The sequence below is a fragment of the Pseudophryne corroboree genome, chromosome 7, assembly GCF_028390025.1.
Source record: "Pseudophryne corroboree isolate aPseCor3 chromosome 7, aPseCor3.hap2, whole genome shotgun sequence".
NCBI lineage: Eukaryota > Metazoa > Chordata > Amphibia > Anura > Myobatrachidae > Pseudophryne > Pseudophryne corroboree.
In genome coordinates, this window is record NC_086450.1 from 316,324,067 (window position 1) to 316,612,424 (window position 288,358).

At 47.1% G+C, this 288,358-nt stretch overlaps 2 protein-coding genes across 7 annotated transcripts in view; one reads left to right on the plus strand and one right to left on the minus strand.

The window, feature by feature from the left end:
• The window catches only part of NUBP1 (NUBP iron-sulfur cluster assembly factor 1, cytosolic), a 153,876-nt gene extending 122,845 nt beyond the window's left edge, over window positions 1-31,031 (plus strand). The window contains exons 7-11 of the mRNA XM_063934281.1: window positions 7,059-7,213; window positions 12,949-13,059; window positions 20,610-20,712; window positions 29,924-30,007; window positions 30,885-31,031. Coding sequence (XP_063790351.1) covers window positions 7,059-7,213; window positions 12,949-13,059; window positions 20,610-20,712; window positions 29,924-30,007; window positions 30,885-30,916 — 485 coding nt within the window. The 3' untranslated portion in view covers window positions 30,917-31,031. The remainder of the gene's footprint in view (window positions 1-7,058; window positions 7,214-12,948; window positions 13,060-20,609; window positions 20,713-29,923; window positions 30,008-30,884) is intronic.
• A 45,115-nt stretch (window positions 31,032-76,146) lies between these two features.
• Window positions 76,147-214,829, minus strand: TVP23A (trans-golgi network vesicle protein 23 homolog A). 6 transcript variants are annotated; one of them, XM_063934283.1, is made up of 8 exons: window positions 214,704-214,827; window positions 176,545-176,624; window positions 167,700-167,844; window positions 134,651-134,740; window positions 132,232-132,360; window positions 130,173-130,301; window positions 76,949-77,046; window positions 76,147-76,285 (listed from the first exon to the last, which is right to left on the minus strand). In XM_063934283.1, the coding sequence occupies exons 1-7, from the start codon at window positions 214,710-214,712 to the stop codon at window positions 76,978-76,980; spliced, it is 651 nt and encodes a 216-aa protein (XP_063790353.1). In that variant the 5' UTR covers window positions 214,713-214,827; the 3' UTR covers window positions 76,147-76,285; window positions 76,949-76,977. The 6 variants fall into 6 exon arrangements, 5 of the variants coding, with proteins under 5 accessions (XP_063790353.1, XP_063790355.1, XP_063790354.1 ...); XR_010182058.1 differs by lacking the exons at window positions 76,147-76,285; window positions 76,949-77,046 and adding exons at window positions 79,567-79,649; window positions 80,337-80,455 and having other exon boundaries at window positions 214,704-214,825; XM_063934285.1 differs by lacking the exon at window positions 76,949-77,046 and having other exon boundaries at window positions 214,704-214,823.
• Between the last annotated feature and the right edge of the window lie 73,529 nt (window positions 214,830-288,358).

Here is a 288,358-nt window from a genome sequence, read left to right on the forward strand (position 1 = left end):
TTAAAATCTCTGAACCTATACTTGAAAAGGTTCAAGTTCAAGATGGAATCGCTAAGAGCGGTCATCGTAAGCCTGGAAGGGGGGGATTTTATGGTGTCACTGGACATAAAGGATGTGTACCTTCATGTCCCCATTTATCCACCTCATCAGGCGTACCTAAGATTTGCGGTACAGGATTGTCATTACCAATTTCAGACGTTGCCGTTTGGTCTCTCAACGGCCCCGAGGATTTTCACCAAGGTAATGGCGGAAATTATGGTGCTCCTGCGGAAGCAAGGTGTCACAATTATCCCGTACCTGGACGATCTCCTCATAAAAGCGAGATCAAGAAAGCAGTTGCTGATCAGCGTATCTCTTTCATTGAAAGTGTTACAGCAACACGGCTGGATTCTCAATATTCCAAAGTCGCAGTTGGTTCCTACGACTCGTCTGCCCTTCTTGGGCATGATTCTGGACACGGACCAGAAGAGGGTTTATCTCCCGATAGAGAAGGCCCAGGAACTCATGAATCTGGTCAAGAACCTATTGAAACCAAAACAGGTGTCAGTGCATCATTGCACTCGAGTCCTGGGAAAGATGGTGGCGTCATACGAGGCCATTCCCTTCGGCAGGTTCCATGCGAGGACTTTCCAATGGGACCTACTGGACAAGTGGTCCGGGTCACTTCTTCCGATGCATCGGTTGATCACCCTGTCCACCAGGGCGTCACCACTGTGGTGGCTGCAGAGTGCTCACCTTCTCGAGGGCAGCAGATTCGGCATTCAGGACTGGATCCTGGTGACCACGTACGCAGGCCTCCGAGATTGGGGAACAGTCACACAGGGAAGAAATTTCCAGGGTCTTTGTTCAAGTCAAGAGACTTGTCTTCACATCAACATCCTGGAGCTAAGGGCCATATACAACGCCCTACGTCAAGCGGAGACCTTACTTCGCGACCGACCAGTTCTGATCCAGTCAGACAACATCACCGCAGTGGCTCATGTAAACCGCCAAGGCGGCACAAGGAGCAGAGTGGCAATGGCGGAAGCCACCAGATTTCTTCGCTGGGCGGAGAATCGTGTAAGCACACGGTCAGCAGTGTTCATTCCGGGAGTGGACAACTGGGAAGCAGACTTCCTCAGCAGACACGACCTACACCCGGGAGAGTGGGGACTTCATCCAGAAGTCTTCGCACAGATTGTGAGTCGGTGGGAACTGCCACAGATAGACATGATGGAGTCCCGCCTCAACAAAAAGCTACAAAGGTATTGCGCCAGGTCAAGAGACCCTCAGGCAGTAGCGGTAGACGCCCTAGTGACACCGTGGAGTCTATGTATTTCCTCCTCTTCCTCTCATACCAAAGGTGTTGAGGATAGTAAGAAGAAAAGGAGTGAGAACAATCCTCATTGTTCCAGATTGGCCAAGACGGACCTGGTATCCAGATCTGCAGGAACTGCTCACAGAAGATCCGTGGCCTCTTCCTCTAAGACAGGACCTGTTGCAACAGGGACCCTGTCTGTTCCAAGACTTACCGCTGCTGCGTTTTACGGCATGGCGGTTGAATGCCGGATCCTAGCAGAAAAAGGCATTCCGGTTGAGGTTATCCCTACGCTGATAAAGGCTAGGAAGGAAGTAACAGCAAAACATTATCACCGTATATGGCGAAAATATGTTTCTTGGTGTGAGACCAAGAATGCTCCTACGGAAGAATTCCATCTGGGTCGTTTCCTTCACTTCCTACAAACTGGAGTGAATTTGGGCCTTAAATTAGGTTCCATTAAGGTCCAGATTTCGGCCCTATCCATTTTCTTTCAAAAAGAATTGGCTTCTCTCCCAGAAGTTCAGACTTTTGTAAAGGGAGTGCTGCATATTCATCCTCCTTTTGTGCCTCCGGTGGCACCTTGGGATCTTAACGTGGTGTTAAGTTTCCTAAAGTCACACTGGTTTGAACCACTTCAAACGGTGGAGTTGAAATATCTCACGTGGAAGGTGGTCATGTTATTAGCCTTGGCTTCAGCTAGGCGAGTGTCTGAATTAGCGGCTTTGTCACATAAAAGCCCCTATTTGGTTTTCCATATGGATAGAGCAGAATTGCGGACCCGTTCGCAATTTCTGCCAAAAGTGGTTTCATCTTTTCATATGAACCAACCTATTGTGGTGCCTGTGGCTACACGTGACTTGGAGGATTCCGAGTTACTTGATGTGGTCAGGGCTTTGAAAATTTACGTAGCCAGAACGGCTAGAGTCAGGAAAACTGAAGCGCTGTTTGTCCTGTATGCATCCAACAAGATTGGTGCCCCTGCTTTAAAGCAAACTATTGCTCGCTGGATTTGTAACACGATTCAGCAAGCGCATTCTACGGCTGGTTTGCCGTTACCAAAATCGGTCAAGGCCCATTCCACTAGGAAGGTGGGCTCTTCTTGGGCGGCTGCCCGGGGGGTCTCGGCACTACAGCTGTGTCGAGCTGCTACTTGGTCGGGTTCAAACACTTTTGCAAAATTCTACAAGTTTGATACCCTGTCTGAGGAGGACCTCATGTTTGCTCAATCGGTGCTGCAGAGTCATCCGCACTCTCCCGCCCGTTTGGGAGCTTTGGTATAATCCCCATGGTCCTTACGGAGTCCCCAGCATCCTCTAGTACGTTAGAGAAAATAAGATTTTACTTAAAGGTAAATCTATTTCTCATAGTCTGTAGAGGATGCTGGGCGCCCGTCCCAAGTGCGGACTTCTTCTGCAATACTTGTATGTAGTTATTGCTTCAATAAGGGTTATGTTATAGTTGCATCGGTCTTGAACTGATGATATGTTGTTTTCATACTGTTAACTGGGTAGTTATCACAAGTTATACGGTGTGATTGGTGTGGCTGGTATGAATCTTGCCCTTGGATTAACAAAATCCTTTCCTCGTACTGTCCATCTCCTCTGGGCACAGTTTCTCTAACTGAGGTCTGGAGGAGGGGCATAGAGGGAGGAGCCAGTGCACACCAGGAACTAAATTCTTTCTTAAAGTGCCCATGTCTCCTGCGGAGCCCGTCTATCCCCATGGTCCTTACGGAGTCCCCAGCATCCTCTACGGACTACGAGAAATAGATTTACCGGTAAGTAAAATCTTATTTTTGAAAGAGACCTACTGTACTTGCAACATATAAATCACTTCAAGTCCTAGAACCGTGCTGTACTTGCAGAGAGAAAATGGTGAGAAACCCCTGGAAGGATGTCTGAGCAGGAGAACTATAGACACTGCTGCTTTTGAGGCACTGTGACTTCACTCCTGGAGTCTATTGGCAGTGGCCTATCTGCAAGTTTATGCAAATGGCCTGTGTACATTTGTGTGGCCTAATGTGCAAAGACTGAGATGGCCACTTTTAGTGCCCGGGCAACATGTAATATTAGTTGGCGAATCCTTACATGCCACCTTTGGTTGCACCACCAGTTTCTCCATCTGATGACTAACTATGTTTGCAGCTGTGCATCTGTGAGTGCAGCCGTTTGCATTGAAATGCCAAGACACTCCGATGATATGCACACTGAACGGCCCATTTTTGCGTGCATTAGTAGCTATCGCCCAGATACCGCCAAGGAACACCCATCACTTTTATCCAACACTTTCCTGATGCCATCTGAATCGATCAGAACAGCACCTTTTGTGTGTATGCTCAGTAATATGTGTTCACGTAGTTGAGCAGTTATTTGCAACTGTGTATATCTACATTGCATGCAATTCTTAATCAGGCCCTAAACAGAGTCCGGTACAGATGTGTCCTCATACATCTTTTCTGCAGTAATGCCAAACAGCCTTCTTGGCATGGTAGATCGTGTGAGACTCTTCTAGAATTGTTTTTTTTTTTGTTGTGTTTTTTGTGGGGTTTTTTTGCATTTTTTTTTGCAAAAAATGCAGACTGTGCTTATTAATTTGATATATTACACTTGTATATGTGTGTGCGACTGTACACAAAGTGCTGTAGCAACCACAGCTTTTTTCCAGTACAAGTTCTTTCTTCTCCGTGTACATACTCAGTCACACACTGGCCCTCATTCAGCGGCCGAATCCAGGTTGTCTGCACATGCGTACCGGCCGTTGTGCACAACTTTACACATTGCGGCTGCATCCAGGAAGGCTGTGACCACAGTGTGATTGACAGTGGCGACCGTTACGTGGCATTGGGGAGCAGGGCCTACTTGAACGAGGACTTGTCGGGAGCATTTTTAGGGCGTCTTAGTGACGTCACATGCAACTGATCCGAACAAAAAATGGCGGTCGGCCGCTTGACAGCCAGGAGTCAGCCATAGTTCTGAGGCATCTGCAATCTAATTGAGAGGCGGCCTCACACATGCTGGGCAGCCTTGCCCTGTGCTGGGTAGCCCCAGCATGTGTGGAGATGAACGCAGATCTGGCTGCGTATGCAGTGATCTGAGTTAATCTATGAATAACCCCCAATATACAAGTGTCCTATATCAAATGAATCCGCACAGTCTCCTTGTGTGTTCTAGCTGCATTGTATTGCAAGCTAGACACTGTTTTAAGGGGGGGGGAAAGACGCCCAACGTTAGCAGAGTTGTACGGGACCTGGTGGCTCACTTACACCAGGCATCTCGCACTGCATGTCGTATTGAGGCTAGATGTATAAAAACACAACTGTATATAGAAAGTCCAGGAGCCCGAGAATGGAGAATACATTAGGTGAGAGATATTAACCTTCAAACGGATGGAGGAAGATGTACAATAGCTAGCTGTGTCAAGTAACTACTACACCATCAGCATCCAATGCCAGGGGTCCTTATAATGATCTTCAAACCACAGGACCTTATTCTCTATTAGGCACGCTCTGGATATAGAGCCCATTTTACTGGCATCTTTATTCCTGCAACTTTGTACGTAACCCAGTTCTCCACTCCTGGATTATGTTGAATGTGGGCTTACACTCAAGCTTCTGTAGGTACCTTGTGGCCTCTGCCATCCTTAACTGCCCCTTTTGCCCAATTTCAGTTGCTCTATACTATGACAGTGGCAATGGTTGTGTTTCCACTCATTGGATATTAGGGTAGTAATCCAGTGCATAACGTCATTGAGGATCACTCTTCGTTAAAGGTCCTGAACACAGATAGGAAGTCTAGTACAACCCAAGTGCATTTAAAGTGTTTGCAAAGACTGCCCTAAAGACATGGGACATGTCTGATGCAAAGCTTCTACAAGTGCAGCAAGTGTCTATCTTCATGCATATGGTCACCCCGCCCACCCCATGCTCGGTGCAAAAGATCTGTCTGAAACAGGCATCCAATCTTCGTCCTCACACCCCAAACAAGCCCGGAAGTCTGCCTACATGTGCACAACACTCCCACAAGACTGCAGAGATACTCCCATTTCACCGACAAAAATAAGCAGTCATGCACGGAGCGATCCGCCCGCTATTGTATCCTCCATAAAGGTGCATATACATAGTGTTGTGCATGTGCAGTCTGCGATCACTTTCATCTGCGCACCTTCTTCTAGCTGGTGGGGGGAGGGAATATATCTTCTACATATTCCTGGGGATTCTGTATGATATACCGATGGACAAGATGCCGGCGGTCAGAATACAGACACGGGCATCCTGACCATCAGAATACCGACAGCCCCCCAAAAAGTACCCTAACCCTCCCCTGCCCCCTACTGAACCCTCCCCGCTTGGTGCCTAACCCTACCCTCCCCTTGTAAGTGCCTAACCTTAACCCCCCTCCCCTGTACCTAACCACCCCCTTCCCGTCCCTGCACCCTAACACCGCTTCTAATGCCTAAACCTAAGCTCCCACTCCCCGTGGCAGGACACGAGTGCGCCCCACTAGAAGAGCGTTTGGGAATACTGGCATCTGTATTTTGACGCAGAGATCCCAATCTCAGTCAGGATTTTGGTGCCGGCATTATGCCGCCGGTTGGGATTCTGGCGTCAGTATTTCGGCTGCCGGGATCCCGTCTAGCAGCATTGTAACTACATCCTATTCCTGGCACTGGAAGGTGGGGGTTACTGCAGGTGGCTGGCAGTGGAAGGTGGGTGTTACTGCAGGTGGCTGGCACTGGAAGGTGGGGGTTGCTGCAGGTGGCTGGCACTGGAAGGTGGGGGTTACTGCAGGTGGCTGGCAGTGGAAGGTGGGTGTTACTGCAGATGGCTGGCAGTGGAAGGTGGGGGTTGCTGCAGGTGGCTGGCAGTGGAAGGTGGAGGTTACTGCAGGTGGCTGGCACTGGAAGGTGGGGGTTACTGCAGGTAGCTGGCACTGGAAGGTGGGGGTTACTGCAGGTGGCTGGCAGTGGAAGGTGGGGGTTACTGCAGGTGGCTGGCAGTGGAAGGTGGGGGTTACTGCAGGTGGCTGGCAGTGGAAGGTGGGGGTTAGGTTATTGCAGGTGGCTGGCAGTGGAAGGTGGGGGTTACTGCAAGTGGCTGGCAGTGGAAGGTGGGGGTTACTGCAGGTGGCTGGCAGTGGAAGGTGGGGGTTACTGCAGGTGGCTGGCACTGGAAGGTGGGGGTTACTGCAGGTGGCTGGCAGTGGAAGGTGGGTGTTACTGCAGATGGCTGGCAGTGGAAGGTGGGGGTTGCTGCAGGTGGCTGGCAGTGGAAGGTGGGGGTTACTGCAGGTGGCTGGCAGTGGAAGGTGGGGGTTACTGCAGGTGGCTGGCAGTGGAAGGTGGGGGTTACTGTAGGTGGCTGGCAGTGGAAGGTGGGGAATACTGCAGGTGTGAGTTCAGGAGCCTGCTAATGGGAAGTTTGGGGATGCTTGTGCTATGGGTGGCTGGGTGTTGGGATATATCTTTCTGCAATATGTGGTTTGTGTCAAGGAGATGTATGTCTTTCTGTGCAATAGGTCTGCATTGTTGGGGTGTATTTCTCTGCAGTATATTTCAGCAGTGATCGTTTCTATTTAAAAAAGATTTGTGTGTTGATCAAGGGAATTAAAATGTAAGGTATGATCCATATTATTCTTTATGTATCCTTATTAGTACTGTATTATTGTATAGCTTTTTGTTTTTTTTAAAGCATGGCTAATACATTATTAATAGGATTGCTGATGTGTTATACATATATACATACACCGTTTTCCTTTTCTAGGGATGATCAAACAATTTCTGAGGGACGTAGACTGGGGAGAAGTGGATTACCTAATTGTAGATACCCCTCCTGGTACTTCTGATGAACATCTATCTGTAGTGCAGTATCTCAGTGCAGCTCATATTACAGGTGCAGTAATCATCACTACCCCTCAGGTAAAAAATTGTTCTCTGTTCTACAATGGATCAATATTTCCCATTCCACTTGCTAAATTTATATTGGAGCACAGAGTAATAACACATCTTGTCAGCACGGTGGTTAGCATTGCTGCCTTACAACAGTGGGGCTAGGGGTTTGATTTCAAACATTGGGGCAGATCTGTTAAGCCTGGAGAAGTGATAAAGCAGTGATAAGTGCAAGGTGATAACGCACCAGCCAATCAGCTCCTAACTGTAATTTACATATGGGAGCTGGTGCGTTATCACCTTGCACTCATCACTGCTTCATCACTTGTCCAGGTTTAATACATCTGCCCCACAGTGTCTATTTCAGACCTGATCGCAGCCAGAATTTACCCTGCACAGAAACAATATAACACACCAAAATCTCCCCCACAGTGCACATGGTTTTGCCCATTAGAGAAAAATGCTGCTGTGATCAGGTCTGCATTAGCCCCACAGTCCGGGTGGAGGTGTATGTTTTCTCCATATTCATGTGCTGTAGTTTGCTTCCAAGGTATTTGTTTAAATAAATGTTGGATTCATTGGGTTGTAAATAATGATTTTTTCTCTATCGTCCTAGTGGATGCTGGGGTTCCTGAAAGGACCATGGGGAATAGCGGCTCCGCAGGAGACAGGGCACAAAAAGTAAAGCTTTTTCCGATCAGGTGGTGTGCACTGGCTCCTCCCCCTATGACCCTCCTCCAGACTCCAGTTAGATTTTTGTGCCCGGCCGAGAAGGGTGCAATCTAGGTGGCTCTCCTAAAGAGCTGCTTAGAGAAAGTTTAGCTAGGTTTTTTATTTTACAGTGATTCCTGCTGGCAACAGGATCACTGCAGCGAGGGACTGAGGGGAGAAGGAGTCAACTCACCTGCGTGCAGGATGGATTGGTTTCTTGGCTACTGGACATCAAGCTCCAGAGGGACGATCACAGGTACAGCCTGGATGGTCACCGGAGCCACGCCGCCGGCCCCCTTGCAGATGCTGAAATCAGAAGAGGTCCAGAATCGGCGGCTGAAGACTCCTGCAGTCTTCTAAAGGTAGCGCACAGCACTGCAGCTGTGCGCCATTTTCCTCTCAGCACACTTCACACGGCAGTCACTGAGGGTGCAGGGCGCTGGGAGGGGGGCGCCCTGGGAGGCAAATGAGTACCTATAAAGGCTAAAAATACCTCACATATAGCCCTAGAGGCTATATGGAGATATTTAACCCCTGCCTAATTTTTCTAAATAGCGGGAGACGAGCCCGCCGGAAAAGGGGCGGGGCCTATCTCCTCAGCACACGGCGCCATTTCCTCTCACAGCTCCGCTGGTCAGGACGGCTCCCAAGTCTCTCCCCTGCACTGCACTACAGAAACAGGGTAAAACAGAGAGGGGGGGGCACATTTATGGCGATATTTTGATATAACAAAGCAGCTATAAGGGAGCACTTATTATAAGGCTATCCCTGATATATATATAGCGCTTTTGGTGTGTGCTGGCAAACTCTCCCTCTGTCTCCCCAAAGGGCTAGTGGGTCCTGTCTTCGTTAGGAGCATTCCCTGTGTGTCTGCTGTGTGTCGGTACGTGTGTGTCGACATGTATGAGGACGATATTGGTGTGGAGGCGGAGCAATTGCCAAATATGAGGATGTCACCCCCTAGGGAGTCGACACCAGAATGGATGCCTTTATTTATGGAACTACGGGATAGTGTCAACACGCTAAAGCAGTCGTTTGACGACATGAGACGGCCGGACAATCAATTAGTGCCTGTCCAGGCGACTCAAACACCGTCAGGGGCTGTGAAACGCCCTTTGCCTCAGTCGGTCGACACAGACCCAGACACAGGCGATGACTCCAGTGGTGACGGTGACGAATCAACCGTATTTTCCAGTAGGGCCACACGTTATATGATTTTGGCAATGAAGGAGGCGTTACATTTAGCTGATACTACAGGTACCACTAAACAGGGTATTATGTGGGGTATGAAAAAACTACCTATAGTTTTTCCTGAATCAGAAGAACTAAATGACGTGTGTAATGAAGCGTGGGTTGCCCCTGATAAAAAGCTGATAATTTCAAAGAAATTATTGGCATTATACCCTTTCCCGCCAGAGGTTAGGGAGCGCTGGGAAACACCTCCTAGGGTGGACAAGGCGCTAACACGCTTATCTAAACAAGTGGCGTTACCCTCTCCTGAGACGGCCGCACTTAAAGATCCATCAGATAGGAGGATGGAAAATATCCAAAAAAGTATATACACACATGCAGGTGTTATACTACGACCAGCTGTAGCGACTGCCTGGATGGGCAGTGCGGGGGTAGTTTGGTCAGAATCCCTGATTGAAAATATTGATACCCTGGACAGGGACAATATTTTACTGTCGTTAGAACAAATAAAGGATGCATTTCTTTATATGCGTGATGCACAGAGGGATATATGCACACTGGCATCACGGGTAAGTGCTATGTCCATTTCGGCCAGAAGAGCTTTATGGACGCGACAGTGGACAGGCGATGCGGATTCAAAACGGCATATGGAAGTTTTGCCGTATAAAGGGGAGGAGTTATTTGGAGTCGGTCTATCAGATTTGGTGGCCACGGCTACAGCCGGGAAATCCACCTTTCTACCTCAAGTCACTCCCCAACAGAAAAAGGCACCGACTTTTCAACCGCAGCCCTTTCGTTCCTTTAAAAATAAGAGAGCAAAGGGCTATTCATATCTGCCACGAGGCAAAGGTCGAGGGAAGAGACAGCAACACGCAGCTCCTTCCCAGGATCAGAAGCCCTCCCCGGCTTCTACAAAAGCCTCAGCATGACGCTGGGGCTTCTCAAGCGGACTCGGGGACCGTGGGGGGTCGTCTCAAAAATTACAGCGCGCAGTGGGCTCACTCGCAAGTAGATCCCTGGATCCTGCAGATAATATCTCAGGGATACAGGTTGGAATTAGAGACAGATCCACCTCGCCGTTTCCTGAAGTCTGCTTTACCAACGTCCCCCTCCGAAAGGGAGACGGTTTTGGAAGCCATTCACAAGCTGTACTCTCAGCAGGTGATAGTCAAGGTACCTCTTCTGCAACAAGGGAAGGGGTATTATTCCACTCTTTTTGTGGTACCGAAGCCGGATGGCTCGGTAGGGCCTATTCTAAATCTGAAGTCCTTGAACCTGTACATAAAGAATTTTCCAAAGGGATCTGTTGAACAAATGGTCAGGGTCGCATCTTCAGATGCACCTGCGGATAACCCTGTCTCCAAGGACAAGGGTGTCTCTTCTGTGGTGGTTGCAGAGTGCTCATCTATTGGAGGGCCGCAGATTCGGCATACAGGATTGGATCCTGGTGACCACGGACGCCAGCCTGAGAGGCTGGGGAGCAGTCACACAAGGAAGAAACTTCCAGGGAGTATGGACGAGCCTGGAAACGTCTCTTCACATAAACATTCTGGAACTAAGAGCAATATACAATGCTCTAAGCCAGGCAGAACCTCTGCTTCAGGGAAAACCGGTGTTGATCCAGTCGGACAACATCACGGCAGTCGCCCATGTGAACAGACAGGGCGGCACAAGAAGCAGGAGTGCAATGGCAGAAGCTGCAAGGATTCTTCGCTGGGCAGAGAATCATGTGATAGCACTGTCAGCAGTGTTCATCCCGGGAGTGGACAACTGGGAAGCAGACTTCCTCAGCAGACACGATCTTCACCCGGGAGAGTGGGGACTTCATCCAGAAGTCTTCCACATGCTGGTAACCCGTTGGGAAAGACCAATGGTGGACATGATGGCGTCTCGCCTCAACAAAAAACTGGACAGGTATTGCGCCAGGTCAAGAGATCCGCAGGCAATAGCTGTGGACGCGCTGGTAACGCCTTGGGTGTACCAGTCGGTGTATGTGTTTCCTCCTCTGCCTCTCATACCAAAAGTATTGAGAATTATACGGCAAAGAGGCGTAAGAACGATACTAGTGGTTCCGGATTGGCCAAGAAGGACTTGGTACCCGGAACTTCAAGAGATGATCACGGAAGATCCGTGGCCTCTACCTCTAAGGAGGGACTTGCTTCAGCAGGGTCCCTGTCTGTTTCAAGACTTACCGCGGCTGCGTTTGACGGCATGGCGGTTGAACGCCGGATCCTAAAGGAAAAAGGCATGCCGGAAGAAGTCATTCCTACTTTGATTAAAGCAAGGAAGGAAGTAACCGTGCAACATTATCACCGAATTTGGCGAAAATATGTTGCGTGGTGCGAAGATCGGAGTGCTCCGACGGAGGAATTTCAACTGGGTCGATTCCTACATTTCCTGCAATCAGGATTGTCAATGGGTCTCAAATTGGGATCTATTAAGGTTCAAATTTCGGCCCTGTCGATTTTCTTTCAAAAAGAATTGGCTTCAGTCCCTGAAGTCCAGACCTTTGTTAAGGGAGTGCTGCATATACAGCCTCCTGTGGTGCCTCCAGTGGCACCGTGGGATCTCAATGTGGTTTTGGATTTCCTAAAATCTCATTGGTTTGAACCACTAAAAAAGGTGGATTTGAAATATCTCACATGGAAAGTGACCATGCTTCTAGCCCTGGCTTCTGCCAGGAGAGTGTCAGAATTGGCAGCTTTATCTTACAAAAGCCCATATCTGATTTTCCATTCGGACAGGGCAGAACTGCGGACTCGTCCGCATTTTCTCCCTAAGGTGGTGTCAGCATTTCATCTGAACCAGCCTATTGTAGTGCCTGCGGCTACAAGTGACTTGGAGGACTCCAAGTTACTGGACGTTGTCAGAGCATTAAAAATATATATTGCAAGGACAGCTGGAGTCAGAAAATCTGACTCGTTGTTTATATTGTATGCACCCAACAAGATGGGTGCTCCGGCGTCTAAGCAGACGATTGCTCGTTGGATCTGTAGCACAATCCAACTTGCACATTCTGTGGCAGGCCTGCCACAGCCTAAATCTGTAAAGGCCCACTCCACAAGGAAGGTGGGCTCATCTTGGGCGGCTGCCCGAGGGGTCTCGGCATTACAACTTTGCCGAGCAGCTACGTGGTCAGGGGAGAACACGTTTGTAAAATTTTACAAATTTGATACTCTGGCTAAGGAGGACCTGGAGTTCTCTCATTCGGTGCTGCAGAGTCATCCGCACTCTCCCGCCCGTTTGGGAGCTTTGGTATAATCCCCATGGTCCTTTCAGGAACCCCAGCATCCACTAGGACGATAGAGAAAATAAGATTTTACTTACCGATAAATCTATTTCTCGGAGTCCGTAGTGGATGCTGGGCGCCCATCCCAAGTGCGGATTATCTGCATAAATTGTACATAGTTATTGTTAACTAATTCGGGTTATTGTTGAAGGAAGCCATCTTTCAGAGGCTCCGCTGTTATCATACTGTTAACTGGGTTTAGATCACAAGTTGTACGGTGTGATTGGTGTGGCTGGTATGAGTCTTACCCGGGATTCAAAATCCTCCCTTATTGTGTACGCTCGTCCGGGCACAGTACCTAACTGGAGTCTGGAGGAGGGTCATAGGGGGAGGAGCCAGTGCACACCACCTGATCGGAAAAAGCTTTACTTTTTGTGCCCTGTCTCCTGCGGAGCCGCTATTCCCCATGGTCCTTTCAGGAACCCCAGCATCCACTACGGACTCCGAGAAATAGATTTATCGGTAAGTAAAATCTTATTATAATAGCAGTCATAGCGTGTCCTTCTGTGGACTATTTGATTTGCAATTATGCTGTATAAATAATTTCTTATCTTGCCTTTTGTTATATCAACAGGAAGTATCGCTGCAAGACGTCCGAAAAGAAATAAACTTTTGTCGCAAAGTAAAATTGCCAATCATAGGCATTGTGGAAAATATGAGTGGTTTTATTTGCCCAAAATGCAAGGTGAATGTTTTACAAACAAAAACATGTAAAACCTGTAATATGTAAACAGAAAGCGAGTATATGTGGTCCTGCTACCGGGTGATTCAGACAGTAGTGTGCTGCCTGTCCATCTGTATATAATGTGGATAGAAAGAGATGGATGTATACTATTTGTATTACAGGTCATTGTTTTCCTGTTTGTATTTATCTCATAATGCACTTATCTTCTCCAAGCCCACATGTCAGTCTTACGTACATATCATTTTCTCACAGTAGAATAGTGTGGGGGTACAGCCTAAGGGCAGAGAAGGGGGTATTATGTCATTTGGGCATTATCAAAGCCGATGGGTTTAAAAATGTGTTTGCAGTGGAGCCTGCATATGCAAATCTGAGCAACTGCCAAGGGGCTTCTCATCCGAGTAACATACCGTTCGCACGTAGGATTTGCTGTTCTGTGGGCATCTAGATGGGAATGTGGGCTATTCAGAGGTGTGCGGACGCAAAGATATCACTGATTCCAAACGGATCTCTTGCAATAGCACATAAATCTGTGCTAATCCTGATGATGGCTACTTTAACACACATATGTATAGTGACCGTGCCACCAACACTGGATATCCACATTTATTTCTGAGCGCAAATTGTGTGCATCTCTGAATCAGACCCACAATGTTTTCGTTGTTTGTCAGGGATTGAGTTACAGCAACCTATAACCGGTAAGATATTTAAAATGCTAACAGCAGCACAAAGTGTTTAAGCTACATTGTGCCCTGCTTGTCTGTATACAGTGTAGGCAAATAGAAGGAGCTAAGCCAAAATTGTGTGATCTATCATGTTGTTGAATGTTTATATGGTCTGAATGTCGGCATTCAGGAATGTTGACATGTTCAAAATGTGGACATTCTGTATGTTGATAGTACTATTTCTCTTACGTCCTAGGGGATACTGCGAATCCATTTAGTACCATGGGGTATAGACGGGCCCACTTGGAGCCATGCCCCTCTTACCAGACTCCGTTTAGAAAATGTGCCCAAAGGAGCCGGTCACATCTCTGGAAGCTCCTAAAGAGTTTTCTGCATTTATTTTTAAAGTTTGTTATTTTCAGGCAGGACTGAATGGCACCAGCCTGCCTGCTTCATGGGACATAGGGGAGGGGGAGGGGGGGGGGGGGGTTACGGCCCAACCCCACAAAGCGTTAATGGTCCCATTGCCCGCTGACAGAACGCTAGGTCCTGAGCAAACTATTCACAAGCCCCACCTCGGCGAGCGTACATTCCTGCAGCACGCCGCCACCCCTAACAGAGCCAGAAGAAAGAAAAGTGGTGAGTACTAAGCCGACGTCATAAGGGTATGGAGACACACGGCTCCTACACGGGGCAGACTGAGTCTCCAGACTGGCAATACAGATTTAAAAGGGGACTGTCTCCATTTTATGCACACAGACACATAAAGCCAGTATAAAGAAGAGCGGGAAGACCGCGTGCCATTGAAGGGGTGGGGCTTCACTATGAGCGGATCCAGCAGCTCACAGGCGCCATTTTACCCTACTACAGCTGACAGACGCTGACTGACAGGGACGCGCAGCTTCTCCGGAGAGCCTCCAGATTACCTCAGCGGTACCAGGCAGTCATAGCAGGGGGGAGGGGTTATTAGTGTACTAAGCCACTAATCTAGGTACTTAGTCTGCGACCCGACTAAGCTTGGCATTACTGGTAAGGGTGTTGTGTGCTGGCTCCATACTCTCTGTGTCTCCCTGGAAGGGCTCTTTGTGGGTTAATTGTGCATTTAACCTTTTCCTGTGTGTGCGCTGTCACTGCTGCAGTATGTCAGGCAAAGAGTGTGTTTCATGTAAGGCACAGTGTTCCTCTTCTCCAGGGGGTTCACTAGTGTGTACTCAGTGTAGTATCCCTTCTCAGGCTAGCGGGGCAGAGCCAGCATGGCTGGACTCCATTAGGGGGATGATTTCTACCATCTCTACTAAATTATCTCGTAATGAGAAAGAGACGCAATATTTAAGACAGTCTATGGCTGAGTTTATGCAAAAGGACTCAGTCCTCAGACCAGCGTCCCAGTCCTCTACCATCTGTCCACAAAACGTACTTTGGCCCAGATCCTGCATTCTGACTCTGATAATGACGGGTCAGAAATGGAGGAAGGTGAGGTGGACATAGAGGTAGGGGAGGGTACTCTGTCACAGGGTGTAGAGCAGTGTTTTTCAACCCCTGTGCCGCTACTGAGGCCCTGGAACGATCAATACTGGTGGGTTTAGTGGTTGCAGAGCCAGTTATAATTTTGGGTCCGGGCAGTGTTGGGCTTTTCTGGCTTTCTCAGATGTGTCTCAGTTGTTACCTATGGAGTAGCTGCGACATGACATCCTAGGACACGCAACTGCACCATGCATCACCATTATATTTGAATGTGCCTTGCCAATCTTGTTCAGTGTGCCGCGAGTTGTAAAAAGTTAAAAATCTCTGGTGTAGAGGCTCTCATAGATTCTATTAGATAAGTCCTAAATATCCCTGATAAGGTGACAGAGCAGTGTGAGGAATCTTACTGTAATATAAAGAAAAAATCCTCAGCCTCTTTTCCCGTATCAAAGGAACTAAATACCCTGTTTGAAGAACCATGGGTTAATCCAGATAAGAAATTTCAGATTCCTAGGCAGTTATTATCTTTTCCTTTTCCTCCTGAGGATAGGAAAAATGAGAAAAATCCACCGATAGTGGATACATCAGTCTCCAGGCTCTCACATAAAGTAGTACTACCTGTTCCTGGTGCAACATCCCTAAAGGATACAGCTGATTGTAATATCAATATCAAATCTTTGCATCCAGTTGCAGGCGTTGCCCAGAGACCCCTATAGCTTGTGGGTGGATTACTCGAGCCATTGCTAAATGGTCTGGTAATTTAATTGAGGGGTTAGGCACCTTACCTCAAGAGGAAATTGTGTTACTTCTGCAGCACATACAAGACTCTGCAAACTTTATGGTGAAAGTCATTAAAGAGAGAAGTTTGCTTAATACACGCACTACAGCTATGGCAGTGTCTGCACGCAGGGGATTATGGCTACATCAGTGGACTGATGACGCGGACTCCAAAAAGGTGTGGAAGGCCTGCCTTTCACAGGTGAGGCCTTATTTGACTATGAACTCGACAAGTGGATCTCACGAGCTACTGCGGGTAAGTCCACTTATCTACTTTCTGCAGCTCCGCCAGCCAGGAAGGCCTACTCGGGACCCAATTTACAGTCCTTTCGGACTGCCAAGTTTAGGGGCAAGGCCAGAGGTTCTTCTGCTGCTGCCAGAGGTGCTAGAGGTGAACCACGCAAACCAGCGACTGCTGGTTAACAGGAACAGAGCTCAGGCTCTGCTTCCTCAAAACTTTCCGCATGACGGTGGACCACGATGCCTGGGAGACAGGCAGGTGGGAGGCCGGCTACAACTCTTCAGTCACACCTGGACAAGATCTTGCCAGGATCCCTGGGTTATAGATCTTATATCCCAGGGCTACAGGCTGGAGTTCCAGGATCTCCCACATCAGATTCTTCAGATCAGGCTTACCAGTTTCACAAGAAGCAAGAGTAACCTTACAAGAAGCCATTCAAAAACTGTTACAGACCCAGGTCATTGTTCCAGTTCCACCTCATCTAGAAAACAAGGGATACTATTCCAGCTTGTTTGTAGTTCCGAAACCGGGCGGTTCGTTAAGACCGATTCGGAATCTCAAATCATTGAACCCGTACTTACGAGTGTTCAAATTCAAGATGGCGTCTGAGAACGGTGATCTCAGGTCTGGAAGAGGGGGAATTCCTAGCGTCTCTGGATGTCAAGGATGCGTACCCTCACATTCCAATCTGGCCACCTCATCAGGCTTATCTACGGTTTGCACTGCAGGACTGTCACTACCAGTTTCAGGCCCTGCCATTTGGTCTCTCCACAGTACCGAGGGTGTTCACCAAAGTGATGGCAGAGATGACGATCTTGCTCCGCAGACGGGGAGTAAACGTAATTCCTTACCTAGACGATCTTCTGATAAAGTTTGCGTCCAGGGAGCAGTTGTTGGAGGACATTGGTCTCACGACCAGATTACTCCTGGATCATGGATGGATTCTGAACCTGCCAAAATCTCATCTAGAACCAACGCAGAAGCTTCATTTCCTGGGAATGATACTGGACACAGAGTCTCAGAGAGTGTTCCTTCCCTTGGAAAAGGCAATGGTGATCCAGTCGATGGTCCGGGCTGTCTTGAAGCCGACTCGAATCTCAGTACATCTGTGCTTCCGCCTTCTGGGGAAAATGGTGGCTTCATACGAAGCAATTCAGTACGGAAGGCTTCATGGGAGGGCCTTCCAGCTGGATCTGTTGGACAAATGGTCCAGATCGCATCTTCACATGCATCAGCGGATTTGTCTGTCTCCAATCGCCAAAAGCCAGGATCTCCCTCCTATGGTGGGAGATCCTACTTATCGCCTAGTGGAGGGTCGAAGGTTCGGGATTCAGAAGTGGAGTCTACTAACCACAGACGCAAGCCTCAGAGGTTGGGATGCAGTCACCCAGGGAGTGCAGTTTCAAGGAAGATGGTCAAGTCAGGAAATCATTCTTCCAATAAACATCCTGGACCTCAGGGCTATCTACAACGTCCTTTGGCAGGCCTCATCTCTTCTTCAGAATCAGGCCATTCAAGTTCAGTCGGACAATGTGACAGCGGTGTCTTACATCAACTGTCAGGGCGGAACAAAAAGCAGGGCCGCAATGTCAGAGGTGTGAAGAATTCTCCTCTGGGCAGAAAAACACGCCGTGGCATTGTTGGTGATCTTCATTCCGGGAGTAGACGACTGGGAAGCAGACTTCCTCAGCAGACGCGACCTGCACCCGGGGAAATGGGGTCTCCACCCAGAGGTGTTCCAGTGACTGACACGTCGGTGGGAGTATTCACAAATCGACATGATGGCCTCTCGACTCAACAAGAAGCTCAAGCGGTATTGTTCCAGGTTGAGGGACCCACAAGCTGTAGCAGTGACACCCTGACAACTCCGTGGGTCTACCAGCTGGTGTATGTGTTTTCTCCCATTCCTCTGATCCCAAGAGTTCTCAAAAGTCTAAAAAAGGAAAGGGTTCAAGCAATTCTCATTGCTCCGGACTGGCCGCCAAGGGGCTGGTACGCAAATCTTCTTGAGATGCTAATCGAAGATCCGTGGCCTCTGCAACAGGGCCAGTTTGTCTATCAAGACCTACCACGGCTACGTTTGACGGCATGGAAGTTGAACGGCTGATTCTAGCCAGGAGAGGGATTCCCAAGGTCATCCCGGCTGTGATCCAAGCCAGGAAAGGGGTAACGTCGAAACATTACCATCGTATCTGGAAAAAATGTGTCTCTTGGTGTGAGAGCAAACAATATTCTACGATGGAATTTCATCTGGGACGTTTCCTGCTTTTTCTGCAGTCGGGTATTGATGTGGGCCTATGCCCTAGGCTCCATAAAAGTTCAGATTTTGTCCGTGTCTATTTTCTTTCAGAAACAATTGGCTTCTCTCCCTGAGGTCCAGATGTTCTTGAAAAGTGTTCTTCACATCCAACCTCCCTTTGTGCCTCCCTCGGCACCGTGGGTTCTCAGTTTGGTTCTGACATTGCTCCAATCGGACTGGTTTGAACCATTACAGGAGGTAGATGTAAAGTATCTTACGTGGAAGATCGTCACGCTGTTGGCCTTGGCTTCGGCAAGGTGTGTGTCGGAGCTGGGTAGCGTTGTCTCACAAGAGCCCCCTACTTGATTTTCCATGAGGACAGAGCTGAACTCAGGACTCGTCAGCAATTCCTTCCTAAGGTGGTGTCGGCGTTTCACATCAACCAGCCAATTGTGGTCCCGGTTGTTACTGACCCCTCTGCTACTTTCAAGTCCTTGGACGTTGTAAGGGCTTTGAAGGTTTATGTAAATCGAACTGCTTTTCACAGGAAATCGGACTCACTGTTCGTTTTATATGATGCCAGCAAGATTGGGTGTCCTGCTTCACAGCAGTCGATTGCTCGCTGGATCAGGCTCACTATCCAGCATGCTTATTCCACGGCAGGCTTGCAGATTCCTAAATCTGTACAGGCCCACTCTACTAGGTCGGTCGGGTTCCTCTTGGGCGGCTGCCTGGGGTGTCTCGGCATTACAGCTGTGCCGAGCAGCTACTTGGTCAGGTTCAAACACGTTTGCCAAGTTTTATAAGTTTGATACCTTGGCCTCTGAGGACCTTCAGTTTGGTCAGTCAGTTCTGCAGGAACCTCAGCACTCTCCCACCTGGTTTGAGAGCTTTGGTACTTCCCCACCCCATGGTACTAAATGGATTCCCAGTATCCCCTAGGACGTAAGAGATAATAGGATTTTAATTACCTACCGGTAAATCCTTTTCTCGTAGTCCGTAGGGGATATTGGGCGCCCGCCTAGTGCTTCGTTCTTCCTGCACGGTTACTTGTTTAACTACTGTTGTTTGGTTCAGCTGTTGCTGTTCAAATTTGAAAATCAGGTTAGCATGGCTTTCCTCTTCTGTGTGTGCTGGTTCGAAATCTCACCACTTTCCTTATCTATATCCTTCTCTCAAAGGATGTCCGTCTCGTCGTGCACAGTTTCCTAGACTGAGTCTGGTAGGAGGGGCATAGAGGGAGGAGCCAGCACACCTAATCAAACTTCTATAGTGCCCATGGCTCCAAGTGGACCCGTCTATACCCCATAGTACTAAATGGATTCCCAGTATCCCCTACGGATTACGAGAAAAGGATTTACCAGTAGGTAATTAAAATCCTATTTTTTCCCTATCCCTATTGGTTATATGTTTATAATGTAGACATGCATAATGTCGACATCCTGCACCTGTCAACATAGTAACTACATACCAAGCCACAATGTAGCCAAACTAGCATACAGATGTGTCCTCATACATCTAGCCTCTGTACGCCATGAAGAATGAGATGCCTGCCGTGAGTGAGCCCTTAGGTCCTGTGCAACTCTGTTAACGTTGGGTGTCTTTTTGCCTCCCCAAAAATGTTTAAGTCGCAACGTAATTCGACTAGGACGCACGAGGAGACTGTGCTGACTAACTATATTGTGTGTGACTATAGCCGTCCAACCCTAGAAGCTTTTCATGCGACCTCGCGCCGAGAGGGGCTGTTTGGCGTGACTGCAGAAAAGATGTATGAGAACCTTTCTGTATTAATAGTGATGTAAGGATCTCGTGATGGCCAGTCTTCAACGTGGAACATCTATGTTGCCAGCCAAACCTCTGCATGAAATGATGTTCAGATGTTCAACCAACGCTACACCGGTTGCACATATACTGAAGTGAAGATCACCCTATCGAAAACCTCAAAGTATATGTATGGAAATCCAGATCGGTAGTCATATTTTCCATATAATAAAAAAATTTTCCTCAAAAATTTGATAGTATCATTAAAAAAAAAATCACAATTATTACGGCACCAGTGTAATGTGGGATGTCGCTTCAAGCTCAGTTAGCACATAAGCCATCTTATGTTCCGTTACTGAACAAGAATGGTTTGTTGTCACAATGTTGCATTTCTTCTTTATTTTAGAATGAATCACAAATTTTCCCTCCAACTACTGGGGGAGCAGAGAAAATGTGCAGTGAGCTCAACATTCCCCTGCTGGGCAAGGTCCCATTAGATCCAAATATAGGTGAGCTACAGGTTGTCCCACATTTTTGTTATGCTGCAGTAACACTAAGGAGATCTTCTGCTGTCAAGCTGCTAACTCTTCTGTGGTTTGTATCTGTTCTTCAGCTTTGTGTAACTAGATTTTCTACATATTGTAATCACGCAACGCTAGGCTAAAGTAAGCCCAGCACTGACAATAGGTATGGCGCTTAGATTGGAAATGCTGCAGGGGGAGGTAAATAACAAACAGGCCCTGCAGAATTTTTTCTACCAACATTCAGAGTTGGAAATTTAAATAGTACTGTCAACAATGAAAATAAACTTTCCGGTTTAGAACTCACACTAAATACACCATATACACAGATACAAATATGTGCAGTGTATGTAAGTAGAGGCATGTATGTCAAATGTTCACTATTGTGACAACAGTGCAGTTAGAAAGTTGCTAGTGAATAGTTCTGTAATATTATGTAGCTTGCCTAGGACAGTGATCCATCTGCCGATCAGGTTTTATAAAGATCTTTAGAACAAGAATTGTGCCTTCACTTCATAAACCCAAGCTACAGCAACAGGGCTAGCTACACGTATTTGGCAGTTTTGATACTTGTTACTCTATAGTACATTTGCTCTAAGGTTAAGAAAACGGTTAATGTTCTATATACAGTGCAACTAAATGGAGATATTTGTACAGATGCTAGAGAAATTTGTAATCATTTAAGGGTTCACTGCAATTCAAATTAGTGAGCTGCTTGCTCATTGTGACCAAGAGTTCTTTCTGGCGGCCTTGACTAGTGGATTAAGGGCCCTATTCAGACCTGATCGCTGTTGTGCAAAATCGCATAGTGCCCGATTATCAAACGACTGCTTATGCACCGCAATGCACAGACGCAACGCCAAACAGCGACAGCATGGTGCGAAATTTCGATGGGTAGGTGCACGCAAGGTGATTGACTGGAAGCGGACTTTGGGGGTAGTAACTGGCCTTGACATTTCCAGAGGTGCTATCAGGTCTGAATTAGGGCCTAAGTCCTTTTCTATTTAAGAAAAAAGCATCCCATGAAGGTATATCCCTGGACTCCTCAAGAAATAGTCATGGAGACATGGAGTGCAGTTTTGGATGTCTCCCAATGCCACTTCTATTGAGGTACTGTAGTCCACCGACATTGCAGGGAAAAACGCCATGTGGCCATTCGCTACTATAACTATAGTAGACAAAGCATGGCAGGCAGTGAAGAGGCAAGGGGGCGATGAAGATATTACATGTCACGCTGACGTTGGATTACATGCTGGCAATGGATGCCTTACTAAAGACCCAGAAACTGGCCCAAGAAAGTCTGCAAAGAAATCTTCCATGAGGGCATGCTTGAGATTCTCGGGGATGTTTTATTTAGTCATTGGCATTCTGCCATGGTCAGAGTGGTATCTAAAGAAACAGCAAGGAGAGATACTTGAGCTTCGGGACCACAATTCAAGCATAAGATCCAGTTGTCACAAAAACACGCAAGTTTCTAAGGTGGTGGAAAAATCTAGAGCATTAAGAAAAGGGAGTTTTGATATCCCTATGGATAGTATTAACCACAGATTCAAGCGTGCCAACCCAGCATGTGGCAAGCAAAGACAACAGCCTAAAGCAGATAGCCCAATGATTCAGAAGTTCTCAGATGGTCTATCCAAGGTATTTAAGAGATTATATTTTCATCACTGGGATGTCAAAGACACTCTGACAACTCACGTGGCATTGGAACTGTAGTATGTGTTTCTATCTTTTCCACTAATCACAAGAATCATGAAAGGGTGAAGACAGAAGAGGCTCAAATTGTAAAAATTCTGCCATTCTGTCCTGATAGACCATGGTATGCAAAAGTAAAGCTTATGGTACAAGAAGACCCATGGTTACTGCCATATACCGTGTTACACCAAGGGCCAGTACTAAATCTTTGTTTGGGAAAACTTTCACTGATGGTATGGAACCTGAAAGGGGATTATTAAAGAAGAAAGATTTACCATACAAGGTGGTAGAAATTCTATTTCAAGCCAGAAAGAAATATTATACTTGGCGTGAGGAAAGATGGATGCTTGGTAATTTACTGCGGCTAATTAACTCCCCCGAAGCTATCCAATTATCCCTGCAGCGAACACTTAAAGGGGATTTTTGAGACCAAATCCCCGATAACCATGCATTTTGTTCTTGGATACACCTGTGAATTGCCTAGACCCATGACTTTTTTTATGGATTCTGCAAATTTTTGCTCAAAAAAAATGTTCAGGTCTAATTGAGTATACCCCTAAAGCAGAGGTTCTCAAACGCAGTCCCCAACAGTCCAGGTTTTAATTATATCCATGCTTGGCTACAGGTGACCTAATTAGCACCTGTCAATTTGATTTAACCATCTGTGCCATGGATATACCTAAAATCTGGATCGTTGGGGTGCCTTGAGGACTGCGTTTGAGGACCTCTGCCCTAGAGGTCCATGTATCAGCTTTAAGTAGGTCACTCTCCTGATGGCACTCCAGGTCTACTCGCAAACCACATGGACCCAGAGACAGTGCGCTCTCTCACCCTTAGAGTGTGCAGGAGCAGCAGTGCTGTTTCTAATGGCGGAAGCCATCTTGCCGGTTATTACTGTGAAAACTCCCTTGGGGGTCACTGCACTGAATCGGTCAACCTGTCTTCTTGGGCTATATGAAATGTTTACCCTATGGGGGTGGAGTAGGAGTAACATTTGGTTATGGAGAGCGAAGCTTACAGGCTGGGAGGCGCAGCCAGTCAGCATTGCTCTCCCCTTTGCATATCCGCAGCTGCTGGTTCACTCCTATCGGCATAGTGCTGAAGCCTTTCTGCCTCTGTGGGTGACTCCATCAGGACAGTACAGCTTCATTTAGCTCCTCTTCTATGACTCAAAAGTATTCAATTATATTATAACCCTAATGTTTAGGTGTTGTCAGTTGACCTGTACTTGTCTGCTACAGTGGGGACTATGATGGACAAGACGAAGCCCGTCAAATCTAAAAGCGCTACTGTGATGCTATTTTTAAAATTATGCCCAGTGTAATGTTAAATTACCATGTTGATAGTTGGACTTTGGGGCATTGTGCGCTGCCTGTCAAGCGGGACCTGGTGACACACAGACGCCAGGAAGTGCTGCTTCTACCATAGTGGAGCCAATGTTTGCCCAGGCTCTAGGTCATCCGGATTTCTGAATTAGCGCAGCTCGTTGTGCTTCAGTGACGAGAGCATGTTATGGCAGCTGCCATTCCTGTTTCCGTGGTGCGGGGGTCTAGAGTTGCCTGCCCTGACCAATACGGATTTCCAGCCGGTGTCAGAGCTTCCTTTGTTTCGTACCATGTAGCATACGGCATCAGAAATTCAGATGGTCTCAAACTATATTTGGAATGGGTTTTTTTTTTTTGTGTTTTTTTTAGAGGATCCTAAGCAGCACAAGGCCCATAAATGTCTTCCTTCTTCCAGGTGCCTCGTTTGAGGTTTCTGATTCAGAGGAGGGTTAACTTTCAGATGATGTTGCTCTTCTGGAAGGCAAGGACCTGGGGTCTTCATCGGCCTTCATTGATTTCCTCAGACCCTGGAGTGCTTAGATCTAGACACCCTAGTGGATGTGTGGGTCCTTTCAAGCGTCAGTGCAAGAAAGTGATTACTTTTCCTTGCTCTTTGGATTTCTCAGATATCATCAAGGATGCTTAAAGGCGCCAGATAATAAGTTTCTGTTCCTCATAAGTTTGCAGCCCTTCATTTTCTTCCAGTGGATCATGTCACCAAGTGGGAACAACCTCCAAAGGTTAATGTACCCATGGCGCATTTAGCTGATCACACTGCTCTTCCACTTCGGGCTTGGTGCTCTTTAAGGATCTGTTAGATAGAAAAAAAAACTGGAGGGTCGTCTCAAATCCATTTTTATGGGTTCTGGGTTGGATATCTGCCCCTTGCTGGTCTTGGCGTGGGTTACTTGAGCTATGGAGACATGGGCTCGAAAACTTCTTACAGGACTTCAAGATGATTCTTCCAGGGATTATTGGGCCTGGCTGAGCAGATCCGGAGAGCAGTTGAGTATATGTGTGAGGTTGTACAGGGTGGTGCTCAGGTAGCTTTGAGAGTCAACTACAGCCGACTCAGCTTGCAGGGTGCTTTGACTCTACTTTTGGGATGCAGATGCTGAATCCTGGCATTCCTTAGCAACACTTCCCTTTGGAGGGTGTTCTGTTTGGATTTGAGTTGGAAACTAATATAGCCCTGGCTACGGATGGGAAAAGCACTTTTTTTTTTTTCTTCTTGCTTTCCGGGCCTTTTGCTCTTCCTTCGGGAAGGTGGGGGGCAACCATTAGAGGACAATATACCAGAGGACATTTCTTACTTGGCAGTAGTTCATCACTTAAAGGCAGTTTTTCTGGGACAACTGATGCTCAGGTGTCGAGGCTCCCAAGAAGCCTAGCACCTGATGGGGACTCTCGCAATCAATCCAGTTGCTGGTCAGGGGCCATTTGTTCCAGTTTAAAGACTGATGGATGGAGTTATCTTCGGAAACATGGGTGCTAGACCTCATTCACAGAGATTATTTCATCGACCAAAATACACAGCATGGAGGCCAACACATTTTTGGCCTCACTTATGTCAAGGACTCGTATTTTCACGTTCCTATCCAGGCTGGTCGTCACCCACTACTCTGGTTCACAGTCTGATCGGCTCACTATCAGTTCCAGGCTAACCCTTCAGGATAACCATGGCACTAGGATCATGTTGGTAATGGCAAGTCTGCTATGCAAACAAGGTATTACAATAATATCATATTTAGACCATCTGCTCGTGAAGGTCAATTTGGTTTCACAGTTACAAACACACGTGGATCTCACAGTACAGGTGCTTCAGGATCACAGCTGGATCCTAAATTTAGCGAAATCTCACATGATTCCTTGTGTCTGCATTTCCTCAGGTTGGTCTTCAATACCACTTTACAGTGCGTGTTCCTGTACCCGGAATCTAGTAGCTGTGATACTGTCTGTACCACATCCGTCAATCTTACTGTGCATGAAGTTGTTGGGCACAATGGTCTCCACATTGGAGACCATTCAGTACGCCAGGTTCCACTTGCAAGAATTCCAGTGGGAGATTCTTCACAATTGAATAGGCTGCACAGAGTCCCTCGGCTCCCAGCTACTACTTCTGTCCGACAGCACACGTCAATAACTTCGGTGATGGCTGATTCCCGATCATCTGCTCTGGGGATGATCCTTGGTCACTCCAGTTTGGGTCATCATAACCACGAATGCATGTCTCCTCCATTGAGAAGTCATGACATTACATTTTCAAGGCCTTTGGTCACCAGCAGATTCCCCTCTTCCAATCAATGTGCTCAAGCTCCGAGCCATCTTTCTGTCTCTTCAGAGCACAGTCCATACTGGCTGGCCAGCCAGTGAGGATTCAGTCGGACAACACCACGGCTGGATTGTACATAAATCATCAAGGAGACACGAAGAGCACGGGAGCAATGGCAGAGGTGTCCAAATTCTTTCCTGGGCGAAGGCCTTTGTTCCAGCAATCACTGCAGTGTTCATTCCAGGCATGGAAAATTGTGAGGTGGTCTTAAGCAGAACCACTTTTCTCCAGGGGGAGTGGTCACTCCATCCAAATATTTTCAACAGTTGACCGAAAGTGGGGCCTTCCGCAAGGAAACCTCATGGCCTCTCGACACAACTTAAAAGTTCCACAATTTTTGTGTGAGATCCAGGGATCTGACCGCTTTCAAGATGATTTCCATGACCATTCCATAAGACAGGCGTATTTGTTCACATCAATCCCAATGTTGCCTTGGGTGCTCAAGGGGATCAACGCTAAATGGGTGACTGTAATCCTGGTGGTTCCAGATTAGCCACGCAGGAGCTGGTACACTGACGTTCTAAAACTTTCGGTAGGTCCGGGATGGCGTTTTTCACTATGGCCAGAGCTGCTGCTACAGGAACTCTCTCTACACAATGTCTCCCCTGGATTGCCTTTAACGGCCTGGCTTTTGAAACTAAGCTTTTAAAGGCTAAGGGTTTCTCATTCTGTGTAGTCCATACAATGTTGCGTGCCCGAAAACCGGTTTTGTCCCACAATTACTTCAGAGTATGGAAAATCTACATCTTGAGCTGCGAGCAGAGAGGGGCTCATACTTTCAAGTTTCCCAAAATACAAAATTCACACAAACTGCCCGGACACACTAGGTTCTTTTGTAGTCCACTTAAATTATTTTCTTTTACATCCAAATAAGATATACAAGCACCCACAGGACTGGGAATGCCTATCTAAATGCACAATGTGCAGTCTCATTTATGCACAATATGGTACATATTACTGCAGCTATTCAGTAAGTGGGATAGCAGTCCAAAAATAGCAGAAAATTCTGCAAGGCACATACCTAAAGCAGTTTGAGTCAGACAATGGGCTAAGATGTGCTACGCGAGTTGAATATTGAATATCATTTGTCTTTAGTACTGTTCTTTTATACATGTTCTATTTTCTAGTGGGGCTGACTACCCCACACATTAGCAGAGACACTAGATTAATACTCTCACCTGCACCTGGGTCATTTTGTTTCCATTAGCTATTCAATTATACCTCTATTCCACCGAAAACCCGGGTATGACCCAGGTAATTTAAGCACGGTTTCAAGCCATGTCACAGCGGCTTTAAACTTTGTGCACACCGCAGGCTGGGCCAGGGTTAATGGCGGGTCTTCCCTCTGCCGGCACTTGGAGATGACATAACCTAAAGTAAAAAAAAGAGATTGTCCCCACAAATAATCAGACATTCCCAATCCAAAATAGTTTGATTAAACAAAAATATAACCTAGTCAGTAATCCATATCCATCGGAGGTGCACCCAGGAATAAATAACACAAGAAGCAAATGAGTGGGAAAAAAAAAAGTTATTCCTATGAGGGATACTCACTAGACTGATTACATAAATATACAATATATTTATCAGTCAATTATGGACAGGGGTCCAATGTATGCTACTAAAACATACATACATACATACATACATACATACATACCTTTTATTATTATTCTATTAAACTCATAAGCTAGCAACGTATTTGGTGATATTAGTGAAAAAAAGACAAAAACTCAGTGAAAGTGTACATGTGAATTAAAATAAAAGCATAATGTGTAGTATTTTTAAGTATACATCAATTCACCTTTGTGTGTTTTGTGATATTATTACTATGATCAATGACTGATAAATAATATATCTAATAACCACAATTCCTTATCATGAAATGCAATGTAAATCCCAACACTTATAATTGTGCACCATAAATGACTCACCAAAGTCTCCAAATATAGTTCATAGTATAATTGTGTGTCTCTAATTTTAATAGTTATTTACATATACTATCCTGCATAACCAGAAAAAAGGAAAAGCCTTAAGACCCAGTTCTATCTCCATCTTTGGGGTATATTCAATTGAAGTCGAAAACTGCCGTCTGTCGAAAAGACGTCAGTTTTCGTCTTTTTTAAGGTTGAATCCTGATTCCACCATAATCAATATATCCCTAAAGTCGATGAATTCAACTTGTCGAAAAGCACGTGGCTCGGTGGAATAGCTGCTGATCCACGTGCTTATGTCGAAAATCCACGTGCTTGTGTCAAACGTCGGTTTTGCCCGCCTTTTCGACCATCTCAGTCCGACATCAAAAAGATGTCTGACTGAGATGCGGACCCAGAGGAGGAGAGGGGGGGGGGGAGCCGCAGGGAGACGGGGGGACAGCCGACGGGCATACAGGGAAGATCAGCGCTACAGTAGCGATGCAGCTGGTTGTCACTCAGCCGCCCGACCTCACGGCAGCTTCCACCCGGCTCCAGCAGCGGCTGAGTGACATGCTTCTGCAGCGCTACTGTAGCACTGATCTTCCTTGTATGCCCGCCGGCTGTCCCCCCGCTGTTCTCCCCGCGGCTCGCCCCCCTTCTCCTCCTCTGCGTCCCATCTCAGTTCGACTTGAAAAAGTCGAATTAAGATGGGATTGAATAGGGGTTCTCGGATCCATTCCGACAAATACATGTCGGAATGGATCCGACTTTAATTGAATATACCCCTTTATCTCCAGCTTCTTGAATAGCAGTAACTGTATAAGTTTATTGTTGTAAAAATACAGCCACTTTATATACAGATGTAGCCAAGCTCGTTGTTGCTATATCTGCATGCTACGTGCACTCTAGGTGCACCTACGCCTAGCTGCGTTTTATGCCGTCCCATCCAAAGTGACCTACACGTGCCTTGGACGCGAATGCAGTCACGGCACAAGAGGTGTGAATGCGCCTAGATGTGAGCGTGGCTACATCTGCAGTGGAAAGTTGCATCTGTCTTATAATTAGCAGGGAATGCAATATAGTAACACTTGCTATTTCTGTTTCCTCAACCATGAGCTACACAGTTCGATAATAGCACGTAGTTATATATAATCATAATAGCCTATCCTCAACGTGTTACAATCTGAATCTGAAAGTAACAATGGGATTCACGGTTCTCTCTGACTCCGCTGAGCCAGATTATATTAACCCACAATGTCGATGATTATTAAAGTTAGTGCTTCCAACACACTTATTAAACAAGCAGGTTTTAGTCAGGTAGCTACTGGGGTCAGATTCCCGGGTAAGGGGACCTAGATTATTCAGAGACCCTTTTACATTAAGCCACAAACCTAGATTATTGGGCTGTCGAAAAGGAGTAAAAGTAACATGCTCCAAAAGGCCTTGCTCTGGAATACAGAAGAACATTTTTCCTAGGAATTGTGGACAAGGTACACACAGATTGATTCTTACTTGTTGGAACAAACACAACCACAATTTTCACAGCAGAGAGCAAGTCACAAAGCAACATGCAGACAGTTTCAATTGGATTTAAAAGAACCTCTAAACTAATATTGTGTTAAGCTTCAGTGGGTTCTTCTGAGATTCGTTAATTATTGAAACACTGCATGGAAACCAGCTGGCCGGGAGGTGGATACATGCTGTATTCATTTCATTAGCTGTTAGAACAAAGAAACATAGATAACCTTAAATGTATTTATTTCTTTTATTACATTTCCAATTTCCTTTTCTGTAATGATGTAGTTTACTCTATTAAATGGCCTATAAAAGAAAAAAGTCCTTTTTCTATAGAGATTGTGTGCCCATCAAATAATGCTGCATAGAATATAAATGTATGTGTGCCTTTAATGTGTTTTTCCTTCCTTTTAAAGGAAAGAGCTGTGACACAGGCAAATCTTTTTTTACTGAAATTCCAGATTCACCAGCAACCTTGTCCTACAGACAAATAATACTAAGTAAGTACTGAAAATAATCAGTTGCAGACAATTCTATACAGATGTGTCCTGCTACACGTATACCTTTTCCACGTGGCATGATTCCCATACTGCATACTTTTTCCTCAACTATTCTACTTTAATTTCTTCATTGTCCTCTTTCATCAATTATGCATCTTTCGATTGCTAATAGTGCACTAGGTACTTAGGAATACTTTGTATAAATTCACAGATAACGATAAGTAGCGCTGGTCACTCCTACGGGACCTGTCTTTTGCCGTCTTACACAGACTGCACACTTATTCCTACATTTTTGCGTCTTAGTCCACATATGGTGTAGTGGGTACTTTTGCGCAAAGGAAATGGTATACTGTTGCAGATAGGTTGGGTATGTGTGACCGGCGGAATACAGACGCTGGGATCCCAGCTGTAAGATGACCGGCAGGGGGGGAGGGCGAGCGCAATGAAGCCCCTTGCGGGCTCCATGCGCGAGTCCGGCAGCAGGCTTGCTGCGCTTGCCACAGGTTCTGTTCCCACTCTATGGGTGGTGTGGACACCCACGAGTGGGAATAGTCCCTGGTGGTCGGCATTCTGACCGGTTGGATTTTGATCAGGTGGGATTTAGTGGTCGGTATTGTGACAGTCTTTCTCCTGACTGCCAGTCACATAACTACATCCCTTGCAGATTGCATAGCGCAGGCCACTTGTATAATACTGTACCTATCCTGATCTGTGTACGGTTTTCCTCAACTTTGTTACTTTTGCTCAATTTAGCGATTTGATGATAGGTGTATGTGGACACATCTGAAATACTATAACATCACAAAAAACTTGCCAACTCCACATTTTACTGTGGTCATCTAGTTTTTAATATTGTTTTTCTTTGATTTTCCTACAGAAATTCAAGAATTTTGTGCTCAGAAACAGTGAAAATCCTCTGTTCTGTTATCCAGAATCACGTAACCATTTGCCAGATTTGTTTCTGTGTATCAGTTTTTGGACAACACCGTTTAATGCTACTAGAAGAATAAATTATTAAAGTCTGTATTGGAGCTATGGTCCTTAATACCTACAAATGATTGTCTGTGCCTTGCCTGGAATTTAATGCAGATTACTGCCAAATAACTGTCCCTTTGTACCCTCTTCCTGCACTGTTTAACTGGGCAACTCCAGCAGACACAAACAACATTTCTCCACTGCTACTCTAGATATGCAGAATGAGTAGGTCAAGTGTTGCCTTGGTGACGGAACACTCATCATCTGTGCAGACTTGAGATGGTCATAAATCAACTTCCATGAGACAGCAGTAGCAACCAAATACAGTGGTGCTTGAATGTTTGTAAACACTTCAGAATTTTTTATATTTCTGCTGAAATTTGTCCTAAAACTACCTTGGGTTTTAAGTCCTAAAAGTAGATAAAGAGAACCAAATCAAACAAAGAGACAAAAAAAATTAGATGTGCTCTTTTTTTTATTGAGGAATATGATCCAATATCACATATCTGTGAGTGGCAAAAGTTTGTGAACCTTTGCTTTCAGTATCTGATATTACCCCCTTGTGCAGTAATAACTGCAGGTAAACATTTCCAGTAATTGTTGATTAGTCCTCAACATCAGCTTGGAGGAATTTTACTCCATTCCTCCGTACAAAACAGCTACAACTTATGTTGGTGAGGTTCCTCCCAAGAACTGCATGCTTTAGTCCATCAACAGCATTTCAGTTGGATTAAGGTCAGGACTTTGACTTGGCATTTCAAAACATTAAATGTATTCTTCTTTAACCATTCTTTTGTCGAATGACTTGTGTACTTTGGGTTATTGTCTTGCTGCATGACCCACTTTCTCTTGAGATGCAGCTCATGGACAGATGTCCTGACATTTTCCTTTAGACTATTCTAGTATAATTCAGAATTCATTGTCCCATCAATGATTGCATGTCGTCTTGGGCCAGATGCAGTTAAAACAGGCCCAAATAATGACCACCGTGTTTCACAGATGGTATGACGTTTTTAAGCTGGAATGCAGTGTTCTCCTTTCTCCAAACATAACATTTCTCATTTAAACCAAAAGCTCTATTTTGGACTCCTCTGACCACAAAACATTGTTCCAATAGTAAACCAGCTTGTCCAGATGATCTTTAGCAAACTGCAGATGGGCAGCAGTGTTCTTTTTGGGCAGCAGCGGCTTGCTCCTTGCTATCCTGCCATGCACACCATTGTTGTTCAGTGTCCTCCTGATGGTGGACTCATGAACATTAACATTAGCTAATGTGAGAAAGGCTTTCAGTTGCTTAGACGCCTTGCTCCTGGCGTGATCTTTGATGTTCAACCACTCCTGGGGAGGGTAATAATGGTCTGGAATTTCCTGCATTTGTACATAGTTTGTCTGACTCTTGATTAGTGGAGTCCAAACTCTGTAGAGATGGGTTTTGAAACTTTTTCCAGCCTGATGAGCATCAACAACACTTCTTACGAGGTCCTCCGAAATCTCCTTTGTTCGTGGCATAATACACTTCCACAAACGTGTTGTGAACATTCAACTTTGGGGGTTATTCAGACTTGATCGCAGCAGCAAATTTGTTAGCAGTTGGGCAAAACCATGTGCACTGCAGGTGGGGCAGATATAACATGTGCAGAGAGAGTTAGATTTGGGTGGGGTGTGTTCAAACTGAAATCTAAATTGCAGTGTCAAGATAAAGCACCCAGTATTTACCCTGCACAGAAACAATATAACCAATATAACAATCTAACTCTGCACGTTATATCTGCCTCCCCTGCAGTGCACATTGTTTTGCCCATTTGCTAACAAATTTGCTGCTGCGATCAGGTCTGAATTAGGCCCTTTAATAGATCTCTGTTCTTTTAAAAAGACCGGTTGTCCACTCACACCTGATTGTCATCCCATAGATCATCCCTGGCCAACCTGTGGAGCCCTGGCCAACAGCTGGAGAGCGACAGGTTGGCCAGGCCTGCCATAGATTGAAAATACGTGACTCTAATTTCACCTTCAAAATATTTGCTAAACCTAAAGGTTCACATACTTTTGCCACTATGTGGGCTGGGATGTAATGAAATCTGAGTTCGGCGGCCATACAGGATGCCGGCCGATCATGGACTTTTGTTTTAAAGGGGCAATCATTTACAAGGCATGGTTTAGCCGTGTAAGTGATAGACCTTCAAGGCATGGTTTAGCCGTGTAAGTGATAGACCTTCAAGGCATGGTTTAGCCATGTAAGTGATAGACCTTTTTTTAAAGGTGCAAAGTTCAGCCGGCATCCCGCATGACCACTGATCTTGGACATCCCACCCGTGATACTGGATCATTTTCCTCAATAAAAAAATGATCATGTCTAAATTTTGACTCATTTGTTTGATGTGGTTCTTTTTATCTACTTTTAGGACTTGTGTGAAAATATAACGTAGTTTTAGGCCAAATTTCAGCAAAAATGTAGAAACTTCGCAAATTAAAAAAAATCTGAAAGGTTCACAAGCACATGAGATAGCAATTCTTAATGAATTCAGGGTAATTATTGCTTCAGCTCACAAAATGACCTGACATGACGGACATGGTCTTCACAATACTCAACACTAATACATAGCAAATAGGAACCTGGAGTACACAGATTAGTAGTCTTGCAGTTTTCACAGTTTGTGCAAAATTATTGTTATGCATCTAACTTGAAAGCTAGAATGTTATGAACTGTGTTTGTTGTTGGGGGAGTGTCTGTGAGAGAGAGTGCACATAGTTGGTGTTATATTGATTCTGTGTTAACACTGACACACCTAATTAAGCCTCCAAAATTTGTGCACAGAGTGAAAGAGCAGTGCAACATGGAGGAAACATTGAAAGCCCTGACTGATCTAGCTGTCGGCCTCAAGCACAGCTAGCTTTGATTCAGGGTCAGCAGACTCAAATTCAATTGTTACATGCTGACTTGACTGAAATACGCAAGGGTGGGCTGGAGCGTGAGGTATTTCAGAAACTTACTCCAGCTGATGATATTAAGGCGCTTCTATGCACCTTTGAACACACTGCTACATGACTGAAATGGCCAGAGCAGGAGTGGGCTGCCAGACTGGCTCCCTCCCTAACAGGGAGCCACAGAAAGCTTATGTTGATTTGGCTGTATCTGAGGCAGACTCTTTTCCTGCCCATAAAAAGACTATATTCAGCAGGGTAGAGGTGACAGGCCCCAGCAAAGCCCAAGAGTTCCATGAATGGTGGAAGGACTCAAGTGAGGCTGAGTAAAGTATGGTTGTGGCCCGATATAAACTCGTGCTTAGCAAATAGTAGAGATCGTTGCTCTGGACCATGCCATGTGGGTCTTAGACCGTGTGGTGTAGCAGTGGTCCCTAAAGGCTGACCCCCAAACATTTGAGAAGTTGGCAGTGATAATTGACCGGTACCTGATCCTTGGAAAATTAAATAAAGCTATGCAAAGGTGTCAGCCAGAACCCAGGTTCCTGTTGCTAAGGCAAAGACCTCACCTCCCACTGTGTGTTTTGACAGCGGTGAGCCCGGTCATATATGTCGGGACTGCCCAAAACAGGGGAAAGCAACTCGACCTGTGGTCGGCATGGCTGCTGGAAACTTTCCTGGCAGAGACCACCCTGTTCCATATGATGGTACAGCTGGAAGGCCGGGAGATCAGAGCATTAGTTGACACCGAAAAGGGGAGAAAAATTACCCTAAGGTAATTCGCTCCTGGCGCTGGATAGGGAGGTTCAACACAGCAGCTAAACAAAAAAAGGGGGGGTTGGTTAGCCCCCAACCCCAAGAGAAACAGATAATATATGGAGCATGCAGCGCTAATGGGTCATAGATGAGATGAGTAGGTCATAACATTACACATGTTTAATTGTATATTCAGAGCAAAAATTCACAGTTAATTATATAATAAATGATAATTTAAAATCAATTAAAAGAAAATATAAGCAGTTCTGTTCCCTTATTAAATATCATGTGGATCATGAAGAGTTCAACGGACCTGTTCCATATATGATATAGTCCCCTTAGCCCGTATAGGTCTAGGCAAGTTAAATCCTGGATAATAGTTACCACAAGGTGTTTCAAGGCGTTTAAGGGACTGCCATCTTGTGGGACGCTTTACCTCTTAATCAGTGTAGCAAAACGAGTTTTATGCTAAGAACTTACCGTTGTTAAAACTCTTTCTGCGAGGTACACTGGGCTCCACAAGGATGGACAATGGGGTGTAAAGTAGGATCTTGATCCGAGGCACCAACAGGCTGAAAGCTTTGACTGTTCCCAGAATGCACAGCGCCGCCTCCTCTATAACCCCGCCTCCCTGCACAGGAGCTCAGTTTTTAGTTAACCAGCCCAATACAGTAGCAGGAAAAGAGACGACAACGGTTAGTAGCCACATACACCACACTCTCACGACAAGAGAAGTGTCAGCGGCTAATGCTATACCAACCCGAAGAAGCTAAGTACGTCAGGGTGGGCGCCTTGTGGAGCCAGTGTACCTTGCAGAAAAAGTTTTAACAAAGGTAAGTTCTTACCATAAAGCTCGTTTTCTGCTGCGGGGTACACTGGGCTCCACAAGGATGGACAATGGGGATGTCCTAAAGCAGTTCCTTATGGGAGGGGACGCACTGTAGCGGGCACAAGAACCCGGCGTCCAAAGGAAGCACCCTGGGAAGCGGCAGTATCGAAGGCATAGAACCTTATGAACGTGTTCACGGAGGACCACGTAGCCGCCTTGCACAATTGGTCAAGGGTCGCACCACGTTGGGCTGCCCAAGAAAGTCCAACATACCGAGTAGAATGGGCCATAATGTGAGCAGGAGCGGACAGACCACCCTTCACATAAGCATGTGCAATCACCATTCTAATCCACCTGGCCAGTGTCTGCTTGTGAGCAGGCCAGCCACGTTTGTGAAATCCAAACAAAACAAATAGAGTCAGATTTTCGAATAGAAGCAGTTCTCTTCACATAGATACAGAGAGCCCGTACTACATCCAAAGACCGCTCTTTGGAAGACAACTCAGGAGAATTAAAGGCCGGAACCACAATCTCCCGATTAAGGTGAAAAGAAGACACCACCTTCGGTAAATAACCGGGACGAGTCCGAAGTACCGCCCGGTCACGGTGAAAAAATCAGATATGGGGAACTACAGGAAAGGGCCCCCAAATCCGACACTCTTCTAGCAGAGGCAATAGCCAGCAAGAACACCACCTTAAGGGAAAGCCACTTAAGATCAGCTGAACCAAGGGGTTCAAACGGAGGCTCCTGCAACGCCTCCAAAACCACCGACAAGTCCCAAGGAGCCATAGGTTGGATACGCAACACACCCTGAGTGAAAGTATGAACATCAGGTAAAGTCGCAATTTTTCTCTGAAACCACACCGACAAGGCAGAAATATGAACCTTGAGGGAGGCCAGACCCAGGCCTAAATCCAGGCCCTGTTGCAGAAAAGCCAAAAGTCTGGCTGTACTAAACTTGGAAGCGTCATAATTGTTAGATGCGCACCAAACAAAGTAGGAATGCCAGACCCTATGGTAAATACGGGCAGAAGTCAGTTTCCGGGCCCGCATCATAGTTTTAATGACCTCTTCAGAAAAACCCTTAGCCCTCAAGACGGAAGCTTCAAGAGCCACGCCATCAAAGACAGTCGGGCTAGGTCCTGGTAGACACAGGGGCCCTGAACGAGGAGGTCTGCGCATTGTGGAAGTAGAATTGGACGCTCTGGCGATAGGCCCTGCAGGTCTGAGAACCAGTGACGTCTCGGCTACGCTGGTGCTATGAGAAGCAGATTTCCTTTTTCTTGCTTGAACTTCCGAATTACCCTGGGCAGGAGTGACACTGGAGGGAACATGTACGGCAGCCGAAACCTCCACGGCACCGCCAGCGCATCCACGAATGCTGCTTGAGGATCCCTTGTCCTTGCTCCGAAGACCGGAACCTTGTGATTGTGTATAGACGCCATCAGATCTACATCTGGAAGACCCCAATTTTCCACTAGGAGTTGAAACACTTCTGGATGGAGGCCCCACTCGCCGGCATGCACGTCCTGACGACTGAGAAAGTCCGCTTCCCAATTCAGGACTCCCGGAGTGAATATGGCCGGTAGATGGCGTTCCGCCCAACGTAGAATCCGTGAGATTTCTTTCATTGCCAAACGGCTTTGAGTGCTGCCTTGATGATTTATGTAAGCCACTGTGGTGGCGTTGTCCGACTGTACTTGAACAGGACGGTTCTGAATTAAATGCTGGGCCAGGTTCAATGCATTGAAGACCGCCTGCAATTCCAGAATATTGATCGAGAGGAGAGATTCCTCCTTGGTCCACCGACCCTGAAGGGAGTGTTGCTCCAGCACCGCGCCCCAACCTCTTAGACTGGCATCTGTCGTCAACAGGACCCAGTCGGATATCCAGAAGGGACGGCCCCTGCACAATTGTTGGTCCTGGAGCCACCAGAGCAGTGACAGACGGACCTCCGGAGTCAATGTGATCATTTGAGACCTGATCCGGTGAGGCAGGCCGTCCCACTTGGCTAGAATCAGCCTCTGGAGGGGACGACAATGGAATTAAGCATACTCCACCATGTCGAATGCTGACACCATGAGGCCCAGCACCTGCATAGCCGAATGTATCGACACTTGCGGACGAGAAAGGAAGCAATGAATCCTGTCCTGAAGCTTCAGGACCTTCTCCTGACACAAGAACAACCTCTGGTTGTGAGTGTCCAATAGCGCTCCCAGATGCACCATGCTCTGAGCAGGGATCAGGGAGGATTTCTTCCAGTTGATGAGCCATCCGTGGGCTTGTAGAAACCGGACCGTCATATCCAGATGACGCAGGAGAAGATCTGGGGAATTTGCCAGGATTAACAAGTTGTCCAGATACGGCAGTATCCTGACCCCCTTGACGGCGGAGTACCACCGTCATCACCGCCATAACTTTGGTGAAGACTCGCGGAGCCGTTGTTACCTTTTGGTTTAACGCCCGAAACTGGTAATGGAGGTTGCCAATAGCGAACCTCAGGTATTGCTGATGTGACACCGCTATAGGAATATGCAGGTAAGCATCCTGTATGTCCAGGGAGACCATGTAGTCCCCAGGTTCGAAGGCTAGAACTATAGAGCGAAGGGTTTCCATACGGAACTTGGAAACCTTCACAAACCTGTTCAATGCCTTGAGGTTGAGAATGGGCCGGGAGGACCCATTCGGTTTCGGGACTAGAAACAGCGGAGAATAGTACCCCTGGCCCCTCTGAGCAAGAGGCACCTGTACTACGACTCCTGTATCCAGGAGGGTCTGTACCACTGAATGCAGAGTGTTTGCCTTTGTCTGGTCCAACGGGACATCTGTCTGGCAAAATCGATGAGGGGGTCGGTTTTTGAAGGCTATGGAGTAACCTCGAGTGACGACTTCCCGTACCCAGGCATCTGAAGTGTTTTTCAACAATTCCTGGGTATACCCTAGAAGCCGGCCCCCCACCCTTAGATCCCCCAGGGGGAGGCCCGCCCAGTCATGCGGCAGGCTTATCGGCCTTGGAAGCTGGCTGACGGGCCGCCCAGGCTCTTTTCGGCTTACCAGGTTTGGAAGTGCGGGCCTGCTTGTTGTACGCCTGACATTTTGCTTTACCTGAAGGGCGAAAGGAAGTACCTTTAGCCTTCGAAACAGAAGGAGCGGTACTTGGCAGACAGGCAGTTTTGGCAGTAGCCAAGTTAGCCACAATCTTATTTAAGTCCTTCCCAAACAGAATATCTCCCTTGAAAGGGAGTACCTCCAGGGTTTTTCTAGAGTCCAGATCCACAGACCAGGATCTCAGCCACAATATCCGGCGCGCCAGGACTGACGTATTAGAGGCCTTGGCTGCTAGGATACCGGCATCAGAAGCCGCCTCTTTAATATAGCGAGAAGCTGTGACAATATATGACAAGCATTGTCTAGCATGGTCAGAGGAGATTTCAGCTTCTAATTCCAAGGCCCATGCTTCAATATCCTCTGCAGCCCATGTAGCTGCAATAGTGGGCCTTTGTGCAGCACCCGTGAGGGTGTAAATCGCTTTAAGACAACCCTCCACATGTTAACCCGTAGGCTCTTCTTTTAGAGACGTGACGGTAGTGACAGGCAGAGCTGAGAAAACCACCATCCTAGCCACATGTGAGTCCACTGGAGGAGGTGTTACCCAATTCTTAGACAGCTCTGGCGCGATGGGATAGCGAGCCAGCATCTTCTTTTGAGGCACAAACTTCGTACCCGGGTTTTCCCAGGGTTCCTGACGTATATCCACTAGGTGATCAGAGTGAGGTAAAGCTTGTTTAACCACCTTCTGACGCTTGAACCTATCAGGTTTCTTAGGAGGGACGGATGGCTCGGGATCATCCGTATTCTGTAGAATTAACTTAATAGCCTCCAAAAGATCAGGAACATCCACATGTGAACTACCCTCCCCATCAGCCGTATCTGAGTCAGAACCTGTGGTCTCAGTGTAAGTGCCGTCTTCATCAGACGAGGTGTCAGTGACAGCAGTGGATTGTGAGGAGACAAGTGCTCGCTTAGTGGACCCCTTGGACTTAGGCGAGCGATGGTCAGACTTTTTAGTAGTCAGGGACTGGTTCAACTTCTTCAATTGAGCAGATAAATCGTCCACCCGCGGCGGGTTAGGTGCAGGGACCACATACGTTTGTATTGGCATCGGGGGTCCAATAGGGGGTGTTAGTTTATGAACTAGCGTATGCAGAAGCGTGGAACAAGCGGCCCACGGTGGGTCATTATGTGCCTCCGTTGCCACAGTCCCACTGGGGGGCAAGGAGCCCCCAGAACCAGAGCTCACAGCTGCTATATTCCCCTCATAGGGATCTGTGGCTTCAGCAACACCAGCAGTGTGTTCAGCCCCAGAACCGTTACCATCAGAAGCAGACATGATATAACTTGCAGTATCAGGTAACACAGTACAATTGGCAGCAGCATAATACCTCTTACCCAAACCCCTGCGCAGTGTAGTCAGCACTAGCAGAGACAAAGGAGAGATATGGTGACTAAATCACAGAGAAAAATACGTATTAAAGTATATCTTTGTGAAAATCCTATATCAATATAAAACCTGATGCACCAAGCCCCCTCAGGTTATATAATATAGGGATAGCAGGTTGAGTGAAAGACACAAAATGGACACCACTCAGCTATCTAAAGCACACACAGATAGTCACAGTTTGTACAGTGCAGAGGTTATTACTGACAATAATACTGCACTGGACTAGCTTATAGTAAGAACTGGATGTATATCACAGGGTAATTGTACTAGAAAACCCTGACTAAATGCACTCTTTCTTAACTAGCACTGTGTCTAAAAAGGCAGGTAGAATACTTAAGTGTCATGTAAAGTCACAGCACTGACAACCAGGCGGCTGGCTTTACACAGGAGGATTTGCCCAAGCAGTCCCAGGAACAGTGAAGCTGAGGGATAATGGTGCCTAGACACTGACAGGGAGTGAGGGAGAGACAGATATGAAGCTCCAGAGCGGGAACATTTGCGGGAAATGGTGCCCTGGGGCTGGGGGAGGGGCTTCAGGTCTAAACCTTATCCCCCTGCTGGCAAAACCACTGGGTACTGTGGGCTCTTATTAAACTGGTTTAGAGAGAAAACCTGACCTGCGCCCATGCCCTGGTGATCGAGTGGGATCGCCTGTACTGCCACAGTGTCCAGCGCGCGCGACCCGCCTCCCACTGACCGCGCCGGATCGCGATGAAGACCAGGTCCCTCAAGCGGGACCCACTCACCACCTCCCGAAGCGCGGCCACACACGCGATCCCGGAGAGCCCCCGTCGTGTGTGCCTGACGTTAAGAAAACCAGAGCCTCCTGCTGTAGTTACCCGGCAACCAGGGCTCGGGAGTGTACAGCGCCGCTGGGGAGAGCTGGAGCTGCAGCAGTGAATGTCTTCTGACATTTACCACCACTGCTGCCCTTGAAATCTTCACTTTTTCTTCATAAAAAAGCTCTTCTTAGGGCTGCCTGGAGCAGCCCCTCTGTTAAGTGCCTGCTTACTGCAGCACCAACTACAAAACTGAGCTCCTGTGCAGGGAGGTGGGGTTATAGAGGAGGCGGCGCTGTGCATTCTGGGAACAGTCAAAGCTTTGAGCCTGTTGGTGGCTCGGATCAAGATCCTACTCTACACCCCATTGTACATCCTTGTGGAGCCCAGTGTACCCCGCAGCAGAAAGAGTTTTCCACGATGTAGGAGGATCCCTCCATCAGAGGTCCAAATGATGTAGTGGTGGGGACTTGGTCCAGGTCAAAATCTTCTATTGAGAATGACCATGGGAATAAACACAAAACAACTTTCACCAATGCGTTTCGTTGCATTCACGCAACTTTTTCAAAGTGTTGACAGTGCTGCTGGTGAGGGTTTTTATACCCGAGCAATATGCCTGCTCATTTGCATGTGTGATTTGATTCTGACCATCTCGTCCCATCATATGACCAAATAATGACAGACACAATTTCTTATAGTAAACCATATTCAGATCTATCATCATATATATAATAAATATTTTCATATTTCTGATATGCATCCAAAAGTTATCTATATAGTGCGGTCACCTGCCCGCTGGTTCACAAATGAAAGTGTGTTAAACAAAATACATGGATTGGTACCTGATTGATTTTAAATATGTGACAATAAGGGCACAGACAAGCGCCAGATCCATATATTGAAGGCGTCTATTAGATGGAGGTCTGTGCCTCCTTGTTTGTATACTGTAATTTTGTCCATCAGAATGTAACATCGCCGCATCACCACAGCGCGCCCAGGAAGTGACACAGCATCAACAACCCATCATCCTGCTGTGCCCAGACGCAGCGTAGTGGCACGGCATGGAGCACACATCATTGTCGTGGCAACGCGTGACCTCACGTGTTGCCTAGACAACATTGGCGCTAACACTGTGACAAGTAATTGGTTATGAAAAGGTTACCCGGGGCGGACTGCACGTAGGACTTCCAACCACAGTACCAACCCCGGGCAACCAGATCTCAGAGCAAAACTCACAAATCTCCCAGTCATTAGAGTTCTGATATCCAATTTTTTAAGGGAACAATCCTATGGATAATACATGTACAAAATTTCAGAAATAGATATGATAAAAACATATATAAAATAGTTGATATTCATCACTGTATTTTCTTATTCTCCGAATATTTTAATATCTGTATTTGGAGAAATAAAATAATATATATATATATATATATATATATATATATATATATATATACACACACACCACATTGTCTCAATATGTAGCTCACATAAGACATATGGACAATACAAGTATATAAATGTGCAAAGTCTACAAATCATAAATAAACCTAGATAAAATATAATCTTATGACAGAAGGGTAACAGATATGACAAAACATATGTCGGTGAACGTATAAAGAGGGGGAGATCACAGTACCGAATTAACTTCAACTGCTACATTTAGTCCTACTGGGTATATAGGGTTCAACCTGAACATCCAGTACAGTTCTTGTTTACATAGGGTTTTATAGAGATCCCCACCTCTTAGTCACCTCGATATGTTCAATTGCCGCCATATGAAAGGTGCTAGGGGCACCACCATGACTATCTCTAAAGTGTCTTGAGACACTGTGTGTAGGGACCCTATTAATGATATTTCGACGGTGTTCCATGAAGTGAATTAGTGACACAGGCAGTGAACTTACCATTGTTTCTGCTAACCTGGTTCCTCCGGGGTCTGACCAGGTTTTACCCCCTGTCAAGGTGCTCTGTATACATGGGGATGTCGAGGAGTGCCCACGTTTGCATCTACCAATAAGGATAAAAGGCTTTTAGAAGCAGTGACCTCACAACCACCTTATCCGTTGATCCTGAGTCGGGATTTCCCATTGCTGCAGGAGGTGGTTACGTGGCATGACGTCAGCAAACTATGCACAACTGAGGCGTCCCAGGAGCAGAGGACCATGGGTTACCAGAGTCTGGTGACCGTGAAAGCTTCCTTGGCCAATGAACCGGAGGAGGAAACGAAGACTGAGGCCCAGTGATCCACTGTTAGTGAGCAAGTATCTTTACAGGACTTTGGCCAAGACCAGCAGGATGATAGAAATCTGATTAATGCCTTTGAAAATGTGGTAGTAGGTAATGGTTAAGTGGTTGCTGCTTTGCCACCAGAAGGTGTACCATATTTTCTCTAACGTCCTAAGTGGATGCTGGGGACTCCGTCAGGACCATGGGGAATAGCGGCTCCGCAGGAGACAGGGCACAAAAAGTAAGCTTTTAGGATCACATGGTGTGTACTGGCTCCTCCCCCTATGACCCTCCTCCAAGCCTCAGTTAGGTTTTTGTGCCCGTCCGAGCAGGGTGCAATCTAGGTGGCTCTCCTAAAGAGCTGCTTAGAAAAAGTTTTTTAGGTTTTTTATTTTCAGTGAGTCCTGCTGGCAACAGGCTCACTGCATCGAGGGACTTAGGGGAGAGAATTTCAACTCACCTGCGTGCAGGATGGATTGGATTCTTAGGCTACTGGACACCATTAGCTCCAGAGGGAGTCGGAACACAGGTCTCACCCTGGGGTTCGTCCCGGAGCCGCGCCGCCGACCCCCCTTACAGATGCTGAAGATTGAAGGTCCGGAAACAGGCGGCAGAAGGCTCTTCAGTCTTCATGAAGGTAGCGCACAGCACTGCAGCTGTGCGCCATTGTTGTCACACACTTCACACCAGACGGTCACGGAGGGTGCAGGGCGCTGCTGGGGGCGCCCTGGGCAGCAATATATAATACCTTTTATGGCAAAAGAATACATCACATATAGCCATTAAGGCTATATGTATGTATTTAACCCATGCCAAATGTCTAAAACTCCGGGAGAAAAGCCCGCCGGAATAGGGGGCGGGGCTTATTCTCCTCAGCACACAGCGCCATTTTCCTGCTCAGCTCCGCTGTGAGGAAGGCTCCCAGGACTCTCCCCTGCACTGCACTACAGAAACAGGGTAAAACAGAGAGGGGGGGCATATTTTGGCGATATTTTTATATATTTAAGCGGCTATAAGGAACAACACTTATATAGGGTTGTTCCCATATATATTATGGCGCTTGGGTGTGTGCTGGCAAACTCTCCCTCTGTCTCCCCAAAGGGCTAGTGGGGTCCTGTCTTCGATAAGAGCATTCCCTGTGTGTCTGCTGTGTGTCGGTACATGTGTGTCGACATGTATGAGGACGATGTTGGCGTGGAGGCAGAGCAATTGCCGATAATGGTGATGTCACCCCCCAGGGAGTCGACACCGGAATGGATGGCTTTGTTTATGGAATTACGTGATAATGTCAGCACATTACAAAAATCAGTTGACGACATGAGACGGCCGGCAAACCAGTTAGTACCTGCCCAGGCGTCTCAGACACCGTCAGGGGCTGTAAAGCGCCCTTTACCTCAGTCGGTCGACACAGACCCAGACACTGAATCTAGTGTCGACGGTGATGAAACAAACGTATTTTCAAGTAGGGCCACACGTTATATGATCACGGCAATGAAGGAGGCTTTGCATATCTCTGATACTACAAGTACCACAAAAAGGGGTATTATGTGGGGGGTGAAAAAACTACCTGTAGTTTTTCCGGAATCAGAGGAATTAAATGATGTATGTGATGAAGCGTGGGTTAACCCAGATAGAAAAATGCTAATTTCAAAAAAGTTATTAGCATTATACCCTTTCCCGCCAGAGGTTAGGGCGCGCTGGGAAACACCCCCTAGGGTGGATAAGGCGCTCACACGCTTATCGAAACAAGTGGCGTTACCGTCTCCTGATACGGCCGCCCTCAAGGATCCAGCTGATAGGAGGCTGGAAACTACCCTGAAAAGTATATACACTCATACTGGTGTTATACTGCGACCAGCCATCGCCTCAGCCTGGATGTGCAGTGCTGGGGTAGTCTGGTTGGATTCCCTGACTGAAAATATTGATACCCTGGATAGGGACAGTATTTTATTGACTATAGAGCAATTAAAGGATGCTTTCCTTTATATGCGAGATGCGCATAGAGATATTTGCACTCTGGCATCGAGAGTAAATGCGATGTCCATATCTGCCAGAAGGAGTTTATGGACGCGACAGTGGTCAGGTGATGCGGATTCCAAACGACATATGGAAGTATTGCCGTATAAAGGGGAGGAATTATTTGGCGTCGGTCTATCGGATCTGGTGGCCACGGCAACTGCCGGAAAATCCACTTTTTTACCTCAGACCCCCTCCCAACAGAAAAAGACACCGTCTTTTCAGCCGCAGTCCTTTCGTTCCTATAAGAACAAGCGGACAAAAGGACAGTCATATCTGCCTCGGGGCAGAGGAAGGGGTAAGAGAGGGCAGCAAGCAGCCCCTGCCCAGGAACAGAAGCCCTCCCAGGGTTCTGCAAAGCCCTCAGCATGACGCTGGGGCCTTACAAGCGGACTCAGGAACGGTGGGGGGTCGACTCAAGAATTTCAGCGCACAGTGGGCTTGCTCACAGGTGGACCCCTGGATTCTACAGGTAGTATCTCAGGGTTACAGGTTGGAATTCGAGAAGTCTCCCCCTCGCCGGTTCCTAAAGTCTGCTTTGCCAACGTCTCCCTCGGACAGGGCGACGGTATTGGAAGCCATTCACAAGCTGTTTGCTCAGCAGGTGATAGTCAAGGTACCCCTCCTACAACAGGGAAAGGGGTATTACTCCACGCTATATTGTGGTACCGAAGCCGGACGGCTCGGTAAGACCTATTCTAAATCTCAAATCTTTGAACCTGTACATACAAAAATTCAAGTTCAAGATGGAGTCACTCAGAGCAGTGATAGCGAATCTGGAAGAAGGGGACTTTATGGTGTCCCTGGACATAAAGGACGCTTACCTGCATGTCCCAATTTGCCCTTCACATCAAGGGTACCTCAAGGTTCGTGGTGCAAAACTGTCATTATCAGTTTCAGACGCTGCCGTTTGGATTGTCCACGGCACCTCGGGTCTTTACCAAGGTAATGGCCGAAATGATGATCCTTCTACGAAGAAGAGGCGTATTAATTATCCCTTACTTGGACGATCTCCTGATAAGGGCAAGATCCAGAGAACAGCTGGAAGACGGAGTAGCACTAACCCAACTAGTGCTGCAACAACACGGGTGGATTCTGAATTTTCCAAAATCTCAGTTGACCCCGACGACACGTCTGCTGTTCCTGGGAATGATTCTGGACACGGTTCAGAAAAAGGTGTTTCTTCCGGAGGAGAAAGCCAGGGAGTTATCCGAACTTGTCAGGAACCTCCTAAAACCAGGGACAGTGTCTGTGCATCAATGCACAAGAGTCCTGGGAAAGATGGTGGCTTCTTACGAAGCGATTCCATTCGGCAGATTCCACGCACGAACTTTTCAGTGGGATCTGCTGGACAAATGGTCCGGATCGCATCTGCAGATGCATCAGCGGATAACCTTATCGCCACGGACAAGGGTGTCTCTTCTGTGGTGGTTGCAGAGTGCTCATCTGTTAGAGGGCCGCAGATTCGGCATACAGGACTGGGTCCTGGTGACCACGGATGCCAGTCTGAGAGGCTGGGGAGCGGTCACACAAGGAAGAAACTTCCAGGGAGTATGGTCAAGCCTGGAGATGTCTCTTCACATAAATATACTGGAGCTAAGAGCGATTTACAATGCTCTAAGTCTGGCAAAACCCCTGCTTCAGGGTCAGCCGGTGTTGATCCAGTCGGACAACATCACGGCAGTCGCCCACGTAAACAGACAGGGCGGCACAAGAAGCAGGACAGCAATGGCAGAAGCTGCAAGGATTCTTCGCTGGGCGGAAGATCATGTGATAGCACTGTTAGCAGTATTCATTCCGGGAGTGGACAACTGGGAAGCAGACTTCCTCAGCAGACACGATCTACACCCGGGAGAGTGGGGACTTCATCCAGAAGTCTTCCACATGATTGTGAACCGTTGGGAAAAACCAATGGTGGATATGATGGCGTCCCGCCTCAACAAAAAACTGGACAGGTATTGCGCCAGGTCAAGAGATCCTCAGGCAATAGCTGTGGACGCTCTGGTAACACCGTGGGTGTTCCAGTCAGTGTATGTGTTCCCTCCTCTGCCTCTCATACCAAAAGTACTGAGAATTATACGGCAAAAGGGAGTAAGAACGATACTAGTGGCTCCGGATTGGCCAAGAAGAACTTGGTACCCGGAACTTCAAGAGATGCTCACGGAGGATCCGTGGCCTCTACCTCTAAGACGGGACCTGCTTCAGCAGGGACCGTGTCTATTCCAAGACTTACCGCGGCTGCGTTTGACGGCATGGCGGTTGAACGCCGAATTCTAAAGGAAAAAGGCATTCCGGAAGAGGTCATTCCTACACTGGTAAAGGCCAGGAAGGAGGTGACTGCACAACATTATCACCGCATTTGGAGGAAATATGTTGCGTGGTGTGAGGCCAGGAAGGCCCCCACGGAGGAATTTCAACTGGGTCGATTCCTACATTTCCTGCAAACAGGATTGTCTATGGGCCTCAAATTGGGGTCCATTAAGGTTCAAATTTCGGCCCTGTCGATTTTCTTCCAGAAAGAATTGGCTTCAGTTCCTGAAGTCCAGACTTTTGTAAAAGGAGTACTACATATACAACCCCCGGTTGTGCCCCCAGTGGCACCGTGGGATCTTAATGTAGTCTTGGATTTTCTAAAATCCCATTGGTTTGAGCCGCTCAAATCGGTGGAGATGAAGTATCTTACATGGAAAGTAACCATGCTACTGGCCCTGGCTTCAGCCAGGAGAGTATCAGAATTGGCGGCTTTATCATATAAGAGCCCATATCTGATTTTCCATACGGACAGGGCAGAACTGCGGACGCGTCCTCATTTTCTGCCTAAGGTGGTGTCAGCGTTTCACCTGAACCAGCCTATTGTGGTGCCTGCGGCTACTAACGAGTTGGAGGATTCCAAGTTGTTGGACGTGGTCCGGGCATTGAAAATATATATTTCAAGAACGGCTGGAGTCAGAAAGTCTGACTCACTGCTTATATTGTATGCACCCAACAAGATGGGTGCTCCTGCTTCTAAGCAGACGATTGCTCGTTGGATTTGTAGCACAATTCAACTTGCACATTCTGTGGCAGGCTTGCCACAACCTAAATCTGTCAAGGCCCATTCCACAAGGAAAGTGGGCTCATCCTGGGCGGCTGCCCGGGGAGTCTCGGCATTACAACTCTGCCGAGCTGCTACTTGGTCAGGGGCAAACACGTTTGCAAAATTCTACAAATTTGATACCCTGGCTGAGGAGGACCTTGAGTTCTCTCATTCGGTGCTGCAGAGTCATCCGCACTCTCCCGCCCGTTTGGGAGCTTTGGTATAATCCCCATGGTCCTGACGGAGTCCCCAGCATCCACTTAGGACGTTAGAGAAAATAAGAATTTACTTACCGATAATTCTATTTCTCGTAGTCCGTAGTGGATGCTGGGCGCCCATCCCAAGTGCGGATTGTCTGCAATACTTGTACATAGTTATTGTTACAAAAAAATCGGGTTGTTATTTGTTGTGAGCCGTCTGTTCAGAGGCTCCTACGTTTGTCATACTGTTAACTGGGTTCAGATCACAAGTTATACGGTGTGATTGGTGTGGCTGGTATGAGTCTTACCCGGGGTTCAATATCCTTCCTTATTGTGTACGCTCGTCCGGGCACAGTACCTAACTGAGGCTTGGAGGAGGGTCATAGGGGGAGGAGCCAGTACACACCATGTGATCCTAAAAGCTTACTTTTTGTGCCCTGTCTCCTGCGGAGCCGCTATTCCCCATGGTCCTGACGGAGTCCCCAGCATCCACTACGGACTACGAGAAATAGAATTATCGGTAAGTAAATTCTTATTTTATTTTGAAAAATGATTTGTCATATCATGTAACCTCTCTGCAGGGTAGACCAGTTATTAGTTCCCCATAAACACAAGCAGTTGGTATTGGGGGTGGCACACACGCATCTGTGTGCTGGCCATTTAGGGGAGGAGAAAACTCTCCAGCGGGTAGTTAAGATTCTTTTGGCCAGGCAATCATGCCACAGTAAAGAGATATTGTCAGAAATTACCAGTGTGTCAGAAGACGGCGCCCCTAGTTGCCCTCCCTATCATTTCTGTGCCTTTTGAGAGAATTGGTATGGACCTGATAGGGACAGCGGAAAAATCTGCTCAAGGGCATCAATACATAGCAGTGGTAGTAGATTATGCCACCAGATACCAGGAGGCCATACCATTACATAATAAGCACCATTGCCCGGGAATTACTGACACTGCATACCTGCCTGGGAATACTGAAAGAGGTCTTAACGGAACAAGGTACCCTTTTGTCTCTAAGCTAATGAAAGATTTGTGCTGACTGCTAAAAGTGGATAGGATTACTACCTCAGTTTATCACCCGCAAACAGACGGCCTGGTAGAACACTTTAAACATAGGATGAAAAGGGCGGTGTCTGAAGAAAAGCGAGATTGGGACTTACTCCTACCCCATTTAATGTTTGCAGTTCCAGAGGTACCCCAATCCTCTACAGGGTTTAGTCCGTTCAAGCTTCTCTATGGGAGGCAACCTAGAGGGACTTTAGATGTAATTAAAAGGTGAGAGCAACAGTCATGCCAACAACCTAACATCGTTCAGTTTGGGGGTGATTCAGACCTGATCGTAGATTCCTGACATGGGGGGGGGTACACCCAGCACAGGGCTAGTCCGCCCCGCATGTCAGGCTTTACCCCCATCGTACAAGTACAAAAGCATCGCACAGTGGCGATGCTTTTGCACTGTAGGAGTAGCTCCCAGCCAGCGCAGCTCCTGCGTGCTGGCAGGGAGCTACTCGTCGCTGCCCGGGTCGCAGTGGCTGCGTGTGACATCACGCAGCCACCACGCCCCCAACGGTCCGGGCACACCTGCGTTGCCCGGTCTGCGCCCCCTAAACAGCAGCCAAATGCCGCCGGCCCACCCAGCGACCATGGCAGATGCGATTACAGGGCTAAGACAGTCGGCTGTCTGCCATGCGCACTGCAGACCTAATCGCTGCTGTGTGAACACGCACAGCAGCGATCAGGTCTGATTTAGCCCCTCTGTGTCCTAATTTTATGACCGTTTAAGGCAGAGTGCACCACTCCTGAAAGAGCACATGGCCCAACAGTGTAAAAAACGCACTTCCTGTATGACGTGACTCCAGTCACCCAGTCTTTTAAACTAGGAGACAAGGTACTGGTTCTCGTGCCCATCAGTGAAAGCAAATTTTATGCTCAATGGCGAGGCCCTTATGAGGTCATAGAGGCAGTGGGACCTGTAAATGACAGGATTTGACAGAAGGGGAGAAGGAAGGAGTTACAAATCTAACATGTAAACCTGTTAAAACTTTGGAAAGAGTGCCGGTCAGCTCTCTTTGGTGGCTAAGAAAACCCCAGAATGTCAGCTACCCATTGACGTTACCCTTAATCCTAGCCAGAAACAGGAAGTGGTTAATTTAGCAGCACTGTATCAAGATGTATTCTCTGCCATTCCGGGAAAGACTAAAATCATCCAGCATGATATTGTTATCCTCCCGGGGCGGTAATAAAACAGAGGCCATACCGTCAACCTGAGGTATAATGGGCAGTGGTAAAACGAGAAGTAAAGGAGATGCTGCACCTAGGGGTCATAGAGGAATCAAACAGCGAATGGAATAATCCCATTGTGTTAGTGCCTAAGCCAGGCATGTCCATACTGCGGCCCTCCAGCTGTTGAGAAACTACACATCCCAGCATGCCCTGATACAGCTTTAGCATTCTCTGACAGCAAAACGGTGTCAGGGCATGCTGGGATATGTAGTTTCACAACAGCTGGAGGGCCGCAGTTTGGACATGCCTGGCCTAAGCCTTCGGGTGCTTTAAGATTCGGTAATGATTTTCACAAGTTAAAGTTTCTCCGTTTTATTCCTACCCTATGCCCCGGGAGGATGAGCTACTACTCTGGATTTGACAAAAGGGTACTGGCAGATTCCTTTGACTGAAGCTGCTAAGGCAAAAACAACCTTCTCTATCCCAAAGGGCTTATTTCAGTAAATAAATGCTGCCGTTTGGTTTTCATGGAGCTCTAACAACTTTCCAGAGGGTTATTAACAAGTTGCTGCGGCCTCAGAGAATGTGCAGCTGCATCTCTAGACGATATCGTCATCTATAACTCTGACTGGGAGTCGCACATTCCAAGGGTAGAGGCAGTGTTACATTCTCTATGGGCACACTGGTTCACTGACATCCCTGAGAAGTGTGCTATTGGTATGGAGGAGGTGAAATACTTAGGATATGTTGTAGGCAGAGGTCAAGTTAAACTTCATCTCAGTTGGAAGCGGTCTTCGCTTAGCCTAAGCACAAATGTCAATCACAACTCAGGACCTTTCTTGGTCTGGTGGTCTATTACCACAGGTTTATATGGGATTTTGCAACTAGAGCAGCTCCACAAACCGAAGGTCCTGAAAAACAGTCCCCAGACAATATAATATGGTTTAGGCTGGCTGAGACTGCTTGGCAGGATTTAAGGTGAGCTTTGTGTGCTGAACCTGTTTTGCAAGCTCCTGATTTCAAGAAGCAATTTGTGCTGCAGACCGATGCCCCGAGGACAGGGTTAGGAGCAGTCCTTTCCCAAGTGGCAGAAGGAAAAGAAAAATCCATCCTCTACCTTAGCCGGAAACTGCTGCCCAGAGAAGACAAGTACTCAACTGTAGAACAGGAGTGCTTGGCAATTAAGTGGGCAGAAGACTCATTAAAAATAGGATTTTAATTACCTACTGGTAAATCCTTTTCTCGTAGTCCATAGAGGATGCTGGGGTCCACATTAGTGCCATGGGTATAGATGGGTCCACTAGGAGCCACTGGCACTTTAAGAGTTTGAGAGTGTGGGCTGGCTCCTCCCTCTATGCCCTTCCTACCAGACTCCGTCTAGAAACTGTACCCGAGGAGACGGACAACTTCGAGAGAAGGATTTTACACAGATAGTGGCGAGATTCACACCAGCTCACACACAAGGCAAACCAAGCTAACTAGCTTGAAACATCAGCAACGGCTGAGCAATATTACTTACCAAGTAACAAAACGGTACTTAACCAAGAACTAAGCAGTACTGAACTAAGTAACCACTGCAGGATCACGAAGTGCTGGGCGGGCGCCCATCATCCTCTACGGACTACGAGAAAAGGATATACGGGTAGGTAACTAAAATCCTATTTTCTTTTACGTCCTAGAGGATGCTGGGGTGCACATTAGTACCATGGGGATGTACCAAAGCTCCCACAATGGGAGGGAGAGCGCGGAGGCTCCTGCAGAACTGACTGACCAAACTTAAGGTGCTCAGAGGCTAAAGTATCGAACTTGTAGAACTTTGCGAATGTGTTCGACCCTGACCAAATAGCCGCTCGGCAAAGCTGTAAAGCCAAGACACAACGGGCAGCCGCCCAGGAAGAACCCACCTTACAAGTAGAGTGGGCCTTAACAGACGTAGGACACGGCAATCCTGCCGTAGAGTACGCATGCTGGATAGTGAACTTGATCCAGCGAGAGATCGTCTGCTTAGAAGCAGGACACCCAATTTTCTTGGGATCATACAGGACAAACAGAGTCAATTTTCTGTGACAAGCAGTCCTCTTCACATAGATTTTCAGAGCCCTTACAACATCTAAGGACTTTGATGAAATTGAGGAGTCCGTAGCAACTGGCACCACAATAGGTTGGTTGATATAAAATGCTGACACAACCTTCGGAAGGAACTGCTGACGAGTCCGGAGCTCAGCTCTATCTTCATGGAAGATCAAGTAGGGGCTCTTACAAGATAAAGCCCCCAACTCCAACACACGTCTAGCAGAAGCTAAGGCCAACAAAGTGACAGCCTTCCACGTGAGAAACTTGACCTCAACATCCGTTAGACGTTCGAACCAATCCGATTGGAGGAACTGTAACACCACGTTAAGATCCCAGGGCACTGTAGGCGGCACAAAGGGAGGCTGGATGTGCAGAGCCCCTTTCAGAAAAGTCTGAACCCCAGGGAGGGAAGCCAACTGTTTCTGGAAGAAAATGGATAGGGCCGAAATCTGTACCTTTACAGGTTCCAACCTCAGGACCTTTACAGGTCCCAACCTCAGGACCATATCCACACCTGCTTGCAGGAAGAGGAGAAAACCATCCCAGTTGAAACTCCACTCTAGGAAACTTCTTGGATTCACACCAAGGTACATATTTTTTCCAAATACGATAGTAATGTTTAGACGTTACTCTTTTCCTAGCCTGTATCAGGGTAGGAATAACCTTGTTTGGAATGCCCTTCCAAGCTAATACCTGCGTTCAACTTCCATGCCATCAAACATAGGTAAGTCTTGATAAGCGAGTCCTCCCGAAGAGGGAGAGGCCTCGGCTCTTCTAGCAGTAGATCCAGAAGATCCACGTACAAAGCACTTCTTGGCCAGTCCGGAGCAATGAGGATTGGCTGAACTTTTGTTCTCCTTATGAGTTTTAGAACTCTTGGAATAAGTGGAAGTGGAGGAAACACGTACACCGACTGGAACACACATGGAGTCACTAGGGCGTCCACCGCCACGGCTTGCGGGTCCCTCGACCTTGAACAATACCGCTGAAGCTTCTTGTTGAGACGAGAGGTCATCATGTCTATTTGAGGTACTCCACAAAGGTCTGTTACCTCCGTGAACACCTCCGGATGGAGTCCCCACTCCCCTGGATGGAGAACATGTCTGCTGAGGAAGTCTGCTTCCCAGTTGTCTACTCCCAGAATGACGATCGCTGACAACGCCAACACGTGTTTTTCTGCCCAGAGGATGATTCTTGTTACCTCTGACATTGCAGCTCTACTCTTCGTTCCACCCTGTCGGTTTATGTAAGCTACTGTCATTACATTGTCTGACTGTACTTGAATGGCCCGATCTCGCAGAAGATGGGCCGCTTGGAGAAGACCGTTGTAGATGGCTCTTAGTTCCAGAAGGTTTATTGGTAGGCCAGCTTCCAGACTTGACCACCTTCCTTGGAAGGTCTCCCCTTGAGTGACTGATACCCAGCCCTGGAGACTTGCATCCGTGGTTAGAAGGATCCAGTCCTGAATCCCGAACCTGCGGCCCTCCAGAAGGTGAGGTAATTGTAGCCACCAGAGGAGTGAAATCCTGGCCTTTGGCGACGGATGTATTCTCTGGTGCATGTGTAGATGAAATCCCGACCACTTGTCCAGGAGATCCAGTTGGAAGAGCCGAGCATGAAACCTCCCGTACTGCAGAGCCTTGTAAGAGGCCACCATCTTCCCCAAAAGACGAATGCACTGATGAACAGACACCCAGGCTGGCTTCAGGACATCCCGGACCATTGTTTGTATTGCCAATGCTTTCTCCTCCGAAAGAAACACCCTCTGCACTTTCATGTCGAGGATCATTCCCATAAATGACAACCTCCTGGTCAGCTTCAAATGTTATTTTGGAAGATTCAGGATCCAACCATGTTCCCTGAGTAGATGGGTCGTGAGAACAATGGACTGTAACAGCTTCTCCTTGGACGATGCCTTTATCAGCAGATTGTCCAGATATGGAATGATGTTCACCCCCTGTCTGCGAGGGAGAACCATCATATCCGCCATCACCTTGGTGAATACCCTCTTTGCTGTGGAGAGGCCGAATGGCAGGGCCTGGAACTGAAAATGACTGAGAATCGGAGAAAAGCTTTCTGCGGCGGCCAAATCGGAATGTGGAGGTACGCATCCTTGATATCCAGGGATACTAGGAATTCCCCTTCCTTCAGCCCTGATATTATTGCCCACAGCGACTCCATTTTGAACTTGAACTCCCTCAGAAAGGGGTTTAGTGACTAAATTCAAAATGGGCCTGACCGAACCATCCGGTTTCGGTACCATGAAAAGGTTCTGTCACACGCCATAGGCGGCGTTCACCGCGCTTACCCCTGCGTGCCTGCTGGTCTGTGTTGCGGCCTCCGCCTTCGGTGGTCCACGGGCTCCGGCGTCTGGCTGGCGCGGCTCCCGGCGGTTCCCCGGGGCAGGTGCGCCACCATGACACCCGGCATCACGTGGGCGGGGAGCAGGTGACGTCATCGGACTGTTCCGCCAATCCAGCGGAGGCGCGAGATTCAAAGTCAGACGCCGGTCAGAGCCACGGCGCCTGAGTATCGTCTTTTCCCCTGACGTGGATGCCAGTGCTCTTGTTCCCGACGTATCTCTCTGCAGTCGTACCCCAGTGTCTCCGGCACTTCCAGGTGCCAGTTGCTGCACAGTTCAGCGTATACTGCGGCTGGTGTGTTTCTCTGCAATCCAGTCACCAGTGCTTCTTGGAGTCAGCGTGGAGTCAAGTTCTTCAGTCATTATTATCTTGTACCAACACTCACAAGTACTTCTTTTCCTGGAATCCTTAGCATTGCTTACAAGTTCTCCTATAGGCCTGGACATTTCCCCATACGTTCCTTCTCTACCATGTGACATTGTGTTGCTCTCTTCCTGCAATAAAGTTCTTTATTATTTTCACCAAGCTTTACTGTCAGAGTCCTGTATGGGGAAGACCTATATTAAGCCATCCCTGTTCCGAACCAACTGTGGTTCCTCTCCCCTACCATCGGGAGAACCCCCGAGTTCACAACACCTCCAACCTAGGTCAGTGACAGGTTCGAATAGTAACCTATGTTTTGCAAATGGGGTGGAACTGGTACAATGACCTGTGACTCCACCAACTTCTGTATGGCTTCCTGTAGGATAGCCCTGTCCGCCAGCAAAGCTGGCAAGCCTGATTTGAAGAATCGGTGAGGAGGGAGATCTTGAAACTCCAGCCTGTACCCCTGGGACACAATATCTTGCACCCAGGGATCCAGGCCGGACGACACCCAGACATGGCTGAAATGCCTGAGTCTCACCCCCACCGGTCCCACCTCCAGGCTGCGCTGTCCACCGTCATGGCGTACCTGAAGCAGGCTTCTGTTCCTGGAAACCCGCAGCAGCAGGTTTCTTGGATTTTGGCCGACCGCCTCTAAAGAAGGTGTTGGACGGCTTGGCCTTTCTTTTTTTTAGCAGCCCGAAAGGACTATGATGCAGCTGAAGAAAAATGTTTCTCCGTAGCAGGTGCAGCTGACGGAAGAAAAGGTGACTTTCCCGCTGTAGCCATGTAAATCCACGAATCCAACGCTTCCCCAAAGAGAGCCTGACCTGTGTAGGGTAGGGTCTCCACACCTCTCCTGTATTCCGTGTTGGCAGATCACTGGCGTAGCCAAAGTCCTCTACGAGCTGAGACAGACATGGAAGATATTCCTGCAGCCATCGAACCCAGGTCTTTCATTAATTCCACCATAAATCCTGCAGAATCCTGAATGTTACGTAAAAACAATTCAACGTCACTTTTATCCATTGTATCCAAATCCTCAATTAACGTGCCTGAGCACTTTACTATAGCTTTGGGAATCCATACACAGGCAATAGTAGGACCCTGAAGCCATGTATATGGATTTGAGCGTAGTGTCAATTTTGCGATCAGCCGGTCCTTTTAACGTGGTAGATCCGGGGACAGGTAAAACCACCTTTTTTGAGAGTCTGGATACAGACGTGTCAAAACTATGGGTGGGTTTTCCCATTTTTTCCTATCTTGCTAAGGGAAGGGGAAAGCAACTAGAACCTTTCTAGGGATCTGAAATTTTTTCTCAGGGTTTTCCCAGGCTTTCTCAAATATAGCATTTAATTCTTTAAATGCAGGGAAGATTAGCAAGCCTTTCTTATGGTCAGTGAAGTAAGCCTCCTCAACCTGCTCAGGTGTTTTATCAGTGATATTCAACACATCTCTAATGGCCTCTATCATCAACTGTACCCCTTTTGCAAGAGATGCCGCCCCCCGCAGCACATCCCCATCACCATCTCAGAACAGGTATCCGTGTCATCTTGCAAGAAAGAAAAAGATACTCTCACTTTTGCGCTCAATGTCCCAGAAGTCCAAGTTTGTCCCAGTGGACAGATGTCATCCAATCAATATGAAAAATAAAAATAAAAATGCAATATAGTGTAATTCTGTAACGAAGATTGATCTTTCACCACTGTGTAACACGTAGGATAAAGGTGTTGATATAGTCCCAGATAGGAAGATCGTACATCCACCCCTTTTTCAAAAGGCACCTCGTGTAGTGTACAGGAATTAAGGTGATGAACTCTTACATGTATGCTTACTTCTGAAAGCGTGTTGAAGGCCCATAAAGGTTTCTTTAGTGATCTTCAAAACTCTTCTCACACAAACGAATGAACCACGTTATTCTCGTGACAAATAAAAAGCCAGAGATATATTCCAATTAGGAAAAAAACTCCTTTTAATATCAGAGTAGAAAAAAGTAGGAAGCAAAACAGTCATACCATATGGGGAAAAACGGGTTGGTATTCAGTAAATCAGCAAAGGATCCGGATATCAATTACTGATATAACCCCACTATGGTTGGCTGCTATGCGACCCACCAAAAGCACTGTGTCGACGCGTTTCGACGCTATGCAGCGTCTTTTTCAAGATTCACAGTGTGACAAACTATAAACATAAATACAATCCATAATTAAAAAATTGTAATATAACAATATTTCATAAATTATTCAAAATTCATATAATCATTTAAAAACTCATAATGGAGATTAAGAGTATACTTCTCCATTGCAATCCTATCTAACAAGAAAAAATATACCTTCACTTAGGAAGGTTTCACCATCAAATAGGAACAAGTTACATACCCCTGGAGCGCAGTGTGTCCTGTCTGATCTGCTCACAAACGAACATGCCCCAGAGCTAAACATTAAAATAGGCACAAGCCTAATTGGTGTACGTTCATTCCACCAATTAGGGAGGAAAACGGGGTGATTGATTGATATATTAGCCAATGTGGGCTCACATAGATGGCGCCGGTGTGTTATGCCGATGTCATCCGTCCAGATTCAGAATCATGTGACTCGCGGGTCACGTGTTCCGCTAAGAACACGTGACTAATCTGGTTGTCATGGCGCCGCGTATACGTATACTCGGCCGCACTCTGCACCCGCCGGTCACCTAGCAACCTGGCGGCTCCGGTGCAACCCCACACAGAGGTCAACGAACGCGATCGTGTACCACACATCAGACCAGTGTGTCTCACGATCGCGTCTCCGTTTTACTTGGCCTGTAAGATGACGTCATAATAAAGTGACGTGAGCTTTGTTTACATCATGTGACCGCTCTATGGGGCTAAGTAATGGAAAGCATAGTGATCAAACAGCATCACTGACCCTTACAATCTAAAACCAAAACAAAACTATAAAAACCACTTAATCTCAAAATCGTGGTTTAATCCACAAGGTTTAAGACTATTAAAATCATAAATATTCTTCGAGTATGGTATTGTCTGCGCTAACTCCTCTACAGAAAGACAGATAGAATAGAAAAAGAAAAAAGGAGGAAGAAAGTATGACAAGAGTGACAAACAAAATGATGCAGCCGTAGATTAAACCAGTACCCTCACTGGTTGGAATTAATTACATGCAGAATTCTTGGCGCAACATTTAAAGACAAAGACTGATGTCAGACTGAAAATAACATTTAATATCAAGTTAAAAAATAGTTTAATAAGCATAAAATTAAATTAAAAAATGATAAGTTCATTCAATGGATATAGTCCACTCTGTAATGAACCAATTCAAAATTAAAAGTCAATGCCTCAACGGCAAAAATTGTCCTGAGACCTGATATCCTTAGCCAAATAGGCTTTATGATGTATTTTATTAAACCAGTCTATAGCAGTATTCCAACGGTACAGCCTCTTGTCTTTCTACACTTTGCTCTGTAAATAGCTTAATCCACATTGGGAACTTTTCCGCAGCATACAGTCATATAGATAACTTTATGGGGGTAAATCCACTATTTTTCTGGTGACACTTTAGCCGATTACAGCGCTCATGTACCTGTTACTGGTAGTATGGTGGATCCCCCGTCTCTGCCGTCCTCGTTCCCCTCTGATAATGTCAGCCGCCTCCCAGAGCCGCGGTGATCCGTCGTTCTACACAGCTGGCAGTCTGTGGAACGCACCGCTCTGGCTTCCGGTTTTGCGGTTTCCGGCGACGTTAGCCGGCGTGTGTGTGTGGTCCGTAGAAGATTCGGGCTCGTACTTGCTGTAGAACAGTGGTGCAGCTTCCAACGCGTTTCCCCCCTTAGGGGCTTCGTCAGGGATAGCTGCTTCCAAAATGTAGTCCTCTTTTAAAGGTTACATTAATTGATCCTAATTCCACCTCAGTGTGCTCATTCCAATTAATGTAACCTTTAAAAGAGGACTACATTTTGGAAGCAGCTATCCCTGACGAAGCCCCTAAGGGGGGAAACGCGTTGGAAGCTGCACCACTGTTCTACAGCAAGTACGAGCCCGAATCTTCTACGGACCACACACACACGCCGGCTAACGTCACCGGAAGCCGGAAACCGCGAAACCGGAAGCCAGAGCGGTGCGTTCCACAGACTGCCAGCTGTGTAGAACGACGGATCACCGCGGCTCTGGGAGGCGGCTGACATTATCAGAGGGGAACGAGGACGGCAGAGACGGGGGATCCACCATACTACCAGTAACAGGTACATGAGCGCTGTAATCGGCTAAAGTGTCACCAGAAAAATAGTGGATTTACCCCCATAAAGTTATCTATATGACTGTATGCTGCGGAAAAGTTCCCAATGTGGATTAAGCTATTTACAGAGCAAAGTGTAGAAAGACAAGAGGCTGTACCGTTGGAATACTGCTATAGACTGGTTTAATAAAATACATCATAAAGCCTATTTGGCTAAGGATACCAGGTCTCAGGACAATTTTTGCCGTTGAGGCATTGACTTTTAATTTTGAATTGGTTCATTACAGAGTGGACTATATCCATTGAATGAACTTATCATTTTTTAATTTAATTTTATGCTTATTAAACTATTTTTTAACTTGATATTAAATGTTATTTTCAGTCTGACATCAGTCTTTGTCTTTAAATGTTGCGCCAAGAATTCTGCATGTCATAAATATTCTTCATTTCAGCCCTGGCCAGTCTGCTGTCCCTGTCTCTAGTCCTCCAGTCATTTTTAATCCATTTAATCGCACAGAAACTCTTTAACCCCTTAAGGGAATTCCCATGTTTTTCTTTAAAATTAAGAGAAAAAGGATGACTTTCATTGCCCTTTAGGATATTTCTTACATGCTCTGCCCATCTAATTTTAACCTGTCGCTTAGTTTTGCCTATATAAAGCAGATTGCAATTGCAGACAATGGCATAAACAACATAATCAGTATGGCATGTAATAAATTCTTCTATCCTAATTTTTTTCTGTCCCCAATTGAACTGTATAATTTTAGATTCAATACTCGGACAGGCTCTGCACATCTTGCATTCCCCACATCGGTAAAAACCTTTATTTCTTGGTAAGAACCTTTTTCCATCCATAGGTAGAGCGCTGCTCACCAAAGAATTTTTAATATTAGGCGCCCTTTTATACATGAACCGTGGATTTTGTGGTAGAATTTTGGCCAAAATTTCATCCTTCAAAAGTAGGTTCCAATTTTTTCTTATTATCCCCTCAATTTTTTTATATTGTTTGTTGAATTGAGTGTGAAAGGATAATGGAAAATTTTGTCTGGAGGATTTGTCTTTTTTCTCTAATAATATTGATCTATCCAACTTTTCTACCTCTTTAGATATAGAATTTAGTTGAGACATTCCATATCCTTTCCTAGCAAAGTTAGAAATCATGGTGTTTGCTTGCTCTTTATATTTCTCTTTACTTGAACAATTTCTACGCAATCTGAGCAATTGCCCTTTAGGTACATTGGTAAGCCAGATGGGTAAGTGGTTACTTTCCAGTGGTATATATGTATTGCAATCAGTAGGTTTAGTATAATTGCTGGTAGCCAACTTTCCATCCTCCACTTCTATATTTAAGTCCAAAAAATGAATAATGGACTTACTGATGGTAAAAGAAAGTTGAATATTTAGTTCATTGTTATTGAGGTATTTGCAAAATTCTTGAAGATCATCTTCCTCTCACTTCCATACAAAAATTATATCGTCGATGTACCGCCACCAATGTAACAGGTTCGCAACCCAGCCATGTCCTGCCCAAACATGGGACTCCTCCCACCTAGACATGAACAAGTTGGCATAGCTGGGTGCGAACCTGGTGCCCATGGCGGTACCGACCAGTTGTTTGTAAAATGAACCATCGAAATTGAAATAGTTATTTTTGAGAATGAAAGAAATGCCATCCAAAATAAACTGGGAAAGTGCACTATCGATATGTTCACCTTCCAATGTAGACCTAATCGCATCCAGACCTGCATCATGTGAAATAATGGTATAAAGAGAAGAAACATCAGCTGTAATAAGTATGCAATCTTCCTCCCATTGTACCCCCATAAGATAATTCAATATATCTCTGGTGTCCTTGAGATGTGACTTGCCCTTCATTACAAATGGCTGTAATTGATAATCTATATAGGCGGACAGGTTAGAAGTGATGGCATTAGTTCCTGCCACTATGGGCCTTCCCGGGGGGTTATCTATACATTTGTGGACCTTTGGCAAAAGGTATAATACTGGTATGGAAAAGTTCTCATTAACCAAATATTGTGCTAGGTTCTCATCAAGGACTTTTAAATCTACATACTGGCTAATTAAATTATCATAAGCTTTAAAGATACTGGAGGAGGGATCATTTTTAAGTTTAACATAGGTGACCCCATCATTTAATTGTCGGAGTCCTTCTTTAATGTAACTTTCCCTGTTCAGAATTACTATGCCTCCTCCCTTATCGGCTCCCTTCAGAATTAAGTCGTTGTTATCATGTAAATTTTTTAAACATTCACGTTCTTTTTTATTGAGGTTGTTCTTTCTATTAGGGGCCGCATCTCTGAGTTGATTAAAATCATGAAGAACACTTTTGTAGAAAGTGTCCACAAAACACCCTCTGCTATGTGTGGGGTTAAACACTGATTTCCTTCTGAATCTAGGTGCATTGACCTCAAATTCATCCTGCAATTTACCATCAAAAAATCGTTTCAACGACAGATTACGAACGAATTTCTGCAAATCCACATATAGATTAAAGTGGTTGATATCATTAGTTGGACAAAATTTGAACCCCTTTTTTAGAACATGGATTTCTATCTCATTGAGTACATAGCTACTAAGGTTAAAGATTTTTACCCCTGATTCACCAACTGGTTCAGACGTTTCCGCTGAAGTCAGTGTGAGGTCATGATTTTCACATATTTGATCTTTATTAGTACCTTTCCTTTTTTCTCCTCTTGTTTTAACCTTGCCACCCCTTTTACCTCTTTTCTTTCGTCTGGAGGTAGTACTCCTGGGGGTTTTAGATTTGGTTTTCCTTAGTTGTATCTCCTTTGGAACTGAGTGTTCCCTAAAAAATGCTGATTTTTGGATCTCTTATTTAAATGCCCACCTGATCGTATATCATTAGACCTATTCTGCACCCAAGACGGACTCTCAGGAGCATTAGTATCTCCATGGTAGGGTGGTGCTCTATTACGAGCCCATTGATCAGCAACACTTTCGGCTGTAAGGTTATAAACCCTATTATTATCAGCCCTTCTCGGTACCTGGTTCCTATATGGGGATCTACTTGGTATATAATCAGTGTTGCGATATTGTCTTTGATCAAACCCCTTAGATTTTTGATTCCATCTGGTTCGGTTCCTATTATTCTGAAAATGTCTTCCAGACCGTTCAGAAATGGGAAGACTTGCCTCATTAACCGGTTTGCTCTTTTCTTCACTTATTGCACATTTTGCGTTCTTATCTCTAAAGAACTTTTTCTTCTTATTATTAATGAGCTCTCTTTCACTCCTCTGAATTTTTAAAATAGTTCTCTCCTCCAATACTTTGTATTCCTCCATATTTTTAAACGGAGCAATTAAAGTCTCATGTTGTACAATTTGTTCTTCCAACTGTTTAAGCTCTCCCTTTCTCTCTTGAATGATTAAATCTATCAGTGAGAAGGAACAGCTGGAAATAATATGATCCCATTTATTTTTGAAACTTTCAGAAACATCAGTAAAAGATGCCTTTTTATCGATTAACAAACCCTTAGGTATCATACGGTTGGCTGTATAATGTTCCAATGTGACAACCTCCCACCAAATCTTGTTCTCTTTTAAGAGAACATTTTCCAATTTGTTCATAAGGTTATCATTGGAAAATGTTCTCTTAAAAGAGAACAAGATTTGGTGGGAGGTTGTCACATTGGAACATTATACAGCCAACCGTATGATACCTAAGGGTTTGTTAATCGATAAAAAGGCATCTTTTACTGATGTTTCTGAAAGTTTCAAAAATAAATGGGATCATATTATTTCCAGCTGTTCCTTCTCACTGATAGATTTAATCATTCAAGAGAGAAAGGGAGAGCTTAAACAGTTGGAAGAACAAATTGTACAACATGAGACTTTAATTGCTCCGTGTAAAAATATGGAGGAATACAAAGTATTGGAGGAGAGAACTATTTTAAAAATTCAGAGGAGTGAAAGAGAGCTCATTAATAATAAGAAGAAAAAGTTCTTTAGAGATAAGAACGCAAAATGTGCAATAAGTGAAGAAAAGAGCAAACCGGTTAATGAGGCAAGTCTTCCCATTTCTGAACGGTCTGGAAGACATTTTCAGAATAATAGGAACCGAACCAGATGGAATCAAAAATCTAAGGGGTTTGGTCAAAGACAATATCGCAACACTGATTATATACCAAGTAGATCCCCATATAGGAACCAGGTACCGAGAAGGGCTGATAATAATAGGGTTTATAACCTTACAGCCGAAAGTGTTGCTGATCAATGGGCTCGTAATAGAGCACCACCCTACCATGGAGATACTAATGCTCCTGAGAGTCCGTCTTGGGTGCAGAATAGGTCTAATGATATACGATCAGGTGGGCATTTAAATAAGAGATCCAAAAATCAGCATTTTTTTAGGGAACACTCAGTTCCAAAGGAGATACAACTAAGGAAAACCAAATCTAAAACCCCCAGGAGTACTACCTCCAGACGAAAGAAAAGAGGTAAAAGGGGTGGCAAGGTTAAAACAAGAGGAGAAAAAAGGAAAGGTACTAATAAAGATCAAATATGTGAAAATCATGACCTCACACTGACTTCAGCGGAAACGTCTGAACCAGTTGGTGAATCAGGGGTAAAAATCTTTAACCTTAGTAGCTATGTACTCAATGAGATAGAAATCCATGTTCTAAAAAAGGGGTTCAAATTTTGTCCAACTAATGATATCAACCACTTTAATCTATATGTGGATTTTCAGAAATTCGTTCGTAATCTGTCGTTGAAACGATTTTTTGATGGTAAATTGCAGGATGAATTTGAGGTCAATGCACCTAGATTCAGAAGGAAATCAGTGTTTAACCCCACACATAGCAGAGGGTGTTTTGTGGACACTTTCTACAAAAGTGTTCTTCATGATTTTAATCAACTCAGAGATGCGGCCCCTAATAGAAAGAACAACCTCAATAAAAAAAGAACGTGAATGTTTAAAAAATTTACATGATAACAACGACTTAATTCTGAAGGGAGCCGATAAGGGAGGAGGCATAGTAATTATGAACAGGGAAAGTTACATTAGAGAAGGACTCCGACAATTAAATGATGGGGTCACCTATGTTAAACTTAAAAATGATCCCTCCTCCAGTATCTTTAAAGCTTATGATAATTTAATTAGCCAGTATGTAGATTTAAAAGTCCTTGATGAGAACCTAGCACAATATTTGGTTAATGAGAACTTTTCCATACCAGTATTATACCTTTTGCCAAAGGTCCACAAATGTATAGATAACCCCCCGGGAAGGCCCATAGTGGCAGGAACTAATGCCATCACTTCTAACCTGTCCGCCTATATAGATTATCAATTACAGCCATTTGTAATGAAGGGCAAGTCACATCTCAAGGACACCAGAGATATATTGAATTATCTTATGGGGGTACAATGGGAGGAAGATTGCATACTTATTACAGCTGATGTTTCTTCTCTTTATACCATTATTTCACATGATGCAGGTCTGGATGCGATTAGGTCTACATTGGAAGGTGAACATATCGATAGTGCACTTTCCCAGTTTATTTTGGATGGCATTTCTTTCATTCTCAAAAATAACTATTTCAATTTCGATGGTTCATTTTACAAACAACTGGTCGGTACCGCCATGGGCACCAGGTTCGCACCCAGCTATGCCAACTTGTTCATGTCTAGGTGGGAGGAGTCCCATGTTTGGGCAGGACATGGCTGGGTTGCGAACCTGTTACATTGGTGGCGGTACATCGACGATATAATTTTTGTATGGAAGTGAGAGGAAGATGATCTTCAAGAATTTTGCAAATACCTCAATAACAATGAACTAAATATTCAACTTTCTTTTACCATCAGTAAGTCCATTATTCATTTTTTGGACTTAAATATAGAAGTGGAGGATGGAAAGTTGGCTACCAGCAATTATACTAAACCTACTGATTGCAATACATATATACCACTGGAAAGTAACCACTTACCCATCTGGCTTACCAATGTACCTAAAGGGCAATTGCTCAGATTGCGTAGAAATTGTTCAAGTAAAGAGAAATATAAAGAGCAAGCAAACACCATGATTTCTAACTTTGCTAGGAAAGGATATGGAATGTCTCAACTAAATTCTATATCTAAAGAGGTAGAAAAGTTGGATAGATCAATATTATTAGAGAAAAAAGACAAATCCTCCAGACAAAATTTTCCATTATCCTTTCACACTCAATTCAACAAACAATATAAAAAAATTGAGGGGATAATAAGAAAAAATTGGAACCTACTTTTGAAGGATGAAATTTTGGCCAAAATTCTACCACAAAATCCACGGTTCATGTATAAAAGGGCGCCTAATATTAAAAATTCTTTGGTGAGCAGCGCTCTACCTATGGATGGAAAAAGGTTCTTACCAAGAAATAAAGGTTTTTACCGATGTGGGGAATGCAAGATGTGCAGAGCCTGTCCGAGTATTGAATCTAAAATTATACAGTTCAATTGGGGACAGAAAAAAATTAGGATAGAAGAATTTATTACATGCCATACTGATTATGTTGTTTATGCCATTGTCTGCAATTGCAATCTGCTTTATATAGGCAAAACTAAGCGACAGGTTAAAATTAGATGGGCAGAGCATGTAAGAAACATCCTAAAGGGCAATGAAAGTCATCCTTTTTCTCTTCATTTTAAAGAAAAACATGGGAATTCCCTTAAGGGGTTAAAGAGTTTCTGTGCGATTAATTGAATTAAAAATGACTGGAGGACTAGAGTCAGGGACAGCAGACTGGCCAGGGCTGAAATGAAGAATATTTATGATTTTAATAGTCTTAAACCTTGTGGATTAAACCACGATTTTGAGATTAAGTGGTTTTTATAGTTTTGTTTTGGTTTTAGATTGTAAGGGTCAGTGATGCTGTTTGGTCACTATGCTTTCCATTACTTAGCCCCATACAGCGGTCACATGATGTAAACAAAGCTCACGGTCACTTTATTATGACGTCATCTTACAGGCCAAGTAAAACGGAGACGCGATCGTGAGACACACTGGTCTGATGTGTGGTACACGATCGCGTTCGTTGACCTCTGTGTGGGGTTGCACCGGAGCCGCCAGGTTGCTAGGTGACCGGCGGGTGCAGAGTGCGGCCGAGTATACGCATACGCGGCGCCATGACAACCAGATTAGTCACGTGTTCTTAGCGGAACACGTGACCCGCGAGTCACATGATTCTGAATCTGGACGGATGACATCGGCATAACACACCGGCGCCATCTATGTGAGCCCACATTGGCTAATATATCAATCAATCACCCCGTTTTCCTCCCTAATTGGTGGAATGAACGTACACCAATTAGGCTTGTGCCTATTTTAATGTTTAGCTCTGGGGCATGTTCGTTTGTGAGCAGATCAGACAGGACACACTGCGCTCCAGGGTTATGTAACTTGTTCCTATTTGATGGTGAAACCTTCCTAAGTGAAGGTATATTTTTTCTTGTTAGTTAGGATTGCAATGGAGAAGTATACTCTTAATCTCCATTATGAGTTTTTAAATGATTATATGAATTTTGAATAATTTATGAAATATTGTTATATTACAATTTTTTAATTATGGATTGTATTTATGTTTATAGTTTGTCACACTGTGAATCTTGAAAAAGACGCTGCATAGCGTCGAAACGCGTCGACACAGTGCTTTTGGTGGGTCGCATAGCAGCCAACCATAGTGGGGTTATATCAGTAATTGATATCCGGATCCTTTGCTGATTTACTGAATACCAACCCGTTTTTCCCCATATGGTATGACTGTTTTGCTTCCTACTTTTTTCTACTCTGATATTAAAAGGAGTTTTTTTCCTAATTGGAATATATCTCTGGCTTTTTATTTGTCACGAGAATAACGTGGTTCATTCGTTTGTGTGAGAAGAGTTTTGAAGATCACTAAAGAAACCTTTATGGGCCTTCAACACGCTTTCAGAAGTAAGCATACATGTAAGAGTTCATCACCTTAATTCCTGTACACTACACGAGGTGCCTTTTGAAAAAGGGGTGGATGTACGATCTTCCTATCTGGGACTATATCAACACCTTTATCCTACGTGTTACACAGTGGTGAAAGATCAATCTTCGTTACAGAATTACACTATATTGCATTTTTATTTTTATTTTTCATATTGATTGGATGACATCTGTCCACTGGGACAAACTTGGACTTCTGGGACATTGAGCGCAAAAGTGAGAGTATCTTTTTCTTTCTTGCAGTTTGTTATAGATTGGTGGTCTATTTGGTGCTTTTCATTTGCAGCTCTTTTTGTGCGGCGCCAGGAGAGGGATTATTTTCTATTGTTATCCGTGTCATCTTGCATAATCTGGGCAAGAGCACGTTTTTGGGAGCGTACATTAGGGGGCCTGAGGTAACAGAACCGGACCAAACTGCCATAGAGTTCTGTAAAACCTGAGTTGCAGACTCGTTTTGTGCAACTCTAGTAGAAATCTGAGAAATCATACTTTTAAGAGAGGCTAACCACTCAGGCTCCCTTGCTGGGACCTGCGCTAACACAGTGCAAGCCTGATTACATGGAATGGAATCATCCTGAGAGGACATATCCTCTGCAGCATATGACACAGAGTCCCTGGACATAGCTTAATGGAGACCACACACACACACAGGGAAGGACAGTTTCCTCCCTAAGAATGGCAAGAGACACAGAGATTGGAGCCAACCCACACACAGCGCTACAAGATAGGGAGACCCCTAACCAGCACTTACTGCGTACCTTAATAGGTTGCACAGTACAGATATACAGCCCCCCACCCACCCCCTCTACAACCCCCTGCTACCGTATAAGATAGCTGGAGTTGATTTGGAGGGACAGCTCTCACTGACAGCTCTTCTGCAGGCAGGAAAATGGCGCTGAACGCTGCTGTGTCCGATCTGAGGAGAAGCTCCGCCCCCTTTCATGGCACTGTCTTCCCGCTCTTCTGAAGATTATACTGGCCTGAGGAAAAGTGCTGGCAGTGATCTTGGGACCCTGACAGGCTTGGTGGTCAGTGGAGGCGCTGGCTCAGGGCACCCCTCACAGCGCCGCACTATGTACCGCTGAGCCCCTGGAGCGCAGTTAGTACTGCGCTCCATTCCCTGTTGCCACCATCTTCACACCGGCTCCACGCTTGCCATGGGGACCGGTGACTAACTCGCCACTGATCTTCTGGCTCTGTAAGGGGGTGGCGGCATGCTGCTGGGGTGAGCGATCCCCTGTGGCACGGAACGTTCGATCCCCTCAGGAGCTCAGTGTCCTGTCACAGGAGATAGTGGCTCAGACCCTGCAGGGTGGACCCTACTCCTCCCCTTAGTCCCTCAAAGCAGGGAGGCTGTAGCCAGCAGCTTCCCTGTGCCTAAACTCTATTTAAAATAATAAAACTAAAAGAACTATGGAGCTCCCCTAGCTGTGACCGACTCCTCCGGACACATTTTCTAAACTTAGTCTGGTAGGAGGGGCATAGAGGGAGGAGCCAGCCCACACTCTCAAACTAAAGTGCCAGTGGCTCCTAGTGGACCCGTCTATACCCATGGTACTAATGTGGACCCCAGCATCCTCTAGGACGTAAGAGAAATATTTGTTGGGGCAGGAGTTCTTGCTGATTACAGATCATGATCCCTTACAGTGAATGCACACGAACACAGAAGTGAATGCTCGTTATATGGTGATTTTGGATGCTCTCCTGTGGTCCCTTTTCTTGGCTTTAACAGCTTATTAGGACCTGGGTCCTTCAAATTATGTGAATTCACGGATACCTGATTTCCCCCCTACCCAAAACAATTGATGAGACCGTAACGATCTGGTGGACCTTCATTGTAATCTGTCCCTAGGATGGCATTCCTATTTTACCAGACATTATGAGCAGAGCGAAGACTCGGGCAAAAAAAACCAGGAGTTTCACAAGATATTTCACAGCACTTTCCGCGTCGGGAAAAGTCAGCTGAAATTTCATCTCTGTCATCTGTACTGCCCACCTCAAAGGTGGATCCGAAAACATCTCCCTCAACCAAAGAGGATATCCAATCTCTTCAGAATATTATACTGGACCTCAAAAATTCTTTCACCACCGCTCTCCAGTCAGCGATTGGTGAATTGAAATCTGACCTGGCGGCTCTGGATTCCCACACCGGTTCATTGGAATCACATTTGGAAAAACAGCAGGAATTCCAAAAACAAGTGGGAAAGGATACGAGTTATCTTTCAGGCAAATTGGAATTCCTTACAGATAAAGTTGAGGATAGCGAAAATCGCGAGAGGCAGAATAATTTACGCATTTGAAATGTTCCAGAATCCGTATCGGCCTCCGAACTGGAACCATACCTCAAACGTCTGTTTCTCTACTTGGTCCCGTCGCTATCGGAACCTGCTTTCTTGATTGAGAGAGCTCGTCTGAGACCCAAGCCGAGGGAGTTTGACCCTCCCCGTAATGTTATTCTTCGGTTTCTGTCTTTCAAGATTAAAAACAGTGTCACCATGGCAAGCAGGAACTCATCTTCAATATTATTCGAGGACTCTTGGATCCAGATCTACAAAGACTTGTCACCAGTGACTATTGCTAAACGACGTGACCTACGTTCTGTCACCTCCGCACTACGCGATAACGGTTACAAATAGCGTTGGGGATTTCCCTTTCGTCTTATTGTGGAGGTTGATGGCAAAGTTCAGGTCATCCGCTCTCCATAGGATGGCAACAGACTGCTCCGTAAACTACAACTGTCACCCACCTCCGGTTCAAGTCCAGTTGGACCTGATGCTTCTTCCCAGATGTGAAGCTCCTCATGTTCCAGTTTGGGTTTGAATAACACATCGATTCATTTGTTTTTGATTTCTATTATTCTTCATTTGCGGTGTTGAATTTATTACTGGTAGCGTCTCATATCTGATTGTTTCTATACTACACTGCCAAGCTGTTATTATCTGCTGGCTCTATGTACTTTTTGTTTCGTAGTATTTTTATCTCGCAGTCCTGACCAGTGGCCTGGATGCACTGCCCAGGAGCTAGAACCTTATGATTACACCGTGCTCCGAAGCACTATGGTTTGCCTCTAGCTACCGGTCAGCTCTGCGACTTTACCGTAGATCTGTTCTTATTACTATTTTTACTACTGTTTAATGTCTGAATATAATTAGTTCTATTCTCTATGTCTTGAACTGTTATGCCTCCGCTTTGGGTTATTATTTTATTTTATACTCGAAGGTCCACTCCCTATATGTTCACTTAGTTTTGTGTGGGGGGTGTCAGCGCTCTCGCCTGCCACTTCTTCCCCCAGTCCTTAGGGATTAGAGTTATAAACAACTTAGGCCCTCATTCCGAGTTGATCGGTCGCAAGGCGAATTTAGCAGAGTTACACACGCTAAGCCTACGCCTACTGGGAGTGTATCTTAGCTTCTTAAAATTGCGACCGATGTAATCGCAATATTGCGATTACAAACTACTTTGCAGTTTCTGAGTAACTTCAACCTTACTCTGCCTGTGCGATCAGTTCAGTGCTTGTCGTTCCTGGTTTGACGTCACAAACACACCCAGCGTTCGCTCAGACACTCCCCCGTTTCTCCAGCCACTCCTGCGTTTTTTCCAGAAACGGTAGCGTTTTCATCCACACGCCCATAAAACGCCGTGTTTCCGCCCAGTAACACCCATTTCCTGTCAATCACATTACGATCGTCCGGAGCGATGAAAAAGCCGTGAGTAAAAATACTATCTTCATTGTTAAATTACTTGGCGCAGTCGCAGTGCGAATATTGCGCATGCGTACTAAGCGGATTTTCATTGCGATGCGATGAAAAATACCGAGCGAACGACTCGGAATGAGGGCCTTAATTGGGTTGGTACCCTATTCTAATTCATTGCATTTGTATCCCACCAGTGAGCTCTTTTTGTTATAGAGTTCAATTTTAGTAGTCGAGTATCCTGCCTTTCGGGTACTTTGTCTACTTATTTTTCCTTTTACTTTCTTTTAGGTTTTTGTTGCAGTGTGTGTGTACGTAGCTGTACATGTGTGTACGTAGCTGTACATGTGTTTGTGGAGATAGATAGATAGATAGATAGATAGATAGATAGATAGATAGATAGATAGATAGATAGATAGACACACACACACACCCTATATTGGTGTTTGTGTATAGGTTTATACATTTCTAAAAAAAAAAATCCTTTAATTTAGCAGAATTTGGGGCCCCTTGGTATTATACGGGTTGTCCCCTTTCCCTCTTCCACCATGCCACTAACGTGTTTGTCCATTAATGTTAAGGGTCTTAACACCCCCCCCAGAAACGCTCCCATCTCCACAGATCTCTTAAAACTTTAAAGGGAGACGTAATTTTTCTACAGGAGACACATTTGAAATGAACCTCCCATCCCTAACTTCTAAACTCTTTCCCATGGCCTGGTACTCCAATAATACAATGAAACGGAATGGTGTAGCTATCTTATTCAGAGGTTCCATTCCTTTCCAATCCCTAGACTGTAAATGGGACAATTAAGGTTGTTATATAATGGTAAGAGGAAAAATTGGAAACGAGGAGGTTACACTGGCTAATATTTATGCTCCTAATATTGCTCAAACCAAATTTTTTGTAAGTTCTTCCAAGACCTCTATTCGTACAGACGAGGTAAGACACTTGTTGGAGGTGATTTCAAAATGGCCCTCACATATATGGATAAGTCCAGCCCTTTACGCAATGGCCAAACCCCAAATTCTTCTGTATTACACAGGGGCATGGCTGAGGCTGGTCTATCTGATGTCTGGCGATTTCTTAATCCGACCACTAGGAACTACACTCTTTACTCCAACCAGCATGATGTGTATTCTTGCATAGCTATGTTTTTGAGTTGTGCGCCTCTCTCCCAAACGGCTTTCTTCCTCAATAATCCCACTTACTTGGAATGACCATTCTGCTTAGTTGCGTCCTTTGACATATTTGATATTCCTGATGGTAGACCATCATGGAGACTTAACGAAACCCTGCTGAAGAGCCCTCAGTTTCAAGACTTAATTAAAACTAAACTTCAGGATTATTTTGATCTCAATATGCAGGGTGACTGTAGTATGTCCACTATATGGGAAGCCCATAAGGCAGTTATCAGAGGGTCCATTATTCAATTTGCTTTCCCGCCAAAAGAGAGACCAAGAAAATCGTATTACTTTATTAACCGACACCATTGCAAAATTAGATCGAGAACACAAACGCACACATTCTAGGAAAATATTAGTCGAACTTTCTACAGCCTGTGATGCTTTACAATCTCTTTTGGCTGAAAAGGTTGAGCGTTCACTTCGATGGGCTAATCAATCGTTTTACGACAAAAGCAACAAGGCTCATACCCTACTAGCCAATAGGTTACGCACCAAGAAAGCAAATCAAGCCATTCACACTATTAAGGACCCTTCAGGCAGCGTTACCTATGATCCCAAAAAAATGAATAGTTTATTTTCTGATTATTATAAGGCGCTGTACAATTTGGACCCCCCCGACCAATCCCTCAGCATATGCCTGTAAGACCCAACAATATCTTAACTCTTGCGCTCTTCCTCGATTGGATGATGCAGCCAATTCTGTTCTAAATGCTGATAACTCTGCCGAGGAAATTGAAGCGGCATTGAAAACTCAAAAACCATCTAAGGCCCCTGGCCCGGGTGGCTACCCGATGATGTATTACAAAACTTTTGCTCCTCAACTTATCCCACATATGGTCTCTTTGTTTAATAAGATAATGCAGGGCACCCCTTTTCATACTGATTCCACAACCTCCCGCATTATTGTTATTCCGAAACCCGGAAAAGACCCCTCATATTGCTCAAATTATAGACCCATCTCATTAATAAATACCGATCTTAAGCTTTTTGCGAAGGTCTTAGCGTCTCGCCTGAACGTTGTGCTGACATCACTGATAGGTCCTGATCAAGTAGGATTTATCACAGGTCGACAGGCCTCAGACAACACCAGACGTATCATTAACCTGATTCACCATATAAACTCAAGGCATTTGATCGCATCTCCTGGCTCTTTGTTTTCTACATTATCCTCATTTGGCCTTCGTGGTCACTTTGTCACTGCTGTTGCAGCCCTCTATTCTAACCCATCATCTATGGTTATGACTACTGGATTAAGCTCACCCTGGTTTAATTTGAGAAATGGCACTCGTCAAGGCTGCCCTCTCTCACCCCTACTTTTCGCCCTGTATATTGAACCTCTTGCAGCCCGTATACTCAATAATGATATCGGGGGTGATACTGTGGTCACGATTCATATAAAATATCTTTATTTGCAGATGAAGTGCTTGTGACTCTCTCTAATTCTGATATCTCTCCCTAACTTGCAAAAAGAACTACTTTTATATGGTTCCCTATCTGGTTATAAAGTAAATCATACCAAATCAGAGACCCTCGCGTTTAATGTTTCATCTCATACTAAATCAACACTAACCTCTACTTTTCCCTTTCTTTGGAGACCCTCGGCTATCAAATATCTTGGCATTAATATTACCAAATCCTATTCTAACCTCTATCAGGCTAACTATGTTCCTATAATTAAAACACTCACGCAAGATCTAGACAAATGGGATCGGTTATATATTTCATGGATAAGACGGATTAACGCCCTCAAAATGAAATTCCTCCTTCGCATTCTATATCTGTTCCAAACTATCCCAATACTAGTGTTCCGCGTGACAATAACCTCCTTGCAAAAAATGTGCCACAAATTTATTTGTGCTAACCGTAAACCTCGTCTAAGGCGCACCATACTGACTAAGAATGTAACCTCGGGTGGTTTGGGTTATCCTAATCTACCAGTTTATTTTAACGCATGCCTACTTACCCACATAGTGTCCTGGCATTCTCCCCGAGGGCTCAGGGAATGGGTTGATAGTAAGAATTCTATATTTCGGGGTATTCCCCTGAACTCCCTTCTGTGGCTCCCCAAGTCATGCAGACCAGCCTCGGTTTATTCAATCCCCACGATGAAATTTACCCTAGGGTTGTGGGACAGATTTCGCACCACCCATAATCTTTCTTCATACCCTTCACCTCTGTCACCTATCTGGGGGCACCCTGCCTTTCCCCCAGGCTGCGACAGCTGCATGGCAGATTTATGGCAATCTCGGGGCATCACAAGATTTATCCATGTTAAAGGCCATTCTACACCGATATCCTTTGGAGATTTTCAAGAACACCTTGATGTTCCATCCTCGTGTCATTACCATTATATCCAAATTCTTAGCTTTCTTAGCTCACAACTTAAAACTACTACTCTGAGACCGCCTACCTCCTTTGAACATATGTGTTTACTCTCAATTGGCAGAAAGGGGAACATTTTGACAATTTACAACTCTATTTTAGCTCCAGATCCTCCTTCTTGTGAACCCCACGAATTAGCCTGGGAATCAGACCTCTCTCATCCCTTAGAGGTCGATCAATGGGACGAAATTAGATTACACACTGCTAAGGCTTCCCTTAGCGTGGCGCTTAGGGAGACCTGTTATAAAGTCTATACCCGATGGTATCTAGTTCCCTCCAGACTTCACTCTATCTTCCCCGTGACCTCGAATCAATGCTGGAGACTTTGTGGAGAGGAGGGTACCTTTTTCCACGTATGGTGGACTTGTCCCTCTATTCGCCCCTTCTGGAATATAGTTGGGGCGCTCATCGCTCAATCTTGTGTGCATAGCATTGACCTCTCTCCTGCAACTGCTTTGTTTCATGCTCCCACACTGGCACTACCCAAAACTCAATATAAGCTTGTTATGCAAATCTGCATCTCCTTGCTATCACTGACTGCCCAGGGAGGATGCATTTCTTTAGAGGTTCCCCGTTGCAGTGAAACCATCATGAGAGAAATACTCCCAGAGTGATGAGAAACGGATGGCATATCATGCTGGCACGCTCCTGTTTCGAGTGGCCATGACCCTAAACACCACTGCCCACAACATCACCCCACAGACCTGTCCCCGCATGCTCTCCCTGTTACCTACCAGACCTTGCCACCTATTGCAATTTGTTGCAAGGCCACACCCACTTTTCCAGGAGACCTCTCCTTTTATGGTGCCCACTTTTAAACCCAGTAGCTGCTATCTACCCTTACCCCATCCCTAACCCCAGCACTGCCTGCAGATGGCCCCCTGCTTGTCACCAGTACTGGCCCAGTACCTATCTACCCTTACCCTCTCCCTACCCCCAGTACCGTTTGCCCCTATCCCCCCTCCTTGCCATCCAGTACTGCCCCAGCTGCAATTTACCCTTTCCCTCTACCTACACACAGCACTGCTTGCCACTAGCCTCTTCTCCCCACCCCCAGCACTGTCCCAACTGCTTTCTACACTTACCCCCAACACTGCCTGCCCTTACCCCCATTTACCCCAACTTCTCCCTGCCTCTACCCCAGCTGCTTGCCCTTAAACCTCTTTACTCCACATGCTACCTGCCCCAAGCACTGTACCAACTGCTGCCTGCCCTCATCCCCCATAATATGTGATGGGACCCAAAAATTGTAGAATAGGACTCCAATTTTTTTTTTCACTCACCGCGATCACTGTACGTTATAAACTAATCAGTCATTTTACCTGCAACCTCGGAATAAGAGACATTATTCAGGACTCTTGTTTAGAAAACATGCCGTTTAATAACCAGGATATTAACTTATGACTAAAAATGATAAGGCACTAGCATTTCTATCATCTTCTGTCCTTCTTAGAGCTCAGTGACAGAGGTTGCTGTGTGCGTCATTTCACAGGGTCTGGAAAGTAAAAGAAGGGTAGAGCCAGGTTAAAGACTAGGTTCAGTATATTTTTGATTACATGTTTTTAAACAGGTGTGGTTTGAAGGATAGACAGTTCATAGATAATCAATAGATCAACTCTAAATGATCAACAGACAAAAGGTCTACAGCGTCAAAAAGCCGATAGTTAAATGGCCGACAGGTCTAGATGCGAGGACTCTGCTGACAATGGCATGCAGGTGAATGCGGCAGGTAACAGTATATCACGCGTCCATATACTGGATCTGGCATTGTGTACGGTCGTACCATCGGCCTTCAAGTCATCTGGGATACACATAGTCCTGATGTGTATCCAGCCGAAGACCCAAATAAAACTTGAGGCAAAAACACACAAGTCTATCCATACAGCTCTTAAATATTATTACTATCTCATGGTTGGCTTAAATCACCATACCCCGGAAGTCATTAAAGTGAAAACCATTGTGTCAGATCCAATATGATTACCTCTTACTCTGGTATACATATTTGTAAATATTCTAAGATGTTCTTCTGATGGCTCCTAGTCTTTTTTATGTGCTCGTGGTTATAAATAGGAGGGCACCTTGCTACACAACTTTTGTGACTGTACTAAAATAGCTGCTGTCTGGAGTACATCAGCTCATATTAAGCAAATTCACATACCTCCTGGTTCTTCTTACTCCTCTGACCTTTCAGGATACCCCCAGACAGAGCCAGCATTGGTCCTCAACCTTTCCTGACAGGTCATGTTTTGAGGATTTCTGTCTGTGGAAGCAGGTGGGATAATTACTGACCCAGCAACATATATTAACTCACCTGTGCATGATTAAAGACCTCCACAAAACATGACCTGTTGATGGTGTATATCTCCTGTTTTATTTCCATATAAATTCTGTGTAATATGGAGCTCCATGGTGAGATCATTATTGGGCCTATAGGTAGATCTAAATGACTGGCTTCCATAGATCAGACTCCATGTCCCCACCACTCCCATTTCTAACTGTACTGAATACTATTGCAATTGAGACCAAGTCGTCACTGTCTTGTATACTGCTCTCTTCCACCCTAATTTTCCTTTTGTACCCTGTCCCCCTCCTAGTTTTTGGCTTTCAACATTTTCAATTAACAGAGGTTCAAAAAAACAAAGCAGAAACCCTTTTAAACCTTGTGCTCAAGGCACAAGGTGGCCAAATTTGCAGAGTAGCAGCAGTTTGCAGATGGAGGAATTGGATGAGGTAGGCATACCAGAGCTAGAGTATTAAGCAGATCAAGTGATTGAAAGGGGATGCGGTCAGGATACCCAACCACGGGATCCTGACTGCCGGAATCCCGATGGTAAGTACTGGGGTTAGCTGGTTAGGACTAGGCTGCTGGGGGTGGTCGTGGTCGGGCAGTTAGGCTGCGGAAGGGGTGAGTTAGGGTTAAAATACTTGAATCCGTGGGATTTTGACTATTGGGATGCCGCTGTCGGCATTCTAACGGTCGGGATTATGAGTGGTCAGATTTCAATACCAATCCCTGGAAAGAATGCGTCTTCAGGGGCCTTCCATACTCGTTAGGTATATTTACACTCTGCTAAAGGATAAAGAAAAGGAGGTTTGAGTGGCAGTTTTCACCCCCCCCAAATAGCTAGATGTACCGTTTAGTGGTTTGGAATGCAATTCTTATACCACCATCAATGTGGAAAACCTGCCAGAGCTGTCTGGCCAGTCAGTACATAAGGAGGCACAATGCAATAATGATAAGGGCTATCATTTAATGACTAGGGGTCTACAGCCATTAAAAATTATCTTGTGGGACAATAACTTAGGACTGTTTTTGAGGGGACAAATTGATATAGAATTATATTGGGGCAATATTATTTATATTATGGAGGCAATCAAATGTATTTCTTCTTCAGGGTGCCTAGGGATCCACAAGAAAGACATTGGGGTGTAGGTGGTTGGAGAGGACCGGACACCAAACAGTTAAAGCTTTTAAAGTCCAAGGATTCTCCAGTCCTTCCTCCCCTATACCCCGCCCCCAGCCAAGGCTAGCCAGTTTTGCTTTGGTGCCAGCAGGAGCCAGATACACCTTTTAACAGTGGGGCTGCTTCTAAGCATCCCCAAGTTTATCTTTCTGATTTCTCCTACAAAAAAATAAAATGTATTTTTATTGTCAAACGCACAACAACAAATGTAGAACCTCAAGTAACAAGCGGGCACACACCTCACTTACGACCAAATGTACAAAAACAAATCAATATACATAAAAAATAATACTTCCCTTAATACTACCTATATGAATATGTTCTTGAATTCGTTCCACATGTAAAAAGAGGAATAAACAGCATATAGTGTAGTATATTTGAATAGGGCAAGTTTTAATACAATGGATAATATGAATAATAATATGCAAAATAAAACATGCAAAACACACATAAAATGCAGATCTGGATTGGTAAAAATCTGTTTCTCCCAAATGGAGGGTAATAAGGTGGAGGATTACCAGATAAGAGTAGTAAGTGAGCGTATCAGATGTAACCTTAGGGTAACTGGCTCCGGAACCGGGTTCCCACGTCCACGTTACAATCGTCTGGAATAACCTCCCACCTGTTGAGGGTTTGGTCAGCAACTTCACTCTCCTGCTGCTACGCGTTTCGGGAATGTCCCTTCATCAGGCAGTGAGGGTGAAGTGACCAAGATGTCCTATTTATCCATGAACTCATTTCTACTTCCGGTTCAAAGGTCATATCTTGGCAGTAATAAATAAACCTAAATAGTGGGTCATTTTTAAATAGATAAAACAGAGGAATGTGTATACAGCATAATAAATATCATAAATACAAAGTTCTAGGTGTTTTTCTTATAAAATGATAATATACTAGAATTACATTTACGAGGACCGGAAGTGACGTTTATGTAAACACTGGTCCCGACTGGGGTGAATGATGCATTATATCAGAAAGGTCAATTCTTTATACTTTTAAATGTTGATGAATCCCCATCTCCTCGGTCTATATATCGCTGTTGAGGGGAGAGTAGAAATCATATTAAAAAGAGAGCGTTCCGCGTCACTCGCGGTGGAACGCTCTTGGAACGCACGAGGGTTTCCGGTGACGCACTTCCGGTACTTCGATAGCCGCGGTTACCAGTGTCTTGGGGTGGAACGCACTTGAAGCGCATAAAGACTTCCGGTAGTGCATTTCCGGTCGCGGCCGCCTTCATGGAATGGAATAAATCGAGTCTTTGCCATAAGTTATAAACTAAATTGTTCCGAGTTCTTTATATACGGATTCTTATGTGTAAATCAAAACAGGAGACACTCCTTTCCATGGGACTGAATACTGGGTCTCTTTCATCATATATTTCCTGGATCTCAGCTCCTATTGGGAAGAAAATAATATAAAGAATAATCAATCATTTGGAAAAGATCTCATCCTTTGGTATCGATACATTGACGACATTATCTTTTTTTGGAAAGGGAATGAAGATACTATCAAGACTTTCTCAGAGGAACTAAATTCCAACGATTCAAATATTAAACTAAGTGTCACAACCAGTCAAACAGAATTAAGCTTCTTGGATTTATCGCTATACATTGAGGACGGCAAACTGGAGACCAAATGTTTCAGAAAACCAACGGACGCTAATAACTATATTGCAATGACTAGTGAACATCATTCCAACTGGCTTACGAGTGTTCCTAAAAGCCAATTCCTAAGACTGAGACGAAATTGCAGTAAAAAAACTATGTGCGAAGAACAAATAGATATTATGAAAAAGGGATTCATAACTAAAGGATATGATGAAAACAAGCTAGAAAAATTCAAGATGGAAGCCCTCCAACAAGATCGCACTAAACTCCTGGAAGGGACCAAGAAAATAAAAGAAAATGAGAACAAAAATCAATTCGCTTTTATCACTCAGTATAACAGCCAGCATAGGAAAATGGAATCCATTGTGCGAAGACATTGGCACCTTTTATTGAAAGACCCTGTATTGAAAGGAGTGCTACCACAATTACCACGCTTCATCTATAGAAAAGCCCCAAATTTGAAAGACAAACTTACTAGAAGCGCATTACCAAACCAGGATCACCATCCCATAAGAAACAAAGGCTTCTTCAGATGCGGGACATGCCAGGCCTGTCGAGCGATCAAATCAGACGGATCCAAGTATGAAGATTTCACTGTTAAGAACAATAAATACAAACTACATCAATTCATGACATGCCATACCACCAATGTGGTTTATCTAATAGAATGTAGTTGTAACCTGGTATATATAGGTCGGACCAGCAGAGCCCTGAAAACAAGAATAAGTGAACATCTTCGTAATATCAAGAAGGGCTTAACCACACATTCTTTGTCCAACCATTTCAAAGAAGTCCACAATTGCTCCACCAACAATATTGTCCGTTTCCTAGCAATCGAGAATATTAAGAACAATTGGAGATACAGAGACGAGGCCACTCGCCTGGCAAAAAGTGAAATGAAATGGATCCACAAAGTTAAGAGCCTTATCCCATATGGACTCAACACAGACTTTGAGCTGAAATGGTTCCTCTAATTCTCACTCCAATCACCTTCTGTCACAACTAATTTATCTGTTCCTCCACCAACTATCAATTTTCTTTTCCACATCACATCAGCCTTAATGTCCTACAAACACTCCGCTATCATGATTCACCCTGGTATATATACACATATATATATATACATATGTGTATTTATCTGTGTGTATATTAGTATTAGTACTGTTCCTCTATTCCCTGCTCCAATTATCAACTTTTGTTGCCCAGCATATTAATTTTAAAGTCCTTAATCAATATATGCCGATTTTAATTTGCTTGTTGTCCTTATTTATTAAAACCAGAACTATGGGCATAGTTGCCCACTTCCAAAATGGAGCTGAGATCCAGGAAATATATGATGAAAGAGACCCAGTATTCAGTCCCATGGAAAGGAGTGTCTCCTGTTTTGATTTACACATAAGAATCCGTATATAAAGAACTCAGAACAATTTAGTTTATAACTTATGGCAAAGACTCGATTTATTCCATTCCATGAAGGCGGCCGCGACCGGAAATGCACTACCGGAAGTCTTTATGCGCTTCAAGTGCGTTCCACCCCAAGACACTGGTAACCGCGGCTATCGAAGTACCGGAAGTGCGTCACCGGAAACCCTCGTGCGTTCCAAGAGCGTTCCACCGCGAGTGACGCGGAACGCTCTCTTTTTAATATGATTTCTACTCTCCCCTCAACAGCGATATATAGACCGAGGAGATGGGGATTCATCAACATTTAAAAGTATAAAGAATTGACCTTTCTGATATAATGCATCATTCACCCCAGTCGGGACCAGTGTTTACATAAACGTCACTTCCGGTCCTCGTAAATGTAATTCTAGTATATTATCATTTTATAAGAAAAACACCTAGAACTTTGTATTTATGATATTTATTATGCTGTATACACATTCCTCTGTTTTATCTATTTAAAAATGACCCACTATTTAGGTTTATTTATTACTGCCAAGATATGACCTTTGAACCGGAAGTAGAAATGAGTTCATGGATAAATAGGACATCTTGGTCACTTCACCCTCACTGCCTGATGAAGGGACATTCCCGAAACGCGTAGCAGCAGGAGAGTGAAGTTGCTGACCAAACCCTCAACAGGTGGGAGGTTATTCCAGACGATTGTAACGTGGACGTGGGAACCCGGTTCCGGAGCCAGTTACCCTAAGGTTACATCTGATACGCTCACTTACTACTCTTATCTGGTAATCCTCCACCTTATTACCCTCCATTTGGGAGAAACAGATTTTTACCAATCCAGATCTGCATTTTGTGTGTGTTTTGCATGTTTTATTTTGCATATTATTATTCATATTATCCATTGTATTAAAACTTGCCCTATTCAAATATACTACACTATATGCTGTTTATTCCTCTTTTTACATGTGGAACGAATTCAAGAACATATTCATATAGGTAGTATTAAGGGAAGTATTATTTTTTATTTCAAGACATAAGACCTAAATCCATTCTTATGTGTATTTCACGCATTTAGCGCACCCTATTGCACCTAACCTATCTTTTTCACTATTACACACTGGTATAAGGGAATACCATTGGTGCAAAGGGGTAGCTGCTTTTGCCAGTGGCGCCATATTCGTTCTCTATACTTTTTCTATATCAAATCAATATACATAGTTGGGAGGGAAAACATATAAAAGACAGTGCAGAAACAGGTTAGGGAAATAATTAGTCCAGCTAAAACCAAGAACACTCAGATGAAATATCTAATATAAAAACGCTGGAGAATGAAAGGAGGAGAGGAAGGGGGTGGGTGTAGAGATACAGTAGAGGCCTAAACTGGTCCCCGGAAATCACCAGCAATAGAGACTGGAGAACACACAATGGGGGTCATTCCGAGTTGTTCGCTCGTTGCCGATTTTCGCTATACTGCGATTAGTCGCTTACTGCGCATGTGCAAGGTTCGCAGAACGCATGCACTTAGTTATTTTACACAAAAGTTAGGTATTTTACTCACGGCATAACGAAGCTTTTTCATCGTTCTGGTGATCGTAGTGTGCTTGACAGGAAGTGGGTGTTTCTGGGCGGAAACTGTCCGTTTTCTGGGAGTGTGCGAAAAAACGCTGGCGTTTCTGGGAAAAACGCGGGAGTGTGGAGTTTCTGGAAAAAACGCGGGAGTGTGGAGTGTCTGGGCGAACGCTGGGTGTGTTTGTGACGTCAAACCAAGAACAAAACTGACTGAACTGATCGCAATGTAGGAGTAAGTCTGGAGCTACTCAGAAACTGCTAAGAAATTTCTATTCGCAATTCTGCTAATCTTTCGTTAGCAATTCTGCTATGCTAAGATACACTCCCAGAGGGCGGCGGCTTAGCGTGTGCAATGCTGCTAAAAGCAGCTAGCGAGCAAACAACTCGGAATGACCCCCAAAACGTGCATAGAAAGGTCTAAAGCACAGGTTCTCAAACTCGGTCCTCAGGACCCCACACAGTGCATGTTTTGCAGGTCTCCTCACAGAATCACAAGTGAAATAATTACCTCCACCTGTGGACCTTTTAAAATGTTTCAGTGAGTAATTAATACACCTGTGCACTTGCTGGGTTACCTGCGAAACATGCACTGTGTGGGGTCCTGAGGACCGAGTTTGAGAACCACCGGTCTAAAGCATAGGTCTGCAATCTCGTCCTCATTACCCCATACAGTGCATGTTTTGCAGGTCTCCTCACAGAATCACAAGTGAAATAATTAACTCCACCTGCAGACCTTTTAAAACTTGTCTGAGTAATTAATACACCTGTGCACCTGCTGGGTTACCTGCAAAACATGCACTGTGTGGGGTAATGAGGACCAAATTTGCAGACCTATGGTCTAAAGTAAAAGATCTGAGAAACCTTGGACAAGGCTACCTTGATGCATGGAACTATTGCCTATAAACCAGTCACCCCAAACCCGAATAAATATATGGGAGTTCTCCATGTTTGCTAAGCGCTACATTTTTATTCAGAAACTGCAAACAAGATGGAGGTTCCTAGCACTTCAAATAAAAACTGCATTTGTTGGCAGTTATTTGAAATAATGCCCCCATGAGATATTAATGGTTTTTGCTCCTTCATAAAGATGGCCTTCATAAGGGGTCTGTGCTCCTCGTGCTCATTTGCCAGAAAGCATATGGTTTAAGATCTCTCATCTGTCACAACTGCAGATTGAGAAGTTTTATGCTGTATTTTTCTTAAACAGAGAAAATATAGCAACTGGATTTTATTTTTAATATGGCGCAGTTTGCAAACCGCTCGTGAAAATGCCAAAAAATGATTGTTTTACATAATTGTTGTTTAGTAAATCTGCATCTTATCCTATACTCCAACAAGGGTTACCATTTTTACTATGGCAGAAAAGTGTACATTTAGGCACACTGTAAGCAATACAACAACTATTCTATATGCGCTAAACTCTTTCCAGATGAATATTTACAAAAAACAAGCTGTAAAATAAACTTTAATAAAATGGATTTATATAGTGAAAAAAAAACCCAACTTAGAACATAATTATCAAAGATAATTGGTATACCTTAGGTCAGTGGTTCTTAAATGCGGCCCTTAAGGCACCCTAAAGCTGGGCATATACTATTCAATTATCTGTCAAACAATCTGCCAGATCTGGCTGGTTGGAATGAAAATCTGGTAATGGATGAGAACAAATGACAATCGACCATTTGCTCCCAAACACTGGAAAATGGACAAAACCTGTCGCTCAGACAAATTGGTTAAACCGCAGATTTAACCAATTTTATGAACGACCGTTTTTGTCCATTTTTTGGGGTTTGGGGTTTTTTTTTTTTTGTTTTTTTTACAATTATCGAAAAAAATATATAGTTTTAAATAAAAACATTTAGGATAAGTTTACATACATATTCTAAACCTAATAAAAACTCATAAAAAAAAATGTAATATTATTTTGGGGGAAAAAATGTCAGGTAAGTGGTTAAAGACGATGTAATACAGCAAACATACCACATCCAGATGAAGGAACAGCCCATCCTGTATCATTCTTACATATGGAAGCTATGTCAAGCATTATTTTATGAAAAACTGAAAAGCCTATTTCTTTTAATGCTGTAGAAAATCTTTCTGCCTCCCCACACCTTACAGCACCCTTCTACTATGCCTAGTAACCATAGATCATCACTGTGACTTTCTAAAACCACAGCCTACAGCTCCATCTCGTGGTCTCCGTCCTCCTAGAAATGCTGGACACAAGCCAATCTAAGAGGTAATAAGGGGAGACAAATCATCTTGATTGAGGATTTCTACATTTGTTGGAGAGCTCTGCCCTGCTGAAGCCCTCCTAGGAAACAATTCCTATTACTTGGATAGTAAGAGGGAAATTATATAATATCATTAAGATGCCGAGCCTGAAGTTATCATAGAAGGAAGTTTTAAACTTCCAAGAGGAAATAAACTTTGCTCCAAGGGTGGAATTCACATAGCTAAAACACATTACACATAACTGGGACACCCGCCACTGGCCGTGACCTATAAAACTTCTCTGCCTTGTGTACAATAAATATCGGCTAGTTATCCTATACATTTGTTGCCAAGAACATTCTTCTATTATTTCATCTTGACTCATTAGTTTGTATATAGTTTTTGGGGAGTTTTAGATTCTTTATTTTCAAGGTACTAAAATACTGGATAGGTTAGAATAGTAAAAGACAGCAACAATCCTTTTAAAAAGTATTAGTAATTTTATAATTTTAAAAGGCGATTAATAACATTTTCTAATTTGGGATTAAAGATACAAACAAAATGATTTTAACTCAACATATAACTAGGCATTCTCTAATCACTAAGGGCCTAATTCAGAATGGATCGCTATTCAGAGAAATTGAAGTTGTCTGAGAGTAGAAAGGCGCCGCCCCGACAGGAAGCAAAAACAGTTTGTGCAAAATTGCGAAAGCATCGCAGATCACTATCCACACGTGGATGCATACGCAATTCTGGGAAAAACTTTGCTGTCTGAGCTAATGTGAGTAGGCCCAAGGCTGCCACTAATCTGCGACAGAGACGGCCTGGAAGTGGTCTGCTCTGATGTCAGAGACACCCCCTCCAAAAAAACAAACAAAAAAAAAACCCGCCTGGGCACGCCTGCGTTTTTTGACACACCCAGAAAACGGCAGGGTTCCGCCCAGAAACGCCGGCTTCTTGTCAGTCAAACAGCTGCTACATTGCGATTATGATCTGTACGCAATTTCTGTTGCTATTACCCCTCGTGCGTGCACAATGTGTATGCTTCGCATGCGCAGTCGTTCTATAACCGCTCAATTTGCGATTTCTCTGAATAGCAATCCATGCTGAATTAGGCCCTAAATGGGATACGGTCGTTAGGTCGACACAGCTTAGGTCGACAGTCATTAGGTTGATCTGTCGACCTAGTACATCTCAACCTATTGTCCCTGTCGACCTAATGTACCTTCCATGGTCGACCTAAGTCGTGTCTATCCAACGGCCCATACCCCCCTAAATCCTGATACCTCTGCTGTAGAATCGGATATTACGCACATATTATATATATATATATATATATATATATATATATATATATATATATACACACACACACACACATATATATATATATATATATATATATATATATATATATATATATATACACACACACACACACACACACACATACATACATACATACATACATAGTTGTGCTCATAAGTTTACATACCCTAGCAGAATTTGTGATTTTCTGGCCATTTGTCAGAGAATATGAATGATAACTCACAAACTTTTCTTTCACTCATGGTTAGTGGTTGGGTGAAGCCATTTATTGTCAAACAACTGTGTTTACTCTTTTTAAATCATAATGATAACAGAAACTACCCAAATGACCCTGATCAAAAGTTTACATGCCCCAGTTCTTAATACCGTGTATTGCCCCCTTTAACATCAATGACAGCTTGAAGTCTTTTGTGGTAGTTGTGGATGAGGCTCTTTATTTTCTCAGATGGTAAAGCTGCCCATTCTTCTTGGCAAAAAGCCTCCAGTTCCTGTAAATTCTTGGGCTGTCTTGCATGATCTGCACGTTTGAGATCTCCCCAGAGTGGCTCAATGATATTGAGGTCAGGAGACTAAGATGGCCACTCCAGAACCTTCACTTTATTCTGCTGTAGCCAATGACAGGTCGACTTGGCCTTGTGTTTTGGATCATTGTCATATTTGGAACGTCCAAGTACGTCCCATGCGCAGCTTCCGGGCTGATGAGTGCAAATTTTCCTCCAGTATTTTCTGATAATATGCTGCATTCATCTTGCCATCAATTTTGACCAAGTTTCCAGTGCCTTTGTAGCTCACACATCCCAAAAACATCAGCGATCCACCTCCGTGTTTCACAGTAGGAATGGTGTACCTTTCATCATAGGCCTTGTTGACTCCTCTCCAAATGTAACGTTTATGGTTGTGGCCAAAAAGTTCAATTTTGGTCTCATCACTCCAAATGACTTTGTTCCAGAAGTTTTGAGGCTTGTCTCTGTGCTGTTTGGAGTATTGTAAGCTGGATGCTTTGTGGCATTTGCGTAGTAATGGCTTTCTTCTGGCAGCCCATTTTTCTTCAAATGCCTCCTTATTGTGCATCTTGAAACAACCCCACCACTTTTTTTCAGATAGTGACTCACTCCTTTTTAGGATGCTGCTCATGTAAGGTACTCCTTGTCAGTGCATAGTACAATTTAAAAAGTTATAACAAGCTTATCTGTTGTAAGATGCCGTTGGAGAGGTAGTGGAAGCTGGCCCAACGCGTTTCGTCCCTTTATCAGCTTTTGTGGGACTTCCTCAGGGGTTGTAGTCCCAAACAGATAAGCTTGTTATAACTTTTTAAATTGTACTATGCACTGACAAGGAGTACCTTACATGAGCAGCATCCTAAAAAGGAGTGAGTCACTATAATATTTTTAAACTTTATCACTCGGGTGTGATTCTGATTACTTATATTAGAAATCACAATTCAATATAGTGGTTTGTGAGACACTATAGGCACACAGCACTTTGTTATATTGGCACTAATAAGTCACTGGTCACTTTATAATACTAAGAGCATTTTTGCTGACACATATCTTCCCTTTCCACATATAACTGTACCTAAACCACTCGCTGAGGGTGTCTGTACATGAAGTATGAGGACAAGGGAAGACGACCATATAAAGATACCACTACAGGCATATCTTGATCATATCTCTGGTACGCATATATATTATTTACTGCACACTGAAGGAATTTTCCACACCAGAGCACTGAAGGCGCAGAGACTTTATCCCTATTGAACATTTTTACCTATGACTTATTGAAATATGAGTCAATAAGAAAGTCTATGCTGCAGCCCCTACACTTAGGAGTGCTGATGGGAATTGACATAAATGTTTATGCACGAATTATGTTATATTAATTCATTTATTGTAAACGTTTAAGGTGTTTAGCGCTTGTTTTACATCCTTATTGCACACACACACATATATATATATATATATGTATATACACATATATACATATATACACACACACTGCTCAAAAAATAAAGGGAACACTAAAACACATCCTAGATTTGAATGAATGAAAATAAGAATTTATTCACCGGTAATTCTATTTCTCGTAGTCCGTAGTGGATGCTGGGAACTCCGTAAGGACCATGGGGAATAGCGGCTCCGCAGGAGTCTGGGCACAACTAAAAGAAAGCTTTTAGACTACCTGGTGTGCACTGGCTGCTCCCACTATGACCCTCCTCCAAGTCTCAGTTAGGATACTGTGCCCGGAAGAGCTGACACAATAAGGAAGGATTTTGAATCCCGGGTAAGACTCATACCAGCCACACCAATCACACCGTATAACTCGTGATACCATATCCAGTTAACAGTATGAAATTTAACTGAGCCTCTCAACAGATGGCTCATAACAATAACCCTTTAGTGAACAACAACTATGTACAAGTATTGCAGACAATCCGCACTTGGGACGGGCGCCCAGCATCCACTACGGACTACGAGAAATAGAATTACCGGTGAGTAAATTCTTATTTTCTCTGACGTCCTAGTGGATGCTGGGAACTCCGTAAGGACCATGGGGATTATACCAAAGCTCCCAAACGGGCGGGAGAGTGCGGATGACTCTGCAGCACCGAATGAGAGAACTCAAGGTCCTCCTCAGCCAGGGTATAAAATTTGTAGAATTTTGCAAACGTGTTTGCCCCTGACCAAGTCGCAGCTCGGCAAAGTTGTAAAGCCGAGACCCCTCGGGCAGCCGCCCAAGATGAGCCCACCTTCCTTGTAGAATGGGCTTTTACTGATTTAGGATGCGGCAGTCCAGCCGCAGAATGCGCCAGCTGAATTGTGCTACAAATCCAGCGAGCAATAGTCTGCTTAGAAGCAGGAGCACCCAGTTTGTTGGGTGCATACAGGATAAATAGCGAGTCCGTTTTCCTGACTCCAGCCGTCCTGGAAACATAAATTTTCAAGGCCCTGACTACGTCCAGTAACTTGGAATCCTCCAAGTCGCTAGTAGCCGCAGGCACTACAATAGGTTGGTTCAAGTGAAAAGCAGCTACCACCTTAGGGAGAAACTGGGGACGGGTCCTCAATTCTGCTCTATCCATATGGAAAATCAGATAAGGGCTTTTAAATGACAAAGCCGCCAATTCTGATACACGCCTGGCCGAAGCCAAGGCCAATAACATGACCACTTTCCACCTGAGATATTTTAGATCCACGGTCTTTAGTGGCTCAAACCAATGTGATTTTAGGAAATTCAACACCACGTTGAGATCCCAGGGTGCCACTGGAGGCACAAAGGGGGGCTGAATATGCAGCACTCCTTTTACAAATGTCTGAACTTCAGGTAGTGAAGCTAGTTCTTTTTGGAAGAAAATCGACAGAGCCGATATCTGTACCTTAATGGAGCCTAATTTTAGGCCCATAGTCACTCCTGCCTGTAGGAAGTGCAGAAATCGACCCAGCTGAAATTCCTCTGTTGGGGCCTTATTGGCCTCACACCAAGCAACATATTTCCGCCATATGCGGTGATAATGTTTTACCGTTACATCTTTCCTGGATTTAATCAGCGTAGGAATGACATCCTCCGGAATGCCCTTTTCCTTTAGGATCCGGCGTTCAACCGCCATGCCGTCAAACGCAGCCGCGGCAAGTCTTGGAACAGACAGGGCCCCTGCTGCAGCAGGTCCTGTCTGAGCGGCAGAGGCCATGGGTCCTCTGAGATCATCTCTTGAAGTTCCGGGTACCAAGCTCTTCTTGGCCAATCCGGAACCACGAGTATTGTCCTTACTCCTCGTTTTCTTATTATTCTCAGTACCTTTGGTATGAGAGGCAGAGGAGGGAACACATAAACTGACTGGTACACCCACGGTGTCACTAGAGCGTCCAACGCTATCGCCTGAGGGTCCCTTGACCTGGCGCAATATCTCTCCAGTTTTTTGTTTAGGCGGGACGCCATCATGTCCACCTGTGGCCGTTCCCAACGATTTACAATCAGTGTGAAGACTTCTGGATGAAGTCCCCACTCTCCCGGGTGGAGGTCGTGCCTGCTGAGGAAGTCTGCTTCCCAGTTGTCCACTCCCGGAATGAACACTGCCGACAGTGCTAGCACGTGATTTTCCGCCCATCGGAGAATCCTTGTGGCTTCTGCCATTGCCGTCCTGCTTCTTGTGCCGCCCTGTCGGTTTACATGGGCGACCGCCGTGATGTTGTCTGACTGGTCAGTACCGGCTGGTGTAGAAGCAGGGGTTTTGCCTGACTTAGGGCATTGTAAATGGCCCTTAGTTCTAGAATATTTATGTGTAAGGAAGTCTCCTGACTCGACCATAGTCCTTGGAAGTTTCTTCCCTGTGTGACTGCCCCCCAGCCTCGAAGGCTGGCATCCGTGGTCACCAGGACCCAGTCCTGTATGCCGAATCTGCGGCCCTCTAGGAGATGAGCACTCTGCAGCCACCACAGCAGAGACACCCTGGTTCTTGGAGACAGGGTTATTAGCCGATGCATCTGAAGATGCGATCCGGACCATTGGTCCAACAGGTCCCACTGAAAGATTCTGGCATGGAACCTGCCGAAAGGAATTGCTTCGTAAGAAGCCACCATCTTTCCCAGGACTCGTGTGCAGTGATGCACCGACACCTGTTTTGGTTTCAGGAGGTCTCTGACTAGAGATGACAGCTCCTTGGCTTTCTCCTCCGGGAGAAACACTTTTTTCTGGACTGTGTCCAAAATCATTCCCAGGAACAGTAGACGTGTCGTCGGAACCAGCTGTGACTTTGGAATATTCAGAATCCAACCGTGCTGGTGTAGCACCTCCTGAGATAGTGCTACTCCTACCAACAACTGCACCCTGGATCTCGCCTTTATTAGGAGATCGTCCAAGTACGGGATAATTAAAACTCCCTTTTTTCGAAGGAGTATCATCATTTCCGCCATTACCTTGGTAAACACCCTCGGTGCCGTGGACAGTCCAAACGGCAGCGTCTGGAATTGGTAATGGCAATTTTGTACCGCAAATCTGAGGTACTCCTGGTGAGGATGATAAATGGGGACATGCAGGTAAGCATCCTTGATGTCCAGGGATACCATGTAATCCCCCTCGTCCAGGCTTGCAATAACCGCCCTGAGCGATTCCATCTTGAACTTGAACTTTTTTATGTATGTGTTCAAGGATTTCAAATTTAAAATGGGTCTCACCGAACCGTCCGGTTTCGGTACCACAAACAGTGTGGAATAGTAACCCCGTCCTTGTTGAAGTAGGGGCACCTTGACTATCACCTGCTGGGAATACAGCTTGTGAATTGCCTCTAGCACAGCCTCCCTGCCTGAGGGAGTTGTTGGCATGGCAGATTTGAGGAAACGGCGGGGGGGAGACGCCTCGAATTCCAGTTTGTACCCCTGAGATACTACTTGCAAGATCCAGGGATCCACCTGTGAGCGAGCCCACTGATCGCTGAAATTTTTGAGGCGGCCCCCCACCGTACCTGGCTCCGCCTGTGGAGCCCCACCGTCATGCGGCGGACTTGGAAGAAGCGGGGGAGGACTTTTGCTCCTGGGAACCTGCTGTTTGTTGCAGCCTTTTTCCCCTACCTCTGCCTCTGGACAGAAAGGACCCGCCTTTTCCTCGCCTGTTTCTCTGGGTCCGAAAGGACTATACTTGATAAAACGGCGCTTTTTTAGGCTGTGAGGGAACCTGGGGTAAAAATGCTGACTTCCCAGCTGTCGCTGTGGAAACTAGGTCCGAGAGACCATCCCCGAATAACTCCTCACCCTTATAAGGCAAAACTTCCATGTGCCTTTTGGAATCTGCATCCCCTGTCCACTGCCGAGTCCATAAGCCTCTCCTAGCAGAAATGGACAATGCACTTATTTTAGATGCCAGCCGGCAGATCTCCCTCTGTGCATCTCTCATGTATAAGACTGAGTCTTTTATATGCTCTATGGTTAGCAATACAGTGTCCCTGTCTAGGGTGTCAATATTTTCTGACAGGGAATCTGACCATGCAGCGGCAGCACTGCACATCCATGCTGACGCAATAGCTGGTCTAAGTATAATGCCTGAGTGTGTATATACAGACTTCAGGATCGCCTCCTGCTTTCTATCCGCAGGCTCCTTTAGGGCGGCCGTATCCGGAGACGGAAGTGCCACCTTTTTAGACAACGTGTGAGCGCTTTATCCACCCTAGGAGGTGTTTCCCAACGTGCCCTATCCTCTGGCGGGAAAGGGAACGCCATTAGTAATTTTTTAGGGATTACCAATCTTTTATCGGGGAAAGCCCACGCTTCTTCACACACTTCATTTAATTCTTCAGATGGGGGAAAAACTACGGGTAGTTTTTTCTCCCCAAACATAATACCCTTTTTAGTGGTACCTGGGTTTATATCCGAAATGTGTAATACCTCCTTCATTGCCTCAATCATGCAACGAATGGCCCTAGTGGACATTAGATTAGACTCATCGTCGTCGACACTGGTATCAGTATCCGTGTCGACATCTGCGTCTGCCATCTGAGGTAGCGGGCGTTTTAGAGCCCCTGATGCCTTTGAGACACCTGGGCAGGCACGAGCTGAGAAGCCGGCTGTCCCGCATTTGGCATGTCGTCAAATTTTTTGTGTAAGGAGTCGACACTTGCACGTAATTCCTTCCATAAAACCATCCACTCAGGTGTCTGCCCCGCAGGGGGTGACATCACTTCTATAGGCATCTGCTCCGCCTCCACATAATTTTCCTCATCAAACATGTCGACACAGCCGTACCGACACACCGCACACACACCGGGAATGCTCTAACAGAGGACAGGACCCCACAGAAGCCCTTTGGGGAGACAGAGAGAGAGTATGCCAGCACACACCAGAGCGCTATATAATGCAGGGACTAACTGAATTATGTCCCCTATAGCTGCTATAATATTTACTGCGCCTAAATTTAGTGCCCCCCCTCTCTTTTTTACCCTTTTCTGTAGTGTAGACTGCAGGGGAGAGCCAGGGAGCTTCCTTCCAGCGGAACTGTGAGGGAGAAATGGCGCCAGTGTGCTGAGGGAGATAGCTCCGCCCCTTTTTCGCGGACTTTTCTCCCGCTTTTTTAAGGATTCTGGCAGGGGTAATTATCACATATATAGCCTCTGGGGCTATATATTGTGATTGTTTTGCCAGCCAAGGTGTTTTTATTGCTGCTCAGGGCGCCCCCCCCCCAGCGCCCTGCAGCCTCAGTGACCGGAGTGTGAAGTGTGTATGAGGAGCAATGGCGCACAGCCTCAGTGCTGTGCGCTACCTTGGTGAAGACAGAAGTCTTCATGCCGCCGATTTTCCGGACTTCTTCTTGCTTCTGGCTCTGTAAGGGGGACGGCGGCGCGGCTCCGGGACCGAACACCAAGGCCAGTTCCATGCGGTCGATCCCTCTGGAGCTAATGGTGTCCAGTAGCCTAAGAAGCCCAAGCTAGCTGCAAGCAGGTAGGTTCGCTTCTTCTCCCCTTAGTCCCTCGTTGCAGTGAGCCTGTTGCCAGCAGGTCTCACTGTAAAATAAAAAACCTAAATTATACTTTCTTTCTAAGAGCTCAGGAGAGCCCCTAGTGTGCATCCAGCTCGGCCGGGCATAAAAATCTAACTGAGGCTTGGAGGAGGGTCATAGTGGGAGGAGCCAGTACACACCAGGTAGTCTAAAAGCTTTCTTTTAGTTGTGCCCAGACTCCTGCGGAGCCGCTATTCCCCATGGTCCTTACGGAGTTCCCAGCATCCACTAGGACGTCAGAGAAATATTCTTATTAAATGCTTTGTTCTTTACATAGTTGAATGTGCTGACAACAAAATCACACAAAAATTATCAATGGAAATCAAATTTATTAACCCATGGAGGTCTGGATTTGGAGTCACACTCAAAGTAAAGTGGAAAAACACACTACAGGCTGATCCAACTTTGATGTAATGTCCTTAAAACAAGTCAAAATGAGGTTCAGTAGTGTGTGTGGCCTCCACGTGCCTGTATGACCTCCCTACAATGCCTGGGCATGCTCCTGATGAGGTGGCGGGTGGTCTCCTGAGGGATCTCCTCCAAGACCTGGACTAAAGCATCCGCCAACTCCTGGACAGTCTGTGGTATTACCAATGGACTGCACATGCGCACTTGATGTAAACATCGTCTGGGGCGGAAGTTCCAGGAGCGCTGATTAAGGTGATTTATACAGGCGGAACGCAACTCGGAAGTCACCTTGGCACAATGGGGGGTCATTACGACCCGTTCGCATGCAGCGGTTCTTCGCTGTGGTACGAACGGGTCGGAACTGTGCATGTGCAGCGTGCGCACTGCACACGCGCGTCATTGCTCGCCAGGCAACGGCGCGCACAGCGAAAAAAGACACAGTGCCGATCGCAAGAAGATTGACAGTGGAGAGGCATTTCGGGGCGGATACTCACTGTTGGATGCCGTTTTCGAGGAGTGGTCGTCCGAACGCAGGCGTGTACAGGCAAACGGAGGGCGGATGTCTGACGTCAAAGCCGGGAGGAACATCACTGGATCCGTTGCACAGGGTAAGTATAACCAGCCTTACTCTCCAGCAGCACAAAACTTTTTTAGCTTAGCAGGGCTGCACAAGTGAACGCAGCCCTGCAAAGCTAAAATACACTTCCCCATTGGCGTGGATTAGTTGATCGCACCAGCAGCAAAAAGTTGCTGGCTGCAATCAACTCGGAATGACCACCAATGTACGGAGAGAGCTGTGGCTGCTTTAACAAGTTATATTGCTGGATTCTTTTATCTTTTAGCTATGCGCTTAATGCAGGTTCCATATAAGAGCATGATATACATTAAAATTGTGATTTAAGAGGCCTCTCATTCACTTTACTTATGACAGAAAGTGATGTAATTGGAGAAGACAATTGGCTGGGGTATACGAGAAAGCCTAGTGCAGTGGCGTGTTCTGCTCGGTAGTGTCCTGATAACGGCCACGTGCTGTGGCCGAAACAACGACATGACTCTGAGGCGAAGTAAAGTATTGTCTATTTGAAAATTTCCTGGTGTGTGCACTTTATTGTTGGAATTTGATATAGAATATTATATATATATATATATATATATATATATATATATATATACATACCCCTTGATGAAGTCTCATTAGACGAAACGCGTTGGATGACCTGTACCTACCTCATTCTAAGATAAGGAAAATTTTATTTGCTCTTACTGTAGTTTATATTTTCATTTAAGTGCTTTTAGTTCAGCTGTGTATTTATTGTTGTCCCATTTTTTATGTGTCTCTTTTATGCTCAATTTTATGGTAATAAATAGTATTTTTATTGTTACCATTGACAATTATAATTTTATTGATACCGTGGTCGCTACATATCCCTCATCCCCCCCTTTTTCCTACATTTGTTTCAGGGAATTACCACCCCTGTATTATTGAGGGACTAAGCTGACGTCCCACTAGCAGCATTGGGGAGTGTCATATAGGATTGCCAATTTATATACAACACATCTGTTTTATATCACATGTGGCGCAGTATTAATCTTTGTTTTTATTACATATATATATATATATATATATATACATATATACACACACACACACAGCAGAAGGGAGAGCACACCTGGTGAAATAAATGATAGTCCCGGTGCCCGCGGTAGGAGTTTTCAGCCGAAAATCCAATATACATGCACAGAAAGTCCGCAGCACACATATATCTGCTGTATTTGCTCTGATTATTGACCGTGTGCTGCGGACTTTCTGTGCATATTATATATATATATATATATATATATATATATATATATATATATATACACTGCTCAAAAAAATAAAGGGAACACTAAAATAACACATCCTAGATCTGAATGAATGAAATATTCTTATTAAATACTTTGTTCTTTACATAGTTGAATGTGCTGACAACAAAATCACACAAAAATTATCAATGGAAATCAAATTTATTAACCCACGGAGGTCTGGATTTGGAGTCACCCTCAAAATTAAAGTGGAAAAACACACTACAGGCTGATCCAACTTTGATGTAATGTCCTTAAAACAAGTCAAAATGAGGCTCAGTAGTGTGTGTGGCCTCCACGTGCCTGTATGACCTCCCTACAATGCCTGGGCATGCTCCTGAAGAGGTGGTGTATGGTCTCATGAGGGATCTCCTCCCAGACCTGGACTAAAGTATCTGCCAACTCCTGGACAGTCTGTGGTGCAACGTGGCATTGGTGGATGGAGCGAGACATGATGTCCCAGATGTGCTCAATTGGATTCAGGTCTGGGGAATGGGCGGGCCAATCCATAGCATCAATGCCTTCATCTTGCAGGAACTGCTGACACACCAGCCACATGAGGTCTAGCATTGTCTTGCATTAGGAGGAACCCAGGGCCAACCGCACCAGCATATGGTCTCACAAAGGGTCTGAGGATCTCACCTCGGTACCTAATGGCAGTCAGGCTACCTCTGGCGAGCACATGGAGGGCTGTGCGGGCCCCCCAAAGAAATGCCACCCCACACCATTACTGACCCACTGCCAAACCGGTCATGCTGGAGGATGTTGCAGGCAGCAGAACGTTCTCCTTGTCGTCTCCAGACTCTGTCACGTCTGTCACATGTGCTCAGTGAGAACCTGCTTTCATCTGTGAAGAGCACAGGGCGCCAGTGGCGAATTTGCCAATCTTGGTGTTCTCTGGCAAATGCTAAACGTCCTGCACGGTGTTGGGCTGTAAGCACAACCCCCACCTGTGGATGTCGGGCCCTCATACCACCCTCATGGAGTCTGTCTCTGATCATTTGAGTAGACACATGCACATTTGTGGCTTGCTGGAGGTCATTTTGCAGGGCTCTGGCAGTGCTCCTCCTGTTCCTCTTTGCACAAAGGCGGAGGTAGCGGTCCTGCTGCTGGGTTGTTGCCCTCCTACGGCCTCCTCCATGTCTCCTGATGTACTGGCCTGTCTCCTTGTAGCGCCTCTATGCTCTGGACACTACGCTGACAGACACAGCAAACCTTCTTGCCACAGCTCGCATTGATGTGCCATCCTGGATGAGCTGCACTACCTGAGCTACTAGTGTGGGTTGTAGGGAGGTCATACAGGCACGTGGAGGCCACACACACTACTGAGCCTCATTTTGACTTGTTTTAAGGACATTACATCAAAGTTGGATCAGCCTGTAGTGTGTTTTTCCACTTTAATTTTGAGGGTGACTCCAAATCCAGACCTCCGTGGGTTAAAACATTTGATTTCCATTGATAATTTTTGTGTGATTTTGTTGTCAGCACATTCAACTATGTAAAGAACAAAGTATTTAATGAGAATATTTCATTCATTCAGATCTAGGATGTGTTACTTTAGTGTTCCCTTTATTTTTTTGAGCAGTGTATATATATATAAATTAATTAATTATAGTGCATCCGGAAAGTATTCACAGCGCTCCACTTTTTCCACATTTTGTTATGTTACAGCCTTATTCCAAAATGGAATATATTAATTTTTTCCCTCAAAATTGTACACACAATACCCCATAATGACGACGTGAAAAAAGTTTTTCTTGAGATTTTTGCAAATTTATTAAATTAAAAAACTAAGAAAAGGAGGAGACTTATGGTAAACTTACCATGGTTAAATCTCTTTCTGCGAGGTACACTGGGTTCCACAGGGAATACATCGGGGTGTAGAGATGGATATTGATCCAGATGCACCAACAGGCTAAAGCTTTAGTCCCAGAATGCAATGCGGGGCCTCCTCTATAACCCCACCTCCAGGCACTGTGAGCTCAGTTTTGTTAACCAGTCCAATACAGAAGCAGGTAAAAGAGAAGGCAGATGTTAGGCACATAGAACCACGTTCTCACGACAGGAGAAGGGACTAGCGACTAATGCCATACAAACCCAAAGAAGCTAAGTGCGTCAGGGTGGGCGCCCTGTGGAACCCAGTGTACCTCGCAGAAAGAGATTTAACCATGGTAAGTCTACCATAAATCTCCTTTTCTGCAGCGGGGTACACTGTGTTCCACAGAGAATACATCGGGGATGTCCTAAAGCAGTTCCTCAAGGGACGGAACGCACCTTAACGGGTATGAGAACCCGGCGTCCAAAGGAAGCATCCTGGGAGGCGGAAGTATCAAAGGCTCGGTAGAACCTAACAAACGTGTTCACTGAGGACCACGTAGCCACCTTGCACAAATGTTCAGCGGACGCGCCACGACGGGCTGCCCAAGAGGGTCCAACAGACCGAGTAGAATGGGCTTTAATAGCAGCAGGAGCTGGGAGTCCAGCCTGCACATAAACCTGTGCAATCACTATTCTAATCCATCTGGTCAAGGTTTGCTTATTCGCAGGCCAGCCATGTTTGTGGAAACCAAAAACAGTACAAAGAGGGCGTCTAACCTCCTGATAGAGGCAGTCCTCTCCACATATATACAAAGAGCCCGTACCACATCCAAAGACGGCTTTTTGGAGGACAAGTCACAATCTCCTGATTAAGGTGAAAAGATGACATCACATTAGGTAAATAACCAGGGCGAGTTCTAAGAACTGCTCGATCATGATGAAATATCAAAAAGGGTGGACGACAGGACAGTCTGACACCCTTCTAGCAGAAGCATTAGCCAGCAGAAACAGGACCTTGGCTGTGAGCCATTTAAGGTCCACTGACTCAAGAGGTTCAAATGGAGACTCTTGCAGGGCATTCAGGACAACAGACAAATCCCATGGAGCCACAGGAGGGACATAGGGAGGCTGAATCCGCAGTACACCCTGAGTGAATGTATGAACGTCAGGAATAAACGCAATTTTTCTCTGAAACCACACCGACAAGGCAGATATGTGAACTTTGAGGGAGGCCAGATGAAGGGGGTAATTCTGAGTTGATCGCAGTAGGAACTTTGTTAGCAGTTGGGCAAAACCATGTGCACTGCAGGGGAGGCAGATATAACATGTGCATAGAGAGATAGATTTGGGTGTGGTGAGTTCAATCTGCAATCTAAATTGCAGTGTAAGAATAAAGCAGCCAGTATTTACCCTGTACAGAAACAAAATAACCCACCCAAATCTAACTCTCTCTGCAGTGCACATGGTTTTGCCCAACTGCTAAAAAATTTCCTGCTGCGATCAACTTGGAATTACCCCCGAAGTCCTAAATCCAGGCCTTGTTGCAAAAAAGCCAGAAGTGATCTTGAAGCATCGTAATTCTTAGCAGCACACCAGGTAAAGTAAGAATTCCAGACCCTATAATAAATCCGTGCAGAAGCCGGTTTGTGGGCCTTTAGCATAGTTTGGATAACCGCCTCGTAGAAACCTTTGGCCCTCAGTACTGAAGTTTTAAGAGCCACTCCTGTCCAGGTCCGGGTAGACACAAGGGCCCTGAACGAGGAGGTCTGGGCATTGAGGAAACAGAAGAGGACGCTCTATCGATAGACCCTGCAGCTCTGAGAACCAATGCCGTCTGGGCCATCCTGGAGAGACTAGAAGTAGTATTCCTCCTTCTTGCTTGAACTTCCGTAGTACCCTGGGCAGGAGTGACACTGGAGGGAACACATATGGCAGCCGAAAGGTCCATGGAATTGCCAGTGCGTCCACGAACACTGCTTGAGGATCCCTTGTTCTTGATCCTAAGACTGTAACTTTGTGATTGTGTCGAGATGCCACAAGGAGTTGATGAAGACTCCACTCTTAGGCATGCACGTCCTGACGACTGAGGAAATCCGCTTCCCAGTTGAGGACTGCCAATATTGATGGCAGATGGTGTTCCACCAAACAAAGGATTTTTGACACTTCCATCATTGCCATGCAGCTTCGAGTGCCACCTTGATGGTTTAAGTATACCACTGTGGTGGCATTGTCTGATTGTACTTGAACAGGCCTGTACTGTATCAGAGGCAGGGTGAGAGACAAAGCATTGAACACTGCCCGCAATTCCACAATGTTTATCGGGAGGAGAGATTCCTCCTTGGTCCACCGACCCTGTAGAGAGTGTTGCTCCAGCACCGCGCCCCAACACCTCAGACTGGCATCAGTAGTCAGTAGAACCCAGTTGGGGATCAAGTAGGGACGGCCCCTGCTCAACTGCTAGTCCTGTAGCCACCAGCTCAGTGACAGACGAACCTCCGGAGTCAAGGAGATCATTTGAGATCTGATCCGATGAGGCAGGCCATCCCACTTGCAAAGGATTAACCTCTGTAGAGGGTGGGAATGAAATTAAGCATACACTACCATGTCGACAGCCGACACCATGAGGCCTAGTACTTGTTTCCCCAAGTGTATCGACACCCTTGGGCGAGAAAGGAAGTATCTGATCTTGTACTGAAGTTTCAGGACTTTTTCTGGAGACAGAAACAGTCTTTGGCTGTGTGTGTCCAGCAGTGCCCCTAGGTGCACCATGCTCCGAGCAGGGACTAGCGAGGACTTCATCCAGTTGACGAGCCACCCATGGTCTTGAAGGAAGCATACCGTCAGTTGCAGATGAGTGAGGAGGACATCTTGGGAGTTCGCCAGGATCAGCAAGTTGTCCAGATACGGCAGGATCCTGTTTCCCTGCCATAACCTTGGTGAAGATCCGAGGGGCCGTGGCCAATCCAAACGGCAGAGCCTGGAACTCATAGTGAGGGTTGCCAATAGCAAACCGCAGATATTTCTGATGCGATATGGCAATAGGAATATGCAGATAAGCATCTTGTATATCCAGGGATACCATATAATCTCCGGGTTCCATGGCCAGTAGAATCGAGTGCAGTGTCCAAGTTCCATACGGAACTTGGACACTCTCACAAATATGTTCAGTGATTTGAGGTTGAGTATAGGCCGGAAAGAACCATTGGGTTTCGGGACTAGAAACAGGGTCGAGTAATATCCTCGGCCTCTCTGGGACAGGGGTACCGGCACTACCACTCCTGTATCCAGGAGGGAACGCACAACCAGGTGTAGAGCTTCCGCCTTCAACTGGTCCGAACGAACAACTGTCGTGCAGAACTGGCGAGGGCAACGTCTCTTGAAAGAGACTGAGTACCCGTGCGTCTGAAGTGGTCTCTAACCAGACCAGAAGTTGGCCTCCCACCCTGGGATCCCCCAGAGGAAGTCCCGCCCCGTCATGCAGCAGGCTTGTCTTGTTTGGAAGCAGGCTGACGGGCGGCCCAAGATTGTTTTGTTTTGGGCTTAGTGGCTTTGGGAGCACGAGTTTGTCTCGGGTATGTCTGACCTTTTGCTTTCCCTTGAGGTCGAAGGGAACGAAAAGTGGTACTATTTGCCTTCTGTGCAGAAGGAGTAGTATTCGGGAGAAATGCAGTTTTAGCAGCAGCTGAGTCAGTCACGATCTTATTCAGATCTTCCCCAAATAGGATGTCTCCCTTAAAAGGAAGTACCTCCAAGGTGTTTTTGGAGTCCAGGTCCACCTTCCATGACCTCAACCACAGAATTCGGCGAGCCAGGATGGACGTAGTCGACGCCTTGGCTGCCATTACACCTGCCTCAGAGGACGCCTCCTAAATATAATGGGAGGCAGTGGTAATATGAGACAGATATTGTCTGGTAGTGTCAGATATATCCTGAGGCAGAGCATCCTCTATTGCAGAGGTTCTCAAACTCGGTCCTCGGGGGCCCACACAGTGCATGTTTTGCAGGTCTCCTCACAGAATCGCAAGTGAAATAATTAGCTCCACCTGTGGACCTTTTAAAATGTGTCAGTGAGTAATTAATACACCTGTGCACCTGCTGGGTTACCTGCAAAACATGCACTGTGTGGGCTCCCGAGGACCGAGTTTGAGAACCTCTGCTCTATTGCATGAACCCATGCTTCAATTCCTTTTGTGGACCAGGAGGCTGCTATAGTGGGTCTATGTACAGCACCTGTAAGGGAGTAAACAGACTTCAGGTATCCCTCCACACGCTTATCTGTCGGTTCGGTTCCTTCAGTGAGGTGACAGGCAGAGTTGATGACACCACAAGACGGGTGACGTGGGAATCCACCAGCGGTGAATTTTCCCACTTGTTACACAGCTCAGCAGGGAGAGGATAACGAGCTAGCATCTTTCTAGACAGGGAGAATTTCTTTCCTGGAGAAGACCAGGGTTCCTGACGTATGTCTACTAAATGGTCAGAATGTGGTAAATAGGATTTTAATAACTACCGGTAAATCCTTTTCTCGTAGTCCATAAAGGATATTGGGGAGAACTAGTACGATGGGGTATAGACGGGGTCCAAAGTAGCCAGTGCACTTTAAATTTCTTCAACTGGGTGTGCTGGCTCCTCCCCTCTATGCCTCCTGCCACAGGCAGTTATAGGTAAAAACGTGCCAGAAGGAGAAAGGACATATATGAGAGAAGGAACAAGACAACAAAAGGTGGTGAGATTTACACACCAGCACACCACAACCATACAACAATCAGCAACGACTGGTAACAATAACAGTAACAGCTGAACAGGTAACTACAGAACAAGAACCTGCAAGTCAACGCACTGAGGCGGGCGCCGAATATCCCTTATGGACTAGGAGAAAATAAGATTTTACTTACCGGTAAATCTATTTCTCGTAGTCCGTAGTGGATGCTGGGGACTCCCTAAGGACCATGGGGAATAGACAGGCTCCGCAGGAGATAGGGCACTTTAAGAAAGCTTTGGATTCTGGGTGTGCACTGGCTCCTCCCTCTATGTCCCTCCTCTAGACCTCAGTTAGAGAAACTGTGCCCAGAGGATATGAACAGTACGAGGAAAGGATTTTTGTAATCTAAGGGCGAGATTCATACCAGCCACACCAATCACACCGTATAACTTGTGATAAACTACCCAGTTAACAGTATGAACAATTAACATAGCCTCGGTTCAAGACCGACCAACTATAATATAACCCTTATTGAAGCAATAACTATATACAAGTCTTGCAGAAGAAGTCCGCACTTGGGACGGGCGCCCAGCATCCACTACGGACTACGAGAAATAGATTTACCGGTAAGTAAAATCTTATTTTCTCTAACGTCCTAGTGGATGCTGGGGACTCCGTAAGGACCATGGGGATTATACCAAAGCTCCCAAACGGGCGGGAGAGTGCGGATGACTCTGCAGCACCGATTGAGCAAACACAAGGTCCTCCTCAGCCAGGGTATCAAACTTATAGAACTTCGCAAAAAAGTGTTGGAACCTGACCAAGTAGCCGCTCGGCAAAGCTGTAATGCCGAGACCCCTCGGGCAGCCGCCCAAGAAGAGCCCACCTTCCTAGTGGAATGGGCTTTAACCGATTTAGGTAATGGCAATCCTGACGTAGAATGCGCCTGCTGAATCGTGTTACAGATCCAGCGAGCAATAGTCTGCTTTGAAGCAGGAGCGCCAACCTTGTTGGCCGCATACAGAACAAACAGAGCTTCCGTCTTCCTGATCCTAGCTGTTCTGGTCACATAAATCTTCAAAGCCCTGACCACATCCAGGGACTCAGAGTCCTCCAAGTCCCGAGTAGCCACAGGCATGACAATAGGTTGGTTCATATGAAAAGATGAGACCACCTTGGGCAGAAATTGAGGCCGAGTCCTCAACTCTGCCCTATCCATGTGAAAAATTAGGTATGGGCTTTTATATGATAAAGCCGCTAATTCTGAAACACGCCTTGCAGAAGCGAAGGCCAGCAACATGACCACTTTCCAAGTGAGGTATTTCAACTCCACTGTTTTGAGTGGTTCAAACCAAGGTGACTTGAGGAAACTTAATACCACGTTAAGATCCCAAGGCGCCACCGGAGGCACAAAGGGAGGCTGAATATGCAGCACGCCCTTCACAAAAGTCTGTACTTCAGGAAGAGAAGCCAATTCTCTTTGAAAGAAAATGGATAAGGCCGAAATTTGGACCTTTATGGACCCTAACTTTAGGCCCAAATTCACTCCCGTTTGAAGGAAGTGAAGCAAACGGCCCAAATGGAACTCCTCCGTAGGAGCAGCTCTGGCCTCACACCAAGAAACATATTTCTCTGACGTCCTAGTGGATGCTGGGACTCCGTAAGGACCATGGGGAATAGCGGCTCCGCAGGAGACAGGGCACAAGAATAAAAGCTTTAGGATCAGGTGGTGTGCACTGGCTCCTCCCCCTATGACCCTCCTCCAAGCCTCAGTTAGATTTTTGTGCCCGAACGAGAAGGGTGCAGGCTAGGTGGCTCTCCTGAGCTGCTTAGAATAAAAGTTTATTTTAGGTTTTTTATTTTCAGTGAGTCCTGCTGGCAACAGGCTCACTGCATCGTGGGACTAAGGGGAGAAGAAACGAACTCACCTGCGTGCAGAGTGGATTGGGTTTCTTAGGCTACTGGACATTAGCTCCAGAGGGACGATCACAGGTTCAGCCTGGATGGGTCCCGGAGCCGCGCCGCCGGCCCCCTTACAGAGCCAGAAGAGCGAAGAGGTCCGGTGAAATCGGCGGCAGAAGACGGTCCTGTCTTCAACTAAGGTAGCGCACAGCACTGCAGCTGTGCGCCATTGCTCTCAGCACACTTCACACTCCGGTCACTGAGGGTGCAGGGCGCTGGGGGGGGAGCGCCCTGAGACGCAATATAACAGATATACCTTAGGTTGGCAAAAAGAAATACATCACATATAGCTCCTGGGCTATATGGATGTATTTAACCCCTGCCAGTTTTCCAGAAAAGAGCGGGAGATAAGGACGTCGTGAAGGGGCGGAGCCTATCTCCTCAGCACACAAGCGCCATTTTCCCTCACAGCTTCGCTGGAAGGACGGCTCCCTGACTCTCCCCTGCAGACCTGCTACAGAATCAGGGTAAAAAAGAGAAGGGGGGGCACTATTGGCAGCTAATAATAAAAACAGCAGCTATAAAAGGGAGTAACACTTATATAAGGTTATCCCTGTATATATATATATATATATAGCGCTTGGTGTGTGCTGGCAAACTCTCCCTCTGTCTCTCCAAAGGGCTGGTGGGGTCCTGTCCTCTATCAGAGCATTCCCGGTGTGTGTGCTGTGTGTCGGTACGTGTGTGTCGACATGTATGAGGAGGAAAATGATGTGGAGGCGGAGCAATTGCCTGGGTTAGTGATGTCACCCCCTAGGGAGTCGACACCTGACTGGATGATCGTATTTAAAGAATTACGTGACAATGTCAGCACTTTGCAAAAAACTGTTGACGACATGAGACAGCCGGCAAATCAATTAGTGCCTGTCCAGGCGTCTCAGACACCGTCAGGGGCCCTAAAACGCCCGTTACCTCAGTGGGTCGACACAGACCCAGACACAGATACTGAGTCTAGTGTCGACGGTGAGGAGACAAACGTAATGTCCAGTAGGGCCACACGTTACATGATCACGGCAATGAAGGAGGCATTGAACATTTCTGACACTACAAGTACCACAAAGAAGGGTATTATGTGGGGTGTGAAAAAACTACCAATAGTTTTTCCTGAGTCAGATGAATTAAATGAGGTGTGTGATAAAGCGTGGGTTTCCCCCGACAAAAAACAGCTATTTTCTAATAAATTATTGGCGCTATACCCTTTCCCGCCAGAGGTTAGGGCGCGTTGGGAAACACCCCCTAGGGTAGATAAAGCGCTCACACGTTTATCTAAACAAGTAGCGTTACCGTCTCCTGATACGGCCACCCTCAAAGAACCAGCTGATAGAAGGCTGGAAAATATCCTAAAAAGTATATACACACATACTGGTGTTATACTGCGACCAGCTATCGCTTCAGCCTGGATGTGCAGTGCTGGAGTCGCGTGGTCGGATTCCCTGACTGAAAATATTGATACCCTGGACAGGGACAATATATTGTTAACTATAGAGCATTTGAAGGATGCATTACTATATATGCGTGATGCACAGAGGGATATTTGCACCCTGGCATCAAGAGTAAGTGCTATGTCCATTTCTGCCAGAAGAGCATTATGGACGCGACAGTGGTCAGGGGATGCGGATTCCAAACGACATATGGAAGTATTGCCGTATAAAGGGGAGGAGTTATTTGGGGCTGGTCTATCGGACCTGGTGGCCACGGCAACGGCTGGAAAGTCCACCTTTTTACCCCAGGTCACCTCACATCAGCAGAAAAAGACACCGTCTTTTCAAACTCAGTCCTTTCGTTCCCATAAGTACAAGCGAGCTAAAGGCCACTCATTTCTGCCCCGGGGCAGAGGAAGAGGAAAAAGACTGCACCATGCAGCCGCTTCCCAGGAGCAGAAGCCCTCCCCTGCTTCTGCCAAGTCTTCAGCATGACGCTGGGGCTTTACAAGCAGACTCAGAGACGGTGGGGGCCCGTCTCAAGAATTTCAACGCGCAGTGGGCTCACTCGCAAGTGGACCCCTGGATTCTACAGGTAGTATCGCAGGGGTACAAACTGGAATTCGAGGCGTTTCCCCCTCGCCGGTTCCTGAAGTCTGCTCTACCAAAGTCTCCCTCCGACAGGGAGGCAGTTTTGGAAGCCATTCACAAGCTGTATTCCCAGCAGGTGATAATCAAGGTACCCCTCCTACAACAAGGAAAGGGGTATTATTCCACGCTGTTTGTGGTACCGAAGCCGGACGGCTCGGTGAGAACAATTTTAAATCTGAAATCCTTGAACACTTACATAAAAAGGTTCAAATTCAAGATGGAGTCACTCAGAGCAGTGATAGCGAACCTGGAAGAAGGGGACTATATGGTGTCTCTGGACATCAAAGATGCTTATCTCCACGTCCCAATCTACCCTTCTCACCAAGGGTACCTCAGGTTTGTAGTACAAAACTGTCATTATCAGTTTCAGACGCTGCCGTTTGGGTTGTCCACGGCACCTCGGGTCTTTACCAAGGTAATGGCCGAAATGATGATTCTTCTTCGAAGAAAAGGCATCTTAATTATCCCTTACTTGGACGATCTCCTGATAAGGGCAAGGTCCAGGGAACAGTTAGAAGTCGGAGTAGCACTATCTCAGGTAGTGTTACGTCAGCACGAGTGGATCCTAAATATTCCAAAATCGCAGCTGATTCCAACGACACGTCTACTGTTCCTAGGAATGATTCTGGAAACAGTCCAGAAGAAGGTGTTTCTCCCGGAGGAGAAGGCCAGGGAGTTATCCGAGCTAGTCAGGAACCTCCTAAAACCAGGCCAGGTGTCAGTGCATCAGTGCACGAGGGTCCTGGGAAAAATGGTGGCTTCTTACGAAGTGATTCCATTCGGAAGATTCCATGCAAGAACGTTTCAGTGGGATCTACTGGACAAATGGTCCGGATCGCATCTTCAGATGCATCAGCGGATAACCCTGTCGCCAAGGACAAGGGTGTCTCTTCTGTGGTGGCTGCAGAGTGCTCATCTACTAGAGGGCCGCAGATTTGGCATTCAGGAATGGATCCTGGTGACCACGGATGCCAGCCTGAGAGGCTGGGGAGCAGTCACACAGGGAAGAAATTTCCAGGGCTTGTGGTCAAGCATGGAAACATCTCTTCATATAAACATTCTGGAACTAAGGGCCATTTACAATGCCCTAAGTCAAGCGACACCCCTGCTTCAGGGTCAGGCGGTATTGATCCAATCGGACAACATCACGTCAGTCGCCCACGTAAACAGACAGGGCGACACGAGAAGCAGGAGGGCAATGGCAGAAGCTGCAAGGATTCTTCGCTGGGCGGAAAATCATGTGATAGCACTGTCAGCAGTGTTCATGTTGGCGTCCCGTCTAAACAAAAAACTAGACAGGTATTGCGCCAGGTCAAGGGACCCTCAGGCAATAGCGGTGGACGCTCTGGTAACACCGTGGGTGTACCAGTCAGTGTATGTGTTCCCTCCTCTGCCTCTCATACCAAAAGTACTGAGAATCATAAGAAGGAGAGGAGTAAGAACTATACTCGTGGTTCCGGATTGGCCAAGAAGGACTTGGTACCCAGAACTTCAAGAGATGCTCACGGAAGACCCGTGGCCTCTACCTCTAAGAAAGGACCTGCTCCAGCAGGGGCCTTGTCTGTTCCAAGACTTACCGCGGCTGCGTTTGACGGCATGGCGGTTGAACGCCGGATCCTGAAGGAAAAAGGCATTCCAGATGAAGTCATCCCTACCCTGATAAAAGCCAGGAAGGATGTAACCGCAAAACATTATCACCGCATTTGGCGAAAATATGTTGCGTGGTGTGAGGCCAAGAAGGCCCCTACAGAGGAATTTCAACTGGGTCGTTTCCTCCATTTCCTGCAAACAGGACTGTCTATGGGCCTAAAATTAGGGTCCATTAAGGTTCAAATTTCGGCCCTGTCGATTTTCTTCCAGAAAGAACTGGCTTCCGTGCCTGAAGTTCAGACATTTGTAAAAGGGGTACTGCATATACAGCCTCCTTTTGTGCCTCCAGTGGCACCTTGGGATCTCAATGTTGTTTTGAGTTTCCTAAAGTCACATTGGTTTGAACCACTCACCACTGTGGACTTAAAATATCTCACATGGAAGGTGTCGATGCTGTTAGCCCTGGCTTCAGCCAGGCGTGTGTCAGAATTGGCGGCTTTATCATATAAAAGCCCTTACTTAATTTTTCATTCTGACAGGGCAGAATTGAGGACTCGTCCTCAATTTCTCCCTAAGGTGGTTTCTGCATTTCACATGAACCAACCTATTGTGGTACCTGCGGCTACTAGGGACTTGGAGGACTCCAAGTTGCTTGACGTTGTCAGGGCCCTGAAAATATATGTTTCCAGGACGGCTGGAGTCAGAAAATCTGACTCGCTGTTTATCCTGTATGCACCCAACAAGCTGGGTGCTCCTGCTTCTAAGCAGACGATTGCTCGTTGGATTTGTAGTACAATTCAGCTTGCACATTCTGTGGCAGGCCTGCCACAGCCAAAACTGTAAAAGCCCATTCCACAAGGAAAGTGGGCTCATCTTGGGCGGCTGCCCGAGGGGTCTCGGCTTTACAACTTTGCCGAGCAGCTACTTGGTCAGGGGCAAACACGTTTGCTAAATTCTACAAATTTGATACCCTGGCTAAAGAGGACCTGGAGTTCTCTCATTCGGTGCTGCAGAGTCATCCGCACTCTCCCGCCCGTTTGGGAGCTTTGGTATAATCCCCATGGTCCTTACGGAGTCCCAGCATCCACTAGGACGTCAGAGAAAATAAGATTTTACTCACCGATAAATCTATTTCTCGTAGTCCGTAGTGGATGCTGGGCGCCCATCCCAAGTGCGGATTGTCTGCAATACTTGTATATAGTTATTGTTACAAAATTCGGGTTATTATTGTTGTGAGCCATCTTTTCAGAGGCTCCTTTCGTTTATCATACTGTTAACTGGGTTCAGATCACGAGTTGTACGGTGTGATTGGTGTGGCTGGTATGAGTCTTACCCGGGATTCAATATCCTTCCTTATTATGTACGCTCGTCCGGGCACAGTATCCTAACTGAGGCTTGGAGGAGGGTCATAGGGGGAGGAGCCAGTGCACACCACCTGATCCTAAAGCTTTTATTCTTGTGCCCTGTCTCCTGCGGAGCCGCTATTCCCCATGGTCCTTACGGAGTCCCAGCATCCACTACGGACTACGAGAAATAGATTTATCGGTGAGTAAAATCTTATTTTCCGCCATATACAGTGATAATGTTTCGATGTCACGTCCTTCCTAGCCTTGATCAGGGTAGGAATGACCTCCTCCGGAATCCCTTTTTCCGCTAGGATCCGGCGTTCAACCGCCATGCCGTCAAATGCAGCCGCGGTAAGTCTTGGAACAGACAGGGCCCCTGCTGCAGCAGGTCCTGCCTTAGAGGAAGAGGCCACGGATCTTCTGTGAGCAACTCTTGCAGATCCGGATACCAAGTCCTCCTTGGCCAATCTGGAACAATGAGAATTGCTCTGACCCTTCTTAGTCTTATTAATCTCAACACCTTGGGTATGAGAGGCAGAGGAGGAAACACATAGACCGATCTGAACACCCATGGTGTCACCAGAGCGTCTACCGCTACCGCCTGAGGGTCTCTTGACCTGGCGCAATACCTCTCTAGCTTTTTGTTGAGACGGGACGCCATCATGTCTATTTGAGGCAGTTCCCACCGATCCACGATCTATGTGAAGACTTCTTGATGAAGTCCCCACTCTCCCGGATGCAGGTCGTGCCTGCTGAGGAAGTCCGCCTCCCAGTTGTCCACCCCCCGGGATGAACACTGCTGATAGCGCGCTTACATGGCCTTCCGCCCAGCGCAGAATCCTGGACGCCTCTGCCATGGCCACTCTGCTCCTTGTGCCGCCCTGGCGGTTTACATGAGCCACTGCCGTGACATTGTCCGACTGAATCAGAACCGGTTTGTTCTGAAGCCATTCCTCCGCCTGGCGTAGGGCGCTGTAAATGGCCCTTAACTCCAGGACATTGATGTGGAGACAAGTCTCTAGGCTTGACCAGAGACCTTGGAAATTTCTTCCCAGTGCGACAGCTCCCCAACCTCGGAGGCTTGCGTCCGTGGTCACCAGGATCCAGTCCTGAATGCCGAACCTGCGACCCTCTAGGAGGTGAGCACTGTGCAGCCACCACAGGAGAGATACCCTGGCCCTGGGAGACAGGGTGATCCGTTTCTGCAATGTAGATGGGACCCGAACCATTTGTCCAATAGGTCCCATTGGAAGGTCTTCGCATGGAACCTGCCGAAGGGGATGGCCTCGTATGAAGCCACCATCTTCCCCAGAACTTTTGTGCAATGATGCACAGAAACCTTTTTTGGCTTTAAAAGGTTCCTGACCAGGGCTATGAGCTCCCGAGCCTTCTCCACCGGAAGAAAAACTCTTTTTTGGTCTGTGTCTAGAATCAGGCCCAAAAAGGTCAGACGCGTTGCAGGTACTAGCTGGGATTTTGGTAAATTGAGAATCCAACCGTGCCTCTGCAACGTCTTCACGGACAGAGACACGCTGTCCAGCAACTTCTCCCGAGATCTCGCCTTTATAAGGAGATCGTCCAAGTACGGGATAATTGTGACTCCCTGCTTGCGCAGGAGCACCATCATTTCCGCCATTACCTTGGTGAAAATTCTCGGGGCCGTGGAAAGACCAAACGGCAACGTCTGAAATTGGTAGGGACAATCCTGTACTGCAAATCTCAGAAACGCCTGGTGAGGGGGGAAAATCGGAACATGAAGGTACGCATCCTTTATGTCCAGGGACACCATCCAATCCCCTCCCTCCAGGCTGGCGATGACCATTCTGAGTGATTCCATCTTGAACTTGAACCTCTTCAAGTACAGGTTCAGGGATTTTAGATTTAGAATGGGTCTGACCGAACCGTCCGGTTTCGGTACCACAAACAGGGATGAATAATAACCCTCTCCTTGCTGGAGATGAGGAACCTTGATTATCACCTGTTGAATGTACAATTTGTGAATTGCCGCTAACACTAGCTCCCTCTCTGACGGGGAAGCCGGCAGAGCCGATTTGAAAAACCGGCGAGGGGGCATGTCTTCGAATTCCAGTCTGTATCCCTGGGAAACAATCTCTATTGCCCAGGGATCCACCTGTGATTGAACCCAGACGTGGCTGAAAAGACGAAGACGTGCCCCCACTTGATCTGACCCCCCCCCGGAAAGCCCCATCGTCATGCTGTGGACTTTGCGGAAGCAGGGGAGGACTTCTGCTCCTGGGAACTAGCTGAGTGCAGCCGTTTTCCCTTGCCTTTACCTCTGGCAACGAAGGACGATCCACGTACCTTCTTGTTTTTATTGGAACGAAAGTACTGCATTTGATAATGCGGTACCTTCTTAGAATGCTGCGGGGGAACATAAGGTAAAAAATGCGATTTACCAGCCGTAGCAGTAGAGACTAGGTCCGAGAGGCCTTCTCCAAACAACTCCTCCCCCTTGTACGGCAATGACTCCATATGCCGCTTCGAGTCGGCGTCTCCCGTCCACTGTCGGGTCCACAAGAGCCGCCTAGCAGAAATAGACATAGCGTTTATTCTAGAGCTTAGTAAACAAATGTGTCTCTGAGCATCCCTCATATACAAGGCAGCATCTCTGATATGCTCCATGGTCATTTGGATGGTATCCCTATCTAAGGTGTCAATCTCCGTAGATAAGGAGTCTGCCCATGCCACGACAGCACTACAAACCCAGGCCGACGCCATGGCCGGCCTAACTATAGTTCCTGAATGTGTGTAAATGTGCTTCAGGGTGATTTCCTGCTTGCGATCAGCAGGATCCTTGAGGGAAGCTGTATCCGGAGAAGGCAGTGCCACTTCTTCGATAAGCGTGTCAGCGCCTTGTCTACTTTAGGCGCAGATTCCCATCGTATCCGATCCTTCTGTGGAAAGGGATACGCCATGAGAATCCTTTTGGGAACCTGTAGTCTCCGATCTGGAGATTCCCAAGCCTTTTCGCATAAATCGCTTAGCTCAAATGAGGACGGAAACGTGACCTCAGGCCTTTTCCCTTTATACATGTGAACCCTCGTGTCAGGGACAGGGGGTTCCTCCGTGATATGCAAAACCTCCTTTATGGCAATAATCAAGTACCTAATACCTTTTGCCACCTTCGGCTGTAATTTTGCATCCTCATAGTCGACACTAGAGTCAGTATCTGTGTCGGTATCTGTGTCAGCGACCTGGGATATGGGGCGCTTTTGAGACCCTGAAGGTCCTGGCACCACAGGGACAGGCACGGACTGGCTACCTGACTGTTTCAGCCTTGTCTAATCTTTTATGCAGGAGATTTACATTTGCATTCAAGACATTCAGCATACCCACCCAGTCCGGTGTCGGCGTTGCCGACGGCGACCTGACATTCAAGCACTCCCCCTCCACATTAATCGAGCCTTCCTCATCAAACATGTCGACACACACGTACCGACACACTGCACACACCCAGGGAAACTTTTTCTGAAGACAGTATCCCCTGAAAGGCCCTTTGGAGAGACAGAGAGATAGTATGCTAGCACACACCCCAGCGCAACAACCTGGAGACCAACACAGAATGCTTTCCCCCAGCAGCGCTGTATTATACTTTATCCGCCAATTATGTGCCCCCCCCCTCTCTTTTTAAACTCCCTTCACCGTGTGTAAGCAGGGGAGAGTCCCGGGAGCTTCCTCTCAGCGTTCTGTGGAGAGAGAAATGGCGCTGGTGAGTGCTGAGGGAGAATCCCCGCCCCCTCGGTGGCGGGCTTCTGACCCGCTCAAAATCGTGTAAAATGGCGGGGGCTCAATTATATACATGTACAGTGCCTAGCTGTACATGTATAAACCTATTTGCCATCCAAGAGGTGTAACTATTGCTGCCCAGGGCGCCCCCCCCTGCGCCCTGCACCCATACAGTGACCGGAGTGTGTGAGGTGATGTGGAGCAATGACGCACAGCTGCAGTGCTGTGCGTTAACTCTGTGAAGCTGAAGGCTTCTGCCGCCTGAGACGTCTTCTTGCTTCTGCTCTTCTGGCTCTGTGAGGAGAACGGCGGCGCGGCTCCGGGGGTGGACGCCCAGGACGAACCTGTGTTCACCCCCTCTGAAGCTAATGGTGTTCAGTAGCCGAGGCAGCAGATCCTATCAGTTAAGTAGGTCTGCCCCTCTCTCCTCAGTCCCTCGATGCAGGGAGCCTGTTGCCAGCAGTGCTCCCTGTAAAAAAGTGAAAATCCAAAACAAAAATGCTTTCTATAGCAAAGAACTCAAGAGAGCTCCCTGCAGTGCGCCCTTCATCCTCTGGGCACAGGATCTAACTGAGGTCTAGAGGAGGGACATAGAGGGAGGAGCCAGTGCACACCCAGAATCCAAAGCTTTCTTAAAGTGCCCTATCTCCTGCGGAGCCCGTCTATTCCCCATGGTCCTTACGGAGTCCCCAGCATCCACTAGGACGTTAGAGAAAAGGATTTACCGGTAGGTATTAAAATCCAATTTTTTCTAGCATCCATAAGGGATATTGGGGAGAACTAGTACGATGCGGACGTCTCAAAGCATCCAGAATGGGCAGGAACGTGCAGAGACTACTGCAGCACCGCCTGCCCCAAAAACTGGGTATCCTCTTTGGCCAGGGTAACATATCTGTAGAATTTCACAAAAGTGTTCTTCCCCGACCATGTAGCAGTTCAGCATAGTTGCAGGGCCGAGACTCCACGGGCAGCCACCCAGGAAGAGCCCACTGATCTTGTAGAATGGGCCTTTAGAGACTTAGGAACAGGTAAGGCTGCCAACACATTGGCCTGTTGGATAGTAAGCCTAATCCAATGAGCAATAAACTGCTGTGAAGCAGGACAACCCTTTTTCTGTGCATCATAGAGTACGAACAAATAATCCGTCTTTCTGACCCGAGCTGTGTGCCTGACATAGATCTTCAAAGCACACATGACATCCAAAGTCTCCGGAGGAGCAGAGGTGTCAGAACTGAACGGGAAAACAATAGGTTGATTCAGGTGGAACGCGGAGACAAACTTCGGCAGGAACTGCTGTCTAATCCGGACCTCCGCTCTGTTCCGAGTCACGTCGAGCAGAAGCCAGGGCCAGTAACATCACCGTCTTCCACGTGAGGTACTTGTCTTCTACAGTCATCAGAGGTTCAAACCAGGAGGACTGTAGAAATTCCAACACTACATTCAGATCCCCGGGTGCCGTTGGCGGCACAAAAAGAGGTTGTATGTGGAGTACCCCTTGCAAGAAGGTCTGAACTTCTGGCAACACTGCCAATTTCTTCTGAAATAAAATTTAGATAGCTAAAATCTGGACCTTAATGGAACCCAGACGTAAGCCCTTATCCACCCCAGCCTGCAGGAAACGTCCAAAGTGAAACTCTGCAGGCAGATACGTGCATTCCTCGCACCAAGAGACATATCGCCTCCAGATAGGATGATAATGTTTTGACGTCACAGGTTTCCTGGCCTGAACCATGGTTGCAACAACCTTCTTGGAAAGGCTTTTGAGAGCTAGGATGTCCCGCTCAACCTCCATGCCGTCATACGAAAACGCCGTAAGTCCGGGTAGACAAATGGTCCTTGTTGATGAAGATCTCTTCTTAGTGGTAGAGACCAAGGGTCTTGGACAGACATGTCCAGAAGATCCGACGTACCACGCCCTCCGAGGCCAATCTGCGGCAAGTAGAATTGCCTGGACCCCTTGATTCCTGATTCGCTTTAGCACTCGTGGGAGCAATAGGATCAGAGGAAACGGGTAAACCAGCTGGTAAGGCCAAGGCGACGACAGCGCGTCCACTGCCCTCGCCTGAGGGTCCCTGGTCCGTGAGCAATACCAGGGAAGTTTCTTGTTAAGACGAGAAGCCATCATGTTTATTTGTGGGCAATCCCACCAGTCGATCTGCTGGAACACCAGATGGTGGAGCCCCCACTCCCACGGGTGGAGATCGTGACGACTCAGGGAGTCCACCTCCCAGATGTCCACCCCCGGAATGAAGACTGCTGACATGGCTCTTGCATTTATTTCTGCCCAGAGGAGTATCTTGTACACCTCTCGCATGCAGGCTTTGCTTCTTGTCCCTCCTTGTCAATTGATGTACGCCACTGCCGTGGCGTTGTCCTTCTGCACCTGGATTGCGCGATCCCTGAGCAGAGGAGAGGCTTGAAGTAGAGCACTGTAGATCGCTCGAAGTCCAGAATGTTGATTGGAAGGAGGCTTTCGTGGGCTGACCACCTGCCCTGGAACTGCGCCCCTTGGGTGACAGCTCCCCATCCTCTCAACCCCGCATCCGTTCTGAGGAGGGTCCAATCCTGAATGCCGAAACGCATGCCCTCCAGGAGATTGAAGGACTGTAGCCACCACAGGAGGGAAATCCTGGCCTGAGGTGACAGCCAAATCATCCGGTGCATCTGCAGATGTGATCCGGACCAACTTTTGGATAGCCAGTTGCAACGTAACTTGCATATCCTCCAAAGCTGGTAAGCTTGATTTGAAAAATCGCTGTGGGGGGGGGGGGGGGGGGGTGAGTACTGTCGAACTCCAGCTTGTAGCCATGAGAAACGAGCTCTCTGACACTGGAATTCTCCCAGATGCAGCTGAAGTGACGCAGTCGAGCTCCCACCTCGAGATCCCCTCGGGGTTGGTGGGCACCATCATGATTTGGCCTTAGTGGATGCAGAACCGGTGGACTGTTCCTGAGAACCGGTGATTGCAGGTTTTCTGGACTTACCTCTGGTGTCTCTGACCATATTGGACTCACCTCTGGCCTTCGAGCGAAATCTGTGAGACCGAAAGGACTGGACAGACGGCCCCGGATAAGAGTGTCTTGCCGGTGGGGCCCCAGAATTGAGAAGCGTGGATTTTCCAGCGGCACCTTTGGAAATCCAGGTATCCAACTCAACCCCAAAAAGCCATTCCCCAGGACAGGGGAGAGATTCCACACTACCTTTGGATTCTGCATCCGCAATCCACTGACGCAACCACAAGGCCCTGCGTGCCGACACCGCAATGACCGATGTCCTAGCATTAATATTTCCCATCTCCTTGAGGGAATCACAGAGGACCCGCTTAGTGTCCTGAATGTGCTTCAATAGGATAACCATAGTAACTAACTAACTAGTAACTATCCCCCGAGAGACCCCCCCTGAATTTGAATGGCCGAAGAATGAATAGCATGGGTCTTCCAGAAACCCGCAATAACCAGTCTTTGTAGACTTTAGGGTAGTCTCCATCTTCCGATCCCCAGGGTCCTTCATGGAAAAGGAGCCTGGGGTAGTACCCCCTTCTTAGACAGGCGAGAGACTGAGACATCCACCCCAGGGGGTTCCTCCCAAAATTTTCTACCTTCGGGAGGAAATGGGAAAGTGCGCAAAAACTTTTTGAACACTTGGAATTTTTTTTGTCTGGATTTTTCCAGGCCTGTTTGAATAAGTCATCTAATTCTGGAGAATCAGGGAAAGTGACATTGGGTTTATTTTGCACAAAGAAAAACAACTGCTGTGATGCAGAGTCCTCTAGGGGGAGCTTTAACACCTCCTTTATAGCCAAAATGAGGGGTTCAATGCCCTGGACAGAATCAGGATCCCCACTAACAGGATCCGGGTCATCCCCATCATCCGGTATATCATCATCTGTATCAGAAAGTAGTGCAGGTAAACCATGCTTCTGGGGACCTGCATGGGATAGGGTAGGCTGTACATCAGCCCTAGCAGCTAAATCTGCAACAGCTTGTTGTAGTAGCTGAGTTTTTTGCACATTTGCAGTGAGCTGGGATGACATATCAAACATCATGGTTTTAAGGGACCCCAACCGGTGGGGCTCGGTACCCTCTCTCCCAACCTCTTCACTAATTTGGGAAGACTGACTACATTGCTCACAGGAGACAGAGGCCCTCATTCCAAGTTGATCGTTCGCTAGCTGCTTTTAGCAGCAGTGCAAACGCTAGGCCGCCGCCCTCTGGGAGTGTATCTTAGCAGAAGTGCGAACGAAAGGTTAGCAGAACTGCTCGAAAATCTTTTCATGCAGTTTCTGAGCAGCTCCAAACCTACTCCTACCTTGCGATCACTTCAGTCCGTTTAGTTCCTGCTTTGACGTCCCAAACACGCCCTGCGTTCGGCCAGCCACTCCCCCGTTTACCCAGGCACGCCTGCGTTTTTACCTGACACGCCTGCGTTTTTTAGCACACTCCCAGAAAACTGTCAGTTACCACCCAGAAACACCCACTTCCTGTCAATCACTCACCGATCAACAGACCGACAGAAAAGCGTCGCTCGACCTTGTGTAAAACTGCATAGTTTTGTGTGAAAGTACTTGGCGCGTGCGTACTGCGGCCCATACGCATGCGCAAAACAGCCGATTTTTAGCCTGATCGCTGCGCTGCGAACAACTCGGAATGAGGGCCAGAGTCATTAGATAATGGGAAGAATCTGGTGTGACAGATACTGTACAGCTTGTGCTTACCTATTTCACAGTAAGTACAATAACATACACACAGACAGTAATAATGTAAGCCTGCCCTACTGTATGTGAGGGGAGACACAGAGGAGAGAGAACCTCAGCACACCCTGAGCTGCACAGCCCCAGTGAGGCTTGAAACCCTGTAATATACAGTAAACACGAAGTAAATGCAGTCCTAAATAGACTCAGGACAGTGTACACAAGCGGTTCTCCCCCTTTTGCTACACCCTGTACTAGTTTCCAGCGTGTCTGTGAGGCAGGAAGCGCCGTGTGCTGCTGATGGCTTCTGCAAGCAGAGGAAGGCGCAATAAATGCCCTGGTCCCACTCTGAGTAAGCTCCACCCCCCCACCCCACCCCTTCCCCAGTGGCATCGGAGCTAATATCATGTTTTAGACTGGCAAAGTCTCCAAATAGCATTAAACCTCACACAAGTCCTTAGTTCTGCAGTTTTGTGCTACTGCACGCACGTGGGATCTTAGCGGGACCCCCCCAGGAGGGTCCCATACGCCGCGCCCGTGGTCAGCCGCTCTTTGAACCAGGGACCCCCCTAGCGGGGCCCCCGATGTGTACTCACCACCGATGTCACCTTCAGGCAGTGTTAGGGGTGTGTGGCATGCTGCGGCTGTGACAGCCAAGGCGCAGTGCCCTGCTGAACACACATTCCCCTCAGGATGGCAGTCCTGCAGCGGGGAAGCGGCTCTGCACCTCGTAAGGCCGGTGACCCCCCAACTCCCACAGCGCAGGTATGCTGTTGCCCAGACAGCATACCGAAAAAAATTTTTTAAAGTTTTAAATGAAATTAAAGAAAATTCTCTGGAGCTGCAGAGATGTGCATCCTCTCCTGAGGGCACTGTTTTCTAAACTGCTTGTGGGAGGGGCACAGAGGGGAGGAGCCAGCACACCCAGTTGAATCAGTTTAAAGTGCACTGTCTCCTTTGGACCCCAACTATACCCCATCATACTAGTTATCCCCAATATCCCTTATGGATACTATAGAAAGACTACTTTAGCTACCTTCTGACGTTTAAACTTAGCAGGTTTCTGAGATACAGTAGTGGGATCTACATCATCGATTTGTAGAATCGGCTCAATAGCCTCCACTAGGTCAGGGACATCAATCTGAGTTGTAGGTTCTTCATCAGAAGCAACTGTATCAGTGTCTGATGGATCAGTATACTCCCCATCCTCATCAGAAGTATCATCTGAGATATTAGTGGATTGTGAGGAGGAAGTGGGCCGCTTAGATGACCCCTTGACGCCAGAGGGACGTGGTGTAGGTTTTTGTCTAATCAAAGACTGATTCAATTGTTGTATCTGGGTAGACAGAGCATCCGCCCAGGGTGGATTTACAACAGGGACAATATGTGGCTGCAATGGCACAGGAGGTCCAATAGGGGCGTGTCACAAGCGTATTAAGCATAGTAGAGAATGTCGCCCAAGGTGGCTCCTGATTGGCTACAGGAGCAGCAGGCTGACTGGGAGATGTATGGCACATATTACACAGATCATCCTTTGAATCTTCCCCCTCAGGAAAATCCTTGGTGCAGGAGCGTCCGCGGATTTCCCGCTCTTTCTGGTAGACATTATAGTGAATGTAACCCTAGAGTGTAAGAGTACAATACAGCCAGGCAAATAAATCCCCTATTTATGTAACAGGATACCCAGGACACAAACAGAGAATTAATGCGGTATGAGGTGACTGAAAGACACAGTAGAATACACTTAACTGTAAATACTGCACAGCACTATACAATAGACCCGGACGCACCTAGTCCCCTAGGGTACAAAATACAGTGATAGCTATAGCTGGAATACACTGAAAGTGAAATTCACACAGCAGATACAGGCACACACAGTCACAGTGACAATGCAGATAATTATTTTAGTCAGACAATAAAACTCCACTGGACTAATAAATAAATATATAACAATGCGCGGTCCGAGACCGGATGTATATATCAGAATACTCGCACAATATATTCTAGTAGTGGTACACTTGTTCTTAACTAACACGGTCTTAAAATGACATGTGGAGTACTTACGTGTCTGTAAAATCACAACGCTGACGAAGCAGGCGGATTTACAGAGAAAACCTTGCCCTGCAGCCCCGGAGACCAGTAGCAGCTACTGTGAGAAGATGGTGCCCAGAGTCTCAGTCAGGGAGTGAGGGAGAGTGTGAGGCAGCAGCTCCAGGGCGGGAACACCAGCAGTAGATGGCGCCCTGAGCTGGGGGAGGGGCTACAGGTCAAGCGTCTTTTCCCCTATGCGGTTCCTCACCATCGGGTACTATGGAGCCTTATTAAAGTGGATATTTTACTATCCGAACTGTGCTCCCATGCCCTGGTGGATATAGTGGGGTCCCTGCTTTGTCACAGTGTCCACGCAAGCGTCATGGTTCGCCTCCTGAAACTGCGACAGAACGCAATTTAATGGTGTGCCCCGTCTGGGGGACCCTCTTACCTCCTCCCTTAGTACCAGCCACACAATCCAGGAGAGCGCCTGTGGTGGTGTACCTAGGAATCGGAGTGCTTCCGCCGCAAGTACCCGGGAACAGAGCCAGCGGGAGTATGCAACGCTGCTGGGGAGGTGATGGAGCTGCAGCACAGTATATCACACTGACATATGAAGTGCTGCAGCCCTTGAAGTCTTCTAAAAAGCTTTTTCAGGGCTGCCTAGCGCAGCCCCCCTGTTAAGTGACCTGCTTCATGCAGGCACCAACTCTAAAACTGAGCTCACAGTGCCTGGAGGCGGGGTTATAGAGGAGGCCCTGCAATGCATTCTGGGACAGTCTAAAGCTTTAGCATGTTGGTGCCTCTGGATCAAGATCCATCTCTACACCCCAATGTATTCCCTGTGGAACACAGTGTACCCCACTGCAGAAATCACATGTACAGAGGTATTCACAGCCTTTGCCATGAAGCTCAAAATTGAGCTCCGGTGCATCCTGTTTTCCGCTGATCATCCTTGAGATGTTCCTACAGCTTCATTTGAGTCCACCTGTGGTAAATTCAGTTGATTGGACATGATTTGGAAAGGCACACACCTGTCTATATAAGTTCCCACACTTGAAAGTGCATGTCCGAGCACAAACCAAGCATGAAGTCTAAGGAATTGTCTGTAGACCTCCGAGACAGGATTGTCTCGAGGCACAAATCTGGGGAAGAGTACAGAAAAATATCTGCTGCTTTAAGGTCCCAATGAGCACAGTGGCCTCCATCATCCGTAAATGGAAGAAGTTCGGAACCACCAGGACTCTTCCTACAGCTAGCCGGCCTTCTAAACTGAGCGATCGGGGAGAAGGACCCTAGTCTGGGAGGTAACTAAGAACCTGATGGTCACTCTGTCAGAGCTACAGCATTCCTCTGTAGAGAGGAGAACCATCTCTGCAGCAATCCACCAATCAGGCCTGTATGGTAGAGTGGCCAGACGGAAACCACTCCTTAGTAAAAAGCACATGGCAGCCCGCCTGGAGTTTACCAAAATGCGCCTGAAGGACTCTCAGACCATGAGAAACAAAATTCTCGGGTCTGATGAGACAAAGATTGAACTCTTTGGCGTGAATGCCAGGCGTCATATGTTTGGAGGAAACCAGGCACAGCTCATCACCAGGACAATACCATGCCAACAGTGAAGCATAGTGGTGGCAGCATCATGATGTGGGGATGTTTTTCAGCGGCAGGAACTGGGAGACTAGTCAGGATAGAAGGAAAGATGAATGCAGCAATGTACAGAGACATGCTGGATGAAAACCTGCTCCAGAGCGCTCTTGACCTCAGACTGGGGCGACGGTTCATCTTTCAGCAGGACAACGAACCTAAACATACAGCAAAGATATCAAAGGAGTGGCTTCAGGACAACTCTGTGAATGTCCTTGAGTGGCCCAGCCAGAGCTAAGACTTGAATCCGATTGAACATCTCTGGAGAGATCTGAAAATGGCTGTGCACCGACGCTTCCCATCCAACCTGATGGAGCTTGAGAGGTGCTGCAAAGAGGAATGGGCAAAACTGCACAAAGATAGGTGTGACAAGCTTGTGGCATCATATTCAAAAAGACTGTAATTGCTGCCAAAGGTGCATCAACAAAGTATTGAGCAAAGGCTGTGAATACTTTATGTACATGTGATTTCTTAGTGTTTTATTTTGAATAAATTTGCAGAAAGCTCAAAAAAAACTTTTTAACTTCATTATGGGGTATTGTGTATAGAATTTTGAGGAGAAAAATGACAGCATGTGGAAAAAGTCGCAGTACACCCTTTTGTTTCAAAAACTGTGCTGGAAATGGAAAAACTGACTTAGATTCAAGATGGACGATTTCAAGATGGTGCCCATGTTCAGTACATACCCTAAAAGACAGCCCACCTCACCCATAAATTACTAGAGTATTCAGTTTTCCCATTTCATGCACAGTTTTTGAAACAAAAGGGTGTACTGCGACTTTTGAATCACCCTGTATATTCAGTAGCATGTTCCCAAGTGCCTAACAGTGTGGTAATAAAACATTTATAGTTACTTCTCTACAATGACTAGGAAAGGTGAGGCAATAGCAACAACGTAACTTGTTTCTGTTGTCTTCGGTTAAAGATGACCATCATGAATTTCAGAGTACATGAAAATAAAAAAATTCAAAAACATAGGGCTCAATTCAATTCAGCGCGGATTGAATAGCTAAGTTGAAGAATGACCGTACTCGCGGACTAAACAGTGTTTAGGCACGAGAATGGACATTCACCATCTAAAATGTCCGCCACGATGCTGTTTTATCCGCGCTGCGGCACAAAACAGCATCGCAGACCTAAGTTTTGTTGGATTTCTGCTTGCACCCCCAGAGGGCTAAGAGAAGAAATTCTCCAGTCAGGAATGAAAGGGCGCTGAATTAAATAGCTCCGGGAGCTCCCTCTTAGAACTATTCAATCCACACTGAATTGAATCGAGCCCTTAGTGTGTATTATTTTAACACTGCATATTCACATACTGGGGTATATTTACATTTACTAAGGTCCCGATTTTGAGTTTTTTGTTTTTTTCTAAGTGTCATCTCGGGAATTTACTAAACCCAAATCTCGGCAGTGTTGGGTCCATTCGTATTGTTTTCCCCGGCTAAGTTCACAAATACGAATGAACAGACCATCGGTCAAACACGCCTATTATTTGATACAACTCAGTAATTTACTAAGAATTCGTATTCACACTAACTGCCGACAATAGCCAAACACTGCCGGGAAAGTATAGAATTCGTTGAAAAAAGAAAAAAAAAACTGTTTTAAAATAGAATTGCTTTTTGGTGGCCTGTTCAGATAGGCATGCACGGATCACCGAAATCCGTGCATGCTTATCTGTGGAAAGGTGTGTGAAAGTGTTAAAATTCTAAGAAAAAAACAAATTGTGTTCGGTCCCCCCTCCTAAGCATAACCAGCCTCGGGCTCTTGGAGCCGGCCCTGGTTGTAAAAATACAAGGGGAAAAATGCGTAGGGTCCCCCCATATTTATACAACCAGCACTGAGCTCTGCGTCCGGTCCTGGTTCAAAAAATACGGGGAACAAAAGATGTAGGTGTCCCCCGTATTTTTAAAACCAGCACCGGGCTCCACTAGCCAGAGAGATAATGCCACAGCCGGGGGACACTTTTATATAGGTCCCTGTGGTCGTGACATTACCTACCCCCCCCCCCCCCCCCCCTCAACTAGTCACCCCTGGCCGGGGTTGTATAAATATGGGGGAACCTACGCATTTTTTCCCCATTATTTTTACAAACAGGGCCGGCTCAAAGAGCCCAAGGCTGGTTATACTTAGATGGGGGGGTTACCCAAGTAATTTTTTTTACAACTTTTAACTCTTTAAACACTTCTCATAATGTACACAATGTAGCCCTGCACGGATCTCACTGATCCGGCTGGACTTCATTGTGTTATGTCCAGCAGTGTTTTACTAATCACTCCCGTAAAACACTGCCAGACAATACGAATCACATAGACATCGGAAAATACGAAAATAGAAAACTCGGCAGCTTAGTAAATTACAGAAAATGGATTCAAAAAGTTGCAGTAAAATACGTCCGATAAAAATCGAGATTGAACTCCCATCATATCGGCCCAAACACGATTTTTAGTAAATATACCCCACTGTGATTACAACAAGGAACCACGAACAATCCCAAAACAAAGATCTTCACTCTGATTGTTTAAAAGGTTTTAACACAGTATTATTTACTATTTCCACAGGTAACAAACGTACTAGGAAACTAAAATTAGGAGCTTATCTGTCCATGGCAATGGCCATGGGTACAGGATGTTTCCAACATGTTTCGTCTATCTGAAAAGACTTCATCAAGGGGATAACCATATGGGGACAATAGGACATACTGTATTTATCTCAAGTCTTTTGAGATAGATAAAATGCGTTGGTAGTCACTGTAGAGAAGTCACTATAAATGTTTTATTACCACACTATTAGGCGCTTGGGAACATGCTATTGAATATTTGTCTCTCTCTGTATGTGGCTCACAACCACATAATATTGTACTTGTTCCTCGGAGCCACTCATGAAATAGATGGAGTGTTACCCATTATTTCACTAGAATTTTATATATTACCTGGGCGCCTATTTCTTCACCTTTGGATATATACTAATAGAATAGAAACTTTAAGGAAAAGAGAAATATTATCAAAATCCCTAATTTCTCATATGTCACCCCTGCTCCTCTTACGTTCTCTTACCCTTACTTACCCCCTGCACCTGCACTTCACTCCCTCCTTCCATCTCTCATCCTGGCGCCACACTCCCTCCCTCCATTACTCACCACTGTGGGTTGGGGCCTTATCATTGGCCTTGCTACATCACAGTCAGAATGCGGGCCCAGGTCCCAGTGACAGGTCTGTATGTGGTCGCTGGTGCCTACAGCCCTTCAGTCAGGATGTGGTCACAGGTCCTGGCGGAGGCAGGTCTGTAGTGTAGCCTCAGGCGCCTACAGCTGTATCCACCAATGAAATAAGTGGTCTGTATCTGCAGCAGATGTGCAGAAATTAATGCTCTGAGCGTAGGTTCGAACCCGCACAGCTGTGAGTCAGATTCACAGCTGTGCAGGAAAAACCGCTATGCCTAGTGCTTCAAGTGGATGTATGCCACACCGCTGTATACCGCCCAATTTTAAGGTAGGCAGATATATATATGTGTGTACAAAAGAGTGCAAATAGCGCTACAACCCAATATTTTATAACCAGATATCCCCAAATGGGAGATTTTTTAATTTTAAATTATAGTAATAAATAAACAATAAATAAATTAGTGAACACTCCCAATTAAAATGGTGTCGCAACCAGATTTCTAAAAAGTCCGATTCCCAAGGGAACTTGTTTTCAAAATTGTTCTAGCGATAAATCAGTTGCGCCTTCAGTGTTTGTGAATAGTTAATTATAAATCTTTAGATGACAATTAAAATAGGATTTTACTTACCGGTAAATCTATTTCTCGTAGACCGTAGAGGATGCTGGGGACTCCGTAAGGACCATGGGGAATAGACGGGTTCCGCAGGAGATAGGACACTTTAAGAAAGCTTTGGATTCTGGGTGTGCACTGGCTCCTCCCTCTATGTCCCTCCTCCAGACCTCGGTTAGAGAAACTGTGCCCAGAGGATATGAACAGTACGAGGAAAGGATTTATGTAACCTAAGGGCGAGATTCATACCAGCCACACCAATCACACCGTATATCTTGTGATAAACTACCCAGATAACAGTATGAACAAGTAACATAGCCTCGGTTCAAGACCGACCAACTATAACATAACCCTTATGTAAGCAATAACTATATACAAGTCTTGCAGAAGAAGTCCGCACTTGGGACGGGCGCCCAGCATCCTCTACGGACTACGAGAAATAGATTTACCGGTAAGTAAAATCCTATTTTCTCTAACATCCTAGAGGATGCTGGGGACTCCGTAAGGACCATGGAGATTATACCAAAGCTCCCAAACGGGCGGGAGAGTGCGGATGACTCTGCAGCACCGATTGAGCAAACAGGAGGTCCTCCTCAGCCAGGGTATCAAACTTATAGAACTTTGCAAAGGTGTTTGACCCCGACCAAGTAGCAGCTCGGCACAGTTGTAGTGCCGAGACCCCTCGGGCAGCCGCCCAAGAAGAGCCCACCTTCCTAGTGGAATGGGCCTTAACCGATTTAGGCAATGGCAATCCTGCCGTAGAATGCGCCTGCTGAATCATGTTACAGATCCAGCGAGCAATTGTCTGCTTTGAAGCAGGAGCGCCAACCTTGTTGGCCGCATACAGAACAAACAGAGCTTCAGTCTTCCTGTTCTGGTCACGTAAATCTTCAAAGCCCTGACCACATCCAGGGACTCGGAGTCCTCCAAGTCCCGTGTAGCCACAGGCACGACAATAGGTTGGTTCATATGAAAAGATGAGACCACCTTGGGCAGAAATTGAGGACGAGTCCTCAACTCTGCCCTATCCACATGAAAAATCAGGTATGGGCTTTTATATGATAAAGCCGCTAATTCCGAAACACGCCTTGCAGAAGCTAAGGCCAACAACATGACCACTTTCCAAGTGAGGTATTTCAACTCCACTGTTTTGAGTGGTTCAAACCAAGGTAACTTGAGGAAACTTCATACCACGTTAAGATCCCAAGGCGCCACCGGAGGTACAAAGGGAGGCTGAATATGCAGCACTCCCTTCACAAAAGTCTGTACTTCAGGAAGAGAAGCCAATTCTTTTTGAAAGAAAATGGATAAGGCCGAAATTTGGACCTTTATGGACCCTAATTTTAAGCCCAAATTCACTCCTGTTTGAAGGAAGTGAAGCAAACGGCCCAAATGGAACTCCTCCGTAGGAGCAGCCCTGGCCTCACACCAAGAAACATATTTCCGCCATATACGGTGATAATGTTTCGATGTCACATCCTTCCCAGCCTTGATCAGGGTAGGAATGACCTCCTCCGGAATCCCTTTTTCAGCTAGGATCCGGCGTTCAACCGCCATGTCGTCAAACGCAGCCGCGGTAAGTCTTGGAACAGACAGGGCCCCTGCTGCAGCAGGTCCTGCCTTAGAGGAAGAGGCCACGGATCTTCTGTGAGCAACTCTTGCAGATCCGGATACCAAGTCCTCCTTGGCCAATCTGGAACAATGAGAATTGTTCTGACCCTTCTTAGTCTTATTAATCTCAACACCTTGGGTATGAGAGGCAGAGGAGGAAACACATAGACCGATCTGAACACCCATGGTGTCACCAGAGCGTGTACCGCTACCGCCTGAGGGTCTCTTGACCTGGCGCAATACCTCTCTAGCTTTTTGTTGAGACGGGACGCCATCATGTCTATTTGAGGCAGTTCCCACCGATCCACGATCTGTGTGAAGACTTCTTGATGAAGTCCCCACTCTCCCGGATGCAGGTCGTGCCTGCTGAGGAAGTCCGCCTCCCAGTTGTCCACCCCCGGGATGAACACTGCTGATAGTGCGCTTACATGGCCTTCCGCCCAGCGCAGAATCCTGGTCACCTCTGCCATGGCCACTCTGCTCCTTGTGCCGCCTTGGCGGTTTACATGAGCCACTGCCGTGATATTGTCCGACTGAATCAGAACCGGTTTGTTCTGAAGCGTTGTAAATGGCCCTTAACTCCAGGACATTGATGTGGAGACAAGTCTCTAGGCTTGACCAGAGACCTTGGAAATTTCTTCCCAGTGCGACAGCCCCCCAACCTCGGAGGCTCGTGTCCGTGGTCACCAGGATCCAGTCCTGAATGCCGAACCTGCGACCCTCTAGGAGGTGAGCACTGTGCAGCCACCACAGGAGAGATACCCTGGCCCTGGGAGACAGGGTGATCCGTTTCTGCATATGTAGATGGGACCCGGACCATTTGTCCAATAGGTCCCATTGGAAAGTCCTCGCATCGAACCTGCCGAAGGGGATGGCCTCGTATGAAGCCACCATCTTCCCCAGAACCTTTGTGCAATGATGCACCGAAAACATTTTTTGGCTTTAAAAGGTTCCTGACCAGGGCTATGAGCTCCTGAGCCTTCTCCACCAGAAGAAAAACTCTTTTTTGGTCTGTGTCTAGAATCAGGCCCAAAAAGGTCAGACGCGTTACAGGTACTAGCTGGGATTTCGGTAAATTGAGAATCCAGCCGTGCATCTGCAACGTCTTCACGGACAGAGACACGCTGTCCAGCAACTTCTCCCGAGATCTCGCCTTTATAAGGAGATCGTCCAAGTACGGGATAATTGTGACAACCTACTTGCGCAGGAGCACCATCATTTCCGCCATTACCTTGGTGAAAATTCTCGGGGCCGTGGAAAGACCAAACGGCAACGTCTGAAATTGGTAGTGACAATCCTGTACTGCAAATCTCAGAAACGCCTGGTGAGGGGGGAAAATCGGAACATGAAGGTACGCATCCTTTATGTCCAGGGACACCATCCAATCCCCTCCCTCCAGACTGGCGATGACCATTCTGAGCGATTCCATTTTGAACTTGAACCTCTTCAAGTACAGGTTCAGGGATTTAATTGTGCCTCATCATCGTCGACACTGGAGTCGGACTCCGTGTCAACCATCTGAGATAGTGGGCGTTTATGAGACCCTGACGGCCTCTGAGTCGCCTGGGCAGGCCCGGGTTGAGACCCCGGCTGTCCCAAGGCTGCAGCGTCATCAAACCTTTTATGCAAGGAGCTTACATTATCATTTAAGACCTTCCACATATCCATCCAATCAGGTGTCGGCCCCGACGGTGGCAACACCACATTTATCCGCACTTGCTCCGCCTCCACGTAACCCTCCTCATCAAACATGTCGACACAGCCGTACCGACACACAGCACACACACAGGGAATGCTCTGACTGAGGACAGGACCCCACAAAGGCCTTTGGGGAGACAGAGAGAGAGTATGCCAGCACACACCACAGAGCTATATAACCCAGGGATATTCACTATAATAAGTGATTACCCAATAGCTGCCGATTTTATGTCTTTTGCGCCTAAATTTATGTGCCCCCCCTCTCTTTTTTGCCCTTCTTGTACCTGGATACTGCAGGGGAGAGCCTGGGGAGCGTCCTTCCAGCGGAGCTGTGAAGAGAAAATGGCGCTGGTGTGCTGAGGAAGAAGGCCCCGCCCCCTCAGCGGCGGGCTTCTGTCCCGCTTCTGTGTGAAAAAAATGGCGGGGGTTTTTACATATATACAGTGCCTGACTGTATATATGTATGTTATGCCAAAAAGGTACTTCAATTGCTGCCCAGGGAGCAATGGCGCACAGCTGCGGTGCTGTGCGCTACCTTAAATGAAGACAGGAGTCTTCAGCCGCCGTTTTCGCCGTCTTCAAGCTTCTGTTCTTCTGGCTCTGCGAGGGGGACGGCGGCGCGGCTCCGGGAACGGACGATCGAGGACAGATGCCTGTGTTCGAACCCTCTGGAGCTAATGGTGTCCAGTAGCCTAAGAAGCGCAACCTAGCTGTAGACAGGTAGGTTTGCTTCTCTCCCCTCAGTCCCTCGTAGCAGTGAGTCTGTTGCCAGCAGAAGCTCACTGAAAATATAAAACCTAACAAATATTTTCTTTTACTAGCAGGCTCAGGAGAGCCCACTAGGAGCACCCAGCTCTGGCCGGGCACAGATTCTAACGGAGGTCTGGAGGAGGGGCATAGAGGGAGGAGCCAGTGCACACCAGATAGTACCTAATCTTTCTTTAGAGTGCCCAGTCTCCTGCGGAGCCCGTCTATTCCCCATGGTCCTTACGGAGTCCCCAGCATCCACTAGGACGTTAGAGAAATAACATTTTGGGACAAATATAATTGTGTGAGATTTGGCGAAAATTGTCATTTTAAATCCTGTGGCAAATGATCTGAAATATTGTCCCTTCTGCCAAATTGCAGTTTTTTTTGCTGGTTTGAAATAAAGTTAAAGTGTCAGGGATATATTTGGTTATCAGCGTTAATTTTACATAGTCTAAGACTACTGCAAAGTTATCTTTTCATATAATCCTTAGTTACAAATGAAACAGATTTCCCCTTTGTTTCCTACTAATTCAGGTCAGATCTATTCTGATAGTCACTGCAATTAGCATTCTCTGTACAGATAAAGTGACATAATATAACTAAAACAACTACTTAAAATCCTCACCCTCTGGAAGAGCTGTTGGGACAGGAACCTTGAAGCCACCTTCCCGACGTTCTGTTGGCCCCCAGTTTTACAGTGGATGTAGCCGTAAAGATTTGCAGACTGGAGTGAAATCCCAGCAATCACTAGGGCCTGTATTCACCAACAGATAAGGAGTTTAATAATCAGACGCAGATCCTACATTCATATATCTTGAATGCCATAACAATCAGATAGTAACTATCAAAGTGCTAAAATGCAGGATGCTGTAGCAATTTCTAGCACCACTGTACCAGAAGTAACCAAGTTGGTTACTATTGTATGCTGTATATTTACACTGAATTAGTAAATAGCTCCCTTGTCAGTAAACAGAATATCACCATAATCAAGCCTTTTCTTAACGACCCCAATAATTTAATAAATAAGGCAGGGCCAGATTCCAGCTGCTCAGTTAAAGGAGCAAATGTCTTCTTTAACAGGAACCCCATTCATTCAGGCAGGGCCATTTGTAGGGGTTGGTGAGCCGAGCAATCACATGGGGCACTCACCAGAGTCTTCTGACATCATGCCACTGCTAGAGACCTATTTCCTGGACCCTCCTTTCACACTGGGAGCGATAATAGCAAGAAACAGCCCTGCATTCAGGACAGATGATGAACATATACACATTGCAGGGGGATTAGCAGCTGTAAGCTCTTGGGTTCTAGCAGTTGAATGGAACAAGGGAGGACTGCACAGGAGTTGTGTATCAGTAATACTGTATGTTCTGCTATTATCATAGACTGCCACACTAATTCATCTGCAAGAGCAATCTACTGATCATTTGTGGGCGTGCTACTCCTTGAATTAATTAGCCAATACATGATACAAGAGAGGAAAGGGGCAATATGTCTTTAGAGGTAGTGCATATAGAGGGAGTCCTGTTGAAATTAAGTTTAATAGATATACTCATGTGACAAAAAAAACTGAAACAGACGCTTTTAGTCCCAGTACATGCCACCACACCCCCACAGTAAATGGTATCTTCCAGAATAAAAGTACTACAGGCAAATATGTATGCAATCCACTGCATAGAATTTGCAGTGAAGAATGCAGCATACCATGATTTCAAAGACTTTCTATGAGGCATGATAGTAAGCACCAGAGATGAGTCGCTCCATCTCTGAAACCAACACAAAATTCTGATTTTTACTTGGAACAATTATAAGGGTGTACTGGGACTACATACAATCAGGAAAAACATCCCAAGTGCAACACTACTATGACCGACTAAAAACTCTTAGATGATCATGGACAGAGTCATCTGGCTCGCACTGTAACAACTATTTGGGCAGATGGACAAATACACGTGGAGAAAAGCCCACGAGGCAATGGATCCTTCATGCCAACAAGGAACAGGCGCTGTTGTGGTGTGGGGTATTGGCACATATTAGGACCCCTGGTACATCGTTAGACATCAGTGACCAGTGGACGTTAAGTAACTATCCTTGCAAATCATTTGCACACAATCATACACAAGAGCACAGACTCTTTCAGCACGACAATGCACTACTGCACAGGTCCTTAGCCACCTTATCATAGCTGAAGGAGCATTCCTCTGAGTTTGGCATCATGGGTTGGCCCCCTCATTCATCAGATTTTAACCCTACAGAACACATGTAAGATGCAGTTCAAAGTGCCATTAATGGCAGGGTTCCACTGGCAAATATTAGGGAATTGTGGACCATTATTCAGGAGGTATGGTGTACACTGTACATTTACACAGTACTTCCTTGTGGAGACTATGCACCATTGTGCTGCTGTTGTAATTTGATCGAAATAGGACCTACAGTACGTGTTACTAGACAGTCTAGACGTTGTCTTGTCTCATTCACTGACCAGTGTTACAGGCTCACTAGAGCTTACAGTGTAAAGGAGAAGCAGGGAATGAAGCAATGAGCATAAGTGCTTGTTATGTACACAGGCCACACATAATATACATAAAGCTGGAATATCAAGAGCTCACTAATGCTATATGGACTGGCCACCCACCTAGAGAATGAGCTGCAACCATATTCTATTCTTCAAAGATACTGTAACTTACCAGCCATTTTAATTTCAAAGAAAACAATGTGCTAAAGAAGAATATTGTCCAGATCATGGGGCAAATAATTAAACCCAACCAGAAGATTCGAGCTTCAACCTCTGTCGATGTGGAATGATTTGGTAAAACCTGAAATATATTGTGCAACAGTTTAGGTCTAGTAATATTGTGCCTACTGCATCCTGTGCTCACTACCGCTGTTGGAGAGGATCCCAGCCTCTATGCATGCATCATTACTTCAGCGACAATCCTGCTACTGCCCCCTACTGTATGCTGTGCTCACTACCCCTGCTGGAGAGGATCCCAGCCTCTATGCATGCATCATTACTTCAGTGACAATCCTGCTACTGCCCCCTACTGCATGCTGTGCTCACTACCGCTGCTGGAGAGGATCCCAGCCTCTATGCATGCATCATTACTTCAGTGACATTCCTGCTACTGCCCCCTACTGCATGCTGTGCTCACTACCGCTGCTGGAGAGGATCCCAGCCTCTATGCATGCATCATTACTTCAGTGACATTCCTGCTACTGCCCCCTACTGCATGCTGTGCTCACTACCGCTGCTGGAGAGGATCCCAGCCTCTATGCATGCATCATTACTTCAGTGACAATCCTGCTACTGCCCCCTACTGCATGCTGTGCTCACTACCGCTGCTGGAGAGGATCCCAGCCTCTATGCATGCATCATTACTTCAGTGACATTCCTGCTACTGCCCCCTACTGTATGCTGTGCTCACTACCGCTGCTGGAGAGGATCCCAGCCTTTATGCATGCATCATTACTTCAGTGACAATCCTGCTACTGCGCCCTACTGCATGCTGTGCTCACTACCGCTGTTGGAGAGGATCCCAGCCTCTATGCATGCATCATTACTTCAGTGACATTCCTGCTACTGCGCCCTACTGCATGCTGTGCTCACTACCGCTGTTGGAGAGGATCCCAGCCTCTATGCATGCATCATTACTTCAGTGACAATCCTGCTACTGCCCCCTACTGCATGCTGTGCTCACTACCGCTGTTGGAGAGGATCCCAGCCTCTATGCATGCATCATTACTTCAGTGACAATCCTGCTACTGCCCCCTACTGCATGCTGTGCTCACTACCGCTGTTGGAGAGGATCCCAGCCTCTATGCATGCATCATTACTTCAGTGACAATCCTGCTACTGCCCCCTACTGTATGCTGTGCTCACTACCGCTGTTGGAGAGGATCCCAGCCTCTATGCATGCATCATTACTTCAGTGACAATCCTGCTACTGCCCCCTACTGTATGCTGTGCTCACTACCGCTGTTGGAGAGGATCCCAGCCTCTATGCATGCATCATTACTTCAGTGACAATCCTGCTACTGCCCCCTACTGTATGCTGTGCTCACTACCGCTGTTGGAGAGGATCCCAGCCTCTATGCATGCATCATTACTTCAGTGACAATCCTGCTACTGCCCCCTACTGTATGCTGTGCTCAATACCGCTGTTGCAGAGGATCCCAGCCTCTATGCATGCATCATTACTTCAGTGACAATCCTGCTACTGCCCCCTACTGTATACTGTGCTCACTACCGCTGTTGGAGAGGATCCCAGCCTCTATGCATGCATCATTACTTCAGTGACATTCCTGCTACTGCCCCCTACTGCATGCTGTGCTCACTACCGCTGTTGGAGAGGATCCCAGCCTCTATGCATGCATCATTACTTCAGTGACAATCCTGCTACTGCCCCCTACTGCATGCTGTGCTCACTACCGCTGTTGGAGAGGATCCCAGCCTCTATGCATGCATCATTACTTCAGTGACATTCCTGCTACTGCGCCCTACTGTATGCTGTGCTCACTACCGCTGTTGGAGAGGATCCCAGCCTCTATGCATGCATCATTACTTCAGTGACATTCCTGCTACTGCGCCCTACTGTATGCTGTGCTCACTACCGCTGTTGGAGAGGATCCCAGCCTCTATGCATGCATCATTACTTCAGTGACAATCCTGCTACTGCCCCCTACTGCATGCTGTGCTCACTACCGCTGCTGGAGAGGATCCCAGCCTCTATGCATGCATCATTACTTCAGTGACATTCCTGCTACTGCGCCCTACTGTATGCTGTGCTCACTACCGCTGTTGGAGAGGATCCCAGCCTTTATGCATGCATCACTACTTCAGTGACAATCCTGCTAGTGGTTCCTACCCTACACTGACTCCATACCAAGTCTAGGGAAACTGTACTCATTTGAGGACACCACTGTAAATGCCTTTCTGTTAAGTTTATAAGGAAGAGCAGACTAAATCCGTATTTAGGAATCCATGTTGTGCAATACTTATATTCAGGAGTTCCAGCTTTTTGGTGAATGACATTATGAACATTATTTTAACCCACAAAACTGCTGCGTGGAATGTGTGACACATTAAGCATACATTACTGACCACACCTTTTTGGCTTCGAAGATCCAATGACTTTTCCCATCTTCATCAATCTGGTTCCACCAGCGTAGACCAACCAGAAGCCTCCCAGTGACGTTCTGATAATAAGAACCACATAAATGTTTAATAGGCTTTTAGAGTGAAACCACACAACTTTTATAATTGAACAGGCAGGTGGATGTAAATTTCTGAAAAATGTGTATATTTAATGAATGAAGGTAATATCTTCCTGTAATGGGCAAAACCATGTGCACTGCAGGGGGTGGGGGGTGGGGGGGGGGGGGGGGGGGGGGCGTGCAGAGAGTTAGATTTGGGTGGGCTATCTTGTTTCTGTGCAGGGCAAATGCTGGCTGCTTTATTTTTATACTGCAATTTAGATTTCAGTTTGAACACACCCCACCCACATCTAACTCTCTCTGCACATGTTATATCTGCCCACTCTGTAGTGCACATGGTTTTGCCCCTTACAGGAAGATTTTGCTTTTGTAATCAACCTTCAATGAGTCCACAAGTGTCTTTGTTTTTGCATATTTTTCACACGTGCTGTGACAAAACCGCATCAAGAGACTGTGTTGATTCATTTGAAATGCAATATTTGTATATCTGTGTGTAACTGAATGAGCATGAGAAGCACAATAAACTTGTCATGAGAAAAAGCTGCCACTGCTGCATCGTAACACTTTGTATACAGATCTAGACTCAGTCGCAAACAGATATATAAGTGTCGCAGATCAAATTAATCAGTGCCGTTTCATGAAGTTGTTTTGTCATTAATGTGGAAAGACGCATAATTTGGTACAACTGCACCAATAGTGTATGAGGACACATCTGTACCAATATTGGTACACATTCCACTTATGGAAATCATTTAAAGAACCCACTGTGATTTTGTTTGTGTGCTTTTTTGTTCCCCATGAGGCACCTTCTTGAATGTAAATAGGATGGGCCTTTATTTCATCAGGGGAACAGATTTAAATCCTATAGTTAAGAATATTTTCAATAAACATGAACTGTAATGTCACGGAACTCAGCAGGTTTATTTCAAGTTTAATATATGAGATTACCAGATGGAATAGAAATCTTACTTTCTTTCTATCCAACTGCTGCAGATTATGTAATTACATTTTATGTTACTAGGGGGATTGGCCTTGTTAAATGTGCTCCCCACAGACCAATGAAAGTATTATGTTGCACAAACTTTGTCCAAGAATCACACATCTACAGAACCAGAGGTAACAAATATTTTAATATTTGATCGCATTTGGAATGAGCTACTTCAGTTCAAATAATCATTTACACATCAAGTATGATCATTTGTGGACAACACCCCTTAGAACTAGTGATGAGTGGATTCGGTTTTACTCGGTTCTCAAAACGGCATCTTATTGGCTCATGGATGTCACGTGTTTTGGATAGCCAATAAGATGCCGTTTTGAGAACCGAGTAAAACAGAGTCCGCTCATCACTACTTAGAACTGCACTTGAAAGGGGAAAGGTGAGAGCTGTCTGCACTGGAGGACTAAATCTTTCCTAGTGATCAAGGGGTAGATTTACTAAACAGCTGCTTGATTCTCTGTTTAAACACAAAATTTAAAACCGCAATTAAATTTCAGACCTAAACAGTCAGAGAAGTGGTGACTCCCAAAAACCTCTGCTTTGTAAGTTTACCCCTAGAAGCCTGCTAGGATGTTGTAAGGTGTAGAGTTTATGTACCACACTGCTCCTGTCATGTCAGATAGCTCTGGAAAACAAAGACAGAGGTATGTATAACTGAATAATGTATGTTTTTAAAACAGGAGTCAGCTTGGGATGTAGTTATGTGACAGGCGGTCAGGAGACCGCCGGTCGCAATACCGACGCCTGCATCTCGACCCCTCAAATCCTGACAGTCGGCATGCCGATTAACAGGGACTATTCCCTCTCATGGGTGTCCACGACACTCAGAGTGAGAATAGAGCCCCTGTAGCGAGCGCAGCTCACCACCGAGCCCGCAGAGAGCTCGCAAGGAGCTTCGTTACGCTCACCATCCCCCACTGGCATTCTAAATTCCCTGTGATCCAGGCATTGGTATGGTGACTGGTGGGACCCCAAACGCCGGTCACCCATACCCAACCAGTCAGCTTCACCTATGTGTTCTACTGATAAAAAAAACAGCTACAGATGTGTCCTCTTACATCCTTGCTGCAGTCACAATAAACAGCCCTTGAAGTTGCACCATCTAGTGGCGGGACTCAGTAGCGCAGTGCATCTTTTTCTGCGTTTTTCCGCAAAAATGTGTGTTATACGCAAAATAATATAATAGGATGCAGAGCAGCTTTTGCGGATTAAAACGATATGCAGCATGCCTATATTGTGTTTTTCGCGTAAATGTATATTTTAGTTGCAAAACCGTTTCACGAGACTGTACCGATTAATTTGATATGTGACACGGCAGAGTCTGAATCTGTACAAAGTGCTATGATACAGAGGGCTGCAGCTTTGTTTCATGTCAAGTTCTGTTGTGCTTCGTACATACACTGAAGGGGAGATGTACTAAGCATTGAAAAGAGAGAAGTGAGCCAGTGAAGAAGTTGCCCACGGCAACCAATCAGCTGCTCTGTATAATTTTATAGTATGCAAATTATAAATGTTACGTCACTGCTGATTGGTTGCCATGGGCAACTTCTTCACTTTTTTTTTTACTGCTTAGTACATCTCCCCCTCAGACACACACAGATATACAATGGTTGCCTATCAAATTAATCATTGCAATCTCCTGAAATGGTTATGCTGCATCGCACTGCGACTAAGATGCAAACGATGCTAAACCACTTGGCGCGGCTCACTCGTGCCACATGTCGTATCGAGGCTAGGTGTATAAGGACACATCTGTAGCATATGGGGTCATAGGTTTGGAGTATGGAGGCCAATCCCGGGATCGGGAAGAGAATGAAGAGTTTCCCAGCCACTACCCCTCGGTATATGGTTAGTTATGCGGGCGGGCGGGGTGGGGCGGGGCGAGGGGGCGTCCACAGAGTTAAAAGCCAATCCCGGGATTGGCCATTTTTCAATCCCAATACCCAGGATTGAAAAAAAATGGCCCGGGATTGGCTTCCCTAGTTTGGAGGTCCATGATGGTGTGGTTTTGGACTTTGGGAGCCAATGTCAATAGAATGACGTGGTAGCAAGATGGTAAAGCTTAATACTAGTAATATAGGAGAAGATCGGTAAAAGAGGTCACACAGTAGAAGCAGTGACATAATCGTGGAATATGGGAATAGATAGTGAATATGATAAAGATATATAGTGAAATAGAGAAAACGTTTATGTGTGGAAGGACTATTGCATAGAGAGGTACATACAGTAAGTTGGTGGAGTCTGAATAGTGGTTATGTGGTGTGGTAGTTGGGATGTATAAATGGGTACGTAGGTTGCATTGTGTAGGCAATGTTTCATGGAGTGACATAATCAGATTGTGTGAAAAGGGCAAGTGGGAAAATAAAAGCACAGGAAGTAAAAAAGTAAGCAACTGGGATGAGTAGGGGGCAGGCAGGAGGAAATAGGACACTAAACTGGATAATATAATGAGGGAAGTGTCAATTATAAAGGAAAATATAAAAAAGTAACAATATTAAAAGTATAATGATTTTGGAAAAAAGTAGTGGAAGAAGCGAGCCAAGACATAAGCTAGATACACGCTAGGTGGTTGAAAGAACAGGCGATATAATGCTAGCAGAGCAGCGAGTGTATGCAAAGGTATGTCTGTGAATGACGTTCACGGACATATCGCACTGTATAGAGCAGCCATTGGGCGATATATCTCCAGATATATTGCCGCATCTGACTGCCCGTACACTTGCTGACGGGACTGAAGTCAAATCTGGGCAGGCAGCTGTGGCGTCAGGATGACACATCAAGCGGACTATCGGTAAGTGTATATACAGTACTTACCTGAATCTGACGCTCTACCAGTGCAACGCCCGACAGCACAGTTTTACAACCCGACACTTCGTAAATAAACCCCATAGTTATCTATGATATTATGAATGATTCATGTATGATAAAAACGCAAATAATCTTATAAAGTGGAAAGAAAAAAAAAGAGAAAATATATATTTATTTATATGAACATATACAAATTACAGTAAACTTTACAGCGGTTATCAGCTATCTGAATGCAAATCCAAATGTGTTTCACCATATGATTGAGGATTCATCAGTGGGTAATCTGGCAACAATCACAAGCAGTTATAGAACATGAATTTTAAACTTGGGTGGTTTTAAAGCCCAAATTAATTGTTTTTATTGAGTATCTAATTTACCAGTTGTGGTATGATTTATTTATTAACTAATGAATGAAAAAACAAGTTTTATGGTAAGAACTTACCTTTGTTAAAACTCTTTCTGCGAGGTACACTGGGCTCCACAAGGATAGACATAGGGGTGTAGAGTAGGTTCTTGATCTGAGGCACCAACAGGCTGAAAAGCTTTGACTGTTACCAGAATGCATAGCGCCGCCTCCTCTATAACCCCGCCTCCCTGCACAGGAGCTCAGTTTTTAGTTAACCAGCCTAATGCAGTAGCAGGAAAAGAGACGACAACGGTTAGTAGCCACACACACCACACTCTCACGACAGGAGAAGTGTCAGCGGCTAATGCCATACCAACCCAAAGAAGCTAAGTGCGTCAGGGTGGGCGCCTTGTGGAGCCCAGTGTACCTCGCAGAAAGTTTTAACAAAGGTAAGTTCTTACCATAAAACTCGTTTTCTGCTGCGGGGTACACTTGGCTCCACAAGGATAGACATAGGGGATGTCCTAAAGCAGTTCCTTAAGGGAGGGGACGCACTGGAACGGGCACAAGAACCCGGCGTCCAAAGGAAGCATCCTGGGAAGCGGCAGTTTCGAAGGCATAGAACCTTATGAACGTGTTCACGGAGGACCACGTAGCCGCCTTGCACAATTGTTCAAGGGTAGCACCACGGCGGGCCGCCCAAGAAGGTCCAACAGACCGAGTAGAATGGGCCGTAATGTGAGCAGGAGCATTGAAACCAGCCCTCACATAAGCATGTGCAATCACCATTCTAATCCATCTGGCCAAAGTTTGCTTGTCAGCAGGCCAGCACCGTTTGTGAAATCCAAACAGCACAAAGAGAATCAGATTTCCTAATAGAAGCAGTTCTCTTCACATAGATACGGAGAGCCCGTACCACATCCAAAGACCGCTCTTTGGGAGACAGATCAGGAGAAACAAGTTCCGGAACCACAATCTCCTGGTTAAGGTGGAACGAAGAAACCACCTTCGGTAAATATCCGGGACGAGTCCTAAGAACCGCCCGGTCACGGTGAAATATCAGATATGGGGAACTACAGGACAAGACACCCAAATCCGACACTCTTCTAGCTGAAGCAATAGCCAGCAAAAACACCACCTTAAGGGAAAGCCACTTAAGATCAGCTGAACCAAGAGGTTGAAACGGAGACTCTTGTAGCACCTCCAAAACCACCGACAAGTCCCAAGGAGCCACAGGCGGGACATAGGGAGGTTGGATACGCAACACACCCTGAGTAAAGGTATGCACATCAGGTAAGGTCGCAATCTTTCTCTGAAACCACACCGACAAGGCAGATATTTGAACCTTGAGGGATGGCCAGACGCAGGCCTAAGTCCAGGCCCTGCTGAAGAAAAGCCAACAACTTGGCTGTACTAAACTTGGAAGCATCAAAATTGTTAGATGCGCACCAAACAAAGTAAGAATGCCAGACCCTATAGTAAATCCGAGCCTAAGCCGATTTCCGGGCCCGCAACATAGTTTGAATGACCGCCTCAGAAAACCCTTTAGCCCTCAAGACGGAAGCTTCAAGAGCCACGCCGTCAAAGACAGCCGGGCTAGGTCCTGGTAGACACAGGGGCCCTGAACGAGGAGGTCTGTGCGTTGTGGAAGTAGAATTGGACGCTCTGACGATAGGCCCTGCAGGTCCGAGAACCAGTGCCGTCTGGGCCACGCTGGAGCTATGAGAAGCAGATTTCCTTTTTCTTGCTTGAACTTCCGAATTACCCTGGGCAGGAGTGACACCGAAGGGAACGCGTACGACAGCCGAAACCTCCACGGCACCGCCAGCGCATCCACGAATGCTGCTCGAGGATCCCTTGTCCTTGCGCCGAAGACCGGAACCTTGTCATTGTGTCGAGACGCCATCAGATCTACGTCTGGAAGGCCCCACTTTTCCACTAGGAGTTGAAACACTTCTGGATGGAGGCCCCACTCGCCGGCATGTATGTCCTGACGACTGAGAAAGTCCGCTTCCCGATTCAGGACTCCCGGAATGAATATTGCAGATATGGCCGGTAGATGGCGTTCCGCCCAATGTAGAATCCGTGAGACTTCCTTCATTGCCAAACGGCTTTGAGTGCCGCCTTGATGATTTATGTAAGCCACTGTGGTGGCGTTGTCCGACTGTACTTGAATAGGACGGTTCTGAATTAAATGCTGGGCCAGGTTCAACGCATTGAATACCGCCCGCAATTCCAGAATCTTGATCGAGAGGAGAGATTCCTCCTTGGTCCACCGACCCTGAAGGGAGTGTTGCTCCAGCACCGCGCCCCAACCTCTTAGACTGGCATCTGTCGTCAATAGGACCCAGTTGGATATCCAGAAGGGACGGCCCCTGTACAATTGTTGGTCCTGGAGCCACCAGAGCAGCGACAGACGGACCTCCGTAGTCAATGAGATCATGCGAGACCTGATCCGGTGAGGCAGGCCGTCCCACTTGGCTAGAATCAGCTTCTGGAGGGGGCGAGAATGGAATTGAGTATACTCCACCATGTCGAATGCTGACATCATGAGGCCCAGCACCTGCATCGTCGAATGTATCGACACTTGCGGACGAGAAAGGTAGCAACGAATCCTGTCCTGAAGCTTCAAGACTTTCTCCTGAGACAAGAACAACCTCTGGTTGTGAGTGTCCAATAGCGCTCCCAGGTGCACCATGCTCTGAGCAGGGACCAGGGAGGATTTCTTCCAGTTGATGAGCCACCCGTGGGCTTGTAGAAACTGGACAGTCATATCTAGATGACGTAGGAGAAGTTCTGGGGAGTTTTCCAGGATTAACAAGTCGTCCAGATACGGCAGTATCCTGACCCCTTGACTGCGGAGTACCACCGTCATCACCGACATAACTTTGGTGAAGACTCGCGGAGCCGTAGTTAAACCAAAAGGTAACGCCCAAAACTGGTAATGGAGGTTGCCAATCGCAAACCTCAGGTATTGCTGATGTGACGCTGCTACAGGAATATGCAGGTAAGCATCCTGTATGTCCAGGGAGACCATGTAGTCCCCAGGTTCCAAGACCAGAACTATAGAGCGAAGAGTTTCCATACGGAACTTGGAAACCTTCACAAACCTGTTCAATGCCTTGAGGTTGAGAATGGGCCGGGAGGACCCATTCGGTTTCGGGACTAGAAACAGCGGAGAATAGTACCCCCCGGCCCCTCTGCGCAAGAGGCACCTGTACTACGACTCCTGAAACCAGGAGGGTCTGTACCACCGAATGTAGAGAGTTTGCCTTTGTCTGGTCCAAAATCCGGCAAAATCGATGAGGGGGGTCGGTTTTTGAAGGCTATGGCGTAACCTCAAGTGACGACTTCCAGTACCCAGGCATCTGAAGTGGTCTTCAACCATTGCTGGGTATACCCTAGAAGCCCAGGGGGAGGCCCGCCCCGTCATGCGGTAGGCTTATCGGCCTTGGAAGCTGGCTGACGGGCCGCCCAGGCTCTTTTGGGCTTTGGCTTACCAGGTTTGGAAGTGCAGGCCTGCTTGTTGTACGCCTGACCTTTTGCTTTACCTGAAGGACGAAAGGGGCGTAAGGAAGTACCTTTAGCCTTCGACACAGGAGGAGTGGTACTTGGCAGACAGGCAGTTTTGGCAGTAGCCAAGTCAGCCACAATCTTATTTAAGTCCTCCCCAAACAGAATATCTCCCTTAAAAGGGAGTACCTTCAGGGTTTTTCTAGAGTCCAGATCCACAGACCAGGATCTCAGCCACAAAATCTGGCGAGCCAGGACTGATGTAGTAGAGGCCTTGGCTGCTAGGATACCGGCATCAGAAGCTGCCTTTTTAATATAGCGAGAAGCTATGACAATACATGACAAGCATTGTCTAGCATGGTCAGAAGAGATTTCAGCTTCTAACTCCAAGGCCCAAGCTTCAATAGCCTCTGCAGCCCATGTTGCTGCAATAGTGGGCCTTTGTGCAGCACCCATGAGGGTGTAAAACGCTTTTAGACAACCCTCCACACGTTTATCCGTAGGCTCTTTTAGAGACGTGACGGTAGTGACAGGTAGAGCGGAGGAAACCACCATCCTAGCCACATGTGAGTCTACTGGAGGAGGCATTTCCCAATTTTTAGACAGCTCTGGCGCGAGGGGATAGCGAGCCAGCATCTTCTTTTGAGGCACAAACTTCTTACCCGGGATTTCCCAGGGTTCCTGACGTATATCCACTAGGTGGTCAGAGTGAGGTAAAACTTGTTTAACCACCTTCTGACGCTTGAACCTATCTGGTTTCTTAGGAGGGACGGATGGCTCGGGATCATCCGTAATCTGTAAAATCAACTTAATAGCCTCCAAAAGATCAGGAACATCCACATGTGAACCACCCTCTCCATCAGCAGTATCTGAGTCAGAACCTGTGGGGTCAGTGTAAGTGCCATCTTCATCAGACGAGGTGTCAGTGACAGCAGTGGATTGTGAGGAGATAAGAGCTCGCTTAGAGGACCCCTTGGACTTAGGCGAGCGAGGATCAGACTTTTTAGTAGTCAGGGACTGGTTCAACTTCAACTGAGCAGATAAATTGTCCGCCCACGGCGGGTTAGCTGCAGGAACCACATACGGTTGCACCAGCATAGGGGGTCCCAAGCGGGACCCACTCACCACCTCCCGAAGCGCGGCCATGCGATCCCAGAGAGCCCCCGTCATATGTGCCTGACCAAGGAAGAAAACCGGAGCCTCCTGCTGTAGTTACCCGGCAACCAGGGCTTGGGAGTGTACAGCGCCGCTGGGGAGAGATGGACCTGCAGCAGTGAATGTCAAAAGACATATACACACTGCTGCTCCCTTGAAGTCTTCATTTTTCTTCTAAAAAGCTCTTCTCAGGGCTGCCCAGCGCAACCCCTCTGTTATGTGCCTGCTATCTGCGGCACCAACTACAAAACTGAGCTCCTGTGCAGAGAGGCGGGGTTATAGAGGAGGCGGCGCTATGCATTCTGGGGACAGTCAAAGCTTTTCAGCCTGTTGGTGCCTCGGATCAAGATCCTACTCTACACCCCTATGTCTATCCTTGTGGAGCACAGTGTACCCCGCAGCAGAAATAATTGTAAAAAAAAAAAAAAACAATAATAGGAATTTAATACTACCAGTCATTCATTTTCTCCTAGTCCATAGTGGATACTGGGGTCTTGTACTTTCGTACCATGTGGTATAGATCGGGCCCACTGGAGCCTGGCACTTTAAAAACTTTTAGTGTGTGCATGTGTGTGCTGGCTCCTCCCCTCTATGCCCCTCCTATCAGACTCGGTCTAGAAAACTGTGCCTGAGGAGACGGATATAATCTGAGATATGAACGAAACAGCAGCGGTGAGGCAATAAACCAACACACAACAATAAACAAAAAGGAGAACAGAGGATAGCAACACCAACCTAACCAGGATAGCACAGCTATCCCAACAACAGAAGGGGACCACAACATTGGTCCAACCAAAACTTACACAGGTAAGCAGGAACGAAGCACTGAGGCGGGTGCCCAGTATCCACTACAGACTAGGAGAAAAGGAATTACCGGTAGGTATTAAATTCCTATTTTCTCTTAAGTCCTAGTGGATACTGGGGTCTTGTACTTTGGAGTCCCAAAGCTTCCAAACGGGTTGGAAAGTGCTGAGACCCCTGCAAGACCGCCTGACCAAACGGAAGGTCATCCTTGGCCAAGGTATCGAAAATATAGACTTTATTAAACGTATTCGAACCAGACAAAGTTGCAGCTCGGCACAATTGTAGGGCCGAGACACCCCGGGCAGCCGCCCAGGAGGACCCCACCGACCTCGTCGAATGGGCCTCAATAGACGTCGGCAAGGGCAGAGCCGCCGAAGTATAATCCTGTTGAATGGTCAACCTGAGCCAACGAGCAATAGATTGTTTAGAAGCTGGCCGACCAATCTTGGAGGCATCATATAGGACAAACCGCGAGTCAGATTTCCGATGACGTGCCGTCCTTTTGACATAAAACTTCAGAGCCCTAACCACATCCAAGGACTCAGGGCCCACAGAAGAGTCAGACAACACTGGAACCACAATAGGCTGGTTCACATGAAAGGCAGACACCACTTTAGGCAAAAGCTGAGGACGGGTCTGAAGTTCCACTCTCTCTTCATGAAAAATCAAGTAAGGGCTTTTACAGGATAAGGCCCCTAATTCAGAGACACGTCTGGCAGAAGCCAATGCCAATAACATCACCGTCTTCCAGGTCAGAAATTTCAACTCCACCCCATGTAAGGGTTCAAACCAATCCGATTGGAGAAAGGAAAGAACCACATTGAGATCCCACGGAGCTGTGAGAGGAACAAAGGGTGGTTGCATATGAATAACTCACTTCAGGAAAGTCTGTACTCCTAGTAACAGGGCAAGTTGTTTCTGGAAGAAAATAGAGCACACCGAAATCTGGACTTTAATGGAGCCTAGACGTAGGCCCATATCCACTCCAGCTTGTAGGAAAAGCAGGAAACGACCAAGTTTAAACTCCACAGGAGAAACCTTTCTACTGTCACACCAGGAAATACTTATTCCAAATACGATGATAGTGTTTTGACGTAACCATCTCCCTGGCCTGGACCATGGTGGAAATAACCTGAGAGGGGAGACCTTTCTTTGCTAGAATCTCCCTCACAACTTCCAATCCATCAAACGTAGCCGCTGTAAGTCTGGATAGATGAACGGACCTTGCTGAAGATCTTCTTGGAGCGGCAGAGGCCAGGGATCCCCCAGAAACATGGTCAGGAGGTCCGAGTACCACGCCTGTCGAGGCCAATCTGGGGCAATCAGTATTGCCTGAACGCTTTCCCTTCTTAATCTTTTGAGCACCGTTGGGATTAGCGGTAGCGGAGGGAACAGGTACACAAACTGGTACATCCACGGTGTCGTCAGTTCGTCCACTGCTACAGCCTGCGGATCCTTCGTTCTGGAACAGTAACGGCATAGCTTCTTATTGATTCGAGAAGCCATCATATCTATCTGTGGACAGCCACACCGGTGAATTAACTGTTGAAACAATTTGTGATGGAGGTCGTGCCTGCTGAGGAAGTCCGCTTCCCAGTTGTCCACTCCCAGAATGAATATGGTGGAGATGGCCCTTGCATTGGCCTCCGCCCAGAGAAGGATTTTTGACGCCTCTCGCATCGCCACTCTACTTCTTGTTCCCCCTTGTCGGTTGATGTACGCCACTACCGTAGCGTTGTCCGTTGAACCTGGATCGACTGATCCTTCAGGAGATGAGAAGCCTGCAGAAGAGCATTGTAAACTGCCCCAAGTTCCAGGATGTTTATTGGTAGGGCAGATTCATGTTGTGACCAAATCCCCTGGGACTGGGCCTCTTGGGTCACAGCCCCCCAACCCTGGAGGCTGGCATGCGTTGTCAATAAAATCCACGGGTGGATATTGAAACTCCTGCCCTCCACCAGTTAAGGAACCTGTACCCACCATAAGAGATGCATGTGAAGGTGAGACCCTGACCATTTGTCCAGCAGATCCAGCTGAAATTGTCGGGCATGAAATCTGCCGTATTGGATTACCTCGTAAGCAGCCACCATCTTGCCCAGTATGTATGGATACCATCTTGCCCAAAGATGTATGGATACCTTGCGAGGACTGAGCACCGAGTGAACCGTAGCCTGGATAGTCAAGGCTTTGTCCCTCGGGAGAAACACCTTTTGAGACACAGTATCCAGTGTCACTCCCTGGAACTGAAGACGTTGGGTCGGTTCCAGGTGAGATTTCTGAAAATTTAGGATCCACCCATGATCCGCCAATAGACGAGTCGTTAGAGCGATGCTGTCCAGCAGACGCTCCCAGGACACAGCCTTCATTAGGAGATCATCCAAGTAGGGGACCATGTTCACTCCCATCATGCGAAGCTGCAGCATCATCTCCACCATGACCTTGGTGATAACCCTCAGAGCTGTGGATAATCCAAAGGGTAAGGCCTGAAACTGGAAATGGTTGTTCAATATGGCAAACCTGAGGTAAGCCTGATGAGGGGGCCACATAGGAATGTGTAGGTAAGCATCCTTGACATCCAGAGATACCATGAACTCCCCCTCCTCCAACGCGGACACCACTGCCCGCAGGGATTCCATCTTGAATTTGAATACCCGCAGATACGGGTTTAGAGACTTCAAGTTCAAGATGGGGCGCACCGAACAGTCTGGTTTGGGTACGACAAATAGACTGGAGTAAAAACCCCGGTTACGTAACTGAGGAGGTACAGGCACCACCACCCCTGTCTGCAAAAGCTTTTAAACAGCCTCTTGCAAGGTAACTCTTGTTGCGGGTAAAGCTGGTAAACCCAACTTGAAAATCCCGTGAAGAGGGAGTTTCTTGAATACCAGCCAGTATCCTTGGGAAATGAGGTCGCTCACCCAAGGATCCCGTAAGATTCCGCCCACACGTGGGCAAAGTGTTGAAGGCGAGCACCTACCGGAAAGGCACCTCTCCGCTGGGGCTAACAGTCATGCAGAAGGCTTAACGGCAGGAGATCCGGGAGTCTGGTCCAGGGAGACGGCAGGTGCAGGTTTAATGGACTTACTACAAGATCCTCTGGAGGTGGCTGAGGCCCCTCGGCCCCTGCCTCTGAACCTTGCCACTCGAAAGGACTGCAAAGAGGGTCCGGTGTAAGAACGTCTAGCAGGCGGCACAGCAGATAGACTTACCCGCCGTAGCCTGGGAGATCCATTTATTTAATTAATCTCCAAACAAGGCATCACCTGTAAAGGGAAGATTTTCTATAACCTTTTTGGAGTCAGCATCAGCTGACCACTAACGTAACCACAGATCCCTGCGCGCCGAAACAGCCATAGCAGTAGTGCGCCCATTTATCTTGCACAATTCCTTAATAGCTTCGCTCAAAGTTTGCAGCATCCTGTATATGTTGCAGCAGAGTAATGACCTCCTCCTGGGGAAGAGAGTCTAAACCTTCAATAACAGTGTCAGACCACCTGACTACCGCCCGAGAAATCCACCCACAAACTATTGTGGAGCGCTGTGCCGCGCCCGCTGCCGCATAAATTGTCTTGAGTGTAGTCTCAATCTTACAGTCAGCCGGCTCCTTCAGTGATACAGCCCCTGGTACCGGTAGTACTAATTTTTTGGAGTTTGGATACAGACGCATCGACTGACAGGGTTTTCCCATATCTTCCTGTCCTCCACAGGGAGGGGGAAAGTAGTTAAAAACCTTTGAGGGATCTTAAATTTTTTATCAGGGTTTAACCAAGCCTCCCTGGCCAGGGAGTTTAATTCCTTAGACCAGGCATTCCCAACCACGATCCTCAAGGCACACCAACAGTGCAGGTTTAAGTGATATCCAAGCTGCAGCACAGATAGTTAAATCAAATTAACTGAGCTACTAATTAAGTCACCTGTGCTGAAGCCTGGATATCACCAAAACCTGCACTGTTAGTGTGCCTTGAGGACCGTGGTTGGGAGTGCCTGCCTTAGACACAGGAAAAGTTGCTGAGGTCTTTGGTCCAACATTAAAATATAATTCCTCATCTGGTTCCGCCTCCTGATCTGGTATGTGGAGAACCTCTCTAAAAGCAAAGATGAGAGCCTCCACTCCAGGGGACAGAGATCTGTCCTCATCCATATCATCATCATCATCCACATCCGGCTGATCAGAGTCAGAATCAGACTGTAATACCTGAGGCAGTGAGCGTTTATGGGATACCACTAGAGGGGGCTGATGAGCCTTCTTGGCATCTGCTGCATTAGCCACACAATCAACAGATTGTCTTAGCACCTGTCTCTCTCATTTAGCAGCCACCAATTCTGAATTTACATTCTGAATCATGCTTTTGAAGCTATCTAGCCAGTCAGGTGCCTGTGGACTGTGGTGACAAAAAACTAGAGATGAGCGCCTGAAATTTTTCGGGTTTTGTGTTTTGGTTTTGGGTTCGGTTCCGCGGCCGTGTTTTGGGTTCGAACGCGTTTTGGCAAAACCTCACCGAATTATTTTTGTCGGATTCGGGTGTGTTTTGGATTCGGGTGTTTTTTTCCAAAAACACTAAAAAACAGCTTAAATAATAGAATTTGGGGGTCATTTTGATCCCAAAGTATTATTAACCTCAAAAACCATAATTTACACTCATTTTCAGTCTATTCTGAATACCTCACACCTCACAATATTATTTTTAGTCCTAAAATTTGCACCGAGGTCGCTGTGTGAGTAAGATAAGCGACCCTAGTGGCCGACACAAACACCGGGCCCATCTAGGAGTGGCACTGCAGTGTCACGCAGGATGTCCCTTCCAAAAAACCCTCCCCAAACAGCACATGACGCAAAGAAAAAAAGAGGCGCAATGAGGTAGCTGTGTGAGTAAGATTAGCGACCCTAGTGGCCGACACAAACACCGGGCCCATCTAGGAGTGGCACTGCAGTGTCACGCAGGATGTCCCTTCCAAAAAACCCTCCCCAAACAGCACATGACGCAAAGAAAAAAAAGAGGCGCAATGAGGTAGCTGTGTGAGTAAGATTAGCGACCCTAGTGGCCGACACAAACACCGGGCCCATCTAGGAGTGGCACTGCAGTGTCACGCAGGATGGCCCTTCCAAAAAACCCTCCCCAAACAGCACATGACGCAAAGAAAAAAAGAGGCGCAATGAGGTAGCTGTGTGAGTAAGATTAGCGACCCTAGTGGCCGACACAAACACCGGGCACATCTAGGAGTGGCACTGCAGTGTCACGCAGGATGTCCCTTCCAAAAAACCCTCCCCAAACAGCACATGACGCAAAGAAAAAAAGAGGCGCAATGAGGTAGCTGTGTGAGTAAGATTAGCGACCCTAGTGGCCGACACAAACACCGGGCCCATCTAGGAGTGGCACTGCAGTGTCACGCAGGATGTCCCTTCCAAAAAACCCTCCCCAATCAGCACATGATGCAAAGAAAAAGAAAAGAAAAAAGAGGTGCAAGATGGAATTATCCTTGGGCCCTCCCACCCACCCTTATGTTGTATAAACAAAACAGGACATGCACACTTTAACCAACCCATCATTTCAGTGACAGGGTCTGCCACACGACTGTGACTGATATGACGGGTTGGTTTGGACCCCCCCCAAAAAAGAAGCAATTAATCTCTCCTTGCACAAACTGGCTCTACAGAGGCAAGATGTCCACCTCATCTTCACCCTCCGATATATCACCGTGTACATCCCCCTCCTCACAGATTATCAATTCGTCCCCACTGGAATCCACCATCTCAGCTCCCTGTGTACTTTGTGGAGGCAATTGCTGCTGGTCAATGTCTCCGCGGAGGAATTGATTATAATTCATTTTAATGAACATCATCTTCTCCACATTTTCTGGATGTAACCTCGTACGCCGATTGCTGACAAGGTGAGCGGCGGCACTAAACACTCTTTCGGAGTACACACTTGTGGGAGGGCAACTTAGGTAGAATAAAGCCAGTTTGTGCAAGGGCCTCCAAATTGCCTCTTTTTCCTGCCAGTATAAGTACGGACTGTGTGACGTGCCTACTTGGATGCGGTCACTCATATAATCCTCCACCATTCTATCAATGTTGAGAGAATCATATGCAGTGACAGTAGACGACATGTCCGTAATCGTTGTCAGGTCCTTCAGTCCGGACCAGATGTCAGCATCAGCAGTCGCTCCAGACTGCCCTGCATCACCGCCAGCGGGTGGGCTCGGAATTCTGAGCCTTTTCCTCGCACCCCCAGTTGCGGGAGAATGTGAAGGAGGAGATGTTGACAGGTCGCGTTCCGCTTGACTTGACAATTTTGTCACCAGCAGGTCTTTCAACCCCAGCAGACCTGTGTCTGCCGGAAAGAGAGATCCAAGGTAGGCTTTAAATCTAGGATCGAGCACGGTGGCCAAAATGTAGTGCTCTGATTTCAACAGATTGACCACCCGTGAATCCTTGTTAAGCGAATTAAGGGCTGCATCCACAAGTCCCACATGCCTAGCGGAATCGCTCCCTTTTAGCTCCTTCTTCAATGCCTCCAGCTTCTTCTGCAAAAGCCTGATGAGGGGAATGACCTGACTCAGGCTGGCAGTGTCTGAACTGACTTCACGTGTGGCAAGTTCAAAGGGCATCAGAACCTTGCACAACGTTGAAATCATTCTCCACTGCACTTGAGACAGGTGCATTCCATCTCCTATATCGTGCTCAATTGTATAGGCTTGAATGGCCTTTTGCTGCTCCTCCAACCTCTGAAGCATATAGAGGGTTGAATTCCACCTCGTTACCACTTCTTGCTTCAGATGATGGCAGGGCAGGTTCAGTAGTTTTTGGTGGTGCTCCAGTCTTCTGTACGTGGTGCCTGTACGCCGAAAGTGTCCCGCAATTTTTCTGGCCACCGACAGCATCTCTTGCACGCCCCTGTCGTTTTTTAAAAAATTCTGCACCACCAAATTCAAGGTATGTGCAAAACATGGGACGTGCTGGAATTTGCCCATATTTAATGCACACACAATATTGCTGGCGTTGTCCGATGCCACAAATCCACAGGAGAGTCCAATTGGGGTAAGCCATTCCGCGATGATCTTCCTCAGTTGCCGTAAGAGGTTTTCAGCTGTGTGCGTATTCTGGAAAGCGGTGATACAAAGCGTAGCCTGCCTAGGAAAGAGTTGGCGTTTGCGAGATGCTGCTACTGGTGCCGCCGCTGCTGTTCTTGCGGCGGGAGTCCATACATCTACCCAGTGGGCTGTCACAGTCATATAGTCCTGACCCTGCCCTGCTCCACTTGTCCACATGTCCGTGGTTAAGTGGACATTGGGTACAACTGCATTTTTTAGGAGACTGGTGAGTCTTTTTCTGACGTCCGTGTACATTCTCGGTATCGCCTGCCTAGAGAAGTGGAACCTAGATGGTATTTGGTAACGGGGGCACACTGCCTCAATAAATTGTCTAGTTCCCTGTGAACTAACGGCGGATACCGGACGCACGTCTAACACCAACATAGTTGTCAAGGACTCAGTTATCCGCTTTGCAGTAGGATGACTGCTGTGATATTTCATCTTCCTCGCAAAGGACTGTTGAACAGTCAATTGCTTACTGGAAGTAGTACAAGTGGGCTTACGACTTCCCCTCTGGGATGACCATCGACTCCCAGCGGCAACAACAGCAGCGCCAGCAGCAGTAGGCGTTACACGCAAGGATGCATCGGAGGAATCCCAGGCAGGAGAGGACTCGTCAGACTTGCCAGTGACATGGCCTGCAGGACTATTGGCATTCCTGGGGAAGGAGGAAATTGACACTGAGGGAGTTGGTGGGGTGGTTTGCGTGAGCTTGGTTACAAGAGGAAGGGATTTACTGGTCAGTGGACTGCTTCCGCTGTCACCCAAAGTTTTTGAACTTGTCACTGACTTATTATGAATGCGCTGCAGGTGACGTATAAGGGAGGATGTTCCGAGGTGGTTAACGTCCTTACCCCTACTTATTACAGCTTGACAAAGGGAACACACGGCTTGACACCTGTTGTCCGCATTTCTGGTGAAATACCTCCACACCGAAGAGCTGATTTTTTTGGTATTTTCACCTGGCATGTCAACGGCCATATTCCTCCCACGGACAACAGGTGTCTCCCCGGGTGCCTGACTTAAACAAACCACCTCACCATCAGAATCCTCCTGGTCAATTTCCTCCCCAGCGCCAGCAACACCCATATCCTCCTCATCCTGGTGTACTTCAACACTGACATCTTCAATCTGACTATCAGGAACTGGACTGCGGGTGCTCCTTCCAGCACTTGCAGGGGGCGTGCAAATGGTGGAAGGCGCATGCTCTTCACGTCCAGTGTTGGGAAGGTCAGGCATCGCAACCGACACAATTGGACTCTCCTTGTGGATTTGGGATTTCAAAGAACGCACAGTTCTTTGCGGTGCTTTTGCCAGCTTGAGTCTTTTCAGTTTTCTAGCGAGAGGCTGAGTGCTTCCATCCTCATGTGAAGCTGAACCACTAGCCATGAACATAGGCCAGGGCCTCAGCCGTTCCTTGCCACTCCGTGTGGTAAATGGCATATTGGCAAGTTTACGCTTCTCCTCCGACAATTTTATTTTAGGTTTTGGAGTCCTTTTTTTACTGATATTTGGTGTTTTGGTTTTGACATGCTCTGTACTATGCCATTGGGCATCGGCCTTGGCAGACGACGTTGCTGGCATTTCATCGTCTCGGCCATGACTAGTGGCAGCAGCTTCAGCACGAGGTGGAAGTGGATCTTGATCTTTCCCTAATTTTGGAACCTCAACATTTTTGTTCTCCATATTTTAATAGGCACAACTAAAAGGCACCTCAGGTAAACAATGGAGATGGATGGATTGGATACTAGTATACAATTATGGACGGGCTGCCGAGTGCCGACACAGAGGTAGCCACAGCCGTGAACTACCGCACTGTACTGTGTCTGCTGCTAATATATAGACTGGTTGATAAAGAGATAGTATACTCGTAACTAGTATGTATGTATAAAGAAAGAAAAAAAAACCACGGTTAGGTGGTATATACAATTATGGACGGGCTGCCGAGTGCCGACACAGAGGTAGCCACAGCCGTGAACTACCGCACTGTACTGTGTCTGCTGCTAATATATAGACTGGTTGATAAAGAGATAGTATACTCGTAACTAGTATGTATGTATAAAGAAAGAAAAAAAAACCACGGTTAGGTCACTGGTATATACAATTATGGACGGGCTGCCGAGTGCCGACACAGAGGTAGCCACAGCCGTGAACTACCGCACTGTACTGTGTCTGCTGCTAATATATAGACTGGTTGATAAAGAGATAGTATACTCGTAACTAGTATGTATGTATAAAGAAAGAAAAAAAAACCACGGTTAGGTCACTGGTATATACAATTATGGACGGGCTGCCGAGTGCCGACACAGAGGTAGCCACAGCCGTGAACTACCGCACTGTACTGTGTCTGCTGCTAATATATAGACTGGTTGATAAAGAGATAGTATACTCGTAACTAGTATGTATGTATAAAGAAAGAAAAAAAAACCACGGTTAGGTCACTGGTATATACAATTATGGACGGGCTGCCGAGTGCCGACACAGAGGTAGCCACAGCCGTGAACTACCGCACTGTACTGTGTCTGCTGCTAATATATAGACTGGTTGATAAAGAGATAGTATACTCGTAACTAGTATGTATGTATAAAGAAAGAAAAAAAAACCACGGTTAGGTCACTGGTATATACAATTATGGACGGGCTGCGGAGTGCCGACACAGAGGTAGCCACAGCCGTGAACTACCGCACTGTACTGTGTCTGCTGCTAATATATAGACTGGTTGATAAAGAGATAGTATACTCGTAACTAGTATGTATGTATAAAGAAAGAAAAAAAAACCACGGTTAGGTGGTATATACAATTATGGACGGGCTGCCGAGTGCCGACACAGAGGTAGCCACAGCCGTGAACTACCGCACTGTACTGTGTCTGCTGCTAATATATAGACTGGTTGATAAAGAGATAGTATACTCGTAACTAGTATGTATGTATAAAGAAAGAAAAAAAAACCACGGTTAGGTCACTGGTATATACAATTATGGACGGGCTGCCGAGTGCCGACACAGAGGTAGCCACAGCCGTGAACTACCGCACTGTACTGTGTCTGCTGCTAATATATAGACTGGTTGATAAAGAGATAGTATACTCGTAACTAGTATGTATGTATAAAGAAAGAAAAAAAAACCACGGTTAGGTCACTGGTATATACAATTATGGACGGGCTGCCGAGTGCCGACACAGAGGTAGCCACAGCCGTGAACTACCGCACTGTACTGTGTCTGCTGCTAATATAGACTGGTTGATAAAGAGATAGTATACTACTAATATTATATATACTGGTGGTCAGGTCACTGGTCACTAGTCACACTGGCAGTGGCACTCCTGCAGCAAAAGTGTGCACTGTTTAATTTTAATATAATATTATGTACTCCTGGCTCCTGCTATAACCTATAACTGGCACTGCAGTAGTGCTCCCCAGTCTCCCCCACAATTATAAGCTGTGTGAGCTGAGCAGTCAGACAGATATATAATATATATAGATGATGCAGCACACTGGCCTGAGCCTGAGCAGTGCACACAGATATGGTATGTGACTGAGTCACTGTGTGCTGTGTATCGCTTTTTTCAGGCAGAGAACGGATTATAAATAAAAGTGGTGGTCACTGGTCACTATCAGCAAAACTCTGCACTGTACACTACTGAGTACTCCTAATGCTCCCCAAAATTAGTAAATCAAGTGTCTAAACGGAGAGGACGCCAGCCACGTCCTCTCCCTATCAATCTCAATGCACGTGTGAAAATGGCGGCGACGCGCGGCTCCTTATATAGAATCCGAGTCTCGCGATAGAATCCGAGCCTCGCGAGAATCCGACAGCGTCATGATGACGTTCGGGCGCGCTCGGGTTAACCGAGCAAGGCGGGAAGATCCGAGTCGCTCGGACCCGTGAAAAAAAACATGAAGTTCTGGCGGGTTCGGATTCAGAGAAACCGAACCCGCTCATCTCTACAAAAAACATTGTTCACACATGAGTGACCCCGCTAAAGAGGGGGTTGAGTTAAAAGATGTACACATAGCCATGTCCACAGACATTTTAGACAACCGTAATACAGCTTAGCCCACTGACTAACACCTCCACACAGACCCTAGAGAGCCCCTGGAGTGACACTGAGGAGCGGACACCAGCACACAGAAACACAGCAGCACAAAGTGTGAAAGTACTGTATGTGTATGACCTGATAGGAGTACTGCGTCGACACCGCTGGCGTGCTGCCCCCTTTTATGACCTCCTGGTACCAGTTTACAGTCTGTAGCAGAGTGGGTCCCTGGAGGAGCAGCGTTCATACAGCCTGATGATCCGCAGCAACAGGAAATGGTGCCTTCCCGCCTATGTTCCCGCTCCGGGAAGCCTCGCCCCCTGTAATGGCGCGCGGTCACTGACAGTGATTTTATACTGGCAATGTTAAAAATAACATTATACATCCATATACAGTCCACACACAGCCTTAAGACAGTGAGCACTGCGGGGCTTCTAGCCCTGAGCCAGTTTGTCCACGGCAGGCAACGCAGCTCCGGGCCCGTGACATGCCACCAACACTGCTCCGGGGACCCACTAACCAGGACCCCGGTGTAACACTCACCGCACCTGGATCTTAGGCATCTGTTAGAGGGTGGCGGCTAGCTGCCAGCGTGGGCACACACACACACTAACGGAGTGTGATCAGCACCTCAGGAGCTCAGTGTCCTGTCAGCTGGGATTACGAACCATTAATCCTCAGGGGGCTGTCTGACACGTCCCCTTTACATCACTAAAGGTGGCGTATCCTGCATTCACGGAGACGCTGTGCTGCTCCCAAGCTCTCCAGGCACTTCAATGAATGCATGCACATGGCATTCATTCTCCTGGAAAGGAGAGTTTTTAATCCCTCACTGTGTAAGTAAGATGCCCGAAATCAGGCAGGGCGTATTTCAGCACCCAAAAGAAGGCAGGGTGTGGCGCCCCGCTAAAACAGCCTAGCAGGAACACTGAGGGTGGGTATACAATAGGTGATGTGCTCCATGAGCAGCGTCGCCTAGTGTGTTCCCTTCCCTGCCAGGGTGGCCATCGGCAATGCGTACACTCTGAGCAATATGCAAATGATCTCACTCAGTGACTGCACGCTGCGGCTGGGCGTGCAGTTTTTGGATGACAGTCCAAATGGAGCCGCATGCAGAGCCGATAGCGAGGGTCTTTTAACGACACGCGGGCCCATGCGTCGCTTGATGCTGGGCAGCATACACACTAGTCGATATGGTAAACAATGTAACTCAGGAAGGGCAAAATGAGTGATGTTGTTTACTTTATCGGCACGTGTGTACCCACCTTAAGTTCATGTCAAATCCTCAGCCTGTTCTACACTGTGCCTGTTTCTACAGGCAAAGCTGTCCTCTACTCAGCTATGTAACCTCCAAGCAAACTAATCAATTGTAATTGAGAACAACATAAAATAAAATACATATTTCTTTTACAATTATTTTACAAGAATGGGGGGGGGGGAGGGGGGGTCACATCCTGCCTAATTTATCCCACCCCTTTATAAGTGTAACGAGACAGTCAATGTTATTGACTTCACCCGTCAGTGATTTTATCTTATGGCTGATGAGTGTAAAATTCATTGACTGAAAACACTGAAGACATGGCAACATTGAAAAGCAAGGCACAGTAAATTTGAGGCTAGCATGTGTGAGGCTAGCATGTGTGGGAAAATGTGGAAAATGTGGTCATAGCGTATACTGTACTTCAGGGTAGTGGCAGCTTGATTGGGATTAGATGTGAGAGACAGTTGTAGTGGTGTTTACTATTTACTTGTGTTTTGCGAAGGAATTTTGTTCAAGTTAAAAAAAATTAGTGGGCTATTCAATAAAGTGTGATGATCTGTAAGAGAATTGATTCAATACCCTCCACAGGGTTCGGTAAGGGATCCGGGCTGTTGGGATGCCAGCGGTTACATGACATCAGCATCCTGATATTGAGAATGCCGACAGGGGATGGGGTAATTATTTTACCCCTCCCCTGTACCCTAACCTAACCCTATGACTGCGGGGGCAGCAACTAAGGCTAGGACTCGGGGGTGGTGGCTACAATTAAACACCCCCCACCCCCCCGTGCCTAACACTAAACCCCCCCCCCCTCACAGGCCCTAACCCTAACAGTGACCCTAATACTTACCTTCGGTATGTGGGTTGTCAGTGTTCCGGCGCCGGGAATCCGGGTGGTGTTGGTGTACCGGGGTGGGATTCCGTGTGGCGTCAATCACATGATCACCGGCATCCCTACTGCCGGGATGCTAAACGCATCCCCCTCCACAATACATCTATTCAGCCTACCATACGTGCGCAAAACAGATTTGCTACTTATTATAAACATTGGTGATGTACGTGTTCTCTTCTTACTATACAACTAGAATAAATATCCTTTACCATCTTGCGTCCATATTCAACCAGCATCATCTGCACCCGAAGTCTCAAGCCACACCACTATGGAGATCTGAGCCTTGCTCCACAGCAACTAACAAAGTAGGTTTCTAAACATACCTTATTTTACTGTATGGAAAAACAAGCAGACAGGTGGAACCGTAAAAAGCACATTAAAAGTGTTACACCAAAAATATATTTAACCTTTATGGTGTAGTATATATCATCTGTTTGGAGGTACTAACAGTCACGGAGGCCCAGAAACTCTTTTAAGAGGAGTAAGACTATACCAAAGGAGTACACTTATACCCCTTTTCCACCGAGGACCTGGGAAATTGCCAGGTCTCAGCCAGACCTAGGTAAAGAGCAGGGTCAGGGACCCGAGTCGTTTCCTTTTCCACTAACAAAAATCCCGGTTGATGTGCGTTCACGTGCAAAAACCTGGGATTTTTAGGTCAGTGGAAAGGGGATAATTATTATTTTGTTTGGGTACACATATGATCACAGAGGTTTAAAATATTTTTGGTTAAACACTTTTAATGCACAATTTGTGGCACCCCTTCACTTCTTGAGTTTCTCCAGACTAGAGAGGTGTCCTTTTATACTGTGGCTTAAGTCACACAAAAATTGCCCCCCGGACATCATTTTCACTCAAAATTGTGCATACTAAAAAGGGTTCCGATGTCTTAATGCCATATGGCGTAAAGACCCTCAGTGGGGTCAATTCAATTCAGCACTATGTTATGCTGGAGCTGAAGATTCCTGTTGCGGTGAGAGCAGAAATCCGACAAAAGTCATGGCGCAAGCAATACTGTTTTCTGTCTTTGCGCGGCAGAAACAGCATTGTGCCCAGCACTTAAGTCGGAGAATACAGGTTCTCGTGATTAAACACCATGGCCTATATTTACTAATAATCCGAGATTGACCGATTTGTGTTTTTTTTTCTAAGTCCCAACACGGGAATTCACCAAGCACAAATCTCGGCAGTGTTTGGGCTATTCGTAATGGTTTTCAAGGCTAAGTTCAGAAATACGAATGAATAGACCATCGGTCAAATGCGGCTGTTATTTCATACAACACGGGTATTCACTATTAATTCGTATTTTGGGTGTTAGTCTCTGAATGCTCAAGTGCGGGTGGTTTTTTTTTTTTTGCGATTCGTTAAAAAAAGCAGCAAAAAAATAGACCTGCTTTTTCCTGGCGAGTTTGGATAATCATGCACGGATCAGTGAGATCTGTGCATGGTTATCTATGGGAAAGGGTCGTTTAGTGTAAAAACGTAAAAAAAAAAAATTGCGTGGGGTCCCCCCATCTAAGCAAAACCAGCCTCAGGCTCTTTGAGGCGGTCCTGGTTGCAAAAATATGGGGAAAAAATTGACTGGGGATCCCCCATATTTTAACAACCAGCACCGGGCTATGCGCCTGGTCCTGGTGCCAAAAATACGGGGGACAAAAAGCGTAGGGGTCCCCCGTATTTTTAACACCAGCCCCGGGCTCCACTAGTCAGCGAGATAATGCCACAGCCGGGGGACATTTTTATATAGGTCCCTGCGGCCCTGGCATTAAATCACTAACTAGTCACCCCTGGCCGGGGTACCCTGGAGGAGTGGGGACCCCTAAAATCAAGGGGTCCCCCCCCTCCAGCCACCCAAAGGCCAGGGGTGAAGCCTGAGGCTGTCCTCCCCATCCAAGGGCTGCGGATAGGGGGCTGATAGCCATGTGTAAAAATAAGAATATTGTTTTTTGTAGCAGTACTACAAGTCCCAGCAAGCCTCCCCCGCAAGCTGGTACTTGGAGAACCACAAGTACCAGCATGCGGTGGAAAAACGGGCCCGCTGGTACCTGTAGTACTACTACAAAAAAAATACCCAAATAAAAACAGAACTCCCATACCTTGAAAGTAAAACTTTATTACATACATGCACACCTACATTCACACATACTTACTTATGTTCACAAGCGGCTCGGTCCACTTCTCCAAGTAGAATCCATGGGGTACCTGAAAATAAAATGATACTCACACAATCCAGTGTAGATCTGTCCTCTTCTGAGCTTGTAATCCACGTACTTGGCAAAAAAACAAACCGAAAAACACGAACCACGCACTGAAAGGGGTCCCATGTTTACACATGGGACCCCTTTCCCCGACTGCCGAGACCCCCCATGACTCCTGTCAAAGAGGGTCCCTTCAGCCAATCAGGGAGCACCACGTCGTGGCACTCTCCTGATTGCCTGTGCGCTCCTGAGCTGTCACTCAGGCTGCGCACGGCAGAGATACTATGTAGCGCATAGGCGCACCATTGTATCCAATGGTGGGAACTTTGTGGTCAGCGGTTGACCGCGAGTAACCTCAACCGCTGACCGCAAAGAGGACCGATCTACACTGGATTGTGTGAGTATAATTTTATTTTCAGGTACCCCATGGATTCTACTTGGAGAAGTGGACCGAGCCACGTGTGAACATAGGTAAGTATGTGTGAATGTAGGTGTGCATGTATGTAATAAAGTTTTACTTTCAAGGTGTGCGAGTTCTGTTTTTATTTGGGTATTTTTTTTGTAGTAGTACTACAGGTACCAGCGGGCCCGTTTTTCCACCGCATGCTGGTACTTGTGGTTCTCCAAGTACCAGCTTGCGGGGGAGGCTTGCTGGGACTTGTAGTACTGCTACAAAAAACAATATTCTTATTTTTACACATGGCTATCAGCCCCCCATCCGCAGCCCTTGGATGGGGGTACAGCCTCGGGCTTCACCCCTGGCCCTTGGATTGCTGGAGGGGGGGACCCCTTGATTTTAGGGGTCCACATTCCTCCAGGGTACCCCGGCCAGGGGTGACTAGTTAGCGATTTAATGCCAGGGCCGCAGGGACCTATATAAAAGTGTCCCCCGGCTGTGGCATTATCTCTCTGACTAGTGGAGCCCGGTGCTGGTGTTAAAAATACGGGGGACCCCTACGCTTTTTGCCCCCCGTATTTTTGGTACCAGGACCAGGCGCAGAGCCCGGTGCTGGTTGTTAAAATATGGGGGAACCCCTGCCAATTTTTTTCCCACATCTTTTCAACCAGGACCGGCTCAAAGAGCCCGAGGTTGGTTTAGCTTAGGAGGGGGGACCCCACGCAATTTTTCTCTTGATTTTTAACACTTACATTTTTTTTTTTAAAGGTGCACAATGAAGCCCTGCACGGATCTCACAGATCCGGCCGGGATTCCTTGTGTTTTGTCAGGCAGTGTTTTACTCATCACTCCCGTAAAACACTGCCTGACATTACGAATCACATAGACATCGGAAAAGACGAATGTTGCAAACTCGGCAGCTTAGTAAATGACCGTATCAGGATTCAAAAAGTTGCAGTAAAATGCACCCGATACCATTCGAGTTCAAACACCCTTAAAAACGGCTAATACACGAATATTAGTAAATATACCCTCATGTTTAACCACTTAACTGACTCAGAAATGGTCAGGTTTTTTTATGAGTGAATTAGGTAAAGAATATGAATTTAACCTTATCCAAAATTATTTTAGTTTTTAAAAAAAATAAATAAGATTTTACTCACCGGTAAATCTATTTCTCGTAGTCCGTAGTGGATGCTGGGGACTCCGTAAGGACCATGGGGAATAGACGGGCTCTGCAGGAGACTGGGCACTCTAAGAAAGATTTAGTACTACTGGTGTGCACTGGCTCCTCCCTCTATGCCCCTCCTCCAGACCTCAGTTAAGGAAACTGTGCCCGGAAGAGCTGACATTACAAGGAAAGGATTTTGGAATCCAGGGTAAGACTCATACCAGCCACACCAATCACACCGTATAACTTGTGATAACATACCCAGTTAACAGTATGAACAACAACAAAGCGTCAACCACGGATGCCAACATAAGATAACCCCTTATTAAGCAATAACTATATACACGTATTGCAGAAAGTCTGCACTTGGGACGGGCGCCCAGCATCCACTACGGACTACGAGAAATAGATTTACCGGTGAGTAAAATCTTATTTTCTCTAACGTCCTAGTGGATGCTGGGGACTCCGTAAGGACCATGGGGATTATACCAAAGCTCCCAAACGGGCGGGAGAGTGCGGATGACTCTGCAGCACCGAATGAGCAAACACAAGGTCCTCCTCAGCCAGGGTATCAAACTTGTAGAACTTTGCAAAGGGGTTTGAACCCGACCAAGTAGCTGCTCGGCAAAGCTGTAATGCCGAGACCCCTCGGGCAGCCGCCCAAGAAGAGCCCACCTTCCTTGTGGAATGGGCTTTTACGGATTTTGGAGGCGGCAACCAGCCGCAGAATGAGCCTGCTGAATCGTGTTACAGATCCAGCGAACAATAGTTTGCTTTGAAGCAGGAGCACCCAGCTTGTTGGATGCATACAGGATAAACAGCGAGTCAGTTTTCCTGACTCCAGCCGTTCTGGCTACATAAATCTTCAATGCCCTGACTACATCTAGTAACTTGGAATCCTCCAAGTCACGAGTAGCCGCAGGCACCACCATAGGTTGGTTCAAATGAAAAGATGACACCACCTTTGGCAGAAATTGCGGACGAGTCCGTAATTCTGCCCTGTCCATATGGAAAACCAGATAGGGGCTTTCACATGACAAAGCCGCCAATTCTGACACACGCCTAGCCGAAGCTAAGGCCAATAGCATGACCACTTTCCACGTGAGATATTTTAACTCCACGGTCTTAAGTGGCTCAAACCAGTGAGATTTCAGGAAACTCAACACCACATTAAGATCCCAATGTGCCACTGGTGGCACAAAAGGGGGCTGAATATGCAGCACTCCCTTTACAAACGTCTGAACTTCAGGTAGAGAAGCTAGTTTTTTTTATGAAAGAAAATGGATAGGGCCGAAATCTGGACCTTAATGGACCCCAATTTTAGGCCCAAAGTCGCTCCCGACTGTAGGAAGTGAAGGAAACGGCCCAGCTGGAATTCCTCTGTAGAGGCATTCCTGGCCTCACACCCAGCAACATATTTTCGCCGTATACAGTGATAATGTTTAGCCGTCACGTCCTTCCTAGCCTTTATCCGCGTAGGAATAACGTCATCCGGAATCCCTTTTTTTCTACTAGGATCCGGCGTTCAACCGCCATGCCGTCAAACGCAGCTGCGGTAAGTCTTGGAACAGACAAGGTCCCTGCTGCAACAGATCCTGCCCTAGAAGCAGAGGCCATGGGTCCTCTGTGAGCATTTCTTGCAGCTCTGGATACCAAGTCCTTCTTGGCCAATCCGGAACAATTAGTATTGTTCTCACTCCTCTTTTCCTTATGATTCTCAGCACCTTGGGTAAGAGAGGAAGAGGAGGAAACACATAAACCGACTGGAACATCCACGGTGTCACCAGTGCGTCTACAGCTATCGCCTGAGAGTCTCTTGACCTGGCGCAATACCTCTGTAGCTTTCTGTTGAGGTGGGATGCCATCATGTCCACCTGTGGCAGTTCCCACCGACCCACAATCTGCGCGAAGACTTCTTGATGAAGTCCCCCCTCTCCCGGGTGTAGGTCGTGCCTGCTGAGGAAGTCTGCTTCCCAGTTGTCCACTCCCGGAATGAACACTGCTGACAGTGCTCTTACGTGATTCTCCGCCCATCGAAGAATTCTGGTGGCTTCTCGCCACCCTGCTCCTTGTGCCGCCTTGGCGGTTTACATGAGCCACTGCGGTGATGTTGTCTGATTGGATCAGCACCGATTGGTTGCGAAGCAGGGTCTTCGCTTGACTTAGGGCGTTGTATATGGCCCTTAGTTCCAGGATATTGATGTGAAGGCAAGTCTCCTGACTTGACCACAGCCCTTGGAAACTTCTTCCCTGAGTGACTGCCCCCCACCCTCGGAGGCTTGCATCCGTGGTCACCAGGACCCAGTCCTGAATGCCGAACCTGCGGCCCTCGAGAAGGTGAGTACTCTGCAGCCACCACAGGAGAGACACCCTGGCCCCGGGGGATAGGGTGATTAACCGATGCATCTAAAGATGTGATCCGGACCACTTTGTCCAGTAAGTCCCATTAGAAGGTCCTCTCATGGAACCTGCCGAAAGGAATGGCCTCGTATGATGCCACCATCCTTCCCAGGACTCGAGTGCAGTGATGCACTGACACCTGTTTTGGTTTTAATAGATTCCTGACCAGTGTCACGAGCTCCTGAGCTCTCTCTATCGGGAGATAAACCCCTTTTCTGGTCTGTGTCTAGGATCATGCCTAGGAGAGGCAGATGAGCTGTAGGAACCAACTGCGACTTTGGAATATATAGAATCCAGCCGTGTTGCCGTTACACTTCCAGAGAAAGTGATACGCTGTTCAGCCACTGCTCTCTTGATCTCGCTTTTATGAGGAGATCGTCCAAGTACGTGATAATAGTGACACCTTGCTTCCGCAGGAGCACCATCATTTCCGCCATTACCTTGGTGATTATTCTCAGGGCCGTGGAGAGACCAAACGGCAACGTCTGAAATTGGTAATGACAATCCCGTACCGCAATTCTGAGGTACGCCTGATGAGGTGGATAAATGGGGACATGAAGGTATGCCTCCTTTATGTCCCGAGTCACGATAAAATCTCCCCCTTTCAGGCTTGTAACGACCGCTCTTAGCGGTTCCATCTTGAACTTGAACCTTTTCAGGTATATGTTCAGGGATTTTAAATTCAATATGGGTCTGACCGAACCGTCTGGTTTCGGGACTACCACATGGTCGAATAATAACCCCCTCCTTGTCGAAGGAGGGGAACCTTGACCACCACCTGTTGAAGATACAATTTGTGAATTGCAGTTAACCCTGTTTCCCTCTCGTGGGGGGAAGCCGGCAGGGCCGTCAGTGAGGAGGCATCTTCTCAAAATCCAGCTTGTATCCCTGAGACACAATATCTATTTCCCAGGGATCTAACAGGGAGTGAACCCACTTGTTGCAGAACTTACAAAAGCGTGCCCCCACCGGGCCTAGCTCCGTCTGTGGAGCCCCAGCGACATGCGGTGGATTTTCATAGAGGCCGGGGAGGACTTCTGTTCCTGGGAACTAGCTGTGGTGTGCAGCTTCTTTCCTCTGGCCCCGCCTCTGGCAAGAAAGGACGCACCTCGGACTTTCTTGTTTCTTTGTTCGAAAAGCTGCATTTGATAATGACGTGCTTTCCTAGGCTGTGCAGGAATATAAGGCAAAATATCCGAATTACCAGCTATAGCCGTGGAGACCAGGTCCGAGAACCCTTCTCCACACAATCCTCAGCCTTCCATATGCCACTTAAGTTGGCATCATCTGTCCATTGCATATTCTACAGGACACGTCAAGCAGAAATCGACATAGCTTTGACTCTAGGACCCAGTATACTCATGTCTCTTTGGGCATGTTTGATTATATATATCTCTTAAGACAGCATCTTTAATATATATACATATCTCTCTATATACAAACATACATTATATATATATATATATATATATATATATATATACTAGGGTCTCAATTTCTGCTGATAAGGTACTTCCACGCCGCCCCAGCGCTATGAACCCATGCCGACACAATCGCCGGTCTGAGTAGTGTACCAGAATGCGCACGCTATCTGCAGGATCCCTGAGAATAGCTAGGGCTACCTTCTTTGCAAACGTGACACCCAAAGGGAAGATTCCCATCACATCCTGGCCCTAGTGGGGAAAGGATATTGCCTGAGAATTCTTTGTGGGAAGCTGCAGTCTCTTGTCTGGAGATTCCCGCTCTTTTTCCTCATGAGAGGAGGGAAATTTACCTCAGCTTTCTTCCCCCTAAACATGTGTACCCTTGTGTCAGGGACAATGAGTCATCAGTGATATGCAAATCATCTTTTATTACAATAATCATATATTGAATACTTCTCTGCCATTTTGGCTGTCACTTTGCATTATCGTAGTCGACACTGGAGTCAAACTCCGTGTCGATATCAGTGTTTATTATTTTGGATAGTGAGCATTGTGAGACTCTGAAGGTCTCTGCGCCATAGGGACAGACATGGGTAGATTTCCTGTCTGTTCTCTAATCTTTTGTGCAATAAATTCACCTTAGCACTTACACATATCCAAACAGGTGTCGGCGTTGTCGACGGAGACACCCTCACACACACATATTTTGCTCTATCTCCTCCTTAGGGGAGCCTTTTACCTCAGATATGTCGACACATACGTACCGACACACCACACACTCAGGGAATGCTCTATTTGAAGACAGTTCCCCCACAAGGCCCTTTGGAGAGACAGAGAGAGAGTATGCCAGCACACACCCCAGAGCTATATGACCCAGGAATCACACAGTAACTTAGTGTTAACCCAGTAGCTGCTGTATATATTGTTTTTACGCCAAATTTATGTGCCCCCCCCCCCCCCCTCTCTTTTTCACCCACTTTCTACCGTGAGTCTGCAGGGGAGAGCCTGGGGAGCTTCCTCTCAGCGGAGTTGTGGAGAGAAAATGGCGCTGGTGAGTGCTGAGGAAGAAGCCCCACCCCCTCAGCGGCGGGCTTCTGTCCCGCGTTTCTGTGTAAAAATAATGGTGGGGGCTCATGCATATTACAGTGCCCAGCTGTACATATGCTGCTTTTTGCCATGAGGTACTCAATTGCTGCCCAGGGCGCCCCCCCCTGCGCCCTGCACCCTACAGTGACTGGAGTGTGTGGGTTAGTGTGGGAGCAATGCGCTACCTCGTATGAAGACAGGAGTCTTCTGCCGCCGATTTTGACGTCTTCTTGCTTCAACCCGCCGGCTTCTGTCTTTTGGCTCTGCAAGGGGGACGGCGGCGCGGCTCCGGGAACGGACGACCAAGGTTAAGTTCCTGTGTTCGATCCCTCTGGAGCTAATGGTGTCCAGTAGCCTAAGAAGCGCAACCTAGCCGCAGTTAGTAGGTTTGCTTCTCTCCCCTCAGTCCCACGTAGCAAAGAGTCTGTTGCCAGCAGAAGCTCTCTGAAAATAAAAAATCTAACTAAAATACTTTCTTAATAGCAAGCTCAGGAGAGCTCACTAAAATGCACCCAGCTCCTTCCGGGCACAGATTCTAACTGAGGTCTGGAGGAGGGGCATAGAGGGAGGAGCCAGTGCACACCAGTAGTACTAAATCTTTCTTAGAGTGCCCAGTCTCCTGCGGAGCCTGTCTATTCCCCATGGTCCTTACGGAGTCCCCAGCATCCACTAGGACGTTAGAGAAAAAAAAAATGTCTTCAATTATTTCTCAAACATCGGTTGGGAAGATCGGTAACATCGGAAACATCACGACCTTACCTTTTACACCCCAGACAGCCGCCAGGTACACGGGGCCCCTCTGAGAGCAGCAGCGGAGGGAAGTTTCCTTTCCCTGCCGCTGCTAACACTGTTTATCTGACTGGTCGCATCCTGTGCGACCAGGTCAGATAAAACACTTGCTGGTATATTCGCATCTGATGCGACAATGCCAGGCAAGTGGTTAAAGGTGCGAGAACCGGCATTCTCCAACTTAACATTGCGCTGAACTGAATAGCTCTGGGAGATCCCTCCCAGCCCTATTCAATTCGGCTTGAATTGAATCAACCCCAGTGTATGAGGAGACATCTGTACTTCACACTTAAACAGGTGTATTCTACAAGGAGGCTGCCAACCATATGTTTTTGTATGTATATGTTTATTTCACGTGATTTGGGTCACTAAGTGTTTATTTTGTTCTTTATTTTATTTGCACAAACTATTTTAACATATGCTTTATTTTAGTTACAGAACAAATATGACACTAAGCAACATTCAAATTAGTTTGGTAAAGGGAGAATCCCAATTAGTTCCTCAATGCAGGTTAGGGACAGAAAATGTTAATGAAATAAATGTAGTAGGTGTAAAGTGACAGGACCTTACCTTGACAGACCAAAAGTCAAAGGACAGAAGGAGCAGGATAGTGACAAAGCACGTGACAAAGCTTTTGCTGAACCAGTCACAGAACAAATAAACAACAATAGCACCAATTCGAAAAAATAGGTGAAAAAACGTAGCCAGTGGATGCCTATGGGAACAACCAGAACGCTTAGTGGCAGGCACAGATATTACAGTACATTTGCTGTTGCTACAAGTTTAATAAACAGAAGATACCACATATAGACTACAGTTGTAGAATGGTCTTAACTTGATCAAACATTGGGCAAAATGTATCCAACATTCTAAAGAGAGGACATGTGGAGAAGTTGCCCATAGTAACCTTTATGCTTCTAGGTAGCATTTATTAAGGGCATTTTATAAAATGATAGGTAGAATCTGATTGATTACTATGGGCAATTTTTCTACTTGTCCACTCTTTAGAAGGCTTGATACATCTCACCCATAGGGGTCGATCCAATTAGCCCCAAAGAGTGCGATGTGTCGTTGCTGCGGCATTTCCACCCTGGCAACAGCACCTGATCTCGCACCCTTCGTTGGCTGGTATCAGCCCCAATTTGCCCAAAAATGAGATTTATGGTAAGAACTTACCATTGTTAAATCTCTTTCTGCGAGGTACACTGGGCTCCACAAGGAATAACATCGGGGTGTAGAGTAGGATCTTGATCTGAGGCACCAACAGACTCAAAGCTTTGACTGTTCCCAAGATGCATAGCGCGGCCTCCTCTATAACCCCGCCTCCGTGCACAGGAGCTCAGTTTTCATTAACCTGTCCAATGCAGGTAACAGAGACAATCATTAGTAGCCACACACACCATACACTCACGACAGGAGAGGGTGTCAGCGGCTAATGTCATACCAACCCAAAGAAGCTAAGTGCGTCAGGGTGGGCGCCTTGTGGAGCCCAGTGTACCTCGTAGAAAGATTTAACAACGGTAAGTTCTTACCATAAATCTCGTTTTCTGCTGCGGGGTACACTGGGCTCCACAAGGAATAACATCGGGGATGTCCTAAAGCAGTTCCTTATGGGAGGGGACGCACTGTAGCGGGCACAAGAACCCGGCGTCCAAAGGAAGCATCCTGGGAGGCGGAAGTATCGAAGGCATAGAACCTTATGAACGTGTTCACTGAGGACCACGTAGCCGCCTTGCACAATTGTTCAAGGGTCGCACCACGGCGGGCTGCCCAAGAAGGTCCGACCGACCGAGTAGAATGGGCTTTGATGGTAGCAGGAGCTGGAAGACCAGCCTGTACATAAGCATGTGCAATTACCATTCTAATCCATCTGGCCAAGGTCTGCTTGTTAGCAGGCCAGCCACGTTTGTGAAAACCAAACCGTACAAAATAAGAATCCGACTTCCTAAAGGATGCAGATATCTTCACATAGATATGGAGAGCCCATACCACATCCAAAGACAGCTCTTTGGAGGACAACTCGGGAGAACTAAAGGCCGGAACCACAATCTCCTGGTTAAGGTGGAAGAAAGATACCACCTTAGGCAAATAGCCAGGGCGCGTTCTAAGAACCGCCCGGTCACGGTGAAAAATCAGATAGGGGGACTTACAGGATAATGCACCTAAGTCCGAGACCCGTCTAGCAGAGGCAATAGCCAGCAAAAATAAAACCTTAAGGAAAAGCCACTTAAGCTCTGCAGATGCAGGAGGTTCAAACGGATACTCTTGCAAGGCCTCCAGAACCACCGATAAATCCCAAGGGGCCACAGGTGGCACGTAAGGAGGCTGAATCCGTAACACCCCCTGAGTGAGTGAAAGTATGAACATCAGGCAGGGTAGCAATCTTTCTCTGAAACCATACAGACAAGGCAGAAATGTGAACCTTGAGGGAGGCCAGACGAAGGCCTAAATCCAAGCCCTGTTGTAGGAAGGCCAAGAGTTTGGCCGTACGAAACTTGTAAACATCATGGTTATTAGACACGCACCAAGTAAAGTAAGAATTCCAGACCCTATGGTAAATCAGAGCAGAAGCTGGCTTACGGGCCTTCAACCTAGTTTGAATGACCGCCTCAGAAAAAACATTGGCCCTCAAGACGGAAGCTTCAAGATCCACGCCGTCAAAGCCAGTCATGCCAAATCCTGGTAACACAAGGGCCCTGAACGAGGAGGTCTGGTCGTTGTGGAAGTAGAAGGGGACGATCTAGCGAGAGGCCCTGTAGATCAGAGAACCAGTGCCGTCTGGGCCACGCTGGAGCGATCAGAAGTAGTATTCCTCCTTCTTGATTGAACTTCCTTATTACTCTGGGCAGAAGTGACACTGGAGGGAACATGTATGGCAGCTGAAAGTTCCATGGAATTGCCAGTGGTCCACGAACGCTGCTTGAGGATCCCTGGTCCTTGCTCCGAAAACCGGAACCTTGTGATTGTGTCGATACGCCATCAGGTACACATCTGGAAGGCCCCACCTGTCCACTAGGAGTTGAAACACTTCTGAATGGAGGCTCCACCCTCCGGCGTGCACGTCCCGACAACTGAGAAAGTCCACTACCCAGTTTAGGATCCCCGGAATGAACACTGCCGATATGGCTGGCAGATAGCGTTCCACCCACTGAAGAATCCTTGATACTTCCCTCATCATTGCCATGCAGCTTCGAGTGCCGCCTTGATGATTGATGTATGCCACCGTGGTGGCGTTGTCCGACTGTACCTGAACAGGTCTGTTCTGTATCAAATGCTGGGCCAAGTTCAGTGAATTGAACACTGCCCGCAGTTTCAGAATGTTTATCGGGAGGAGAGACTCCTCCTTGATCCACTGACCCTGAAGGGAGTGTTGCTCCAACACCGTACCCCAACCCCTCAGACTGGCATCCATCGTCAGAAGGACCCAGTTGGAGATCCAGAAGGGACGACCCCTGCCCAATCGTTGGTCCTGAAGCCACCAGCTCAGTGACAGACGGACTTCCGGAGACAAGGAGATCACTTGAGATCTGATCCAGTCAGGCAGGCCGACCCACTTGTCCAGAATCCACTTCTGAAGAGGGCGGGAATGGAATGGAGCGTACTCCACCATGTCGAAGGCCGACACCATGAGACCTAGTGCTTACATTGCCGAATAAGCGGACGAAAGAGGAAGCATCGAATCTTGTCCTGAAGTTTCCGGACCTTCTACCGAGACAAGAACAACCGCTGGTTGCGAGTGTTCAACAATGCCCCCAGGTGCACCATGCTCTGAGCAGGGACCAGGGAAGGTTTCTTCCAGTTGACGAGCCACCCGTGAGTTTGCATAAACTGGATCGTCACATCCAAATGACGTAGGAGGTTATCTTGGGAGTTCGCCAGAATCAGTAAGTCATCTAGATACGGGAGGATCCTGATCCCCTGACGTCTTAATTCCTGCCATGACTTTTGTGAATACCCACGGAGCCGTGGTCAAATGAAAGGGTAATGCCCGAAATTGGTAATGAAGGTTGCCCACCGCAAACCTCAGGTACTGCTGATGTGACATTGCAATAGGAATATGCAGGTAGGCATCCTGTATGTCCAGGGAGACCATATAGTCTCCAGGCTCCAAGGCCAGAACAATAGAGCGTAGAGTTTCCATACAAAACTTGGAGACACTTACAAACTTGTTCAAAGACTTGAAATTGAGAATGGGCCGCGAGGACCAGTTCGGTTTCGGGACTAGAAACAGCGGTGAATAGTACCCCTTGCCTCTCTGAGCCAGAGGCACCTGTACTACCACTCCTGTGTCCAGGAGGGACTTTACCACCGAATGAAGAGTTTTTGCCTTCACCGGATCCGGAGGGACGTCTGTCAGGAAAAATCGATGAGGGGGATGTTTCTTCTTGAAGGATAGGGCGTAACCTCGAGTGACGACTTCCCATACCCAGGCATCGAAGTGGTCTTCAACCATTCCTGGGCAAACCCTAGAAGTCGGCCCCCAACCCTGGGATCCCCCAGAGGGAGGCCCGCCCCGCCATGCGGCAGGCTTGTCTGTTTTGGAAGCCGGCTGACGGGCAGCCCAGGCCCACTTGGGTCTGGGATTAGCAGGTTTGGAAGTACGAGTTTGTTTCGGGTACGCCTGACCTTTTGCCTTTCCAGGATGACGAAAGGGGCGAGAGAAAGTACTTTTAGCCTTCGGCACCGTACTCTGTAGGCAAGCTGTTTTAGCAGATGCCAAGTCAGCCACAATATTATTGAGTTCTTTCCCAAAAAGAATGTCTCCCTTAAAAGGGAGCACCTCCAGGGTTTTCTTAGAATCCAGATCCACAGACCAGGATCTCAACCAAAGGATACGTCGAGCCAAGATGGACGTAGTAGCAGCCTTGGCCGCCAGCACCCCGGCATTGGAAGCCGCCTCCTTAAGATAATGAGAAGCCGTGGTAATATATGCGAGACATTGTCTAGCATGATCAGAAGCGTTGGAACGTAGCTCCGCCTCCAACTCCTGAGCCCATGCTTCAACAGCCCATTGTTGCTGCAATGGTTGGCCTATGCACAGCCCCTGTAAGGGTGTAAATCGCCTTTAAACAACCCTCCACACGTCTATCCGTCGGTTCCTTCAGAGAGGTGACGGCAGTGCTGAGGAAACTACTAATCTTGCCACCTGAGAATCTACAGGCGGAGGAGTTTCCCAATTTTTACTTAGCTCCACAGCGGGCCAACATTTTCTTGTGCGGCGTGAACTTTGTTCCTGGATTTTCCCAGGATTCCTGATGTATGTCAGCCAGGTGCTGAGAATGAGGTAAAACTTATTTAACCACTTTCTTACGTTTAAATCTGTCCGGATTTTTAGCAACAGCCTCAGGCTCTAGTTCAGGCATGTCCAAACTGCGGCCCTCCAGCTGTTGTGAAACTACATATCCCAGCATGCCCTGACACAGTTTTGCTGTCAGAGAATGCTAAAGTTGTGTCAGGGCATGCTGGGATGTGTAGTTTCTCAACAGCTGGAGGGCCGCAGTTTGGACATGCCTGCTCTAGTTCATCAGAAACTTGAAGGATCAGCCTGATAGCCTCAATCAAATCAGGGACATCCACCTGTGACCGTCCTTCCCCATCTGAAGCATCAGAGTCAGTGTATGTGGGGTCAAGTGTATGCGCCACCCTCATCAGAGGTGGTGTCTGGAACAGTGGTGAATTGTGAGGAAATAGCGGCCCATTTAGAAGACGTCTTAGTGGGCGAGAGTTAGACTTCTTTTTAGTCAGTGATTGGTTCAAGTGCTGTAACTGAGAAGAGATCTGATCTGCCCATGGCGGATTGACTGCAGGGACCATATACTGCTGTACTGGCATAGGAGGTCTCACAGGGGGCGTAAGTTTAGTTACTAGCGTATTTAATAACGTGGAGAAAGTAGCCCAGGGCGGGTCACTTTGGACCCCCGTTGCTACAAACCCACTGGGGGGAAAAGAACCCCCAGAACCTGAACTCTCTGCTGCCATGGTTTCCTCAAATGTGTCTGCAGCGTCACCTCCACCCAATGTGGGATCAGCCCCAGCCCCGTTGCCCCATGTAGCTGACATAATAATAAGGTCAATATTAGGCAACCTAGTACAATATTTGCAGCACTATATCTAGCAAGAACTCCCAGTATAGTGTATCAGCACACACCGGGAATCCAAGAGACATATGGTGACTAGAAATCACAGAGAAAAATACACAGTAGGTATATCTTGTAGGTATATCTTGTGAAACATCTATATCTACAGTGTCCTGTCAAATGCACAGCGCTGACATGCAGGCGGCTTTACGGAGGAGGATTTGCCCAAGCAGTCCCAGGAACAGCGCAGCTCCGTGAAATGGTGGCTGACAGGAAGTGAGGGAGAGAGATATGCAGCTCCAGGGCGGGAACATTTGCCTAAATGGCGCCCTGGGGCTGGGGCTACAGGACAAAGCCTTATCCCCCTTGCTGGCTTCCCCACCGGGCGCTACGGGCTGTAATCAAACAGTTTTTGAAGAAAACCGACCTGTGCCCAGTGTCCTGGTGGCTAGTGGAGCGTCTGCCCCTTACAGTGTCCACGCCAGCGCGCGCGAGGCCGGATCGCGATTACAGCGGGCCAAAGAGACCCCTTACCACCCCCTCGAATGCGGCCACGTGATCCCGGAGTACAGCGGTGAGTGTGTGTGACTAACTGAGAAGAACACCGGAGCCTCCGCTGTAGTTACCCGGCAACCAGGGCGCGGGAGTATACAGCGCCGCTGGGGGGTGATGGAGCTGCAGCAGGGGATGTCTGTCTGACATCTAGTCACTGCTGCAGCCCTTGAAGTCTTTCTTTTCTTCTGAAATATACTTTTCTTAGGGCTGCAGGAGCAGCCCCCCTGTTGACTGCCTGCTTACTGTAAGGCACCAACTACAAAACTGAGCTCCTGTGCACGGAGGCGGGGTTATAGAGGAGGCGGCGCTATGCATCTTGGGAACAGTCAAAGCTTTGAGCCTGTTGGTGCCTCGGATCAAGATCCTACTCTACACCCCGATGTTATTCCTTGGCCAGCCCAGTGTACCCTGCAGCAGAAATTGCTCGACCCTCTAAGGAGTGGCGAGCACTTTTATGCAAATTTAGGCTGCCGTTAAGTGTGGTTTCTGCCACCGCGATGACTCGCACCCGTGAAATCATCACAGCTAATTGATTTGACCCCTTAGTCTTAGATGTGTGCACATTGAGCTTACATATGCACTGAGCTTACCTATGTTCCAGTAACACAGGGTTCAAACTGCTGGCTATGTGCAGGAGCTGAGTTTTATACAAGACACCTGTGTGTCATTAACCTTATCCAATATCACTGGAACTCTGAGCAGAAAATTAATTACATAGGGTTGTTACAGTGTTTGAACACCTGTGGAGCACAGTAATTAGCAACCGAGAACAATAAATATAGACAAAGAGCTCATCAGCAGTAGTGCGACATGACATGTACACGGTTTGCTATGCGGGAGACGAGGAAGAAATAAAATAATTCACAATCATGGTACTCAGCAGAAATGCGTGCCTAGAGGACAGGTGTCTGTGGCTGGTGTGCAAAAAGGGGACAGTTCGGTTTTTAATCTGCTTGACAAGTTTTACATTCATCTTCCTAATGCTGCGTACACAATAGGCCGTACAGCATACACACTTACTGGTCCCTGGCCCAATGTGTTGTGTCGGGCGCCACAACTGTGTGGACATTTACATGCCAGTGCAGTTGTGATGTTAGTCACCAACAGCCTCTGCAGCAAGTGTACGGGTGGTCTGCAGACCACCCGTACACACAGCATGATGCGCCAATATATCTGTAGATATATCAGCCATCTGCTCTAATGCAGGGCCAACGAGTTACATAACAGGGTACACACCCGCCGACGTGTCGGTGATATATCGGCCATTCAACTGAATAGCCGATATATCGGCCAGTACGTACCCAGCTTAAGAGTCCGTAGATGCTCCAGTACCATTTTAGGGCAATTCTCCAGAAAGTGAACAAAAAGTCCCATGCATCACACGGTTTTAAATTTTTTCGCCTTTTAAACTGGTCTGTTATATGAAAACTTAATTGTTTAGTAGCAATGCTTACCCTATAACTTAAGAGCAATTAAAATGTAGATATTTTGGAGAAGAATGTTGAATGAATTTGTGTAGCTGTCCCGTGCATCACGGAGAATCACCCTCTACATCATGCAGACAAAAAAGTGAGTGGACTCTGACAGCAAATAGATCGAGATTTTATTGACGTGGCGCTAACCCTAAACCCTGATACTATCCTTCGGCATGTCGGCTGTCTGTGATCCGGCACTGGTCTCCTGAGTGGTGTCAGGAGTCTGCTGTCGGTCACATAACCGCTGGCATCCCGGCACCTGAATGCATCCCCTATTTAGGTCCACCACGTGCATTACTGCAGACACCCTTCTTGGCACACTGTCCACAAGTTCCTGGACAACAGCAGGCGGTATGTTCTGCCGTTTCGCCTTAAGTACTGCGACATTGAAGTAGATTGAATTTGTCTAGAATGCACCCTCTCTCCAATTCGTCCCAGAGGTTCTCAATGGGGTTAGGATCTTGACTCTGACTTGGTCAGTCCATCCGGGTAACAGAATTTTCTGTATACTAGACCAGCATCGCCCTGGAAACATGACATCGCACAGCCTACGATGATCCCTATTCAAACTCGGTTAGCTCCTTTTAACAAGCCATTTCGTTAGCAAATGCTCTATCCCAGTGATGGCTAACCTCGACACTCCAGCTGTTGTTGAACTACACATCCCAGCATGCCCTGCATCAGTTTTAGCAAGGTCAAATTGCAAAACTGTAGCAGGGCATGCTGGGATGTGTAGTTCAACAACAGCTGGAGTGTCAAGGTTAGCCACCACTGCTCTATCCATTGCCCCTCTACCTATTTTATACTTTTACGAACATGTGTCTGCTGCAGGAGTACACCATTTCGCCTGCACAATGGGGGGGTAGTGGCTAGCATTACTGCCTCACAGCACTGAGGTTGTGGGTTTAATACCAACCACGGCCCTGTGTGTGGAGCTTGTATATTCTCCGCATGCAAGTTTTCTCTCTAACCCTAGGTGTATGTGTGGGCATGTACGGGTGGTCTTCAGTATGCCGACTGACGGGATCCCGGCGCACAGTATACCGGCGCCGGAATCCCGACAGCCGGCATACCGACACTTATTCTCCCTCGTGGGGGTCCACGACCCCCCTGGAGGGAGAATAAAATAACACCGTGCCCATAGCGTGGCGAGCGCAGCGAACCCACAAAGGGGCACATTTAAGCTCGCCGCACTGTCGGTAAGCTGGCGGTCGGCCCGACCGCCGGCATACCATACTGAACCCAGCATGTACATGTGTTAGCTTGTAAGTTCCACTGTCATCAATTATACAGGAGTATTTGTCGCACCTGATTTGTGCTTTCCTTAACACCAAATCTTCCTCATTCCCTAAATCCAGGGATACATCCTCAGTATCATCTACAGCAACCTGTAAATAAAAACTGGAGATAAGAATTCTGAATTGTTAAGGAAACATTAACAAATATATGCAGCTGTAAAAAATAAGATTTTAAACCTACCGGTAAATCTTTTTCTCGTAGTCCGTAGAGGATGCTGGGGACTCCGTAAGGACCATGGGGATAGACGGGCTCCGCAGGAGACATGGGCACTTTAAGAAAGACTTTAGATCTGGTGTGCACTGGCTCCTCCCTCTATGCCCCTCCTCCAGACCTCAGTTAGAGAAACTGTGCCCAGAGGAGACGGACAGTACGAGGAAAGGATTTTTGTTAATCCAAGGGCAAGATTCATACCAGCCACACCGTATAACTTGTGATATACTATCCAGTTAACAGTATGAAAACGACATAGCATCAGTCCAAGACCGATTAACCCTTATTTAAGCAATAACTATATACAAGTCTTGCAGAAGTAGTCCGCACTTGGGACGGGCGCCCAGCATCCTCTACGGACTACGAGAAAAAAATTTACCGGTAGGTTTAAAAACTTATTTTCTCTTACGTCCTAGAGGATGCTGGGGACTCCGTATGGACCATGGGGATTATGCCAAAGCTCCCAAACGGGCGGGAGAGTGCGGATGACTCTGCAGCACCGATTGAGCAAACAGGCTGTCCTCCTCAGCCAGGGTATCAAACTTATAGAACTTTGCAAAGGAGTTTGAACCCGGCCAAGTAGTAGCTCGGCACAGCTGTAGCGCCGAGACCCCTCTGTCAGCCGCCCAAGAAGAGCCCACCTACTTAGTGGAATGGGCCTTAACCGATTTAGGTAACGGCAATCCAGCCATAGAATGCGCCTGCTGAATCGTGTTACAGATCCAGCGAGCAATAGTCTACTTTGAAGCAGGGGCACCAATCTTGTTGGTTGCATACATGACAAACAGTGCTTCTGTTTTTCTGACTGTAGCCGATCTGGCCACGTAAATTTTCAAAACCCTGACCACATCAAGGGACTCGGGATCCTCCAAGTCACGCGTAACCACAGGCACCACAATAGTTCATATGAAAAGATGAAACCACTTTTGGCAGGAATTGAGGACGGGTCCGCAATTCCGCTCTATCCATATGGATAGGGGCTTTTATGTGATAAAGCCGCTAATTCCGACACTCACCTAGCCGAAGCCAAAGCTAATAACATGACCACCTTCCAAGTGAGATTTTTCAACTCCACCGTTTTAAGTGGTTCAAACCAGTGTGACTTAATGAAACTTAACACCACGTTAAGGTCCCAAGGCGTCACCGGAGGTACAAAAGGAGGCTGAATATGCAGTACTCCCTTCACAAAAGTTTGTACTTCAGGGAGAGAGGCCAATTCCTTTTGAAAGAAATGGATAAGGCCGAAATCTGAACCTTAATAGATCCTAATTTTAGGCCTAAATTAACTCCAGTTTGCAGGAAGTGAAGGAAACGGCCCAGATGGAATCCTTCCGTAGGAGCATTCCTGGCCTCACACCAAGAAACATATTTTCGCCATATACGGTGATAATGTTTAGATGTCATGTCCTTCCTAGCCTTTATTAGCGTAGGAATTACCTCATCCGGAATACCTTTATCCGCCAGGATCCGGCATTCAACCGCCATGCCGTCCAATGCAGCCACGGTAAGTCTTGGAATAGACATGGCCCCTGTTGCAACCGGTCCTGTCTTAGAGGAAGAGGCCACGGATCTTCTGTGAGCATTTCCTGCAGATCCGGATACCAGGTCCTTCGTGGCCAATCTGGAACAATGAGGATTGTTCTCTAATTTCTCTCCCTCCTACCATTCTCAACACCTTGGGTATGAGAGGAAGAGGGGGAAAAATATAGACCAACTGGAACACCCACGGTGTCACTAGGGCATCTACAGCTACTGCCTGAGGGTCTCTTGACCTGGTGCAATACCTCTGTAGCTTCTTGTTGAGGCGGGACGCCATCATGTCTATCTGTGGCAGTTCCCACTGACTTGCAATCTGTGCGAAGGCTTCCTAAAGAAGTCCTCTCTTGGATGCAGGTCGTGTTTGCTGAGGAAGTCTGCTTTTTCAGTTGTCCACTCCCGGAATGAACTGCTGAAAATGCGCTTACATGTTTTTCCGCCCAGCTGAGAATCCTGGTGGCTTCTGCCATTTCCACTCTGTTCTTTGTGCCGCCTTGGCGGTTTACATGAGCCACTGCGGTGATGTTGTCTGACTGGATCAGAACCGGTAGGTCGTGAAGCAATGTTTCCGCTTGCCGAAGGGCGTTGTATATGGCCCTCAGCGCCAGGATGTTGATTTGAATACAAGTTTTTTTACTTGACCCAAAGACCTTAGAAGTTTCTTCCCTGTGTGACTGCTCCCCCACCTCGGAGGCTCGCGTCCGTGGCTACCAGAATCCAGTCCTGGATGGCGAACCTGCGACCCTGCAGAAGGTGAGCACTCTGCAGCCACCATAGGAGAGACACCCTGGCCCTAGGGGACAGGGTGATTAACTGATGCATCTGTAGATGTGATCCAGACCACTTGTTCCGTAGATCCCATTGGAAAGTCCTCGCATGGAACCTGCCGAAGGGAATGGCCCCGTAAGATGCCACCATCTTTCCCAGGACCCGAGTGCAGTGATGCACTGACACCTGTTTTGACTTTAATAGGTTTTTTACCAGAGTCATTAGTTCCTGGGCCTTCTCTATCGGAAGATAAATAAGAATTTACTCACCGGTAATTCTATTTCTCGTAGTCCGTAGTGGATGCTGGGAACTCCGTAAGGACCATGGGGAATAGACGGGCTCCGCAGGAGACTGGGCACTCTAAAGAAAAGATTAGGTACTATCTGGTGTGCACTGGCTCCTCCCTCTATGCCCCTCCTCCAGACCTCAGTTAGGGAAACTGTGCCCGGACGAGCTGACATTACTAGGAAAGGAAATTTGAATCCAGGGTAAGACTCATACCAGCCACACCAATCACACCGTACAACTTGTGATAACCTCAACAGTATGAACAACAACTGAGCCTCACTCAACGGATGGCTCATAACAATAACCCTTATTTAAGCAATAACTATATACACGTATTGCAGAAAGTCCGCACTTGGGACGGGCGCCCAGCATCCACTACGGACTACGAGAAATAGAATTACCGGTGAGTAAATTCTTATTTTCTCTGACGTCCTAGTGGATGCTGGGAACTCCGTAAGGACCATGGGGATTATACCAAAGCTCCCAAACGGGCGGGAGAGTGCGGATGACTCTGCAGCACCGAATGAGCAAACACAAGGTCCTCCTCAGCCAGGGTATCAAACTTGTAGAACTTTGCAAATGTGTTTGAACCCGACCAAGTAGCCGCTCGGCAAAGCTGTAAAGCCGAGACCCCCGGGCAGCCGCCCAAGAAGAGCCCACCTTCCTTGTGGAATGGGCTTTTACTGATTTTGGATGCGGCAATCCAGCCGCAGAATGAGCTAGCTGAATCGTGCTACAAATCCAGCGCGCAATGGTTTGCTTTGAAGCAGGAGTACCCAGCTTGTTGGGTGCATGCAGGATAAACAGCGAGTCAGTCTTCCTGACTCCAGCCGTTCTGGAAACATATATTTTCAAAGCCCTGACTACGTCCAGTAACTTGGAGTCCTCCAAGTCCCGAGTAGCCGCAGGCACCACAATAGGTTGGTTCAAATGAAACGATGATACCACCTATGGGAGAAATTGGGGACGAGTCCTCAATTCTGCCCTGTCCAAATGGAAGATCAGATATGGGCTTTTACATGACAAAGCCGCCAATTCCGACACGCGCCTAGCCGATGCTAAGGCCAACAGCATGACCACTTTCCACGTGAGATACTTTAGTTCCACGGTCCTAAGTGGCTCAAACCAGTGGGATTTCAGGAAATCCAACACAACGTTAAGATCCCAGGGTGCCACTGGTGGCACAAAAGGGGGATGAATATGCAGCACTCCCTTAACAAACGTCTGAACCTCAGGCAGTGAAGCCAGTTCTTTTTGAAAGAAAATGGATAGGGCCGAGATCTGGACCTTTATGGACCCCAATTTTAGGCCCATAGTCACCCCCGACTGTAGGAAGTGCAGGAAACGACCCAGATGGAATTCCTCTGTAGGGGCCTTCCTGGCCTCACACCAAGAAACATATTTTCGCCATATACGGTGATAATGCTTTGCTGTCACGTCTTTCCTAGCCTTTATCAGCGTAGGAATAACTTCATCCGGAATGCCTTTTTCAGCTAGGATCCGGCGTTCAACCGCCATGCCGTCAAACGCAGCCGCGGTAAGTCTTGTAACAGACAGGGCCCTTGTTGCAGCAGGTCCTGTCTGAGAGGCAGAGGCCATGGGTCCTCTGTGCGCATTTCTTGCAGTTCCGGGTACCAAGTCCTTCTTGGCCAATCCGGAACAATGAGTATTGTTCTTATTCCTCTCTTTCTTACTATTCTCAGTACCTTGGGTATGAGAGGAAGAGGAGGAAACACATATACCGACTGGTACACCCACGGTGTCACTAGGGCGTCCACAGCTATCGCCTGAGGGTCCCTTGACCTGGCGCAATATCTTTTTAGCTTTTTGTTGAGGCGGGACGCCATCATGTCCACCTGTGGCAGTTCCCACCGCTTTGCGATCTGTGTGAAGACTTCTTGATGAAGTCCCCACTCTCCCGGGTGGAGGTCGTGTCTGCTGAGGAAGTCTGCTTCCCAGTTGTCCACTCCCGGAATGAACACTGCTGACAGTGCTTGCACGTGATTCTCCGCCCACCGAAGAATCTTTGTGGCTTCCGCCATTGCCATCCTGCTTCTTGTGCCGCCCTGGCGGTTTACATGGGCGACCGCCGTGATGTTGTCTGACTGAATCAGTACTGGCCGGTTTCTAAGCAGGGGCTCTGCTTGACTCAGGGCGTTGTAAATGGCGCTTAGTTCCAGTATATTTATGTGTAGAGAAGTCTCCAGACTTGACCACAGCCCTTGGAAGTTTCTTCCCTGAGTGACTGCCCCCCATCCTCGGAGGCTTGCATCCGTGGTCACCAGGACCCAGTCCTGTATGCCGAACCTGCGGCCCTCGAGAAGGTGAGCACTCTGCAGCCACCACAGAAGAGACACCCTGGCCCTTGGGGACAGGGTGATCAGCCGATGCATCTGAAGATGCGATCCGGACCACTTATCCAACAGATCCCACTGAAAGATCCTCGCATGGAACCTGCCGAAGGGAATGACTTCGTATGAAGCCACCATCTTTCCCAGGACCTGTTTTGGTTTCAGGAGGTCCCTGACCAGAGATGCTAATTCCTGGGCCTTCTCCACCGGGAGAAACACCTTCTTCTGTTCTGTGTCCAGAATCATGCCCAGGAAAAGCAGACGCGTCGTGGGAATCAGCTGCGACTTTGGAACATTCAGAATCCAGCCGTGCTGTTGCAACACTTCCTGAGAGAGTGCTACGCTGATCAACAACTGCTCCCTGGACCTCGCCTTTATGAGGAGATCGTCCAAGTACGGGATAATTATAACTCCCTTCTGCCGAAGGAGTATCATAATTTCGGCCATTACCTTGGTTAATATTCTCGGTGCCGTGGACAGGCCAAACGGCAACGTCTGGAACTGGTAATGACAGTCCTGTACCACAAACCTGAGGTACTCCTGGTGAGGTGGGTAAATGGGGACATGCAAGTAAGCATCTTTGATGTCCAGCGACACCATAAAATCCCCCTCTTCCAGGCTTGCAATAACCGCTGTGAGCGATTCCATTTTGAACTTGAATTTCTTTATATAAGTGTTCAAAGATTTTAAATTCAGAATGGGTCTCACCGAACCGTCCGGTTTCGGTACCACAAACATTGTGGAATAGTAACCCCTTCCCTGTTGAAGGAGGGGGACCCTGACAATCACTTGCTGGAGGTACAGCTTGTGAATTGCCGCCAGTACTACCTCCCTTTCCATGGGGGAAGCTGGCAAGGCTGATTTGAGGTAACGGCGGGGGGGAGTCGCTTCGAATTCCAGCTTGTATCCCTGAGATACAATTTGTATAGCCCAGAGATCCACCTGTGAGCGAACCCACTGGTTGCTGAAGTTTCGGAGACGCGCCCCCACCGCACCTGGCTCCGCCTGTGGAGCCCCAACGTCATGCGGTGGACTTAGTGGAAGCAGGGGAGGACTTTTGTTCCTGGGAACTGGCTGCATGGTGCAGCTTCTTACCTCTACCCCTGCCTCTGGCAAGAAAGGATGCACCCCTGACCCTCTTGCCTTTTTGGGAACGAAAGGACTGCATTTGATAATACGGTGCTCTCTTAGGCTGTGAGGAAACCGGAGGCAAGAAAGTCGACTTTCCAGTTGTTGCTGTAGACACGAGGTCCGACAGACCGTCCCCAAACAATTCCTCACCCTTATAAGGCAAAACCTCCATGTGTTTTTTAGAATCAGCATCTCCTGTCCATTGCCGAGTCCATAAGACCCTCCTGGCAGAAATGGACATAGCATTAATTCTAGAGCCCAGCAGGCAAATGTCCCTCTGAGCATCGCGCATATATAAGACGACGTCTTTGATATGGCCCAGGGTTAGCAAAACAGTATCTCTGTCGAGGGAATCTATGTCGTCTAACAGAGTATCTGTCCACGCTGCTACAGCACTACACATCCAGGCTGAAGCAATAGCAGGTCTCAGTAGAGTACCAGAGTGTGTATACACTGACTTCAGGATAGCTTCCTGCATTCTATCCGCAGGCTCCTTTAGGGCGGCCGTATCCTGAGACGGCAGGGCCACCTTTTTAGATAAGCGTGTCAGTGCCTTGTCCACCCTAGGGGATGTTTCCCAACGTAACCTGTCCGTTGGCGGGAAAGGGTACGCCATCAGTAACCTCTTAGAAATCACAAATTTCTTATCAGGGGAACTCCACGCTTCTTCACACAATTCATTTAATTCATCAGATGGGGGAAAAGTCACTGGCTGCTTTTTCTCCCCAAACATATAAACCCTCTTGGTATTAACAGGGTTAATCTCAGAAATGTGTAATACATCTTTCATTGCAGTAATCATGTATCGGATGGCCTTGGTCATTTTAGACTGTAAATGTGCCTCATCATCGTCGACACTGGAGTCGGACTCCGTGTCGACATCTGTGTCAACCATCTGAGATAGAGGGCGTTTATGAGCCCCTGACGGTTTCTGAGTCGTCTGGGCAGGCGCGGGCCGAGACCCCGGCTGTCCCAAGGCTGCAGCGTCATCAAACCTTTTATGTAAGGAGCTAACATTGTCGTTTAAGACCTTCCACATATCCATCCAATCAGGTGTCGGCCCCCGACGGGGGCGACCCCACACTTATCTGCCCTTGCTCCGCCTCCCACAAAGTCCTTTGGGGAGACAGAGAGAGAGTATGCCAGCACACACCACAGCGCTATATAACACAGGGATTCTCACTGATAATAAGTGATTTACCCAATAGCTGCTTTATATGTCTTATTTGCGCCTAAATTTATGTGCCCCCCCTCTCTTTTTAACCCGTCTTGTACCTGGATACTGCAGGGGAGAGCCTGGGGAGCTGCTTCCAGCGGAGCTGTGAAGAGAAAATGGTGCTGGTGTGCTGAGGAAGAAGGCCCCGCCCCCTCAGCGGCGGGCTTCTGTCCCGCTTTGTGTGAAAAAATGGCGGGGGTTTTTACATATATACAGTGCCAGACTGTATATATGTATTTTTATGCCAAAAGGTACATCAATTGCAGCCCAGGGCCCCCCCTCCTTCCCCCCCAGCGCCCTGCACCCTACAGTGACCTGAGTGTGTAAGTGTGCTGCGAGCAATGGCGGACAGCTGCGGTGCTGTGCGCTACCTTAATGAAGACAGGAGTCTTCAGCCGCCGATTTCGTCGTCTTCAAGCTTCTGTTCTTCTGGCTCTGCATGGGGAACGGCGGCGCGTCTCCGGGAACGGACGATCGAGGACAGGTGCCTGTGTTCGAACCCTCTGGAGCTAATGGTGTCCAGTAGCCTAAGAAGCACAAGCTAGCTGCAAGCAGGTAGGTTTGCTTCTCTCCCCTTAGTCCCACGTAGCAGTGAGTCTGTTGCCAGCAGAAGCTCACTGAAAATAAAAAACCTAATAAATACTTTCTTTACTAGTAAGCTCAGGAGAGCCCACTAGGAGCACCCAGCTCTGGCCGGGCACAGATTCTAACTGAGGTCTGGAGGAGGGGCATAGAGGGAGGTGCCAGTGCACACCAGATAGTACCTAATCTTTTCTTTAGAGTGCCCAGTCTCCTGCGGAGCCCGTCTATTCCCCATGGTCCTTACGGAGTTCCCAGCATCCACTAGGACGTCAGAGAAAACCCATTTCTGGTCCGTATTCAGAATCATACCCAAGAAGGGCAGACGAGTTATAGGAACCAACTGTGACCTCGGGAAATTGAGAATCCAGCCGTGTTGCTGTGACACCTTCAGCGAAAGTGACACGCTGTTCAACAACTGCTCTTTTGATCTCGCCCTTATTAGGAGATCGTCCAAGTATGGGATAATTGTGACTCCTTGCTTGCGTAGGAGCACCATCATTTCCGCCAATTACCCTGAAATTGGTAATGACAATACTGTACCGTAATTCTCAGGTACGCCTGATGGGGTGAATAAATGGGAACATGAAGGTATGCAGCCTTTATGTCTAGATACACCATAAAATCCCCCCCTTCCAGGCTGGCGATGATCGCTCTGAGCGATTCCACCTTGAATTTGAACCTTTTCAAGTATAGGTTCAGAGATTTTAATTTTAAAATAGGTCTGAACGAACCGTCCGGTTTCGGGACTACAGCCAAGGTTGAGTAATATCCCCTTCCTTGTTGAAGGAGGGGAACCTTGAGCACCACCTGTTGGAGATACAAAGTGTGAATTGTATTTAATATTATCTCCCTTTCTGGGGGAGAAGCCGGTAGGGCCGATAAGGAAAACCGGCGAGGAGGCACCTCTTCGAATTCCAGCTTGTAACCCTGAGAAACAATTTCTATTGCCCAGGGATCCACTTGTGAGTTAACTCAGATGTGGCTGAAGAGTCGAAGACGTGCTCCCACTGGGGCGGACTCCCTTAGCGGAGCCCCAGCGTCATGCGGTGGATTTAGTAGAGGCCGGGGAGGGCTTCTGTTCCTGGGAACTAGCTGTGCCCTGCGCCCTTACCTCTGGTAAGAAAGGACGCTCCGCGTACTTTCTTGTTTTTCTGCGACCGAAAGGACTGCATTTGATAATGACGTGCTTTCTTAGGCTGTGAGGGAATATAAGGCAAAAAATTGGATTTACCAGCTGCAGCCGTGGAGACCAGGTCCGAGAGCCCTTCTCCACACAATTCCTCACCCTTGTAAGGTAAAACCTCCATATGCCTCTTTTAGTCGGCTTCACCTGTCCATTGCATGTTCCACAGGACACGTCTAGCAGAAATCGACATAGCGTTGACTCTAGAACCCAGTAGACCAATGTCTCTTTGAGCATGTCTTATATATAAGACAGCATCTTTTATATATCCTAGGGTCAATAACATGGTATCCTTATCTAGGATTTCAATCTCCGCTGATAAGGTATCTGTCCACGCTGCTACAGCGCTATAAACCCCTGCCGACACAATCGCCGGTCTGAGTAGTGTACCAGAATGTGTGTAAATGGACTTTAAAGTACTTTTCTGCATGCTATCTGCAGGATCCCTGAGGGTAGCTGTATCTTGGTATGTCAGTGCTACCTTTTGGGTAAACGTGTCAATGCCTTGTCCACCCTAGGGGAGGATTCCCATCGTATCCTGGCCCTAGCAGGGAAAGGATACGCCATGAGAATTCTTTTGGGAAACTGCAGTTTCTTGTCTGGAGATTCCCGCTCTTTTTCACACAATTCATTTGGTTCATGAGAGGGGGGAAATGTTATCTCAGCTTTCTTCCCCTTAAACATGTGTACCCTCGTGTCAGATGCAAAACATCTTTTATTACAATAATCATATATTGAATACTTTTCTGCCAGTTTTGGCTGTAACTTTGCATCATCGTAGTCGACACTGGAGTCAGACTCCGTGTCGGTATCAGTGTCTATTATTTTGGATAGTGGGCGTATTGAGATTCTGAAGGTCCCTGCGACATAGGGACAGACATGGGTAGATTCCCTGTCTGTTCTCTAATCTTTTGAGCAATAAATTTACCTCAGCACTTAATTCCACATATCCAGTCAGGTGTTGGCGTTGTCTACGGAGACACCACTCACACACATTTGCTCCATCTCCTCCTTAGAATAGCCTTTTACCTCAGACATGTCGACAGACACGTACCGACACACCACACACTCAGGGAATCCTCTTATCTGAAGACAGTTCCCCCACAAGGCCCTTTGGAGAGACAGAGAGAGAGTATGCCAGCACACACCCAGCGCTAATAACCCAGGAAAAACACACAATGTGTTTACCCAGTAGCGCTATAATACTATTATTTGCTGCCAATTATGTGCCCCCCCCCCTCTTCTCTGGATAAGCAGGGGAGAGTCCGGGGAGCTTCCTCTCAGCTGTGCTGTGGAGAAAATGGCGCTGGTGAGTCCTGAGGGAGAAGCCCCGCCCCCTCGGCGGCAGGCTTCTGTCCCGCTTAAATATAATAAAAACTGGCGGGGGCTCTTTATATATACAGTGCCTAGCTGTATATATATCTCTTTTGCCAGAAATGAGGTTTATATTGCTGCCCAGGGCGCCCCCCCTGCACCCTTACAGTGACTGCCGTGTGTGAGGTGTTTGGGAGCAATGGCGCACAGCTGCACTGCTGTGCGTTACCTCAGTGAAGATCATGAAGTCTTCTGCCGCCTCTGAAGTCTTCTTTTCTTCTCATACTCACCCGGCTTCTATCTTCCGGCTCTGTGAGGAGGACGGCGGCGCGGCTCCGGGACGAACTCCAGGGTGAGACCTGTGTTCTGACTCCCTCTGGAGCTAATGGTGTCCAGTAGCCTAAGAAGCAGAGCCTTGAAACTCACAGAAGTAGGTCTGCTTCTCTCCCCTCAGTCCCTCGATGCAGGGAGTCTGTTGCCAGCAGGCTCCCTAAAAATAAAAAACCTAACAAATATACTTTCTGTCAGAAAGCTCAGGAGAGCTCTCTGAAAAGCACCCAGTCTCCACTGGGCACAGTATCAAACTGAGATCTGGAGGAGGGGCATAGAGGGAGGAGCCAGTGCACACCAGATCTAAAGTCTTTCTTAAAGTGCCCATGTCTCCTGCGGAGCCCATCTATCCCCATGGTCCTTATGAAGTGCCCAGCATCCTCTAGGGACGTAAGAGAAACAAATCGTTGCAAAAACAAACAGAAATTGCTGCTACTGTATACACAGCAATTATTGTATATTACAAATAAAAACAATGGATTATTGTGCTGATAACCGCTGTTAGTAGAGTATAAGGTATAAAGAATGATTTGAAAGAAGGAATTCATTTGTTATTTGCACCAGAGGCCACTAGACAGCGCCTGACAGAGCAATTCATTTGTTGCTCCATTAGAGCCCGAAAAGCCGCTGGCGCTGACATTTCTGTCTGGGCCGACGAACACAATTGAGCGAAGAGAGATCCCTTCAGCATCCAAACGGCACTTTTCACATCGCGCCCAGTACTTGGGTCAAATTTAGTTGTTATATTGGGTTGGGTATGGGTGACTGGTAGTTAGGATACCGCCGGTCAACATACTGACACCGGGATCCCGGTGTTTAGATTGCCAGCGGGGGAAGGGGGGCGAGCACACAGCCCCTTGTGGGCTTGCTGCACTCACCACTGGTTCTATTCCCACTCTATAGGATTTCAGCATCAGTATAGCAACTGGTGGTCTCCCATTATATATGGCTAAACCCAGCCTGTTCTCGCGAACCCCACCCCCAATTGAATTGCACCCGCGATCTCCTGTTACTCTAGACGGGAGATCGGTCACACAAAATAATTGAATTCATCCCAAAGACCAATGAGACAAAATAAAAATATGTGAACAATTTATATAATTATATTATTATTCTATTAATGAGAATTTTTTATTGTTCTATAGTATTGCAGGGGTTAACTGAACCTAACTCACTGTTGTTCAATGCTGTAGGCCCAGTGAAAGGCATACAGTAGTAAATGCTACAAGCTCAGAGAAAGGCATACAGAAACACTGGGTGTGGATCATAGGGTCGACCACTATTGGTAGACAGTGACTAGGTCAACACCTGAAATAGGTCAACACAGTCGTTAGGTCGATATGAACAAGGTCGACATGGAAAAATGTCAACATGATTTTTGTAATTATTTTTGGTGTCGTATTCTTCGTAAAGTGACCCGGAACCCCAATTAGTACACCGCGTCCCCTTGCATGGCTCGCTTCGCTCGACATGCTTTCGGCAAGGTTACTATTCCTAAACGTAGTCCATGTGGATCGTAAAGTATGAAAAAGTTGAAAAAAAATGTTAAAAAAATGAAAAATGCATGTCGACCTAGTGACCACGTCGACCTACTGCATGTCGCACAAGTGGTCGACCTAATGACTGTCGACCTAAGTGTGGTCGACCTAGAGACCGGACACCAGTAACACTACAGGCCCAGTGAAAGGGGTGTAGTACGATTGGCCGGATGTCTGGATCCCGGCGCTCAGCATACCAGCGCTGGGATCCAACCGCCGGAATGCAGGCAGCGGGGCGAGCGCAAAGAGCCGCTTGCGGGCACGGTGACTCTATTCTCCCTGCAGGGGTGTCGTGGACACCTCAAGAGGGAGAAAAGTTGTCGGTATACTGCTGTCGGAATACCGCCGCCAGTATGCTGAGCGCTGGGATCCCGACAGCCGGTACATCAAGTGCCTCCCCAGTGAAAGACATACGGGAATAATGCTATGGCCCAGAGAAAGGCATACAGTAATAAATGCCATAGGCTCAGGGAAAGGCATACAGTAATAAATGTTATAGGCTCAGGAAAAGGCATACAAGAATAGATAAGATTTTAATTACCTACCGGTAAATTCTTTTCTCATAGTCCGTAGAGGATACTGGCGTCCATTCAGTACCATGGGGAATAGACAGGTCCACTAGGAGCCATGGGCACTTTAAGAATTTAATCGTGTGGGCTAGCTCCTCCATCTATGCCCCTCCTACCAGACTCAGTTTAGGAAACTGTGCTCAAGGAGACGGACATACTTTGAGAGAAGGACAGATAAGGATAGTGGTGAGATTCCGAACCAGCACACACACAACAAGAGGAAAGCCAAGCTAACCAAACTTGAAATAGGAACAGCAATGGCTGAACCAACATTACTTAACCAAGTAACAGTAAAGGAAGAACGAAGAAGCACTGGGCGCTCCCAGTATCCTCTACGGACTACTAGAAAAGGATTTACCGGTAGGTAATTAAAACCCTAATTTCTCATACGTCCTAGAGGATGCTGGGGTCCACTTCAGTACCATGGGGTATAAAAGGTTCCGCAGGAGCCATGAGCACTTTAAGACTTTTTCAGAGTGTGAACTGGCTCCTCCCTCTATGCCCCTCCTCCAGATCTCAGTTTAGAAAATGTGCCCAGGCACACTGGTACCACTCTAGTGGAGCTCTACTGAGTTTCACTAAAAAATACTTTATGTTAGGTTTTTTATTTTCAGGGAGACTGCTGGCAACAGTCTCCCTGCTTCGTGCGACTTAGGGGGCAGAAGTAGGAACCAACTTCCTGAATAGTTTCATGGCTCTGCTTCTGGCTGACAGGACACCATTAGCTCCTGAAGGGTACTGAACACTAGCTGCGGCTATGCGCTCACTCCCACAGCATGCCGTCACCCACCTTACAGAGCCAGAAGTCAGAAGACAGGTAAGTGTACAGAAGAGGTTCTTCAGTCATCGTGACGGCTAAATGGTACCGCGCAGCGGGCGGGAACGCTGCGCGCCATGCTACCCTTCAACACAGGCACAGCAGGGTGCTGGGCGCGGGGGGGGGGGGCGCCCTGGGCAGCATGTAACCTAATAAAAACTGGCTAATAAGGGGACATAAGTTGCTGAGGCACAGTCCTACCCCCGCCAGTATAAAAATTAGTATTGAAATTGCTGAGGAGAAACGCGCCATTGCGGGAGCGGGCTTCCTCCTCAGTCAGCCAGCAGACTGCTCAGCGCCATTTTCTCTTCAAGCAAGCTGCAGAGAAGAACGCTGGTCCTCCTCCACTTCTGAACAAGTATCAGGGTGCAAAACAGGGGGGGGGGGGGGGGGGGGGCAGTATAAATTGGTGCTGTATTGTGAATTTATCATTATAAAAGCACTACAGGTTTGTGGGCAGTTTTGTGTTACACAGGGTTTTTATCACTAGCGCTGGGTTATGAGCTGGTAAATCCTTTGTGTCCTTCTGACAGATTTAACTGTGGGTCTGTCCCCTATAAGCCCCAGAGTGTCTGTGGTGTGGTTGTGCACGTGTGTGACATGTCTGAGGCAGGGAGCTCTTCCCCTGAGGGAGCCATTTTAGGGACACAGAGTTGTAATGTGGTGGCGCTGCCGGCACACCACGAGCCTGGATGGGTGAAAGTATTACGTGATAGTGTGAATCATATCAGTAAGAGATTGGATAAGTCTGAGTCTCATGCAGAAAACTGGAGAAAAGGAGAAAATCAGTGGAAGATGTGATTTTTCATAGTTCTGCCTTGTCATCCACAGGGGATCCCTCTGGGTCACATAAGAGGCCATTTGCACAAATAGTACAAAGACACGGACTCTGATTCCTGTGTCGACACTAGTGATTCCAGGGGAATAGATCCTAAATTGGCAAAAAGCATTCAATATATGATTGTTGCTATAAAGGAGGTTTTAGAAGTTACGGAAGCCCCTCCTTTACCGCAGGAGAAGGCTTATTTTTATAAGGAAAAGAAAATTAACATAACTTTCCCTCCTTCTCACGAGCTAAATACTCTCTTTGAGGGAGTTTGGGCAAACCCTGAAAAGAAATTTCAGATTCCCAAAAGAATTCAGGTTGCTTATCCCTTCCCGGCAGAGGACAGGAAAAGATGGGAGTCACCCCCCGTTCTAGACAGTGCCCTGTCATGTTTAACTAAAAATAAGATTTTACTTACCGATAAATCTATTTCTCGTAGTCCGTAGTGGATGCTGGGGACTCCGTCAGGACCATGGGGGGTTAGCGGCTCCGCAGGAGACAGGGCACAAAACTAAAGCTTTAGGATCAGGTGGTGTGTACTGGCTCCTCCCCCTATGACCCTCCTCCAAGCCTCAGTTAGGATACTGTGCCCGGACGAGCGTACACAATAAGGAAGGATATTGAATCCCGGGTAAGACTCATACCAGCCACACCAATCACACCGTATAACTTGTGATCTAAACCCAGTTAACAGTATGACAAACGTAGGAGCCTCTGAACAGACGGCTCACAACAATAACAACCCGATTTTTTTGTAACAATAACTATGTACAAGTATTGCAGACAATCCGCACTTGGGATGGGCGCCCAGCATCCACTACGGACTACGAGAAATAGATTTATCGGTAAGTAAAATCTTATTTTCTCTGACGTCCTAAGTGGATGCTGGGGACTCCGTCAGGACCATGGGGATTATACCAAAGCTCCCAAACGGGCGGGAGAGTGCGGATGACTCTGCAGCACCGAGTGAGAGAACTCCAGGTCCTCCTCAGCCAGGGTGTGCCCCTGACCAAGTAGCAGCTCGGCAAAGTTGTAAAGCCGAGACCCCTCGGGCAGTCGCCCAAGATGAGCCCACCTTCCTTGTGGAATGGGCATTTATATATTTTGGCTGTGGCAGTCCTGCCACAGAATGTGCAAGCTGAATTGTACTACACATTCAACTAGCAATCGTCTGCTTAGAAGCAAGAGCACCCAGTTTTTTGGGTGCATACAGGATAACAGCAAGTCAGTTTTCCTGACTCCAGCCGTCCTGGAAATCTATATTTTCAGGGCCCTGACAACATCTAGCAACTTGGAGTCCTCCAAGTCTCTAGTAGCCGCAGGTACCACAATAAGCTGGTTCAGATGAAACGCCGACACCACCTTAGGGAGAAACTGGGGACGAGTCCGCAGCTCTGCCCTGTCCGAATGGACAATCAGATATGGGCTTTTGTGAGACAAAGCCGCCAATTCTGACACTCGCCTGGCCGAGGCCAGGGCCAACATCATGGTCACTTTCCATGTGAGATATTTCAAATCCACAGATTTGAGCGGTTTAAACCAACGTGATTTGAGGAATCCCAGGACTACGTTGAGATCCCACAGTGCCACTGGAGGCACAAAAGGGGGTTGTATATGCAGTACTCCCTTGTCAAATTTCTGGACTTCAGGAACTGAAGCCAATTCTTTCTGGAAGAAAATCGACAGGGCCGAAATTTGAACCTTAATGGACCCCAATTTGAGGCCCATAGACACTCCTGTTTGCAGGAAATGCAGGAATCGACCGAGTTGAAATTTCTTCGTGGGGCCTTCCTGGCCTCACACCACGCAACATATTTTCGCCACATGTGGTGATAATGTTGTGCGGTCACCTCCTTCCTGGCTTTGACCAGGGTAGGAATGACATCTTCCGGAATGACTTTTTTCCCTTAGGATCCGGCGTTCAACCGTCATGCCGTCAAACGCACCCGCGGTAAGTCTTGGAACAGACATGGTACTTGCTGAAGCAAGTCCCTTCTTATCGGCAGAGGCCCTGAGTCCTCTGTGAGCATCTCATGAAGTTCCGGGTACCAAGTCCTTCTTGGCCCATCCGGAGCCACGAGTATAGTTCTTACTCCTCTACGTCTTATAATTCTCAGTACCTTTGGTATGAGAAGCAGAGGAGGGAACACATACACCGACTGGTACACCCATGGTGTTACCAGAACGTCCACAGCTATTTCCTGAAGGTCTCTTGACCTGGCGCAATACCTGTCCAGTTTTTTGTTCAGGCGGGACGCCATCATGTCCACCTTTGGTCTTTCCCAACGGTGCACAATCATGTGGAAACAACTTCTCGATGAAGTCCCCACTCTCCCGGGTGGAGGTCGTGCTGAGGAAGTCTGCTTCCCAGTTGTCCACTCCCGGAATGAAAACTGCTGACAGTGCTATCACATGATTTTCCGCCCAGCGAAGAATCATTGCAGTTTCTGCCATTGTCCTCCTGCTTCTTGTGCCGCCCTGTCTGTTTACGTGGGCGACTGCCGTGATGTTGTCCCACTGGATCAATACCGGCTGACCTTGAAGCAGAGGTCTTGCTAAGCTTAGAGCATTGTAAATTGCTCTTAGCTCCAGTATATTTATGCGGAGAGAAGTCCCCAGACTTGATCACACTCCCTGGAAATTTTTTCCCTGTGTGACTGCTCCCCAGCCTTTCAAGCTGGAATCCGTGGTCACCAGGACCCAGTCCTGAATGCATAACTGTGGCACTTTAGTAGATGAGCACTCTGCAGCCACCACAGAAGAGACACCCTTGTCCTTGGAGACAGGGTTATCCGCTGATGCATCTGAAGATGCGATCCGGACCATTTGTCCAGCAGATCCCACTGAAAAGTTCTTGCGTGAAATCTGCCGAATGGAATCGCTTCGTAAGAAGCCACCATTTTTCCCAGGACCCTTGTGCAATGATGCACTGACACTTTTCCTGGTTTTTGGAGGTTCCTGACTAGCTCGGATAACTCCCTGGCTTTCTCCTCCGGGAGAAACACCTTTTTCTGGACTGTGTCCAGAATCATCCCTAGGGACAGCAGACGTGTCGTCGGAGACAGCTGCGATTTTGGAAAATTTAGAATCCACCCGTGCTGTCGTAGAACTACTTGAGATAGTGCTACTCCGACCTCCAACTGTTCTCTGGACCTTGCCCTTATCAGGAGATCGTCCAAGTAAGGGATAATTAAGACGCCTTTTCTTTGAAGAAGAATCATCATTTCGGCCATTACCTTGGTAAAGACCCGGGGTGCCGTGGACAATCCAAACGGCAGCGTCTGAAACTGATAGTGACAGTTTTGTACCACGAACCTGAGGTACCCTTTGTGAGAAGGGCAAATTTGGACATGGAGGAAAGCATCCTTGATGTCCAGGGACACCATATAGTCCCCTTCTTCCTGGTTCGCTATCACTGCTCTGAGTGACTCCATTTAGAATAGGTCTCACCGAGCCGTCTGGCTTCAGTACCACAATATAGTGTGGAATAATACCCCTTTACTTGTTGTAGGAGGGGTACTTTGATTATCACCTGCTGGGAATACAGCTTGTGAATTGTTTCCAATACTGCCTCCCTGTCTGAGGTAGACGTTGGTAAAGCAAACTTCAGGAACCTGCGAGGGGGAGACGTCTCGAATTTCCAATCTGTACCCCTGGGATACTACTTGTAGGATCCAGGGGTCCACTTGCGAGTGAGCCCACTGCGTGCTGAAACTCTTGAGACGACCCCCCACCGCACCTGTTTGTACGGCCCCAGCGTCATGCTGAGGACTTGGCAGAAACGGTGGAAGGCTTCTGTTCCTGGGAATGGGCTGTCTGCTGCAGTCTTCTTCCCTTACCTCTGTCCCTGGGCAGATATTATGGGGACGAAAGGACTGAGGCTGAAAAGACTATGTCTTTTTCTGCTGAGATGTGACTTGGGGTAAAAAAGGTGGATTTTCTAGCTGTTGCCGTGGCCACCAGGTCCGATGGACCGACCCCAAATAACTCCTCCCCTTTATACGGCAATACTTCCATGTGCCGTTTGGAATCTGCATCACCTGACCACTGTCGTGTCCAGAAACATCGTCTGGCAGATATGGACATCGCACTTACTCTTGATGCCAGAGTTTCGCATATATAGAAATGCATCTTTTAAATGCTCTATAGTCAATAAAATACTGTCCCTGTCAAGGGTATCAATATTTCCAGTCAGGGAATCCGACCAAGCCACCCCAGCGCTGCCCATCCAGGCTGAGGCGATCGCTGGTCGCAGTATAACACCAGTATGTGTGTATATACTTTTTAGGATATTTTCCAACCTCCTATCAGTTGGCTCCTTGAGGGCGTCCGTATCTGGAGACGGTAACGCCACTTGTTTTGATAAGCGTGTGAGCGCCTTATCCACCCTAAGGTGTGTTTTCCAACGCGCCATAACTTCTGGCGGGAAAAGGTATACCGCCAATAATTTTCTATCGGGGGAAACCCACGCATCATCACACACTTCATTTAATTTATCTGATTCAGGAAAAACCACATGTAGTTTTTTCACACTCCACATAATACCCTTTTTTGTGGTACTTGTAGTATCAGAAATATGTAACATCTCCTTCATTGCCCTTAACAAGTAACGTGTGGCCCTAAAGGAAAATACGTTTGTTTCTTCACCGTCGACACTGGAGTCAGTGTCCGTGTCTGTGTCTTTGTCGACCGACTGAGGTAAAAGGACGTTTTAACGCCCCTGACGGTGTTTTAGACGCCTGGACAGGTACTAATTGGTTTGCCGGCCGTCTCATGTCGTCAACCGACCTTGCAGCGTGTTGACATTATCACGTAATTCCTTAAATAAGCCATCCATTCCGGTGTCGACTCCCTAGAGAGTGACATCACCATTACCGGCAACTGCTCCGCCTCCTCACCAACATCGTCCTCATACATGTCGACACACAAGTACCGACACACAGCACACACACAGGGAATGCTCTGATAGAGGACAGGACCCCACTAGCCCTTTGGGGAGACAGAGGGAGAGTTTGCCAGCACACACCAAAAACGCTATATTATACAGGGACAACCTTTATATAAGTGTTTTTCCCTTATAGCATTTTAATATATATATACATATCGCCAAATAAGTGCCCCCCCTCTCTGTTTTAACCCTGTTTCTGTAGTGCAGTGCAGGGGAGAGCCTGGGAGCCTTCCCACCAGCCTTTCTGTGAGGGAAAATGGCGCTGTGTGCTGAGGAGAATAGGCCCCGCCCCCTTTTCGGCGGGCTTCTTCTCCCGTTTTTCTGAGACCTGGCAGGGGTTAAATACATCCATATAGCCTCCAGGGGCTATATGTGATGTATTTTTAGCCAGAATAAGGTATTATACATTGCTGCCCAGGGCGCCCCCAGCAACGCCCTGCACCCTCCGTGACCGTTGGTGTGAAGTGTGTGACAACAATGGCGCACAGCTGCAGTGCTGTGCGCTACCTTCATGAAGACTGAAAAGCCTTCTGCCGCCGGTTTCTGGACCTTCAATCTTCAGCATCTGCAAGGGGGGTCGGCGGCGCGGCTCCGGGACGAACCCCAGGGTGAGACCTGTGTTCCGACTCCCTCTGGAGCTAATGGTGTCCAGTAGCCTAAGAAGCCAATCCATCCTGCACGCAGGTGAGTTGAACTTCTCTCCCCTAAGTCCCTCGATGCAGTGAGCCTGTTGCCAGCAGGACTCACTGAAAATAAGAAACCTAAAAACTTTTTCTAAGCAGCTCTTTAAGAGAGCCACCTAGATTGCACCCTGCTCGGACGGGCACAAAAACCTAACTGAGGCTTGGAGGAGGGTCATAGGGGGAGGAGCCAGTACACACCACCTGATCCTAAAGCTTTAGTTTTGTGCCCTGTCTCCTGCGGAGCCGCTAACCCCCCATGGTCCTGACGGAGTCCCCAGCATCCACTTAGGACGTCAGAGAAAAGGTGATTCTCACTGCACCTGGGACGGCTTCACTAAAGGAGCCGGCAGACCGCAAGTTGGAGACTACGTTAAAATCTATTTATGTGGCCAATGGTACGCTACTCAGGCCCACCATTGCTTGTGCATGGGTGAGTAGTGCTATCGAAAAATGGTCAGACAACTTGTCATCTGAAATTGACACGATAGAGAGAGACGAGATACTCCTAACCTTAGGTCATATTAAAGACGCTGCTGCATACATGCTAGAAGCCATGAAAGATATTGGGCTCTTGGGTTCAAAAACCGCTACTATGGCAGTCTCAGCTCGGAGGGCGTTGTGGATTCGCCAATGTAATGCTGACGCAGATTCCAAAAGAAATATGGAGGCTCTCCCGTATAAAGGTGAGGCCTTGTTTGGAGATGGGCTGGATGCTTTAGTCTCTGCGGCTACTGCAGGTAAGTCGACATTCTTGCCTAATGCTCCTGTGCCGACAAAAAAAGACTCATCACTCTCAGATGCAGTCCTTTCGGCCCAACAAATACAAAAAGGGTAAAGGCTCCCCTTTCTTTGCAGGTAGAGGGAGGGGAAGAGGAAAAAAAGTCCACAGCGTCTCCAGGAACGCAGGAGCAGAAATCAACCCCTGCTTCTAACAAATCTGCAGCATGACACTGGGGCTCCCTTGCGGGAGTCCGCTCGGGTGGGAGCACGTCTGAAACTTTTCAGTCAGCTCTGGGTTCAATCTGGCCTGGACCCATGGGTCTTGCAAATAGAGTCCCATGGATACAAACTGGAGTTTAAAGACGTCCCTCCATGCCGATATTTCAAATCGACCTTGCCAGCTTCTCTTCCGGACAGAGAAGTAGTAACAGCTGCAATTCAAAAATTATGTCAGGATCAGGTCATTGTCCTGGTACCCTTGTCACAACAGGGAGAAGGCTTTTATTCAAGCCTCTTCGCAGTTCCGAAGCCGGACGGCTCGGTCAGACCAATTTTAAACCTGAAATCTCTGAATCTCTACCTGAAAAGATTCAAGTTCAAAATGGAATCTCTGAGAGCAGTGATTTCCAGTCTGGAGGAAGGGGACTTCATGGTGTCAGTAGACATAAAAGATGCTTACTTGCATGTTCCCATTTATCCTCCTCATCAAGCTTATCTGAGATTGCAAGTACAGGATTGCCATAACCGGTTCCAGACGTTGCCGTTCGAACTCTCCACGGCACCGAGGGTATTCACCAAGGTGATGGCAGAGATGATGGTCCTCCTTCGACAACAAGGAGTCAATATAATTCCTTACCTGGACGATCTCCTGATAAAAGCGAGATCCAGGGAACGGTTGGTACAGAACATTTCACTTTCCCTGTCAGTACTCCCAACAACACGGTTGGATCATGAATTTTCCGAAGTCGCAGTTGGAACCGACGACAAGATTGTCATTTCTGGGGATGATACTGGACACAGAAGTACAGAGGGTATTTCTTCCGGTAGATAAGGCTCTGGAAATCCAGAGAATGGTCAAACAGATTTTGAAACCAACAAGAAAGTCGATTCATCAATGCATTCGGTTGTTGGGAAAGATGGTAGCGGCCTACGAGGCCATACAGCTTGGCCGATTCCATGCCAGAGTATTCCAGTGGGACCTGTTGGACAAGTGGTCCGGATCCCACCTACACATGCACCAGAAGATAATCCTGTCCTCCAAAGCCAGCATTTCACTCCTGTGGTGGCTGCACAGTTCTCACCTATTAGAGGGATGCAGGTTCGGGATTCAGGACTGGGTCCTAGTAACCACGGATGCAAGTTTCCGAGGCTGGGGAGCAGTCACACAGGGAAAAAGCTTCCAAGGATAATGGTCAAGTCAGGTATCCTGTCTTCACATAAATGTTCTGGAATTGATAGCCATTTACAACGGCCTTCTACAAGCAGGGCATCTTCTTCAAGATCAACCCGTGCAGATCCAGTCGGACAATGTAACAGCAGTCGCGTACATAAACCGTCAGGGCTGAACGAAAAACAGAGTGGCAATGGCAGAGGTGACAAAGATCCTCCTCTGGGCAGAAAGACATGCAAGAGCTCTGTCGGCAATTTTCATTCCGGGAGTGGACAACTGGGAAGCAGACTTCCTCAGCAGACACGTTCTCCATCCAGGAGAGTGGGGCCTCCACCAAGAAGTCTTCGCAGAGGTGACAATTCTTTGGGGTGTTCCTCAAGCAGACATGATGGCATCTCGTCTCAACAAGAAGCTTCAGAGATATTGTTCCAGGTCGAGAGACCCTCAAGCAATAGCAGTGGATGCACTGGTGTCACAGTGGGTGTTTCGGTCGGTGTATGTCTTCCCTCCACTTCCACTGATACCAAAAGTTCTCAAGCTCATAAGAAGAACAAGGGTTTGAGCTATCCTCATTGTCCCAGACTGGCCAAGGAGGGCGTGGTATCAAGATCTTCAGGAGTTGCTCGTAGAAGATCCTCGTCCTCTTCCTCTTCGCGAGGACCTGCTGCTGCAGGGGCCGTGTGTGTATCAAGACTTACCGCGGCTACGTTTGACGGCATGGCTGTTGAGCGCCGTATCCTAGCCCGTAAGGGTATTCCCAAAGAAGTCATCCCCACTCTTATTCAGGCCAGGAAAGGAGTAACGTCTAGACAATAACACCTGTTTGGAGAAAATATGTGTCTTGGTGGGAATCCAAGAAGGCTCCTACGGAAGAGTTTCACTAGGGACGTTTTCTCCATTTTCTGCAGGTGGGTGTGGATGCGGCCTAAGATTGGGTTCAATCAAGGTCCAGATTTCGGCCTTATCGGTTTTCTTTCAAAAACAATTGGCCTCTCTTCCAGAAGTTCAGACGTTCGTGAAAGGGGAGCTGCACATCCAACCTCCATTTGTGCCTCCGGTGGCACCATGGGACCTTAATGTGGTGTTGCAATTCCTTCAATCGGATTGGTTTGAACCTCTACAGGAGATAGAATTGAAGTTTCTCACTTGAAAAGTGGTCATGCTATTGGCCTTGGCATCCGCAAGGCGGGTGTCTGAGTTGGGGGCCTTGTCTCACAAGAGCCCTTACCTGATTGTCCATGAAGACAGGGCAGAGTTGAGAACTCACCAACAATTTTCTTCCGAAGGTGGTTTTGTCTTTCCATATAAACCAGCCTATTGTGGTGCCAGTGGCTACTGACATCTTCACTGCGCCAAAGTCTCTTGATGTGGTTAGAGCTTTGAAAATTTATGTCGCAAGAACAGCTAGGATTCGGAAAACTGAGGCTCTGTTTATCCTGTATGCTCCCAACAAGATTGGGTGTCCTTCTTCTAAGCAGACCATTGCGCGCTGGATCAGAGGGACGATTCAGCACGCTCATTCCACGGCAGGATTGCCAATACCGAAGTCGGTAAATGCCCATTCTACTAGAAAGGTTGGCTCATCCTGGGCGGCTGCCCGGGGAATCTCGGCGTTACAACTTTGCCAAGCAGCTACTTGGTCAGGGGCAAACACGTTTGCAAAGTTTTACAAGTTTGACACCTTAGCCGATGAGGACCTCAAGTTTGGTTAATCGGTGCTGCAGGGTCATCCGCACTCTCCCGCCCGTACTGGAGCTTTGGTATAACACCCTGGTACTGAAGTGGACCCCAGCATCCTCTAGGACGTATGAGAAAACAGGATTTTAATACCTACCGGTAAATCCTTTTCTCCTAGTCCGTAGAGGATGCTGGGCACCCGACTCAGTGCGTACTTTACCTGCAGTTGTTAATTTTGTAGTTACACGAGTGTTGTGTTACGATTATTTTCAGCATGTTGCTGCAATTGTTCATGCCCGTTGGCATGTGTTAAGTTGAATGCCATGTTGTGCGGCATGGTTGAGGTGTGAGCTGGTATGAATCTCACCATTAGTTTAAAAGTAAATCCTTTCCTCGAAATGTTCGTCTCCCTGGGCACAGTTCCTATACTGAGGTCTGGAGGAGGGGCATAGAGGGAGGAGCCAGTTCACACCCTTGAAAAGTCTTAAAGTGCCCATGGCTCCTGCGGAACCGTCTATACCCCATGGCACTGAAGTGGACCCCAGCATCCACTACGGACTAGGAGAAAAGGATTTACCGGTAGGTATTAAAATCCTGTTTTCTCTTACGTCCTAGAGGATACTGGGGTCCATTTAGTACCATGGGGATGTACCAAAGCTCCCAAACCTGGTGGGAGAGTGTTGAGGTTCCTGCAGAACTGATTGGCCAAACTGAAGGTCCTCAGAGGCCAAAGTATCGAACTTGTAGAACTTAGCAAATGTGTTCGAACCTGACCAAGTAGCTGCTCGGCAGAGCTGTAAAGCCAAGACACCCCGGGCAGCCGCCCAGGAAGAATCCACCGACCTAATAGAGTGGGCCTGTACAGATTTTGGACACGGCAAACTTGACGTGGAATAAGCATGCTGGATAGTAAGTCTGATCCAGCGTGCAATTGTCTGCTTTGAAGCAGGACACCCAATCTTATTGGGATCATAAAGAACAAACTGCGAGTCCGACTTTCTGTGACGAGCTGTTCTTTTCACATACCCCTTCAAAGCCCTCACAACATCCAAAGACTCTGAAGTAGCAGTGATGTCGGTGACAACCGGAACCACCATAGGTTGGTTGGTTGATGTGAAATCTGGACACCATTTTAGGAAGAAATTGCTGACGAGTTCTGAGGACTGCTCTGTCCTCGTGGAAAATTAAATAGGGACTTTTGTGAGACAAAGCCCCCAGCTCCGACACACGTCTTGCTGAAGCCAAGGCCAACAGTGCGACGGTCTTCCAGGTAAGATATTTTACGTCCACCTCCTGTAACGGTTCAAACCAGCCCGATTGAAGGAACTGCAGCACCACATTGAGATCCCAAGGTGCCGTGGGAGGCACAAAGGGAGGTTGGATGTGCAGAACACCTTTCAAGAATGTCTGGACCTCAGGGAGAGAAGCCAATTGTTTCTGAAAGAAAAATGGATAAGGCCGAAATCTGGACTTTTATGGAGCCCAGACGCAGGCCCACATCCACGCCTGCCTGCAGAGAAAGCAGGAACCGTCCCAGATGAAATTCCACCGCAGACAAATTTCTGGAGCATCTCCAGAAGGTCCACGTACCAGGCCCTTCTTGGCCAGTCCGGACCAATGAGTATTGCTTGAACCTTTTCCCTTTTTATTCGTTTTAGGATTCTTTGGATCAGAGGAAGTGGAGGAAACACGTACACCATCTGATAGAACCATGGAGTTGTCAGGGCGTCTATCGCCACCGCCTGTGGGTCTCTCGACCTGGAACAATACCACCTGAGTTTCTTGTTGAGAAGAGAGGCCATCATGTCGATCTGTGGATATCCTCATTGACGTGTCAAGCACCTGAACACTTCCGGGTAAAGGCCCCACTCCACCGGGTGTAGGTTGTGTCTGCTGAGGAAGTCTGCTTCCCAGTTGTATACTCCCGGAATGACCGCTGACAACGCCACAGCGTTTCTTTCTGCCCAGAGGAGAATTCTTGACACCTCTGACATTGCTGCTCTGCTTTTTGTTCCACCCTGTCGGTTTATGTACGAAACTGCCGTCACATTGTCTGACTGGACCTGAATTGCCCGATCTTGAAGATGTGAGGCCTGCAGAAGGGCGTTGTATATGGCCCTGAGTTCCAGAATGTTGATTGGAAGGATGACTTCCTGACTTGACCATCTTCCCTGAAACTGCACCCCCTGAGTGACTGCTCCCCAACCTCTGAGGCTTGCGTCTGTGGTTAACAGAATCCAGTTCTGAATTCCGAACCTCCACAGAAGGGAGATCCTGGCCTTTGGCGACAGACGGATCCTCTGGTACATGTGAAGATGCGATCCAGCTGTCAAACAGATCGAGCTGGAAGGGTCTTGCGTGAAACCTTCCGTATTGAAGTGCCTCGTAAGAGGACACCATTTTCCCCAGAAGGCGAATGCACAGATGCACCGACACCCGGGTTGGCTCCAGACATCCCGAACCATCGACTGGATTACCAATGCCTTTTCCAATGGAAGGAACACCTTTTGTGATCCGTGACCAGTATCATTCCCAGGAATGAGAGTCTCCATGTTGTCTCTAGGTGAGATTTCTGAAGGTTCAGAATCCACCCGTGATCCTGGAGGAGTTTGGTTGAGAGAGCAATGCTGTCCAGCAACCTTTCCCTGGACGGCACTTTTATCAGGAGATCGTCCAGGTAGGGAATTATGTTAACCCCTTGCTTGCGGAGAACCATCATCTCTGCCATCACCTTGGTGAAGACCCTCTGTGCTGTGGAGAGGCCAAACAGCAACGCCTGAAACTGATAGTGATCGTCCAACAGTGCAAACCTGAGATATGCCTGATGTGGCGACCAAATGGGAATATGGGAGGTACGCATCCTTGATGTCCAGGGACACCAGGAACTCCCCCTCCATCAGTGCTGAGATGACAGCTCTCAGAGACTCCATCTAGAATTTGAACTCCTTGAGATAAGGGTTCAAAGACTTTAGATTCAGAATTGGACGTACCGAACCATCTGGCTTCGGTACTACAAAAAGGTTTGAATAGTAACCCTTGTTTCACTGATGAGGCGGAACTGGAACAATGACCTCGGACACGACCAATTTTCGGATAGCTTCCAGAAGAATCGTTCTGTCTGCCGACAGAGCCGGAAAGCCTGATTTGAAGAAACGGTGAGGTGGGAGAGTTTGGAACTCCAATCTGTATCCCCTGGACATAATGTTTTGTACCCAGGGATCTAGGCCTGACAACTTCCAGATGTGGCTGAAATGCCAGAGTCTTTCCCCCACCTGACCTTCCTCCAGGCTGAGCTGTCCACCGTCATGCGGAGGACTTCGGGGTACTAGAAGCAGGCTTCTGGTCTTGGGAACCTGCGGGAGCAGGCTTCTTTCCTTTAGCACGACCACCTCTGAAGGTGTGAGAAGGCTTGTTCTTTCTAGGCCTCGTGGGCCGAAAGGACTGTGACGTGGCTGGCGTAAAAGGCTTCTTCGTAGCCGGCGCAGATGAGGGGAGAAAAGGAGAGACTTACCCACGGTAGCCGTGGCAATCCACGCATCCAGCGTCTCCCCAAAGAGCGCCTGACCCGTATATATGATAGGCCCTCCACACTTTTTCTGGATTCCGCGTCCGCAGACTATTGGCGCAGCCAGAGACCCCTGCGAGCCGAGACAGACATGGAGGAGATCCCCACAGCCATGGAACCCAGGTCCTTCATGGAATCTACCAGGAACCCTGCAGAATCCTGAATATTACATAAAAATAAATCAACGTCACCTTTATCCATCGTAGTCAAGTCCTCCTGCAGAGTGACTGGCCACCTGGCAATAGCTTTAGAGATCCATACACAGGCAATAGTAGGCCGCAGTATAGCCCCTGAAACCGTGTAAATGGATTTTAGCGTAGCAGCTACCTTGCGATCTGCCGGGTCCTTCAACGCGGTAGATCCCGGGACTGGTAAAACCACCTGTTTTGACAGCCTGGAGACAGAGACGTCAACTATCGGCGGAGACTCCCACTTCTTTCTATCTCCCTTCGGGAAGGGAAAAGCAAACAATACCCTCTTAGGGATCTGGAATTTTTTCTCTGGATTTTCCCAGGCTTTTTCAAAGATAACATTTAATTCCTTAGATGCTGGGAAGGTGAGGGGGGGAGGCTTTTTACTATCCGTGAAAAAGGCCTCCTCAGCCTGCTCAGGAGTTGTGTCAGAAATGTGTAACACATCCCGTACGGCCTCAATCATCAACTGCACCCCCTTAGCAAGTGATGCCGTCCCCCTCAACACATCCCCGTCACCGTCTGCAGTGTCCGTGTCATCCTGCATAATTTTGGCAAGCGCACGTTTGTGAGAATGTACCGCAGGGGACCCTGAGGGAGCAGTATCAGACCATACAACTATGGAGGATTGCAGCACCTGAGTGGCATGCTCAGTCCTAGCAACCCTTTCAGGAATCTGAGAAATAGTCCCCCTAAGAGAGGCTAACCATTCCAGCTCTCTAGCTGGGATCTGCGCTACAACAGTGCAATCCTGATTACATGGGATGGGATCTTCCTGAGAATCCTCTGCAGCATATGAAATGGAGTCTCTAGACATGTTTGCAAATACACATCAATCACCCCACATACACACAGGGTACTGGGCAGACAGAGTTTCCCCCCCCAAGAATGGCAGAGAGACACAGAGATTGGAGCCAACCCACACACAGCGCTATTATAGGTGTAGGGAGACCCTAAACCAACGCTGACTGTGTCCCTTAATAGGCGACACAGTCTCTGCACAGCCACCCCTCCCTTCTACAACCCCCTGGTACCGTACAGATAGCTGGAGTTGCACTGGAGGGACTGATCTTCCACTTGCATCCGACTGCAGGCAGGAAAATGGCGCTGAAACGCTGCTGGGTCGGCTCCGAGGAGAAGCTCCGCCCCCTTAATGGCGCTGTCTTCCCGCTCTTCTGAGATTATACTGGCCTGAGGATTTTGTGCTGGCTGAGATCCGCAGATCCCGACAGGCTTGTTTGGTCAGTGTAGGGTCAGGTGCTGGCTCAGGGCGCCCCTCACAGCGCCGCACCGAAATACAGCTGAGCCGTCCGGGAGCGGTTAATACTGCGCTCCTACCCTGAAGCCGCCATCTTCACACCGACCCCCCCGCTTGTTACGGGTGACGGTGACTCACTCGCCACACTTCAGCTCTGCAAGGGGATGGCGGCCTGCTGTTGGGGTGAGCGTTCCCCTGTGGCGGGGCGCGGTCTACCCCCTCTGGAGCTCAATGTCCAATCAGCGGAGACAGTGGCTTAGACCCCGCAGGGTGGACACTGCTCCCCCCCCATCCCCCCCCCCCCCTCAGTCCCTCATTGCAGGCAAAAAAAATAAAACTCTAAGATAAACTTTACTAGAAAAGCTCTGTAGAGCTCCCCTAGCTGTGACCGACTCCTCCGGGCACATTTTCTAAACTGAGTCTGGTAGGCGGGGCATAGAGGGAGGAGCCAGCCCACACTATTAAGCTCTTAAAGTGCCAATGGCTCCTGGTGGACGTGTCTATACCCCATGGTACTAATATGGACCCCAGCATCCTCTAGGACGTAAGAGAAAAAATAAGAATTTACTTACCGATAATTCTATTTCTCATAGTCCGTAGTGGATGCTGGGGACTCCGTAAGGACCATGGGGAATAGCGGCTCCGCAGGAGACTGGGCACATCTAAAAGAAAGCTTTAGGACTATCTGGTGTGCACTGGCTCCTCCCCCTATGACCCTCCTCCAAGCCTCAGTTAGGATACTGTGCCCGGACGAGCGTACACAATAAGGAAGGATTTTGAATCCCGGGTAAGACTCATACCAGCCACACCAATCACACCGTATAACCTGTGATCTGAACCCAGTTAACAGCATGATAACAGAGGAGCCTCTGAAAGATGGCTCACAACAATAATAACCCGATTTTTGTAACAATAACTATGTACAAGTATTGCAGACAATCCGCACTTGGGATGGGCGCCCAGCATCCACTACGGACTATGAGAAATAGAATTATCGGTAAGTAAATTCTTATTTTCTCTAACGTCCTAAGTGGATGCTGGGGACTCCGTAAGGACCATGGGGATTATACCAAAGCTCCCAAACGGGCGGGAGAGTGCGGATGACTCTGCAGCACCAAATGAGAGAACTCCAGGTCCTCCTCAGCCAGGATATCAATTTTGTAGAATTTTACAAACGTATTTGCTCCTGACCAAGTAGCTGCTCGGCAAAGTTGTAAAGCCGAGACCCCTCGGGCAGCCGCCCAAGATGAGCCCACCTTCCTTGTGGAGTGGGCATTTACAGATTTTTGGCTGTGGCAGGCGTGCCACAGAATGTGCAAGCTGAATTGTACTACAAATCCAATGAGCAATAGTCTGCTTAGAAGCAGGAGCACCCAGCTTGTTGGGTGCATACAGGATAAACAGCGAGTCAGATTTCCTGACTCCAGCCGTCCTGGAAACATATTTTCAGGGCACTGACGTCTAGCAACTTGGAGGCCTCCAAGTCCCTAGTAGCCGCAGGCACCACAAATAGGTTGGTTCAGGTGAAACGCTAAAACCACCTTGGGGAGAAACTGAGGACGAGTCCTCAATTCCGCCCTGTCCGAATGGAAAATCAGATAAGGGCTTTTTCAGGATAAAGCCGCCAATTCTGACACGCGCCTGGCCCAGGCCAGGGCCAACAGCATGACCACTTTTCATGTGAGATATTTTAACTCCACAGATTTAAGTGGTTCAAACCAATGTGACGTTTGGAACCCAAAACTACATTGAGATCCCAAAGTGCCACTGGAGGCACAAAAGGAGGCTGTATATGCAGTACCCCTTTTACAAACGTCTGGACTTCAGGGACTGAAGCTAGTTCTTTTTGGAAGAAAATTGACAGGGCCGAAATTTGAACCTTAATGGACCCCAATTTCAGGCCCATAGACACTCCTGTTTGCAGGAAATGTAGGAATCGACCCAGTTGAATTTCCTCCGTCGGGCCTTACTGGCCTCGCACCACGCAACATATTTTCGCCAATTGCGGTGATAATGTTTTTGCGGTTACATCCTTCCTGGCTTTGATCAGGATAGGGATGACTTCATCCGGAATGCCTTTTTTCCTTCAGGATCCGGCGTTCAACCGCCATGCCGTCAAACGCAGCCGCGGTAAGTCTTGGAACAGACAGGGTCCTTGTTGGAGCAGGTCCCTTCTTAGAGGTAGAGGCCACGGATCCTCTGTGAGCATCTCTTGAAGTTCCGGTTACCAAGTCCTTCTTGGCCAATCCGGAACCACGAATATAGTGCTTACTCCTCTCCATCTTATCAATCTCAGTACCTTGGGTATGAGAGGCAGAGGAGGGAACACATACCCTGACTGGTACACCCACGGTGTTACCAGAGCGTCTACAGCTTATTGCCTGAGGGTCCCTGGACCTGGCGCAATACCTGTCGAGTTTTTAATCATGTGGAAGACTTCTGGGTGAAGTCCCCACTCTTCCGGGTGGAGGTCGTGCTGAGGAAGTCTGCTTCCCAGTTGTCCACTCCCGGAATGAATACTGCTGACAGTGCTATCACATGATTTTCCGCCCAGCGAAGAATCCTTGCAGCTTCTGTCATTGCCCTCCTGCTTCTTGTGCCACCCTGTCTGTTTACGTGGGTGACTGCCGTGATGTTGTCCGACTGGATCAACACCGGCTGACCTTGAAGCAGAGGTCTTGCTAAGCTTAGAGCATTGTAAATGTCCCTTAGCTTCAGGATATTTATGTGAAGTGATGTCTCCAGGCTTGACCATAAGCCCTGGATATTCCTTCCCTGTGTGACTGCTCCCCAGCCTCGCAGGCTGGCATCCGTGGTCACCAGGACCCAGTCCTGAATGCCTAATCTGCGGCCCTCTAGAAGATGAGCACTCTGCAACCACCACAGGAGGGACACCCTTGTCCTTGGTGACAGGGTTATCCGCTGATGCATCTGAAGATGCGACCCGGACCATTTGTCCAGCAGGTCCCACTGGAAAGTTCTTGCGTGGAATCTGCCGAATGGGATTGCTTCGTAGGAAGCCACCATTTTACCCAGAACCCTTGTGCATTGATGCACTGAGACTTGGCTCGGTTTTAGGAGGTTCCTGACTAGCTCGGATAACTCCCTGGCTTTCTCCTCCGGGAGAAACACCTTTTTCTGGACTGTGTCCAGGATCATCCCTAGGAACAGAAGACACGTCGTCGGAACCAGGTGCGATTTTGGAATATTGAGAATCCAATCGTGCTGCCGCAACACTACCTGAGATAGTGCTACACCGACCTCCAACTGTTCCCTGGATCTTACCCTTATCAGGGAATTGTCCAAGTAAGGGATAACTAAAATTCACTTCCTTCGAAGGAATATCATCATTTCGGCCATTACCTTGGTAAAGACCCGGGGTGCCGTGGACCATCCATACGGCAGCGTCTGAACTGATAGTGACAGTTCTGTACCATAAACCTGAGGTACCCTTGGTGAGAAGGGTAAATTTTGACATGAAGGTAAGCATCCTTGATGTCCCGAGACATCATGTAGTCCCCTTCTTCCAGGTTCGCAATCACTGCTCTGAGTGACTCAATCTTGAATTTGAACCTCTGTATGTAAGTGTTCAAATATTTTAGATTTAGAATCGGTCTCACCGAGCCGTCCGGCTTCGGTACCACAACAGTGTGGAATAATACCCCGTTCCCTGTTGCAGGAGGGGTATCTTGATTATCACCTGCTGGGAATACAGCTTGTGAATGGCTTCCAAAACGGTCTCCCTGTCAGAAGGAGACATCGGTAAAGCCGACATTAGGAAACGGCGAGGGGGAGACGTCTCGAATTCTAATTTGTACCCCTGAGATATCACCTGAAGGATCCAGGGGTCTACTTGCGAGTGAGCCCACTGCGCGCTGAAATTCATTGAGACGGGCCCCCCACCGTGCCTGATTCTGCTTGTAAAGCCCCAGCGTATACTGAGGGCTTGGCAGAGGCGGGAGAGGGTTTCTGTTACTGGGAACTGGCTGATTTCTGCAGCCTTTTTCCTCTCCCTCTGTCACGGGGCAGAAATGAGGAACCTTTTGCCCGCTTGTCCACGAAAAGACTGCGCCTGATAATACGGCATCTTCTCATGTTGAGAGGCGACCTGGGGTACAAACGTGGAATTCCCAGCTGTTGCCGTGGCCACCAGGTCTGAAAGACCGACCCCAAATAACTCCTCCCCTTAATAAAGCAATACTTCCAAATGCCGTTTGGAATACGCATCACCTGACCACTGACGTGTCCATAACCCTCTACTGATAGAAATGGACAACGCGTTTAGACTTGATGCCAGTCGGCAAATATTCCGCTGTGCATCACGCATATATATAGAAATGCATCTTTTAAATGCTCTATAGGCAAAAATATACTGTCCCTATCTAGGGTATCAATATTTTCAGTCAGGGAATCCGACCACGCCAACCCAGCACTGCACATCCAGGCTGAGGCGATTGCTGGTCGCAGTATAACACCAGTATGTGTGTAAATACCTTTTAGGATACCCTCCTGCTTTCTATCAGCAGGATCCTTAAGGGCGGCCATCTCAGGCGAAGGTAGAGCCCTTACAAGCGTGTGAGCGCTTTATCCACCCTAGGGGGTGTTTCCCAACGCACCCTAACCTCTGGCGGGAAAGGATATAATGCCAATAACATTTTAGAAATTATCAGTTGTTATCGGGGGAAACCCACGCATCATCACACACCTCATTTAATTTCTCAGATTCAGGAAAACTACAGGTAGTTTTTCCTCACCGAACATAATACCCCTTTTTTGGTGGTACTCGTATTATCAGAAATGTGTAAAACATTTTTCATTGCCTCAATCATGTAACGTGTGGCCCTACTGGAAGTCACATTCGTCTCTTCACCGTCGACACTGGAGTCAGTATCCGTGTCGGCGTCTATATCTGCCATCTGAGGTAACGGGCGCTTTAGAGCCCCTGACGGCCTATGAGACGTCTGGACAGGCACAAGCTGAGTAGCCGGCTGTCTCATGTCAACCACTGTCTTTTATACAGAGCTGACACTGTCACGTAATTCCTTCCAACAGTTCATCCACTCAGGTGTCGACCCCCTAGGGGGTGACATCACTATTACAGGCAATCTGCTCCGTCTCCACATCATTTTTCTCCTCATACATGTCGACACAAAAGTACCGACATACAGCACACACACAGGGAATGCTCTGATAGAGGACAGGACCCCACTAGCCCTTTGGGGAGACAGAGGGAGAGTTTGCCAGCACACACCAGAGCGCTATATATATACAGGGATAACCTTATATAAGTGTTTTTCCCATTATAGCTGCTGTATAGTTAATACTGCGCCTAATTAGTGCCCCCCTCTCTTTTTTAACCCTTTCTGTAGTGTAGTGACTGCAGGGGAGAGCCAGGGAGCTTCCCTCCAACGGAGCTGTGAGGGAAAATGGCGCCAGTGTGCTGAGGAGATAGGCTCCGCCCCCTTATCGGCGGCCTTATCTCCCGTTTTTCTATGTATTCTGGCAGGGGTTAAATGCATCCATATAGCCCAGGAGCTATATGTGATGCATTTTTTGCCATCCAAGGTGTTTTTATTGCGTCTCAGGGCGCCCCCCCCAGCGCCCTGCACCCTCAGTGACTGAAGTGTGAAGTGTGCTGAGAGCAATGGCGCACAGCTGCAGTGCTGTGCGCTACCTTGTTGAAGACAGGACGTCTTCTGCCGCCGATTTTCCGGACCTCTTCTGCCTCTGTAAGGGGGCCGGCGGCGCGGCTCTGGGACCCATCCAAGCTGGGCCTGTGATCGTCCCTCTGGAGCTAATGTCCAGTAGCCTAAGAAGCCCAATCCACTCTGCACGCAGGTGAGTTCGCTTCTTCTCCCCTTAGTCCCTCGATGCAGTGAGCCTGTTGCCAGCAGGTCTCACTGAAAATAAAAAACCTAAACTAAAACTTTCACTAAGAAGCTCAGGAGAGCCCCTAGTGTGCACCCTTCTCGTTCGGGCACAAAGATCTAACTGAGGCTTGGAGGAGGGTCATAGGGGGAGGAGCCAGTGCACACCAGATAGTCCTAAAGCTTTCTTTTAGATGTGCCCAGTCTCCTGCGGAGCCGCTATTCCCCATGGTCCTTACGGAGTCCCCAGCATCCACTTAGGACGTTAGAGAAATACTATAGGCTCAGGAAAAGGCATACAGGAACACTATAGACTCAGGGAAAGGCATACAGTAATAAATACTACAGGCTCAGGGAAAGGCACAGAGGAATAAATGCTATAGTCTCAGGGAAAGGCATACAGTAATAAACGCTATAGGCCCAGTGAAAGGCATACAGTAATAAACGCTATAGGCCCAGTGAAAGGCACACAGTAATAAACGCTATAGGCCCAGCGAAAGGCATACAGTAATAAACGCTATAGGCCCAGCGAAAGGCATACAGTAATAAACGCTATAGGCCCAGCGAAAGGCATACAGTAATAAACGCTATAGGCTCAGGGAAAGGCATACAGGAATAAATGCTATAGGCTCAGGGAAAGTCATACAGGAATAAATGCTATAGGCTCAGGGAATGCCATACAGGAATAAATGCTGTAGGCCCAGTGAAAGGCATACAGGAATAAATGCTATAGGCTCAGGGAAAGGCATACAGGAATAAATGCTATAGGCTCAGGGAAAAGGCATACAGGAATAAATGCTATAGGCTCAGGGAAAAGGCATACAGTAATAAATGCTATAGGCTCAGGGAAAAGGCATACAGTAACACTATAGCGGCTATAGTGTTACTGTATGCCTTTTCCCTGAGCCTATAGCATTTATTACTGTATGCCTTTTCCCTGAGCCTATAGCATTTATTCCTGTATGCCTTTCCCTGAGGCTATAGTATAGCCTCAGGGAAAGGCATACAGGAATAAATACTATAGGCTCAGGGAAAGGCATACAGGAATAAATGCTATAGGCTCAGGGAAAAGGCATACAGGAATAAATGCTATAGGCTCAGGGAATGCCATACAGGAATAAATGCTATAGGCCCAGTGAAAGTCATACAGGAATAAATGCTATAGGCTCAGGGAATGCCATACAGGAATAAATGCTATAGGCCCAGTGAAAGGCATACAGTAATAAACGCTATAGGCCCAGTGAAAGGCATACAGGAATAAATGCTATAGGCTCAGAGAAAGGCATACAGGAATAAATGCTATAGGCTCAGGGAAAGGCATACAGGAATAAATGCTATAGGCTCAGGGAAAGGCATACAGGAATAAATGCTATAGGCTCAGGGAAAGGCATACAGGAATAAATGCTATAGGCTCAGGGAAAGGCATACAGGAATAAATGCTATAGGCTCAGGGAAAGGCATACAGGAATAAATGCTATAGGCTCAAGGAAAAGGCATACAGTAATAAATGCTATAGGCTCAGGGAAAAGGCATACAGTAACACTATAGGCTCAGGGAAAGGCATACAGTAATAAATACTATAGGCTCAGGGAAAGGAATACAGGAATAAATGCTATAGGCTCAGGGAAAAGGCATACAGTAAAATGCTATAGGCTCAGGGAAAGGCATACAGTAATAAATGTTATAGGCTCAGGGAAAGGCATACAGTAATAAATACTATAGGCTCAGGGAAAGGCATACAGTAATAAATGCTATTGGCTCAGGGAAAGGCATACAGTAATAAATGCTATTGGCTCAGGGAAAGGCATACAGTAATAAATGTTGTAGGCTCAGGGAAAGGCATACAGTAATAAATGCTATTGGCTCAGGGAAAGGCATACAGTAATAAATGCTATAGGCTCAGGGAAAGGCATACAGTAATAAATGCTATAGGCTCAGGGAAAGGCATACAGTAATAAATACTATAGGCTCAGGGAAAGGCATACAGTAATAAATGCTATAGGCTCAGGGAAAGGCATACAGTAATAAATGCTATTGGCTCAGGGAAAGGCATACAGTAATAAATACTATAGGCTCAGGGAAAGGCATACAGTAATAAATACTATAGGCTCAGGGAAAGGCATACAGTAATAAATACTATAGGCTCAGGGAAAGGCATACAGTAATAAATGCTATTGGCTCAGGGAAAGGCATACAGTAATAAATACTATAGGCTCAGGGAAAGGCATACAGTAATAAATACTATAGGCTCAGGGAAAGGCATACAGTAATAAATACTATAGGCTCAGGGAAAGGCATACAGTAATAAATGCTATAGGCTCAGGGAAAGGCATACAGTAATAAATACTATAGGCTCCGGGAAAGGCATACAGTAATAAATGTTATAGGCTCAGGGAAAGGCATATAGTAATAAATGTTGTAGGCTCGTGGAAAGGCATACAGTAATAAATACTATAGGCTCAGGGAAAGGCATATAGTAATAAATGTTGTAGGCTCAGGGAAAGGCATACAGTAATAAATGCTATTGGCTCAGGGAATGGCATATAGTAATAAATGTTGTAGGCTCAGGGAAAGGCATACAGTTTAAATACTATAGGCTCATGGAAAGGCATACAGGAACACTATTGGCTCAGGGAAAGGCATACAGTAGGTCCGGTTTTCACCTAATCCCAGTAATAAATGCTATAGGCTCAGAGAAAGGCATACAGGAATAAATACTATAGGCTCAGGGAAAGGCATACAGTAATAAATACTATAGGCTCAGGGAAAGGCATACAGGAACACTATTGGCTCAGGGAAAGGCATACAGGAATAAATACTATAGGCTCAGGGAAAGGCATACAGTAATAAATACTATAGGCTCAGGGAAAGGCATACAGTAATAAATACTATAGGCTCAGGGAAAGGCATACAGTAATAAATACTATAGGCTCAGGGAAAGGCATACAGGAATAAATACTATAGGCTCAGGGAAAGGCATAGAGGAATAAATGCTACAGGCTCAGGGAAAGGCATACAGGAATACATACAATAGACTCTGTGAAAGTAATATAGGAATAAATGCTGCAGCTATAAGTTTAGTGAATGTATATAGTTATAAAATGATGCCATCTACTAAGTATCAGCCTATCTCAAAGGACATCCTCAGTCATGCAGGTGGGGCCAGTGCCGGATGCTGGCAGGGAGAGAGGGACATTACTGATACAGTACCTGCTTCATCGTCCCTGTAGTTCCCCAGCCCAGCTGCTTGTGCTCAGTCACAGGCACAGCTAGCTCCCTCCTGCATCTTCTCTCCAGTTGCCATGCAAGCACGGGCGGGACTATCAAACATGCTCTGTGATTGGTAGAGTAACGTAACCTGGTATATGATTGGTCAATCAGCGTTGTCATGGCCAGACCCAGAAGGTTGCAGTGAAGTAAGTGCGGCCATATTAGTAAAGGGCTATATTAAATTACTGCTATAATTAATAGTAGTCACAATATGAAATTACACGAGCTTTTATGTTTAGTGATGAGGTACAGTAAAAGCTATTGAACTTAAATTAGAGACTTTATGGCAATCTGGGAATTGTAGGTAACTCCAACAACAACTAAATTGGAGAAACTCAGTTTGCCAGGACCAGACATGCTGTTAAATTAAAAATAATCTTAGAGCACCATTAATTTTTTTTATTAAAAATAAGCCAGTGGGGGGCGTGGCCTGGACGGGCATGGAGTAGCACTTGCAGTGTGCATCTCTCCAGCCATATCATCCTGATTACACATGCTGATTTCCCCCCCTGGGTCTGATACTGGGGCCATAGCTGATTGAATGCCTCCTGCCCCCCCTGGACTGGGTTTAATCCTGCTGCTATCATCTGCGGAGGCTCTGGAGCCCTGTGTGCTGGTGGGCCCTGACCCACGCTGGGACTACTGACTCCTGCTATAGCCGGAAGTCCGGCTTCTCCCCCCCGCTACTGCCCGCGGCGACTGGCTGCTTATCTGGACGAGGAGGGTGCCGGGATCTCCTCCGTTACTCTGATCGCCTCCTACACTGCCAGGGGAGAGTCCTGTGTGAGGCTCCCTGCACCGCTCTGACATCGCGGACTCGCGCGGTGCGGGGGACCGGAAGTGCGGCTCCCGTGGTCCGCCGCCGCCCGCTACAGCCAGCCGAATCGCAGCACGGACTTCTCTGCCTCTCGCTGTGTGTGACACCCGGAGGGGAACACACAGCTGGCTGCCTGCCCCCAGCGTCTATCCTCTGCACCCCCTGATGCTCTGTGTCTGCATCCACGTTGGGGCCAGGTACTAGGGCACACAATACTTGAAGTGGGGGAGGACAACACCTGCAGCTGAGTCTGGGCTGCCGGAGATTACTGGGCACACACTCCCCTCCCTCCTTCCGCCTGCTTCTCTCTCCTGCCAACCCCGCCTGAATTAACTGCAGGGCGAGCTTCCCTGCTGTGTCTGGAGCCTGCTGCCGGGGGACTGGTTCTGTGTGCTCTGGGGGTGACGGTCCCTTCATCCCTGCTTAAGCGGCCACTTTGTGATTTATCTCGTGACTCTGGCCCTGCTGTCTATCTATACATATATATATAAACACTATCACACTCTTCTCTGCCTGTATTTGCTTTGATATACCCTGCTAACTGGAGGGTCGGTCACCGTGCTGTCCAAAATGGTGAAGGGTCGCCAGACTGGCACGAATGCAGGAGCAATGGATAAGTTTGTTCGTGATCCTGGCCCACAACAGCGAAGGGGGGAGAGCGTAAGACATGAGACATCACCACCATCCCCTGCGTACAGTTCCGCCTCTTCTGACCCTCCGGATGCCGCGCTGCAGAGAGTACTGGATGCGGTCACCGCCAGCGAGGCGCGTCTGGCTGATAAAATCGGGCAAGTACAGTCTGATCTCTCCATTATCCATCAAGACCTTCAGAGGGTGAGAGAGAGAGTGGGGGAAGCTGAGACCCGCATATCCAATATCGAAGATTCTGTCGGCCCGCTGGGTCGCCGCACTGACGCTTTGGAATCTCAGATGACAGATGTGCGCAGGAAGATGACAGACATGGAGGGACGTCTGCGGCGCAATAACGTCCGTTTTATTGGTCTGCCCGAGAAGGAAGAGGGCTCGGCTCCCGAGGAATTTCTCGTAAAATGGCTCCGGGATGCCTTTGGCTCTGAGGAGTTTTCACCTTACTTCACTGTTGAACGGGCCCATAGAGTTCCGATGCGCCCGCTGCCTCCAGGGGCTCCACCCCACACCTTTATTGCTAAATTCCTCCACTTCCGTGATCGGGACACAGTTCTGAGGTTGGCTCGTACCAAAGGCCCGTTAAAGTGGAATGGATCGCCTATATCTGTATTCCCGGATTTCGCGGTGGATGTGCAAAAGGATAGAGCTCAGTTCCTGCCTGTTAAGAGGAGGCTCCGTGAACTTGACCTGCCATACGCCATGCTTTTCCCGTCCAAGTTGCGAGTTGTGGCTGATGGGGAAACAAAATTTTTCACAACTCCCCGTGAGGCCATGGTGTGGCTGGACAGCCGATTTCCGGCGAGGCGTGCCCTTGCAAATCCGTGAATCTCCGGCCTAGCCCTGATGCTGACTTTCTCCTGTGTTCCCTTTTTTTATTTTCCTTATCTTTTGGTATTTACTACAATTGATTAACATATGTCAGTTATTTAATGGGAAACGATAAGATGCGGGGGTGGTTGACTGCTGTTGATGTCCACTTATCTCCACTGCTCTGTTTTCAAGCCTCAAACGGGGTATATGAATACTCGCCAGCCTACTCTGATATCTATGGTATGCTTCCGAGCCTTCCTTACCTCCTGTTTTTTTTTTTCCCTCTTTTTTTTAAATCTTTTTATTTTATTATATTTTGTATTTCCGGGGGAGCGGGGGAGGGGGGTAATATGTTTGGTTTGCTATGCTTGGCTCTTTGATATTTGTGTAGGAATTATTTTGGCACGAATAGACCTAGGGGGTGGATCTATATGATTTCCCCCCCATTTTTTCGGGGGGTGGTGGTTGGTGGCTGGAGACTACTTCTATATTTCCCGAGAGTCATTATATTCTTGGCCCCGACTACGGTGTGTATGCACTGGTTAATGGTGCTACGAAGTTTTGCTACTTAAAATTTTTTTCTTTTAGGTAGTTGCATTTAGTTCTGGGATCCAAGTATGCTGCAGGTTCGGGGTGGTATACAGGGAGGGGGGAGGGGGAAGGTTTTGGGTTGTATTTACTGTTTGTGTGGAAAGGTATGTTGTGAATGGATATGGTATGTTGCTTTATTACTTAAACATGGGCGTCTGATGACTGAATCTGTGCACGGCGGAACGGGCTGGCCGCGGGGTGCTACATGTGTTTTACTTTTGATGCAATATGGCTGGGATTAGAGTGTTAGCGTGGAATGTGCGAGGGCTTAACGATAAAATTAAGAGGTCCCTGGTACTCCGACAGCTCAAAAACTATGCGGCTGATGTGGTCTGCCTTATGGAAACGCATTTGGCGGGGAGTAAGATTCTCTCATTGAAGAGGCCATGGGTGGGATGGGCGTACCACTCCGTGCACACTTCGGCCTCTCGTGGGGTTTCAGTCCTTATTAGGCGGACTGTCCCCTTTGTACTGGAATCCATGCAGACCGATCCATGGGGGAGATATGTGTTCTTGAAATGTAGACTATTCTATGTCCCTGTCCTCCTTATGGCTGTCTATGTGCCCCCCCCTTACTCCCCTGAGGTTCTTAAAAAAGCTGCTGGGTTTGTGGCCTCATCCCCCGGGATATCGGTTATTTGCCTTGGGGACTTCAATAATGTGCTGGATGCGGCGATGGATAGGCTCTCTATGTCTCCGTCTGCTGCATGTCCTGGGAAGTCCGCCTTTGCGGATATGGTGTCGGGATTGGGCCTGGTCGACCCTTGGAGATTGAGACACCCGTCTCTTAAACAATACTCCTGTTTCTCTCACTCCCATTCTTCGTTCTCCAGGATCGATCTGGCCCTCCTCTCGAACGACATGATCCCCCGGGTTGGTAGTATTAGATACGAGACTAGAGGTATATCAGATCACTCCCCTTTGACCTTTACTTTAGACTTCAATTGCTCTAGGGGCCAGGCTGTATGGAAATTTAACCCATTTTGGCTTGTACACATGGGGGACGGCTCTGACCTGGTGGCCGCATGGCGGGAATTCTTTGAATTAAATAGCGCCGATACGGCTATCTCTACACTATGGGACACGTTTAAGGCCTTCCTCCGGGGGAGTTTGATTAAACGGGTATCTAGCTTGAAGTCTTTCTATAAGCAACGGGAGGCGGTGCTGGAAGCCCAGAGTGTGGCTGCAGAATTGCAATACCTACAAGATTCTTTAGACAGCTCTAGGGCGGCCTGGTTATCGGCTCAGAGGGAATGGAGGGAGTACCTAATGGAGAAGACTCAGCATAGACTCCTTTTTTCATCCCATACTTTCTACGTTACTGGTGATAGACCGGGGTCGTACCTGGCATCTTTGGCCCGGGGTGATAGACCTAATAGTGTGGTTGTTAAGATTATGAACTCTGATGGCATATCTATGACTCAGACCCCACAAATGGCGGCTGAATTTGTATCCTATTATAGCCACCTGTATGAATCTAAATTAGAGTGCACTCAGTCACACCTAAGCGATTATTTAGACAAGGTTCGGTTCCCCACCCTGTCCAGTGAGGCTTGCGACCTGTTAGAGGCACCTATCTCATCAGATGAAATTATGGCTGCTATCAGGGCCTCCCCTAGTGGTAAAGCCTCGGGCTTGGATGGTATACCCTCTGAGATATATGGGCATCACCTGGACTTCTTTGTCCCTCGTCTACTCGAGTTGTATGCCCAGATCTTTGCGCAGGAGTCTCTCCCCAGTCTATGGCGGAGGCAGTGATTGTAGTTATCCCTAAACCTGACAAGGATCTCAGGAGAGTTGAGTCCTATCGCCCTATATCCCTCCTACCCACTGATATAAAAATTTTGGCTAAGGTGCTGGCTGGCAGATTAAATACAGTTATTTCCCAAATTATACATCCGGATCAGACGGGATTTATGCCCAATAAATCGACATCCATCAACCTTAGACGACTGTTCACACATCTGCAAATTCCCCGTAGGGACCCCACCTCCTCTATAGTTGTTTCGTTGGATGCCGCTAAGGCTTTCGACTCTGTGGAGTGGGCCTACCTGTGGGAAGTTATGCGTAGATTCGGTATAGGCCCGAACTTCATTAAATATGTCCGACTGATGTATTCCTCCCCTTCAGCGAGAGTGGCGGTCAATGGATTCGTATCTAATTCCTTCCCCCTGTCTAGAGGTACGCGACAGGGCTGCCCATTGTCTCCTACCCTGTTTGCTATAGCCATAGAGCCCCTCGCGTGCCTCCTGAGAGCGGATACGGGGATCTCTGGCTTTAAGGTGGGTGCTCGTGAAGACAGGGTGGCCCTATACGCCGATGATGTTCTACTGTTTGTGGATCGCTATGCGGAGTCTATGCCTAGGATTTTAGAAATTATTGGTGGGTTTGGGCGATACTCTGGGCTTTTGATCAATTGGGAGAAATCCTTTATTATCCCACTTCAGGGCGAAGTTCCTAATTCCCCGTTGGTGGCTCTCCCGTTGCGGTGGGTGGACTCCTTCAAATATCTGGGTATTTGGGTGTCTAACGATCCTCAAAAATTCCCCTCCCTAAATATTACCCCACAAATAACATATCTCCGCAGTCGGGTGAAGGCGTGGGGAAAATTACCTTTAACGGTCACGGGGAGGGTTAACATGGTAAAAATGGTCTTCCAGCCCAAACTTCTATATGTCCTACAGCACTCTCCCGTTTATATCCCGCAGAGGACCTTTCAACAAATAAATGGGCTGCTTTCCTCTCTGGTGTGGGCTAGTAAGCGGGCACGGTTGAAAATAGATACCCTGACCAGGTCACGGGAAATGGGGGGACTGGCTCTCCCCAACTTCCGTTTTTACTATTACGCGGCACAGTTGGCACATGTCTGGGAGTGGGTTACCGACCTCGATGCCCTGGCTCTGCACTCGCTGATGCTGCACCATGACTACCCAGGGGGCTCCCCATTACAGCTACTCCTTTGTGGTAGTATCAAAATGTCCACATTGCCACTTATTAAGCAATCCATCCTAATATGGAAATTGGTGCACTCTGTGATGCGGGGTCACGGTGTTGATCCGGATACCCCACTGGATAATGCTTACGGGCTGCCGGAACTGTGTCATCTTCAGGTCCGAGAGGTTTGGGGTAACTGGGGAGTGCACTCTTTAGGACATTCATATAAAGATGAGACCCTTACCTCATTCCAACAACTCCAGCAGACACATAATGTCCCCTCAGGGTTTTTTTTCCGATTCCTTCAGCTGAGACATGCTCTGGCTGCCCAGTTTCCACATGGTCCCCCAGCCCTCGTTGATTCCCCGGTCAAATTAATGATGCAGACGCTGGACTCGGGACACCTGGTTTCTAAAATTTATGGTCGTATTCTCCAGATGCATCATATAGATCCCCTAACTACTCTTCGAGATAGGTGGGAATCAGACGCGGGTACATTATCAGACGATGCTTGGAATACTGCTGTGGGAGCCCATCGGATCTCCACTTCATCTGTTAGGTACCAACAAATACAACTATACATCCTGCATAGAGTATATATGACCCCGGTGAGGTTAGCACATATTGGGGGGTCCCATAACTCGCAATGCCCCAAATGTGGAGCCGCGGGTGCCGACTTCTGGCATCTAATTTGGGTATGCCCTGGCGTGTCTCGGTTCTGGACGGCTGTTATACGCACCATGTGTGATACGGGTGTTCCATCTTCCATATGTACGCCTGCATTGTGTACACTGTTGATTGTGGACGAGGAGGCCTTAGATCCACCCTGTAGGAGATATGTTACTAATCTTTGTGCTCTAGCTAGGGTCTGTATAGCCCGGCTGTGGCTGGCGGGCGAGGCCCCGTCAATTAAGGCTTGGATATCCCTGGTCAATGAAACTGTTGCACATGAAAAATTTGTGTTTCTGGCGAGGAAAGTGGAGAGGAAATTATTTACGATATGGGGTAGGTGGATAGACTCTAAATACTTCAAGGAGAGATAGGGTCTTGAGTTGCATCTCTCGCCTTATTTCACTCTGGGATTTTTGGGGATGGGCGCCCTCGCGGCCGGCCTTGTTGGGCTGTATTGAGATGTATTATGCTTGTTCTGCTATGCTTATGCCTATACTGGAAGGAATAAGATAGAGGTTTGCTATTCTCAGACGCTGTGACTATGTGATTGTCTGACTTACGTGACATTATTTTCGCAAAAGTTACTATGTGCCTTATGTATTTACAGCTGTTTCCATGCATTCCGTGTATGTATGTAGTTTTATGTTTGTTTTGAGTGAAGTGTTGATGTAAAATTTGAAAATTCAAATAAAAACTATTGAATTTAAAAATAAGCCAGTGTACCTTTTCGTTCTATATCAAAATCAAATTTGAGATTACATTTAATTTCCCATAATAAAATACATTTCATAAAATACATGACATATTTTAGAATCATTTCTGAAACAAAACAGCAACACTAGGTTTCATTGAGTGGCATGAGTTGCGCCTACATTTAAGATGAATGCATTGTTCATTGATCATGTCAAACAAACCTTATTTACTTTTTTGACTGTGTGACTAAAGTGATGGATAAAGGTGGAGCTGTGGTGGATATAGTTTATCTAGACTTTAGTAAGGCTTTCCACATCGCAGACTGCTAAATAAACTTGAAAGTTTGGGATTGGATACTAGGATTATTGAATGGATAAGATCTTGGTTCAAGGATAAAAAACAGAGAGTTGTAGTAAATGGAGTGCATTCACAGGAGGGAAATGTTACTAGTGGAGTACCCCAGGGAATCTGTACTTGGACCAGTGTTTTTAAATATCCTAATTGGTGACATTGCAAGGACCCCTCACTTTTAAAAATTACCTATCCTTTTCTGGGTCCCATTAGAATGAAGGTTCTTATTAATCTTATTACTGATTCAAATATAAAAACAGAGAGTTGATTTGGACACTACAAAAGTGTAGCAGGCGGGGGGGAAGTGACAATGCAGATGGGTTGTGTAGCATACAGGACACTCTGCACCACAGCTGTAACTAGACATTTTGGTGCCCTTGTGGCAGAAAGTGAATTGGTGCCCCCCTCCCACATTGTCGGCGCGCAGCAAAAATTTAGGGGCGTGGCCACAATAGTGCCAATACACATTACACCACACAGTAGTGCTGCTTATACACACTACACCAGGTAGAACCTCCTATACACACTGTGTCAGGTAGAGCGCGTTATACACATTGCACCAGGTAGAGCGCGTTATACACATTGCACCAGGTAGAGCGCGTTATACACATTGCACCAGGTAGTGCACGTTATACACATTGCACCAGGAAGATCGCATTATACACATTGCACCAGGTAGAGCGCATTATACACACTGCACCAGGTAGAGTGTGTTATACACATTTCACCAGGTAGAGCACTTATACACACTGCAGCCACCACCTCAGAACCCTGTGAATGCCAAATTGCTTTCTCACAAATATTTAAAATGCCCGCTCTAATATATACTGCAGACGCCAGGCGCATCTTATTACCATATCCCATGAATGTGCGCTATATATCGCAAAACACTGCATCCCATAAGAGAAAACAATACACTCACACATTATCTGAGTACCAAAGCTCATTGATGTATATATTTGTTATTAAAAGGATATGTATTCAATATATATTACAATGTACAGTATACCTATAGTTACATGGTTACACTCACACAGTAAGCAGTTAAAACATACAGTTACATACAGTTACAGTTACAGGCCAGCGATACAATTACCATATCTTTCAATGCATCCTCCTCTTAATATCTCTCTCTCTCAGCAAATAAATACAGGAACTGATCTGGCAATAACTCCATCATCGTCTAGTCCAAAACACAGCAACTGACCTCCTGTGTGATCAGCAATGTGTTATCTAGTTTTTTGGGGAGGGAACTTACTCATTTATGATGAGTCACTAGTCTCTTTGTATATGCTAAACAGGTTCAGCCTTGGGGACGTCCAAAGGGGCTGGCCTGAGCTTCCTGTCCACTACCTGTTTGGAATATCTATTGTTCTAATAAAAGTGATTTTGGCTTTTATACATTTAATCATAATTATTTGTTGCAATGTCCTACAACTTAATAACAAGTATCAAATGAATCTACACATTAATCTGGTTGCTTTAATAGTAAATATGACAGGTCTATCTTGCTTCGTTCAAATAATACACATACATGACATTACTTCATTATATAATTTTAAATCATCATGATGTCTGGTGCTTGATATTATTATAATTATGTACTGTATGAAATAAGTGTCGAATCCATCTCTGTGGCATGTCCGTGTAAATGTGTGTGTTACCATATATTGCTGTGCTCGCTGCACGTATTTGCAAGTATAGCGACTCATAATGTGTGTAGTTTGTATATTCTTTTTATGTAATATTTTTTACTTCGACAGTCCACCCTTTGGCAGAAAACAATAACTGCCATCAATTATTAACATAAGAAAAAAAATATTTCATACAATAATCGGTGACCTAGACACAAGTATGTATGCATTTCGCAAATCAGACACTTGACTATATTTGGGGAAGACAGGGAGGAGGACGAGACATCCTCTTTATGCACTCGGTGGTCACGGGACCACTGGTTGGGTGTGGGACAACATTCAACCTATAGAGTATGCTGGGACAGTGCTTTGGCCTATAATGTCTGATTTGCGACGAACATTTCACACATACATGTACCTACATCTTTGTACACTGATGTTTGGACTCGATTGAGGTTCTGCTGGGTAGATGAAGAAGACACAAACAAATCGTGACAGTGACATATCAAATTTTCATGATCTACATATTCCTATAATTTTCTGAACACTGTTTCCATTTCTGGAACGTATGCTAGGTCTGTTTAATCATTGAACAAGGGTTATAAGTAGTGTCCTTCCTAAATAACATAAACCTTCGGAGTTCGGGGAGAGCCACTCATAAACCTTTCTTCCACATATATTAATGAGCTCTTTATCTGCAATGTGTGAATAGCCATTGTCTGATTGTTCCTGATTACCTCCGAACTCCATAACTACTAGACCTTTGATTTTTCTCTGACTTTAACAAACTGATCGGCTAATCCTGGGATCCTATAAGGAAATCACTCCTTCCTTCAGAACCAGTCCCACACTCGACTCCTCATAAAAAAACCTCACAAAAATAGAATATCCTGAAAGAAAATGTTTGTCAGCGGGAAAGAGAGAAAAGAGAAATAGAACAGAACAACTCTTGTTCATAACAAATCAATTACAATGACTGGTCTTTCTGCAATCCTTTAGTACGCTCAGGTAGTGTTCAACAGTGCCGCCTCTCAGTCTTCACGGAACAGAGTCTCTGGTGATACTTTTGCGATCTCACTCCATTTACGAGTTCCTTCCGGACTACCGACTTTCCTGCAATGGGAATCGTGGACCCAAGTCTCTCTCTCGGCTACTTTCACTGGGATTGTGCTGTCAACAAAACTTGGTATGGTCCTTCCCACCTGTCTATTAGGCAACCTGAGCGTAAGAACAATCACACAGTCTCTTGGTTCACAATCAAGACAGTTAGTATTTGGCATACCAGCAATCAACAGTTTCAAGTTCTTTTGTCAAGTTTTCAAATGCTGGCTCTTCTCAATAAGGTACTGTACTGTCACCTCATTGGTGTATTTCTGATCATTGTGCGGATCAATCATGACATGAGGTTGTCTTCTAAAAACAACCAAAAAAGACACAAATACCAAAACCAAAACAAAAACAAATTTCGAAGAGGGTGATTCGTTGAGTGAAGATCTGGGAGTGGTTCCGAAGCTACATAATACTAGTGGCAATATCTATGATCAAAATGGTACAATTTCAAGCTTTCCTCCTACTTCTAGGGGTACCATTATCTACACACAAATTTCTGCGCAATTTTTCTTTGCGGTAAACACAGCAGTATCTGTGGTGGCAGGAAATGCCTCTACCCAGTTTGAGAAAACATCAGTGCACACCAATACATAACAATAATTCCTAAAGGGTGTTAACTGTACGAAGTCGATTTGTATTTCCTGAAAAGATCCGTCTGCAGGAGGGATATGGGATGGCTCTGTTGGTATTGCTTTACCAATATTCTTCCTCAAGCAAGCAAGACAGGTCATTGCTCTCTTACCTGCATGAGAATAGAATCCTGGCACACACCAGTAGGCTCTCATCAGCCTGCACCTACCCTCTTTGCCTAGATGAGTCAGACCGTGTGCCACCTCAGCTAGACTTGGAAGGTATGCTCTGGGGGCTACTGGCTTACCGTGTCCACCTGTCCACAGTCCTGAGGACTCCTGGCCATACCCCTTTGTCCTCCAGACTGCCTTTTCCTGTAGGGAACACAAATTTTTGTATCTTAATTTAACTATCGTGTGTTTGCAATGTAGAGTACCATGAGCAAAACTCAAAAAAAAGAAAAGAAAAAGAAACATCTCTAGAGGAGAGAAAGAAGAAGAAAATGAAAAAGAAAATGTCAGGTTTGCCATTCACCAACAGGCATATCAGTGTCTATACAAAATTTCCCTTCACCAGTATTCCCATTCTCCACCCTTTGTGCATGACAAGGCACACTGCAGTAATACTGGTGTTAACGTGTTGTTGAGATATACCGGGTTTGGGTAGAACTCTGAAGGACCTAGGCATGTGGAGTTTGAACTGTACTTGGGTCCATGTATTGTACCACCTTGTGTGAACGCAAAAGATGAAGAGGAAACTGTAGAGAAACAGAATAGAGGTTGGTGACAGATGAGTTTGTAGAGGTGAAGTAGATTTTATAAAAATTTGACACTGGATTGGGCACTACGGGGAAGTGATTCTCTACTTGGTCTACTCCCCTTAAAAAAAAATTCTGTGTTTGTCGTATCGCTATTGGGACTATCCCAGCCATCAATCCAGTGTCCTGTTCATCCTAAGTTCATAGGGAACCCGGTATCTGTGAGATAATTTCCTCTACCTGTGATGGACTTGCATCTAGAACAGTAGAATGCGACATTAGTCTTCGTGGGTGTCTAACATACTTTGTACTTCCTGAGCGGGAGCATAGTATATGTATATCATATCTAACAAAATTAAGTTAATCAGGGGCCATTTCTGCTAGGAAAAAGAAGCAAAAGTTTAGAGGCCCCATCTTAACCCCAGCAAGTTTTGTCAAAGGGTAATGTTGCATTTATTTTGTTCTTCCCATTAGCCGAATATGTGTTTTCTATATGGCTTATGATTCCTTACTATATGTCCCTTGGTCCCGTCTATGTGTTTAATGATATGGCTTGTGTTTTCTGTCTAGGGGATCTATATTGACTATGTGTCCTACTACTCCTACAATCTCTGGCAAAATGCCCTTCCTTCCTACAAGTGTAACATAATATTGACCATTAGGGATTTGGGGTTTGGACTGATGGGTCTTTCCTATATGTTCCAGTATACTTACCGTCCTCAACCTCTCCACCTGTTGTTCTCTGCGCCTAGCATTATTCTTGTGATGTTCAATAGCACACCATCTAAGATTAGCTACTGTGACCCCTTTCCAATTTTGCAAAGAAGTCTGCACCCTGACACTCAATGCCTTATTGAGCCCGTCCATTTGCACGGAGACAGCCATCTCCCATTTGCCGAATTAGTGTTTACCAGTGATCTTATCCAGATGGAGAGTTTTCTATTTCTGCAAGAGACAAAAACAAAAAAAAGTTTAACAAGCTTCTAGGTCATGCAAAGTATTCATTCAATCCTTCTCATCCCGTATTAAGGGTCTGTACATTGTCCAACAAACTTTTCCGAGCTCATCTTTACTAGGGGCATTACTAGGAATGAATACTTCTTATATGGTAACTGAAAGAAATACCCGGGGGTTACCTTATCTCTGTCCGCTTTCCTACTGGCAAATACTAATGTGCGGACAGGTTTTTCTCCATTTCTGACGTTACTTTCTTGATTTTTTTGTTTTATTTTTGGGTTTTACTATATATGTACATGAATGATACCATACTTACCTGTTCCACTGGTCTCAGCCACTTCCCCCACAGGCTACTGCTCTTCTTTTACCGGTTGGATATTCCTCTCGATACATGAGAAATGGCTGAAAACAATCAGGTCACCTTCTCCTCCTAAATAAAACTTCAACATTCATTAGTACATATATAGGTTACAGTCATATTTTTCATATTTTTATTATTTTCTATAGTTTGTATGCTGGCCGTAACTGCTTCCACATCTACATATGGAGGTGTACTTGCATCCTCTTTTTTTTTTTCTCTACTTGTTTATTGTTGCTACAAGTTCAAACAGTTCTTATATTTCCATTCTTGTCTTATATGACTTTGGTTAGACATACAGCCTGCAATACCTTAGGATCAAACTCACCAACCCCTCTTGCTGCCACAGGTTTAAACAATTTGTATGTCTGACCCTTTGTTTTGGGGATTTTATCAGACATATCCTTATCCTTAAGTTCTGCAATACATCTGGTTCAAAGCTGCCCACCCTAGGGAATGGTACCCTATCTTTGTCAGTCATACGTAACCATTCCTTGCAAAAAGCCTCCGTGTGTGACCATACTTTCACACATAATAAACCTTGCTGACCCTCTAGGTCGCAATTCTGACCTTCTAGGTCCTGAGTCTGACCTTCTCGCTCCCAACTCTTCTTCAGCCTGAACCCTAGATACCAAACGCCCACTGCTTGTGCAATTGGATCCCATCGCGGACTTTTTGCCAATAAACGCAATCCCCAATGCACACCGCAGATAGACGGTGAAAGACACCTATCGCTTTCACTCGCTCCTTCTCCGCTGAATACCACGACCCACTCCAATAGTGAACACCGCGTACCCAGTGAGGCCCTATTGGTTTCTATTTACTAGAAGTGTTAGCAGTGACTTACCTTTTCCAGTAAATATCCGCCGCTGGAGATTTTCCTGAGAGAGACCAGCAAGAACTCCCTATACGCTTTTTATACGCAAATCACGCTTGCGTATGCTCTATACAGCGCTAATGATACTGCGATTTTACGCAAAAGCTCGTAAAAGGGGTATCAAGTTGTGCTATGTATCGCCACCACAAACGCGCGGTCCAATTGCACAGCATATAGGTACTTGTTACCTATCTGCCGTACAACCACGGGTCAATGTACAAACTGTGACCCTCAGCTCGGAGCGTAACAAAAAACCTTTTTACTTCAATACTACACAATGCACAATTCCATATTATGCTCCTCTGCAAATCTCCTCACGATTTGCCTATTAAACCTTATACTAACATGAGTCAGCCGCCTCACGCCACCAAGCCTCCACTTACTTGATGTACCACACTACGGGATCCTGAATTCCCTGGGTTCAATATCCACTCACTCCTACGTTCGCTCACTCAAATACACTTTGGTTTTTCTGTACAGAAATTTCAATTCATTCAGATAGGCAGCTTTACCCCAGAGGCAATACAGTTTAAACAAAAGTTTTATACTAATCTGCTTTTGAAACCGAGTAGTTTTGTGCAATTGTATTAAAGGTCTACTATCCCACCTTTGAACTAAACGACACTATTGTGTAATTTGTACTTAGCGCCCGCATTCTTATGCACTTTGCGTAAACGCGTGTCTCTTACACTGCGTGCGCAGTCCTTTACTTTGTCCGAGATACGTGTACAAAACCCTGCGTCCGCAATAAAAAAAATCACACAGCTCTATAAATGTGAACAATACTAATTACTATTGCCCACTAGACACAACTTGTTCTGTATAAACTTTTATGCAGACCTGCGTTTGTGTCTTTACACTTACTTCCTTAAAATGCTGTTATTTCAAATTTACCTATATAGCAACAAATGTATCCTATTTCACACAGATCTATAATGACTCTAGCAATAATCAATAATTTAAATGATATGATTCAGATTGGATAACTATCTTGCAGAACATACACTGATATAAATATACACATAATTATAATAATATTATATATATGTACCATTCACTGGTCTCCTATGAGACACCTTACCTCTTATTTGCATATCAAAGCTATTTGCTTTTCCCTGCTAAAAAAAGCAGTTACACAGGTTAATTTGCATTTCAAAGCAGATTCTACAAGTCTTGAAGGAAAAAGAGAAAAAAAAAACAAACCAAACCCTTTCTTTCCTTTTTCTATCTGTGTGCAATTTTTTCACTTGATGTAAAGTAATTACGCACAGACAAGAAGGACAGGAAAAAAAAACTTCTCACCATTTACTCTCACTAGGCCCAACTGAAACTATTTGTAATTGACTATGGCATGGGTTAAATAAATGCATTGGTAACTCATAAATTGTGCTTGATGTGACCAAGGAAACTGATTATTCTGAGCAGACTGAAAATCAGCTATTTAGAAAATGACTTTCCTAAAATGGCCACTGCTCCTCCCCCTTCCACATCCATGAGGTTTACACAAAATGGTGGACAGGCCATGTGGTTAGTCCAAAATGGAGGACAGACCATGCGGCTTCCTTTGTCACAAAGAAATCCCACATTATACAAGCACCAGAAGTTATTTTAGGCCTCAGTTAAAAAAAAACTATATCAAGGCTATGCAGCAACTTTTAAATGTACTTTTAACCCTACTTAACAGATAATCCAATCTGAATCAAACACAATATGACTTTTTTGAACTTTGTTTTGCAACAATAAAAATACATTTTAGCATCTTTAATATTATGAGAAACGCATTGTCCCTTGAAATTTCATATCATTGGCTTACTCAGGGCCGAAACTAGGGGGGGGCTAGGGGGGCAGGCGACCTGGGCGCCGGATTGGAGGGGGCGCCGAGACCCCCTAACACCCTCTCCCTATGCGCCAGTGCCGTTTCTTGCGGCGGGCGAGCCGTGCAACTGCACGGGGCGCCCGCCGCGGCACTTTTTTGTACTTTGAAACCCCCTTCTCCCTCCTCCTGAGTGCCCAGCTCGGGGGGGGGGGGGGCCGGGGTTTCGCGAAATGACGCGATTGCGTCGTGACGTCACGACGCAAACGCGTCATTCCACGAAACCCCGCCCCCCGAGCTGGGCACTCGGGAGGAGGGAGAAGGGGGAGCCGCGCAGAAGAGGAGGGAGAGGCGGCTGAAGAGCGGCGAGAACCGCTTCAAATGTAAGTCAGCCCCTCTTCCTCCCTCTCTCTCTCTCTCTCCCTCCCTCTCCCCACCACCTGCCGGAATGTGTAAAATGGGGACCTGTCTGCCGCAATGTGTAAGATGGGGACACTTTTTCCTGCGGCAATGTGTAAAATGGGGACACTTTTTCCTGCCGCAATGTGTAAAATGGGGACACTTTTTCCTGCCGCAATGTGTAAAATGGGGACACTTTTTCCTGCCGCAATGTGTAAAATGGGGACACTTGCCTGTCGTACTGTGTAAAATGGGGACACGTGCCTGCCGCAATGTGTAAAATGGGGACACTTTTTCCTGCCGCAATGTGTAAAATGGGGACACCTGTCTGCCGCAATGTGTAAAATGGGGTCACCTGTCTGCCGCAATGTGTAAAATGGGGACACTTGCCTGTCGTACTGTGTAAAATGGGGACACTTTTTCCTGGATATGAAATTTATGTTAGAAAAGGCAATTTTTCAGGTAACAAAGTTCTGAAAGAGATATATATATATATATATATATATATATATATATATAATATTTTTATTCATTTATTTTAAAATGTTTATTTTTTATTTTTTAATTTATTGTAAAAAAAAAAATCTTTTTTTTTTTTTGGGGGGGTGGGGGGGTGGGGTGGGGGTGGGTGGGTGTCAAATGACTACCTTGCCCCGGGTGACAAAAATCCTAGTTTCGGTCCTGGCTTACTGATATCACAACAATACACGTGGATGTTATTTTCATCAGCGTCGTGATGCGTCCATCGGAGCCGGTCGATTACAGCCGTATTTGTAATGTACAGTGCATCATTGAGACCCTGATATCGCGGACCAGCACCCATCTGTGAATGCCAAATTGCTTTCTCACAAATATTTAAAATGCCCGCTCTAATATATACTGCAGACGCCAGGCGCATCTTATTACCATATCCCATGAATGTGCGCTATATATCGCAAAACACTGCATCCCATAAGAGAAAACAATACACCCACACATTATCTGAGTTCCAAAGCTCATTGATGTATACATTTGTTATTAAAAGGATATGGATTCAATATATATTACAATGTACAGTATACCTATAGTTACATGGTTACACTCACACAGTAAGCAGTTAAAACATACAGTTACATACAGTTACATACAGTTACAGTTACAGGCCAGCGATACAATTACCATATCTTTCAATGCATCCTCCTCTTAATATCTCTCTCTCTCTCAGCAAATAAATACAGGAACTGATCTGGCAATAACTCCATCATCGTCTAGTCCAAAACACAGCAACTGACCTCCTGTGTGATCAGCAATGTGTTATCTAGTTTTTTGGGGAGGGAACTTACTCATTCATGATGAGTCACTAGTCTCTTTGTATATGCTAAACAGGTTCAGCCTTGGGGATGTCCAAAGGGGCTGGCATGAGCTTCCTGTCCATTACCTGTTTGGAATATCTATTGTTCTAATAAAAGTAATTTTAGCTTTTATACATTTAATCATAATTATTTGTTGCAATGTCCTACAACTTAGTAACAAGTATCAAATGATTTTACACATTAATCTGGTTGCTTTAATAGTAAATATGACAGGTCTATCTTGCTTCGTTCAAATAATACACATACATGACATTACTTCATTACATAATTTTAAATCATCATGATGTCTGGTACTTGATATTATTATAATTATGTACTGTATGAAATAAGTGTCGAATCCATCTCTGTGGCATGTCCGTGTAAATGCGTGTGTTACCATATATAGCTGTGCTCGCTGCGCGTATTTGCAAGTATAGCGACTCATAATGTGTGTAGTTTGTATGTTCTTTTTAAGTAATATGTTTGACTTCGACACCACCCCCCCAGACACAGTGATCACAGGAGTCAGTGGAGGTGGGGTCTACAGTGATCGCCTGTGTCAGCGAGGGAAGGGAATGCCCACAGTAATCACGGGTATCAGTCGTGGTGCCGAGGGGAGGAGTGATGACTGACATGTAGTGTGGCAGCTCTGGTCTTCCTTCTGCTCTGATGCTGTAGCGATGGCCACTGACAGTTTCAGTCCATCTGAGCCCAGTGTGACATATTTAGGAGCCTGCTCACATCTAAAAACCCACCCCCCAGGACATACAAAGCAACTAGCTCTCACCTCTTCCCCCGCACAACACATACACAGTCACCGGCGCTCACGCCCACCCTTCCCCGCAGCACATACATTGCCACCAGCTCTCACCCCTGACTTCCCATGCTGGAACAGCACATACAGTCACCAGCGCCCCTTCCCCCCGCAGCACATATAGTCTCCAACGTAACTTCCCCCCTCCCCGCACATAGTCACCAGTGCAATCCCCTCTGACACACAGTTACCAACGCAACTTCCCCCGTACACACAGTTACCAGCGCAATCCCCCCCACACATAGTTACCAGCGCAATCCCCCCCGCACATAGTTACCAGCGCAATCTACCCCGCACATACAGTTACCAGCACAATACCCCCGCACATACAGTTACCAGCGCAATCCCCACCGCACATAGTTACCAGCGCAATCCCCCGCGCACATAGTTACCAGCGCAATCCACCCCACACATACAGTTACCAGCGCAATCCTCCCACACATACAGTTACCAGCGCAATCCCCCCCGCACATAGTCACCAGTCTCCCTTCCCAGCGCAGCCACGGTAAGCATTAGTACCGTTTACCGCAGAGACCATTTACCGAGGCGCATGTATTAAACCTCGGGCACTGAGATACCCTTCTCACCGTACAACTTTGTGGCCGAGCCGGGCGGGGGGACAGCCAGCAGCAGCATGCCAGGTATCAGCAGCCGAGGGTGCGGGCGGTACATACCTGAGGCAGCTGGATATTCAGTAGTGCTAAGAGTCTCTGGAGCCCGCACCCCCGGAGCTGCAGTACACCGGCAGCAGACACTCATCCCCCGAACCCTGCGTAGCCCAAAGCCGGAAATCAGCAGCATGTTGAACGCGGAAGCAGAAGCCACTTGTTGCCGGTCAACATGCTGCCGATCTCCGGCTTTGGGTTACGCACAGCTCCGCACGTCCCGTACAGCCCGCACCCTTGGCTGCTGATATCCGGCATGCTGCTCCTGCTGCTGGCTTTCCACCCGCCCGGCTTGGACACCCAGCTGGATGTGAGTGAGAAGGGCATCTCAGTGCCCGTGGTTTAATACATATCCCTCTTTGGTAAATGGCCTCTGTGGTAAACGGTACTAATGCTTACAGTGGCGGTAAGCATTAGTATATCCCGCCCATAGTCTCCAGCACAACTTCCCCCCCTCCCCGCAGCACATACAGTCATCAGTGCCCCTTCCCCCCGCAGAACAGTCTGTCACATACCTGCCAGTCGTTGGATCCCCTGCGGCAGATACACACCGTCTTCTGCAGCCTCCCTGGGAGTCTTGCATGCTGTTCCAGGGAGCCACGCCATCATGGCAAGACCCTGTGAAGCCGCTGCACGTGAGCAGGACAGGAGAGGAGCGGTAAGGCTCCACCTCCTCTATTTAAATCCAGAATGTAGCAAGCGCTGATTTGCTGCTGCGGAGCACGTCCCCGGGGACCCTCCCATTTTTGAAAAATGAATCCCCGGACTTCAAAAGTGCTATATCGCGTTTTTTCGTTCACTGGGCATTAAAGAGAAGTATGCATTTTTGCAGATGACACAATGTAAGCAACAGGGTAGACACACCAGGAGGGGTAAAACAAATGATTGAGGATCTAGGTAGACTGGAGGAATGGTCAAGAGTGTGCCAATTACAGTTTAATGCCAAAAAATGCAAAATCATGCACTTGGGTCTCAAATAGAGCCGGCCATAGGTATAGGCAAACTAGGCAATTGCCTAGGGCATTTGATATGCCTAGGGGCATCAGCAGCTTCTGCTGATTAAAATGTTATGCGGCATGCCTATATTCTGTGTGTTGCATTTCATGTGCAGATACAGCCACAGTCTCACACAGTATATAGGCATGCTGCATATCATTTTAATCAGCAGTAGCTGCTTGTGCATCCTAGCCACATAGCAATGAAAATAAGATGCATTTTCATGAAAAAAACGTGCCCGACGTTATCATTGAGGCAAGATTTATGAGGACACATCAGTATCCAAGCAGAGGCAGAGGTCACAGTGTTAGTAGCAGTGTGAGTGCCTTGTGCATGTGAGTGGGTTGGTTGTGCAGTAGTGTTCAGAATATGTGTAAGGAGCATTATGTGTGTCATGTAAAAATGCATCATTAATGTGCAACATATGTGTAAGGGGCACTGTGTGTAATTATGTGTATAAGGGCATTAATAATGTGCGGCATATGTGTAACAGGGTTAGAGATGAGCGGGTTCGGTTCCTCGGAATCCGAACCCGCCCGAACTTCATGTTTTTTTTCACGGGTCCGAGCGACTCGGATCTTCCCGCCTTGCTCGGTTAACCCGAGCGCGCCCGAACGTCATCATGACGCTGTCGGATTCTCGCGAGACTCGGATTCTATATAAGGAGCCGCGCGTCGCCGCCATTTTCACACGTGCATTGAGATTGATAGGGAGAGGACGTGGCTGGCGTCCTCTCCATTTAGATTAGAAGAGAGAGAGTGAGATTGATTTGAGACAGAGACACTTGATTTACTGGAGCTTAGGAGTACTGTAGAAAGTGCAGAGTTTAGTAGTGACTGACCACAGTGACCACCAGACAGTGCAGTTTTATTTAATATAATCCGTTCTCTGCCTGAAAAAAACGATACACAGTGACTCAGTCACATACCATATCTGTGTGCACTGCTCAGCCCAGTGTGCTGCATCATCTATGTATATATCTGACTGTGCTCACACAGCTTATAATTGTGGGGGAGACTGGGGAGCAGTGCCAGTTATAGGTTATAGCAGGAGCCAGGAGTACATATTATTAAAATTAAACAGTGCACACTTTTGCTGCAGGAGTGCCACTGCCAGTGTGACTGACCAGTGACCTGACCACACTGACCACCAGTATAGTTAGTAGTATACTATATTGTGATTGCCTGAAAAAGTTAAACACTCGTCGTGTGACTTGTGTGGTGTTTTTTTTTTTTTATTCTATAAAAAACTCATTCTGCTGACAGACAGTGTCCAGCAGGTCCGTCATTATATAATATATACCTGTCCGGCTGCAGTAGTGATATATATATTTTTTATATCATTATTTATCATCCAGTCGCAGCAGACACAGTACGGTAGTTCACGGCTGTAGCTATCTCTGTGTCGGCACTCGGCAGTCCATCCATAATTGTATACCACCTACCCGTGGTTTTTTTTTCTTTCTTCTTTATACATACATACTACATCTCTTTATCAACCAGTCTATATTAGCAGCAGACACAGTACAGTAGTCCACGGCTGTAGCTACCTCTGTGTCGGCACTTGGCAGTCCATCCATAATTGTATACCACCTACCCGTGGTTTTTTTTTCTTTCTTCTTTATACATACATACTACATCTCTTTATCAACCAGTCTATATTATCAGCAGACACAGTACAGTACGGTAGTCAACGGCTGTAGCTACCTCTGTGTCGGCACTCGGCAGCCCGTCCATAATTGTATACCACCTACCCGTGGTTTTTTTTTCTTTCTTCTTTATACATACATACTACATCTCTTTATCAACCAGTCTATATTAGCAGCAGACACAGTACAGTAGTCCACGGCTGTAGCTACCTCTGTGTCGGCACTCGGCAGTCCATCCATAATTGTATACCACCTACCCGTGGTTTTTTTTTCTTTCTTCTTTATACATACATACTACATCTCTTTATCAACCAGTCTATATTAGCAGCAGACACAGTACAGTACGGTAGTCCACGGCTGTAGCTACCTCTGTGTCGGCACTCGGCAGTCCGTCCATAATTGTATACCACCTACCCGTGGTTTTTTTTTCTTTCTTCTTTATACATACATACTACATCTCTTTATCAACCAGTCTATATTAGCAGCAGACACAGTACAGTAGTCCACGGCTGTAGCTACCTCTGTGTCGGCACTCGGCAGTCCATCCATAATTGTATACCACCTACCCGTGGTTTTTTTTTTCTTTCTTCTTTATACATACATACTACATCTCTTTATCAACCAGTCTATATTAGCAGCAGACACAGTACAGTACGGTAGTCCACGGCTGTAGCTACCTCTGTGTCGGCACTCGGCAGTCCGTCCATAATTGTATACCACCTACCCGTGTTTTTTTTTTTCTTTCTTCTTTATACATACATACTACATCTCTTTATCAACCAGTCTATATTAGCAGCAGACACAGTACAGTAGTCCACGGCTGTAGCTACCTCTGTGTCGGCACTCGGCAGTCCATCCATAATTGTATACCACCTACCCGTGTTTTTTTTTTTTTTCTTCTTTATACATACTACATCTCATTATCAACCAGTCTATATTAGCAGCAGACACAGTACAGTAGTCCACGGCTGTAGCTACCTCTGTGTCGGCACTCGGCAGTCCATCCATAATTGTATACCACCTACCCGTGGTTTTTTTTTCTTTCTTCTTTATACATACATACTACATCTCATTATCATCCAGTCTATATTAGCAGCAGACACAGTACAGTACAATAGTCCACGGCTGTAGCTACCTCTGTGTCGGCACTCGGCAGTCCATCCATAATTGTATACTAGTATCCATCCATCTCCATTGTTTACCTGAGGTGCCTTTTAGTTGTGCCTATTAAAATATGGAGAACAAAAATGTTGAGGTTCCAAAATTAGGGAAAGATCAAGATCCACTTCCACCTCGTGCTGAAGCTGCTGCCACTAGTCATGGCCGAGACGATGAAATGCCAGCAACGTCGTCTGCCAAGGCCGATGCCCAATGTCATAGTACAGAGCATGTCAAATCCAAAACACCAAATATCAGTAAAAAAAGGACTCCAAAACCTAAAATAAAATTGTCGGAGGAGAAGCGTAAACTTGCCAATATGCCATTTACCACACGGAGTGGCAAGGAACGGCTGAGGCCCTTGCCTATGTTCATGGCTAGTGGTTCAGCTTCACATGAGGATGGAAGCACTCAGCCTCTCGCTAGAAAACTGAAAAGACTCAAGCTGGCAAAAGCACCGCAAAGAACTGTGCGTTCTTCGAAATCCCAAATCCACAAGGAGAGTCCAATTGTGTCGGTTGCGATGCCTGACCTTCCCAACACTGGACGTGAAGAGCATGCGCCTTCCACCATTTGCACGCCCCCTGCAAGTGCTGGAAGGAGCACCCGCAGTCCAGTTCCTGATAGTCAGATTGAAGATGTCAGTGTTGAAGTACACCAGGATGAGGAGGATATGGGTGTTGCTGGCGCTGGGGAGGAAATTGACAAGGAGGATTCTGATGGTGAGGTGGTTTGTTTAAGTCAGGCACCCGGGGAGACACCTGTTGTCCGTGGGAGGAATATGGCCGTTGACATGCCTGGTGAAAATACCAAAAAAATCAGCTCTTCGGTGTGGAAGTATTTCACCAGAAATGCGGACAACATTTGTCAAGCCGTGTGTTCCCTTTGTCAAGCTGTAATAAGTAGGGGTAAGGACGTTAACCACCTCGGAACATCCTCCCTTATACGTCACCTGCAGCGCATTCATAATAAGTCAGTGACAAGTTCAAAAACTTTGGGCGACAGCGGAAGCAGTCCACTGACCAGTAAATCCCTTCCTCTTGTAACCAAGCTCACGCAAACCACCCCACCAACTCCCTCAGTGTCAATTTCCTCCTTCCCCAGGAATGCCAATAGTCCTGCAGGCCATGTCACTGGCAATTCTGATGAGTCCTCTCCTGCCTGGGATTCCTCCGATGCATCCTTGCGTGTAACGCCTACTGCTGCTGGCGCTGCTGTTGTTGCTGCTGGGAGTCGATGGTCATCCCAGAGGGGAAGTCGTAAGCCCACTTGTACTACTTCCAGTAAGCAATTGACTGTCCAACAGTCCTTTGCGAGGAAGATGAAATATCACAGCAGTCATCCTGCTGCAAAGCGGATAACTGAGGCCTTGACAACTATGTTGGTGTTAGACGTGCGTCCGGTATCCGCCGTTAGTTCACAGGGAACTAGACAATTTATTGAGGCAGTGTGCCCCCGTTACCAAATACCATCTAGGTTCCACTTCTGTAGGCAGGCGATACCGAGAATGTACACGGACGTCAGAAAAAGACTCACCAGTGTCCTAAAAAATGCAGTTGTACCCAATGTCCACTTAACCACGGACATGTGGACAAGTGGAGCAGGGCAGGGTCAGGACTATATGACTGTGACAGCCCACTGGGTAGATGTATGGACTCCCGCCGCAAGAACAGCAGCGGCGGCACCAGTAGCAGCATCTCGCAAACGCCAACTCTTTCCTAGGCAGGCTACGCTTTGTATCACCGCTTTCCAGAATACGCACACAGCTAAAAACCTCTTACGGCAACTGAGGAAGATCATCGCAGAATGGCTTACCCCAATTGGACTCTCCTGTGGATTTGTGGCATCGGACAACGCCAGCAATATTGTGTGTGCATTAAATATGGGCAAATTCCAGCACGTCCCATGTTTTGCACATACCTTGAATTTGGTGGTGCAGAATTTTTTAAAAAACGACAGGGGCGTGCAAGAGATGCTGTCGGTGGCCAGAAGAATTGCGGGACACTTTCGGCGTACAGGCACCACGTACAGAAGACTGGAGCACCACCAAAAACTACTGAACCTGCCATGCCATCATCTGAAGCAAGAAGTGGTAACGAGGTGGAATTCAACCCTCTATATGCTTCAGAGGTTGGAGGAGCAGCAAAAGGCCATTCAAGCCTATACAATTGAGCACGATATAGGAGGTGGAATGCACCTGTCTCAAGTGCAGTGGAGAATGATTTCAACGTTGTGCAAGGTTCTGATGCCCTTTGAACTTGCCACACGTGAAGTCAGTTCAGACACTGCCAGCCTGAGTCAGGTCATTCCCCTCATCAGGCTTTTGCAGAAGAAGCTGGAGACATTGAAGGAGGAGCTAACATGGAGCGATTCCGCTAGGCATGTGGGACTTGTGGATGGAGCCCTTAATTCGCTTAACAAGGATTCACGGGTGGTCAATCTGTTGAAATCAGAGCACTACATTTTGGCCACCGTGCTCGATCCTAGATTTAAAACCTACCTTGGATCTCTCTTTCCGGCAGACACAAGTCTGCTGGGGTTGAAAGACCTGCTGGTGAGAAAATTGTCAAGTCAAGCGGAACGCGACCTGTCAACATCTCCTCCTTCACATTCTCCCGCAACTGGGGGTGCGAGGAAAAGGCTCAGAATTCCGAGCCCACCTGCTGGCGGTGATGCAGGGCAGTCTGGAGCGACTGCTGATGCTGACATCTGGTCCGGACTGAAGGACCTGACAACGATTACGGACATGTCGTCTACTGTCACTGCATATGATTCTCTCAACATTGAAAGAATGGTGGAGGATTATATGAGTGACCGCATCCAAGTAGGCACGTCACACAGTCCGTACTTATACTGGCAGGAAAAAGAGGCAATTTGGAGGCCCTTGCACAAACTGGCTTTATTCTACCTAAGTTGCCCTCCCACAAGTGTGTACTCCGAAAGAGTGTTTAGTGCCGCCGCTCACCTTGTCAGTAATCGGCGTACGAGGTTACATCCAGAAAATGTGGAGAAGATGATGTTCATTAAAATGAATTATAATCAATTCCTCCGCGGAGACATTGACCAGCAGCAATTGCCTCCACAAAGTACACAGGGAGCTGAGATGGTGGATTTCAGTGGGGACGAATTGATAATCTGTGAGGAGGGGGATGTACACGGTGATATATCGGAGGATGATAATGAGGTGGACATCTTGCCTCTGTAGAGCCAGTTTGTGCAAGGAGAGATTAATTGCTTCTTTTTTGGGGGGAATCCAAACCAACCCGTCATATCAGTCACAGTCGTGTGGCAGACCCTGTCACTGAAATGATGGGTTGGTTAAAGTGTGCATGTCCTGTTTATACAACATAAGGGTGGGTGGGAGGGCCCAAGGACAATTCCATCTTGCACCTCTTTTTTCTTTTCTTTTTCTTTGCGTCATGTGCTGTTTGGGGAGGGTTTTTTGGAAGGGCCATCCTGCGTGACACTGCAGTGCCACTCCTAGATGGGCCCGGTGTTTGTGTCGGCCACTAGGGTCGCTTATCTTACTCACACAGTCAGCTACCTCATTGCGCCTCTTTTTTTCTTTGCGTCATGTGCTGTTTGGGGAGGGTTTTTTGGAACGGCCATCCTGCGTGACACTGCAGTGCCACTCCTAGATGGGCCCGGTGTTTGTGTCGGCCACTAGGGTCGCTTATCTTACTCACACAGTCAGCTACCTCATTGCGCCTCTTTTTTTCTTTGCGTCATGTGCTGTTTGGGGAGGGTTTTTTGGAAGGGCCATCCTGCGTGACACTGCAGTGCCACTCCTAGATGGGCCCGGTGTTTGTGTCGGCCACTAGGGTCGCTTATCTTACTCACACAGTCAGCTACCTCATTGCGCCTCTTTTTTTCTTTGCGTCATGTGCTGTTTGGGGAGGGTTTTTTGGAAGGGCCATCCTGCGTGACACTGCAGTGCCACTCCTAGATGGGCCCGGTGTTTGTGTCGGCCACTAGGGTCGCTTATCTTACTCACACAGTCAGCTACCTCATTGCGCCTCTTTTTTTCTTTGCGTCATGTGCTGTTTGGGGAGGGTTTTTTGGAAGGGACATCCTGCGTGACACTGCAGTGCCACTCCTAGATGGGCCCGGTGTTTGTGTCGGCCACTAGGGTCGCTTATCTTACTCACACAGTCAGCTACCTCATTGCGCCTCTTTTTTTCTTTGCGTCATGTGCTGTTTGGGGAGGGTTTTTTGGAAGGGACATCCTGCGTGACACTGCAGTGCCACTCCTAGATGGGCCCGGTGTTTGTGTCGGCCACTAGGGTCGCTTATCTTACTCACACAGCGACCTCGGTGCAAATTTTAGGACTAAAAATAATATTGTGAGGTGTGAGGTATTCAGAATAGACTGAAAATGAGTGTAAATTATGGTTTTTGAGGTTAATAATACTTTGGGATCAAAATGACCCCCAAATTCTATGATTTAAGCTGTTTTTTAGGGTTTTTTGAAAAAAACACCCGAATCCAAAACACACCCGAATCCGACAAAAAAAATTCGGTGAGGTTTTGCCAAAACGCGGTCGAACCCAAAACACGGCCGCGGAACCGAACCCAAAACCAAAACACAAAACCCGAAAAATTTCCGGCGCTCATCTCTAAACAGGGTACTACTGTATGTGTGTCATTATGTGTAAAGGGGCACTAGCAAATGTGTAGGTGGCACTGTGTGTGTCATTATGTGTATAAGGGCATTAATAATGTGCGGCATATGTATAAGGGACATTATGTGTAAAAGGGCATTAATAAAGGTTCTCATAATGTGTAAGGCGCATTATGGTTATAAGGACATTAATAAGGTGTCTCATATTACTGCATTACTGTGTGGAATTGTGTGTATAAATGCATTACTAATGTGTGGCATTTTGTGTATAAGGTGCTCTACTATATGGCGTTGCGTATAGAAAGGGCACTACTGTGTCGTCTAATGTGAATAAAGAGCAATAGGGTGTGGTGTAATGTGAATAAGGAGCAATTCAGTGTGATGTAATGTGAATAAGGGGCTCTACTGTGAGGAGTAACGTTTATAAGGTAAAGTGGTACTACTGTGGGATGTAATATGAATTATGGACACTATCGCATGATCAAATGTGAATAAAGTTGCAGTACTGTGTGGCGTAATTGGAATTGGGGTTACTATTGTGTGGCCATGCCCCTTGTCAGCAAACCCCCCCTCCCCCCTTTTGGGCTGTGCGCCAAATGTGCGAGCTGTTCCTATTTAAAGTATAGGGGGTACAAACACCAAAATAAGGACTGCTATGGGTGAGGGGTGATGGTGCTGGGAAAGAGGTGCAAGGTCAGAGGCAGAACCAGCGGTGGTGCTAGGGGGCACCAGCCAAAATCTTGCCTAGGGCATCATATTGGTTAGGGCCAGCTCTGGTCTCAAAAATCCAAAGGCTAAATATAGTATTAATGGCACTATACTGGAAACTACTGAGGAGGAAAGGGATCTAGGAGTCACTATTTTAGGTGACTTAAAGGCAGGTAAGCAATGTAACAAAGCTATGAGGAAAGCTAGTCAGATGCTTGGCTGCATTGGGAGAGGAATCAGCAACAGAAAGAAATAAGTATTAATGCCACTGTAAAGGTCATTGGTACGGCCTCATTTAGAATACCGTGTTCAATTCGGGAGGCCATATCTTCAAAAGGATATTAATACATTAGAGACTGTACACAGAAGGACAACTAAAATGGTGCATGGCCTAAATCACAAAAATACCCAGAAAGACTAAAAAATCTCAATATGTATAGTTTGGACTTTGGAGCAGAGAAGGGAAAGGGGGGACATGATAGAAACTTTCAAATATAACGAGGGTTTTAACAAAGTTCAGGAGGGAAACATTGTTCAAATGAAGAGAAGCAATATGACACGAGGGCATGCACTGACACTGGAGGGAGGTAAGTTCAGGGTAGAGAAGCCAATCCCAGAGTTGGCGATCGGTGGGATCCCGGGATTTAGGTCCAAAAACAGATGGGATTCAATTCCGGGATTGGAAGCTTCAATCCCGGGATTGGAAGCTCCAATCCCGGGGATTGAGTTATCAGCGTTGAGCATCCTCAGTACGCTCAGACACTGCCCGCCTTCCTCCTCCCAGCTCCCCCAGCGCAGTGTGACGTGCAGCGAGACGTCACGCTGCACTGTCACACACCGCTGGGAGCCGCTGGGAGACCCTGGTGTATGGTGAGTTATGTGTGTAGGGAGGGGCGAGGGGGGCGGCCAAACAGGGAAACGCCAGTCCCGGGGATCCCGGGATTGACCATTTTTCAATCTCGTTACCCGGGACTGAAAAAATGGCCTGGGATTGGCCTCCCTAGTTCAGGGGAAATTTGAGGAAAAATTACTTCACAGAAAGGGTAGTGGACAAATGGAATAGCCTCCTATCAGAGGTGGTAGAGGCTAAGACAGTAGAGCAATTTAAACATGCATGGGATAGACATAAGGATATCCTTACAAAGAAATAAGAATCAAATAAGGTTTGAGCTAAAAATTATTGTAAAAAAAAAAGGGGCAGACTAGATGGGCCAAGTGGTTCTTATCTGCCATCAAATTCTATGTTTCTATGTTTATTGGAATAAGTGATGTCAATCTTTACAGAGGAGCAGAGGATTGAGCAGAGAGAGGGCTACAGTAATACTAGTGATGAGCGGGTTCGGATCCTCGGAATCCGAACCCCCCCGAACTTCACCCTCTTTACACGGGTCCGAGGCAGATTCGAACCTTCCCGCCTTGCTCGGTTAACCCGAGCGCGCCCGAACGTCATCATCCCACGGTCGGATTCTCGCGAGATTCGTATTCTATATAAGGAGCCGCGCGTCGCCGCCATTTTTCACTCGTGCATTGGAAATGATAGTGAGAGGACGTGGCTGGCGTCCTCTCAGTTTTATTCAGGTGGCTGCAAATATCTGTGCTCACTGCTTTATTGTGGGGACTGGGGACCAGCAGTATTATATAGGAGGAATACAGTGCAGAGTTTTGCTGACCAGTGACCACCAGTATTATACGTTCTCTGCCTGAAAAACGCTCCATATCTGTGCTCAGTGTGCTACATATATCTGTGCTCACACTGCTTTATTGTGGGGACTGGGGACCACCAGTATTATATAGGATGAGTACAGTGCAGAGTTTTGCTGACCAGTGACCACCAGTATTATATGTTCTCTGCCTGAAAAACGCTCCATATCTGTGCTCAGTGTGCTGCATATATCTGTGCTCACACTGCTTTATTGTGGGGACTGGGGACCACCAGTATTATATAGGAGGAGTACAGTGCAGAGTTTTGCTGACCAGTGACCACCAGTATTATACGTTCTCTGCCTGAAATACGCTCCATATCTGTGCTCAGTGTGCTGCATATATCTGTGCTCACACTGCTTTATTGTGGGGACTGGGGACCACCAGTACTATATAGGAGGAGTACAGTGCAGAGTTTTGCTGACCAGTGACCACCAGTATTATACGTTCTCTGCCTGAAAAACGCTCCATATCTGTGCTCAGTGTGCTGCATATATCTGTGCTCACACTGCTTTATTGTGGGGACTGGGGACCACCAGTATTATATAGGAGGAGTACAGTGCAGAGTTTTGCTGACCAGTGACCACCAGTATTATACATTCTCTGCCTGAAAAACGCTCCATATCTGTGCTCAGTGTGCTGCATATATCTGTGCTCACACTGCTTTATTGTGGGGACTGGGGACCACCAGTATTATATAGGAGGAGTACAGTGCAGAGTTTTGCTGACCAGTGACCACCAGTATTATACGTTCTCTGCCTGAAAAACGCTCCATATCTGTGCTGCATTGTAGTATATAGTAGGAGTACAGTGCATCATTTTGCTGACCACCAGTATATAATATATAGCAGTACGGTACAGTAGGCCACTGCTCTACCTACCTCTGTGTCGTCAAGTATACTATCCATCCATACCTGTGGTGCATTTCAGTTTTGCACAGTTTGCTGACCAGCAGTATATAATATATAGCAGTACGGTACAGAAGGCCACTGCTCTACCTACCTCTGTGTCGTCAAGTATACTATCCATCCATACCTGTGGTGCATTTCAGTTGTGCGCAGTATATATAGTAGTAGGCCATTGCTATTGATACTGGCATATAATTCCACACATTAAAAAATGGAGAGCAAAAATGTGTAGGGTAAAATAGGGAAAGATCAAGATCCACTTCCACCTCGTGCTGAAGCTGCTGCCACTAGTCATGGCCGAGACGATGAAATGCCATCAACGTCGTCTGCCAAGGCCGATGCCAAATGTCATAGTAGAGAGCATGTAAAATCCCAAAAAATAAAGCTCAGTAAAATGACCCAAAAATCTAAATCAAAATCGTCTGAGGAGAAGCGTAAACTTGCCAATGTGCCATTTACGACACGGAGTGGCAAGGAACGGCTGAGGCCCTGGCCTATGTTCAAGGCTAGTGGTTCAGCTTCACATGAGGATGGAAGCACTCATCCTCCTGCTAGAAAACTTAAAAGAGTTAAGATGGCAAAAGCACAGCAAAGAACTGTGCGTTCTTCTAAATCACAAATCCCCAAGGAGAGTCCAATTGTGTCGGTTGCGATGCCTGACCTTTTCAACACTGGACGGGAAGAGGTTGCGCCTTCCACCATTTGCACGCCCCCTGCAAGTGCTGGAAGGAGCACCCGCAGTCCAGTTCCTGATAGTCAAATTGAAGATGTCACTGTTGAAGTACACCAGGATGAGGATATGGGTGTTGCTGGCGCTGGGGTGGAAATTGACAAGGAGGATTCTGATGGTGAGGTGGTTTGTTTAAGTCAGGCACCCGGGGGAGACCCCTGTTGTCCGTGGGACGAATATGGCCATTGACATGCCTGGTCAAAATACAAAAAAAAATCACCTCTTCGGTGTGGAATTATTTCAACAGAAATGCGGACAACTGGTGTCAAGTCGTGTGTTGCCTTTGTCAAGCTGTAATAAGTAGGGGTAAGGACGTTAACCACCTCGGAACATCCTCCCTTATACGTCACCTGGACCGCATTCATCAGAAGTCAGTGTCAAGTTCAAAAACTTTGGATGACAGCGGAAGCAGTCCACTGACCACTAAATCCCTTCCTCTTGTAACCAAGCTCCTGCAAACCACACCACCAACTCCCTCAGTGTCAATTTCCTCCTTACACAGGAAAGCCAATAGTCCTGCAGGCCATGTCACTGTCAAGTCTGACGAGTCCTCTCCTGCCTGGGATTCCTCCGAAGCATCCTTGAGTGTAACGCCTACTGCTGCTGGCGCTGCTGTTGTTGCTGCTGGGAGTCGATCGTCATCCCAGAGGGAAAGTCGGAAGACCACTTGTACTACTTCCAGTAAGCAATTGACTGTCCAACAGTCCTTTGCGAGGAAGATGAAATATCACAGCAGTCATCCTGCAGCAAAGCGAATAACTCAGGCCTTGGCAGCCTGGGTGGTGAGAAACGTGTTTCCGGTATCCACCGTTAATTCACAGGCAACTACAGACTTGATTGAGGTACTGTGTCCCCGGTACCAAATACCATCTAGGTTCCATTTCTCTAGGCAGGCGATACCGAAAATGTACACAGACGTCAGAAAAAGAGTCACCAGTGTCCTAAAAAATGCAGTTGTACCCAATGTCCACTTAGCCATGGACATGTGGACAAGTGGAGCAGGGCAGACCCAGGACTATATTACTGTGACAGCCCACTGGGTAGATGTATTGCCTCCCGCAGCAAGAACAGCAGTGGCGGCACCAGTAGCAGCATCTCGCAAACGCCAACTCGTTCCTAGGCAGGCTACGCTTTGTATCACCGCTTTCCATAAAAGGCACACAGCTGACAACCTCTTACGGAAACTGAGGAAGATCATCGCAGAATGGCTTACCCCAATTGGACTCTCCTGGGGATTTGTGACATCGGACAACGCCACCAATATTGTGCGTGCATTACATCTGGGCAAATTCCAGCACCTCCCATGTTTTGCACATACATTGAATTTGGTGGTGCAGAATTATTTAAAAAACGACAGGGGCATGCAAGAGATGCTGTCGTGGCCCGAAGACTTGCGGGCCACTTTCGGCATTCAGCCACCGCGTGCCGAAGACTGAAGCACCAGCAAACAGTCCTGAACCTGCCCTGCCATCATCTGAAGCAAGAGGTGGTAACGAGGTGGAATTCAACCCTCTATATGCTTCAGAGGATGGAGGAGCAGCAAAAGGCCATTCAAGCCTATACATCTGCCTACAATATAGGCAAAGGAGGGGGAATGCACCTGACTCAAGCACAGTGGAGAATGATTTCAACGTTGTGCAAGGTTCTGCAACCCTTTGAACTTGCCACACGTGAATTCAGTTCAGACACTGCCAGGCTGAGTCAGGTCATTCCCCTCATCAGGCTTTTGGAGAAGAAGCTGGAGACATTGAAGGAGGAGCTAAAACAGCGATTCCGCTAGGCATGTGGGACTTGTGGATGGAGCCCTTAATTCGCTTAACCAGGATTCACGGGTGGTCAATCTGTTGAAATCAGAGCACTACATTTTGGCCACCGTGCTCGATCCTAGATTTAAAACCTACGTTGTATCTCTCTTTCCGGCAGACACAAGTCTGCAGAGGTTCAAAGACCTGCTGGTGAGAAAATTGTCAAGTCAAGCGGAACGTGACCCGTCAACATCTCCTCCTTCACATTCTCCCGCAACTGGGGGTGCGAGGAAAAGGCTAAGAATTCCGAGCCAACCCGCTGGTGGTGATGCAGGGCAGTCTGGAGCGAGTGCTGACATCTGGTCCGGACTGAAGGACCTGCCAACGATTACTGACATGTCGTCTACTGTCACTGCATATGATTCTGTCACCATTGGAAGAATGGTGGAGGATTATATGAGTGACCGCATCCAAGTAGGCACGTCAGACAGTCCGTACGTATACTGGCAGGAGAAAGAGGCAATTTGGAGGCCCTTGCACAAACTGGCTTTATTTTACCTAAGTTGCCCCCCCCTCCCCTCCAGTGTGTACTCCGAAAGAGTGTTTAGTGCAGCCGCTCACCTTGTCAGCAATCGGCGTACGAGGTTACTTCCAGAAAATGTGGAGAAGATGATGTTCATCAAAATGAATTATAATCAATTCCTCCATGGAGACATTCACCAGCAGCAATTGCCTCCAGAAAGAACACAGGGACCTGAGATGGTGGATTCCAGTGGGGACGAATTAATAATCTGTGAGGAGGGGGGATGTACACAGTGAAAAGGGTGAGGAATCGGACGATGAGGAGGAGGTGGACATCTTGCCTCTGTAGAGCCAGTTTGTGCAAGGAGAGATTGATTGCTTCTTTTTTGGTGAGGGCCCAAACCAACCAGTCATTTCAGTCACAGTCGTGTGGCAGACCCTGTCGCTGAAATGATGGGTTCGTTAAAGTGTGCATGTCCTGTTTATACAACATAAGGGTGGGTGGGAGGGCCCAAGGACAATTCCATCTTGCACCTCTTTTTTCTTTCATTTTTCTTTGCATCATGTGCTGTTTGGGGACTATTTTTTTGAAGTGCCATCCTGCCTGACACTGCAATGCCACTCCTAGATGGGCCAGGTGTTTGTGTCGGCCACTTGTGATGCATAGCTTAGCCATCCAGCGACCTTGGTGCACCTCTTTTTTTCTTTGCATCATGTGCTGTTTGGGGACTATTTTTTAAATCTGCCATCCTGTCTGACACTGCAGTGCCACTCCTAGATGGGCCAGGTGTTTGTGTCGGCCACTTGGGTCGCTTAGCTTAGTCACACAGCTACCTCATTGCGCCTCTTTTTTTTCTTTGCATCATGTGCTGTTTGGGGACTATTTTTTAAATCTGCCATCCTGTCTGACACTGCAGTGCTACTCCTAGATGGGCCAGGTGTTTGTGTCGGCCACTTGGGTCGCTTAGCTTAGTCACACAGCTACCTCATTGCGCCTCTTTTTTTCTTTGCATCATGTGCTGTTTGGGGACTATTTTTTTGAAGGGCCATCCTGCCTGACACTGCAGTGCCACTCCTAGATGGGCCAAGTGTTTGTGTCGGCCACTTGTGTCGCTTAGCTTAGCCATCCAGCGACCTTGGTGCACCTCTTTTTTTCTTTGCATCATGTGCTGTTTGGGGACTATTTTTTGAAGTGCCATCCTGCCTGACACTGCAGTGCCACTCCTAGATGGGCCACGTGTTTGTGTCGGCCACTTGGGTCGCTTAGCTTAGTCATCCAGCGACCTCGGTGCAAATTTTAGGACTAAAAATAATATTGTGAGGTGTGAGGTGTTCAGAATAGACTGAAAATGAGTGTAAACTATGGTTATTGAGGTTAATAATACTATGGGATTAAAATGACCCCCAAATTCTATGATTTAAGCTGTTTTTGAGGGTTTTTTTGTAAAAAAAACACCCGAATCCAAAATACACCCGAATCCGACAAAAAAATTTCAGGGAGGTTTTGCCAAAACGCGTCCTAATCCAAAACACGGCCGCGGAACCGAATCCAAAACCATAACACAAAACCCGAAAAATTTCCGGTGCACATCACTAAGTAATACCCCTTTCAGACTTACATAGCTGGGTCACACCCGGGAATATGTACACAGGGCTTTCCAGGTGCTTGAGACCCCATTCAGACTTGCAGCCCGACCCAGGCTGGTGGTGTCACCACTTACGCTACTGGAGGCTGCGCTTGGAGATGATCATCTCCATGCACCGCCTCCTCCTATGCAGAGAACGGGTGCTGGGTCGCCTTGACCCGGCTTACCCGTTTACACTGCATGCATCCCGGGTCGGTTCCGGCTTCAACTCAGGTCACGACCTGAGATGAAATGCCGGGACGCTCGACCCAGGATATTGCTTTAGGACCCATTCAGACTAGGCAAATTCCCGGGTTGATGCGCATTCACATGCAATAACCCAGGACATTTTTGCTAGTCCGAAAGTGGTATTACTTGTGTTTGTGCCTAATTGTGTGGATCTCTGTAAAAGCTACATTTCTCTTTGCGGAGCTTGATTATTGAAATGAGAAATGGTTGAATAGGGATTTTTTTACAGAAGTTTGTTGTGTGAAGAGAAATTCTGACATTTTCACTTCGCAGGAAAATGTATATTTTGCTCCATGTCTGTGCTGGCAGTATTTGGGTCTCATCCTATTATTTTAATGAGCCACATTTTGTATTCTAATGTTGCACTTTAGTGGACAAGCTCTTTTGTTAATGCATGTAACAAATATATTCACAGAGAAGAAAGTACCGGATTTAGTATGATATACCGATGGATGGGATAACAGCGGTCAGAATACCCACAGTGGCATCCCGACCATCAGAATACTGACAGCCCCCCAAAAAGAACCCTAACCCTCCCTTTCCCGCTGCCTGAACCTAACCCTCCCCGCTTGGTGCCTAACCCTAAACTCCCCTTGTAAGTGCCTAACCCCCACTCCCAGGTACCTAACCACCTCCTTCCCGTCCCTGCACCCTAACCCCCTAGAGTCCCACTAAAAGAGTGTTAGGGAATCCTGGGGTTAGTATTTTGACACGGAATCCAGATCTCCATCTGAATTTTTATGCTGGCGTTATGCAGCCGGTCGGGATTCCGGTGTCTGTATTTTGGCAGCCGGGATCTCCCGTCCGGTGGCATTGTAACTACATCCCAAAGTACCTATACGTTATCCAATACACTTGTAACACTTTAGAAGTTTTCTTATCATCTATGGCCATCTTGGTTACAAAGGGTTTTGGACAAGGGTGTAGCTACCATAGGTGTAGGAAGCTATGGGGTCCAGTGCTGAACGAGGCCCATCTTCCCTATCAAAGTTCCATGTGTTATAAACATTTTTTTCACCATTGGGTGGTACATTGGGGCCCTTACAAACTTTTTAGTTGGTGCCTAAAAAATATATCTAGTTATGCCCCTGGACCTGCTCATTGTAATGTGGTATAAAATGAACTAGAGGGCATGATAATGTAACATAATGTGAACTGGGGCAACTTAATGTGGCACAATATAAAGTGGAGGCACTATAGTGTAGCATAATATGAACCCTACGTAGCACTGTAATGCAGAGCCGTAACTAGGTATGTGCGCTGTGTGCAAGGATGAGCTGGGGCGCAACTAGCAGCTATCTATACTAGACAGCTCCGGTGCCTGAGTGTCAGCTCCACTTCCCACCTCCCCAAGCCGGAGCTCAAAGCGCAGCTGCAGGGAACCCACAACCCCCCTCTGCTGCTGCTTCTTACCCTTGTGTTACGTAAACTCCTGCTTTCGTTCATCCCTCCTTCACAGAGGAGGTGCTGCTAGGGTCCGGGAGCAGAGTGAGAGCAGCCAGCAGCAGCAGAAGAGCAGTGACCAGTCCCCCTCCCAGAGCCGGATTAATGGGGGGGGGGGGCGCCCATGGGGTACGTATCCCGGGCCCCACAGTTTTAGGGGGCCCCCCGGCTGGAGTAGCTCTGTCCCAGCTCTGAAGTTCCCCCGTCCTGCCAGCAACAGCAGCAGCATTGTGCTGCAGTCAGCTTAGCAGCAGCCTCCCTGCTTTCTTCTACCTGTGCGGGTGTGTAGGGGGGAGCGATCACACTGATCCTCCCCCCCTCTGTATTTACACCTAGCTGAGGGGCCAAAATCCCATAAAAAAAACAATTCCCAGAATTTGCATAAGGGGTCGTGGCCACGTGTCCCGCGATTAGGCCATGCCTCCGAACCCGCAGCAGGCACAGGAATGAGATAGGGCCCCCCTGTCTCAAGTGCCTTGGGCCCCCCGGTCTCATAATCTGCCCCTGCCCCCTCCTTCTCCTTCTCCTCCTCCTACACAAGTGCTGGCTGCTTATGGCAAAGGCACACGCTGCATTTAGAAGAATAGCAGAGCCGTAACTAGGTGTGTGCCGATGGTGCCTTGCCCACAGCGCAAATGCACTGAGGGCGCACCATCGAGCATCACACTCCCACGCCCGCAGATTCACTGTTTTAGGCGGCGCCACCTGCATCCTGCTGACGGCGCCGCCCCCTGCGTCCCGCTGACGGCGCCGCCCCCTGCGTCCCGCTGACGGCGCCGCCGCCTGCATCCGACTGAAGCCGCTGCCGCCCACATAACTGTGTCCTGCTGCTGAAGCCGCCACCCGCCCGCCTGCGTCCTGGTGAAGCCGCCGCCCGCCCGCCTGCCTGCCTGTGTCCAGCTTAAGCCGCCGCTGCTGCTGAGGTCCCAGCAGCGCTGTGGCTGAGTTCTCTGCCTGTGAAGTGGACAGGAGTAGTCAGGAGCCGGCAACAGCACGTAAGTGCCTACACAGACACTACACTACACTATACTACACTACACTATACTACAGTACACTACACTATATTACACTACACTTCACTACAGTACACTACACTACACTACACCACAGTACACTTCACTACACTACACTACACTCTAAGGGTAGGGGGGGGGGGTGTAAGGGGGACTCTGCCTGCCATAATGTGTAAAAGGGGGACCTATCCTGCCATAACGTGTAAAAGGTGGACTCTGTCTACTGTAATGTGTAAAAGGGGATGCTGTCTGCCGTAACGTGTAAAAGGTGGATGCTGTCTGCTGTAATGTGTAAAAAGGGGACGCTGTCTGCCGTAATGTGTAAGAAGGGGACTCTGTCTGCCGTAATGTGTAAGAAGGGGACTCTGCCGTAATGTGTAAAAAGGGGACGCTGTCTGCCGTAATGTGTAAAAAAGTGGACGCTGTTTGCCGTAATGTGTAAAAAGGGGACGCTGTCTGCCGTAATGTGTAAAAAGGGGACTCTGTCTGCCGTAATGTGTAAAAAAGGGGACTCTGCTGTAATGTGTAAAAAAGGGGACGCTGTTTGCCGTAATGTGTAAAAAGGGGACACTGTCTGCCATAATGTGTAAAAAGGGACTCTGTCGGCCATAATGTGTAAAAAAGAGGACGCTGTCTGCCGTAATGTGTAAAAAGGGGACGCTTTCTGCCATAATGTGTAAAAAGGGGACGCTGTCTGCCGTAATGTGTAAAAAGGGGACTCTGTTTGCCGTAATGTGTAAAAAAGGGGACGCTGTCTGCCGTGATGTGTAAAAAGGGGGCGCTGCCTGCTGTAATGTGTAAAAAAGGGAACGCTGTCTACTGTAATGTGTAAAAAAGGGGACGCTGTCTACCATAATGTGTAAAAATGGCACTCTGTCTGCAGTAATGTGTTGAAAAGAGGACGCTGTCTTTTTCTTATGGTCTGTACCGATTTTTGGCTCTCCAAACTTCCATTGAAAGTATAGGAAAAGGCGCCCTTTACCTGTGGCCACGCCCCCTTTTCTCATTTGTACCGATTTTTATATGTAAAACGTGGGAGGGTATGGTAATGCCAGTACCTAAAAAAACAAATCACTGCCCTGCCCCGGGTGGCGGACATCCTAGTTTCGGCCCTGCAATAACCTTTGCTATTCCTTGACCCTTTTTATGTGATGAATGGCACAGGATGACAAAACCTAACAAAAGGCATTCTGATTACTTGCCCTCAACAACCTTACATTTAAAAAAAAAACGTTAAAAAAATCTAATTATAATTTGAGCATTAGTTGAATCATTTTTAATGGCAGATATTTCCTATCTAAATTGCACTAATATGACTATAATTTCTACAGCAGGGATCTACAGAGTCAGCCAGCTAGTAACTTTGTCAGGGATCTGCCATTTTTTTCCAACTGGTAGGGCTGCCATCAGGTATTGTGGGGCTCACATAAAATACATTGCAAAAGCCAGTTCCTCATAATACACTACAGCTCCCCTTGTGGTTCACTACATCCCCCTCCTATGTGTCGCTACAGTCCCCTCATGACCCCCTCCAGTCTCCTCGTGTCACTGCAGTCAGCCCCCTCTTATGTCACTTCAGGCCCACCTCATTTGTTACTAGTCTCCTGACCCCTCATGTGTCCCTCATCTCCAGGTCCCTTGTGTCACTGCAGCTACACCCATGTATTACCTCATATGCCCCTACAGGCCCCCATGCAGAGGCGTAACTAGGGTTTTTGGAGCCCAGGGCAAGATGAAGAGTGGCACCCCCCACCCCCCCACCCCCAAAAAAAAAACACACCAAAAGAAGTATGTTGCACGCGCCGGAAAAAAATGGCCGTGGCCACACGCCAGAAGGGGTGTGGCCACTGAAAATGGGGAGTGCCAACATGACTATCGCCTACCCCCTGTGTTGCCTCTCAGCACACTATCACCTACCCCTTGTGTCGTCTCTCAGCACACCTTCATTCAATTTTTGCACAGTACGCATGCAGAGTCCACTTTTTACACAGTGCCAGATACACAATTGCCCCACAGTGCCCCACAGTGCCAGATACACAGTGCCCCACAGTGCCAGATACACAGTGCCAGATACAGTGCCCTACAGTGACAGATACAGTGCCCCACAGTGCCAGATACATGCCCCACAGTGTCAGAAACATGCCCCACAGTGCCAGTTACATGCCCCACAGTGTCAGATACATGCCCCACAGTGCCAGTTACATGCCCCGCAGTGCCAGATATATGCCCCACAGTGCCAGATACATGCCCCACAGTGCCAGATACATTGCCCCACAGTGCCAGTTTCATTGCCCCACAGTGTCAGTTACTTTGCCCCACAGTGCCAGATACATGCCCCACAGTGCCAGATACATGCCCCACAGTGCCAGATACATTGCCCCACAGTGCCAGTTACATTGCCCCACAGTGCCAGTTAGTTTGCCCCACAGTGCCAGATACATGCCCCACAGTGCCAGATACATGCCCCACAGTGCCAGTTACATTGCCCCACAGTGCCAGATACATGCCCCGCAGTGCCAGATACATGCCCCATAGTGCCAGATACATTGCCCCACAGTGCCAGTTACATTGCCCCACAGTGCCAGTTACTTTGCCCCACAGTGCCAGATACGTGCCCCACAGTGCCAGATTCATGCCCCACAGTGGCAGTTACTTTGCCCTACAGTGCCAGATACATGCCACACAGTGCGAGATACATGCCCCACAGTGCCAGTTACATTGCCCCACAGTGCCAGATACATGCCCCACAGTGCCAGCATTGCCCCACAGTGCCAGTTACATTGCCCCACAGTGACAGTTACTTTGCCCCACAGTGCCAGATACATGCCCCACAGTGCCAGATACATGCCCCACAGTGACAGATACATGCCCCACAGTGACAGTTACATTGCCCCACAGTGCCAGATACATGCCCCACAGTGCCAGATACATTGCCCCACAGTGCCAGATGCATGCCCCACAGTGCCAGTTACTTTGCCCCACAGTGCCAGTTACATGCCCCACAGTGCCAGATACATGCCCCACAGTGCCAGTTACATGTCCCCCCCGGTCACTCACCGCTTCCTTGTGGCTGTGCTATGTGAGGGGAGGAGAGCGCAACACCTCTCCTGCCCCTCAACGCTCCAGGTCTCCGGCGGCGGCTATGTGGTGCCGGTTCGCTGGCCAATCAGAGCTCGCGGACCGGCAGGCAATCATCAAAACGCCGCCTGAGACCGGACACACGCAGCGCTGATGGTGCTGGCAGCGGCGGGAGGACATTGAGGGGAGGGAGAGACGCTGCGCTCTCCTCCCCTCACATTGCGGCGTGACGGAGGCAAGTGGGGCATGATGCCCTGGCCGCCGGCGGCGCCCCCCCTCTGCTGGGCCTGCCAAGGTGCCCAGGGCACGTGCCCCACTCGCCCTACCCTAGTTACGCCTCTGCCCCCATGTGTTACCTCATGTGCCATCCCAGCCCCCCATACTTGTCACTTTGTTCCAGGCCCCTCCTGTCACCTTGTGTCACTGCAGCCCCCTGTCCTGTGTCACTCCAGCTCTCCCTCATTTATCACTTATTTTCAGGCCCCTCGTGTGCCCCTCCAGCTCACTTGTGTCACTACAGCCAGCCCCATACTATGTCACACCAGACACCCCCATATGCATCTCCAGGCCCCTCATGTGCCCCTCCAGCTCACTTGTGTCACTACAGCCAGCCCCATACTATGTCACACCAGACACACCCATATGCATCTCCAGGCCCCTGATGTACCCCTCCAGCTCACTCGTGTCACTACATCCAGCCACGTACTGTCACACCAGACACCCCCATGTGCCTCTGCACCCCCCTCATGTGTCCCTCACCTCCAGGCCCCTCGTTTCACTGCGACCAACCCCATCATATGCACACACAGGGGAAGGGGGTCCGAGTATTTTATTTTTTTTATTTTTTTTTAGGCAAGGAGCTCAGGCAGGCTGAGCCTGTAAGGCGGCAGCACTGTAATGTGGGCTTCTCTCCTTACATCCTCCTGCATCAGCCGCTTCTATGCCTATACCCTTCCTCCAGCCTCCTGCTTCACTGTCTTTTCCCTCCTCTTCCCGCGTCTCTGCCTATCCCCCCACAGCCGCCTAGCTGCCTAAGTCTTGCTGGGCTGCGGTGAGCCTGCCAGAGCCACTGCACATCCTGGGGCACCTGGCTGGAGATAAAATGCGGCCTTCTCCTGACCTCCAGGGCCTCTCCTTCCCATGCTCCCTTCTTTCTCTCCCCATGCACCCCAACAGGGGCAGATTGGGATGGAAGACCAGCCCGGGAAATTTATAGAAGCATCCCTAATGGGGTTCTGGTTTGATGAGGGGGTGGGGTCTGTTAAGAGGGGCTGGATCCCTCCTTATAGGGCCTGACTGTTCACAATTGCGGGCTTATTTGCGTTTTTAGCTGCAGTTGTGTCTCAGACCAAGAGCGGATTTAGCAAAACTGCAACTGGCTAGAATCGAATGCTGGGGGGCAAAGATGCCCAGCATGCAAATGGCTGCCAGCAATACAATAGCAAAGCAAATGCGATCTCATCGCAGACCCCGCAAATCAAGGGAAGCCCCTGCCTGCGCAGCGCGACCATCCTTTCCGTCGCAATGGCCGTGTGTGATGTCACACTGCCTCCCCGAAAACGTACCAGACCCACCCCTGTTTCGCCATCGAGATGCTGCGTCGCCCTTTCGACCGCACTGCGAATACCTTTGCCTGTTAATCAGGCTGAGGTGTTTGCAATACTGAGATGCACGGAGTAGGGCCTGCGCATGTGCACTGCCCCGAAAAATGGGGAAATGCGATCGTATCTCAGATGCAATTGATGCTGAATAAGTAGTAGAACGCATTCCCATTGCCCTAAGTGCGGAGGCTCTGATTTATTATACTGCCTATGGTCCTGTCTGGTCATTAGGAGATTTTGGATCTGTGTCTGGAGGTTTACATCAGATACCTTACTTAATTATGATCCCTTATCCCCTGAATGTGCTGTCCTAGGGATACTTCCGCAAAGCACAAGATTTTCTAATGGTGGGAAAAATTGCTCCTGGCTATATCAGCAGCAGCCAGGAAAAGCATACTCCAGGTATGGATCCAAACAGTCACACCCAGAAGCGCACGCAGGGGGGGTTTCTGGGTACCCAGAAACCGCCCCCTGATCGACTAAATTCTTGCTTGCAGAGATGGAGACAGCTCTGTCTCCATCTCAATACAAACCGCAACCGCGATCACAGCTGGTGCTGTAGCAGGGAGCTATGGACGTAAGTGCTCTCTGCAAGGAATATACCCGGAGGAGCATAGGAGCTGTTGCGCATGCTCAGCGACAACAGTTCCCTCCACGATGAATGCTGGCGTTTTAATCTACAGTCACCCAGACCACCAGTCTCCTAAGGGTATGTGGTGTGTTTGTGTGTGTTTATATGTATGTACAGTGGCCCTCATTCCGAGTTGATCGCTCGCAAGGCGAATTTAGCAGAGTTGCTCACGCTAAGCCTACGCCTACTGGGAGTGTATCTTAGCTTCTTAAAATTGCGACCGATGTATTCGCAATATTGCGATTACAAACTACTTAGCAGTTTCAGAGTAGCTTCAGACTTACTCGGTATCTGCGATCAGTTCAGTGCTTGTCGTTCCTGGTTTGACGTCATAAACACACCCAGCGTTCGCCCAGACACTCCCCCGTTTCTCCGGCCACTCCTGCGTTTTTTCCGGAAACGGTAGCGTTTTTATCCACACGCCCATAAAACGCCGTGTTTCCGCCCAGTAACACCCATTTCCTGTCAATCACACTACGCTCGCCGGAGCGAAGAAAAAGCCGTGAGTAAAAATACTATCTTCATGGTAAAATTACTTGGCGCAGTCGCAGTGCGATTATTGCGCATGCGTACTAAGCGGAATTTCACTGCGATGCGATGAAAATTACCGAGCGAACGACTCGGAATGAGGGCCAGTGTGTGTGTGTGTGTGTGTGTGTGTGTGTGTGTGTGTGTGTGTGTGTCTCTGTTTACATGTCTGTACAGTGTGTGTGTGTGTGTGTGTGTGTGTGTGTGTGTGTGTGTGTGTGTGTGTGTGTGTGTGTGTGTGTGTGTGTGTGTTATGTATGTCACATATAGATATATATTCTAAATTTGTATACACACACATTATATCTATAAGAAAATTCTATCCTATATTCAAGTCCGACGTTTTGTTACTTAACCCATCATCAGAGGTATACTGTACTTATAGTGTTAAAAAAAGTACAGACATTTATACTCACAAGTATTACCCCAATAATCACACAAAGCTTCTCACCTGGACGACGCTGAGGGTCAGCTGCCGCGGGGAGCGCACCGGGACAGGGAGTTGCATATCTGTACTTTTTTGCATACTGTATGTATTTCCCTGATGATGGGTTAAGTCCCAATTGAATAAGGGACTGAATTTTCTTAATATATTAACAAGCCTAATGAGTACCACCTATACCTGGATTGCTATGATGACTCTCCGCTATTTACAGTGACTGACAGATAAGAACTTGTATTATTACTAAATTGTACGAGTCCACCTATATGTTTCTCTGACGTCCTAGTGGATGCTGGGAACTCCGTAAGGACCATGGGGAATAGCGGCTCCGCAGGAGACTGGGCACATCTAAAGAAAGCTTTAGGACTATCTGGTGTGCACTGGCTCCTCCCCCTATGACCCTCCTCCAAGCCTCAGTTAGATTTTTGTGCCCGACCGAGCAGGGTGCAATCTAGGGGGCTCTCCTGAGCTTCTTAGATAAAAGTTAGTTTTAGGTTTTTTATTTTCAGTGAGACCTGCTGGCAACAGGCTCACTGCATCGAGGGACTAAGGGGAGAAGAAGCGAACCTGCCTGCTTGCAGCCAGCTTGGGCTTCTTAGGCTACTGGACACCATTAGCTCCAGAGGGATCGAACACAGGCCCAGCCTCGGAGTCCGGCCCCAGAGCCACGCCGCCGGCCCCCTTACAGAGCCAGAAGCAAGAAGAGGCCCGGAAAATCGGCGGCAGAAGACATCAGTCTTCATCAAGGTAGCGCACAGCACTGCAGCTGTGCGCCATTGCTCCTCATGCACACCTCACACTGCGTTCACTGATGGGTGCAGGGCGCTGGGGGGGGGCGCCCTGAGCAGCAATATTAACACCTTGGCTGGCAAAAATACATCACATATAACCCCCAGGGCTATATGGATGTACATTAACCCCTGCCAGAATCCATAAAAATGCGGGAGAAAAGTCCGCAAAAAAGGGGCGGAGCTATCTCCTTCAGCACACTGGCGCCATTTTTCCCTCACAGCTCCGTTGGAGGGAAGCTCCCTGGCTCTCCCCCGCAGTTAATACACTACAGAAAGGGTTAAAAAGAGAGGGGGGGGGGGCACAATTTAGGCGCAGTATACAATATATATGCAGCTATAAGGGAAAACACTTTTTTATAGGTGCTATCCCTGTGATATATAGCGCCCTGGTGTGTGCTGGCATACTCTCCCTCTGTCTCCCCAAAGGGCTTTGTGGGGTCCTGTCCTCTATCAGAGCATTCCCTGTGTGTGTGCTGTGTGTCGGTACGGCTGTGTCGACAGGTATGTGGAGGATAATGAGGTGGAGGCGGAGCGAATGCCTGTAAATATGTTGTCACCCCCTGCGGGGTCGACACTGGTGTGGTTGAACTTATGGAAGGATTACGTGAAAGTGTCAACTCCTTACATAAAAGGTCGACGACACGGAACAGCCGGCTACTCAGCTTGTGCCTGTTCCAGCGACTCAAATGTCATGGGGGGCTCTAAAATCGCCCGCTACCTCAGATAACAGACACAGATGTCGACACGGATACTGACTCCAGTGTCGACATCGATGAGACTGGTGTACCCTCCAAATAGGTCCACCCGTTACAGGATTGAGCCAATGAAAAATGTATTACACATTTATGATTATATACCCCAGGTACCACATAAAAGGGTATTGTGTTTGGTGAGAGAAAACTATTAGTAGTTTTTCCTGCATCTGAGAAATTAAATGAGGTATGTGAGGAAGAGTGGTCTTCCCCCGGTAAGAAATTGATAATTTCTACAACGGTTATTGGCAGCGTACCCTTTCCCGCCAGAGGATAGGTCACGTGGAGAAACACCCCATAGGGTAGATACAGCGCTTACGCGCTTATCAGAAAAGGTGGCACTACCGTCTCCGGATACGGCCGCCCTGAAGGAACCTGCTGATAGAAAGCAGGAGGTTACCCTATAAGATATGGTCACACACTAGGGCATTATATTGCGACCAGCCGTTGCTTCGGCATGGATGTGCAGTGCTCCCGCTGCGTGGTCAGATTCCCTGTCGGAAAATAACTATGGATAGGGACAATATTTTGCTGAAAATAGAGCATATAAAAGATGTGGTCTTATACATGCGTGATGCACAGAGGAATATTTGCCGGCTGGCATAAAAAATAAGCGCTAGGTCCATTGCCGCCAGACGGGGGTTATGGACTTGGCAATGGTCAGGCGATGCCGACTCGAATCGGCACATGGAAGTTGCCCTATAAGGGGGTAAAACTGTTTGGGGATAGTTTTTCAGACCTCGTTTCCACAGCTACTGCTGGGAAATTGATTTTTTTGCCACAGGCTACCCCACAACAAAAGAAAGCACCGTATCATCAAGTACAGTCCTTTCGGCCCCAGAAAAGCAAGACGGCTAGAGGCTCATCCTTTCTGCCGAGAGGCAAAGGTAGAGGAAAAAGCTGCAACACACAGCTAGTTCCCAATAGCAGAAGTCCTCCCTGCGTCCGGTAGGTCCACAGCATGGTGCTGGGGCTGCTCAGGCGGACCCGGGTACGGTGGGGGCCCGTCTCAGATATTTCAGCGGACAGTGGGCTCTCTCACATGGATTAATGGACAACAGTAAATTGTTGAATACACCGTTGGCGCTCCCACTCTAAGAAAATTGCGTGAAAGTCTTAATGGATAGTTCAAAAATAAATTCTGTGTTTCACTTGGAAAATTCTTTTTTTCTTCTTTCTAGATGACAACTCTTCTCCCACAACTAGTTCAGAATTTTTCCTAGTCTTGGCGAGTTATGGTTTATTCCAGTACCAATGATTTCGGAATGTTGGAAGAAATTATTTCTCTTGATTGTGGTCTTTAAATTTCCTTTTATTAAAGAAAATTAGCTGGTAACTCTAGTCTTGGCGAGTTATGGTTTATTCCAGTACCAATGATTTCGGAATGTTGGAAGAAATTATTTCTCTTGATTGTGGTCTTTAAATTTCCTTTTATTAAAGAAAATTAGCTGGTGACTCTTGGTGAAGACCGAAGTCTTCTGCCGCCGATTTTCCGGACCTTCTTCGTGCTTCTGGCTCTGTAAGGGGGACGGCGGCGCGGCTCCGGGAACGAACACCAAGGTCACTGCAGCGAGGGACTAAGGGGAGAAGAAGCGAACCTACCTAACAGGTGGTAGTTTGGGCTTCTTAGGCTACTGGACACCATTAGCTCCAGAGGGATCGACCGCAGGACCCGACCTTGGTGTTCGTTCCCGGAGCCGCGCCGCCGTCCCCCTTACAGAGCCAGAAGCACGAAGAAGGTCCGGAAAATCGGCGGCAGAAGACTTCGGTCTTCACCAAGAGTCACCAGCTAATTTTCTTTAATAAAAGGAAATTTAAAGACCACAATCAAGAGAAATAATTTCTTCCAACATTCCGAAATCATTGGTACTGGAATAAACCATAACTCGCCAAGACTAGAGTCACCAGCTAATTTTCTTTAATAAAAGGAAATTTAAAGACCACAATCAAGAGAAATAATTTCTTCCAACATTCCGAAATCATTGGTACTGGAATAAACAATAACTCGCCAAGACTAGGAAAAATTCTGAACTAGTTGTGGGAGAAGAGTTGTCATCTAGAAAGAAGAAAAAAAGAATTTTCCAAGTGAAACACAGAATTTATTTTTGAACTATCCATTAAGACTTTCACGCAATTTTCTTAGAGTGGGAGCGCCAACGGTGTATTCAACAATTTACTGTTGTCCATTAGTCTTTTGGGTGATTGGGAGTCACCAGAATACACCCAGGCCGCCTCCATTTTCACTAAGCGCTATTCTCTGTTCCATTTATATTTTGCCTTCTCTCACATGGATCCCTGGGTCCTTCAAGTAGTATCTCAGGGGTACAGGCTGGAGTTCGAGACGTTCTTCCCCCCGCCGTTTCCTAAAATCTGCCTTACCGGCACCTCCCTCTGCCAGGGAGACGGTGTTGGTGGATATTCAACACTATAATCACAACAAGTGATTGTCAAGGTGCCCCTCCTTCAGCAAGGAAGGGGTTACTATTCCACAGTGGTTGTGGTACCGCAACGGTTCGGTGAGACCCATCTTGAAATTAAAATACTTGAACCTTTATATCAGAAGATTCAAGTTCAAGATGGAATCGCTCAGGGCGGTTATTACGAGCCTGGACGAGGGGGATTACAGGGTCTCCCTGGACATCAAGGATGCGTACCTGCATGTCCCCATTTACCCCCCTCACCAGGAGTACCTCAGATATGTGGTACAGGACTGTCACTATCAGTTCCAGACGCGGCCGTTGGAGTTGTCCACGGCACCGAAGGTCTTTACCTAGGTAATGGCCGAAGTGATGATACTCCTTCGCAAGAAGGAAGTTTTTATTATCCCGTACTTGGACGATCTCCTGATAAAGGCGAGGTCCAAAGAACAGTTGGTAGTGGGGGTAGCACTCTCTCGGGAAGTGCTACAACAGCACGACTGGATTCTCAATATTCCAAAGTCACAGCTGGTCCCGACGACACGTCTTCTGTTCCTGGGAATGTTTCTGAACGCAGACCAGAAAAGAGTGTTTCTTCCAGTGGAAAAAGCCGAGGAGTTGTCATCTCTAGTCAGAGACATCCTAAAACCAGGACAGGTGTCGGTACATCAATGCACACGAGTCCTGGGAAAAATGGTAGCTTCGTACGAAGCATAATTCCATTCAGAAGACTCCATGCAAGGACGTTCCAGTGGGACCTGTGGGACTAATGGTCCGGGTCCCATCTACAGATACAACAGCGGATAACCCTGTCAGCAAGAAACAGGGTGTCGCTGCTGTGGTGGCTGCAGAGGGCTCATCTACTAGAGGGCCGCAGATTCGGAATACAGGACTGGGTCCTGGTGACCACGGATGCCAGCCTTCGGGGTTGGGGTGCAGTCACACAGGGAAGAAATTTCCAAGGAGATTTCGCTTCACATAAATATTCTGCAGCTAAGGGCCATTTACAATGCCCTAAGCCAAGCAAGGCCCCTGCTTCAGAACCAGCCGGTACTGATCCAATCAGACGACATCACGACTGTCGCCCATGTAAACAGACAGGGCGGCACAAGAAGCAGGATGGCGATGGCAGAAGCCACAAGGATTCTCCGATGGGCGACCTACACCCAGGAGAATGGGGACTTCATCCAGAAGTTTTCCAAATGCGGGTAAACCGTTGGGAATGACCACGGGTGGACATGATGGCGTCCCGCCTCAACATGAAGTTGAAAAGATATTGCGCCAGGTCAAGGGACCCTCAGGCGATCGCTGGGGACGCTCTAGTGACACCGTGGGTGTACCAGTCGGTTTATGTGTCTCCTCCTCTACCTCTCATAACCAAGGTACTGAGAATAATAAGAAGGCGAGGAGTGAAAACCATACTCGGGGTTCCGGATTGGCCATGAAGAGCTTGGTACCCGGAACTTCAAGAGATGCTGGCAGAGGACCCTTGGCCTCTGCCGCTCAGACAAGACCTGCTGCAGCAGGGACCCTGTCTGTTCCAAGACTTACCGCGGCTGCGTTTGACGGCATGGCGGTAGAACACCGGATCCTAAAGGAAAAGGGTATTCCGAAGGAAGTCATCCCTACCCTGATCATAGCCAGGAAGGATGTCACCGCAAGACATTATCGCCGCGTTTGGCGAAAATTTGTTGCTTGGTGTGAGGCCATGAAGGCCCCGACGGAGGAATTTCAACTATGTCGATTCCTGCACTTCCTGCAAGCAGGGGTGACGTCTGGGCCTCAAATTGGGGTCCATCAAGGTCCAGATTTCGGCTCTGTCGATTTTCTTCCAGAAAGAACTGGCTTCACTGCCTGAAGTTCAGACTTTGGTTAAAGGAGTACTACATATTCAGCCTCCTTTTGTGCCTCCTGTGGCACTTTTTGGATCTCAACGTGGTGTTGGATTTCCTAAAGTCGCATTGGTTGAGCCACTTAAAACCATGGAGCTAAAGTATCTCGCGTGGAAAGTGGTCATGCTGTTGGCCTTGGCCTTGGCCAGGCGTGTGTCAGAATTGGCGGCTTTGTCATGTAAAAGGCCTTATCTGATTTTCTATATGGATAGGGCAGAGTTGAGGACTCGTCCTCAGTTTCTCCCGAAGGTGGTCTCAGGTTTTCACTTGAACCAACCTATTGTGGTGCCTGCGGCTACTGGGGACTTGGAGGATTCCAAGTTGCTGGACGTAGTCAGGGCCCTGAAAATTTTATTTTTCCAGGACGGCTGGAGTCAGGAAAACTGACTCGCTGTTTATCCTGATGGCACCCAACAAGCTGGGTGCTCCTGCTTCTAAGCAGTCTATTGCGCACTGGATTTGTAGCACTATTCAGCTGGCGCATTCTGCGGTAGGATTACCGCAGCCTAAATCAATAAAAGCCCATTCCACAAGGACGGTGGGCTCATCTTGGGCGGCTGCCCGAGGGGTCTCGGCTTTACAACTTTGCCGAGCAGCTACTTGGTCAGGGGCAAACACGTTTGCAAAATTCTACGAATTTGATACCCTGGCTGAGGAGGACCTGGAGTTCTCTCATTCGGTGCTGCAGAGTCATCCGCACTCTCCCGCCCGTTTGGGAGCTTTGGTATAATCCCCATGGTCCTTACGGAGTTCCCAGCATCCACTAGGACGTCAGAGAAAATAAGAATTTACTTACCGATAATTCTATTTCTCGTAGTCCGTAGTGGATGCTGGGCGCCCATCCCAAGTGCGGATTGTCTGCAATACTTGTACATAGTTATTGTTAACTAATCGGGTTCTTGTTGTGAGCCATCTATTCAGAGGCTCCTCTGTTATCATGCTGTTAACTGGGTTTCATATCACAAGTTGTACGGTGTGATTGGTGTGGCTGGTATGAGTCTTACCCGGGATTCAAAATCCTTCCTTATTGTGTACGCTCGTCCGGGCACAGTATCCTAACTGAGGCTTGGAGGAGGGTCATAGGGGGAGGAGCCAGTGCACACCAGATAGTCCTAAAGCTTTCTTTAGATGTGCCCAGTCTCCTGCGGAGCCGCTATTCCCCATGGTCCTTACGGAGTTCCCAGCATCCACTACGGACTACGAGAAATAGAATTATCGGTAAGTAAATTCTTATTTTTTTATTTATTATAATAAATGTGTGTTAAAATTAGTGATGAGCGGGTTCGTTTTCTCGGAAACCGAACCCCCCCGAACTTCACCCTTTTTACACGGGTCCGAGCCATACTCGGATTCTCCCGTATGGCTCGGTTAACCCGAGTGCGCCCGAACGTCATCATCCCGCTGTCGGATTCTCGCGAGATTCGGATTCTATATAAGCAGCCGCGCGTCGCCGCCATTTTCAGTCGTGCATTGGAAATGTTAGGGAGAGGACGTGGCTGGCGTCCTCTCCGTTTATTCATTGTTGAGTTGATGCAAATATTTGTGCTTGCTTATATCATTGTGGGGACTGGGGAGCAGCTTTATATTAATATAGGAGGAGTACAGTGCAGAGTTTTGCTGATCAGTGACCACCAGTTTTATCCGTTCTCTGCCTGAAAAAAACACTCCATATCTGTGCTCAGTGTGCTGCATATATCTGTGCTCACACTGCTTAATTGTGGGGACTGGGGAGCAGCTGTATTATATAGCAGGAGTACAGTGCAGAGTTTTGCTGACAGTGACCACCAGTATACGTTGTCTGCCTGAAAAACACTCCATATCTGTGCTCAGTGTGCTGCTTTATTGTGGGGACAGGGGAGTCGGGACCACCAGTATAATATTATATAGGAGGAGTACAGTGCAGAGTTTTGCTGACACAGTGACCACCAGTATATATAGCAGTACGGTACGGAAGGCCACTGCTGTACCTACCTCTGTGTCGTCATTAAGTATACTATCCATCTACATTCTAATTCTATACCTGTGGTGCATTTTAGTTTTGCAGTTTGCTGACACAGTGACCACCAGTATATAGAGCAGTACGGTACGGAAGGCTACTGCTGTACCTACCTCTGTGTCGTCATTAAGTATACTATCCATCTACATTCTATACCTGTGGTGCATTTTAGTTTTGCAGTTTGCTGACACAGTGACCACCAGTATATATAGCAGTACGGTACGGAAGGCCACTGCTGTACCTACCTCTGTGTCGTCATTAAGTATACTATCCATCTACATTCTATACCTGTGGTGCATTTTAGTTTTGCAGTTTGCTGACACAGTGACCACCAGTATATATAGCAGTACGGTACGGAAGGCCACTGCTGTACCTACCTCTGTGTCGTCATTAAGTATACTATCCATCTACATTCTATACCTGTGGTGCATTTTAGTTTTGCAGTTTGCTGACACAGTGACCACCAGTATATATAGCAGTACGGTACGGAAGGCCACTGCTGTACCTACTTCTGTGTCATCATTAAGTATACTATCCATCTACATTCTATACCTGTGGTGCATTTTAGTTTTGCAGTTTGCTGACACAGTGACCACCAGTATATATAGCAGTACGGTACGGAAGGCCACTGCTTTACCTACCTCTGTGTCGTCAAGTATACTATCCATCTACATTCTATACCTGTGGTGCATTTTAGTTGTGCGCAGTATATATAGTAGTAGGCCATTGCTATTGATACTGGCATATAATCCAACACATTAAAAAATGGAGAACAAAAAATAAGAATTTACTTACCGATAATTCTATTTCTCGGAGTCCGTAGTGGATGCTGGGGTTCCTGAAAGGACCATGGGGAATAGCGGCTCCGCAGGAGACAGGGCACAAAAAGTAAAGCTTTAGGATCAGGTGGTGTGCACTGGCTCCTCCCCCTATGACCCTCCTCCAAGCCTCAGTTAGGATACTGTGCCCGGACGAGCGTACACAATAAGGAAGGATTTTGAATCCCGGGTAAGACTCATACCAGCCACACCAATCACACTGTACAACCTGTGATCTGAACCCAGTTAACAGTATGATAACAGCGGAGCCTCTGAAAAGATGGCTCACAACAATAATAACCCGATTTTTGTAACTATGTACAAGTAATGCAGATAATCCGCACTTGGGATGGGCGCCCAGCATCCACTACGGACTCCGAGAAATAGAATTATCGGTAAGTAAATTCTTATTTTCTCTATCGTCCTAGTGGATGCTGGGGTTCCTGAAAGGACCATGGGGATTATACCAAAGCTCCCAAACGGGCGGGAGAGTGCGGATGACTCTGCAGCACCGAATGAGAGAACTCCAGGTCCTCCTTAGCCAGGGTATCAAATTTGTAGGATTTTACAAACGTGTTTGCCCCTGACTAAATAGCCGCTCGGCAAAGTTGTAAAGCCGAGACCCCTCGGGCAGCCGCCCAAGATGAGCCCACCTTCCTTGTGGAATGGGCATTTACATATTTTGGCTGTGGCAGGCCTGCCACAGAATGTGCAAGCTGCATTGTATTACACATCCAACTAGCAATAGTCTGCTTAGAAGCAAGAGCACCCAGTTTGTTGGGTGCATACAGGATAACAGCAAGTCAGTTTTCCTGACTCCAGCCGTCCTGGAACCTATACTTTCAGGGCCCTGACAACATCCAGCAACTTGGAGTCCTCCAAGTCCCTAGTAGGCGCAAGGCACCACAATAAGCTGGTTCAGGTGAAACACTGACACCACCTTAGGGAGAGAACTGGGGACGAGTCCGCAGCTCTGCCCTGTCCGAATGGACAAACAGATATGGGCTTTTTTGAGAAAAAAACCCACCAATTTGACACTCGCCTGGCCCAGGCCAGGGCCAAGAGCATGGTCACTTTTCATGTGAGATGCTTCAAATCCACAGATTTGACTGGTTTTAAACCAATGTGATTTGAGGAATCCCAGAACTACGTTAAGATCCCACAGTGCCACTGGAGGCACAAAAGGGGGTTGTATATGCAATACTCCCTTGACAAACTTCTGGACTTCAGGAACTGAAGCCAATTCTTTCTGGAAGAAAATCGACAGGGCCGAAATTTGAACCTTAATGGGCCCCAATTTGAGGCCCATAGACACTCCTGTTTGCAGGAAATGCAGGAATCGACCGAGTTGAAATTTCTTCGTGGGGCCTTCCTGGCCTCACACCACGCAACATATTTTCGCCACATGTGGTGATAATGTTGTGCGGTCACCTCCTTCCTGGCTTTGACCAGGGTAGGAATGACCTCTTCCGGAATGCCTTTTTCCCTTAGGATCCGGCGTTCCACCGCCATGCCGTCAAACGCAGCTGCGGTAAGTCTTGGAACAGACATGGTACTTGCTGAAGCAAGTCCCTTCTTAGCGGCAGAGGCCATAAGTCCTCTGTGAGCATCTCTTGAAGTTCCGGGTACCAAGTCCTTCTTGGCCAATCCGGAGCCATGAGTATAGTTCTTACTCCTCTACGTCTTATAATTCTCAGTACCTTAGGTATGAGAAGCAGAGGAGGGAACACATACACCGACTGGTACACCCACGGTGTTACCAGAACGTCCACAGCTATTGCCTGAGGGTCTCTTGACCTGGCGCAATACCTGTCCCGTTTTTTGTTCAGACGGGACGCCATCATGTCCACCTTTGGTATTTCCCAACGGTTCACAATCATGTGGAAAAACTTCCCGATGAAGTTTCCACTCTCCCGGGTGGAGGTCGTGCCTGCTGAGGAAGTCTGCTTCCCAGTTTCCACTCCCGTAATGAAACACTGCTGACAGTGCTATCACATGATTTTCCGCCCAGCGAAAAGTCCTTGCAGTTTTTGCCATTGCCCTCCTGCTTCTTGTGCCGCCCTGTCTGTTTACGTGGGCGACTGCCGTGATGTTTTTCCCACTGGATCAATACCGGCTGACCTTGAAGCAGAGGTCTTGCTAAGCTTAGAGCATTATAAATTTACCCTTAGCTCCAGTATATTTATGTGGAGAAAAGTCTCCAGACTTGATCACACTCCCTGGAAATTTTTTCCTTGTGTGACTGCTCCCCAGCCTCTCGGGCTGGCCTCCGTGGTCACCAGCATCCAATCCTGAATGCCGAATCTGCGGCCCTCTAGAAGATGAGCACTCTGTAACCACCACAGGAGAGACACCCTTGTCCTTGGATATAGGGTTATCCGCTGATGCATCTGAAGATGCGATCCGGACCATTTGTCCAGCAGATCCCACTGAAAAGTTCTTGCGTGAAATCTGCCGAATGGAATTGCTTCGTAGGAAGCCACCATTTTTACCAGGACCCTTGTGCAATGATGCACTGACACTTTTCCTGGTTTTAGGAGGTTCTTGACTAGCTCGGATAACTCCCTGGCTTTCTCTTCCGGGAGAAACACCTTTTTCTGGACTGTGTCCAGAATCATCCCTAGGCACAGCAGACGTGTCGTCAGGATCAGCTGCGATTTTGGAATATTTAGAATCCATCCGTGCTGTTGTAGCAGTATCCGAGATAGTGCTACTCCGACCTCCAACTGTTCCCTGGACTTTGCCCTTATCAGGAGATCGTCCAAGTAAGGGGTAATTAAGACGCCTTTTCTTCGAAGAAGAATCATCATTTCGGCCATTACCTTGGTAAAGACCCGGGGTGCCGTGGACAATCCAAACGGCAGCGTCTGAAACTGACAGTGACAGTTCTATACCACGAACCTGAGGTACCCTTAGTGAGAAGGGCAAATTTGGGACATGGAGGTAAGCATCCCTGATGTCCCGGGACACTATATAGTCCCCTTCTTCCTGGTTCGTTATCACTGCTCTGAGTGACTCCATCTTGATTTGAACCTTTGTAAGTGTTCAAATTTTTTTAGATTTAGAATAGGTCTCACCTAGCCTTCTGGCTTCAGTACCACAATATAGTGTGGAATAATACCCCTTTCCTTGTTGTAGGAGGGGTAATTTGATTATCACCTGCTGGGAATACAGCTTGTGAATTTTTTTCCATACTGCCTCCTTGTCGGAGGGATACTTGGTAAAGCAGACTTCAGGAGCCTGCGAGGGGGAAACGTTTCGACATTCCAATCTGTACCCCTGGGATACTACTTGTAGGATCCAGGGGTCCTGTACGGTCCCAGCGTCATGCTGAGAGCTTGGCAGAAGCGGTGGAAGGCTTCTGTTCCTGGGAATGGGCTGCCTGCTGCAGTCTTCTTCCCTTTCCTCTATCCCTGGGCAAATATGACTCTTATAGGGACGAAAGGACTGAGGCTGAAAAGACGGTGTCTTTTTCTGCAGAGATGTGACTTAGGGTAAAAACGGTGGATTTTCCAGCAGTTGCCGTGGCCACCAGGTCCGATGGACCGACCCCAAATAACTCCTCTTCCTTTATACGGCAATACACCTTTGTGCCGTTTGGAATCTGCATCACCTGACCACTGTCGTGTCCATAAACATCTTCTGGCAGATATGGACATCGCACTTACTCTTGATGCCAGAGTGCAAATATCCCTCTGTGCATCTCGCATATATAGAAATGCATCCTTTAAATGCTCTATAGTCAATAAAATACTGTCCCTGTCAAGGGTATCAATATTTTTAGTCAGGGAATCCGACCAAGCCACCCCAGCTCTGCACATCCAGGCTGAGGCGATCGCTGGTCGCAGTATAACACCAGTATGTGTGTATATACTTTTATATGATATTTTCCAGCCTCCTGTCAGCTGGCTCCTTGAGGACGGCCCTATCTATAGACGGTACCGCCACTTGTTTTGATAAACGTGTGAGCGCCTTATCCACCCTAAGGGGTGTTTCCCAACGCGCCCTAACTTCTGGCGGGAAAGGGTATGCCGCCAATAATTTTCTATCGGGGGGAACCCACGCATCATCACACACTTCATTTAATTTATCTGATTCAGGAAAAACTACAGGTAGTTTTTTCACATCCCACATAATACCCTCTTTTGTGGTACTTGTAGTATCAGAAATATGTAACACCTCCTTCATTGCCCTTAACGTGTGGCCCTAATAAGGAATACGTTTGTTTATTCACCGTCGACACTGGATTCAGTGTCCGTGTCTGTGTCGACCGACTAAGGTAAACGGGCGTTTTAAAACCCCTGACGGTGTTTTTGAGACGTCTGGACCGGTACTAATTGTTTGTCGGCCGTCTCATGTCGTCAACCGACCTTGCAGCGTGTTGACATTATCACGTAATTCCCTAAATAAGCCATCCATTCCGGTGTCGACTCCCTAGAGAGTGACATCACCATTACAGGCAATTGCTCCGCCTCCTCACCAACATCGTCCTCATACATGTCGACACACACGTACCGACACACAGCACACACACAGGGAATGCTCTGATAGAGGACAGGACCCACTAGCCCTTTGGAGAGACAGAGGGAGAGTTTGCCAGCACACACCAAAAAACGCTATAATTATATAGGGACAACCTTATATAAGTGTTTTCCCTTATAGCATCTTTTTTTTATATTTCTAACGCCAAATTAGTGCCCCCCCTCTCTGTTTTAACCCTGTTTCTGTAGTGCAGTGCAGGGGAGAGCCTGGGAGCCTTCCCTCCAGCCTTTCTGTGAGGGAAAATGGCGCTGTGTGCTGAGGAGATAGGCCCCGCCCCTTTTTCGGCGGGCTCGTCTCCCGCTCTTCAACGGATTCTGGCAGGGGTTAAATATCTCCATATAGCCCCCGGAGGCTATATGTGAGGTATTTTTTGCCAAAAAATAGGTTTACATTGCCTCCCAGGGCGCCCCCCTCCCAGCGCCCTGCACCCTCAGTGACTGCCGTGTGAAGTGTGCTAAGAGCAATGGCGCACAGCTGCAGTGCTGTGCGCTACCTTAAGAAGACTGAGGAGTCTTCTGCCGCCGATTCTGGACCTTCTTCTCTTTTCAGCATCTGCAAGGGGGCCGGCGGCGAGGCTCCGGTGACCATCCAGGCTGTACCTGTGATCGTCCCTCTGGAGCTAATGTCCAGTAGCCAAAGAAGCCAATCCATCCTGCACGCAGGTGAGTTCACTTCTTCTCCCCTAAGTCCCTCGTTGCAGTGATCCTGTTGCCAGCAGGACTCACTGTAAAATAAAAAACCTAAGCTAAACTTTTCTAAGCAGCTCTTTAGGAGAGCCACCTAGATTGCACCCTTCTCGGCCGGGCACAAAAATCTTACTGAGGCTTGGAGGAGGGTCATAGGGGGAGGAGCCAGTGCACACCTCCTGATCCTAAAGCTTTACTTTTTGTGCCCTGTCTCCTGCGGAGCCGCTATTCCCCATGGTCCTTTCAGGAACCCCAGCATCCACTAGGACGATAGAGAAATGTGGAGGTTAAAATAGGGAAAGATCAAGATCCACTTCCACCTCGTGCTGAAGCTGCTGCCACTAGTCATGGCCGAGACGATGAAATGCCATCAACGTCGTCTGCCAAGGCCGATGCCCAATGTCATAGTAGAGAGCATGTAAAATCCAAAAAACAAAAGTTCAGTAAAATGACCCAAAAATCAAAATTGAAAGCGTCTGATGAGAAGCGTAAACTTGCCAATATGCCATTTACGACACGGAGTGGCAAGGAACGGCTGAGGCCCTGGCCTATGTTCATGGCTAGTGGTTCAGATTCACATGAGGATGGAAGCACTCATCCTCTCGCTAGAAAACTGCAGTGCCACTCCTAGATGGGCCAGGTGTTTTTGTCAGCCACTTGGGTCGCTTAGCTTAGTCACACAGCGACCTTGGTGCGCCTCTTTTTTTCTTTGCATCATGTGCTGTTTGGGGACTATTTTTTTGAAGTGCCATCCTGTCTGACACTGCAGTGCCACTCCTAGATGGGCCAGGTGTTTGTGTCGGCCACTTGTGTCGCTTAGCTTAGTCACACAGCGACCTTGGTGCGCCTCTTTTTTTCTTTGCATCATGTGCTGTTTGGGGACAATTTTTTTGAAGTGCCATCCTGTCTGACACTGCAGTGCCACTCCTAGATGGGCCAGGTGTTTGTGTCGGCTACTTGTGTCGCTTAGCTTAGTCACACAGCGACCTTGGTGCGCCTCTTTTTTTCTTTGCATCATGTGCTGTTTGGGGACTATTTTTTTGAAGTGCCATCCTGTCTGACACTGCAGTGCCACTCCTAGATGGGCCAGGTGTTTGTGTCGGCCACTTGTGTCGCTTATCTTAGTCACACAGCGACCTTGGTGCGCCTCTTTTTTTCTTTGCATCATGTGCTGTTTGGGGACTATTTTTTTGAAGTGCCATCCTGCCTGACACTGCAGTGCCACTCCTAGATGGGCCAGGTGTTTGTGTCGGCCACTTGTGTCGCTTAGCTTAGCCATCCAGCGACCTCCGTGCAAATTTTAGGACTAAAAATAATATTGTGAGGTGTGAGGTGTTCAGAATAGACTGGAAATGAGTGGAAATTATGGTTATTGAGGTTAATAATACTATGGGATCAAAATGACCCCCAAATTCTATGATTTAAGCTGTTTTTTAGGGTTTTTTAAAAAAAATACCCGAATCCAAAACACACCCGAATCCGACAAAAAATTTTCGGTGAGGTTTTGCCAAAACGCGTCCGAATCCAAAACACGGCCGCGGAACCAAATCCAAAACCAAAACACAAAACCCGAAAAATGTCCGGTGCACATCACTAGTTAAAATAGTGTCACGCTATTAGAGTTTTTTTCTCCCCTGGGAGCATTCTACTTTTAAGGTATTCGTGGTGGGACAGACAACATTGAGATCACCACCTATTTATTGCACCTTGAGAAAAATGTGAGTGCTGCCCAGTTGCTAAACCTACTATTTTTTGTGCTGCACCTTTTTGATATCGATAAATAAGCACACTACTGGTAGGGTGCTCTCCCTCTTTTTTAAGCATTTCTGGCACAATATAGCACTGTAGCACTTTTTTGCACGTTCATTGCACTTTTATGCACTTTGGGGGTGATTCCGAGTTGATCGCTCGCTAACAGGTTTTAGCAGCATTGCACACGCTAAGACGCCGCCCTCTGGGAGTGTATCTTAGCTTAGCAGAATTGTGAACGAAAGATTAGCAGAATTGCGAATAGAAAATTCTTAGCAGATTCTGAGTAGCTCCAGACTTACTCACAAATAGAGATCAGTTCAGTCAGTTTCGTTCCTGGTTTGACGTCACACACACGCCATACTTGCCTACTTTTGAAAAAGCATTTCAGGGAGATTGTGAAATTAACACCTATAAGCGCGGACGTGCGCTGCTACATCTGAGAGGCGTGTCATGAAGATGACTTGCATCAAAACGTAAATGAGCCCCAAAGTTAGTATACTGTACACACATATACTGTAAGTGGCCATGAGAAACCTTATTTAAAATGAATGTAGCCATAGGGATCATTGTTCCTTATAACCAATACAGGGAAAAGGCGCTGATGATCCAATTTGAATGTATATATCTCTAATTTATCTTTTCCCCAAGAATGTAACAGCTATATAATGGGGTAAGGTAAAATCAGGGAGATTGCTGGTCTATTCAGGGAGTGAGGGAGATTGCTGCTATTTCAGGGAGTCTCCTGCAGAATGAGGGAGGGTAGGCAACTATGACACACGCCCATCGTTCGGCCAGCCACTTCCCCGTTTCTCCAGACACTCCCACGTTTTTCCCTGGCACGCCTGCATCACATGTGCAGAGAGAGATAGATTTAGGTGGGTTATTTTGTTTCTGTGCAGGGTAAATACTGGCTGCTTTATTTTTACACTGCAATTTAGATTGCAGATTGAACGCACCACACCCAAATCTAACTCTCTCTGCACATGTTAAATCTGCCCCCCCCTGCAGTGCACATGGTTTTGCCCAACTGCTAACAAAATTCCTGCTGCGATCAACTTGGAATTACCCCCACTGTGTTGAGTCACTTATCTGAAAAACACTGAAGGCGCTGCTGATTTACCCTTGACTATATATATATATATATATATATATATATATATATATATATATATATATTCTATGTGATGATCTGGCACTCACTGGTATGGCTGGCTGTTTGGTCCGGTGCCCTTACTGTTCCTCCGCATGCAGGGGGATGTGAATAGAAGCTGTGTAGTACGGCACTCAGACGCTGGTGAATGAATTAAGTCCAAGCCCTGGATAGCTGTCGTCAACGTTTCAATTTAATACAAATTTTTTTCAAGACATACAAAGTAAAAACATAAGAACACTCACCTTATAACCCCTCACCACAAGTGCTCATTGCGCTGGCCGGAGCGGGGACCGCCTCCCGCCGGAGTCCGTCGGGCGGCAATCTCCCGTCAGCTGTGGCGCAGTCTGATGACGTCATCACGCTTAACGTGATGCACGTCGGGTGTCATGGAGACCGGCTGTAAGGAAATAAGAATATACAAATACCAACTGCTGATTGCATCTCTGTAATATGCCTACAGGAATACACATAAAACGAAGTGCTGAATAGATCTATGATCAATTTAAGACTAATATGCAGCATTAATAGCTGGATTATGTTGATAGTTCTGTTACGTCACGGGCCGAATGAAGAAACATAAAGAGATTAGTGTGAAAACTAACATATATAAATTATATAGACAAATCAGGAAGACCATTATAGCCATATGTACTGATTAAGAAATATATCAAGTGAGCAGATATTAATAATAATAAATTGCAAAACTCATATGAACATTATGCAAAGCAAGAAAGAGGTACCATGTCATTAAGTCCCCTGGGGATTACTGTGTCCAATTTATGGATCCATTTCGATTCACACCTCAAAAGGGCACTATCACGATCACCCCCTCGAAGGGATGGTGGTATGTGATCTATCATTCTATATTTAATAGTGGCCAAAGTATGTTTGGCCAATATAAAATGACGAGCGACCGGCTGGTCGCTACTTCCTTTTTGCAGACCTAGTCTGATGGAAGACCTGTGGGCAGTCATACGTTCTTTGAATTTTCGCGTGGTTTTACCCACATATACTAGACCACAGGGGCAAACTATCTGGTACACTGTGTGTGTGGACTCACAGGTCAGATGGTGCTTAATATAGAATTTAGTGCCTAAATGAGGATGAAAGAACGTATTGCCTGTGATCATGTAACAACATGTGACGCAAGTACATCTAAAGCAACCCGTTCTCAAAGGTACTGGGAAACCCTTATTAGAGGGTTTAGTTAATTCAGAGATGTCTGCTTTCACCAGTAGATCTCGTAGATTCCTAGATCTCTTATAACAAGGCATAAGGTCCATTTGTTGGAGAAGTAGATGTTTGTCAGATTTGATTATAGGCCAATGTCTCTTAGCGACTCTCATGGTATTCTCAGAGGACGTATTATAAGTTGTTACCCAGGGGAGTTTGGTGTAATTGGAAGTTTTTACTTTAGGGAGAAGAAGAGATTCCCTGTTCAAACGGAGAACTTTCTGTTTTGTGGCCTGCAGATTATTGAGGTTATACCCTCTTTGTGCAAACCGTATTATGAGTTCATCCATTTGTAAGGCAGCCACCCGGTGGTCACTGTTGATCCTATGGATTCTCAGCATCTGTGAGGGTATAACCTCAATAATCTGCAGGCAACTTATAATACGTCCTCTGAGAATACCATGAGAGTCGCTAAGAGACATTTTCACGTGGGTCTGCAGTTAATCTCCTCTAATAATTCTCTATTAGTTCCGGTAAAGATTTCCTTTGGCAGCCTCAGTTCGTTGGTGTCGGCCTTCGTTGACAGTGGAGCTGCAGGAAATTTTATGGATTTAGCTTGGGCTAAGGCTTTAGGCGTTCCACTGATACCCTTATATAGACGTATCACCATGCACGGCTTGGATGGGGGTCTGCTTTCCAATGGGGTTATTACTCACCGCACACCTCCAGTATTGCTGACAGTGGGGGCCCTACATTCAGAAGAAATAGAATTTTACCTTACACATTGTCCGGCAGTTCCAGTAGTTTTGGGTCACCCCTGGCTTGCCTTTCATAATCCCACCATAGATTGGCGGTCTGGGGAGATTTCCCAATGGGGTCCTTTTTGTGTTAAAGAGTGTATTTCCCATCCTGTCCGGGTTGCGGCAGTTACCCCAGAACTTATTCCTCTGGAATATCAGGATTTTGCTGATGTGTTCTCCAAGGGTAATGCTGACGTTCTTCCTCCCCATCGGTCCTATGACTGCACTATAGATTTAGTTCCCGGGGCCACTTTACCTAAGGGCAGATTATATGCCCTCTCCGGGCCAGAAACCACGGCTATGGATAATTATATCCAGGAAAGCCTGAAAAAAGGCTTCATTAGGCCTTTGAAATCTACTTTGAGTGCAGGATTATTTTTGTTGAGAAAAAAGATGGGTCGCTCAGACCATGTATTGATTTTCGGGCTCTGAATAAAATTTCTGTTAAAAACACCTACCCTTTGCCTTTGATTTCAGTACTTTTTGATCAGTTACGCTCTGCCGTTATCTTCTCAAAAATCCATCTTAGAGGAGCTTACAATCTCATCCGAATAAGATCTGGGGATGAGTGGAAGACGGCTTTCAGCACACAGTCGGGTCATTATTAATACCTGGTGATGCCCTTTGGGCTGTCAAATGCTCCTGCGGTATTTCAAGACCTCATCAATGATGTTCTTCGTGACCTTCTTGGAAAGTTCGTTGTCGTTTATTTAGACGACATTTTGATTTATTCTGAGTCTATGGAACAACATATTACCCATGTGCGTCTGGTTCTTCAAAAACTACGGGAGAATCATTTATACGCAAAACTAGAGAAATGTGATTTTCACATCACGGAAGTGTCCTTCTTGGGATATATTATTTCTCCCCAGGGATTTTTCATGGAATTGAAAAAACTCCAGGCCATCCTTAATTGGGCGCAACCCACAAATTTAAAAGCAATTCAGCGCTTTTTAGGGTTTGCAAACTATTATAGGCGGTTCATTCATACCTTTTCTGATTTGGTCGCTCCTATAGTAGCATTGACTAAAAAAGGAGCGGACCCTTCCAATTGGTCGCCTGCAGCCGAGTCTGCCTTTCGGGCCTTAAAGCAGGCCTTTGTCTCGGCTCCTGTTCTCAGGCACCCTAACCCGGAGCTCCCCTTTATAGTCGAGGTAGATGCCTCAGAGGTTGGAGTGGGGGCTATCCTATCTCAGGAAGATCCGGAGTCTCAGGACTTACACCCTTGTGCCTTCATGTCCAGGAAATTCTCCTCCGCAGAATCCAACTATGACGTTGGTAATCGAGAATTGCTGGCAGTTAAATGGGCTTTTGAGGAGTGGAGGCATTGGCTGGAGGGAGCTAGGCATACTATTACTGTGTTTACTGACCATAAGAACCTACAGTATATTGAGTCAGCTAAACGGCTTAATGCTCGGCAGGCACGTTGGGCATTGTTTTTTACTCGTTTCAAGTTTATTATCACCTTCAGGCCCGGTTCCAAAAATACTAAAGCTGATGCCCTGTCACGTTGTTTTCTTCCGGTTCACAATAACCATCCTGCTACTACCCCCATAGTTCCATCATCTGTCATCCGGGCAGGCCTCACACAGGATTTATTTACTCAGTTAGTCCAGCTTCAACAGCAGGCTCCTAAACCGACTCCTGCTGATCGTCTCTTTGTCCCTGAATTTCTGAAAGGCACTGTTTTAGCTGAGTTTCATGACAACAAAGTCTCTGGTCATCCAGGTATCACTAAGACCTTGGAGTTAGTCTCTCGCTCGGTGTGGTGGCCTAGTCTTTCTAAAGATGTAAGGGAATTTGTCCATTCCTGTCAGGTTTGTGCACGGCATAAGGTTCCTCGTTCATTGCCGATCGGGTAACTCGTACCTTTAGCCGTTACTCTCAGGCCATGGTCACATATATCCATGGATTTTGTGGTGGACCTTCCTCTTTCAGCCGGATTTTGAGTCATTTGGGTGGTAGTGGTAGTAGATCGTTTTAGTAAGATGGCTTATTTCATTGCTCTTCCCCGATTACCCTCTGCTCAAGGGTTGGCAGTCTTGTTTCTCCGTCATGTGTTCAGGCTCCATGGGTTGCCCAGGGATATTGTCTCTGATCGGGGTCCGCAATTCATTGCTCGTTTCTGGAAACGTTTTTGTGCCTCATTAAATATGAAACTCTCTTTAACATCTGGGTACCATCCACAATCTAACGGACAAACCGAACGAGTTAACCAGTCATTAAAACAGTATTTACGGTTGTATTCGGCCAAACTCCAGAATGATTGGTCTGAATTTCTTCCGTTAGCCGAATTTGCTTATAATAACTCTTGTCATTCTTCCACCAAGGAGTCCCCATTCTTTTCAGTCTTTGGCTTTCATCCTAGAGCCAACTCTTTTTTTCCTCATTCTCCAGTCTCCTCATTGACCTTAACCTCCCATCTCAGAACAATTTGGAGAAAGGTGCACCTTGCCTTGAGAAAAGCTGCCTTCCGAGAAAAGACATTTTCTGATAGGCTCCGACGTCCTTGCACTTTTAAGGTGGGAGATAAGGTATGGTTGTCAACTCGCAACATCAAGCTCCGACAACCTTCGGCTAGATTGGGACCCAAATTTATTGGACCATTCCTTATCATTAAGAAGGTCAACCCAGTTGCTTTTCGGCTATGCTTGCCGAGATCTCTCAAAATTGGCAATACTTTTCACTGTTCTCTTTTGAAACAGTATTTTTCTTCCAGGAGATTTCCTCGGAGGACTTCCCAGGGTAGATCTCCGGTGGATGTTCAGGGGCAACAAGAGTTCTTGGTGGAGAAGGTTTTAGATTCTAAGCTTTCTCGGGGTCGGCTCTATTTTTTGGTCCACTGGAAAGGTTATGGCCCTGAAGAAAGATCTTGGGTGTTGGATAAAGATTTACATGCTCCCAAGCTGAAGAGGATTTTCTTTCAAGAGTTTCCTCAGAAACCTGGCTCTAGGGGTTCTTTAACCCCTCCTCAAGGGGGGGTACTGTTAGGCGCGGCGGTCTTCGGCCGAGCCCTGACTGAGCAGCGGTCACAGCCGCCGCGCCTCTCTCCTTCCCTGTCCCCCGCACGGCGCCTAGCAACGCCAGGACGCCGTGCGCACAATAGTTTTACGAAACGCGTTGGGACGGAGCTTGCTAGACGTCTCATTCACTCGGTTCTGCATCTCCCTGTGATCACTGCGGGTGGCCGGACGGGCTTCTGAGCGCAGCACGGTGCACGGTCCCGGCTTTTGGACACGGCGGTTGGTGCATTAGCCTTGTGGATTTTCCTATATGCATAAACTGGCCCAAAGTGTGGGTCTGAAGAGGTATTATTATATCTATACCTGTGATTTGGTTTTACTGATATGTTTTTATAAATAAATCAGATTTACCCTATGGGCGCATTCTCCTGAATCCTTTTTTCCCATATATATATATAAATATATATGTGTGTGTGTTTGCGTGCATGTATGTATATGTATAGAATATATATATATATATATATATATATATATATATATATATAATATGGAAACCCCCCCCCCAAAGTAAATCCTGCGTTTGCCCCTGACACCCTATTTATATTAGTTTAGGAAGAAACTATGGGCCTAATTCAGGTCTGATCGCTGGGCTGCGTTTTTTCCTATCCTGCGATCAAATAGTCGCCGCCTACAGGGGAGGTGTATTTTCCCTGTGCAAGTGTGCGTTCCTATGTGCAGCAGAGCTGCTCAAAATCAGTTTGTGCAGTCTCTGCACAGACCAGGACTTACTCTTCCAGTGCGATGAGAACAGGCTGATCGGTCCCGGAGCTGACGTCACACACCCTCCCTGAAAATGCTTGAGCCCGCCTGCGTTTTTCCGGACAATCCCTGAAAACGGGCAGTTGCCACCCACAACTGGCCTCTTCCTGTCAATCACCTTGTGAACGCCTGTGCGAATGGATCCTTCGCACCAACCCGTCGCTGACCAGTGATGCCCGTTGTAGCCGTCCGACAAGCCTGCGCATTGCAGCAAATACGCATGCGCAGTTAGGATCTAATCACCCGCTGTGCGAAAACGCACAGCAGCGATCAGATCTAAATGACCCCGTATCTTTCCTCATCAAATGGACTGGTTGGAGGAGGCTTCTCTTCCAAAAGAGAAATGCACAGAACAGTTTTTCCATCTTTTTACAGTTATACGAGTAAATTGTCACCTTTTTCATGTATTATCTTGTCTAATGAAGTATATGACCATTTTAATATTTCACTGTTAATGGTGAACCAACTGGCATGATGAAAACGTATTTAGTTAATTATGTTGACAATAACTATACCTCCCAACTGTTTCGCAATCAGTGTGTCAGTCCTGTTTTTCTGGAACTGTCCCACCGCAGGCCGCAGTGTTCTGTTGGGAAAAAGTTGGAGGGAAGAACTGACACTGCTGCTCTGCATCGAGCAGAGGGTGAATAGATGCCACGCACATGTGCAAGGAAGGTGTTCACAGTGCAGGGAGAGCCTGGGGGGCTACCCAGCATCTCGGACAGTGACAGGAACAGGGGTGCTGTGAGGCTCCACCGCCTCATCCAAGGCCCCACCCCAGTGGAAAACGCAGGATTTGCATGGGGGGGGGTTTTCCAGAACTGGGTGGAGCCAAGTACAGGGGTGGGGACTGAGGTGACCCAGTATATGCTGGGTCCGTAAAACTAGTGTGTCTGTGTATATACATACATACATACATACATATACACATATACACATAGCATATTAAACATGCATACATATATATATATATATATATATATATATACAGGAGAGGGGGGGATATAGCGACCAGTGGTGTCTAAGAGAGATGCAGCAGAAATAGTTGGATAAAAATATATAATATATAGTATTTGTGCTAAAAGAATAATCAGAAAGGGTAGATATATAAAAAATTTATTAAGTACAATTTTAAAACATAAAAATTGATTTAAGATAAAATTTGAGCAGACTTCATCAAGGGGTAAAGGTAGAATGGGACAGGCTTCTATTTATACCAGTACTAATCTTATAGTAATTGTGACATCACTTCCTGTTAGTTTGACCATGGTGATGTAAAACAGACTAAGAGCATAAAAATAGATCAGAAAGGGGGTTAATCAGTAAATGAATTATATCAGGCTGGTGACGGTAGAATTATGACACATGTATGGTAAGTATTAATTACTACAGTCAAACCACACTGAAAGGCCCAATCTCGCCCGATCTTGGAAGCGAAGCAGTGTCGGGCCTGATCAGTACCAGAACAGGAAGACCACCTGGGAAGATCAGGTACTGTAACCAAACTGATTATAAAAGCCTACATGAGCATGTCATAATGATCACTGCTGTATCATTAATGATTCATATATCTGCACCTTATATTATTCATATGCGCAAGAATCTTGCACTATGCACTTTAAAATAAATTTATTTTGCTCCTTGCACCTTAATGGTAATATATTCACATTTATATCCATGCAACCAATTATTTATTTAATATCTATTCCATAGTGGCCTATTTGATCAAAAACTTATTGTCACCAGCCTGATATAATTCATTTACTGATTAACCCCATTTCTGATCTATTTTTATGTTTAACAAACCGGAGGATCAACAATAATGTCCCTGGACATGAACTTCATAAGCATGACTGCCGTATGAAGAAGTCTATGTAAAAATCTATACAAAGATGGCTGCCGCAATGAATTCCCTGGAAGAAGTCTGCATAAGTGCTGCTGGTCTCTAAGAATTAGTGGAAGCCGCAGGCGCATGCGCGGTCGCGTCCCGGAAGTGGGGCGGAAGTGACGCGTCGACAGAAAACCGGAAGTGGGGCGGAAGATCCGCCGGCGCATCTTTATGAGAGTTTTTCAAAGCTCTCATACAACAAACCTGCTTTATAAACACTGTTTTTACATCATATACATATATACTACGGAATAAGACTTTGATTAATTGTAACTAAATGCTCTTAGTCTGTTTTACATCACCATGGTCAAACTAACAGGAAGTGATGTCACAATTACTATAAGATTAGTACTGGTATAAATAGAAGCCTGTCCCATTCTACCTTTACCCCTTGATGAAGTCTGAATGACGAAACGCGTTGGAAAACCTGGCAGTGACCTCATACCAAGTTAAGCAAAAATCTTTTTATTTTTTAACTGGTATTATATTGTATTGTGTATATTGTTTTTATCCCAATTTTTAAAAAGTTTTTTCTGCTCAAATTTTATCTTAAATCAATTTTTATGTTTTAAAATTGTACTTAATAAATTTTTTATAGATCTACCCTTTCTGATTATTCTTTTAGCACAAATACTATATATTATATATTTTTATATAATAAAATATTCTCTTCTTTTTTAAATATATATATATATATATATACATACAGTACACGTATATATGCATGTATATATATCATATGTGTGTGTGTGTTTATATGTATGTATATACATGTGTGTATATATGTATGCACATGGATATATATGTACTATAATTAAAATAAACTTTTATTAAGCACTTACAAGTGCCACCAGGAAGACAGCAGGCTGCAGAGGACGCTAGACAGCCATTAATAATACTCATGCAGCTGGGTTTCTGGGTGCTCGGAAACACCCCCTGGGTGCGCCACTGCACCCCCTTTTGGGATGAAAGCATGCAGTGTCCCGAATGTTCTGGCACCAAAGTTGGGAGTTATGCAATAACCCTTATGTGTGCCTTACCTTGGTCCATACTTACCTACTCTCCCGGAATCTGCGGGAGGCTCCCGTTTTTTGGGGTAGCCCCCCGCACCCCCGGAAGAGTGGGCAGGTCTCCCGCATCCTGCTCGCACCCTAGTGATGCGAGCAGGATGGAGAGATAACCTCCCGCATTCGCGGGTCCGTCGGGTGGAGAAGGGGTTAAAATGACGCAAATCGCGTCCAGATATGTCCACCCAGATATGTCCCAAAACTGTCCTTTTCAAAGTCACTGAAGACAGCTTCTGCTGTCATGCTAATCAGAATTATAAGCCAGAAGGGTAGTTTCCTTTTATTATATATGCTCCGCCCCCTGCTAGAATTGTACTAAGGCATGAACCACACCAGATGTTTGCAGTATGCTTGGTGTCCCTCATTTACCGACCTCTTTACATGTTTTATTGACTAAAGCAGGCATGTCCAAACTGCGGCCCTCCAGCTGTTGAGAAACTACACATCCCAGCATGCCCTGACACAGCTTTAGCATTCTCTGACAGCAAAACTGTGTCAGGGCATGCTGGGATATGCAGTTTCACAACAGCTGGAGGGCCGCAGTTTGGACATGCCTGGACTAAAGTATCTGTACTTGTAGTTACCTATATTAAGCCCTTTAAATCGTATGGGGGAATCAGTAGTACCTGAAAATGGCCACAAGATGTCAGGGTATGCTACATGATTTTTTTTTTCTTTTAACAATCTCAAGCACAGTACAGTACTTGCTACTTCAATCTGTACAATATAGTTAATCCTGGCAACAATTTGTGTAAAATGACAGCAAAGTCTGGGGGTGATTCAGACCTGATCGCTGGGCTGCTAACTTTGCTGTCTTGCGTTCAGATAGTCGCCGCCCCCAGGGGGAGTGTAAATTCGCAGTGCAAGTGTGCGTTCCCATGTGTACGCAGAGCTGCAAAAATCCAGTGTGTGCAGTCTCTGCACAGCCCAGGACTTACTCCTACAGTGCAATGAGAACAGGCTGATCGGGGCCAAAGCTGACGTCAGACACCCTCCATGAAAACGATTGGGTTTTTCCGGACTCTCCCAATAAACGCTCAGTTGCCACCCACAAATGGCCTCCTTCTGTCAATCCTTGCGAACGCCCGTGCGATCGGATATTTTGCACTTTTCCGTCGCTGAGCGACGATGCCCTTTGTTGTTGTCCGATGCGTGTGTGCATTGCGGTGCATACACATGTGCAGTTAGTACCAGCAGCACAGCAGCGATCAGGTATGAATCAGGCCCTCTATGAACACCTGAAAGATTATGAAATAAATAAGAGGAAACAAGGCCATATGCAATTGACAACACTTGTTGTTGAACAGATAGTAATAGCATGTAAACCATACTTACCGACATCGTATTTCTCCTCTCCGGGAGAAGCACGGAGAGGAGACGCCGCAGGTGTCTTCGGGGGGCGGGGCCGGACTGTGACATCACTAAGCCCCGCCCCCGCACCGGGAAAGAGAACGGAGGACATTTTATATGGCTGTAGTGACATAAAATTCTGAATAGTAGGCTGAATGAAGCAGCTAGAGAAGTGGAAGTATCCATGGTAACTATGGGCCTATGATTTGACTGAGGAGTCTGGTGATGGGAGGGGCTTAGTCCTTATAAGGAGAGGACTGATTAGGTTCTCCCCCTTTTTCCTCAGTGAAAATTGAACAGTGAAGTGCTCTGCATTTGTTTTGTACTGAACTGTGTATTATTTGTGATTTTGTGGTGTTTTTCTTCTCATTTCCTCTCTATCTTTACTAATCTTTAAGCTTTTCATCCCCCTTTTATTCTTGTACTTTCTCTTATCTATCTTTTCTATCTTTTAACATGCCGAGGCCCAGTCGTGCTGTGCGTCCCCCTGTTCGTTTTATTGACAGCAGGGAAAGGGATGCTGCTGTTTTAGTGACAGGGAGGGGGCAGCAGCGGTCTTTACAGACAAGAAGTCAGGCTAGGAATAATGTTAGTAATGCCGCCACCAGGGGTCGGGCTCGACCGCCTGAGACTGAGAGGCTTTTGGCGGGCGAAGCTGCGTCACGCAGAGGACGGGTCAGTAGCGCGTCTGTGACACGAGCTGCTGTTGTGACTGACAATTTGAGAAATTACTCAAAGGAACCGGTTTCCGTGAATAACATGTCGCGAAGTGTGGGGGCTTTGGCGGAGTCGCCGTGCGGAGTGTTAAGGAGAATGGTAACATCCCGGGGAGTTACCTCAGGAGTGCATGTGCCGGAGGTACGCCGCGGTCGCCCCGTGGGCCCGCGGGGGTCCGTGGCTGCCAGAGGTGGTCGACGCAGTTCGATTCTTACTAGAGGTGAGCACATTGGGAGATGTACAAGGTTACAAGAGTCGGTGCAAGGAGAGGGGGCACCCAACAGTGGTATTACAATGGGTTCGGTTAGTATTATAAACAATAGCGCTGACACGGTTGTAGCGGGCCAGGGCGCGAGCACATCGGGTATTAGTAATGCTGGAAGACAGCAAGGAAGGCCCGCCACGTGTAATATTAGGGGTAAAAAAGGAGCAAGGGAGCTACGTTGTATGAGGGGCACAGTACCGGGGAGGTCTGATGCTGATGCGGTATGCTTTGGAGGTAATGGCGCTGGATTCAACTCGTCTGAGGTAGCGTTGATATGCACCTCGGTTATATCAGCGCTGGTCCCGGTGCTGAATGCTAATAACACCGAAAGGAATTTTTTGTGGGGGCAGAATTCTGCCGATTTGCAGAGGGATGGCGTTGGTGAATCAGGGGCGGCTGTTTTACAGGCCAGATCGGGTGGAGGTAATAGGGGCAATAGGAATGTTAATGAGTTTTTGGTAGATGTTTCTCCTTGCTTTTCTACAGAGGAGTCCTTTGCAGCCCCTGAAGTGCAGGACGATTCTGGGGAATCAGCTGCGGTTGTGGAGTCTGCCCTGGACGAGGATGGTCTTTATGGTGAGTCGGTGGTGCACCCGGCAGCGCGCTAGAATGATTCAGCGGTGGGGTCAGGTAACAGGGGCGCATTTACAGATAAAGTATGTGGGAAAAAAGCGTCAAAAAAGCGTAAGCATAGGCGCAGAGGGCACAGGGACTCATCTACTTCTTCCTCTGAGTCCTCAGGTTCATGTGATAGCAGATGCAGGGGTTGCAATGCTAAACATAAAAGGAAGCATAGACATAGTAGCTCCAGCATGTCCTCGGAGGAGGGTCCTGAGGATTCTTTGCAATGCGCTAATACTGCAGTGTTGAGAGGAGTACGACCTAGAATTAGGGAGCGTATTAGACAAGGAAAATTTGTTAATATATTTGTTTTAACCAGCAAAGGGAGAAAAGCATTAGAAGCGGCAAAAAAGAAATCAGGTATAGGTGAGGAGGCTTATAAGTCTTACTCTAACTGGCAGAAGGGCATGCTTATCTTTGCAGCCTGTTATTTGGAATTCAGGCCTCAGGAGCACATGAACATAATTAAATATATGTATTTGCTACACGAATTGGCCAGATCCGGGCGCGGGACAGCTTGTAGGGCCTATGATGAGGAGTTTCGGAGAAAACAAAATGGGAAGGAGATTATGGATTTTGGTAAAAAAGATGTGGAGATCTTTGTAGATGTTACCCAGCCTCTTAAGAGTGGTTTAGAGGGTCTGGTGAACAAACAAGGTAATTCCAGCAATAAATGGTTGGTGGGTAAGAATCGGGCAGGCAAGTGCTATGCCTTCAATAACAGTCAATGTACCCTAGGGTTCAAGTGTCGTTTTCGGCATGCTTGTATCCGCTGTGAAGGAACCCATCCCATAAAAAACTGCCAGCAAACAGCTAGTGGGAGAGGTAGTTGGCAAAAGCAGGATCAACGAATCCCAGCTGCTGCAGTGTCCAAGTAGGGCACTTACTCCAGTTAAGTTAACAAATTAGTGCTTTGGTTGGATTACTATCCAAATATAGACTATTCTGAGTTTATAAGGTTAGGTTTCTCAAAAGGTTGTTATGT

What these genes read in the sequence shown, in the direction of transcription:
- TVP23A (XM_063934282.1), bottom strand. An exon ending in TTGACTTTTGGTCTGTCAAG is followed by an intron (nt 134,741 to 167,699) that starts GTAAGGTCCTGT and finishes TCTTATTATCAG; the next exon opens with AACGTCACTGGGAGGCTTCT. An exon ending in CCCAACAGCTCTTCCAGAGG is followed by an intron (nt 79,650 to 130,172) that starts GTGAGGATTTTA and finishes TCTTCCCAATAG; the next exon opens with GAGCTGAGATCCAGGAAATA.